This window comes from Haemaphysalis longicornis, unplaced genomic scaffold, assembly GCF_048455015.1.
Source record: "Haemaphysalis longicornis isolate Haplotype H1 unplaced genomic scaffold, Haemaphysalis longicornis Haplotype H1 scaffold_1, whole genome shotgun sequence".
NCBI lineage: Eukaryota > Metazoa > Arthropoda > Arachnida > Ixodida > Ixodidae > Haemaphysalis > Haemaphysalis longicornis.
The window spans coordinates 114,070,883-114,344,378 of NW_027526203.1; the positions used below are offsets into that span (position 1 = coordinate 114,070,883).

The following is a 273,496-nucleotide window of genomic DNA, read 5'->3' on the forward strand; positions in this document are numbered from 1 at the left end:
GCTTCAACTTGTTTTTGAGAATATTCCAGCGATTATGAATTTAGCAAAATAATTTTACATTTGACCTAGCTATTTTCAACCAAGCAATTGATCGTGTTTTAATGATCGTATAGTGATAAGGTGGCAAAAAATCCTATACACGACATACCTTGAGCCGCTTCATTGGCGCAACGGGCGTCGCAATTTGTCCGTCAAGACCCCGTCAGCAGTTTTTAGTGTGAATATATCGATACATTCAAGAGAACTTCATAGCTTCTTGTATGCGTTCTTGGTGGTTTCTTGAGATGTTGTTCCCAGTGTTGTATCTTGTTAACTCTGTTTTTGACTGAAATGAATTGGTGGTGAAAGTGCTCGGCCATCTGCAAATTCTGCCGCAAGCGAGGGCACTTGCGAAAGTTTGTCATTCGAAATGGAGGGACAGCCATGCCCGCAGCCGCAGCCCTCCCAAGCCACGTTCGTTCTCGTCGCGCAGTTCACCCTCGTCGAGCAACCATCGTCCTGTGAATACTTCCCGGGCCGAAAACGTCACTACAACTTTGGCTTCCCACGTATTCTATATGTGAGAAGTTTACGACGCCGCGCCGCCCCCGCCTTTCGCAGTAACCATTGACATTTGCGGCAAGCCGCTCCACTTGGTGGTGGACACGGGGGCAAGTGTCTCTGTCATATCGAAGTAGCGACTTTAATGTCTTCTGCCTTCAGTTCCTGTGCAGCCTTCACTAGGGCTTCTGCGAAGCTATTACGGGGAACTGAATAAGGTTCAAGGCAATGCTTATGCCCGGGTAAAACGTGAAGGCAAAGAGGCACAGCTACCAATTTTCCTGGCCGGGTCGGATCGCTCACTCTCCTAGGACGCAACTGGATTCATGAGTTGGGCATCGGCGTCTCTGATGTGGAGATGAGCATCCACGCACTTTCTGCCATCCAACACTTCGTCCAAGACTATGCTGAAGTGTTTAATGAGGGCCTTCAAAGGCACCTAAGTACAATAGATGTTTGTTCAGATGCTTCACCACTGTTCTTCAAGTCACACAGACTTCACTGTGCCCTCAAGACCTCCAATGACTACGAAGAGGTACCATCCATGTTCCAGCGAAGACAGCAAAGTTGGCTTCAAGAAGGACTGCAGTATCAGAATCTGTGGAGACTTTGGTGTCACTATAAACCCAGTGGCAACAGTTGAGCAGTACCCTACCCTGACGATTGAGGGCCTGTGGCACATGCTTACAACAGGTGAGAAATTCACGAACTTTGACTACGGTGACGAATACCAGCAAGTGTTCCTTGACGAGGTCTCTAGGGAGTATGCACCATTTTGACGGGCGTGGGGTTGTTTCAGTACACCCGGTTACCTTTTGGTGTGGCATCTTCTGCCATATCAGCGTGAGATGAACTTGTTCAGAAGGCTGCCTCATGTAGTAGCCTAATTTGATGATATTCTTGTAACCGGTGGAAATCATGCTGAGCACCTTCGAAATTGAGTGGTGTCCTTGGCAAGCTTCAAGAGTCTGGCCTCAAGTTGCCGCTTGAGAAATGACACTTCTTTGTACCGTAAGTCGAGTATCTGTGCACATCATGAGCAAAGAAGGCAATTCCCCGAACGTTGACAAGGTGGCAGCCATTCTGTATGCGCAGAATGGCTGCCACCCAGGATAGGAGGGTTCTCTCGTGCGTGTGCGCAGGTGTGTTTTGTGTTTTGCGTGGACGCGCTGCCGTCAGTGCCATGTTCTGTGATTGGTGCATCCTGACGTCAACCGGAGAAAAGGGGTGAAGGGGAATGGACCCAACGTGCCCTATTTAATCTCGCGCGCGCAGGAGCGCACTGCCCGCTCTCATACCAAGATGTAAATACTTGTATATAAAGTTTTCTTCTTCGTCAACTTGCCCATCATGACTGCCCCGGCACTACACCAACCTCGGCCCACATCGACCACGCTACCATGGTTCGCAACAGTGGAGACAGCGGTGAAATTCCCAACAGTGGAGTCAGCCCCTGGCTTCCCAATAGGGGCCACGTCATCAGGAAACGGGTTTCTGTGTTTCGCCGTGACTACAGCGGGGTGGCCCTGCGTTTTACGTTGGGATAGCTCCTCCCTCCCTTCTGGACGCCGTCTACCTACTGACAACTCGACCACCAAATGGGACATCAAGGACACGTCATCATGGCTTCTTGGGAGGTTGCTCAGTCACCACCCACGGTACAAGTTTTCTTTTTTACGGCCCCAAAGGAAGTCACCGTGGATGACCTGGTGATTGCCCTAGAGGAAATCAGAAGTCGTTATGGCCTGCACACCCTCATGTACATGCGCGTTTTCAAGTTAAGCGCGGGGGCTGCTACGGCTGCATCGCCGAGATAGGAGCCGTCGTTGTAAACGGTGTTTCGTGCCCTGTGGCGTACATGGGCTCACAGGTCGTGTACGTGACGATTTTCCGTCTGAACCCCGTAGTGAGTAACGCGGATCTGGCGGCAGCACTGAGACCGTATGGAAACGTCCTTAACGTCTGTCAGCCGACGTGGAGGAATCTTCAGCATGTCAAGACCACCATGCGACTTGTGAAGATGGAGGTGGCCAAGGCCGTGCCCAACTTCATGAAGATTCGAGGTTTCAAGGCGCAGTTCGAGTACCGAGGTGTGCAGCGGGTATGTGCCCACTGTGGCCATGACGGTCATCAAGTTAGCGACTGCAAGGCCCCCTGGTGCGGCCGCTGCTCTTCGTACGGCCCCGACAATTCCGACTGTAACGTCCAGTGTCGTCGCTCCAAGGGCAACCATGCCACCGCCGACTCTGCGGCCCCTCTCTTATGCCGACGGTGCGAAAAATTTCTCGGAGACGCCTCGCGTGCTCCGCAGTCAGCAGGCTCTGGAAAGTACAAGCGACTTTCCCGAGCTACCCCGGGCCTCCTTAAACTAGCCTACCGAGGCGTGAAGAGAAGGTGCTGCTCTGGGCGTCCCCGCAACGACTGATGAACCGGCAAGCGACAGCCAAGAGATGGAACTCGAGTGCTCCCTCTCGCCTTCGGATCAAGAGATTCCACCTGCGGAAGAAGCCACTCCATCGTCTTCGACCGATACCTCCCACTTCACGAGCCTCAGCTGTGCCGCGTGCAGCGTTCAGCCAGGGCGTGCACTGAAAAAAAACGTCGCTCTCCCTGGTTTCTCGAGCGGCTCGCGCAGCCACGGGAAGGAACGCGGCGAGCCCGGCATCAGCGGCAAGGCAGCGCTGACCCGTTATAATCACGCCTCTATGTCACCTGTACCCGGCCACAGTACGTCGAGTTCCAGTGGTGCTCCTACACCCAAGGTCAAGGACCCACGTCCGGTAAATCCTGCCAGCCAGGTCGACGATCTGCGAGGTTCACCATCGCCCCTGGAGCAGCTCGCAGCGTCCACCAAGCAAAGTCTGTCTTCCTCGGCGGCCTCAGGTGATGCGGGCGGCACTCGCACTGCTGGCCCGACCCTTGGTGCGACTGACACTCGCATCGTCAACCTGGCCAACCTGGTGCACGACTTGCTTCCCCCCCCCCGACCCTCTCCACCGGACCGCCTAGATGTGTTCAAGCTGGCGTTGCCGTCGTCGTCAGCGGACACCGATGACGCCGACAACAAGAAAGTGTGCGTCAAAGTCGACGTGAATTCAGACAATAGTGAGTTTTGAAGATGGGAAAGTTAACTTAGTTTGTGCACTTATCACCTTTATGCTGGTGCGTTTTCGTACTTCGAATGCCCAGGGCTTCCGTGACTTGGACAGACGGAGGTAATACAATATCCTCTGGCGCAACACGTTGACCCCCTGTTTTTGCAGCAGTGTAATTTTCATATTCCACATTACGTTCTTTTGTTTTGCGAGCGCTTTGGTGTGCAAGCCTTTTTTACTCTGCCATACAAGATGGCTTCGGGCGTAGGCATCGTAATTCTGCGCGCGAGCTTGCGTCGCAAGGCTCATTGTACCTTTGGGATTGTAGGACGCCTGATTGCAGTCAATTTGTTCTTGCTTGTTCGTCGCTTGCGAGCTGTTGTTGTGTATGCACTTGGGCAGCACTTTGACTCGTCCTCTTTTTTTCATCCCTTGACGCGTTGATGCTCGAACCTTACCCAACATTTTTGGTGGGCAATTTTCATTGTGTGACCGACCCTCGGCGAGATGTGCGGGGACGTGGGCAAGTGGGTGCTATAGCAGTGCACGGGACTTGAATAACCTGATCGAATTCCATCTTTCTGACGTGTGGTTGCCGCTCCCCGGTGACAGGTTATTCGCTACTTGGGAAAGGGGACAATCTGGCAGTCGGCTAGATAAGTTTTATTTTCCACCCTAGCTGAGCTGCTACGTGGAATTCTGGACCGCTCCTTCGCAGCTGGAGTTCGTCGCGAGTCCGATCACCGGCCTCAGCTGTACGCCCCGCCACCAGATGTGGAGGATGTGATAGCGTCTGCTAACCCACAGGGACTGTTCTGCAGCACTTACTGCTTCTTTGACTGCCCTGTGCGAGTTCAGGTCTATCCGTTAGAATACGTTATAGCACCGCTGGCGCGTGCGTTTAGTTAAGGAGTCTTGTGCGCGCAAAGTGCGGATCACGGCCGCGCTTAACGACACGTTGAGGCGACTTCGCATCATACTGAGAGGGGCCAATTAACCTTCGCGATTGGGGACTATGTCAACCTGCTGAAGACACGCTACGAGTACCTCATATGGCAGTCATCACAAGCGGCGAGCCATGCGCAGACGTTGGGCAGGCCTGTCTAGGACCCCTCCCTACTCCGGCCTATTAAAACTGGCTCGCTTGACGAGGTTGGGTGAGCCAGTGTTCCAGAAGTTACACTCGATGTCGGGTCGGCAAGCATAAGGGCTGCAGTTGTAGCAAAGTATTCGTGGGACATTTCTCCACCCTTTTTTCGACCGACAACGTGTCTTAGGATTTGGAGGAATTTGAGGACAAGCTGTGCGCATTTTTTGGAATGCTGCCATGCGTGCCAGATCACCTGGTTGAGTTGCTGCGTGCTCCTGTGGATGCTGAAGAGCTCAGTGAGTGTGTTAAAAATTGAACAGTGCGTAGGCTCCTGGGCCTGACGGTATCCCTGCTGGGTTTACAAGAAGTTTTTGTAGCCATTCGGGTTGCCCTCATTGACACAGTGAACGGCTTCGTTCAGCGCGGAGTGCGACCTGAATCTATCCATGAGGGCCGTGTCATCTTGATCGCAAAACTAGGCAAGGATCCTACGCAGCCCCAGGCGTCTCGACCGATTACACTTCTGAATACTGACTACAAGATTGTAGCATCCATTTTGGCCAGACGCACCAGTACCGTTTTGCCCGATATTATAAGCCAAGCGCACAGGTGCAGCCTGCCAGGTCGCACGATTAAATCGTCAATGGCATTGGCGCGTGATTTCTTCAGTTACGCGACAAAGATGAGTGCTTTTGAGTGCTCATCTCTCTCGATCAAGCGAAAGCATTCGACAGAGTTTAACAACAATAATTGTTAGGCGTTTTGCGTCAATATGGCTTTCTGCCAGACTTTGTCGCTATGCTCGAGCTGTTGCACTCCGACGTGAGCGTTCGAATCCTTGTCAATGGGCTTTTAAGTACTCCGTTCTCTGTCATCCGTGGGATAAGGCAGGGGTGCCCTTTGTCGCCTTTGCTTTTTGCCATTTCTCGCCACCCGCTGCTCCGTCGTACTGATGCAAGCACTGCCATCCCTGGCATTCCGTTGCCAGGCATAGGCCAAGTTTAGTTATCCGCGTATGCGGACGACGTGTCCCTTTTCATTCGGGGCGAGGACAGCTATCAAGCGTTTATGCGGCTATTTCATGGGTACGGTGAGCTGTCTGGAGCTCGACTGAACAGGGGAAAATGTATGGCGGTTCGTTTTGCTACATTTGAGCCGGGCTTGGAAGGGGACGTAGAATGAGTGATGGGTGTTCGAGTACTTGATGTGGTGTTCTATTCCTTAGGTGGAGTGAGGCGCAAAACTAGGAAGTGCCTCCTCGAGACTGCGGAGCAGCCTCTTGCAGTTGAAGCAAAGGTCAGGCTTTCCCTCGCAGAGCGAAGCTACATAATTACGTCCTCTATAGGCGCGGCACTTTTTTACATAGCAGGCGTAGCAAAACTGCCGCGCCATTTCACGCGACAGCTCGCCACGAAGTTTGGATCGTTCTTTTGGGTGGGAAAGACAGAAACAGTGTCGCGAGTGCTGCTGAGGCTGCCCAAGTCAATGGGTGGTTTTAGCCTTTCTCCCTTGCAAACCATGTGTAGCGTGCTGGTGGTACGCACAGTGATCGACCTTGTAGACTCGGAAGAGTACCCAGGGAAGGCGCTGCTACAGTATTTTCTGGGAACTTCCCGCTCAATATTTTATGACGTACACACCGCCAGTCCTTCCGCTGCTGAGCAGCCACCGCCATTTTGTGCGTACGTTATCAAAACATTGCGAAATCTCCGCTTTTCTTTTCCAAGCCTAAGTTTCAGGAAGAGTAGGTCAAGCGAAGTGTGCGGCAAATTCGCAACACCTAAGTGGGACAATCAACAAATAGGAAGATCACGTTGTGTCCGTTAGCATCAGGTGACTTCGGCACAACTTCCGGCTGATGTTCGGGATTTCAGATGGTTACTTGGCAGGGATGTTCGCCCGACGTGTGACCGTCTGCCGAGATTCGGCGTCGTGCTTTCCGCACGGTGACCGCACTGAGGCCACCCTGAAACATTAAAAGATGCCTTGTTTCCCTGCCGTGTAGCGGCAACGTTTTGGACTGTATTAAGCAGGCTGATTTTATAGGGATCAGGATCAACACATCGTGAGCGTTTCTTTAGTGACGTACTGACTTCCGTAGAGTTTATGAACTCTTTCTTTAAATGCTGGTGAACTTTGTGTGTCTTGATTTGTAGTAGCTTGTTCCCATCCCGAATATTTTTGTGCAGTGCGTAGAATGACCATGTTAAACAAAAACTGATTGGGTAATTTTCTGTTCTTAAGGCAGCGGTGTTACCACTAGTCGCTGTGCTCTGATGTGTGGGTTATAATACATTTTCTCTACCTGAAACAGCATGAATCCCTTTTTTAAAGCGCTTGAACTGCGCCTTGATATATTATCATTATATTACGTGGGCGTCGCTAGAGCTCGTGTCTCCCGAGTTCCTCTCAATGTCGGGCCTTCTTGAATAGCACCCCAGGCAAGGCAACGTGTCCTGCTCACCTTCGTTGTCATTGCACATGCCGCTTCTCGACGCAACCCACCACCACCGCCTTCCTCGTCTTCTCATTGGGGGAACATATTGTTACGAGGCAGAACCACGCAAATGCAGTGTATTGACGAAAATTACAATGCTGAGCAATGCCAGCGAGAGAGTACAGATACCGGTAGCTGTAAGCCCTTCGTCCTCTTCTAAAGTTCAACCCAAACGGCACATAGCCGTAGCTGCCCTCATCGTCTTCTTCCAACTGTTCCGTAACACAACCCCCCCGGCGGGAAGACGCCGCCACGGCGTCTAGGGACATAACGTTTAGGTGTTGGGGTGGTAAGGCTTGAGCCGGGCCACGTGAACAAGGTCCGTGTGAGGCTGGGCAGAGGTGGGTGGGTGCGGCGTGATTTCATACGTAACGTCGGTGACGCGGCGCAACACGCGATAAGGGCCGGTGTAAGGAGACAGTAGTTTGGTAGAAAGTCCTACATGACGCTGGGGTGACCACAGTAGCACCAATGAACCTGGATGGAACTGGACATCGACGTGGTGGCGATCATAGAGGGACTTCTGGGATGCTTGTGACGAAGTGAGGCGTGTGCGAGCGATCTGACGAGCGAGATCAGCCTGTGCAATGGCGTCGCTGACGTACTGACTAGGAGGAGCTGAGGCAGGCGAGACAAGGGTATCCAAGGGTAAAGCGGGTTCCCTGCCGAAGAGCAAGTAGAAAGGGGAGTAACCAGCTGTGTCATGGCGGGAGGAATTGTAGGCGAAGGTTACAAATGGCAAGGCGGCATCCCAATCCCGGTGGTCGGAGGAAACGTACATAGAAAGCATGTTGAGCAGCGTGCGGTTTAGGCGCTCCGTGAGGCCGTTCGTTTGAGGATGGTAAGCGGTAGTCAATTTATGCTTAGTGGAACAGGAATGAAGAATGTCGGCAATGACTTTAGAGAGGAAATTACGGCCCCGATCGGTCAAGAGCTGTCGAGGTGCTCCATGATGTAGGATGACGTCGTAAAGGAAGAACTCAGCGACGTCAGTGGCGCAGCTTGTGGGTAGGGCCCGCGTTATGGCGTAGCGTGTTGCATAATCTGTTGCAACGGCAACCCACTTATTGCCAGAAGTGGATGCAGGAAAAGGCCCCAGAAGGTCGAGACCGACGCGGGCGAAGGGTTCGTGAGGGATAGGAAGGGGCTGAAGGAGTCCAGCAGGCAATTTGCAGGGAACCTTTCGCCGTTGGCACTGGTCACAAGCTTGAACATACTTCTTGACCGAACGGTACAAGCCAGGCCAAAAGAAACGGCGGCGTGCGCGAGCGTATGTGCGCGTAACGCCAAGGTGACCAGAAAGTGGATGGTCATGAAGTTGTTCAAGGACGGTGGAACGCAAATGAGGAGGTATGACAAGCAACAGGTCTGGGCCATCGTTTTGAAAGTGCTGGTGGTATAAGACGCCTTCCTGCAGTACGTAATTCCTGGCGGTTCGATCAGGACAATTTGTACGGAGGCGATCGATTATTGGTCGGAGGAAGGGGTCCCGGTATTGTTCCGCACCGATTTGCAGCAGTGCGGAGATGGAAATGCAGTGTATTGACGAAAATTACAATGCTGAGCAATGCCAGCGAGAGAGTACAGATACCGGTAGCTGTAAGCCCTTCGTCCTCTTCTAAAGTTCAACCCAAACGGCACATAGCCGTAGCTGCCCTCATCGTCTTCTTCCAACTGTTCCGTAACAATATGTTGACGTATGAGGATGCACAAATCGAGTAATTCATGGAGAATCAAATTTCCATAATAGGGTTTTTAACGCAACGAACTATACGAAGTATTGAGTGGGAAGAATGGTGAGGTTTATTTGCACGTCATTTTTAATTATTCCATGGTCGCAATCAGCCTTCCCTATACAAATCAACAAACTACTGCATGCGTTCCGATCGGTGATTTTTGTTGCGCACGTAATAAAACGATGGTCAATTGTTGCATAAAGGGAGTTTTTTGCATGCACCACTTTGTTTCTAAGTACTGTTGTTCACAGGGGAAGCCAAACTATTTGAGTAGTGCATACTTGTCGCTTTAGATTATCCTATTTTATTGTCGTTTGCTGTCACGTTTCATTGGCGGTGCAACGCCAATGGTATTCCAGGTTATCTCGTGACACGACACGACACCGCGTGACCTGTTTCCGTCTACTAGTGGGCGCCAGCTTTAGACGCCTAATCGGAGGAACAACATTTAGCCTAGACTTTATAGAATCAGAAATTATATCACCAAACCAGCCACCACTGCCCCAAAGGGGACTAAAGGTGCGCATAACGGCTTTTTTTTAATACGAACGAAACGTGCCCCAACACACCTTATCTATCTGTCGCAGCATCGTCACGTTGCAGAGCGCTGACATGGATCATCCGGCCTGCAAGAAAAATGACGAACGGAGGAAAGCCAAGATGAGTTTGACAGTATCTTGCCTGTAAGCAATTACTCCATTCCTTAAATAACTTAGAGATATTTTAGGAGGTGATATTAACCGAAACACTGCCCTCTCATAGTTCCTCTTTTTCGAAGCGTAGCCGGGATACGTTTCATCATCATCATCATCATCATCATCCTATCTACGCCCACTGCAGGGCAAAGGCCTCCCATTATTCTCCAATTACCTCGGTCCTGTGCCAACTGTGACCAATTGATCCCCGCAAACTTCTTGATCTCATCTGCCCATCTAACTTTCTGCCGCCCCCTGCAACGCTTTCCTTCTCTAGGAATCCACTCTGTTGCCCTTAATGACCAGCGGTTATCGTGCCTTCGCATTACATGCCCTGCCCACGTCCATTTCTTCTTCTTAATTTCTACTAATATGTCTTTAACACCAGTTTGCTCCCTGACCCACTCCGCTCTCTTCTTGTCCCTTAATGTTACACCTATCATTTTCCGCTCCATTGCCCGCTGAGTCGTTCTCAATTTAAGTTGAACCCTCTTAGTGAGCCTCCAAGTTTCTGCCCCGTAGGTGAGTACCGGTAAGATGCAGCTGTCATACACTTTCTTCTTCAGCGACAATGGTAGGCTGCTATTCATTATCTGAGAATGTCTGCCATATGCACCCCACCCCATTCTGATCCTTCTAATTATCTCTGCCTCATGGTTGGGATCTGGGGTCACAATTTGGCCTAAGTGGATATATTCGCTTACCACTTCCACTGCCTCGCCACCTATCTCAAACTGCTGTGCTGTTCCGAGGTTATTGATCATTACTTTAGTTTTCTGCATATTAATTTTCAGGCCCACGGTTCTACTCCGTTCGCCCAGTGCGGAAAGCATGCTTTGCAATTCGTCCCCCGAGTTACTTAGCAAGGCAACGTCATCAGCAAATCTGAGGTTACTGAGGTATTCTCCATTAACCCTTACTCCCACCTGTTCCCAATCCAACGTTCTGAATACTTCTTGTAAACATGCTGTGAATAACATTGGAGAGATTGTGTCTCCCTGTCTGACACCCTTCCTCATAGGTATTTTACTGCTCTGCCTATGGAGGATGATGGTAGCAGTAGACCCATTGTAGATATCCTCTAGTATTCTTACATAATGCTCATCTACCCCCTGGTTCCGTAATGCCTGAATGACTGCTAGGGTTTCGACCGAGTCAAATGCTTTCTCATAATCTATGAACGCTATATATAGGGGTTCAGTATACTCAGCGCACTTCTCTATCACCTGATTGATCGTGTGATTATGGTCCATTGTTGAATAACCTTTACGGAACCCTGCTTGTTCTTTAGGTTGACTGAAATCTAAGGTTGCAGAGATTCGGTTAGCGATTACCTTGGTAAATACCTTGTAGACGACTGACAGTAAGCTGATCGGCCTGTAATTTTTCAAGTCCTTCATGTCGCCTTTCTTATGAATTAGGATGATGTTCGCGTTCTTCCAAGATTCCGGTACCATTGCGGTTATTAGGCATTGCGTATACAGGTTTGCCAGTTTTTCAAGTACAATTTCTCCGCCATCCTTCAAGAGGTCTGCTGTTATCTGATCCTCACGAGGTGCTTTGCCCCCTTTCATTTCTTTCAAAGCCTTCCTTACTTCTTCGGTCGTTACTGGTGGGATGTCTATCTCCTCTGAACTACTGTCTCGTTCGGCATTATCCTGTATGTCCCGGCTATTGTACAGATCCCTATAGAACTTCTCGGCCACTGTGACTATTTTATCCCTATTTCTGATGACATTGTCTTGCTTATCCTTAAGTGCATACATCTGATTTTTCCCCACGCCAAGACGTCTCTTCACTGCTTTCAGGCTACCTCCGTTCTTTACAGCGTATTCGATCCTCTCCATATTATACTTCCGTATGTCAGCTGTCTTACGCTTATTGATTAACTTCGAGAGCTCGGCTAGTTCTATTCTGTCAGCTGCGGTAGAGATTCTCATGGTTTGCCGTTTCCTGATTAGATCTTTCGTCTCCTGTGAAAGTTTACCAGTATCCTGTCTAGCCATAGTGCCCCCGACTTCTACTGCACACTCCGTGATAATGCGTGTAAGGTTGTCGCTGGCTTCCTGTGTGGTAAGCTCGGCTTCCTCGTTAAGGGCGGAATATCGGTTCTGCAGAGCGATTAAGAATTCTTCTACTTTACGTCTTACTGTTAGCTCATTTATCGGCTTCTTTCGTACTAGCTTGTTGCGGTCCCTCCTCAAATCTAGCCTAATTCGAGATCTTACCATACGGTGGTCACTACACCTTGCCCTTCCGAGCACTTCCACATCCTGCACGACGCCAGGGTTATCGCATAATATGAAGTCTATTTCATTTTTGTGCTCCCCATTCGGGCTCCTCCAGGTCCACTTCCGACTCTCCCGTTTACAGAAGAAGGTATTCATTATGCGTAGGTTATTCCGTTCTGCAAACTCAACTAGTAGGTCCCCCCTGATAATTCTACAGCCCAGACTATAGTTCCCAACTGCCTTTTCTCCAGCCTGATTCTTGCCTACTTTAGCATTGAAGTCCCCAATAACTACGGTATACTGTGTTTTTACTTTAGCCATTGCCGATTTCACATCTTCATAGAAGCGTTCCACTACTTGGTCGTCGTGGCTGGATGTGGGCGCGTAGCCCTGCACCACCTCGAGCTTGTACCTCTTATTGAGCCTAATTACAAGACCTGCTGCCCTTTCGTTAATGCTATAGTATTCGTCTATGTTGCCAGCTATGCTTTTATTGACTAGACATCCCACTCCCAGTTCTCTTCTGTCCTCTAGAAGAGAACTGGGAAGAGAACTATGAAGAGAACGTTTCATAGGCGCTCTAAAATCGAAGTAAGTTTAAGGCAGCGGTAGAGAAAATGAGCGCCTTCGTGCCCAAGTGGCCTTCCACATTGAGCACAGATGAATAAAAATGAAATTAGGTAACTTCAGGGTATCTTTCACATATCAGTTCACCAACCTAAAGATTACAAAGGCTTGATTCTAACTGATTTCCAAGAAGAGTAACCCTCCTTCCGCTACCCGCGTGTCAGCCTCTAACACTTATTTATAATGCGGTTTGTTGTGTGAGCTACAAGTATAGTTGCTGCTGGCACTGATGATGTTTCTTCTGTCATAACGTAAGGGATCCAGTTGTAGTATCCGTGTCTATTTATTCTGAGTTAGGTTTCTGTCCGGTTTCCTGGTCTCTTCCTAAGCACTAAACCAGAAGAAAAGAATAAAGGGTGACATTGTGCGTTTGGAGATGTTTTTTTCTTGCACAGTGCTTTTTCGATTTTAGTTGCATATCTAAGTAGTCCTTCTTTATTCAATCCTATCATGTTAATCGAGGATTTTACTTCATACTCTGTCTCCTAGAGGTTGTAAGGCCGCAAAACATTGTACATTCAGCGAACTTCGCTGACTACGCAGCAACAAAAAAGAAATATGCTGGATTTGGCGCTAAAGTCGGAATCGACGTAAAGCCAAAATTTCAGTGATGGCTACATCGCTACTATTTTTTTGTTTTTAAAGTGAACAACGAAATTTATATACCCCTCTGGAATGATTGCATGGTCCTCACGGCAAAACCGACTTGAGGCAAAAGCGCGCGTGATATTTTTGTTCCCCGTCCCTTCTCGGCGTAGTTTTTACAACTCTCGTCGTCTTTCATTGCCGCCACGCCTTGACGCCTTGATGCAGTTATTTGAGCCAGCATACCCAGCTTACATTCCCGGTCTGTGCTACGTTGCGCTGCTAGCAAAGACGTTACTGTTCTGCGTGGCACTGCTTTTGGGCCAGGATGTCCTGCACGCTGCGGGAACGCCCTTCGGATGGGTCGGTGGCGGGGGACGATATTCACGTAGTTGGCGGAGGTCAGTGAGCCATCTGATATATTACTTAAAAGCCCAGGATGCTCCGAGTAGCCACTGAAGCGGCGGGGACAGAGGATACGCCGGCAAGAGCGGCGCTAGGAGAACAGCAGCAGCAGAAGCAGCAGCTGCAGCCGCCCTTGAATACGAAAGACAATAGTCAACTGGCGCCCCTGCCAAGTAAATACCACCCTTCTGTTTCCCGCTCACCTCTCGTGCTGTTCTTCTACCTTCTTGTTCCTCCCAACATAACGCACTAGAGCTTTACTCAAATCAATTTAAACCTACCGCGCTTTACTGCTTTAAGCCGGGTGCCTCGATGCCAGGCTGCCTTACTGCGGCGACGCGCGTGACTCTATGCACCCTACTACAACCTTTATAGAACCGCGTTGCCCTACTCCACGAGCGTTCCCAGCGGAACCTGGAACCCATCTAGTGGAATCCTTCGTTACTGTTGCCGCATGATTTTTTAAGTGCCGCCAGGAGCTATAGTAGCGCGGGCTACAGCAGGCGACGGTTTTCTGCAGTTGATGTAGTTTTCATTTGCTATCGCAAAAACAAAGCACCCTTAGTTTTAATAAATGAACACTGCCAATATCACTTATGTATTGATTTTCTGCATCTATTTGCGTAATATTTTGTTCTTGGTCCACAATGCTGACGAGTTTGAGCATTAACACCGGACTTAGATGTTTAGATTTGGCTTTGTGTATATAAGACTATTCCGCAGCTCCTATTTCACTTTGGCCGGCTTGCTGAAAACAGTCACAGACAGACAGACAGACAGACAGACAGACAGACAGACAGACAGACAGACAGACAGACAGACAGACAGACAGACAGACAGACAGACCAAAATTGTTGCATCAGTGTAGCCCAAGAAATGCTATCGTCTTTAAGAGATTTTACAGAGGGAAATAAAGCTTTCTTTTAAAATTATGGGGAGACTGTCAAAGTTAAGAAATCTTCTGCGAATATAGTCTATTATGAAAACGCCTTGGAAAAGAACCCCAAAAGGAAGCAAAAGTGATTCTAATTGCCTTGCAACACAAATACGATGATAGGCATTACGAGCCCTATATTACCAGTTCAGCTCAAGACGATTATGGTAAGCGCTGTAACATGGGAAGCGTTATTCGCAAAATCGCTTGTGCTTCAGTACCACCCTCCACCAAAGGAGGTACTAAATATTAGGCACAAACTGCCGAAGCGCTGATTGGCCCTCGTACGGTTATCTGTGCCTACGTCGAGCCCATTAGGACCAGAAGTGGAATCTGAAGAGGAGCAATATACAGACCCACACACATTATGAATTCCAGAAACAAATTGTTTACTGGCGGTATGGAAGGCACGTCTGTCAGGGCTTTCAGCCCACGCATAACCTTGGTAGAACACGTGCCGTTGATAATTTTGATGTTGGCTCGGTTCTGCGTTAGATATAATGTAACAATAGTGCTGCACTTAACACGACGAGGACAGGATCAAGAAAAAAGGACACTCGAAACAGTAGATGCGCTACTAGAAACTGTGAAAAGTTTTAATAAACAAGACAACATATAAATACTCCCGCCACCTCGTATCACCACCCAGTACATGTTCGAATCGTATCACCTCTACAACCATTCTTTGTCTTTAGATACTCAATCTCTCTTTCCAGCAACGAGACTGACGGAGCACTGACGCACTCGCCTTCGAGGCCAGAAACCATCGAAAATGCTTCACATATTTCCCTTGTAACCCTGTCCCGTGATTTGAAGAGCACCTTCGTGTTCGTGAAATCTGGAGTACATTTGCACTTGTCGCAGTGCTGTGCCAGATTGCCAGAAATAGCCGTCTGCTGACACAGCGCACGGTGCTCCTTCAACCTTTCGTTCACACAACGTCCTGATTGTCCTATGTATGCCTTTTTGCAAGCAAGCGTGATCTTGTAAACTATGCCAACAGAGCACTTCACAAACTTCCGCCAGTGCGCAACGCCACAACCACTATCTCTACTAGTTCCGATTTTCTTGGTCTCCAGCGCTTTATTAACCCGATTGCACATGCTTCCAAGCTTATCTGGTGCGGAACAAACTACCTGTACGTCATGTCTACCCCCTATTTTTTTCAAGCGATGGGACAAACCATGAATATACGGTATCACAACCACACGTCTATCAGGTTTGTCACCCGTCGATTCTTTTCCATAAACCACAGCGGACATAACCGTTCTTGCTACAGAACCGATTAAAGATACCGGATAGCCACTTTTTCTGAGCCTGGCTGTTTGGAAGTGAAGGCTTTCTCCCATGGCATGATAACACGAACGATTCTAACCTACGGTTTGACTCGTGGAATCAGCTCCCCCGTGATCACCACGCTACTAGGAAGAATCAACCCTGCTGACTCTACAGCCAGAAGATTGTGTAGAATTCTGAGAGATGAGACTTGGAGACAAGTAAGACTGTACCAGGACAACATCAGGGTCACCTGCGTTGAAGTCGTTGACATGGCGCCCTCCAGGAGTATGACAAGGTATTTCCTTGATCTTGCCGAAGAGCAAGGGGAACGGCTGTTTTGTGCGTCTTTTAGATTCTTGCCAAAAAAGCCAAAAGCTTTGAGAATAGGGGTTCAAGAGGTTGTCAACCTGTCGAATAGCGTCCTTCCGCTCCATGTGCAGGAGACCTTAGAAAAGGGGCCAAAATATGCTATCCCCCCACTTTGAAACCTGTAGAACTGTTGGCGATGGCGCATAAAGTGGCCAACCAAGCAGGTCAGGACAAGAAGGAAGCTTTCCTTTCTGAGTGCGTGGATAGCGTCATTGTCCATAATTCGACTAGAAAAAGTCGAGGTGTGGCGGTGGATCAGGTTGTTGACTATCTTAGTACCCATAAGCTGAGGTTTATGCAGTCCGATAAAGCCGGGGCTTTCGCTGTTCTAGAAGAAAGTCAGTTTGGTGAGAAAGCAATGGAAGCGGTTGCCAAACATTTTGAAGAAACAAGGGAAATCAACGAGCGAAGACTAAAAGCCTTGAAGGCCAACGCTGCGAAGGCTTGCGATGACCTTGGTTTTGATGGAGTGGCAAAAAGCATCAGACAAAGTAAAGGGCTGACATTGAAACCATTTTTCAGTATCAAGACCCACAAACGCACAGCCTTTTCGGACTATTCTAGTGAACAAGGCATCGTGGCAGAATGCACTCGCCAAGTTCCTGCAAAGGCATCCAGCAAGACTACCCGCGGATGACCCGTTCCTTGTCAAGAAGTCTGATGAAGTTGTGAATTTTCTAAATGAGGGTACACCTGTGTCGTGCTTTTTCTATCGATGTTTCGGACCTTTTTTATAGTGTGCCGTGCACCGCCGCTATGGCAGCGGTAGAACAATGCATTGATGCCTACGAATGCGTTAGATTTCAGAATGAATGCGCTATCACTACCAGAGATTTCTTCGACCTGTTAGGCCTGTACCTAAGGTCATTGTACATAGAGTTTGATGGTGCTTTGTTTGTGCAAAAAGATGGCATCAGCTTCGGGTCCTGCATTGCTCCTGTTCTTTGCGACATCTCTTTGGCACAAGGAGACCGTGTGTTGTAGGGGAGCCTTATGAATGTTGGTGCAGTCAGATGCTTCAGATACGTGGACGATTTCCTTGTGTGCTTGGCTTCTGGAGGCGATACGATAGCATTGTCCAGAATGTGTTGGACGAGTTCAAAGCAGCGCATGAGGGGTTCGATTTCACGTTTGAATTTCCCGCAGATAACTGTCTCCAGTACTTAGATTTAAGGCTTAAATTCCAACAGGGGCACACTTGCTGGTGTTACCATACCAGGGGAGAAAAACAGCTGCTTCCTTTTGATTCTGCGCATAGTAAATTAGTAAAGCGAGGAATAGCCAGAGGTTGCCTAACGCAAGCGATAAAAAAAATCGTGTTATCATGCCATGGGAGAAGCCTTGACATCCGAGCAGCCAGGCTCAGAAAAAGTGGCTATCCGGTATCTTTAATTGGTTCTGTAGCAAGAACGGTTATGTCCGCTGTTGTTTATGGAAAAGAATCGACGGGTGACAAACCAGGTAGACGTGCGGTAGTGATACCGTATATTCATGGTTTGTCCCATCCCTTAAAAAAATACGGGGTAGACATGACGTACAGGTGGTTTGTTCCATACCAGATAAGCTTGGAAGCATGTGCAATCGGGTTAATAAAGCGCTGGAGACCAAGAAAATCGGAACTAGTAGATATAGTGGTTGTGGTGTTGCGCACTGGCGGAAGTTTGTGAAGTGCTCTGTTTGCATAGTTTCCAAGATCCCGCTTGCTTGCAAAAAGGCATACATAGGACAATCAGGGTGTTGTGTGAACGAAAGTTTGAAGGAGCACGGTGCGCTGTGTCAGCAGACGGCCATTTCTGGCAACCTGGCACAGCACTGCGACAAGTGCAAATGTACTCCAGATTTCACAAACACGAAGGTGCTCTTCAAATCACGGGACAGGGTTACAAGGGAAATATGTGAAGCATTTTCGATGGTTTCTGGCCTCGAAGGCGAGTGCGTCAGTGCTCCGTCAGTCTCTTTGCTGGAAAGAGAGATTGAGTATCTAAAGACAAAGAATGGTTGTATGAGGTGATATGATTCGAACATGCACTGGGTGGTGATACCAGGTGGCAGGAGTATTTATATGTTGTCTTATTAATTAAAACTTTTCACAGTTTTTAGTAGCGCATCCACCATTTCTTGTGTCCTTTTTTCTTGATCCTGTCGTCGTCGTGTTACGTTCAGCGCTATTGTTACATTATGTATAGATACCAACTAGCCCAACACCAAGCTTTATTGAAGTTATTCTGCGTTAGAGGCTTAAAATTCCTACCTGTAAGCTGGTGGTGTTTTCTTTCGATGTGTGTGCATCTTTTGCGGGCCGCATCCTTCCCATACCTTTACTTTCATATGTTTCTTAAGTTAGGCTCATTTGCTGTAGTACCCAAATGTGATTAGACTAACTGTGACTGCGCTCCAGGTTGCCAATTTGACCCGAAATATTACTCATCAACCCACTCCAAACCAATTCACAAAGTAGTCTGTGGCCAGCTGCATTTAGTCTGATCAAAGTAAAGATTGTGACTCGTTCGCTCTTTGGGTGAATGGTTCCTCTTTTTTCAAAAATGCGTGCAAGTTATTATGCTTTCCAAGCGCAGCTCCCTCATCCGCAATTCTTTGTCCAGTAATGCGCTTGATGTGTGCTGTTTTACGCGACAAAAACTATCACGAAAACTCGTTACTTTGCTATCGAAAAAGGCGAGTTTTGACACCTCCGGCTTTATGTTTAACAAAAATTATCTTGCCTGTGAAGAACTTGTACCCGCCCGGATGGCTCAGTGGCTAGGAGTTCTGCTGCTGAACCCAAGTACAGAAGCTGAATCACGGCCGTGGTGGATGCTTTTCAAATGGAGGTGAAAAGCAAAGACTTCCATATGTAGAGATTTCAGCGCACGTCAAAGAACCCCAAGTGGTTAAAAATTTACCCCGAGGCCGTCACTACGGCGCGCGTCAGTGAGCCAGCGTAGCTTCACCTCTTTAAGCCCGCTAATCTGAAAATAATGTCTGTAAAATAGACTTCTAGTCGGCTGTTTGCTTCATAGATCACATTACAGCCAATATTTTCTTGCGACGTAAGCAGAAATTGAGGCCTGGTTCAGACTGTTGCCGCAAGTGTCGTAATATCTGTAAAGAATGACGTCATTTCACGTCTCAGCCAACCGAGCCGCGATACACGCCGTTTTTGTTTTACGTCCATAGATCACGATATGGCTTTTTCGTCGGTAGTCTGAACATAGCTAACAGGGGAAGAGTCAGTATGCTGACGACCTACCAAGGACGTAGCCCTGGAGGAACCTTAAGTGGATGTCCTAGAAAAGGTAGCGGTACACCGCGGCAATGACGTGTACGCTGGCGTCCTGCCTGTTTTAGACGCTATACCTCAAAGTGAGGTTTATATTTCAGAAGCACTGAATTGAATGGTCCATGCTCCAATCGCAAAACTTCCGACCTTAACTCTAATATTTTCTTCCATTTCGATTCCGTACGTTCACGGTAGCATGAGCGGAAGTTCCTGGTTACTCATTTGAAAGAGTCCCTGAAATGGCGTATGCGTAAAAAATACAAGCGGTATGCATACACGGTTCCGAGTGACGTCACTCGGTGAAAGCATTCAGTGGGTGCGGAAAATACGTGCAAGCATCACATGGCTTATTTATTCTAAGCAGCACTCCTAAGTGAGAGAGTTTGCTTTAAGCATCTGCTCCATGTTATACCGAAATATCCCTCTATTGTATTAATATAATTTGTGCTTTTTTCTCTATGGAATTGGAAAATGCCCGTCGTCATGCATGAATTGATGCTTCAGCAGAAATACAACGGACTGCGGTAGTTCACACATGCTTTTATTAGGGAAGGCGTATGCCAATAATCATGACCCGAATTCCATTTTATTGCTTGCTGTTGCTGAAGAAAGTACGTCTCGCATAAAATACAAATAAGAACCAAATAGGCTTTTAGTATCGAGGAACTAGTTGCCGTAGATATGGAAAGATTAAAATATTTCTAGCGTGCAATTTGAAACGCAGAAGTTCGACCACAGTAACATCATTTCCAAGAGCTGTTTGTGCAGGCAAGGGTATGATACCGAAAATCTTAAAATTTCAAGCGGCTACCAAGATCAAATCTTACGGTAACTTTTAAAATAGGTTTTAGCAGATATTGCAGTCCCACAAAAGAATCAATTATCGAGAAATAAATAAAAATTTTGTTATCTCTAAAAACGCTCGTGGCAAAATGCATCCGGGAGGTCCAATTTTCGTACAGAGCATGCCACGATCATATACTGTTCGGCAATGCTTCCTTTTAAAGGGAAAATCACTTCTGCATCTGAGTTTTAAAAATCATATATTCAACTGAGCTCTTTCAGCTTTCACAAAATCCTGAACCGCTCACCCTGTGATGGTGTATGTTTCACCATTAATGTTTTACCATGCTTTACTAGCGAAGCTTGGTAAAACATGGCATTGAGGTTATGCAAAATTTGGACGAAAAGTATCCGCAAATTTTACTTCTCTTGACCATCAACGGTGGTCAGCACTAAAGGGACACAAGCATACACGCATACACTTTAGTTTCACTCTACAGATTTTGCAAAAGAGCCCATTGATAAATAAGCGTCCTAAAATGTATATTTAACTGAAGAGATGTATAAACGTGAAGTCTAAGCCCCGTTTCGTTATTCCTAATGATGCCTATAATAACGGATCTACTCAGGAGCATATCCAAGTGAAGAGGCGCCTCAACTTGAAATCCAAAAATGTATCAAACGGGCGGAAATTTTGGAGATGAGCACATGCAAATACCACCAAGGAGGTTGTATAAAACGTTTATACAACCTTCTTGTATAGCAAACACGCAGGGACATTTGATTTCTAACGCTTTGTGCTATAAACGCCTCGCGCTTAAAAGATACGTGCAGCCTTGGTAGTTTTTGTTCGCAGACATAAAAAAATTGGCGCAGCTTCCACTAGTGGTGCAAAGTTCGAGAAGCAGTAGAATTTGTGGCCCCTCTCCCGTCGTCAGAGACCCGGCTGTTGCCTATTGATCATCATCGTCGTCGTCGTCGTCATTATGGTCATCATCATAAACAGCCCTCTAGGTTCAGTGCAGGACGAAGGCCTCTCCCGTTGACCTCGTACCGCTCCTGTCCCGCGCCGCTCGAGTCCACTCTTTGCCTCTGAAGTTTCTTATTCAGTTCCTACATCGAGTAATTGGCCTTTCTCTTTTTGTAGGCCCGTCTCTTGGGGTCCAGTCTGTCCCCTTGGCAGTCCGCCCATTGTGATTTCGCCTAATTAGATGGCCAGCCCATTCCATTTCTTTTTCGTTATTTGAACGATGATATCTTCTGCTCTAGTTTGTTCCCTGATCCAGGAAGCTCGTTTCCTGTCTCTAAGTCTTACTCCATTCATTATTCTTTCCGTGGCCCGTTGAGCCAACCTAAGTCTGCTTTCAAGTTTAGTAAGGCGCCAAGTTCCCGCTCCATGGGACATCACCTCACATTTATTTCTGAACTGGCCCCTGAAGGTTCTCCATCACTGGCAAGCCCGGATCGTTTCGCTGTACATGTGGCGAGAAATAAACTTCTTTGACTGATTTATTGATCGATTGATTGATTGATTGGTTCGTCCGCAGGCTTTCACATCGCTCCCAAAGTGGACCGCGTCAGCATGTGCTAGAACCCGCGGCCAAGTCCCAAGCCAACACCCGCGGTACGAAACCAAAGGAAATGATGTGTGTCGGAAATGCGATGATAGGTCAATTGGATAGGCGCCGGTTTATAACGCGCGATACCCAGCTTCGATTCCGACCAAAGAATTGGCTTTTTTTTTCCAATTGGCTGCACATGTTAATGTTTCCCGCCGCTGCTGACCCATATCTTTCAAGCCTATAGGTTGGCCCTGTAATTAGGTTACCGGTTCCTATGCGTAAAGGTCCCGGGTTCAATTCCCGGGACCTCCTTAACCACATTTTTTCTAGCTAGGCTTCGGTGTTGTTTCCTGCGACGAATGAATTTGTGTCTGCCTAAACGGCTGCGCTGTTCAAAAAGCCTTTAAGCATAAGCTCATCAGATTTGATTGAACAGTCGAATAAAACAGAAAGCACTTCAGAGTTGATCGATTGTAATGTAAAACGCGCCGAAGCTACACCTCGGCTGTGAGGCGTGCCGTAGTGAAGAACTCCATATAAAATTTGGCCACCTGGGGATCTTTAACGTGTTCTGAAATGTCGAATACACGAGAGTTTTCGCTTTTCGCTTCAGTAAGAATCGCAGCCACCGTCGCGGGGATCAAACCCGCATCCTCGGGCTCAGCAGCAAAACGCCCAAGCCACTGAGCCACCGCGGCGGGTAACGTTATAGTTTCTTTCTGAAATTACACACAGAAAATTGTAGGAAAGAAACGCAAGAATGGTTGATTATGAGATGAGTTCTAGTAATGCAGCTTTCTTTGTAACTGCCGTCACCACCAGGCAGCAGCAATGAATATGGTGAAAGAAATGACGCGCCATATGTTCAGTAACAAATAAGTTAAGGGGAGTGGAAAATGTATAGGCAGTATACCTGCATACATTCGCATAATTCTTGCTAGAGCTTTTTTTAGCCACCGAAGCCAAGCATGTTGTTTTAACAACGTGTGAGTTCGAGCTAGTTGGTAGTCCATTGTACGAATTTAAAGCGCAAAAATTCAGACAGGGGACGGACGGGACAAGGACAAGCGCTTGTCCTTGTGCCGTTCGTCTCCTGCCTGAACTTTTGCGCTTTAAATTCGTACAATGTAGTTTTAGCATGTGTGACATTTTGAGGTGAGGTGCAATAACTTCCATGACCCAAAGCTAACAAGCAAATCGCATCGTGAACTGGGCGTCGTTTCCGCTAAACGGATTTCCTGCAGTTTTATTCCTTGCAATCATCTTTTTGTAGCAGGTAATCTGTGTTGTTTTGCAAAGGCGTTTAGTGCACGCAGGAAATAGATCGCCAAAACCGATCCTTGATCTTGCGAGCAATCAGCAGCGAGGCAATAGTAAAAAAGCGGTTGTCGCATACGGCTTCTAGGGGCTCATAAATGCTGAAGCCTGTTGTAGTGCACCGATCGAAACAACGGGAGAGAGCCCATATCGGGTTCAAGTGGAGCGACATTCAATTGTAGGAAATACCTGTTGCCTCAGTAACTCTTAAAAAATCGAGACCCACATTCTGGTACGTTTCTTGTTGAAGGAAATCTATTACGGTACGTTCCACTGCATGTGATACGAGTAAAAATGCACTGTGAAAGTAATCTGTTCGTATCTAGAGTGCCCCTCAGCTCACGCAAGTAAAACGTATGGACGAGAAAAACGCAGCTACTCCGGAGATAAGAATGCACCTTCGTGCAATGATGCAACCTCTACTGTTACATCATCGCGAATGAAGTGTGACATAATCGTAAAGCAAACTTTTCGGCGAAACTTGATATGTAGAATGGCAGTAGACATTTATGAAATAAAGCTGCATATCGGTCTCTTCCTTGACCCTGTCATACCCCTTATAGAGTAACGATTGCGGAAAACGACACTGTCAGGGAAAAGAGGCCCACCACCAGGTAGACATTTATTGTTCCTTCGGTTTATCATCACGCAATAATGGCGCTTATAAAATCTGCTTTGTGGCGTACTCTAACAAATTTACTCAAAGTATTGATTTTAGGGTTTCACGCGCCGATGCTACACACGTGATAAGGGGTGCCGTAGTGGGGGGCTCCGGAATAATTTTGACCACCTGGGAATCTTTAACATGCGCTGACATCTCGTACACGCGGGCGTTTTTGCTTTTCGCCTGCATCGGAAAAGCGGCCGCCGCGACCAGGAATCGAACTTGCGTCCTTGTGCTCACCAGCCCAACGCCATAGTCACTGAGCCACTGTGGCGGGTAATATAGTCAAAGCACGTGATATGCAGATGCTGGGTTATGTGAACGTCCCATAATATCTCCACTACTGCGATTGTGAGAATATTGTGACGACCACTGTGACGGACAAATACCAATGCGAAATGCAATTACATGTCTCGGTCCGCAATCTGTATTTAGGCCCCCAAGCTCTTTGGGCACCCAAGGCGACCAAAGGGTTGGAGTTGTCTATATTTAAAAACGAGCCGGATGTTTGAACAGCGAAAAGTCTGTGGCAATTGACGAAATTTCCATGTGGATGCTGCAGGGACATCAATAAGTTGCGTCTGTGTGATTTTTTTGTTCGTTGATTCCTGTATACCGTAAATTCTAGTGTATGTCATTCGTTCGCTTTTACCTAAATGCGCGCATGCGCCTTTCTCCTGTATTACACCCATGCCTCCGAAACCCTTCCAGACGTTTGTGAGCGGGGGTGCTTGACTATGTTGTGCTTTTTCTTCAAGCAATTTGTTTACTTCGGGCTCCCCACTGAATGTGTCTTCGTAGTTTTAGTCTGTGTATGGTCCCGTTTGAAGTCTAAGTAAGTGTACTTGGGTATACGCCTGTATAACTTCATTACGTGCGAGCCGTGCGGTCGTGATAGCAACTTAATTCTGCGCCTCCTTTTTTCACAGAATTGGGAACACGTGTTACCTTCAAACTTTATAGCGCTTTTTTTGTCCCGGAACATGCTACGTCGGCTATGTTGCACTTTGAAGTATCTCCGTGAAGTGACACCTTTTTCTGCATGCAGTGGCCTTCACCATTTGCATTTTGAATACTTTTCTAGAATTGAAATGCTGATAAGTAGCCGATGACCAACTTCAAGCATTTTCTTCACATTTTGAGCTTGACTGGATGTACCAGAGGCACAACCTGCACTTACAGTGGGGAAATTTGCTCAGACGTTATGCAGCCTTGTTGGCGTTTAAGCAATGAGAGGTAATCAATCGCCTACCAACTCTAAACATTGTCCAAACTTAGCATACTTTCAGTTGTGAGCATTTCGAAGTCTTTTCGGTGGTGTTGATATGACATCTTTGTCAGCCTAACTCGAATGTAATACGTGACTAGCAATGCCATGTCGGTTACAGACACCCACACTGGGTCAATACGTGACATCGTAATTTGATATTCTGAGCATCTTGGCTTCCACATTTCTGCTTTCTCGGCATTGCGCACTGCCGGGGAATGTGCACTGTTAAGACCGGAAGTTGTGGAACGTTCAATGTTTTCTTCGTGAGTTGTAAAATAAATGCGTCCAGGTGCTTTATGTTCCGGAATGGATTACAGCAAATGCTTCCGGGACCCCACATGAACTCAATTCTGATAAGTTTACATTGTTTATCTCTGCACATACGTCTGCGTCCAGGAGACGTCTCGCTCAGATGTGAAGAGGTTTAGGAAAGTGCTTTGCAATTGTAATACATATGTAAACATTCGCAATCCGCAAAGATATACCTCAAAGGGTCGGAAATATAACACACAACTTCATTTTATTAAAAATATTTGGTGCTTTCATCGGCGTTACGTGCTTCTGTATCCGAAAACAATGCATTATTCACTGAGGACTATATTGAATTGGACCAATATTTTTATTGTTCTCCAATACTCTTTCGTGACGTTTGGAATCATGTATAAGAGGCAGATACATATAACTCCCCCCCCCCCCCCGCCACCCGCCCCACAACCACGTCATATGGATATTTTGGTTACCGCCCACATTCCGACGTAGCGTAGCTACGCCCCTCCTTGCGCTAGGTTGGCTACTAATCAGACCTGTACCTGCCCCATTTTACAGCGAAGCAGTATGTCTCACCTGCCCAGTTTTTATTCCGATGAAGCCGATTTACTCAGCTACGCTCCGGGGCAGCTCCTCGTTACCACCGACCCCTCTTTCAAACAGGGTTCTCACAACGGTTATTCCCCTCGCCAACACCGATGCCTGTTTCACAAGTTCCGCAGTCGGCTGACAGCGGCCGTAGCGTCTTATCAGACGATTGTGGAGAATCAACAGCAGTACGGATGGGTGTAAAAACAACCGAAGCCGCCGCCACCGCCGCCGCCACCGCAGAGTATGTAGCCGCGGCCGCTGCCTCCTCAAATTCCATCTCGTTCACTAGCTGCGGGTCCCTACCTGTTGAAAGCCACTTTCCCCGTTCGAACGCCGGCAGAGCACATAATTCTTCTTCATCTTGAAAGCCATAACCGCCGACATTGCCGCGTTGGCGGCCCTCGTTGGCTAGCTGGTCATACTTCTCGCGGAATAATAACAGATCTTAATCTGGCCGCATATGAAGTCTTTGCTCTCTCTGCTTCGGTGCACTTCATGCCCAGTTATGCACCCATCCCCGTTGGCGGTTTATGTGTGCATTGATTGGGGTGGAGGGAGGGGGCATCCACGCACAGCAAGGCCCGATGCAGCTTCCGATGACAGCTTGTGTGGTGGTGGGCGATTTGAACGTGGGAGTCGCATGGCTGAACGCGCCCTATCAGCTGTCCTCCGCAATCGAGAGATTTGGTTCTGGGTTGGTGTGTTGCACATATGATGCCTACGACTTGGCAGCGAAAAGGGCACGCAGGTGTGTGTTCGCTAGAATAATGTTCGAGGCCGTCCAGGTGTTATCTCGATATGGGATTGACGCATGCGCACTGACGGAAGCGTATAACGTCTTCATATTGGTTTAGGGGTTGTTTAGTAATGGCTATTGACCGAACATCGCTCAAAACGCGCACCAAATGTATAATTTGCTTCTTTGGTCCCCTCATAAACGTGTTTTGTAAAATACATCTATACAATGCCATTTGAAAATTGTCTAAACATACATTGTACTTGTAAGTACGACGGACGCTACTTTACGGGTTCCTATTTATTCCGTTCCGTATTACTGATAGATTAACCAATCTTCTACGCTTTAAATGAGTCCCGACGGGGCCTTGGAGAAATGTATACATAACACGGACACTGGCACTTCTTCCGCGGATTTGTGCATGTTAACAGCAAAAATAACCACCTTGATCGAGTTTATTGACGTGATAGAAAAAGTGTTTTTGTGCTTTATGCACTGGATTTGTTTCAGTGAAGCATTACCTATCAAATTTTCAGCAGGCAAGAAAATTACATCGACATGTACTCCATCTGTATTGCACTAGCGAGTGGGGCCGCCTTCCTAATAGCATGGATCTTCGCGCGCGGATGGTTGTGGGGAGCGCCGCCTCCAGGAACACGGCTTCCCCCCACGCCGCCAGGCGCCTCGCTCCTGGGTCACCAGCAGATATATCAGCGAGACTTCTTCTGCAACACGGCCATCAAGTGGGCCAAAGAATACGGACCTGTGTACAGGTAAGATACTCTTTTCGAAGCAGATACAAAAACGTTCTTCCAAGAATCAACAATTTGGTGTAAACCAACTTGATCGCTGGGCAGATATATCAAGGGGTTTAAACTGAACACAGAAAAAAGTACATCTGGGTGTTCTCCAGGAGGCGGGATCCGGCCTGACATCGATATTAAGCTTAGCGGTGCGTCAATTCCTGTGAACAGGAAGCACAGGTTTTTAGTGATAGTACTCGATAAAAAGCTTACATTTACGTCATACACAAAACGAGGAATCAGTTTCTACTTCGGATTTCACGTTTGACCTACCGGAGTGTTCTTAATGGGCCGGCGTGAAAAACTGAATTAAAATGTTAAACACGGTGCTGCACTTACGGCTCTGTCTTGCAGTATGGGGCTTTCAGTGCGAGCCCCATTCAAAGTCCATAACATGAAACTGAAAAGCGGAGCCTTGAACACCAACACATTTACGGAGCACTTTGTTATGCCATTCGGAGGACAGGTATTGGGAATTGCCTTTGATATCTTATAAATGACACCTCATCTCTTCATCTCTGGTCAGCGCGCCCATCGATACCCTCCCCTTTCTGTTTGCGGGTGAAAATCCTTGCTCAAGATATAGGGTTATCGTTTCGTGATAGTGTCTACACCTGTATTGCTGATGTTGTATCACCTTGGGGCACGTGTATTACTTTCTATGACACACAATTCAAACAAATTCACAAGGGAATCTGGCCCCGAGAACTGATTGTATGCTGCATTTTTACATCGGAAGCACAAATACGCTTACACTACATTTTACGCTGATGACTCGTGGACATCTGCTGCATCGTGCGCAGCACACGCATCAAAGTTCAGTAGAGCCAGGACCATCAACAAACATACTAGCATCTCTTAGCAGAAGCATGTGCGATCTGAATTGAAATACAGCCCATTACACAAAGGAAACTGGAAATTCTCTAGCCTTTACAGACCTCTTAAGTGTGGGGAGAGTGTTGCAGTCGAGGAAACTAAATAACAATGTTGTATTATCTCACCATCTTAAAGGAGCACTACTTGCCTATACTTAAAAAGTACCAATAGTTGTCTGATGGATGCTTTGATGCTGAGGCATACTGGGTACTGGGACAGCTGACCGCAATGCCACTGTGACCGCACTTCAATTCAATTCAATTCAATTCAATTTTATTTTAACATGACACGATGTTGGGAGGTACGGGCAAAAAGCGATAACGTTGCTTGACTTAGACCGTACCTTCTGCTTTGCAAACAGTGCAAATGTTACGCAGGGTACATAATTAAGCACGTCTGTGGTACAGCGCATCAAAGAATACAGATTCGGATTCCGAAACAGAAGGAAAAATCTATACAGTTCGATTGCAAAATAAGGTGAAACATACAGGGAAAAACGCACAAGTTGATCTGTACGTTATCAGCAATACACATAATATGTGACTCAGCAAATTGCCATGAATAACAACACAAAAACCAAAATAAAGGAAGCATACCAGGCGAAAAAAAGTGAAAAAAAGAAAGAGAAAAAGAAAGAAAGGAAGAGGAACGAACAAAAAAGAGACAACAACTAAAAAAGAAAGACAGAAAGAGAGAGAACAGCTCAGACGCAAGAAAAAGTACCGTACTTACCCGATTCTAACGCGCACCTTTTTTCCGCAAAACTAGGCCGAAAAATCGCATGCTCGTTAGAATCGGATACGAAACCGGAACTGCCGAAACAGCTGAAATTTCCTTCCACCCATCGCCATCTCAAGCTGGCGCCAAAGCTTTTAGCAACAATTTTTCGGATCTAGGTGCTTAGGCCTTTCTTTCGGCGTTCACACAAATCGTCAAATTATTCCACTTGCGTTTTTGATAACAGCAATGGCAGCAGCGGCAACGAAGGTGCGCCGCTTCCACGGCTTACGAGCGGCTCCCACGCGTTCACAACGAGTGGTTGGCTGAAGCGTATGCCTCTGAAGAAGCTCGCGGGATGGGCATGCAAGGCGTGGGCCACGATCCCATCGAACATGGTTGAACGTTCGTTCAGAAGTGTGGCATCGCGAACGCGCTTGACGGCACCAAAGACGAGATGTTGCGGTCAGCGGAAGGCGACAAGGAGCTCTCGGAGAGCGACGAGGAGTGAGATGAGTGAGATTACTTCGGGGAATAAAACGCCTGTTTCTCTCACATTCGTTTTTCTTGCTCATAAAGTTCCTTGCGCGTTACAAACGGAGGTGCAAGTTTTTAAGTGCAAATGCACTTTATAAGCGACCCTGAATTCCGTTGACCGCCGTCCGTCCACATAGCAACAGCTGCGGGTGCGCGCGCTCCTCGTCTTCCTTGGCAACGGAGGGAGATGGCACATACCCACGTGGGGGATTGGCCAGGAATCTCCTCGTCTTTCTGGGCAACGGGGGGAGATGGGCGCGCGCTGCCTGGCCGCTGATATGGCACATACCCACGTGGGGGATTGGCCAGGAATCGGGCGTGAGAAGGGCTAATGCACCCGCTTAAAGGAGTACTGACACAAATTTCAAAGCTGAGATCCGCTCTAGCAATCAAGTACAACGACAACACAAATAGGTGTCTGTGCATGGCACATACCCACGTGGGGGATTGGCCAGGAATCGGGCGTGAGAAGGGCTAATGCACCCGCTTAAAGGAGTACTGACACGAAATTTCAAAGCTGAGATCCGCTCTTGCAATCAAGTACAACGACAACACAAATAGGTGTCTGTGAATAAATGCATCTTTCTTTGTAGTTGTGTGTGTGTGTGTGATCTCTCTTTCGCGAACATTACCGAACCGCGCAAATTCAACTCGTGCATTCGCACTTTCACATTCTTCCCCTCGGGGAAATGCGGGGAAATTTTTTTTCGTTTTTCTTGCCTGGAAAATCGGGTGCGAGTTAGAATCGGGGGCGCGTTAGAATCGGGTAATTACGGTACGCATAGGGCAAAGGACTTGGCACAACGCAAATTCATTGAGTCATACGTCGCAATTAGAAACAAGTAAAAAAAAACTCCCCTCTCCCCTCGCGGGAACCCCTGTGTAGATGCGACGCATAGGGGGTTCACGTTGCAGCGTTGGACAGCGGAGGAACGGCGCTGGAACGATGGAGCGGAGCGGTGCAGGCACCGCGTTTTATAGCGCGCATAACGGTGAGGGGACGCGCCGGCACCAGTGCGCCTGCCGCGGCTATGACGCAACACAATCCAACACAATCCATTTTAATCCAATCCAATCCAAATCCTATCCAATCCAATCCAAGCCAAGCCAAGCCAAGCCAAGCCAATCCAAGCCAATCCAATGCCCCTCGCGAGAGAGCGTTCGCTATCGGAGAGGAGAGGGGGTGAGCGGCGGAGAGCGCAGCTCGCGCGGCGAGGAGAATGGGGGAGGGGCGGACGCCAACGACGACGCCGCCGACGCCGGATGCAGGTACAAGGCGGGTGAATGAGATGCCTTCGCATCTAAAAGTACGTTTTTGCGCAACTGCAAAGAAACTACACGAAATTTTCCCTCAAGCGTTTGAATGAGATGGCAGCGATATTTGAGTTGCTTTCATGTGATAACGTATTGAGAATGGACGGTAGACGATGTTTCATCATCTGTGTGCCATAATCTGTTCGGCATGTATCAACTTTGTCGGGTTCAGGATGGCGAGTGCAGTAACTTGGATCATTTATTCTTAGGTTAGCTAATTCAGCCAAAGTGTGTTCTCTTTTGTTAAGTTCAGTTTTTTAGCATCGACACAATCGGAAAGAATATAAAGATTTCACACTAACTATCTTCAATTGCTGAAAGAACTGGATAGTGTGGGATAGGTAGCAAACCTTAATAACTGTACGAACGGCTGGCTTCTGTAGTCGAAATAACTTGTTGATATTTTCTGCCGTGGTAGTCGCCCACACCAGTGCTCCATAATATAGATAAGGAAAATAAACAGTTGTACAAAGTTCGATTTACGGAAATGGGAAATAGGAAACAGTGACGAAGCATACAACCTATCACTTGTGATAGTTTTCCGGCCAGGTAATTAACGTGCCGATCCCATGATAAATTTTCCGAGAAATAGACACGCAGCGTTTTAAACCAGCGTACCATTTCAAGTTGTGTATTGCCGATCATGATTGCTGGAACATCGAGAATTTTATCACGTGGTCGACATAGTATTGCCTTAGTTTTATCTACGTCTATTTACATTATCTACATTATCTACGTCTATTATCTACAAAGAACAATTTAGTTCTTTGTCTCGCCCAGGTGTGAATAAGTTTAAGCGTTTTGTTCTCCTGGTTGGCAAGGTCAATACCTGTTTGGCTGTGAAAAAACAAACTATTGTCATCGGCATACAGAATGTATTTTGCAGATTGATCAATGTTTACAATTTCGCTGATATACAGAATAAAAAGAAAGGGTCCAAGTATACTGCCTTGGGGGACGCCAGTGGTTACTGGTATTATCATGGAACAATGATGGTTAATATTGAAACTTTTGTAGAAGACGAACCTGAAGCTGACATCGAGCTCAGCAGACGCTAGACAAGGAAGACGAAGACGACCAGGCGTGGCTACAAGATGGGCGCTTTATAGACGGTTCTCTGTGTATAGTGTAAATACATCTGCTTTCTATCGACGACTGCCTCCTCCCTCGTTGACAAATGTTGATGTTAATGTTGTTAATGATGTTAATGAAGTTAATGTTGACAAACTGAGAACGGTATTGGAGATAGGAAGCAATCAGACAGTGTATTTTACCCCGGAAACCATTGTATTCGAGTTTAAGCAGAAGAATTTTATGATCAACACGGTCGAAGGCTTTTGTAAAATCTGAAAAATACCAAGAACCACGTTCCGCTTTTCAAAATTTTGTGAAATATACTCTTTTTCGGCCAGCAATGCTAGTCCAGTTGATTTATTCTAGCGGAAACCGAATTGAGCCGAGCTTAAAATGTTATGCAGGTCCAAAAAGACAATAGTGATGTAAGAATTACTTTTTCGAGTCCTTTTGAAAAAATTGGAAGGATAGATATTGGACGGTAGTTAACAAAGTCATTACTGTCGCCTTTTTTAAAAACTACGGTCACTTTACCGCATTGCATATTACGAGGAAATATTCCCTCCGATAAACAGATGTTCAATATGTGCACTAGGATTGGTGAGATTATGTCGATGGCATGCTTAATCGGTTGAACTTAAAGCCGAGATTGTCTTCAGCTTTACTATTTTTGAGTGACATGAATGCCGATGTGACTTTACCTGGGGATACGGGCTCTATAAACAATGTGCTTTGTTGATGTGGTTTCATGTAAGAAAAGTCGTAGTTTTTATTTGTAGACACTGGCGCTAAGGACAAAAAATACTTATTAAAGGCATTTGCAAGGTCAGTTTCAGTTAGCTCGCAATTACCCCTAATAATTTTAGTGACAGGCTGCGTGGAGCGTCCAAGTAAAGAGTTCATTATTTTCCAGGTGTCTTTTGAACTTTTTACTGCAGCGTCAAATATATTGATGTAATATTGTCGTTAAGAAGCGCGTAGTTCTTTTGTAACATGGTTTCTAAAGACTTTAAATCTCCTGAATGCATCAGGGTCATTCGTATGCATAAATCTTCGGTGTTTGTTGGTCCCTCTTTCTTATGAGCCTTAGCATTTCTCCAGTTACCCATTGCTTCCGCACGTTTTTTACTGTCTGAATGTTTTATGAGGGAACGAACGATTATAAATGTCGGTTAATTCCGTCATGAAGTTGTCATAGGCCGATTCGGGGCTGTCATCTTCCAGAACGTTGCCCCAGGTAACATTACTTAGCTGTTCTCTGAATATATCCAACGTGCTTTCATTAATCAATCGATAAGATCAGTCTCGTTGTGTATGTCTAGTGGCCTTGACGTTCCGGTCAACAGATACAAAAATTGGCAAATGGTCACTTATGGCGTACGTAATAACACCACCGACTAAGCTACCGGTATCAAAGTTAGTGATGAAAAGATGAAGTAGTGTTTCAGAGCTTGGAGTTATTCTAGCAGGAGATGTTACATTTTGACAGGTATTCATATTCAGTATAGTTTCTAATTTACACTTGGTGTTGTTTACATCAAGCATATTAATATTAAAATCACCAGCCATAATTAATTTGTACTTATGGCGATTGACAAAGTCTAAGAAGGATTTTAGAAATTGAAAAAAATTGGAGCAGATGAGTCAGGTGGTCGATAACAAACGCAAAAAATGCAAGAGCCAGTCTTGATCGCTAGGGTTTCATAATTGGGGGTGATTGATGGAAACTGAGATAGTAGTTCACAACTCAATCTGTTCGAAACCAGCATAGATACACCACCCCGTCGTTTTCCGATACGATTCACAAAAAGTGGCTTATATCCAGGGATCACAAATATATCTTTTTCCGAGGTGAACCACGTTACAGAAAACATTATATCAAAAAACACGTTAACTTCATTGAAAAAACACTCCAAGTGGTTGTACTTGTTTTTACCTGACTGCAAATTGAAATGAATAGAATTAAACCAAGGTCTAATGCAACTTTTATGTATTTTTTCCATTCTGACACGAATACGTTTTCATCCTGCGAACGCATCATGGCGCACCTAAAACGAGGTGAAAGCAAGCGGGAATAAAGCATGTAATGCGGAGGAACAAGGAGCGGAGGACCCGGAACACTGGCGCGAAGATATAAGGACGATTTAGTTCGCTACAGTCGGTATGAAGGATAGTTTGTGTGATCTCGGTTGTTGTGCGCGGTTTGTGCTGCAGAATAAGGAAAGATAAAGGCGATAGGCTCGAAAAGAAGAGGAGCGTATCTACTTGCCTTATAAGAGGACTGCTTCTGGTTGCCTTTACTGGCGGGATTACGTGTCGAAGGGTAGGTAACGTCACGATAGTGCAAGCGTGCGATCCTTTACTGGATCTTGTCAAGGTCGAGTTCATGTCTGATGATAACTTTGCAGAGTCATCAGATTTCTTTGCGTATATCTTTCCTCCACGTGACGAAACATACTTCAACCCAGTCGCCTTTTTCTTAGCAACAGCCATGCCTATCTACACAGCGGTATAGATGACCGAAGGGTCTCGCATCAGGACGTGGATCCCTACATGACCCAAGCACTTCGCCTACAATCGCGCCAAGACTGGCAGTAACGTACCGACAACAAACTGCACGTAATAAAACGACGCTTAAGACAACACGCACTTCATTCACATGGCACTCAGACGGAAGTTACAGCAGCCAAGCTACAAATAAGCCGCACATGCGACACAGTCGGACATGCTGACTGGTTGTCTGAGAGTGTCAGTCTTAGAGCGAAGCGGGCACACTCTATCATGTGGTATAAGAGTGTTGAGAAAACCCACGTTATACAGAACTCATCGTTCCTCTCATGAGCAGTGTGAGATCGTGCTGTCCAGTTTCAGAGCGGACGACCGGCTTAGCGTCCACCACTAATGGTGTCCTGAAATGAGGACACCACTCCTCGTATGTTTTGCCAATACAGTTTGTTCACTCTCTCTCTTTCTTCCTGTAGAATGTGTGGATAACACCTATCTCTTATCCACACCAAAACACCATGAATGTTTAATATTTCACTGCAAATAACAACGACTACAAAGACGTTTCTGGGAAGATATGAAAACTGCATGAGGTGAACAGTTTGGATTGAAGTTAAAGAAAAGCTTTCATTTTCTTGCATTGCTTTTACTTTCATTTTGTGCGCTGCGTGCGCATGTTTCTGTGTTTTGGTGGAACATGCGTGCAGCTTATGAGATGGGTACAGCATTTAAATGAATACGTGCTCTATATTATGGCTTAAGAAGGAACAAAGCAAGTGAGGATTTTTTGTGAAAACCAGGGATTCCCAATCCTTCGTAGCGACAGAATGCGAAGCCAACAACGCCCAGGAGGGCTGCTGTCCAATGCTACGCAGTATCCAGCCACCTTGCGTTATCGGAGAGTGGCTGACCTGCAACCAATGTAGACCCACCCTCACTTTTCTTCTATTTCCCCCAGCATTCGCTGTTCTAAAACAAGTTAAACTTCGAGAACTGCATATTGTCTGGTAATCTGGCCACAAATACCCCAAAGCAAATAACGAGGCAAGCGCCGCTGCCCAAGCCCAGCACACCGGCTGTTTTCGAAAGCAAGAGAGAAACCTACCAGCTGAAGATACCCTGAAGCCCATACTCTTGCGAAAATGCGCCGACATACCCGCTCACCACCGGCAGGGGCGCGAACATCACCCAGAAACACACCCAAGCGCATCCGGAACCGAAGCTTCTATATTCCGGTGACTACAAACAAACGCTTACCACCCCAATACCCTACTCCATGCAATGCACCCAACCCTGTACCGCGCCCCATGCAAAAAAGCCCCCCCCCCCCTTGCACCCTATACCACCTGGTATGGGGGTGTCAACAAAGCGCGTCCCTTACTCCTAATTCCCAACTACCGTACGAGCAGTGGGGGACACAGCTGACCAGCTCCGACCTCTCCTGCCGGCGCAGCCCTGGTGCGGAGGGCCCGGATGGCCAACGCTGGCGAGCGTATCCCAGAGCAGAGAAAACCCCCCCAGAAGACGGTTTCCCAGTTACAGGCACCTAAGGCTTGCCTTAGTATTGTTTAGTCTTCTGCCTCTCCCCTATCTTGTATGTTGTTTATTTAAGCGAAGCATTATTGTCCTCACTGATACCGTTGTACGCTAGTACGCCCGGCAGGAAAGCCAACTTTCTCTCACGCTCATCATGAATGATCGGGGGTAAAGCGAAAGAAAAAACCACGTCCCTACGCTGCAATCAAACTTGGGTCTGTGCCGTTACATATCCGGCGTCTATCCGATGGCTTCGACATGGTCGAAGCGATCGCCAAGCAGCAGGTACCCATTAGCGCCGTACACTTCAGACGTAAACGTTGGGCACGGAGTGCACGCCTGAGAGTTGTTGGGGCTATTCTAGAAAAGTGGAGCGTACCTCCAGAGTAGTACACACTCCCAGTGTGGGATTGGCCAACCAAAGAATCCATCACAATAAAGCTTCACGTTCAACCATCCTTATCGTTAGACGGAGGTGTGCGAGATTCTAGGAGCGAAGCCCCTTACACTGAAGTGAATTTGTCAAGCTCCCGTTTTTGCTTGCACTGCGTAGACTGGCTCAAGTTAACACGCTTTTCATCATTTATCCTGTTGAAAAGTCGGTAATTATTTTATAATGCTCGAAACAAAAAAAAACTACGTCGCGTGGTCTGCGGCGGCCGCACCAACTAAACGATGTGACGACGTAAGGAGGTCCAACCGTGATTGGACGATGTCATCGATTAACATCCAAACAAGTTTTGGTTTCGGTTCTGTAAAACAACATGCTTGACATCTAGCGTTATCGTTGCATGGGCATTCTCGATATCTCAGTAATCGTCATACCGCGCTTCTGTCATGTTGTCGGCTGTAAAATGCCTAAGATAAGCCACCCAGGACGGCTTAGAATCGTAGCAATCACTAGCCGATGCCTACGCAGTGCATGAATGCCCTACGCGTCCCCGCAGACGCTCAAATGCCATACGCTTTTCCCGCATATTTGGAGCTTGCCTCACTCATGCCGGTATCGTAAAAAGCGTGTTCGCACCAGGCAACGGGTCTGCTGATTCTGGCCTGTGCCCACTGCCCGCAACCAGTCGGTGCTTATGGCAAGAGCACGGCAACGAGAACTGTCTAGCGTGTCAATGTTAGTCTGCGCGCGTTCTGCGAATTCGCTCGTGGAGCAGTGAACGTTACGGCCTAAAAATGGTGAACTCAGTATACAAAACATTTGTCGAAAATGAAAAAAAAAATGAGCTTACAAAAAAAAAACCCCTCCGGGATTCGAACTTGCGACTTGCAAAATACCGCACTAGCGCTCGAGACCACTTGCCCACGGGCCAACCTTTTTTTTCTTTAATGCATGGAACTTTTAGAAAACTTTAGAAGACAAGACACTTAACACACAATAGAAACACTAACAAACAGCAAAGGGCAAGGACATCAGTCGAACAAAGATCAGCACCATTTCAAAACTCAGGCAAGCAAACGCAAGCATCCAAAAGAGGCAGGCACTCCGGTAGACCACTCTACGAAGCATAAACGCTCAACACCAACGCCGTCTGTTCCAGAAAAATGCACATGGTCGGCCTAGAAGGTTCCGCATGCCGATCAGTCATGCGGCACTTCCACAAGCTACACAATCTTAGGACAACAAAAACGTCATATGGCACCCGATTAACATCTTCAAATGGCAGGATGCGAATGGTGTACGGGGTGATGTCAATGTCATTTTTTAGTGTCCGCTGCAATACGTTCCAGAAGAATACAGCATTTTGGCACAACACAAAATGATAAATTGTCTCTGGTTGATTACATAGGCGACAATTGTCCGACCATGGAATAGACATTCCCTTTTCGCGCAGCCATGTTTTAACTGGGAGTGTGAAAGAATGAAGCTTGAAGAAAAACGTTTTTGCATATGGCGGAATACACATACTCATTACGCGTTTTAAAACATTGCTTTTCTGGTGGCCTAAGTAAGACTGGCGATAAATAGGCACCGGGAATAGACCTTCAATAGGAGTGCTTGTCATAGTTTTCCTTGACATGCTGAACAGGTATTCCAAGGAAACCACGTGGAAAGAAAGTTAAAAGACTCCACGACCTCCTTGCGAAATCTCCATGGAGGCTTCGTATTAACTTCGCCCGTACATATAAGCAAAAAGGGCAACTGGAAACTTATGCGCTGCTAAAGGACAGTTAGTAAAAGTGGGTGATCAACCAATTTGTAGAAGTAAACGACACACAAGTTGGTCCTTGTGTCTCTTTTTGTCCCTTGGCATAGGTGCCCATTGAGAACCCCAGATAAATGTTGCAAAAACTGTATGTAGGGCCTGAACTTTTGCTCGTGTACAGTGAAGCACTTGAAGCACTTACAGGTGCTTTGTGGCAAGGAAGACATTACACACGCTTGCACGTGCAAACACAGAGAGGTCTCGCCCAATCCATGCCTGCTATACGCGCTAAACTTGCGTGAGCGCTGATGACCAATGAGGCCCTGTGTTCTGTATTTCATGTAACGGCACAGCGAGGTACTGAAGTGTGGCGCTATCAGAAATAATACCTGCGAGTCTAGATGGTTTCGTTCCCCATTGTCTGATCCAAAATCCCTGAGTTTTTGTATACTAACATTCGCTCCAGACACACCGCAGAACTGCTTAGTCACTGTAATGGATTCCTGGACACTCCTTTTGTCAGCGCGAAAATACGCTATATCACCTGCATAAGCAAGCACCTTAACTTGGCACGATTGTAAGCAAAAAGTTTCACTAGGCTCGAGGTACAATGCGAACAGCAACGGTGACAGGGGGCAGCCTTGTCTTACAGACGACTTGATCGCAATCGGCTTAGACAGAATACGATTGACGATAAGCTGTGTAGAGCACCGATTATAGCACAGCCTGATGCCCTTATTTAACACATCACATAAATTGACTGCTGCCACAAGTGCGAATAAGAAATCGTGATAAACCCGATCGAACGCTTTTGCAAAGTCAATTTGTCTTAAGGTCACCTGATCTACCGAATTGGACACCCACTCCAAGACAGAACGAGCAATATGAATATTTCTGTGAATACTCCTGCCCCGAATACCGCACGTTTGGTGGGCCCCACTAAACCAATGGTTACAAATTGAAGGCGCCTAGATGAAATTTTTGCAAATATTTTGTAGTCAAGGTTGCAGAGGGAGATCGGTCGGTAACCCTCTACATACCTTACTTTCTCTGCATACGCTGTTTTGGGGATTAGCACCGTGTGTCCTGAATAAAAGGTTGGCGGCAAGATATGATCACAGGCAGCCGTAAATACGTCCAAGAGAACTGGAGCAAGGATACCAGAAAACTTGTGATAGAACTACCTACAAAGGCCATCTGGCCCCGGGCCTTGGTAGTCTTAAGCGCAGAGATGATATTCTTAACTTCCTCCAGTGTAAAAGGTCCTGACACCATCATGCACTCGTCGTCTGTAAGCCTGGGAAGTAAGCCAATGAGATAATGGAACTTTAAATGCCGAGTATTAATACTGGACCCCCCAAATAACGTGCTGTAATTTGTGTGTGGAAAGCACTGACAATTTCATTTGCTTCAGTATACCTAACACTTTATATTAAATTTCAATTATCTCCTTTGCAAGTGAGAATTGGCGCTCATCACTAAGACATCGGCGAGAAGGATAACTTTCAAACCAACTTTCAGTTCTGGGCCGAATTAAGGCACCATGAAACTTTTCAGTTACATACTTTTGCAATCGTCCTTTAACAATCCCAATTTCTTCCGAAGTTGATCCCGCATTGACTGCTTCCAGTTCGTGAAGTGCCACCAATGTACGGGAAAGTTCACGTACATGAAAGCGTTTTAAAATCGAACGCCGAGCTGACACCTCTATTTATCATTCCTAATTTCCTGTTTAAAGAGATCTCATTTCTGGTATGGTGTAAGAACTCAGATACCCTTTTGCAAAAACTTTCATGAGCCAGTAGAGTGCTATGAAGTTTCCACAGGTCCTATTGAGTCGGCTCGTTACGTGGTCTTGACCTACCGAAGTAGATTGAGACCATACAGTCGTCAGTAAAAAATATTGGACGTACATTACAGTCCGAAACGCCAAAACTTCCTCTGCTGACATATATATCCTGTCAAGGCGGGCATTTGAACTGCACTGAAAATGCGTAAAGTGCACTCCACTTCCTTTAATCTGACCGATATCAACAAGACCATGCTCGTGCACCAAATCGGCCAGTGTTGCAGCACTGCCATCATAGCACGCAGCTGGCCTAGAATGATCCTGCTCACTGCAGACACAGTTGAAATCGCCCATAAAGAGAACCTTTCCTTGTGTTCGGGCCAACACTGTCGACGGCGGAAATATAAATAAGGTATGAAATGTATAACCAGTTTACACTTTTATTTAGTTTTGGCGTTTTAAGCAGCTTAGGTGACTATTTGTTGTATAGCGCTTGTGCAGTAAGCTTCCCCCAAATTCCCACCATATTTCACGTCTAGCAATTGCATTTCTTAGACGAAAAAGCGTTCGAAGATGCGTAGTCGTGCTGCTGACCGCTGTGCTTGTTCACGCAGCGCAAAAAAGTGCTTCCTGCTCCCTAGTTTTACACTGTACGGTAAAATTTTCAGTTGATTTTATTTCCTTAGTACCTATATTGACTTCACTAACTTCTCTCCCCTTCAAGTGGCCTTAGATTTTCCTACTATCATCCCAATCAGCGAAGCGACGCATGTGCGCTTGTGCAGCACTTGTGTGGAGCGACCTGGACTTGGAACTTGATACAGTGTACATGCTAACAAACTAAAACGCACATTCTTCCATTCAGAAACATGTCGTGGCTTAGTTTCAACTGAGCGAACAAATTGCGACGACCCGTCGGCGGCCGACGGACTACACGCTGTACCATAAACGCTGGGCCGACTGACTCTGTCGGAGAGTCGGTCAGCCCTGCAGTAGCGCAGTCAGGCCAAGTCATCTCCTCCTGACGTCGCACGAAAACGCCACAAAAAATGCGCGAGGATCCAGAGAGGAGGACAGCACTTTGGAATCGGTTTTTCTACTAAATAAATTACCGTAAACGCACTCAGAGTGGCCGAAACACGGCCTGTAGACTCCGGACTACAACTTGCGCTGGTAATGCCACAATCTTTACAAATCACTTTAGTGTCCCTTTAATACTTTCGTGACCGTGGAAAAATCGCCTGTTTTTGGGCGTTCGAGGAAATATTTTTTTCTTGCCACAGACAAGGAGTGATGCTGAAGTGCAAGACACTAAATGATAGAGAAAGAATAGGGCTTTCTAACCGTAATAAGTTCAAACAATATATTTATAACAATTTTTTAAAATAATTAACAAAACCAAAAAAGTAACAAAAAGAAAAATGATGAAAACATCAATGGCACTTTGCAGAGGATACACACAAAAAAAATTCTAATGAGTCAATTTGAAAATAAGAGCATTATAAAATCATACTGCAAAAACGAGCTCTGTAAGCGCGAAAGTTATAACATACACGCAATTATGAAACACTAGTGCCTACTGGCTATTTTGGGGTGGTCCAGGAAATATTTTTTTTTTCTTGTCACAGAAAATGATGGATGCTAAAGTGTAAGTTACGAAATGAAAGAGGAAGGATTGGGCTTTCCAAAAGTAATAATTTAAAACAACAGATACATAAGGAATATTACCAAAAAATTGTTAAAACAAAAAGTAACAAAAAAATTGATGAAAACCTCAATGCTACTTTGCACACGGTAGACACAAAAACAATTTGAAATATACAGTTTCAATATAAAACGCTTATAGAATAAAGCTGCAAATATAAGCGCTGTAAGTACAAAAGTTGTTTACATACAAAAATATAAATATAAATACGGATAGCCGCGCGCTGCTCCGGAGCGCTACGCCAAGGTCAACTCCGGGCCGTCTTTGTGGAGAAAACCCGACTCTATGTGCAGCTGGCGCGAAATGGACTCGCCCGAACGAAATCTACACCCTGCAGATAAGAACTGTGGCCTTTGGAAGAGGACGGGATCTGTTTGCAACAACGCGGGTCAGCGATAAAGCAACCGGACAGAGAGAGAGAGAGAGAGAGAGAGAGAGAGAGAGAGAGAGAGAGAGAGAGAGAGAGAGAGAGGGAGAGAGAGAGAGAGAGAGAGAGAGAGAGAGAGAGAGAGAGAGAACGCCTGTAATGAAGGCTGGGAAGAAAGCGAGACCGGAGAAGAAAGCGAAACTCAAGGGCGCACACCGGGTGATGGCCCGGGGCGACTTGACTCACTTTCGCTGACGGTAGGAAAGTCTGACGAATCGAAGTCGTCTTCCGTGTCTGGGCTGCTACCATCCTGCACAGATTCAAGCACAGTTACATCGGAATCCGTCGAAATTCGCCGTTCACGCGAACAACCGGCGAGCGGCGTGATGCTATAACTGAACCCACGTGAGCGGTTTTCCCGTGCGGGGCAGAACATTTAAAAAATCCCCCAGGCAGCGGAAAAATGAAACTCGAAAGCGAACCTCATAAAATACTTCCTCCTTTGGATGTCACGACTGGTCGAGAAGCGCTCGGAGAACGCCAAAATTTGAATTTGCATTCATCGATAGCCTTCTATCAATGGGAATAGGCGCGGTCACGAAAGTGAGGCCCAGAAGAGACCACCTGAGAGTTACTGGGGGTATTCTAGAAAAGTGTCGCGTACCTCCAGAGTAGTTCACACTCGCAGTGTGGGATTGGCCAACCAAAGAATCCATCACGTTAAAGCTTCGAGTTCAACCATCGTCGTCGTTAGACGGAGGGGTGCGAGATTTTAGGGGCGGAGCTCCTTAGGGGCTGGGGCGCTCGGCGTCTCATGTCACCGTATTCTCAAGTGGCCATAGTACTAAAACACCGGGACACTCGTTTTCCAACGCCTCGCGCTACAACTTAACGGGTACTGAACGTGTATAATGAATAAAAACGGTTACAAATAAGGAACACAATTTAAGAATTTGTGTAATGCTCCCTGTCCGCTTCAGAAATCGTCAAGCACAAGCAGAAGCTGTTTGTAGACGAGCTATAATTTGTGTTACACTCAAGTACCCTACGGCGTTTGAAGCCAGGCCTGATCAGTTGTGGTCGGTCGAAGCAAAAAAAGGCACTCTTTCCTGATGCCGGGGCCTCGTTGATCACCGAGGATGGTCCTTGCACTGCGCTCGCATTGACCCCTGCCACTACCCAAACAGGGGCAGATGGGGAATTGCTTAAATCCGGTTCAACGCAAGTGGGGGCGCCATCGCCTCGGCAAATGCGCGATTGTGCCTCTCACCGGCGCTTCTCCGGCACCCAATCAGCGCTCGCCGTGTGGCAAAAGAGATACCTACAATCTTTGAATACACTGATACAATGCATGCTTCACCGCTCCCCAGGTTAAACGTTATTGGTGATGGCCCAGAATTTTTTTTTGTCTTTGGTATTTGTTGCGGCGGCAGTAGGAGTCATTTAGTATTGCACTCAAACGTATTTTTTTTGTCCTCATCATGTACGGTAGAGATGTGTTTTCTACACGCATGTCGGATAGAAACAACATCATCCGGCACTAGTCACGCTAAAACAGTACAAGTGCAGCGATTCTGGTAATTCTGCCTCAGACACAAAGAGCACTTCCTCAGCAGAACATGGGTGGCATCCACCCCGGTGTAGTTCCTTTCTTCTACCTCATTTGGCTGTCACTGCTAGCTGTGGTAGGCCGCGTGCGCCAGCTCATTCTGGCATTCCCACCGCATTGAACGGTCAAATGGCTACGCAGTAATTAAGAGCACGGCTGCTTAAGCTTGAGCTTGGTTCGATGGCGTTAGCAAAATAAGTACCAAGGAAAAACCTTCCCCTGCGTGAGGCGCCGGCACAACCTTCGCGAAGTGGCTTTAGCAAAAAAATGCCGAGCACACGTGAGCGTGCGCCTCGTGAGAAGGGCCTGGCGTCGTACAGGCTTGCGCATTGGCTTGCCCCACGTGAGGAGCTCCCGCCTTCGTCGTCATCGCCTTCTACGTGGCTGACCCATGGAGCGCCGGTCCCTACAGCGCTCCACCCCGTAGAGCCGGAGGCCGTTGCATTGCCCACACGTCGTTTTTGGTCGGCTGAGCTTGCAAGTTCCTTGGTGGGGTTTTGGAGACGGGTAAGCCTTAGATGGGTAGAAGGAATGTAATGTAATGTAAGAGGTCTTGACTCGATCGGTGGCGATGGCGTCTTGGCGGCCACTAATGTTGAGGGTGACAGCCTTGGGTTGCGGCTCCCCGGGAGACTAACGTGTACAGACTTGCTCCTTCTGCTCCCTCGCTCCTTGAATCTGCTGTCAGTGTGGAGAGAGATAGGTCGACCCCAAGCACTGTGGTTTCTCAAGCTTTGCACCACTGGTGCAGGCTGCGCCAATTTTTTTATTGCGCAAGCACTGCACACGTCATTCCAGGGAAAGCTGTGATGCCGAAGTTTCCACTCGTTTCGAAGCAGAAACGGCGCAGCCACAAAGAACAGCAAGTGCTCGCCTCCCGTCCCAGGCAACGCGTATGTCCTTTGGGAGTGCCCAGGTCTTCTTGTTGTTCTCTTTCTTGTTGGTTCAGTGTCTTCGTGCCAGCTCGTTCGGCAGCTTATACTACCTGCTGTGGGTCGTGAGCGCCCCGGCCTATGCCTGGGACTTCTCTGGCATTGCCATCGTATTTACTAGATCAACGCTCCTCGATTTCGTTTATTAAGACTGGTTTCTGGAGCAACGCCACTGTTACTCAAGCATTACATTAGAATTGATTGATTATTTTTGGCTGCAGTGGTGGCATGGGGACTGCACCGCTGAATTCACGATCACTGCTCCGACCCGGTGTGTTTCTTGAAAAAAAAAATTCCATTTACGCATGCACGTTTGTCCGAGATTCAGGTGTACGTCGGCCGCATTAGGGCGCGGCTTCATTACGGCGCGTCTCACTCCTACGAACACGGGCTCGAGGCACAGTCAACGCTTGCTTAAAGGGGCCATGAAGACAAAATGCAAGTGTGGTTCATTCAAAAGATTGCCTCGTTAGAATCATGCTGACCCCACCCAACTTCGCTCAAATAAGCTGTGTAATTAGAAAAAAAAGGGAATGGCCATGCGACCCACTAGCTCATTTGCCGCAACAGAACCCAGGATGTCATAACAGCCAGCTCTGGGATTGATGGACGCCGGAAAAGCAAGCGCAAATTAGGCAAAAATTGTAAGCTTGCCGAGCGAGCTATTTGCGCTTAAACGAAGGGAACATTCTTTTTATATCAGTAAGGATGGTGGGACGAACAGCGGAAGTTACAAAAGCACACGTAAAGATAAAAATACCGATGCGTACTGCTGTTGGTACTGCGCGCACAATGCTTCATTTAGATGCACAGCACTGCGGGGATTTGGGGTTGTCTGCGACGACACCTGCCGATTGGCGTAAGCGACGGTTTCTTACGTGACTATATTTGTCGGAGCGAGCACCATGTTTCACGAAACGATTATTTTCTCCATGTACAAAAACAAACTAGGTTTAAATACGGTCACAAACAAACCGAAGGCAGAAAACGGCTTGCCGCGGTGTGGCGGCGCCATCTACGTTTACTAACAGTAACCCTGTCTCTGCTCCACACCAAGTTTATCTGAAAACCTGCTCTGATGATGTCATTGCAAAAGTCGTTCCAACGCATGTTTCGGCGCGAGAATCAACATTTTAGCTTAAATTGGTTAATTTCGTAGTGACTAAAGCACCGTTTGCTTCCGCACACGCACTGGGGGCACTATACAACAAGAAATCTTTCGAATAAAACAAACTTGTACTTTGTCTTCATGGCCCCTTTAAAGGAGCCATGAAGAGAACATACAACTTCGTTTAATTTGAAAGAACTAGGATTCAGTATCTCACTCAGCTCCATTACAGCCACAAAAGATGTTTTTTTAACGAAAAAAAAGCAAGAAGTATTTAAAAATTTTCAAATTTTGCGCCACAGTGACGTGTTATGAGCAAGAATGACGACATACGGGCCAACAATAACACATAATTTTCAGTGCGTTAACTGCACGTTAGCATTCAAGTGATGCGGTCAAATGGAACTAGAGGCCCCATTACAGACGTCCAGTCATGTGTCATCACGACAGGTCAGTTAGGGGGCCGCCAATCACGCAAACAAGGTTCCGTGACGTCATAGAAAAGTTGCGGGAAATTGGCGAGGGGGTCACGACTGCTTCACACGTTTTCTTTCATATCTCCGTTATTTGATTGAAGATTGCGATGGTATTGATATCATTGTTATCGGGACTAAGCAGTCTTTCTAATAAACCCAACTCGTATTTTGTCTCCATGGCTCCTTTACGCATTCATGGTCTACATGGCCCCTTTAAGAAAAGGTAATATTGCAGTATTACCTTTTCCCACTTTTTTAGAGCCTCTGGAGCATAGCACACGATCAGTGCATGTATCGTATTTAACTGAGAACGACTGAGTCAGCCACACACGTACGCCTCGAACAAAATATAAATTGGAGCCATTCCTTCAGGCCAGTATCCCGGAAAGTTGGATACATCTGCGTCCTGCGTTCACTAGGTTTTCACACATGTGCACCTGGTACCCATCCATTGTTCATCACCGACTCTCACTCACAAGAACGTCGGCTCCGCGGAGCGACTGCTCGGACGCGTGCCTCCACAGTGCCGCCTGCAACAAATACACATGCCTCATTCCACATTAGCCGTTGATGGTGAACAGCATGCAGCAATAGCCAAAAATACTAAGCGCATCACCCAAGCTATGACGTATGGGGTTATATGTCCACAAAACACTTATTCACTACCCCACGGCCATCCGTGCTCAGAAAGCGTGTCCGTCATTTCCGTAGAAAAACAAAGGGGAGAGGCAAAGAAGACAGGGTGTGGCAGGGTAAAACATCACGAGCTGCGTTAACTGCACCCCGGAAACACTTACTGTGTACAGACTAGTTGTAGGCTATAACAATAACATGGAAGCGAAGCATTAAGCAACGCTCTAGAGATCGAGGTGCTCTGACTGGCGGAAAAAATAAAGGAGCGCAGGGCGCCGCACGTGCGGCAGTGAGATTGTGCTCCGAAATCATAGAAATGTCCATTCGCTGTGCGTTCCCCATGTCAAATGGCCAATCTCCTTCTCTTAATCTTCCTCGCGAGTCTTCGTCAATTGGTGACCCTATGGGCTTTTCGCGCTGGTATGGTGGCGCCACTGATTTGCTGTGTTCCGCGCCACCTTGCCGACAACGAAAACGTAACTTCTGAATTTCGCGAGCAGGCGATGTCCCGTAGCGTCTCATTCGGCAGTGTACGCATATAAGCACAAGAAAGAAACAATGGCCGCGATTCTTTTGCAATGCAATACAAACAGCCAAACGGTACTTGCATAAAGAGACAGGGTTTCGAAAGGGCGACAGGAAAGCGATTCATCAAAATAAAGTCGGGGGTAAGCAAGCGCGGGTCTGTTTCCGCGCCGTATGAACACGCTGCCATTTCGGAACGGCTTCAATTTATTTATTTATTTATTTATTTATTTATTTATTTATTTATTTATTTATTTATTTATTTATTTATTTATTTATTTATTTATTTATTTATTTATTTATTTATTTATTTATTTGTTTGTTTGTTTATTATTTATTTATTTATTTAAAAATACCTTACAGACTCTATTATTGAACATGGAGTAAGGGGGGTAAATAGGAAAGAATGCTAGTGGGTGATACTTCTGCCACATTACAAAGCAATACACCAGAACTAATAACAGTGGTTGCACAAATGAAGGATGGGTTTCAGGCAACAACAAGAATTTCACGGTCGAAAAGAAAAAACACCAGCGGCGTCGCCGAAATGAAAGAAAAAAACAAAAATTTCACACCCCGCGAGCCCACTTACGAAAAGAAAGCGCAGTGCAGGAGGAGTCAGTATATTATTTCTATGGATGCGAGTGTGTGTGCATCGCCTTCTGGAAGCGATAATGGGTGTTAGAGGGAAGCCCCGAACCTTCCACCATTGGAGACACTCCTGTGCTCCTGTTCTGTGGGGTCCCTCGTCCCAGCAAGAGCAATATATTAAGGCGCAATGTTGCAGCGGCCCCGGCAACGATTTGGTTTGTTGGGCTTTAGACTTTAGGCCCTTGTCAGCGCGTAACAATAACTGACATAACTGGCATCATTTGGCGGACAGCTTGGAGAGAAGACCAGCGACGCGACTTTCACTGGGCTTGCAGGAACGAATTTCTCCCGTGTAACTTCAATGTGGCTTCTACGTGCCACGAAGTGATTTGATGTCTGTTGTGTGGGTGAAATCGCGGTGAAAGGTTTATGTGTATATTGCGACACGAAGGGTATGCGGCTTCAACAGCCCGAAGATTCACGTTTGTAGAGGCAGGTATTTGAAAATGTAAATTCTTGGCTAAACTCTACCTCAAACTGTTGAGACTACGATGAGTTCGTTGGATGGGCTGATAAAAATATCCCGATGCTTTTTTGAGTGCTTTGATAGATTTATGAACTTGTACTTTTTATGGGAATATTTTTGGACGTAGATGCGCGTGAGGGAGCATGAAAGCCTCTAAACGTTTATTTACCTTATTGTTTATCGTTCGACATCACACGGGCACAGATGTGGTGGAGCGCACAACAGGAGCTATAGCTGTGCTCAAATCGTCTCTCTCGCATTCGGAGTGCCGATTAAAAAAATGGCTCCAATTCACGCTGTGAAGTAGGCTGGAAAGCAAAGCTTTTAACGACACCCAGAACAATTGCCCAAGCGACGTCACCTGAATTCCCACACATGGCTCTACAAAGAGTGAAATAGGAGCGTCTGCCTGCCATTACCTAGAATTAGCGGGGGCGGCGTCAGGAACGCATAAGCGTCGGCCACGTTCGGGCTAAAGCAGCGGACGCCGCCGCTGTAACACGCACGTGCGTCGCCAGAAAGAAAACGAAGAGGAGCGTCTTTCGAAGGGTGAGACCGCGGAACCTAGCCATCCTGATATGCTAGATTGCGGTTACACCACAGCTCGACACAAGTGCAGACAGCGAAAAAATTTCGCATGTGAGCTTACTGATTCCCAATTATACCGATTTAAACTAGTTAGTTTAGTAAGTTTGAGAATTGCGAGGAAGCTGAGGGAACTCTTACAATTGCTACTTGTATCAGAGCCAGTTGCTCCTTTTGCCTATTGTAGTGCCTGTTAAAACCCATTCGTATTCACCAATTAAGAAAACGGAGTCCCATTAATTCGTGGCAAGCAGTGCGCAGAAGGTAGTGTTTGTGTAACGGCCGGATGTCAGTATATGGTCTCTACATTTTATTTTTGTGCCCTGAAAACTAATCTACCGTATCTTTGCCGTACAACCACTTACTTCCGTCGTGTCCGGGTTGTTCAGGAGGTGCTGTCAAACAATTGAACCAAGCCGTGTGAAGGAAGCGCGCCATTGACGCGTAGCTGCGCCTAAACAGGCCCAAAGCAACAGTCGCTAAAGCCGACGACCAAGCTGGGTCACGTCGATGCGTCCGCCGGCGTGAGCGCTCGTGGAACGCTGGGGAAATTAGCCGTGCCATCTACACTGTGCTCCGTGAGTTAAAACCGCCCTTCCCTCCGCAGCGGCGTTGGGAGTTTCCTGTCCCGTACGCCACGAAATAACCGTTCGCTGGTAGAGCTAGAATGCTCTGCTTTAAAAGTTAATCAAGCCGTGCGAAGAAAGCCCACAATGGACGCGAAGCAGCGCCAAAACAGGCCCATATCAACTGTCGCTAAAGCAGACGACAAAGCCGTCCCGCCGACGCGCCCGCCAGTGCGAGCAGTCACCTGCGTGCGGGGAACGCTGGGTAATAGCGCCCTATCGCCGCGCGGTCTACACTGTGCTCCGTCCGTGAAAAGCTCCCACCCCAACCCCAGCCGGGTTGGGAGTTTCTTGTCCCGCACGCCACGAAAGAACCGTTGGCAGGTAGAGGTAGAAAGCTTTGCTTTGAAAAGACCATTTGGAATAATGGAGATTGTTTCATAGCTGAAAGAGTTGTACTTGATGTTCGTGTAACTACATGCCAGCGTGAATAGTTGTCCTCGTGTATGTTATCTTTGTCAGCGAAAATATTTTGCACTTCAACAAGGTCCTCTTAACATCGTTTCCTTTCACCTACTGTGGCAGAAACGCAAACTACGAGTTGTACAGGAACATAAGTTTGAGATATTTGATTATCATTTCAATAAAACTAGTTGTGCACCTCAGAATTGTGGCTGGTGTGTGTCCATCTGTTTATTGTTGACTCGCTGTGTAGCGTAAACATTTACGTTTCTAATGTTTTCATTTGCAAGCTGTCTTCATATTTTGCTGTTATGACTACATGCAATGCAAGCATGCATATTTGTGGAATGGTCGATGTATTTACTGATGCGTGCATAGTTATACTGACAACAGAGGCTGTTTGAAGAGCTGAAAAATAGGCACTCGTACCATTTGGTTGGATTCACGCCATATTATCGAAGCGGTCTCAAGCCAAGTAGAGTGGAGATACGAAAATGCGCCTATGGATCGGTTCTTTTTATTTCTTCTCTGGTGCTATGTGCGTTGTTCATGTCTGCCTCCCAGGCACCTCATCCGTGTACTGTCGTCAGCTTTTATTGGAGAAGGGGTGCTTTCTAAAATATTTCAGCTTATATTTCCGCGGAACTCGTCAGTAGAATGTTTCTATGATTATAACAACTGTGTACGTAATAAAACACGGTAATTGTTGTGTAGTAATTTTCAGGTTGTTTAAATTGAGCCCCGTGGCGAATTGCTGTAGTGTTTATTTTGTTCTTTGAAGAAATTCAAACGCCGCTACCGGGGTGGCGCCACATGTTTACTTGAAACTACAGTGCCCGAGGGCCACAGTTGAAGGGCCGGAACCGGTTACCGTAGTGGGAAAATTTCCGTCACCGGGCAGAGACAACCTGTCATGAACGGGATGTGTCTCTCGCGCACGTCACTTAGCAGAGTCGCTACGGGAACGCTAACAAGGAGGGAGTAACGAGGGCGCCGTGATCCCCGCACCCATAGCAATTTAATAACACCAGCCCAGTAAATGCCTGCTGCGCTTCATGGAAGGGCCGACTTTTCCCCTCATTTATTTTCATAGAAATCACTATGCTGGCGTGGTCACCGCCGCATGTTTTAAATTCTCAAGTACCTATTCTCTAACGCTCTCCGTCACCCCCCGGCTAGCGGGCACTGGTGACACTGATCATAAAGACTCCCACTTTTGTATTTCCACCGCGATGACTACACAAACAGAACGCCACAAATCTCTATTGAGGTACATTGTTTCGTCCCCGAAATTTTATATGACCTGAGAGGGAGGCACGGCGTCAGTACAGCTTCCCGAAAAAAAACGAACAAGACTTCTTTTAGCCGACAAAGCTCAATTTCTCGCGCGACATGCAAGGACCGCGCACGAATTAGGTACCGGAATTTGGGCTGATTGTAGAGGAGATGTCATCACCTTGTTTTAATATTTTTGGTCCTTCCTGGCAAAAGTTACATCCAGCTTCCGCGAAACAATAACATTGTTTTATAGAAAAAAGTCAATACCAAATATCTATTTTCAAAAATATAGGGTAATTTGCATGAATCATACGCTAACCACACCAGAAGCTTCAGGGCGCCCGGTACGCTGCACCATCTCTCGGCTCCCTCGCACAGACACCACTATGTTCGTAAAATTAAGAACAAATCGCTTCCCTCCTTTTCTCAAACCACCGATGCTTCAAGTGTTTATGAATTTTTGAAACCTGGCCACTTGCGTCAGGAAAACCAACAATAAACCAGTTGACAATGATGTACGCGGCATAAGGATATTAGCGGCTTGAAGAGCCTGCATAGGTTTTAGTTTGGGCCACCGGTTCCAAACTTTTACAATATTTACTTCAAGTAAAAATTGTTTTCTTACTTTCAGAATTGGCTGCTTCCTCGTAGCTGGTACCAGAGACGTGGTCTCAGATTAATACAGGCAAGAAGGAGGTAATTTAAAATGCGCCCATTAAACACTAATTTTTCAGTAATGGCAACAAGTTCCAAGCAGACAAAATTGTAGCGTGGCCTGAGATGCCAAATTCCTTATATAAAGAAAGGTAGCACATTGTATTCCTTGTCAATCAAAACAAGCTTGTCCACACCTGGTCCTGCAGCCAGTGCTCATAGGATAATTTTCAATTAAGGCCAAAGCCTTAGGTGTCCCGTTCTGCGTAGAAAAGGGGTCGTTGTTGTTGTCCTCGTAGTTTTCTGTTCAATAATATCACCGTCGTAGCTAAGAATAAATAGAAAAAACACATTGACGCTCCAATGGTATTTGAATTGAAGACCCCACATGTAGAGTACCAGCCCACTGCTTTGCCGCTGTGCTATCTCTGCACTTCTTTTTATGATTGCACGGCAATCATACGTATTTTTTGCGCTTAATTGCGAGGTTCATTCTGTAAGGAGTCTATAAAGTAAATGAGTTTACTATAGGGACCACGTCAAAAACTTCCGCAAGGCACACACATGCACCGGGAAAGTGGGGCCCGTGTGGGGGCTCACGGTGGGACTCGTATACGTGCTACGTACCCCTGACACATAGTCCTGACGAAGCGATTTTATTGACGAAAAAAGGCCTGCATAACGATCCATCGTACGCACTTCTACAAATTGAACATCCCCATAAGTAGGGACATACCATATGAACATGCACCATCTCTGTGCATTATAAAGAACTGGTTAATGTCTCATTTTCTTCAGTGCCCGTTCAGAATTTCCGAGAACACCACCTCTTCTCTACACCATACCTTGGCAAAGATGGACCAGCGCATTCACACTCACTCACAAATTTATTTTTGGAATCACGTCTCTCTCAAACTCACACTCATTGCTAAATAATTTATCTATGCTCACTTTAACTCACTGCGAGCGCAAAACTCAGAATTCACACGGGCTGAGAATTCAATTCGCTCTCAGAACTCAAATGGAATCTGAACTCACTTGAGCTCAGAACTTAAAATGGACTCTGAACTCACTCCGGCTCAAAACTCAACAATGACTCAGAACTCGACCGGGCTCATAGCTTGGATGAACTCAGAAATCCAAATGGACTAGGAATTCACTGGGGTAAAAATGGACTCAAAACACCCTCGGGCTCAGAACTCAAAATGGACTCAGAACTCAGACAGACTAAGATGGACTCAGAACTCATATAGATTCAGAGTTTGGAAAATTCATGCGGGTTCATGAAACATACGGGCGCAAACTCGTGTGCTCAAATTTGCACGTTTGGTTAGAAAGAGATGACCTTGTAACTCCAATGCGGTCGTAAATAATTTCCGCTGTGGATATAATACAGGTATACATGCGAGACCATGAGGTCCAGCACTGCTTACAAGCAAATGTAAGCATGTATTTGATACCAAACCCTTGATATAGGCTGCTTGTTGGCTCGAGCGTGCGCTGGGACCCGGCTGAGCAGCTACGTACATTGAGAAAGGTGACGCGCGCTCACTTCATTTACATCGTAGCTGTTTATGGTTGGGGTCCTGTCCATTCATGTTCTGCATCCAGAAAAGACGCGTTGTGGCAAAGCCAACTGTTCCCACGAGTCTGTGAAGCTCAAGCGTTCATGCGAGTGGCTGTTATTGTAGCGTAAGCTACACTGGCCGAGGTTGATCGGTTTCGCGTGTGCCCTGAAGGGCCGTTCTGCGCAAGCGCGAGAAGCATTGGACTGGTTTGGATGGGATCGGATCGGATTGGCTTGGATTGGATTGGATTGGCTTGGATTGCATTTGATTTCGATTGGATTGGATTGGATTAAATTGGATTGTGTTGGATTGAAATCCAGTCCAATTGGAGTAGGGGTGCTGAACCTTAGCTCACGCTACGTATATCCTGGCATAGCCGAGCTAAGCCACTGCTAATTTTGTTTGTATACTTGCTTGATGATAGGGGCCTGACCTGGGACAGGTGTCGCAGCTGGCGATGGTCTACAGCGTCACACGTGCAAAAATCGTCAAAATGGCCTGGACTGGTCATGGTGCACCCACGTGCAACGCGCATAAAGTTTCCGTGTTATCAAAATCTGCAACCGCTTGTAACCTGTCAAATAATTTTAGTCATATGATACGCACATGTGCTTTTTTTAAGAATGAAGTCCCGGTGACGCGCGTTTAGCTTAATTACTGACCGCATCATGAGAGTCATCGCCAGTCAGAGATTCGGTTAAAATTCAAAATGATGCCTTCAGAGTGACTGAAGTATCAAATTGAAGGCCTCGACTAGTAAATACAAGTGGGACAAATAAAAAATTTCTTCCTTGGTATAACCATGACACTGTCATGGTGATTCATTCATTGGGTTCAAATTCAAAGTGAGGCACTGCTACGGCATGTGGGGTATGAAATTGAGGGTATCCATGAGGGAAATCACGTGGCACAAAAATTAAAAATGCTTCCTAGATATAATATGACACTGTCATGATGAGTCATATGTTGGGTTACAATTCAAAGAGATGTGCCGCTAGGACATGTGGGGTATCAAATTGCAGGTCTCATTGAGGGAAGTCACGTGGAACAAATAAAAAATGATTCCTGGTCATAATCATGACATAGTCATGGGGTGTTATAACTTCAGTTGAAATTTATGGTGATGCTTCTTGGCGTATTTGGTATCAAATTAAAAGTTTCGATTAGGGAATACCGTTGGACAAATAAGAAATGCATCCTGGTCGTAATAATGACGTAGCCATGGTGAGGCAGTTTGGTTTAAAATTTATAGTTATGCCCCTAGGGCATGTGGGGTATCTAACTGAAGTTCCCGATGAGGGGATTTGTTTTCTAAAAATAAAAATTGCTGCCTGTTGTAATCATGACGCCGTCATGGTGCGTCATAGATTGGGTTAAATTCAGTGATGTGCGCTAGGACATGTGGGTTTTCAAAATAAGGTCTCGACGATGTAAATCAAGATGGAAAAATGAAAATGTTTCTGGTCATAATCATGACACAGCCACGGTGAGTCATAGAATCTGTTGAAATTCATAGTGATGGCGCGTAGGCGTGAGGAGTATAAAATAAGTGTTTCGATTAGGGAAATAACCGCGGACAAAGAAATAATGCATCCTGGCCATAATCATGACACAGTCATGGTGAGTCATATATTGGATTAAAAATCATAGTTCTGCTGCTGGGCATATGGGGTGTCGAGTTGAAAGTCTTGATGAGGAGAATCATATGGGAGAAATAAAAAATGCCTCCTTGTTATAATCGTGACAAAATCCTCGTGAGTCATACATAGGGTTAAAATTCAGAGTGATGTGCCGCTGGTGCATCTGGGGTGTCAAATTCAAGATCTCGATGAGGGTAACCAAGTGGACATATAAAAAATGCTTTCTGGTCCTAGTCATGGTCCTAATCCTAGTCCTAATCCTAGTCCTAATCCTAATCCTAGTTCTTTCTGGTCCTAATCCTAGTCATGGTAAGTCATAAATTGGGTCGAAATTCATAGTGATGCGGTGTAGGTGTCAGGGGTATAAAATGAGCGTTTTGATTAGGGAAATAACGTTACACAAATAAAGAATGCTCCTGTTCATAACCATGACATAGGCATGGTGAGCCATAAATTGAATTGAAAATCATAGTTATCCCGCTGGGCGTATGGGGTGTCGAGTTAAACGTCTTGATGAGGAGAATCACATGGGAGAAATAAAAAATGCGTCCTGGTTATAATCGTACCAAAATCCCCCTGAGTCATACATAGGTATGACTCAGGAGGATCCTGAGTATTACCTGATGTTGTGTTGTTCCTGTACAGTATTTATTTTCTTGTCGTTTTTCCTTTCTTGGTCTAATTTTCATAATTCCCGCGCCTTTGTTTGCCATAAAGCCTGTTAGCTAAAACTATATAATTAGGAACTTCTGCTCAATGTAATATTCACAGCTGCATTTTGTAAAACTTTTGTGTTTTCTTTTGCAACCACTCCCCTCTGTAATGCCTTTTGGCCCTGAGGGTATTGCAAATAAATAAATAAATAAATAAATAGGGTTATAATTGAAAGTGATGTGCCGCTGGGGCATCTGTAGTGTCAAATTCAAGGTGTCGATGAGGGTAATCACGTGGACAGATAAAAAAATGCTTTCTGGTCCTAATCATGACATAGTCATGGTGAGTCATAGATAGGGTCGAAATTCATAGTGATGCGCTGTAGGTGTGTGGGGTATAAAATAAGCGTTTTGATTAGGGAAATAACGTTACACAAAGAAAGAATGCATCCTGGTCATAATCATTATAGCTATGGTGAATGATTGATTGGGTTAAAAATCAAAAAGATACTGCTTGGGCGTAAGGGGTATCAAATTGAAAGTTTTGATAAGGGGAATCAGGTGGGACAAATCAAAAGATGCTTCCTGGTTATTCTCATAAGGTAATCATGGAAAGTTATAAATTAGGCTAAAAGTGAAAGAAATTGCGCGAGTGTGCGTGGGATGTCCAATTAAAGGTCTCGATGAGGGAAATTGATTGATCGTGGGGTTTAACGCACCGACGCAACGCAGGCGATGAGGCGCGCCGTAGTGGAGGGCTCCGGATTAATTTCGACCACCTGGGGATCTTTATCGTGCGCCGAAATCTCATACACACGGGCGTTTTTGCTTTTCGCCTCCATCAGAAAAGCGGCCCCCGCGGCCGGGAATTGAACCCGCGACCTCGTGCTCAGCAGCGCAACGCCTTAGCCACTGAGCTACCGCGGCGGGTTCGATGAGGGAAATCATGTGGGGCAATTAAAAATTGCCCATCGCTGATCAGTACGAGTTAGGAGTAAGTAAACTTTGTGAATTCAGAGTACATTTTAAAATCGTAGCACAAAATAAATCGCGGTGTTAAAGGAACGGTTTTGAGGGCACAAATGTTACCCAGTCAATGACAGCATTGTAAGATAATTATGTCCCGTCACTACATCAGTAAAAATTCCGAGTCGTATCCTAACCTCAAGGGGGCTGTAAAATAAATGGCTTCCATGTAGGGAGTCGAGGGCAGCTAAAGCAAGCACTTTCGTTTGGGTAATGGTGAGTTTAGCTTTGGAGGACGACAATATTCAAAAACTCTCATTTGGTGCCTCAGTGGGATCATTGGCGCTTGCGGCGTTTGACCCGGTCATCTTTAAAAGGTGGCTTGGCCAACATTCTGCAGTTAGCAATGTCTGTAAAAACGCGTAGGTTGCCACCACGAAAATGCTGATGAACAGCCACGGGGGCAAGATTGAGGTGGGATCGCGGTAACTTTTCTTAAATGTCTGAAATGGTCAATGTGCCCAGCCACCCACTGCTCACTCTGCCGCGCTTGTATAACTTGTATACTTCGTTATTTGTTGTGCAATCAGTAATCGGGGTCACCTGAACTATATATTACAGTTTTCTGAACAAAATTGCAATTTGGCGATTGTGCATTGTTTTTGCGTTCTGTGCCACGTGCCTTCCTCCGCAATTTCACACCATGAGCTACGAAAAAAAATGTAGGAATGCACGTTCTAATGTGTGTTGCACTGCCCCCAATGTCGGTTGCAGCAGTAAATAACTGGCTGTAATAAGGAGAGCGCCTGCATCACTCACGGAGCATGCGCACGCAGGCGCACATGGTGTCGCTGATTTTAAGTTGGGTGTTTACTGTTCATCTGGTACTTTCCGCCAGAACTAAGTAAAATATTTAAATTGCTCAGTTCATCGAATATTAATAATCTGTGGCACAAAGTCACAACCATAAAGGAAAGGAAGCACGTAGCTTTGCACACGGAAGGCGGTGTTGTGTTTATTATCCATTTTGGCTCTGGGAATTTCTCAAAAGGTAATTTTTTGGAAGGAATAGATATATATTTAGCAGCCACACTGTTGTTTTTAGGCTTTTACATTGCTATTCTACTTCTGACTTATGGAGCGATCTCACCCGAATCAAAGGTAATTCATTGCGGCATCCTAACCTGGTGGGTATAAGGATATCCATGTGATTATTAAGGCTCATGTGAAAGCATTTTTTGCCAAATACCAGACAGCACCAACCATGCAAAGTCATGTATCTCCAGAAGATGCCTAATTGGCGAAGCTAAAAAAAATGTTCGTTATAATAGTGCAAATGCGAAACACTGGTGACTAGAGACAAAATAAGCAAAAAATAATCAGACACAAAACAAGCCCGCGAAGTATCCTAAAATAGCCAAAAAGTATCGCGATTTGGCTGACCGTTGGCAAGTATCGCACAAACTCCGGAAGTGGCGCAGCTTATGAGTGAACCTGTATTTGGCGGTAATTGTCCGAAATTCTATCCATTGTTTGCTCCATCTGGCTTATATGTCCATGAACACTAAAGTTAGCACAAGGACATGTAGGCAGGCTGGAAAAAATAAACGAACGTAAGCTTTGCCGGCATTTATCTACAACATAGTTATGGTTGTAATTGTTGTAAGCTGTAGAAGGGAAAGGAAAGAATGACCGGTAAATGTCTCTTGAAGAGTTCTTGGTGCTGCCCAGAGCCAAGCAATACATTTATTTCCCTCTGCCGGCGGTGAATATTGTGTGCCATCGGAAAGTTTCGAGACCACCTCTGCTAGCTGATTCAACGACATCGAACATGAGTGTGCCTGCGGATTCATTGTTTTTAGATGCGGCGCATCTCTTTATCTGAGGCATGTCCCTCCTGCGTCGTCGTCGGCGGCGGCGGCGTCCGTCCTCAGCCCTCCTCCGTTCGCCTCTCTCACAGCTGTGTACAACACTCCCACTCCGGCGCATTAGCATAACGACAGCTGGCGCGCTTGGTTGGCGCGCGCTTCTCTGCGTTGACGCTGCGTTAACAGCTGCTCCGGTGCGCATGTGCGCGCATGCGCGACTCTCCTCCGCGGTCTCCTCTCCTTCAACCCAATGGAAACGCCAATTGAACCCCCAGATGCGCCGCATAACACCAGGGTTTCCTCGCGGAGAGATGGAGGCAATTTTCCTGATGTTTTTATGAGTAAAGCGGTAACCACACGCACGCGCCCGCGCCTGAGCGCTCGATTCCACACGCGTTCTCGTGTCTACGCGCCCAAGCGCTTGACGAGGGAGAGGGCACGCACCCACACGAAGGCTACGGAGGCGCGCGAGCGTGCGCCGCCCCGCGCTTGACGGGGCCGCCTTGTCGATATGGCCCAACCGTACGGCGCCCAACTCTCTTAGACTGTCATGGTAACACACATAAACTTCCGCTTTTCGTCTTACAGCAGAGAAACAGTACCTTTAATGCCAGCTTCGAACTAAAACACAACAGCATCGCTACGTCGCTAGGCACACATGACGGCGGAAGGCCATGTTTGCTCCGGCTGACGGGCTGACGAAGTTTCATCTCCGTGAATCCCGTTCTACATGGGGCGAATTTCGCCTGCGAATCCGCTGGAACGAACATTCGCACTTGCGAAGTTCGCAATGCCTGGAATTGTCGTCTACATGGGGCCTGCGAACGCCGCGATTTTCGCATTTCAGATGCGCCTTCTTTGCAGACTGAATTAAGTTTGCCACCACCAAAGGTTGTTGTGATTTTAACAAGGGTGGTTTTATTTTACTTTCTTGCACGTTGTTTCAGCCTGGTTTGCGGTAAATATAAGTTTATTTGCGGTTTTATATAAGAATCGCCAATTCTTTATCAATATACGCACACACAGCAGAGAAGACAAACGTTTTGGTGTGCCCGCGCTTTTGTCGCGCTCATACAAGCAACGCCATCTGGTTTCCAAGCGTGCAAGTGGTTCCGAGCATAGAGTTTCTCACTGCTCCTATTGGCCGCAGGTCCGGCCCCTCTACGCCGCACACGCCGCACGAGCGGCGTTTGCTCGACCGCTTCAAATGTTTGGCACTTTGCCGCAGCAACGAAAAAAGGTGGTTTTACCGCACGAGCGGCGCCGCATCAGCGAATTCGCAGGCGAAATCGCTCCATGTAGTACGGGCTTGAGTTCGCCAATGGCGTATTTTGCTGGTGCGACACGGAGGAAACGCATACACACCCTATAAACCCTTGCGGCTAACGACGAAACTACGCCGATTTATCACAACAAGGAGACGGGAACTTTGCGGCAGCCACGTTGTCGCGGTTGTCGGCTGCGGCCACCGGCGTATTCACCCGCGGCCGCAGCAGCCCGCCCGGCCCGGGAAACGCATGCGCGTCGAGCGGAGGCTCTGATTGGTGCCGGCGAGGCGCTTCGCCTCGCGCCCAATCTCTGGCCGTCGCGAGGTGGCGCACGGGTGCGCTAGCGCGTAGAGTTCCTGTAGAGTTCCTGTATATCGCGTAGCGCAAGAGTTGCGCGTCTGATTGCCACATGCCGCGGGTTCCAGTACGGCAGAAAGGCCGCTTTCAGTGCTGCGCACAGTCAGTTCTGCGCAACTGGGCATCGGCGGTTGTGGAAGCGGCGGAGCGGCGGCCGCTCATCTGATAAGCGGTCCAATATTGTGCGTTAGTTTTTGCCCGGCCGCTCCTCGCCACTCCCCCTCGCCGCTGCCACTGGCGCGACGGCCCAGCGGCAGCTTTTTCACGCGAGAAGGGTGGCTTTCCCGCACGACCTGGAACTCAAGATGGCGGATGGACGTGCAACTCTGCTCCCCTAGGGGAGCTATATACAGGAACTCTAGTAACGCGTAGAATCGAGCGGACAAGCGCCTGCGTGTGGTCACCGTTTCATGCGCAATCCAGAGAAGAGCCCAAAACTGCAATCCGTTTTTGTAGCGTAAGCTACACTGGCCGAGTTTGAGCAGTTTCGCGAGTGCCGTGAAGGGCCGTTCAGCGCCAGCGCGCGGGACATTAGATTGGATTGGACTGGATTGGCTTGGCTTGGCTTGGATTTGAATTGAATTGGATTAAAGTGGATTGTGTTGGATTGTGTTGCGTCATAGCCGCGGCAGACGCACTGGCGCCGGCGCGTGCCCAGGTGTGCGCCTCAATTGCGCAGTAGCCAAGTATGACGCTGCACCGGAGCCGCTGGATAGCCGTTTCGCGTGGATCGTGAAGAGCCGTGCTGAGCATGCGCGAGGAGCAGTGACTGGACAGGACTGGACTGGACTGGACTGGATTGGACTGGATTGCTGAACCTTAGCTGATGCTACGTATATCCTGGCATAACAGAGCTAAGCCACTACTAATTTTATTTGATCATACTAACTTCTCGCGAAAAAATTTGCAAAAGCGGCGTGGGAGGGACGGCAGAGCTGGGTGCTTTTTCGTGCTTTTTCGCGCGCAGAGGCGACGTGTCCACGGGGCGCCGGGGGGTTAGCACGGTGATGTCTCCCAAAGGCGGTCATTTATCAAACGCGGGGTGGGACACGCGTCGTCTCTGCCCTGCTTTGGTGTGCGCCTTTGGCTGCCGGTATCAATATCCTAACGTCACACTAAATGGAGCAGTTCTTGTCCCAGACGCCGGTCGCATGAGTCAGCCGAAGCAGGACAAAGGATTTGCCATCAGAGGACCCGAGCGCAAGTGACAGGCCCACCGAGACGACGTGAAATATTTCATAGCCCCGCCCATCAGCAGTTGGAGTGGTTTACAACAGCTGCGCTGGACATACACTAGCCCAAGGCGGAATTGCGACCGTATTTTTTTTTTGGGGGGGGGGGGGGGGGGGGGCGGAACGGTCACACGCGGTGGGTGCTCGATGGTTAAATGTGTGCCGCAGCAGAGGGCTAAGTAGTGACGTAAACGACTGTTCGATCATGTGCATACTGCCTGTTCAGTGACTCTGCCTGAGCTGGTTTGAGAAACAAGGTCACAGCCTAATTATTAAGGTGGAGTAGAAACGTAATTGGTAATACTCCGTTTAATGTGCCCCTCAAGCTGGACACACAAGAATTTTCATTTTAGCCTCAATCATAACAAAATCAACCAATATGCAGGATATCGATAGGTTTTGTGGCCAAGATACTGGTGTGTATGCCCAGGCAACCGAGTGAAATCGGCTACACCTAAAAGGTACATTTGCTAAAGCGCAGCAGCTAAGCAACCGCTTAGGTTGCTGTTGAGTCTGTAGGTAGTCTTTTTCAGCTCATTCAACTCTGATCTCACAGCACACGCTTTCGAGGCAGCGCTGATACAACCGGGCGAAAGAGTGTGCCTCTTTTAGTATCGCGTCAAGAATATCCGTAGCATTGTATGTAAACTCTCTCGCCAAACACATTCTCCACCCCCCCCCCCCCCCTGTCCTGCAAATCACTTCGCGGGAAGCAGTGAAGAATAATGCGTGCCCTACACGTGAATACCATTGTCAACCGCCATATAGGATTTCTTTGCCCCATATAATATTCCCTGGTTTGTCGCTCCTGCAGAAGATCCAGAACCGTCACCATGCGGTTGTATAAAAAAATAAAAGCTATACCCTTCCTCTCTCCTTTCACCCGAACTTTCCGTTAGAGCCTTGACCACCTCCGCCCTTTTCTGGTCGAAGGAGCTACAGGTGCGTTCCATCCCTTTTTCTCTCTCTCCAGAGTCCTTAATTTTCTTGTGAAGAAAAACTACAGTGACATTGCCTTCGTAAGATTTACATCATAGTTTTCCAGCTCATCAAGATCTCTTGTTTATTTTTTGCCAGGATACGGGTGAACGCAGCCAGTATTGTAATACTAAACGACTTCGAGAGCATCAAGAAATTCTACGCCAGGAAGGAGTTCCTCGAACGGTCGAGGTTCTGGATCCTGTCCCGCACCAAATATAACGGTAAATTTATTTGCCGTGCGTCATTACATGCCTTAGAATATTATCCTTTATAGCTACGTAACTAGACTTGGCAGTGTTTTCTTTTCGACTACCGCAGGAAAAGCAGGATCGCCGCGACAAGTTTAACGTGACAGGTAGTATCATTGAAGAAGCGTTTTTGTGTTAGCGTAAACAGGAACATAAAGCTAGGTATGAGCAACACTACTTTCTTGACCAAACTAACGCGCTATAGTGCTCGTATTGCAAAACGCTCGAAACGCTAACATTTTTTGTCTGAAGTGTACACTCGGAAATCTCAAGTTCTTGACAGTTTTTTTTTGCGTTTCGGTGTCTCCGCCGAGTCGAGCATCTTGGAAATATACAGTTTAGATTATTGTGCTGTTCGCCTACGGTGGACACTAGCAGACATTCCAATATTTCTGCAGTGGCGTACTCATTCCCTTGGATAAACAGCATGAGTGTTCTCACAATCCTGGAACCAGTACGGACAATGAGCAAAAAAATGGTTGCTGCCGTTGCCGCTAAGAAATTAAGACACCCTGAAACGGGGTCTTTTAAATGTGGCGTTGAGAAATGGAGACGAAGGATGGTTTCGACTGGAGAAGAGCACTTCCCTATTAAGGGAATAGGAGTAAGGGTAAGGGAAATTGGTTATGCGACTTCACTGAGGAACTTCCTATAGCCGTGACGGAAGCGCTGTCTTCATGGAGAAAGTTACTGGGGAATAATTGGCCACCCGAGGGTCACACAACTGCTGAACGGTGGTGAACACACCTTGTAGCTCACTACCCCCGGTTAGCGAAGGTGTTTTTGCCTCAGTCACTTTGCCCCTCAAATCCGTAGACAAATTGAATTGCCACCGGTCCTCTGCGCTGTCTACAGCCTGGAAATGTGGGAGAGTTTGTAGTGAGATGGCTTCAGTAGCTCCCAGGCCGGTAAATATAACTCGGATTTTTGCCTTCATATTCTTGGTTCAAAGTCGCCTTTACCTGCCCGACTCTAATTTTCTCGGACGTCTAGCGTTACGTCGAAGCCAAACTGAAGCATATAGAAAATATTCCAAGGGAAGCGGAAATCCAGGCAGCAACAGACGTTCGTTCGGCTCCTAAACTTTCCACAAGCGCTGTTTGCAAATCATGGTTACACAGCATAAAGAGGCATGTGGGCTTCATGCCTGCGGCCGAGAATCCGAATGTTTGGTCAATTTGATGGAGACGTCGAAAAAAATATGGAGCAGTCGGGAACAAAATATTTCATACTACTCTGGCGTAACCTGTCTCTGTGAATACCAGGGTTGTGTAGAATTAATCGGGCAACCAAATTCTATAGGACATATCTCCCGTACTTTGGGTAGCACATCGTAAAGAACTTGCAGGTCTGCTAAGCTCTGTGTAAATATACCCATATGCGTGTAAATGGCCTTGGCAGTACCGTCTGCATAGCTCACTGTGCTGTCGAAGGCAGAGGCAATAGTTTCCAATTCACCTTCCGTTGTGCGATTGATGTATGGCGTTTTGTTGCAGGTGATGCCAGTGAGGTTTGCCGTGGCAACCTTACGGTCGCCCGCGACACATAAAATCTTTGTGTACACATCGACGATATCACCCACGCATAGTGTCATAAATTGCGTATCCATCCTGGCGTGCATCATGAAGTTCTCGGAAAGTGCCGGTCGCTTATTTTGGGGAGACGGTTTGGAGTCTGTCACGCGGACGTCGTCCTGCATCACAATTTCTATTTGTGAGCATCCCGCGAAAGAGTTATCCGAGTCATGCCGTAGCTATCGCGAAACCAGTCTGCCTTGCCACTAGTGCAGAATGCCGCCTTCACGACTTTGGATACCCTCCTTCAGCAGAGATGGTATGAAAGATGGGTTTGCAAATCTTTACCATTATTTATTTCATCTATCTATTCCGTGTTCCCCCTAAGAGGAAACAAATAATGGGGAACAAAATCCGCCCCTTCTAAGGTATAGAAGGATAACAGACAATACAAAATATATTAAGAGGGGCCGAAGCCGAAAAATATTTTTTATAAAGCCAATGTGTAGATTAGAAAACAGTTCCCTTACATATTTAGGTTTCGGCATGTATGTTATAACGTAAGCTCTTATTGGTGAAGGGTTTCAAGGTTCTTACGATGGCTGAGTGCGTTCCATATCGAAGTCTGAAAACTAGTACTTCGTACATTACCGGTTTGGCCACGTTCTTCTGTAGGGAAGTACCGTATTGGTGGAACCAAATGTCGAATCTTTAGTCAGGTGGTAAATTTTCTAGCTTCAAGGTTACCGAGGTATTCAGATTGATCGGTGAGTCCAGTATCTTTATATCTCCGCTGTTCATATTGAGGCGAAAAGCAAAAACACCCGTGTGTACCAGATTTCGGCGCACGTTAAAGGTACCCAGGTGGTAAAAAGAAATCCGGAGCCCTCCACTACGGCGCGCCTCATTGCCTGCGTTGCGGCCGTGCGTTAAACCCTACAATCAATCAATCAATTTTCATATCTGTTGTGGTAATTCTGATGGTCGTTGCAACAAAGCTTACCTAACGACTCTTCCGTGATTTTTTCAGGTTAGAATCGCATGGGCGCGTTACGATCGTGTTGATTAGTGTAGCGCAAACGCTCGGTTGCGTGTTTTTGCCGTCCTTACTAAAACATGCCGTCGACAGCACCAGTTTCTCGCTATATATTCGAGACTATGTCAATCGTATCCTTGCCTTCCCATTGCTGAATTTAACATTAAAGAAAAGAAGCACTAAAATACTTCGGCTCGGCTTCAAGCCTTCGCCCTGGCTTCATTCAGATCACCGCTTTCGAAGAGTCTATACATCAAAAAGCGTTCGTAACATTGATATTTCGCGTGTCAACAGGTTCTCGTGGGTCCTAGTCTAGTGCGGTGGTCGTGGGCTCCATTGTCGATCTTAACGCACATGAAATGATGGCTTGAGCCACAAAAAGTACCGCAAACAGCGCAAACTGCGACACAATTATTCCCGCATCCTGTGTTGATACTGTCCCTTTAACTGGCGTATCATGTGTGCGCAGTTGAGTAATCAAGATTTCTATCAAGGGTGATATTGCCCAATGCCCATCATCCCGCATGGTGGTCTCCCTGGTGCGTGGTAGTGTCATCACACATATATAATGCTGGGAATTGAAATTGCGTGCCCAAAAAAGTGGCAATTTCTCGCACGTTTTCGCCATACCAAGGCGGCATTCTGTTTGGCAATTTTTACGTTCAGGAGCCGCCATGTCTGTATACATATTGCCATAACGAAATACGGCGGTGAGTGGCCGGGTGATGTTTTTATTATGGTCGCAATGATTGTAGTTATGACGCATAGGGTACAACAAGTTTAGGAGCAGTTCGTCTATAACAGCATTTCCGTGCTTTATAATAAAAGCTGGCTTGGCTGCTTGGTAGTTAATAATGGAGGCATCACGGTTGTCCACGTACTATGCCAGAAGATTGCTTGATTTTCAGTGCTCAGTGCGTTCATAGTTTTCGGGCTGATCTCATTCGGGTCCAAGAAAATCAAACTTTTCGAGGTTCCTTGCTTTGCATTTGACACCTGGTAACGATGAGGGTATCCTTAAAGAAACTGGAATGCTCGCCAAAAATAAAAGCCATTCACTTTCCTCTTCGCTGTATGTGCGCGCGAATGCGCATTCTAGTGTCCCAGCAAATGCGAAACTTCACGCGGTATCAACATTCGGACGGTGCTGCAAGCACAGCGGTTGCGTCAGTAATGGTATTGGGGTGCGGCAAAGCTATCTTCATTTTCAGGAACCACCGACGCTTATGTAATGCACAGAGAGAACCAGTTAGGTGATTTAACTTACGCGAAGCTATGGTTCTTGCTAACTTGATGTCAAAATGCATATTTTACAAAATGTGGTATCGTCCTGGTTTTTCTAGGCTTAGATACTCCGTTGCAATTCATCCGTTCTTGGTCATAGTATGGGTCCTGTGCAGACCACTCCGCTTGTCTTGCATCGGTGGCCTATTCTTCACAAGACTTCCCCTGCGCGCTGCTGAGGTACATCCCGTCATGGTTGTGCGCGGAATCGGAATGAGTGATACTTTTCCAGGACGTCCCGCTGTCTAGTGCTAATTTATTTGTCATGAGAGCATAAATCTATGCCTTTGAGCGGCCTCTCCCTATTGGGCTCCTTCAGGCAACCACGTACTGGGACGAAGGTCTATATTTTGGGTATAGATTGGCGTTAAGGCTGAAGTCCTAGTGTTTCCCGTTGGCTAGCTTGTGAGTGCGTGTTGCGCTGGTGTAAAGGAACTGGGCTAACAGGGTTGTTGCCTGCGTGTGGCGGCTGGCGTCGAAGCAAAAACACCTGTCAGACAATCTCTCCCCAACGGGAGTGATGGTGCTTCGTAGAGTTCAGGTAGGGCGCCGCTTCCATAGCAATAATCGGTGATGCTAACACCACGCCACCATCGTGCTAGGCCTACCGCAGCACGTAATACCTCAGTGGCCATTCGCGCTCTTCATGACAAAGTTTCCAAGTCGCGGAAAACTCGCCAGCCTGAAACTGCAGTTGATGCAGTTTTGTCAGCATCTTTAAGAAATATTTTCGAACTTGCGTGGTGCCGCCTGTGTGGCAGAACGCAGGTTTGTAGAAAGTTAGTTGTAGAGAAATGTCAGATTGAGAAAGAAACACGTAACCGTCAAAAGACGTTGATTAAAAAGTTGTAGAGACATCTACATTTGTATCCTAAGATGTAATGCGCGATAGCGATACTTCGACTTCCACAGAGCGTTTCTGTACGCAGCTGCTGAATTTGCCGTCTATGCTTCACTAGCACGAAAGGTTATCGAAAAGAGAAAGACTAGTAACGAGGGTTTTTAATCGCCGTGTTCCAGGAGAGACAAAAGGTCTCTGCGCTTCTGTGGCTTAACATGTGAGCGTGAAAGGTTGCTAATGCGAGGTGTTGGTCAGTTTTAGTGAGGATTCAGTGTCAGTCTATCAAAATATATATTCCGTGCTGTCTAGGTCGGGCTGAACAGCTTTGCTCTTTTTAAAAGAGAGAGAGAGAGAGAGAGAGAGAGAGAGAGAGAGAGAGAGAGAGAGAGAGAGAGAGAGAGAGAGAGAGAGAGAGAGAGAGAGATCAGATCTTTCTTGAGGAAGACATGGTTGAGTTTTAAGAAAATGGGGTAAGAAGATGGCTGGGAGCTCAAAGGTGGAACCTGAGTCTATGGCACCACATGCCGCAGCTCCATCCCTTGCCCTCCCAATCAGCTCGCGCTTATCTTGAGGTAACGAGTGGTCAGATCTGCCTCCCACGCATCGAAGTGGAATATATGTTATGTTTGAGTTGTTCTCCCCTGGCCGTACCCTTTGGCATGGTTAGATTGCGCGGAATAGGGTGGACGTTTCCCCCTTTTTTAGCAGAGTTCTAAGTTAATGTCTGATGTTCTCACCGAATACCGTTTGCGTTTCTTGATGGTGTAAAATCTGGTTGAGACGGCATGTGTCACATGAAGGTGTGGTTTTTATTTTTTTTAATTTTTTTATAATTGTTAAAACTTTTCTTGGTTCCATATGTCTACGCGATAGTAGTATACGTATATCTGCGTGGAATCTGCACAATTTGTTAGTCTGCGCTGTGTGGTGTGTCCTCTTCTTTCGTCCCGTCCTTGTAGCGCGAAGTTTATTTCCATTATGTCAGACCAACTAGCCCGTCAGGATGCTTTAATGAACCTTAACGCACAATATTTTAAGATAACGCTGTAGGTTTTTCGTCCACAGAGTTAGTGATTATTCGGCATTGAGACCCCGTTGTAGCAAGGGGAAAGATTGTGTTCCTAGGCATAGGATGAGGATTCGTTCTTAACGTTTTTCGAAGAAAGCCGTGTGGTAGTCGTGGTCACAAGGACCACGGGACGTGAGTTCGTGTGCCTCTTGAATAGTGCGTCGTTCGCTTTCAGACCATTGTATCCGGCGGTCCCGTCGACGCTGTAACTTTCTCCTTAAGAATGGAATATCTTACTGAAGTGCTTGGTATTCTGCCTCTAGAAAAATGTATAATGTCCTCTGTGAGTATGTAATGATGTAATGCTTTTATTTCGTACTTCCGCTACTCGGATTGCCAAGAGGACGGCTCCAATTCCCACTTATTTGTACATTTATGTTAGAGGGTCATTGCAGTCACAAAGCGTGCCGGAGTAGTCAACTACGACATTTGGAGCCTCGTGCTTTCGTACATCCCAGAGTTGGTGTATACTGTCGTCTCATGATATTTGAAACTTTCGCCGAATAAACTTGAGCCGCCCATACGGCTCCTTCTTGTGTAGGATTTTGTCCATATTTTCGGCAGAGGAGAGTTTTTATGCAAGGTCGCCAGATCGGTGCCATGTCTGTCATCACGTGCAGTGGATCTTTTCAAAGGGGTGGGGGTGCCTGTGTTTTGTTTTCTGTTTGGGGGTGCCTGTTTCTTTTCAAAGGAGACATGATGGCCCCTCCCGATTTTCTTCTTACATCCCCATTCTCGGGGCCACTAGAGTGCATTGTTTCTCCGATTTCTTGAAATGCGTTAGGAACACACATGTTGAGGACTTATTCATCGTCATCACGAACATCCTATTTAGGACGACTGCAGCGTGAGGGCCTCTTCTATGGACCTTCACCCGCTGTTTTCCTGCGCTTCGCGAGTCCATTCTTAGCTCCGACTACTGTTATTTCATTCCTGAATCGAGTAACTGGCCGTCCCCTTTTTTTGATTCGCATGTGCATGTTCATTCTGTTACCCGGGTTGTCCACCCTTTGTTAGTTCGTCTCACGGTCCCAATAGCGAGGTTGAGAACTGCCCTGCATGCATGCTGTCCTAGGGATGGTGTTTCTTTCAACTTCTTTGGGGCTGCTGATCTGGCACAGCAGGCTCAGCAGTATTCCGGTAATGATCAGTGGTTGCATGTGTCTTATCGTTTCTTTTGTCTTTTTCTTGCTCTTCTCTTGGTTGGACGTTTTGCTTGTGGGCAATAATTGGTTAAGGTTTTCTGTTTTTGGCGATTGTGAGTTGGGAACTACCCGCTTGTCTAAAACCCCGCCGGGCATTCTTACATGGCTGTTCTCTGGAAGGATATTCGCACCTATTTTTACAGCGATTTTGAACTTGGCCACGTGGCCCCATCTGTCGTTTACCATACCGAGCTTTCAGCGGAGACATAACCGTGGGAGTATTGAAAAGTCTTTTGTCTTCTTATATGATTGGCCCCAATATAATGAGCTCTATTTTAGCTATTTTCCGCTTATAATCGATGCCTTCACTGATTTATGAGATATCTGCTTTAATCCTCTGTAGGCAGTTTTAGTCAGGTCACCCACTATTGGTGCCGGCATAAGTGCTGGTAGAAAACACAGCACGGTTGCTCAGTGGGTAAGGCATTGCGCTGCTGAGACCAAGACCGCTGGTTCAATTCCGAGCCGCGCGGTCGTTTTTCTGGTGGAAGCAGAAAACAAAAAGACCAGTGTCTCCAGATTTCGGCGCGCGTTAAACATCCTAACGTGGTCAAAATTCTTCCGGAGGTTTCCACTACGACAAGCCTCGTAGCATAACAGTAGCCTCGGGGCATGAATTACCGGAAAATCATATTTTGCATCTTCTGGTGGTACCCCGCTTTGGTGTTATGACGTAAATTGCGGGCACTGCTGGAGACCGTGACTGCCGAGCTTGCTACCACTGACTGGGCATAGAACAAACTTCACCGCGTAGGCGCGTACCTGGTGAAAACGCGTGTCCTTTCTTTCGTATCCGACGTTGTATCAGTGTTCTCCTTTCCAAACTTCTGTTGCGGTAGCGCCACATTACAGATTTAGCGCAGCCCTCAAATCTTGCTACCTCAGTAGTAGCTTCCGGGTGGCAGCGGCGCTATCAGCCTAATTAGCACGACTGATAGCGGACGGCTAGGAGCCAGGCGGGAGTAGAAAAAGGAGCCTAATAACGCTATCGCGTTAATAAAACAAACAAGGCGTACACTAAAGACTCTTATTGGCCTGGCTGGCTGTGCAGTTCATGGAGTTGTTATTTCTTAATTTGGAGAAGACTGAAACCTGGAAGTTGGTCTTTCCGGGAGAGAAGATACGTTTGGCTTCCTTTAAATTGAACAGTGCGAGTAAATACATAACCTAACTCTCCGGACAAAAAGGACGAAAAACGCTAATAAGCAATAATTTGTGAATAAATTAAAGAAGAACTTAACAACCTGGTACCGACCAAGAATGTTTATAAAATCCAAAAAAGACGTTTCGGCTCCCGTACGGGTGCCTTGTTGACAAAGAAAATCATGTGTTTTCCCAGCAGACGGGCTTACGTCCAACCCTCCATTTCGAAAGAACTCATTCCTGAGATATTAATGAGTGCGAGCCATGTATTTCGCACGCAACGTTCTGGAAGATAAAAAATAATCACCCAATTGTATCGGAAGTAACTGCTAGGGGTGTTGATTATAAGGGGGAGTGGGTAAAAAATTCCCCGCATTTCCCCGAGGGGAACAATGTGAAAGTGCGAATGCACGAGTTGAATTTGCGCGGTTCGGTAATGTTCGCGAAAGAGAGATCCCACACACACACACAACTACAAAGAAAGAAAGATGCATTTATTCACAGACACCTATTTGTGTTGTCGTTGTACTTGATTGCTAGAGCGAAACTCAGCTTTGAAATTTCGTGTCAGTACTCCTTTAAGCAGGTGCATTAGCCCTTCTCACGCCCGATTCTTGGCCAATCCCCCACGTGGGTATGTGCCATGTCAGCGGCCAGGTAGCGCGCGCCCATCTCCCCCCGTTGCCAAGGAAGACGAGGAGATTCCTGGCCAATCCCCCACGTGGGTATGTGCTATGTCAGCGGTCAGGCTGCGCGCGCCCATCTCCACGTGCGCGGACATCGCCGGTGGACGCAGGTTCAGGGTCGCTTAAGAAGTGCATTGCACTTAAAATGTGTAATGCTCATGCGAAAGGCGTGCGAGAATATGCTGAGTGGTCCCCTTAAGAGGCTTCGCAACAACAGTGAAAACACAAACGAATATAAAACTAACACCTCCAGAGACCCGTAATGCATAGCAAGGTCTTCTATCACTGTAATAAACACTGTAAATGCGAGGAAATTTTATTGCCATACATGACCTGATATTAGACCTATGCATTTCACGGTGTTCCACGTCAAACAGTTCCACATGGCATTTCAACACTAAACCAAGGTTAGTCGAAAAAATACATAATCGCACTTCACCATTTCGAGTAAAAAATAAGCCGACCCTGAGTACTACGGCCGATTAAGTAAAACTTTGTCACAAATGGTCGCCCTATACATGTTGTAAATGGGCGATATACCTTGTTTTGTGGAAAACCTCCTCTATATATGATTCCACAAATGATCGCAAACTGAAAACCTATAACCAAAATTACTAAAGGATTACTTTCTTTTTGCATTTACGTGTTTGTTTTTTATACACTAATTTTCCTTTTTTGTGTTTTTGCAGTGTGTGTGAGATTCGCAGAGTTGCCCAATGTTAAATTTAAATTGTATTTGTTTTGTTAAGGACTGGCAACTCAGAACGGTGAAATCTGGGACGCGCACAGAAGATTTTGCCTCCCGGCTCTCCGAGACCTTGGCATGGGGAAGTCCGCCGCTGTTAGGGATATAGTGGTGAGTAGGATCCTTGAGTATTGTGTTTGCTGCGCAGCGGCGTATTTCTACATTTTTTGCCGATTATTGCAAGCTTGGAGAAACAGTACAAAAAAAAAGACGTAAATAGCTATAAAGACAGCGCTCTTGGATACAGAAAGGGATTTGCCAAAGTTAACAATTAATTTTTGCACAAAAAGTGACCAAGCCACAAAATAGCTTATCTTGCTGCATTGGTAGCGGCCAAACTAAGAGCCTTTTTTCCTCTTCAATATTTTACCAGAAGTAAATGCTCCTGCATTCAGACGTTCCGTGGTTAGCACTTCTCCTACCTCAAATATCACAGACTATCAGAGTTCAGAAAGCACGATTAATGTCTGAAGCTGCTGCATTACCGACCCGCGTGCTAGCACGCAAGAGCCACTAGTTTATGCTGTAGTTGGCTACAATAAATGTAAAATGAGCATGTGACATCTCTTTTGCTTGATTTGGTACTTTAGACCTTCGCATATTTAAAAATTTCTTTACCGTAATGCTCAGTTGCTGCAGCAAAATGACCTACATGCCTCAGATAATTCGGTGGAATGTTCTTTCTACGCAACCCATGAGACTATATTCTGAGTGATGTGGTATCGGTACCTTTAAGGAATTTCAAGGACTTCACCGCCAATCGTACTGACAGTCATCAAATAATGCAGATCACTTATACAAGCAAACAAGCTTAGCGTATCCATTATAAGTTATAAGTGTTATGATTACAGCGATGTTTAAGGCAATATTCAGTGGCACAAATTACTGAAATAGCTCTCATTTCCTTAGAATTGTTCAACTTTGAATGATGTGGCACTCCTGCTTAACGAAAATTGACCCACGGGATTTTGAATTTCACCGTACTTAACTTACTCTCAGTCTCCACAGGGCTTAAATAATAGGGGTTTACTACTAAAAATTTATATTGGAAATCCTTTCTGAGACCATAAAACATATGTTTTCTTCTTTCTGTGTGCATCGTAATCTTGAGGAACTGACGGAGTGCACTTTATGTAAAAGCTTTATTATTCACAAACATTGGGTAGTTCAGTCATGCGCTTTCACCATTTCATAAAAAAAATCACCCATCCGAACTTGAAGTTTGTTGGGCTTCTCATATCTGTAGCGCTAATGAAACAACAAGCTTGCTTTGTAATTATGAAATATGAAAATAAAATTTCGGAAAATATTGTAGCTATTAGTTTACACACCCTCCCTAAAATAATTAGCTGTTTAGGCGAAGAAATACCCGAACAGTTTCGTCATCTTTAACGTGCTCACAACTTAGAAACACATTCGTGCTTTCGAAGTTATCAACAGGCCTGAAACACTAAGTTCGTAAATTACTGAATTCTACGTATGACAGGAAGCATGAGAAATCCGCACGAGCCATTCAGCACTCATGGTTGTATGGTTCTAAACCATAGGTAACTGCAGCCGCCAGCACCTAATGTTTCCAGAAACGCAAGCGCCGCCGCGGACCACCTGTACGTTAACTATGTATAAATAAATAAATGCACACACACACACACGCATATATATATATATATATATATATATATATATAATGAGGGGCTCATTAGGAAATACAGAAAGAAATGCCGGCACTCAACAACGCCAAAGAAGGCAAAAGGGAATGTGGTTCGACTATTTTTTACCGTTAGTGACGGTGCATTATTTTTTTATTAATTACGTGAGAAAAAAAGAAAGAAAAACCCGCGCCCAGAGTGGCGACCGAACCCACGCCTTTCGATTAGATCTCGAATGCCTTACCAATTCGGCCATCTGGGCGACTGTGTTCTCCTTCACTTTCTGGGGTATTTATATTTACTACAACTGTATCTGACGCTTGAGGGTGGTAGCCAGCGCCGCCCAGACTACACGGGGAGAAGGGGACCTTCTTTTCGACCCCCGGGGCGTGACGCGAACGTCTACAGCCTGTCATAGGGGGGTAACTGGCGGGAAACCCTCTTATGCTACCTTGGCATCAAGGCTGCCAGAACCGAGGCCCTCGCTAAGCTTTCGCACGATAACAGGGTTTGGAAATGAGGGGCTCATTAGGAAGTACAGAAAGAAATGCCGGCAGTCTACAACGCCAAAGAAGGCAAAGGGGAATGGTTAGACTATTTTTTTACCGTTAGTGATGTTGCATTATTTTTTTTATTAATTACGTGAGAAAGGAAGAAAGAAAAACAAGCGCGCAGAGTGGGGACCGAACCCACGCCTTTCGATTAGATCTCGAATGCCTTACCAATTCGGCTATCTGGGCGACTGTGTTCTCCTTCACTTTCTGGGGTATTTATATTGTCACGAAGCCAAGGACGACGCAGTTTTCTTGAAGGAGAAACAAGTTTTTTGGAGCGAACTTGTGCTCACCTAACAACTCAAAAGAATACAGAGGCGGCGAAGCAGCGGTCAACAAAGTGACTAGCACGGGCGAGTGTCGTCGAATGAATGCCGCGGCGTCTGCTCTGCAGGTGTTTATATTTCGGCTCAAGTGTTTCTGGAAACGTCGATTCACATCCAGAACATTGTAGATCACAGAAGATTATTCTGGGCTAGTGGCGTTAGGGCGAAACAGTCTGCTCATCTCAATGTGATAGCCCGTGCGGCATAAAAGTAAAGAATGTAAGACGAGCTTCGTTTGGAACGCAGATAACACAGCCGGGCGTGGCCAGGCAGTAAAAACAAACAATAAATAATCAAACCCATACATGGTTCGCGGCATTACCCCCCCGTCTAAGAGTGCATCGACCCGATGCTAAAATAAACACAGTCCGAACGAACAACAAAAAAAGTTCGTCATCTTGCATAGTAAGGTTTCAAGCGAATTACGTGGACGACTTCGGGCTGCGTGCGTCGCCGTGATGTTCCGGAATCACCATCGGGGATCACCTCGTAGGTAACTTGGCCGACACGTCGTAGAATCTGGTAGGGTCCGAAATACCGTCGCCGAAGCTTCTCACTTAGTCCGCGTCGACGGATGGGAGTCCAAACCCACACACGATCCCCAGTACTCGGCTTCTTGGCGTCGGAGGTTGTTCCGCCGGGCATCCACCAGCTGCTGGTCCGTTGTACGAACTCGAGCCAGCTGGCGGGCCCCCTCCGCACGCTGAAGGTATCCTTGGACGTCGGCGATGATGTCGTCGTCTTCTACGTGCGGAAGCATGGCGTCGAGCATCGTAGTCGGCCGTCTTCCGTAGACAAGCTCGAACGGCGTCATCTGCGTAGTTTCCTGGATAGCCGTGTTGTACGCAAAGGTGACGTACGGTAGCACTTCGTCCCAAGTCTTATGTTCAACGTCGACGTACATTGACAGCATATCCGCGATTATCTTGTTCAGGCGTTCCGTTAGTCCCTTCGTTTGGGGGTGGTACGCCGTCGTTCTTCGGTGATCCGTGTTGCTGTAGCGTAATATCCCTTGCATCAGCTCCGCAGTAAAGGCCGTTCCGCGGTCGTGATTAGGACTTCCGGGGCTCCATGCCGCAGCACAACTTGGCTTATGAAGAACTTTGCGACTTCTTGTGCAGTCCCCCTCGGAAGTGCGGCGGTCTCTGCGTAGCGCGTCATGTAGTCTGTCGCTACAACAATCCACTTGTTCTCTGACCGGGATGTGGGGAACGGGCCGAGAAGGTCCATTCCAATCTGTTGGAAGGGCCTAGATGGGACGCCGATCGGTTGCAGAAGTCCGGCGGGTCTCGTTGGTGGCGTTTTTCGTCGCTGGCAGTCACGGCAGCTCCAGACGTAGTGGGTGACGTCGGATGCAAGGCGGGGCCAGTAGTACTTCGCCTTGATTTTCCCAATTGTGCGAACTGTACCGAGATGTCCGGAAGGCGGGTCGTCGTGGCACGCTTCCAAAATTTCGTCACGAAGATCTGCCGGGATCACAAGGAGATAATTTGCTCTCGTTCCGGGGCTGAAATTCTTCTTCACGAGGAAGGAGTTTTTCAGGCTGAATGCAGGTAAGTTGCGTTTGAAGGCCCTGGGCACGGCGACGTTGCATCCTTGGAGGTAGTCGATCATGACGCGTAGATCCGGGTCGGCACGCTGCTGGGCGGCCAGGTCGCTCTCAGTCACGACTCCGAAGAACGCGCTGTCTTCATCGGAGTCTTGTGGTGGGGGGTCGACGGGGGCACGGGACAGGCAGTCGGCGTCGGAGTGTTTCCTCCCGGATTTATAGACTACTGTAACGTCGAATTCTCGCAGGCGCAAGCTCCATCTACCAAGACGGCCAGAGGGGTCCTTCAAATTGGCGAGCCAACAGAGCGCATGGTGGTCTGTCACAACCTTGAATGGTCTTCCATACACGTATGGGCGAAATTTTAAAATGGCCCATATAATAGCGAGGCACTCTTTCTCAGAGGCTGAGTAATTTCTTTCTTCCTTGGACAGACCACGGCTGGCATAGGCGATTACTTTCTCGCACATGCTTTGCTTTTGCACGAGGACGGCACCCAAGCCTATATCACTGGCGTCCGTGTGCATTTCCGTTTCGGCATTTTCGTCGAAATGCGCGAGCACAGGCGGGCTTTGCAGGCATTGTTGCAGCTCGCAGAAGGCTGTTTCTTGGGCATTTTCCCAGCTGAAAGGGATGCTATCTTTCGTCAAGCGGGTGAGTGGCTCTGCAATGCGGGCGAAGTTTACGACGAAGCGGCTGTAGTATGCGCATAGTCCGAGAAAGTTCGCTATGGCGGAAGTTTTCGTCGGATCAGGTCGAACTCCCGCGGCGTTGACGACATGGCCTAAAAACTTGAGTTCCTGGTACGCCAAGCGGCACTTTTCAGGCTTGAGCGTTAACCCCGACGTACGGATGGCCTCGAGTACAGACTGCAACCTTGCAAGGTTTTCGTAGAAAGTCCGGGAGAATACCACAACGGCGTCGAGGTATACGAGGCAGGTGTGCCACTTCAGGCCAGCTAGCACAGTATCCATGACTCTTTGGAACGTTGCTGGTGCCGTGCATAGCCCAAAAGGCATCACCTTGAACTCGTATAGGCCGTCCGGGGTTATGAATGCAGTCTTCTCTCGATCTTTCTCGTCCACTTCAATTTTCCAGTAGCCTGTCTTCAGATCCATCGATGAGAAGTACTTCGCATGGCAGAGGTAGTCGAGGGCGTCGTCGATTCGTGGCAGGGGGTACACGTCCTTTTTGGTGATCTTCTTCAATCGCCGGTAGTCAACGCAGAACCTCAGTGTGCCGTCTTTTTTCTTCACGAGTACAACCGGCGCCGCCCACGGACTTTTCGATGGCCGTATAATGTCGTCGTTGAGCATTTCATCTACTTGAGTCCGGATGGCTTCGCGCTCGCGTGAAGAGACGCGGTATGGTGACCGTCGGGTAGGTCGGGCTCCATCCTCTGTTATTATCCGGTGCTTCGTCAGAGGTGTCTGGCGTAACTTGGAGTTCGACGAAAAACATCCGCTATAGCGACGCAGCAAAGCCAATAACTTGTTCTTTTCTTCTTGCGGTAGCGCCGGATTCACGTTGAAGGGACGCGGAAGCTTGAAAGTATCGTCGGGTGCGTGTTCAAAGTCGGCTAGTGCGGTCACATCACTTGGTTGTTGCGTTTCTTCGAGGAACGCATTTGAAGCGCCCTTGTTTAGATGCTGGTACTCCTCAGTGAAGTTGGTGACCAAAACGTGGGATTTGCGCTGCTTAAACCGCGCAATGCCTCTTGCGACAGACACACCGCGGTTGAGAAGCAACCTTTGGTCACTCTCCATGATAGCATCGACGTCGGGAGCAGCACCTTCACAGTAGACGGTGACCATCAAGCTTGCGCGGAGTGGCAGGGCGACGTGGTCATCGGCGATCCTTACAGCTGCACGGTGTGCGGGGTTCGATTCCGGCGTCATGGAGTGATCGGAGGGAAAAGTTATCGACTTCGTCTGCAGATCGATTATTGCGCCGTTGTCCGTCAAAAAGTCCATTCCGAGAATTGCGTCGCGGAAGCAGTTAGGCAAAATGACGAACGCCGCAGGGTACGTCGTGCCGTCTATGGTGACGCGTGATGTGCACGTTCCACTTGGCGTCACGAGGTGGCCTCCTCCTGTGCGTATATGTGGACCGTCCCATCTTGTCGTAACTTTCTTCAGCTTAGACGCGAATGACTCACTCATTACCGAGTAGTCGGCTCCCGTGTCGATGAGGGCGACTACGTCAAAGCCGTCAACGGACAACTGGACGTCGGACGCCGTCTTCCTCGAGCTCCGGGTGCGTCGGGGCGTCGCGTCTCGGCTTGTGCGTGTTGACGGTCGTGCACTGTGCGTCGTTGTTGTCTTCTCAGCGGCAGTCTCGGTCATGTCGGGTACGCGTCGCGCCGTGTAGCTGTCGTCGTGTTCGGGAGTCTCGTCAGGGTTAGGTCGGGTCGTCGGGATGAGGGCATGTCGTGAATCGGTGTCTTCGGCGCGTCCTTGCGTCGTTGGAGGGTTTCCAGTTTTTCGCCGTAGAGAAACTTCACCTCCAGAAGTTGCTTCCTTTAGTTTCCCCCGCGTGGGCTCGGGGACCTTCCACGTGAGAACTCAGCATTGCTACGGCGGTTCGGCGACTGGTATGGGTAGGGCCACGGCGAGCGGTTGAAACGGGCTGGTCGACGGCTGGTGTTGGACTGGTACTCTTCGATCTCCGATGGGCGCTGACCACTTCGGGGGCGGGGTGCGTCGACGGAGAACCCTAGCAAACCGAGCCTCCTGTAAGGGCAGCGACGGTAGATGTGGTCGGCCTCTCGCAGTGGTAGCACAGCGGACGATTGTCGGACGTTCATCACACGTCGGTCTTCCTTGGGGCGGGGGGTTGCGCCGCAGGTGGTCGAGCCGGCGAGAGGGGACGACGGTACGGAGCGTCGTGACGATTGGGTGCAGGTGGGCGAGGGCGATGGACAGCAGCCGCGTAGGTCATGGCTTGCGGCTCGCGAGGTGCTATTTGCGTCGTTGAAGTTCCCAGCGCTTGCTGCACTTCTTCTCTAATGACGTCGGTAAGGTAAGCGACTTGTGGTGGCGGCGGCGTTGGGAGCAGTTTCCGCAGCTCCTCCCTCACTATTTCGCGGAAAGTCTCCAGTAGGCTATCTTCGGGAATGCGCACGTTGTCGACGCAATTCGCATTGGCCATGCCAACATAGTTCCGGTCGTACTGCTTAGAACGCATTTCGAGGGCTTTCTCAATGGTGCTGGCTTCGGTCTCGAATTCGGCGACGGTCTTTGGAGGATTTCGGACAAGTCCAGGAAACAGTTCCTCCTTCACACCGCGCATTAAGAAGCGCAACTTCTTTTCTTCCGTCATTTCGGGATCCGCGCGGCGAAAGAGCTGCTTCATCTCCTCACCGAAGATCACGACCCCTTCGTTGGGGTGTTGCGTGCGCGTTTCCAACAAAAGGGCGGCTCGTTCTTTCCGCACGACGGTAGCGAATGTTTTGAGGAACTCGCTCTTAAAGAGAGTCCAGTTGGTTAGGGAGCTTTCATGGTTCTCAAATCACGTTCGGGCCGTATCTTCTAAACAGAGGAAAACCTGGCGGAAAGTTTCTTCGTCATCCCACCTGTTAAAGATGCGGACGTGCTCCACTTTCTCCAACCAGTCCTCAGGGTCTTCTCCGGGGGATCCGCGGAACGATGGCGGCTCTCGGGGCTGCTGCAGGATGATTGGCGATGTTGTTTCTTGCACCATAGTGTTGGTTGCAGCGTTCCTTCTCTTGGGCCCTTCTGGCAGAAGACCGAACTCGAGTAGCAATCCTTGCAGTCGGCGACTTTCTCTGGTTGGACTGGCTTGGCGGCTTCCAGATGTCGTAGAGAGCATAAAGGCTTAGTACCCAGCACCTCCACCAGATGTCACGAAGCCAAGGACGACGCAGTTGTCTTGAGGGAGAAACAAGTTTATTGGAGCGAACTTGTGCTCCCCTAACAACTCAAAATAATACAGAGGCGGCGAAGCAGCGGTCAACAAAGTGACTTGGACGGGCGAGTGTCGTCGAATGAATGCCGCGGCGTCTGCTCTGCAGGCTTTTATCTTTCGGCGCAAGTGTTTCTGGAAACGTCGATTCACATCCAGAACATTGTAGATCACAGAAGATTATTCTGGGCTAGTGGCGTTAGGGCGAAACAGTCTGCTTATCTGAATGTGATAGCCCGTGGGCATAAAAGTAAAGAATGTAAGACGCGCTTCGTTTGGAACGCAGATAACACAGCAGGGCGTGGCCTGGCAGTAAAAACAAACAATAAATAATCAAACCCATACATTGTTCGCGGCAATATTTACTACAACTGTATCTGACGCTTGAGGGTGGTAGCCAGCGCCGCTCAGACTACACGGGGAGAAGGGGACCTTCTTTTCAACCCCCGGGGCGTGACGTGAACGTCTACAGCCTGTCATAGGCGGGTAACTGGCGGGAAACCCTCTTATGCTACCTTGGCATCAAGGCTGCCAGAACCGAGGCCCTCGCTAAGCTTTCGCACGATAATAGGGTTTGGAAATGAGGGGCTCATTAGGAAATACAGAAAGAAATTCCGGCAGTCTACAACGCCAAAGAAGGCAAAGGGGAATGGTTAGACTATTATTTTACCGTTAGTGACGTTGCATTATTTTTTTATTAATGACGTGAGAAAGAAAGAAAGAAAAACACGCGCCCAGAGTTGGGACCGAACCCACGCCTTTCGATTAGATCTCGAATGCCTTACCAATTCGGCTATCTTGGCGAATGTGTTCTCCTTCACTTTCTGGGGTATTTATATTTACTACAACTGTATCTGACGCTTGAGGGTGGTAGCCAGCCTTGATGGCAAGGTAGCATACGAGGTTTTCCCGCCAGTTACCCGCCTATGACAGGCTGTAGACGTTTACATCACGCCCCGGGGGTTGAAAAGAAGGTCCCTTCTCCCCGTGTATTCTGAGCGGCGCTGGCTACCACCCTCAAGCGTCAGATACAGTTGTAGTAAATATAAATACCCCAGAAAGTGAAGGGGAACACAGTCACCCAGATAGCCGAGTTGGTAAGACATTCGAGATCTAATCGAAAGGCGTGGGTTCGGTCCCCACTCTGGGCGCGAGTTTTTCTTTCTTTCCTTCTCACGTAATTAATAAAAAAAGTAATGCAACGTCAGTAACGGTAAAAAATAGTCTAACCATTCCCCTTTGCCTTCTTTAGCGTTGTAGACTGCCGGCATTTCTTTCTGTATATATATATATATATATATATATATATATATATATATATATATATATATATATATATATATATATATATATATATATATATGTAAGCAGTGAAAGAAACTTCTCGAGGAGCCAGAAGAAATAGTTGAGAAAATAGTAGACGCACGATTAAAAACAAAAACAGTGGTTTACTGACGTTTCGACTGGAGGACCAGTCTTCATCTTGAGTAACATACAACGTTGGGGCACGTACGCTTATATAGGGGCAGAAGGTGTCTTTAGTGCACCCTTGTTAAAAACATTGGCGGTTTGGGGCGAGGGAACAGGAAATGGAGGGCATTATACATGTGGCACTATACATGATGACAAACTCTTTTATAAAAAGCCCAGCAATATTCAACTTCATCCATTAAAAAAACAGGGTAGGGAGCTGTTCAAATACACTTTTCATACGAATTACACGATTAAATGGATTGTGCAGGGAACGTCTCGACACACGAAATGCGAAGTACAAGAGAACAAATACAGCACGGAAGCCGCCGGTGACGCATCCATTCCTGAAAACACCAATTACCGGTGGCATGGGGAATGTCAGGGTAGTTTACAAATTCACAGAAGTCACGGAAGAGGGCACGTGCCAGCAACGCAACCAATTATTTAGCCAGGTAGGAATTAACTAGGTGTGTCCTGCGTGGAAGCAATTATTAAATCGGTCACCAGTAAGGGTCAACAAGTTTCTGTGTATATAATAAAAGCATGTCACAGCATGATGGAGGCATGCAAAGAAGTGAGTAATGATTGACTGTCCAAGAAGCGGAGGGGTGGGGGAACCGCGCAACATGGAAGAAAATGGTGAGTGACCGCGCGGACGGCGCGTTCGCGATAACAAATTTAACCCCCCAAAAGGGCTGCCAAACCCGGGAGGGGAGACGTACTGGGAATGCAGCTACTATTCCACGAAAAAAAAGGGGAAACAGACAAGGGTGGGGAGGGGGGGATCGTGTGGTGGCTGACAGTGTTCGGTAAGGCGAATGAAACAAAAAAGAAAATAGAAAGAGAGAAAGAAAAAACGAAAAGAAAGGAAAAAGGTGAAAATGGCTTAGGTACCCACCAAAGACGATAATTTCCCCAAACTCTCATTAATGCCTGAGGATGCGGATTTGAACTTGTAAATGAGGTACGATTCGCAGATTAGTCGATCATGGTGAGAGCGAAACCCAGATTCTAATATCGTGGTTCTGCGGTGGTCAAAAGAGTGCCCAGGAAGGTTAACGTGTTTTGACAACGGGAGAGATGGCACAGTTTTGAAATTTGACTTGTGATTCTTAAACCGAGTTCTGAACGACTTTTGTGTTTGCCCGATGTATTGTAGGTGGCACACCGTACACTCGAGCAAATATACCACATTGGAACTATCACAGCTGAGGTTTCCTCCAATTTTTAGACGAAAGTCAGAGGCTGAACTGACCGCGGTATACGTTGTGGATATGTGCGAGCATATTTGACATCGAGGCTTCCCGCAAGGACTGCATCCGCCGGTCGTTTGAGTCCTTATTTTGAATGAGGTCAGGACATCCCTAATGTTTTTGTTTCTCCTGTACACAACCCGTGGGGGTTCGGGAAAAATATGTTTTAGGCGTTCACTTTTGGTAAGAATGTTATAGTGCTTTTTTAGTATAGACGAGACTTTGGGAACAGATGCGGAATGTGTTAAGACCAAGTTTGTTTGCGGGGTGTCGTGGTAGGCTTTGGTGCCTCTGAGAATGTCTGAGCGATTCAGGTTTCGTGCTCTGTCTATAGCGTTGTCAATTATTTCAACGGGATATTTTTGTTTCAAAAGTGCACGGCGTAGCTCCTTACAATTATCATTGAAGTCCTCTTCCCTTGAGCAAATTCGACGAAAACGATGAGCTTGGCTATAGGGAATTCCGGTTTTGCAATGTTTGACGTGACTGCTTTGAAAATGTAGGTGCTGTTGCTTGTCGGCCGGTTTTCGGTACAGTTTAGTGATCAGTTTGCCCTCTGAGACGGTGCAGCGCACCTTCTGCACCTATATAAGCGTGCATGCTCCAACGTTGTATGTTACTCAAGATGAAGACTGGTGCTCCAGTCGAAACGTCAGTAAACCACTGTTTTTGTTTTTAATCGTGCGTCTACCGCTTTCTCAACTATATATATTATATATATATATAGTAATTCTTCGTTATAACGAAGTCAGCAGGACAGCGAACAGTTTCGTTATAAGCGGTATTTTGAGATAAACGACAACTCTCAAAAAGCAAAAGCAGTTGAGCTTTAATTGCACCACAACTGCAAGGAATCAATACACAAAGTATTCAGTGAAGCAAAGCTTTATTCACGTGCAAATAGGGCAGTGAGCTTTGGCTGTTTCAAGTTCTTGTCCAGCGCGAGCAACCCCTGCTCGCATTTGACCAAGCATTTCATGACGCTTTGGTCGCCGCCTATAGGCTCGTGCGCTGGTATGGTGGCGACACCAGCGCCTGAACAACTAGCGCCATCTACGGCAACTGGAGGCATTTGTCGGATGTTGTCATCGCTTGCGCCCTTCCCCGTACCGCCCATGCTACGCTGCGATGACTGCTGAAACCAGCGCGCTCGTTTTAACGCTTTTAGAGAGATGGGATATATTGGCTCGTTTTCTTTTTCATATAAGAAAACCTCAAAACGTGGTCGCCAGCTACACGCCACAAACGATGTTTACTGCATCCGGGAGGAGCTAGCGAACGCAACGGAGCCGTCCGATGTTTCCAGCAATGGCGCTGGCCACATGACAGACGTGACCCTGGGCTGCGACTTTTAGTTAGAGGCGGGTACAGTGAATGGTTGTGAGTTTGTTGTAAACACGCGGCTCACGCATCTCTGCACTTTATTATGAGTTCAGTGAGTCTAAGCGAGGTAGGCGGGGGAAGCTGCACGAGCAAGGCCGGGTGCCACGGCTCGCGTAAACATGCCGATGCAGTTGCTATGTTTGTCAACGCATAACTTGTGAGCACCGGGCAGCTATTGCCAAATTTTAGCACCGGTATCAACGCCGGTGTTCCAGCTCTGTCTGAATCAACGAAATGTTAGTCGTATGGAGTTGGCCGCGATATCTGCGTCAAAGCAGCCGCCGAGGCCGCACGGGCAGAACCTCCGCGCGTACACCTAGGAAGGGTAAGCAGCGATGAGCCCCATAATACATAAGAGGAATAACCGATACAGATTGGTAAAGCATAAGCAACACGTAATGCTAAAATGCAGGGGAAGCATAAGCTCAGCGACAAAAAGAAAAAAGAAAACGGCCGACACCGTCACTGCTTCAAAATGATTGACGCACATATTAATGGCCCATTCGTTTGGCTGCGGTGGTTGTCTATGGGATCACTGCAGTTTCGTGTCAACCGTTACTATGCGTCATATTGCGTAGCACTCAGGTAAGATTGCTGGGGTGTATGCTGGCGCGCTGTTTTTGTTCCCGATGAAGCTCGCGTTGCCTATGCAAGTTTCGCCAGCTGTCGCAGGTCCCCTGCGAAGTTGATAGCGGGTGTGCACAGAAACAAGATCCCCTTAGAGTATAAACCACATTCGCACAAAACAGCAAAACGAACGCTTATGACCAGAAGTCGATCGGCGTTGTTTACATTGCTCGTCGCACTGCGCGGGTTCATCGCTGTGCCCTTTCCGCTTCATTTCAAGGGAACCGAGATAAACTATTTTTTCGTCAGCCTCCTCGCGACCTTTTTAATATGTTGCGGAGCCGTAGACCCTGCAATACGTACAGAAATGCGCACTACTTGCTCGACTTTTTCACAACGACTCAGGAATCTTCGCCCGGTAAGCCGCTCTTTCGGGGTGACCAACATCCGATTTTCGACGGCGTCGCTGTTCGGCGGCGCTGCGGTCGCGCTCGAAACACCAGCGCACGGAGCCTACTGACGTGGGAGTGGCTGTGGCCACTTTAGAGGGGGACGTGCTGGCGTCACGGAACCCTAAGCGAGTTTCGCGCTGGAAAGCGCCGCAAATGCCGGGGCTCGAGTCTGAGGTTGTGTTTCTCGCGCTCAAAAAAAAAAAAAAAAAAAACATGATTAACCCCTCATTTTGAGTGCACAGCGCAATCATGAAAACTGACCGGTTTTGTACTAGACGCTTAGCATGACCTCTGGGAAATTCTTGCCAGAGGTGGGCAGCAGTGGAGTTCACCGGAACACAAGAGTTTTTCGGTGGCCCGTGGTCGACGACGTTGCTAATTCTATGGTTCGAGTGTCGGTGTTCGCTCAGCGTCGCGTCCACGTCATTGATCAATGTCTAGGAACCAAATTCAATGACCCTACCACGGATTCGGACCGTTTGTCTAAAGTCGGATGGCGCGGAACGAGCAAGACCGGCTTGGGAAAATCGCCGCGGAAAGGCCAGCTTGCATTGACCCGCCATGTAGGGGGTGGTGGTGGTGAAAAGATTTATTAGATTTTGTACGAGTGAGACGTAGGGGCGGCCTTAAGGGCCGGCCCTGTACAAACTCTAGGAGGAGTCCCTAGTCCAGGACCCCTGTGGCTTCCGCGGCGGCGCGCACCCTGGCCACGAGGGCTCTTTGGCCCTCCAAGGTCGAGCAGCCGAGGAGGGCAGCCTCCCAGCTCTCATGGGTAGGGGGGAAGAGGAGGTGATTGGGGAGAAAGCCGGGTCGGATGGGCATGCCCACACCATGTGGAAAGTATCCGCAAACGGATGATCACAGTGTGGGCATTCCCCGGAGAAGGCCGGATTGAAATGCTTAAGCATCGCCGGGCACAATATGGTGTTAGTGTATGCCTGACACATCGCTGAGTCGCCTCCGCTCGGCCACGCCTCCGCTCGCCACTTCGCTCTAAGCGGGTCGAGCACTTCCTGCACTTCGAGTAATGCCGCCTAAAATGCATGCGTTGGGGTTGGGACCAGAATAAATTTCGAATAAACCGATATTTCGAGTAAAGCGATTTCGTTATAACGAGGGATTACGAGCGAGAGAGAGATAGAGAGAACTTTGAACAAGGCCCCTGCAAGCTGCCAACATATCGGCGAAGACACTTGCGTTCCTCAGGGCCCTGCGAAGGCAAGTTTCTTGCCTACACATCGGCAACACTCTAAGGTCGCTACGGTGTTGAAAGGTTTCTTTTTCTTATGCTCCGGAAATAACGGGCTCGGTGAATTAAGACAGAATAAGGGTTGGCAGTCAAGAAAACCTCGGAAAGCAAGGGGGGGGGGGTGCGGTAGGTCATAGAAACAGATAAAGAATTTTTGGAGTCAGAAAGACAGTGGTTAAAAAATGCCCGCCGGGTGGGATCCGAGGTCGTGGGTTCAGATCCCACCCAGGTGGGCATTTCGAGGTAGTCGATCATGACACGTAAATCGGGGTCGGCACGCTGCTGGGTGGCTAGGTCGCTCTCCGTCACGACTCCGAAGAACGCGCTGTCTTCATCGAAGTCTTGTGGTGGTGGGTCGACAGGGGCGTGGGACAGGCAGCCGGCGTCGGAGTGTTTCCTGCCGGATTCATAGACGATTGTAACGTCGAACTCTTGCAGGCGCAAGCCCCACCGCCCAAGACGGCCAGAGGGGTCCTTCAAATTGGCGAGCCAACACAGTGCATGGTGGTCTGTCACAACCTTGAACGGTCTGCCATACACGTATGGGGAAATTTTGAAATGGCCCATATGATAGCCGGGCACTCTTCCTCGGAGGCAGGGTAGTTTTTTTCCTCCTTCGACAGACCAGGGCTGGCATAGGTAATTACGTTTTCGCAACCGCTTTGCTTTTAGACGAGGACGGCATGGCCAGGACGGGAACACAATCACGAAGCATGGGACATTCCGCTTCAGCATTTAACTGCTCGGGCCTCGACGAGGTTATCTGACATCGTGTGCAAAAGAAAGCCTCTATTTTGTCCCGAAAGTAGTGGGCAGCTTTGCATTTAAGGAAGAGGAGCTCAGGCGTCTCCTCCTTGCCACAGCGGTTGCACCCCGCGCCATGCAGCATAACGAAGCCCCGACATTCTTCCAGCGCCAAACAGGCAAGGAGGAGGAGGAGGAACGCACAGCATGTCAGCGCAAAACGCGCTGGATGAGAGTCGATCCCTCTTCACAGGATTCCATATGCTGTCTTCGCCACCTGGCCCCTGGTAACCAGCCGCACTTCGGCGTGAAACTGAAAGACGAAATATGTCAACATGGCGGGCACAGGAAGAGCGCGTACATATCTCAAAACGCTTGTCCCTCGTGCGCTCATGGAGGTTGCCGATGAAAACGACGCGTGGGACTGTCGCCAGCAGGACACAGTAAAGCCGTCGTAGTTTAGTGATAAGCAGGTACTTTTAAGAAAACCGCTCCTCCAAAGGTACGAGTTAACGGCGACCTCTTTGTAAAAACTGGCATGACTCAGACGGTGGGTAACGCCCGAGTAGTTGTGCGGAGCCAAAGCGCTGCAATGCCGCGAGAAGGAAGGAGTCCGACAGGTCGCGTAACTACAAGTAGCGCGGTACGACCAGCTTGAGCTCTACGTTTATCAGACTTCCTTGTCCTTATGCGTACTGAACTCTAAAAATGTACAAGACATAGGAGGAAATAATAGATATGTATACCTCTGAAAGCGCTACCCCAATATGTACTTTTCTGTGCATTTCTTCGAATGCAGCATTTCGAGCTGCTAAGCTGAGTACTTCTGTTACAACGCTTGAGCAGTAAGCTTCCCAATAGGCCCCACAAATATCTGATCACCAGCCAAAGCGCTCCTTTATGCAGGATAAGCGATCGCAAAAGTATAGTGTGCTAATTCTGCTACTTCACCCAGCGAAAAAGTGCTTCTCGCACCTTGGTTTTACGGTTTACGATAAATGTATTGGTTGATTTGAATTCCTGATTACCTATATTAGCGTTGATGACTCTTCTGCCTTTAACTGTCCTTACATTTACTACTAGTGTACCAGACGCACAGGCATAACCAGCTTTCATCTCCAGTGATGCCATCTCAGTGAAGCGTCGGAAGCCAATATACGTAGTGCATGTGCGTGTAGAGCTACTTTGAGTTCATCGACTTTATTAAGGTTGGCACAGTCTAGAAACCAAGGAATCAAATATACATTCTTCCGCGCACACATCCTATTGAGGATCAGTTTTAACTGAGCGAACAAATTGCGACCACCCGGTGGCAGCCAGTGGACTGACTGTGTCGGAGGGTCAGTCAGCCGCGCAGTAGGCCCAGCGAATCCAGGCTACAAGAGTAAGCGTCATACGAAACCTCACAGGGAATCGGCAAGGAGGATGCGGGGAGAGGACAGCACCTTCGAATTGATTTTGGTATGAAATAAATTTGTGTAAGCACCCGGAGGGGTGGAAACATGGTGGAGGGACTCCGGACTACAATTTCCTCAAGCAATCCCACAATGTTTGCAAATCCCTTCAGTGCCCTTTTACGGGGCAGCCGATTTGGGCGAAGGGTTTGTATGGAGTAGCGAAAGTAAGGGCAGAGCACATGGAAGCTTCTGACATTTTTTGCGGTTGGCGTGGGAGATAGTATTTGACGACGTGTATCCTAGCCCGATGGACTACAAAGTGACCGAGGATGTGAAGTTGGCATTCACCGAAATGAAACTTGGTTAACTTCAACTGCAGGCCTGCGTGGCTGAGAACACAGTAATACGTTACAAATCAGTTTCCAAGGTCGAAAAAAAACGATGACTTCTCATCTAGGTACCACAAGCAAGTGGAGCATTTAAGGTAGTGAAGGAGGATGTCTTGCGTTTCAAACGTGTCCGGCTCGTGGCATAGACGGAAAGATATCCCCTTAAATTGCCAAAGGCCAGCAGGTGTACTAAAGGCAGTTTCTTCACGAAGGGGGCGGGAGCTGGCCAAGCTGCCAAGAGCAGCTTTTTCTTTCGCCCCCTCATGTACTACTTGGAACATGAAATAAAAATTATTATTAGTTAATATTATTATTATTATTATTATTATTATTATTATTATTATAACTCCATTCTCTGAGATTTCCTAATGACCGGAACGTAGGTTCTCGGAAGAAAAATAATTGGTACAGTGCCGAAAACACAAGTGGCTAATCAATCACGACAAGTGGGTACACGATCTTAATTGTTACGTGGTTATGTTATGTAATCCACACAAAATCTCTACGTGCTCCTCTCTTTCTTACGAGTAATACCCGTTACGCGCTACGCCTCCAAGAGGGCGCCATGGTAATTTAACGATCATTCTGTCGGCTTCGTTTGGGATAATTCGACGCTAAGTGGCGGATACACGGTATGGCCTGCGAGGAATCGAGTGGGCATCGGCCATGCGGATACGGCCTTGGAGGCCGATTGTCTGGCCAGGACTACGATTGCGAGAGTGAAAATATGCCACTGTAGGATGCCAGTCGCTGACAAAGTTGTGCGCGCGCTCACTAAGAAGGATCAGGGGCAATCAATGCTGTTAATTCATTCGTCGGTTAGTGGGAGGTACATGGAGCAGGAGCACTTACGACCAAATCAGGAAGTAGGGTGATAAGAAAACTTCGCGTGTGTCCAATGGATGAGTGGGCACGATGGTTATACCACTGTGGAGTATCTCCAAAGGAGCGCCGAAATTACGGAAAGAGACAGCAATGCGGCTATTGTAAGTAGGCACCTGGGTGTGCGGAAGTGCCACGTCTCGGGTGAGTAGTGCGAATGTTATTGGCGCAAGGAAGCAGCGACTATCAAAAACAGGTAGTGTAGGCAAGAGTAATACATTAGTAGTAGCTCGCGGGAAGAGTGAATGAGGAAGTGAGTTGAATGTAGGCGACACTACACGTCCTCGTCAACATGCTCGGAACAAGGTAGCTCAAAGCTGAGGGCTCCTTGCCTAAGGATCACTTTATGTGTGCAGTGGGGCAAGAAAAAAACAAAGCTGGAACGTGATGACGGTAAGGAAGAGAGCAGGTATGACAGGTTCAGAAGGGAACTTTTCAAACTGGGCAGACATCTTGGCGATTTTCGGAGCAGCCAAGCAGCCGGAGCCTTATGGTGCAGGTTGTTGACGGACGACGGCTCGAATTACTGATATCGAGGGGATGTCTTCCATAGAAAATTTTGAAGAATTCTGCCAGAACCGAGGGCTTTTTATGCATGTAGTGCGTGATATTCAGGAGTTAACGCGCGCTGTATGAACACAGGAAGAGAGTTCAATAGTCAAGAATGCAAAGAAGGCGGCTACACACAGCGCTCTGTGTGTAGGCTCCTACTCTCTGTCCCGTCTTGAGCGCTGTTTTTGTTTGAGACATCAGAATCTAGTACGCGTCTTTTTTGTGCGAAAAATACGAATTTCCCAACTGTAAGAGAGATAAGAGTTTTTGCCCTCGTCAAATCCCAACTCACAACCTTCCGATAATGGGTCCGATGGTCTGCCAATTTTCCTAGGGGAGATTTATTTTTCCTACGTTTTCTGATTCTTATCAGTGTATTCCCGGAAATTGATAAGTAATTGCCAGCACTGCTTTTACAACTTCAGGATTACTCGCCATGGCCGACTCCCGCGTTTAGGCTTTCTCAGGAGCAGTGCTCTGCGGCACGAATACTGCCCGAAGCAAGGCCCTCGCTATGCGTGTAACTTGTGGAATGGGTAGTCACGGGCTCGTTCAAGAAGTATAATTAAAACCAGCGGTCACGAACGCCACGGAGGGCAGTGGAGAAGTAGTTCATTTTGTCTTTGCGTAAAAACGGGGAATTTAGGGCTGTAGGAATAAAAGAGCGAGAAAATATTGTTTCTCAATGTTTTTAACTGTTCTTAGGTAACGGTTCTTCGGTGTTGCCGAGGGGTAAAAAGAAGGTCCTCTTTGCTCCAAGGTTGTCAGGGGGACACTGGCTACCACACATTAACGCAGATTTACACATGGGCACAGAAGAAATTGGAGGGGATTCCGGTCGGCCCTGTAGCTGTTTGTTTATATGAGCGGACGCGGTTTCCGATGGCTGTAAATTCTGACTCCAGCTGAAGCACAAGTATTTCTCGATTTTATCAATCTTAGCATTCCGAAAATGGATTTTTACGCAAAAAGAAAACCCGCTCCGCTTTTGCTTTTATTGGCCCTCGTGAATGTAGCTATTCCTTAATATATATATATCAATATATTTCCGTATATATGTACATGCATACATGTGCCTACATAAATATATATACATAAGGGGTAAAGTGCAGTCGTAACGAGAGGATGAGGAGCAGAATTAAGATTGTTATCGTGACTTTCCAGTGCGTTGTCCCTCGCGTTATCTTCTCGGAACGTGCTTATTGGCGGTGAGCGCGAACACAGGCGGCGCTGCGAAGCGCGCCTCCGTGACGTCAGCTTAGGGATTCTCGCATTTGTCGTCTGCTTCACTCAGGATCGCTCTCCCTGGTGTTTCTTTGCGCTCGGTCAACGTCTGATGCTTGTCCGCACCAGAATTGGCGTGTGGGTAACTTTTTATCATAATAATAGGCTTAAAATCGCATACACTAACTCATGGTGTCAATTAAAGTATAGTTTTGGATACCGCTACGAGAGAAACATTGCCGGCGCCACCCCGTTCCTTGCGAAGCCGGTCCTGTGCGGAGCGCGAAGAGTCGGAGCTAGTCGTCAGCTTCTCATGTAAGCATTCGAACAAAAGGAACAGTCAGCTGCCAATAACCGACAACAGCGAAAATGGAAGACCAAAACAAATTCTAGGCCTTCAGGGCTGTCGGCTTTGGCAGAAGGCATCACGATTCCCGGTAATCATATGTCAGGTAAAACAGTTTTGGCAACCTTGCCGAACGCCCGAACGCGTTTTGTCACATCCCTTTACGTTGTCAAGGCATGAAAGTTCGCCGACATGCACTATAGACTGCAAAAGCTGTAGGTTGAGTTCCAAATAACCCAGTGTGTATATACGCGCGTGCTGATTCTATACCAGGCATCTAACCAGTATGGAGGTTTATTGAGCAAAACGAGTCACGTCTTCGTTAAATTTATAGTAACACATATATGTTTGTTAAGACCTGGAGGGATATTTCGGAACATTTTGCACAGCCATATCTTCCCGATATTCGGATATGCGTTATAGGAAAACTGCACTCAAGAGGAGGAGGGGAAGACTTTGGTTAACAATTAAATCGATCTGGTTAGTGGGCCAGGTCCTCAGTCCAGGACAAGAGAGTAAAAGTAATTTTCTTCAAATCATAGAACGCCATCCCGAGTATAATAGAATTTGTTCTTTGCGCCTGGAAGGGTTGAAAAGCAATAAAGAGCTACTTGGAATTCTTCTTCGGTTTCGAGTCTTGTAATAATGCAGGTATACTATTTATTACGTTAGTTAGCGAGTATATCATGCCTTCAACAGCGTAATCATGTCGTCTTTGTTCGGGTCCATTCGTTATAAGAACGATGGTTACGATAGAAATTCGGAGCACAGAAGCCGCCTTCGAGTAGTCTGGACAACGCTGTTTGGGGCGCGATCGCGGTGGCGTAGCGCAAACCTTCTCATTGTATTTGCATGTGAATAAACAAAGCACGCTGCGGATATGCACCTTCTTGCACGCAGCCGTAATGAAAGCCAATTTGTGAAGAAGGGAATGTATGCCATATAAAATGAAGGAAATATCCGCACGACCTTTGTGAGGCTCCCAAACATCCCGAAACCTCCTAATAAGAAGTTGGTGACGGCGCAGAAAAATAATGCGTTGGGCAGAAAAAAAAAGCAAGAAACATTAATCCCATACAAGACAACAACGAAAGAAACAGAAGAAAGCCGCTTTATTTCCTGCTCTGTGATGAGCGTGTAGAGGCCGCTGCTTGGTACGTAGTATTAGACTGTTGAGTCTTCATAGGAGCATCTCAAAAATACTGCAGGGAAGCCTACGCATTTTGAATACTTATCGAGAAGCTCTGATCGCTGATCCTCACGAATAAGCAAGAAAGGACGAGTTACACACGATCTTCTGACCGGTATACTCTGAAGAAAGTTGTTCTCTATCTCTTCGTGTGTTGCAAACTTGTGGGGGATACAGCTTCAAATTATTCAGATGCGTCAGAAGCTGGAAAAATAACTGAGTTGCTAGAAATACGCTTTTTAACGCACTACAGCAACGAAGCGGGCGATTTCTAGCCCAGGCACTGTTGCCCCTCACAAGCGGAGTGTAGCAGACGACAGCGGCGCGAATCCCTAAGCCGACGTCAGAGCCAGGGGGCGCCACTCAAAGATCTCCCCGCCAATTGCAGCAAGTGTGAAGACGGGCTTGGTGGTGATGCATTCTTTTCCACGAAGCAGAACAGTAGACACAGGACAAGACAAGAGATGGGATTATGGCGGGAGAGCTAGTCCTCGTCCCATTTTTTGTCTGGTCCTGTGTCTACTTTTCTGTGTCTAATTTGTGCTTGTCTGCAAGACTGCTTATTGCTGCTATACTTTCCGATGAAAACACGTCCTAGAACTTCCTTTGAGCGTCCGCACCGGTATCGCGTGTCCAGTAAAGCGAACGTTTGTTTCATGACTTTCGTAACCATGAAACTTCCTATATAGGGAGTTTGAAAAATTACCATCCCTTGATAAACAAAGTTGGAAGATGCGCGAAGTCTAAAACTGCGTCCAACCTTCGCTGAAAGTGGGTCCACTCGATAGTCAAACCATCGAAGACTCAGATCGCAAACTGAGAACTAACCCATGCAACCATTTATCGCGCACTATGAAAACGCATGGACGAACGGCTGATATGTGCTTTATCAAATAAATGTACACTCTTGTACTCCGTCAGGATCGATGGAAACGCTCCTTTTTCACGATATTGAAGTAAACATTTTGACACAATGAAAGCGCGGTTTCACGCACGCGCCGTTTGTCCGGAGATCTTATCAGATCTTTTCTGTCAACCAACTGGTCTATGGGGAAACGCATATGTTTTCTGACAGGACGCCATCCGTCCCACCAACAAAGCTTTCGCTTTAAATTTAATGACCCATATAGAACCACCAAAAATACATTATAAATGGCAGGGATGCCAATTCTAACGGGTACTTAAAATATTGAACTTTGTGGCAATGCGTTTTTCTGAAAACAATGGTCACATGGTTGCTATTTGCAGGGAAAGATTTCGATTGGTATATTTTGTCCCAGTTAGCAAAGATTCAAGAGGAGCGCCAATATCCCAAGCGGCTCTCATGGTATCAAACTTTGGAATATGTTAAGTGTGATTGTGCTTGTGCTCCTTTCCAAATTCAGCTGTTTTACCTTGATCACTTCTGCTCGCAGAACATCCAGCAAATATCCGTAAAAATTGTTATGCCTTTCGTGAGTAGGTTTATATCAATAGTTAGAATAAAATGCAAGGGGCTCGGTGCACTTGCATTTTGCTGTTTGTATTTACACGATCGTATATTCCGGCACCAAAAAAAAAACGCAAATAGGAAATCTGTACAGTAAAAAATGTTTCTCGTCACTTGCACGCTTTCGAAAATTTTCGACATAGATGAACTGATGATATTTAGCAGTAACTACATCGCGTTTAAATTTATTTTCTTTCAATTATATTGTACTGATATCTTTTGGTAGAATTCATGCATTCGTTCAAGTTTCAGGCGGAAGTGATGCAATGCGGCAATTACTTTATTTAGTCAGCTCAGTGCCCTTATGCCCAGTATTTAACTCCCCTTTGTTGGGTTGCATTTTTATCAAATATTTTCGAGCACCCTATACGCGGTCCTTATGCATAGTTAAAAGTTTTAAATCGTCGTAAAAGCTAACACACAGCTCATGCCCTGTCTTCTTAGGAGAAAATGGCCGTAGAGTGTAACCATGAAAGACAGGTCATGGTAATACCTGCGTAGTCCTTGCCTAGTATTGACTTGTACGTATGTAGAATGGTCCCAGCAATCGGCTAATTTCCATTGGCTATTAGATTCATACATAAGAGTGCAACGGGTTTGTTGAGACCAGCGAATTTGAAAATTGTAGTGTACACGTTGCTTTACAACTTTAGGAATTAAAAAAAAACACCCCCCCCCCCCTTCGGGGCGGTGTTTTGTTTTTAATTCTTTTTTCCACCCCGGTTAAAAAATACTCATGAATACAGATTTAACCATGGCTTCCCCTTACACACTTACGCAGGAGGAGTTCCAGAGTGCTGCGGAAAACATACAAAAAGCGGAAGGCCAGGCAGTGGACTTCTACAAGTTAATCCTTCCCTGTGCTTCCAACAACATCTCAACGCTGCTGTACGGACGGAGGTTCCCCTACGACCACCCAACTCGGGCTTACGTGGACCAACTCGTCCGAAGACTAGTGAAAGCGCTGCGGCTTGGTGCCCTTTTCCAATTCAAACCAACCTTGCTTACGACGATCATGATAAATATTCCTGGCAGCCGCCTAAAGAAAGTAATCTCCAGTGTGGATGACATATCTCTCTTTACCAAGTGAGTCTGTTCGTGTATTCGCTGCTTTTGTAGGACACCAGACGTTGCGGTTTAGTACGCTTCAGGTTTTTGTAGTGTTCATTTTTTTTAAGTTCCTACTTATCTCTGTCAGCTTATAACACAAATACCTTATTGAGAGCATTGCATAATAATACCATTTATCTGATGGCGTCTCGGCGGATCACGTAATACTACCTCCGCGCAAGAGTTGTCACAGGGCTGATTTGGTCCTTTGAGAGGCTATATCTGCTTGCTTTTTATAAACTTTAGGTTTTAAAATATTGAGGGAATTAGAATTGTCTGATGCGCGCTTGTCTTTGTCCCTCAGCTGGTCTTAAATTACTCTGGCATCTCAATGTTTCAAACAGAGTATGCATGAGTGTATAACTGCATCAGCAGACAGCTCCGCGGGACCAGTAATACCGGCATACTTGTATGACAAAGAGGAAGATTAAGTATACCGAGGTTACCGGGAGACTAGTTGCATAGTTTCTTTGCGGGAAGTTTAAATACGCCAGGCGGATAAGGTTTTCTCATGTGCCCTCGCTTTTGTGAACGGATGTCCTGCTAGCAACGGGCTGTAATATTTTAATGACAGCATTACATAACGGCATATTTGAGTTTGAAGATAGCTTTGTGGATCGCGTGATCCTTCCAGCGCTATATTTAAAACAAACGGCAATTCCTAGACTAATCTGGTGGTTCGGTACTGCCTCGATTTGTTGTCTTCGATAAACAGGAAGGAAATCGAAGAGCACGCAGCAACGGCGGAAACTGGCTTCGACCGGGATTTTATCGACGCTTACCTGGAAAAAGTGAGAGGCTCTGAGGGATGTCCAAGCCCGCATTTTAGTTGTAAGGGCTCAACTTTTCCTGTTCATTTCCTTGTTAGGCTGGCTTGTTCTTTTTGTATGAAAAGGATTCAGTGATAAACAGCGACTGCTTTTTAGGTGAAATGTATTTTTGCCCCAAACTTCTGGCACGGGTTTTTGAAGCCCACTTTGATTCGCACCGAACGGGTAAATATGAATGCGCTTCAGCCCTTACCGGGGCGACAACCTATATAAAAACGTAGAGTTTGGGGTCTACATCGGAGAGTGGACTTATATATTTCAGGCTTTTTTCAGCAAACGAAAATGTAATGGCAATTAGGAGTGGAACAAGTTTCCACGCAGACATGAATTGTTCTGCCAATGAAGACGACACAATGAATATGGGAGGCCAAAGTTTTTTTCGCAAACGTGAGTGGCCACCCACCGCGTCGCAATACTACAAATCCTGTAAACCAGCACTCTGCAACACTTCCGATAACATAATTCACCTTTTCCTTTGCGTTTGGAAGCACTGCGAAACCTATAGTTATCGCCAGCACGGAGCGGCACGGCGTCATTCGCTCTTCGCAGGAGCTCCGCCTTCCCTTTCTGCTTTACTTTGTAGTATATTTGTAATGTGCCTACCGAATGCGCTTATTGCTATTTCTTAAACGAAGCCGGCAATAGCCGCCACACCCCTGTAATGACGTAATTGTAGCGCCTGAAGAACGCCAAGACCTATGAAGCAGAAAAAAATGTTTTGAGCAAGTTTATGAGTTACCGGATGGGCATAGAAAGGTTTAGGCTCAGGTACTTTTGGACCCCATCATCTAAGTACTAAGCCTCTGTTTACTACGTTCTGTGAGCATTTCAGGTTCAGATAAAGTAGAAAAACGGCCTTCCAGGGTCTCTTTAAACGCGGCCGCGTGGGTTGTCTTTACACTTTCTCAAGTGCTTGTTAACGGACCGCTTCAAATAATCAGAATAGTGTTAGTGCAGAGTAGTTTTATTTCACTCAATGTACATACCCACTCCTGCGACAGGCCTATTGGGCTGCAGTATGTAAAAATAAATAACTAACTAAATAAATTTACTCCTCTTTATTGCTTCACGGACCACTCTATCTTTTATGAGACAGGTTCATTACTGAGGCGCATAAAGTAAGGCAAAGAGAGCCATATGCCCTGCCTTTCAGCACTTCGAGATCCTGCAGATTCCGATAAATACTCAGAGTGGCGAGGGGGCACCCACTTTGACTGTTCGACTGTTTATATACAGGGTGATCAAAGTTAAGTCGACAGGTTTTTAAAATTAGGCACTTAGATTTAGGTGAAGGCCACTTTCACAGTGAGCTTATGCACCCAAGGGGACACATAATGAGGTGGTAATTATTCATGTCAGTGGCTTAATTAACTAAAACTGCCTAATTAACTTTTCAGTGGCTGCAGTAAGCAGGCATGTTTGTATTGAAAAGTTAGACAGAATTATTCTAGCGCATCCGTACTCCGAGGTATTGAACTGCGAAGTTTAATTGCCGTGCGCTAATTACGCATGCTAGACAGTGAAGACCGGCGCAAAGCTCCTCCCTTTGTTGACGTACCTGCTGTGTACGGTGTTTAGTTTGACAACAGGGTGGAGTCATAGGCAAAAATGATAACTGGCACCATTTCAGTCTTGACTGGCGTTATCGCAATATGCAGTACTCGGAACCGCTATCGAAACACAGAACGAAAGGGAGGAGCCTTGCGCCGGTCTTCGCTGTCTGGCATGCGTAATCAGGCGAACGGCAATTAAACTTCGAAGTTCAATATCTCGGAGTACGGATGCGCTAGAACAATTCTGCCAAATGAAACTGCTTACAAACACGATTCTGTCTAACCGTTCAATACCAACATGCCTGCTTACTGCAGCCACTAAAAAGTTAATTAGGCAGTTTTAGTTAATGAAGCCACCGACATCAATAATTATCACGTCATTATGTGTCCCCCTGAACGCATAACCTCACGGTAGAGGTGGCGTTCACGTAAATCTAAGCGCCTAACGACTTAGTTTTGATCACCCTGTATATATAAAAATTAATATAAAGATATATATAAATATATATATATATATATATATATATATATATATATATATATATAGGGTTTGGAAATGAGGGGCTCGTTAGGAAATACAGAAAGAAATGCCGGCAGTCTACAACGCCAAAGAAGGCATAGGGGAGTGGTTAGACTATTTATTACCATTAGTGACGTTACATTATTATTAATTTTTATTAATTACGTGAGAAAGAAAGAAAGAAAAACACGTGCCCAGAGTGGGGACCGAACCCACGCCTTTCGATTAGATCTCGTAGACTGCCGGCATTTCTTTCTGTATATATATATATATATATATATATAGGGAGTAGTAGAACTTTGAAGATGGTAGAGAACACAAGAGAAGAAAAACTTCGAACAAGGTAAAAGCACGATTGTGGCCTACGTTTCAGCAAAGAGAACTTGCTTTCCTCAGGGCAATCTCTCGCCTGGCAGGCAGGGTTTATATAGGGGTAGGACCCCAGGTGAAAGGAGAGGGAAAGATGGAAGGGAAATTAAGCAAGCTGATTGGTTTCGGAGTGTGTCGGGGAAGAGATTGAGGGGCAAAGATGGTTGTCTAGTTTAAGCCGCGAAGTAGGTCACACGGAAGTCAGCTGATGGTTGATATTCGTGGAATTTTTGGACAGAAAGGATGAGAGGGTGCTTATTGACCCGCCGCGGGGTATAGGGAAAGGATCTCAGAACCGCCGGAAGCAGACCAGGCGGTGAGGGTGGGGTCCTTATCAGAAACTATCTGCAAGCCTCAGGTCAAAAGAAAAGATAGAGACGGGGGAAAACTAACTAGGTCAAGGAAAAAAGAAAAAAAAGGAGAAAAAAACAGGGAGGGAAACCACATAAACCCACACACTAAAGAAAAAGCAATGACCCGGCAACTGAAATGGCACGTGTCACCCACGGCAACATTCCTGGAACAGGCCTGTCCTGAAACTCAAAAACGAAAAGATAAAGTTAGAGTGACGTACTGGGCACAAGAACACGCGGAGTAAAAAAAAAGGAGAAATTAAATAAATAAAATTGAATTCCAAAAGCAAAAGTTGGAGGCATGAGGGCGAGTATTAAGCTAGACGCTCAGGAATGAAAAAAAAAGAAAAAGAAATTAGGTGACCAGGTACAGAGCAGAGTGAACGGTCATAGACTTTGGATGAGGTATATGCAGGAAAATGCCTAATGCTGTATTCCCGGTGAATATCGCAAGGATTCCAAGTTGCCCTTAGACGCATTAATTCCAGCAGGTTCCATGGAGTTGAATTTGTGAATTAAGTAGGATTCTCGGTATTTCTTGTCCCTAGGAGACTTAAAATTTGACTGAAGTATATATAACTTAAGGTCATCAAAATTGTGGCCTGGTTGGTTGAAATGCTGCGCTACAGCTATGGAGGATTTGCTAAGAGTATCTGCCCGGTGACCATTAAGCCGTAGGCTCATAGGTTGGCTCGTTTCGCCTATATACTGTTTGTGGCACATTGAGCATTCCAACATATACACAATTTTGGATGAAGTGCACGTAAAACTTGAATTAATCTTGTGGACATAATTACTGGCTGTGCTTTTTACAACGCAGTCTGTTTGCAGGTGCCTACAAGTCTTGCATCTGGGGCGGGAGCAGCTGGCTATGACTGGTTGCTTTGAAGGCCCTGTTTTAGCATGCACTAAAATATCTTTTATATTCCTGTTTCTCCAGTAGGTAACCCTTGGTGCTTCCAGGAAAGTCTTTTTAAGTCGGTCGTTACTGGCTAAAATGGGGTAGTACTTCCGCAGTATATTTTTTACGTTTGGGAGGGCGTTTGAAAATTTAGTTATTAGGGCAGGTGGCCTGGCGCTTTCGTTTTGCCGCTGTTTCTTGAGAACGTGATCCCTTTTGAGATTAGACACACGTTGGTACGCCTGATCGAGCGAGCTTTTGGGGTGGTTCCTGTTCATAAGGGTGGCCTTGAGTTCGTCTAGGTGCTCTACGTAGTCACTGTCATCACTGCATACTCTTCTAAGCCTGGTGGCTTGTCCTACAAAGATCCCTTGTTTGCAGTGTCTGGGGTGATGGCTTTTATAATCTAGGTACTGCTGCCTGTCTGTTGGCTTTCTAAAAAGCGTGGTTTTAAGTTTACCGTTGTCTAGAATGACGGTAGTATCTAGGAAGTTCACTTCTTTTTCAGAATACTGGCAGGAGAATTTAATAGTCGGATGCGAAGAATTGAGATGGGATATAAACGTTTCTAGAGACGCGCGACCGTGTTCCCAAATCACGCGCGACCGTGTTCCCAAAGAGTAAGAAGGAGGGTTACTCAGTGGAACCCTCCTTGTTACTCTTGACGTTGCTGCATTGTATACAAACATTCCGTTCGCCGAAGGAATTGAAGCGATTTCAAATTCTCTATTAGTGAACCCGCACCAACATGCACCAGAAGTGTACATAACTTTGTTAAAACTAGTTCTAACTCTCAATTATTTTGAATTTGACTCTTCTTACTTTTTGCAAGTTTTTGGAACTAGCATGGGTACTCCATTCGCACCGACCTATGCCAACATTTTCATGGGGCAACTTGAAGCTACCCTATTAAGCTCTTTTCCGCATAAACCTCAGGTTTACCTCCGCTACATCGACGACATCTTTATGATTAGGGAACACGGTCGCGCGTCTCTAGAAACGTTTATATCCCATCTCAATTGTTCGCATCCGACTATTAAATTCTCCTGCCAGTATTCTGAAAAAGAAGTGAACTTCCTAGATACTACCGTCATTCTAGACAACGGTAAACTTAAAACCACGCTTTTTAGAAAGCCAACAGACAGGCAGCAGTACCTAGATTATAAAAGCCATCACCCCAGACACTGCAAACAAGGGATCTTTGTAGGACAAGCCACCAGGCTTAGAAGAGTATGCAGTGATGACAGTGACTACGTAGAGCACCTAGACGAACTCAAGGCCACCCTTATGAACAGGAACCACCCCAAAAGCTCGCTCGATCAGGCGTACCAACGTGTGTCTAATCTCAAAAGGGATCACGTTCTCAAGAAACAGCGGCAAAACGAAAGCGCCAGGCCACCTGCCCTAATAACTAAATTTTCAAACGCCCTCCCAAACGTAAACAATATACTGCGGAAGTACTACCCCATTTTAGCCAGTAACGACCGACTTAAAAAGACTTTCCCGGAAGCACCAAGGGTTACCTACCGGAGAAACAGGAATATAAAAGATATTTTAGTGCATGCTAAAACAGGGCCTTCAAAGCAACCAGTCATAGCCAGCTGCTCCCGCCCCAGATGCAAGACTTGTAGGCACCTGCAAACAGACTGCGTTGTAAAAAGCACAGCCAGTAATTATGTCCACAAGATTAATTCAAGTTTTACGTGCACTTCATCCAACATTGTGTATATGTTGGAATGCTCAATGTGCCACAAACAGCATATAGGCGAAACGAGCCAACCTATGAGCCTACAGCTTAATGGTCACCGGGCAGATACTCTTAACAAATCCTCCATAGCTGTAGCGCAGCATTTCAACCAACCAGGCCACAATTTTGATGACCTTAAGTTATATATACTTCAGTCAAATTTTAAGTCTCCTAGGGACAGGAAATACCGAGAATCCTACTTAATTCACAAATTCAACTCCATGGAACCTGCTCGAATTAATGCGTCTAAGGGCAACTTGGAATCCTTGCGATATTCACCGGGAATACAGCATTAGGCATTTTCCTGCATATACCTCATCCAAAGTCTATGACCGTTCACTCTGCTCTGTACCTGGTCACCTAATTTCTTTTTCTTTTTTTTTCATTCCTTAGCGTCTAGCTTAATACTCGCCCTCATGCCTCCAACTTTTGCTTTTGGAATTCAATTTTATTTATTTAATTTCTCCTTTTTTTTACTCCGCGTGTTCTTGTGCCCCGTACGTCACTCTAACTTTATCTTTTTGTTTTTGAGTTTCAGGACAGGCCTGTTCCAGGAATGTTGCCGTGGGTGACACGTGCCATTTCATTTGCGGGGTCATTGCTTTTTCTTTAGTGTGTGGGTTTATGTGGCTTCCCTCCCTGTTTTTTTCTCCTTTTTTTTCTTTTTTTCTTGACCTAGTTAGTTTTCCCCCGTCTCTATCTTTTCTTTTGACCTGAGGCTTGCAGATAGTTTCTGATAAGGACCCCACCCTCACCGCCTGGTCTGCTTCCGGCGGTTCTGAGATCCTTTCCCTATACCCCGCGGCGGGTCTATGAGCACCCTCTCATCCTTTCTGTCCAAAAATTCCACGAATATCAACCATCAGCTGACTTCCGTGTGACCTACTTCGCGGCTTAAACTAGACAACCTTCTTTGCCCCTCAATCTCTCCCCCGACACACTCCGAAACCAATCAGCTTGCTTAATTTCCCTTCCATCTTTCCCTCTCCTTTCACCTGGGGTCCTACCCCTATATAAACCCTGCCTGCCAGGCGAGAGATTGCCCTGAGGAAAGCAAGTTCTCTTTGCTGAAACGTAGGCCACAATCGTGCTTTTACCTTGTTCGAAGTTTTTCTTCTCTGATATATATATATATATATATATATATATATATATATATATATATATATATTGTCACCAGGAGACGAAGAAGGGCGCAGTAGGGTATGCGCCGCTGTGGGCCGATGAAGAACGACGACGAAGAGCTGTGTGTGAGGCGTGCAGCCTGGCCGAACACTCTGCAACAGCTGCCTTGTAAATATTGTAAATAGGCCATCTCGTACTGTAAATAGATCGCGTCGTCATCCTCCATGGTTCGCCTCGTGCCTTCTGCCGCCACGTAACATTTTGGTGGAGCTGCTGGGTCTCGATCCCCATCGCGGTCTCAGCCTCGCCCGGTCTCGTCTCCCGAAGCTATTGCTACAAGCCTCTTGGATCCCGTCGGCCCGCCCCAGCCCCGGTGAGACATGAACATGACCATCTCCAGCCCCCTTTCCCCAGCCAATGATCCGCCATGATCTTCCGGCGTGACCAGCCGCGACCAAGCGATACGACGACGCCGATCCCCTGCCGAGTTCTCCGGCGGAGCTCCAAGGGCTTTGGCCGCTGCTTCGCTCCATCGGCGGGAAACGCTGTTCAGGGGCCGCAGCTCATCGAACCATCGTAATCCGTGGCGGTCAGAACATTTCCCCTCTCTTCTCCTCTCATTCGAATCCTCACCGCATCAGAACATTTCTTGTGATCTCGACCGGGAGGGTCGCCTTCGACGCGGGGGCTATGTCACGAGGAGACGAAGAAGGGCGCAGTAGGGTATGCGCCGCTGTGGGCCCGAGAAGAACGACGAAGAGCTGTGTGTGAGGCGTGCAGCCTGGGCGAACGCTATGCAACAGCTGCCTTGTAAATAATGTAAATAGGCCATCTCGTACTGTAAATAGATCGCGTCGTCATCCTCCATGGTTCGCTTCATTCCTTGTGCCGCCACGTAACAATATATATATATATATATATATATATATATATATATATATTTATATATATAGTAAAAAATGGGTATAGCTTCTAACAAAACTGTTTATTGATCGACGTTTCGGCCGGATGCCGACCTTTCTCAAGACAACATTTCGTATTTCTGTGCACGTATTTATAAGCTCGTCGTCCAAAGACGCCGAAAAAAGAGAGAGGGGGATTTGGGGAGAAAAGCAACAACAAACACACACTCTCGGCGAGGTGAGGTAAACGTTTACAAAGAGAGAGAGAGAGAGAGAGACAGAAAAAAAACAAACCTAAACATGCAGAGGGGAGAAAAGAGTACACAACTCTTTCAAAACGCTGTCCTCTATCGTTCGTCAGCTTGTAGAAATAGGGACAGGTAGCGCCCGCTTCAGAAGGGGGCCGCTCTGCTCAAGAAACGAAAGCGCAAAGCAGTAACAGGGACGCCCTCACACCATCGCTGGGGCGCATAGAATTCCAATGGTCACTGACATTACGAGAAGCGTTGACAGGAAGTGGTCGCAGCCGCACATATGTTTCAGTGTCGCCAACCCTACAAACAAATAGGAAGGCTCGTTAATAAGTAAACGACGGAGTAAACTACGGCGGGCGCCTCGATGTTGTTTGTGGTTTATGCCGCCTGTGCTGAAACCCCAAAAAGGGAATAAATAAAATAAGAATAGCTTGATTACTTTTTTAAACAACCTAGAGACTTACAATTTAGATAGGGGATTATTCCGCGGCCAGATTTTCAACAGCATGTATAGACGACATAATGCCCGGGCTAACATTCATTCCTGCCTTTACAGTATTGAATTTGTGAATAATGTAAGATTCACGTTGTTCGCGTTCTCTTGTAGTAGAAAATCCACTCTGTAAAAGTGTAACTTTGATGGAATCGAACGGGTGGTTTTCGGAGTTAATGTATCGGGATAAGGGTAGATCCGGGAGTGAATGAACATGTACGCGATGGTTTTTGATGCGCGTGCGGAATGCCGTGTCCGTCTGGCCAATGTATTGAATACCACGAACACAGCACTCCAGAAGGTACACCACATTGGAAGAGTCGCAGTCGAGTGTCGCGTGAATTAGACGTTTGAAATGGAAGTTGGTGCTTTCTGCCACCGTGGTTGTCTGCATGTGTTTGCATACGCGGCACCGTGCCTTTCCGCATGGTTGACACCCACCTTTGGGTGCCCTCTCAGTTTTGGCGTGTACAAGGTAATCTTTAATATTTTTGGGGCGCCTGTATACGACGCGAGGAGGGATGGGGGAGATTTGCGAAGGCAGTTCATTCTCTTGTAGCATCTTGAAGTGCTTTTTCAAGATTTTGTTTATGTTTGGGGAATTGCCCCCGAACGTTAAAACTAGGTTACCTCTCCCTTTCTGGTTTAGTTCTTTTTCATGGTGGAGCAACTCTTGGCGATCAAGGTTGGCCGCCTTGCAAATAGCGTGGTTGACTACATGTATATATATATATATATATATATATATATATATATATATATATATATATATATATAGCGTATGAATGAAGTACGATGGGGCCGGTAAAAAATATACAGTGAAAGAGAAGACTAATGGGTAACGAACGAAAATGTATTAACGTTTCGGCTTCGGAGAAGCCTTCGTCAGAATAAAAACAAATTGCAAGTGAACTGGCTTATAAAGCAGCAGGAGCGAATCACAGTAAACATGGTGACACGTGTTGTGTTGGGCAGGACGACAACAGTTGATGAACAAATGATTTCATATCAAGGCTAACAGGATTTTTAAAAAACCAGGTTACTTTCACTGGCAAGATACAGTGACAGCTGTGCAAAAAGGTAGATAGAGTAACGGGAAATGGGTGTAGGAAAAGGGCAGTGGATGAAAAACAAAAGTTCTACTTAACAGCGGAGTCAGCAAAAATATATACAATGAGGAGCGGGCAAACAAGAGAAAAAGATAAAACAGTAACATCTGAACAGTCAACCTTTCGTAAGGATAGCAGTATAGATAGCATCACTTGTCAGGCTAATGCCGAAGCTAAGACGGAAAAAATGATAGAAATGCTTAGTTGGGGGCACGCGCGCAACCATATACACGAGGGCCAATGCAAACACAAGTATATCTACGTAAACGGCAGCAAAAAGGTTACACAGACGCAATCAGTGCGACAAGAAAGCCAGCGCGCCAACGCTTTCATTTAAACCCGATTTCATAGATTTGAATTTGTGAATAAGATACGATTCTCTGACTTCCCTATCATGATGTGAGCGGAAACCGGATTCAAGAATTGTTGCTTTTATTTTGTTGAATGAATGACCAACTACGTTGACATGTTGGGACAACGGCAGGTTCGGGAGGATCTTAATATGCGACTTGTGATTATTAAAACGAAGTCTAAAAGACGTGCGGGTCTGGCCAATATACTGAAGCCGGCATTCGGTACACTCGAGCAGATAAATCACGTTTTCGGTTTCGCAAGTAAAATTACCTTTTATGTTTAGTGTGAAATTGGAAGCTGTACTGCTGGCTGTGGCAGTTGTCGTCATTTGGGGACAAATTTGACATCGCGGTTTTTGGCAGGGTTGGCAGCCAATGCAAGGTGGGCGAGTGGTCTTAGACGAAGTGAGTGAATCGCGTAGGTTCGCTGATCGTCGATAGACTACGCGAGGCGGATCTTGAAAAATGCGTTGGAGCCTCTGGCTTTGCATAAGTATGTTATGGTGCTTCTTAAGAATTGATGTTACTTTAGGGGCTGATGATGAATAACTGAGTACCAGATTAGTGGTTTGCTGAGTGCGAGGCTGTGTCGTCGGGAGTAAAAGTGCGTTGCGGTCAAGCATGCTTGCTCGTGTCACTGCGTCACCAAGGATGGTGACGACGAAGGAGAGCTGTGTGCGCCGCGCTGCCAGGCCGGGCTCCGTTTTGGCATTATCTAAATAGTTCTTTAACCATTATGTAAATACATCGCTTCACCGTCGCCCATGCTTCGCCTCGTTATTGTCCTGCCGCCACGTAACAATATAATATCCCAATGCTGCTTGCTATAATCCTAATTACGTATATAACGGGCTGACGCGTTCACATGACAGGGGTGGGGGCGTTGCCATTTATGTTCAGCAAACAATACCTAATGGGGTAGCAGCAGAATTTTCTTTTATCAACCCTGACGTCGAATGCTTAACTGTGAATATGGGTATCTGTACCATTGTTGTTATTTATCGCCCACCCACTGGGAACAAACTTCATTTTTTTTTTAATTTCTAGAAGACCTATTTTGCCACCTTTGCAGCAACCGCAGGTACTTTGTAATTATGGGTGATTTAAATATAAATATGCTAGTGCATTCTGCTCCATACCTACAGCTTAGTGAACTTATTAATTCCTTTGCTTCCACAAGTCTTAGTACTAAGGCAACACGACTCACTGGGAACACTGCAACGGTATTGGACTTGTGCATTTCAAATGTGCATCCACCTGATATCGCTGCAGGTCTCTTACCACTTGACATAAGTGATCACTTGCCTATTTTTTGCTTGTTTCCGGTATCACTAAAAAGTGAAAATAAACAACATGAGCTGACGCGTAGGATTGATGAACACAGTTTGAACCGATTTCTCTTACTTGTTTGCAATACAGATTGGAGGTGTATATTCATTGAAAAAGACCCAAACACTGCCTACAACAAAGTCTTTGACAAGTTCTTTACATGTTATGACTCAGCATTTCCCCTCAAGCGAGGTAAAGCAGGCCTTTGTAAAACACGAAAGCCCTGGATTAGCGCAGATTTGTTGAAAAAATGAAAAGGGAGATTAACATGTATCATTCTTTCGTAAAAACTAGCGATAGAAATAGGTTCAACTCTTATAAAAAAATTCGGAATCTGGTAAACGCTGGGATAAAAAAAAAGAGAAAATGAGATATTATGTAAACGTATTATCAAAAATTAGTGATGACGCAAAAAATGTGTGGAATGAGATAAAAAAAAAATTCCCGCGCCTTCCCGCGAGGGGAACACGAGTAAATGCAGAGCATTGGGGCCTCAGTACTGATTGAAGGCAGTGTTGCTTCCATCGCTTCTTCCGTGATGCTGCAGTAGCAGGCACGAGTAAACGTGGGCACGAGCCTCAACCAAGGAAGGAAGGAGCAACGCAGTGACTGAAACACGAGCGACCGCTAGCCGCTATATTTGCAGCGCGCGCAGTAGAGGGAGAGCAGTACGGGGGGGAGAGCGCGTATGCGCAAGCAGCGCGCGCCCTTCCACGCCCCACCGCGCTGCTATCACGCACCTGTTACGCCGAGACCGCGACGGAGCGAACGGGCTGACTACGACGCATGCGCGCGCTGTTGGGAGAGAGGAGGGAAGGAGAGGCGCACCTGCTGCGGACGCGGAACTGTTGACACCGTCCGACGCAGGAACAGGCGAGGCTAAGAAATGCTCTGCATTTAAAAATCTGACTTCAAAAAAGCATAGTATCCCTACGCTTAGTATAGAAACGCCCACTGGAGTGTTAACCGGTGACAGTGCTGCTTCAGCAATGCTTTGTAAATAGTGCGAAATACGATGAAACGCATCTTGCTGATGTCGATGTACAAACACTCTGCTTGACCGAGTTTGTATTTATGAATTCACTAGCCCTAACACCTGTCACACCGTCTGAAATTGAAACAAGCATCAACAGCATTAGGAATAATTTTGCTGCCAGTTACGACGAGAAAAAAGCAATTCCAACTAAATATGTGTCTGACATCATATCTCCAATTTTAACCGCCATCATAAATACAACTTTTAAAACTGGAATTTTCCCCGACCGTCTTAAAATTGCCAGAATATCTTCTTTACATAAAGGCGGTAACGTAAAGGAATTGTCAAACTATCGACCGATTTCTGTCCTACTTGTCTTGTCGAAAGTATTTAGGGGACCATAAAAACAGATTAGGGAATTTTTTCAATAAATCTACGGTAATTAGCAATATGCAGTACGGTTTTAAAACAGGAAAATCAACGGAACAAGCGCTCCTAAGTATCTTACATGACATTATACTTAATTTTAAGAAGAGACTGTACACTATAGGGCTATTAGTTGACCTACGCAAATCATTTGATTCTGTATGCCACGATGTTCTCTTGACTAAATTACATAAAGGCGGTGTTCGAGGCGTTGTGCTAAAATTAATTTAAAGCTACTTAGCTAACCTCAACCAATTTGTGAAAGTGAACAAAGCGTCGTCATCAATGTTAGGCATAAAAAATGGTGCACCCCAGGGATCCATACTTGGGCCATTGCTGTTGATCACATTGTCACAAAGCCAGAGACGATGCAGTTGCTTGAAGGAAAACACGTTTATTAGAGCGAACTGTGCTCCCGTAATACCTCAAAGAATACTCAGGCGGCGAAGCAGCAGTCAACAAAGTGACGTGTGCTAGCGAGCGTCGACGATCGGAATCCCATGGCGTCTGCTCTCCAGGCTTTTATCTTTCGGTGGGAGTGTTTCTGGAACCGTCGATTTACATCCAGAACAAATAAGATTATTCTAGGCTGTACACGTTAGTTCGGAACGCTCTCCCTATCAGAAGATATAACACATGCGGCACAGAAAGAAAGAATGGAAGGCGCGCTTCCCTTGGTACATAGATAACACCGACCGACGCAGCCGGGCGGTAGTAAAAGCAAACAATAAATAAACAAACGCGTACATGGTTCGCGGCATTACCCCCCTCTAAGACTGCATCAACCCGATGCCAAAACAAAAGATAGTCCGAACAAACAACAAAAAAAGTCCGTCATCTTGCACAGTAAGGTTTCAAGCGAACCACGTGGACGACTTCGGGCCGCGTGCATCGTCGCGATGTGCCGGAATCCCCATCGGGGATCACCTCGTAGGTAAGTTGGCCGACACGTCGTAGAATCTGGTAGGGTCCGAAATACCGTCGCAGAAGCTTCTCAATGAGTCCACGTCGTCGGATGGCACTCCAAACCCACACACGATCCCCAGGATGGTAGTCAGCGTCTCGGCGTCGGAGATCGTAGCGTCCGGCATCCAGCAGCTGCTGGTCCGTTATACGAACTCGAGCGAGCCGGCGGGCCACTTCCGCACGCTGAAGACATCCTTGGACGTCGGGGTTGAGGTCGTCGTCTTCTACATGCGGAAGCATGGCGTCAAGCATCGTAGTTGGCCGTCTTCCGTAGACAAGCTCGAACGGCGTCATCTGCGTAGTCTTCTGGATAGCCGTGTTGTACGCAAACGTGACATACGGGAGCACTTCATCCCAAGTCTTATGTTACGCGTCGACGTACATTGACAGAATATCTGCGATTGTCTTGTTCAGACGTTCCGGAAGTCCTTTCGTTTGAGGGTGGTACGCCGTCGTTCTTCAGTGATCCGTGTTGCTGTAGCGTCAGATTCCTTGCATAAGATCCGCAGTGAAGGCCGTTCCGCGGTCCGTGATTAGGACTTCAGAGGGTCCATGTCGCAGCACAACTTGGTTAGTAAAGAACTTTGCGACTTATTGTGAAGTCCCCCTCGGAAGAGCGGCCGTCTCTGCGTAGCGCGTCATGCAGTCAGTCGCTGCGACAATCCACTACTTGTTCTCATATCGTGATGTAAGGAACGGGGAAAGAAGATCCATTCCAATCTGTTGGAAGGGCCTCGATGGGACCGCGATTGGCTGCAGAAGTCCGGCGGGTCTCATCGGCGGCGTTTTTAGTCGCATGCAGTCACGGCAGCTACGGACGTAATGGGTGATGTCAGAGGTAAGGCGGGGCCAGTAGAACCTTGCCTTGATTTTTCCAATAGTGCGAGCTGTGCTGAGATGTCCGGAAGACGGGTCGTCGTGGCACGCTTTCGAAATTTCGTCATGAAGGTCCGCGGGGATGACAAGAAGGTAATTCGTTCTTGTTCCGGGGCTGAAATTCTTCACGAGGGCGGAGTTTCTCAGGCTTAATGCTGGTAAGTTGCGTTTGAAGGTTCTAGGAACGGCGACGTTGCATCCCTCGAGGTAGTCGATTATTACGCGTAAGTCGGGGTCGGCACGCTCCTGGGGGGCTAGGTCGCTCTCCGTCACGATTTCGAAGAACGCACTGTCTTCATCGGAGTCTTGTGGTGGTGAGTCGACGGGAGCGCGGGACAAGGAGTCGGCGTCGGAGTGTTTCCTGCCGGATTTATAGACGACTGTAACGTCGAATTCTTGCAGGCGCAAGCTCCACCGCCAAAGACGGCCAGACGTCTCCTTCATACTGGCGAGCCAACACAACGCATGCTGGTCTGTCACAACCTTGAATGGTATTGCATACACGTATGGGCGAAATTTTGAAATTGCCCTTATGATAGCCAGGCAGTCTTTCTCAGAGGCAGAGTAGTTTTTCTCCTCCTTCGACAGACCACGGCTGGCATAGGTGATTACCTTTTCGCAACCGCTTTGCTTTTGGACAAGGGCAGCACCCAAGTCTATATCACTGGCGTCCGTGTGCATTTCCGTTTCGGCGTTTTCGTCGAAATGAGCGAGCACGTGCGGGCTTTGCAGGCGTTTTGGCAGCTCGCAGAATGCGTTTTCTTTGTCGTTTTCCCAGCGGAAAGGGGTGCTATCTTTCGTCAATCGCGTGACTGGCTCTGCAATGCGTGCGAAGTTTGCGACGAAGCGCCGGTAGTATGCGCACAGTCCGAGAAATCTCCGCACGCCCTTCTTGTCCTTCGGCCTTGGGAAGTTCGCAATGGCTGAAGTTTTTGCCGGGTCAGGTAAGACTCCCGCAGCGTTGACGACGTGGCCTAAGAACTTCAGTTCCTCATACGCGAAAGGGCACTTTTCAGGCTTCAGCATTAACCCCGACATACGAATGGCCTGGAGTACAGATTCCAACCTTGCAAGGTGTTCGTCGAACGTCCGAGCGAATACCACAACGTCATCGAGGTATACGAGACAAGTGTGCCACTTTAGGCCAGCTAGCACAGTGTCCATGACTCTTTGAAACGTTGCTGGCGCCGTGCACAGTCCAAAACGCATCACCTTGAACTCGTATAGGCCGTCCGGGGTTATAAATGCAGTTTTCTCTCGGTCTCTCTCATGCACTTCAATTTCCCAGTAGCCGGTCTTCAGATCCATCGATGAGAAGTACTTCGCGTGGCAGAGGTGGTCGAGGGCGTCGTCGATTCGTGGCAGGGGGTACACGACCTTTTTGGTGATTTTGTTCAGTCGCCGGTAGTCAATGCAGAACCTTAATGTGCCGTGTTTTTTCTTCACCAGTACGACCGGCGCAGCCCAGGGGCTTTTCGAAGGCTGTATAATGCCGTCGCTGAGCATGTCGTCGACTTGAGTCCGGATGCCTTCTCGCTCGTGTGAAGAGACGCGGTACGGTGACTGTCGGGTAGGTCGGGCTCCATCTTCAGTCATAATTCGTTGCTTCGCTAGGGGTGTCTGACGTAATTTTGAGTTTGACGAAAAACACTCGCTCTAGCGACGCAGCAAATCCAGTAATTTCTTCCGTTATTCTTGCGGTAACGCCGGATTCACGTCGAAGTGATTCGGAAGCTTGAAGGTATTTTCGGGGGCACGTTCAAAGTCGGCAACTGCGATCACTTCACTTTGCTTCTTGCGTTTCTTCCAGAAACGCAATTTCAGCGCCCCTGTTTAAATGCTGGTATTCCCCGCTGAAATTACTGACCAAAACTTGGGATGGTCGTTGCTTAAAGCGCGCAATACCTCTTGCAACGGAGACACCCTGGTCGAGGAGCAACCTTTGGTCACTCTAAGATGGCGTCGACGTCAGGAACCGGATCTTCACAGTAGACGCTGATCATCAAGCTTGCGTGAGGTGGCACGGTGACATGATCGTGGGCGATCCTTACAGCAGCACGGGTTTCGGGGTTAGGTTACGGCGTCATGCAGTGATCGGAGGAAAAAGTTATCGACTTCGTCTGCAGATCGATTATTGCGCCGTTGTCCTTCAAAAAGGCCATTCCGAAAATTACGTCGCGGGAGCAGTTAGGCAAAATGACGAACCCCGCCGGGTACGTTGGGCCGTCTATGGTGACGCGCGATGTGCACGTTCCACTTGGCGTCACTAGGTGGCCTCCTGCCGTGCGTCCCATCTGGTCGTAACTTTCTTCATCTTAGAAGCAAATGATCCGCTCATCACTGAGTAGTCGGCTCACGTGTCTATGAGGCTGACAATGTCAAAGCCGTCGATGGACATGTGGACGTCAGACTGCGGCTTCCTCGAGTTCCGGGTGCGTCGGGGCGTCGCATCTCGGCTTGTGCGTGTTGACGGTCGGGTACTATGCGTCGTCGTTGTCGTCGTCTTCTCAGCGGACGTCTCGGTCATGGTGGGTACGCGTCGCGCCGTGTAGCTGTCGTGGTGTTCGGGAGTCTCGTCAGGGTTCCGTCGGGTCGTCGGGATGAGGGCATTTCGTGAATCGCGGTCTTCGGCGCGCCCTTGCGTTGTTGGGGTGTTTTCATTTTTCCGCCATCGTGCAACTTTTCCTCCAGAAGTTTGTTCTTTTAGTTTCCCCCGCGTGGGCTGGCGGACCTTCCACGTGCGAAATCAGCATTGCTACGGCGGTTGGGCGACTGGTATGGGTAGGGCGATGGCGATTGGTTGAAGCGGGCTGGTCCTCGGTTGGTGTTGGACAGGTAAGAAAGGCACTCAGGCACTCAGAGTGCCTGAGTGCCTGAACTCTGAAGAAAGGGAGTCCTCTCCCTGAAACGTCAGTAAACTTATTTTTATTTTCTAAGTCTTTCTCGTTTGTCTCTGTCTCTACTAACCTTATATATATATATATATATATATATATATATATAGTATAAGTAAAGCGTCGGATACAGAGCAAGAACAATAACAAACAAGGTTTACTTACGTAGCGCCAACGGGACTTGCCTTCATCAGAGTAAAGTTACATGATTTTGCTGTCGCAAACATTTAGAACACATTTCTTATATAGGTTTGCAGAAAACTGTGAGAAGGAGCGGAAAATGTTTCGGAAAAGGAGAGTACGCATACAGTCGGGCTACGCCTATGTTACAACAACAACAACAAAAAAGAACAAAAAAAAGGGGGGGGGAGCGAGAGAGAGAAAGGGGTCGTGTTAACAAAGCAGCGTTCAAGGTTGCACCATGAAGGGTCAACGTATGCCGCGCGGGCTGCAAGTTCAGACAATGCGGATTGTCTGAACTTGCGGATTGTCTGCGGATTGTCTGAACTTGTAGCCCGCGCGGCACACGTTGACCCGTCATGGTGCAACCTTGAACGCTGCTTTGTTAACACGATCCCTTTCTCTCTCTCGCTCCCCCCCCCTTTTTTTGTTGTTGTTGTTGTAACATAGGCGTAGCCCGACTGTATGCGTTCTCTCCTTTCCGAAACATTTTCCGCTCCTTCTCACAGTTTTCGGCAAACCTATATAAGAAATGTGTTCCAAATGTTTGCGACAGCAAAATCATGTAACTTTACTCTGATGAAGGCAAGTCCCGTTGCCGCTACGTAAGTAAACCTTGTTTATTATTGTTCTTGCTGTGTATCCGACTCTTTACTTATACTATTTCTGCACGCTTTGTGAGATTTATCTTTCTCTAGATTTATATATAAATAAAATATATATATATATATATATATATATATATATATATATATATATATATATATATATATATATATATATAGGGTGCAGTTGAACTTTTGAAGATGGTAGAGCACACAAGAGAAGAAAACTTTGAACAAGGGAAAAGCACGATTGTTGCCAACGTTTCAGCAAAGAGACTTGCTTTCGTCACGGCGAGAGGTTGCCCTGACGAAAGCAAGTCTCTTTGCTGAAACATTGGCAACAATCGTGCTTTCACCTTGTTCAAAGTTTTCTTTTCTTATGTATATATATATATATATATATATATATATATATATATATATATATATATATTTGAAAAAGACCAGCCCCCGGTCGAAACGTTAGAATAAATGTTATGCTTTTCAGTTTGACTTCTCTATCGTACAGCTAACCTCATAGCCAGGAACCTTTTCTCTTAACTATATATATATATATATACATATATATATATATATATATATATATATATATATTATATCTGTGTGTGTGTGTGTGTGTGTGTGTGTGTGTGTGTGTGTGTGTGTGGGTGGGTGTGGATGTGTATAACAGTCAACGGCACGTATCTATCATCAGAAGCCGACCTCTATACATTTCAGCGGGTTTTGTTTGGCGTCCCCGTCGTATAGCAGTAAGCAGAGCATGCAAAGCGAGTGAAGGGGAGAAATGAGACCTCCCCTTCACTCCAGAAGACGCCGGAGGGAGGGTAAACCACGATGTTACCATGATGTAACGGTGCGTGGCCGGACTTCGCTTTTTTCCGGGCTTCTCTTAAACTCGGGACTTCTGGATTACCACCCCAAGTTTATTGAATCGTTCTAGCGCCACACAGAGCCCTATTAAATCCGCTCAATGATTTTGTTCGGGCCCTATTTTTATTTCATTGTGCTCGCCCGTTATAATTGCTTTTACCCCTGCGGTCACCTAGCAGAGCAGGGGTTTACCCTTCCACGTTTAGCTGCATTATCTCGGCGTACTTTTAGTGGGTCTACTTTCAATGCTGAAGGGCTTCAGTAGGGTTGACAAAACGAACACATCAGGGGTTTGGGATGCAATAATTTTATGTTACACGAAGGATGAAACATTGGACGACTTCGGAGGAAATGCAAAAGGTAGGGAATGTTTCTGCGAAGGAAAACTTCGCATACGCCTGAAGTACCGCCGTATGGCGACAAAGAAAATCTCAGCCCCTTTCTGGGAAACTTGTCTCTCGAAGAATTTGGCAAGCTCCCGGATTCGAACAACTCCAACCGCCTAACTAGGAATGTTGTTCCATAAACAGTGCTAACCAGGAGTCTAGTCGTTTTAAGGGCAAGAGCGAATTGGTGAAAAATTGCAACTGACGGTAATCTGTTTATCGACCAGGTTATGGGACATCATAGAGGTGGATTAAGTTTCTGAGGGGGAAATTTGGCATCCACCTGTAATGCAACCGAATGGCTACAAGGAAAAGTAAAACAGCTTTCTGAGAAACTTCGCAGTTGAAGAAAGCAGTTTATTGGGCCATTCTTCGCTGTGAAGGTGGTCTACCGGCGAAACTGTATTTGTGACATGACGGCACGGCAGCACGACCGCATTTTCATCGCGTTTCACATGACTTTTTCTGGCCCCATCGTCGTCGTCTCGTGGACGTCCCCAGCGCTGGACATTGCAAGCCCGCTCTTCCTCTGGTTCGGTCGGGTCGACCATACGTCGACACTCGCATTCGGTGGCGTGGACATATTCAGAAGCGTTGCAAGTTGTGCAAGTTGGAAAGGCATCATGAATGAAACCAGTGCAGTCGACACGGGCACACAAAGAGCACATAGGACAGGCTCCGGATGAAACCAGCGCCTCTCCTGTGTGCTCTTCTCAGCGTCCCCTGTAGTCTGCGTTGGTGCCATTCATGGGCATGTTCCGCTGGCGGCGCAAAGACTGCGACGGTTAGAGTCGCCGCCAGAAGCGGTGGCGGGCGCATTCCCTCCCTGCTCGTGAAGTATAGTACCTCTTTTGCGCGCTGTTCCTCTGGAGTCCCAAGCGTAGGCTACCGTTCCCTGGTAACGTCGTAGCAAAAATGAGCATATAGCTACGTAATATACAAGGCGCCATTCCTCGTACCACTGGGCGATACGCTGCGACAGAGTAATCTTTCTCTTTGGGTCTCGACAACTACGTGGAACGCATGCGACCGGGGGCGTTTCGTCGCGTAGAAACCCGACGCTCCCTTTCCCTTTACGGCTTTCCCCCTCACACTCGGTTCTTTTCGCGCATCCCACTGTATCATTCGGTGATGCATTTCTCACTAAAACCGGATGGCGTGCCCTTTTCATACACCAGTTTGCTATAAAATTCGTCATGGTCCAGGACTAGAGCCCGGGAGTGCCGCCTAACCAGGGCAGCCGCTCTAGCAATTGAGTTTAGACGTAAGCCAGCTGTCTCTATAGCGAGAGCCAATTGGTCAACAATCAGATGAAGGGACAAGATTAAATCTACCCATATTAAAGGAATTTCCCAAGGTGGAGGACCCTTCTGCGAGAAAAACTTTGACGTTCAGCCGTATATATACAATTCTGCGGTATGGATACAAATGAAAGCCAAGCAGTTTTCTCAGATACTTTCTGGTTATAGAACAAATCGTTCTTGGAGACGGGGGGAAATTTGCTGTTAGCCAACGTACAAAAAACTTTTGTCCGGTGGTAGGTCCCGCATGACATCCTGTGATAGAATATCGATTTAGCATTAACCGCCGCGGTGGCTCAGTGGCTAAGGCGTCGCACTGCTGAGCACGAGGACGAGGGTTTGATTCCCGGCCGCGGCGGCTGCTTTTCTGATGGAGTCAAAAAGCAAAAGCGGCCGTGTGTGCGAGCTTTCGGCGCACGTTAAAGTTCCCCAGGTGGTCAAAATTAATCCGGAGCCCTCCACTACGGTGCGCCTCATTTCCTGCGTTGCGCCGGCGCGTTAGAGCTGACCGTTTGCACTCCCGGAAAACGTGGCTGCGCCGAAGAAGTGGGCAACTCCCGAGGAAGAAGAAGCGCAGCGCTAACGCCATCGTGTCGCTGCTCGAGTACACATGACACGGCTACTGTTCAACCCTCAGTATCGCGCTGAATCCTAGCAAACCTGAGCAAAACCGGGAGAAGCTAGCGAGACTCCCAGCTCTGCTGTTTCTCCAGCCTTCCACCATTAGTGCAAGTGGCGCCAATTTTTGGGGTTGTTTTGCTGTTCTCGTCAAAATATTGAACTCATATAAAATTATAAAACTTCAGAGCAAAAGCAGCAACTCCAGACCATCACTGATCGTTACGGGGATTTTCGCTTCTTCGTCGAAGGTGATACAGACGGCAGTCACAAAGCACCGGATTGTTAGTGACGAAAAAGAAACCGCACACTGTAAGCCGGCCGAGCCACTCGAACCGCTTGCTGTATATGCTCTCTTCTTGGTCCTGGCTTGCTCGCGGTTGTTATAGGCCCCGCTTCCCCTTATAATGCTCTCTTTAATCGGGAACCAGGTACATGTCGGGACAATATTGATTTGATATTTCGCCTTTTTGTCATCGCAGAGTCGCAGGCTTAAAATGTAAAGAAATCTATCCTACTTAACTACGTATGGTAAGGTAAGGTAACTGGAGGGCGTTAATGGTTGATGCTCACACTTTATGTTCCAGCAGTCCCATCTTTACAAGCTTGATGAACATCCCGAAATCCTCCTGTGTTAGAACTGCGCGAAAAAGTTTTGTAACATATGCTTTGCAATAGTATTTATTGTTTTATGACATTCAAAATCAAGATGTCGACATCACGGGTATCCGTGACTGTTGTCCCATCGACTGTGTACAGCATACCGCACGGGAATCAGATTGTGTATTCCAAAATCAGGGTTAGACTTCAGGAGAGCATGGAAATGGTTTGCATGTTTTTTTATACATACGACATAACAAGCCGAAGGACTTTTCACCATATAAAAAGAATATCACTAACCGACAAAATAATGTGATAAACAAATTTTTCACGTCTTCGATGTGCACAGTATTGGCTTGGGGTGACCGATTGTGTAACTGTTGCGGCAAATAAACATACTCCGTATTGTGCCAGTGAGCTTTGCAAAGGATTGGTTGAAATAGAAGTGAAATGAAATCTATGTACCGCCACTCTAACGCAATTCTTTGCATTTTCTTACTGTTGTGCCTTACAGTGGACACACTGGTGGGCACAGTCACGGGTTTCTTTGTAGCTGGCTCGGTAAGCACAGCCGGAACCATCCATTGGCACATGGTCAAGTTTGCTCAGGAGCCCGACACTATTCAAGCCAAGGTGCGTCAGCGCAAGAACGGATATCTAAGCTCTGATAAGACCCTGTCGCGAGCAGCAAAATGTTCAATGAAATAGATACCTGCAACATTGCGCAGGTACTTACAAAAGTAAAACATGACAACGTAGCATTTAAAAAAACAATTAGCATCAACAAGTTAAAGTAACAGTGAAAGGGGTTTCCGAAATTAAATAAAAAATCAACAAGTATGGTTTTCACAAAGAACAATTGCGAAAACAGTACCGAATAAACTTTCACCATGGACAATTAGCCACGCGAAGATAAGTCGCGCTGGCTGAGCACGAGGTCGCGGGTTCGATTCCCGGCCGCGGCGGCCGCTTTTCTGATGGAGGCGAAAAGCAAGAACGCCCGTGTGTACGACATTTCGGCGCACGATAAAGATCCCCAGGTGGTCAAAATTAATCCGGAGCCCTCCACTACGGCGCGCCTCATCGACTGCGTTGCGTCGGCGCGTTAAACCCCTACAATCTATGAAGTCGCGCTGAGAAGACCGCTAAGTTTATTACCAGTCTTAGATGAAAGAATTCGGGTGTGGTAACGTGATATACAACGCATTATCACCACTAAAAGGGAAAGTTAATTTTTTGTGGTGAGACGGTATCGTTTAGAAAAAATCTACCTTACAACGGGAAAACTAGCATTTACACGAATTCAATGTTATACTCCAGGACAGGACGACATTTTAACGCAATGAAGTTTTATTGCGCAATGTCACATTCGGGAAGGCATCCCCGAACTGGGCTTCATCGCCTCCGTCCCATGTGGAAGCGTGGTGGTAGCTAGGCCAGCAAAAGTAGCGGCCTTCTTGATGATTACAACAAGCCTAAGACAAACTTGACTGGTTTATTGAACAGCGATGATACAGAAAAAATACCCGCACAGGCGAGGTTGCAGCCGGGGTAGAGCAGCGCAGAGCTCCTAACAGCAGCCCGGTGCGATCAGCTGGCGGCCGCAGAATGCACTGGATTTCGGCACACAAGCAGTTACGGCTCCGCCGCTTTACTAGTGCTTTTGCACCCAGCGCGAAAAGAGTACAAAGACACACAAACACCATATCCAGAGTTCGTGAGGCCCGGCCGTGGTGGCGCACGTTGCACGTGAGAGAGGGGGACAGGAGAACTCAGCGAGCACCGTCCGCTTTGCTCGGGCACGCTTTAAAGGAGCCATGAAGAGAAAACACAAGTTTGGTTCATTCAACAGATTGCCTCGTTAGAATCATACTGACACCACTTTTAACGTAAACTTCGCTCAAATAAGCTACATAATTAGGAAAAACGGGAATGGTCATGCGACCCACCAGTTCATTTCCCGCAACAGAACCTATGTCGTCACATGAGCTAAGCTCTGCGATTGGCGGAGGCTGGCAGAAGCAGACACAAATTAGGTAGAACTTACAAACGAGACGAACGAGCGATTTGCGCGTAAATTTAGGGCACATTCTTTACAAAGCAATAAGAATGATGGGACAAACAGTGGAAGTTACGAAAGCACATGTAAACATAGAAGTACTGATGCGTTCTGCTGTTCGTACTGCGCACAGCATGCTTGGTGTTTTGCTGCACAGCACTACGGGGCTTGGGGTTGTTTCAGACGACACTGGACGATTGACGCAAGCAACGGTGTCTTACGTGACCCCATTTGTCGAGCGAGCACTGTTTCAGGGAACGAATATTTTCTCCCAGAACAAAAACAAAGCCAGGTTTAAATGCGGGCAAAAACAAACCAAACGCTTGCCACGGTATGGTGGCGCCATCTAGGTTACGGAACGTAAAGAAACGCGGGAACAAACCAACACCGCTGTACAGGGTGGAGACAACCTTTTAACGGTCCCGTGCCGCCGCATTGGGCCAACGGGCTCAACGCGTTATTCTTTTCATTTCCAACGAGACCTAGCAACGCGAAACAGACAATATGATTCAAACTTCTTCAGTAAACCGCGTTGCGGCGATAATTTTAGCGCGGTTTTGACACAATGACTTGCTTCGGCGGCGAGCGAGCGAGCAACCGAAAATGGCGGCGCCAGCGTATACGTGTCTCTACCCTGTACGGCGGATGCGTGAATGAAGGTACTCTAGGCTGCAGAGCGGTCGGTTCCAGTGATGTCACTTGGGACCACGAAAACGCACGATTGAGCGGGAAAATCAAAATTTCAACCTAAATTGTTTAATTTCTCAGTGAATAAAGCACCATTTGTATCCGGACAAGCGCTGGGGGCACTATAAAAACGAAATCTTTCGAATAAAACCAACTTGCATTTTCTCTTCATGGCTCCTTTAACATCAACAGTTTGTTTTTATATTTTGCAGCTGCAACGGCTTGAGTCACCGCCAACGAACTGCCCGCGGTAGGCGCACGTAGTGACATGTTAGATGAGGGTAGGCACTGCCGTGAAGCACAGGAGCACTGCACAGAACTTGCAGCATGCGCGAACAGAGTGGCGGTGCGCTGAATCGTAACAGCAAGCAATCTGGCTGCCTCTACTGAGCTTTGATGGCGGCAATGATGACAGCCTTGGCGTTGGCGTTGGCGTTGTAACCGAGTGAGGGAAGACAGAAAGGAAACGGCGGAGGAAAGTGTGGCAGAAAGGGGAGGGGCAGGGCAGTACTCTGAGCCCGCACGAGATATTTATCGGAGCGTCCGGCGAAAGTGTCAGCGGGGGCGGCACGTGCTTCTATGGCATGAACTATCTCAGTGGCTCCCCCACACACTCCCGTCAGTTTTCCTCTTCCTTGTGTGGCCATTGGGAACCACGTGACATTCGCGCGGGAGGTTCAAACATTTACAACATGCCTGCCGCCTGCGGCGACGCGCTGCGTGATAGCAGCAAAGTAACGCGCGCCGCCTTACGTTCGGCGGTCACGCGATCGCTTCCTGACACGCAGAAGATAAGCACCGTGACCAACAAGACTGCAGTTTGTGCTGCGCACAAATTTCACATTATTGAGAATAGTAATCGTCACTGCATATTTTAGGCTCGTTTTTCGATTTTCACGTATGGGAATTCAGCAGGCGCCGCGTCTGCGCAAGGAAGTTCCTTCACCCTTTCCCGGTGGTAGAATGGTCGGCACGCCACCGCCAGCCGTTCCCGCAACTAACGCCATGATATCAAAGCGACTCTCCATCGTAAGTAATGCCGGCACCAACAAGAAGATTACTGCCAGTGTATCAGCAACTAAGGAAGGCGTACATTGCGAGCAGAAACAAAATAAAATGTCTCCTAGTAAGAAAACTCACTACGCACCTATAATTACACTAATTTTTACTTGACTTTTTCAATTTTCCGCGCCGCTGTCACTGCTGCAAGGCGTGTGGGGCAAACAAATGATGGCACCACGCGGCTAAGTTAAAAGATTGCCCGATATATTTCAGGATGTCATCCCAGAGAACACTCACGCCTGAATTTCCGGCATGACCCTACTGAAAAGCGGCTGAGCCGTTCTAACAATCGCCCAAAAACAGAAAACTATTAACGAATTGGACTACTCTGTAAAATGCCCAACCTGGGGAAACGCAGCACTGACAGAAAAAACGATAAGACTCATGCGAGCGCTGATTATGAGCCCGGTACCGTACAACCTGCGTTAGCCCAAACCAACCCTCACCGTGAAAAACCAAATAAGCGGTTGATTGAATGATTGTAGGGTTTAAAGCGACGACGAAACGCGGGCGATTAGGCGCGCCGTAGTGGAGGGCTCCGGATTAATTTCGACCACCTGGGAACTTTATCGTGCGCGGACATCTCGTACACACGGGAGTTTTTCCTTTTCGCCTCCATCAGAAAATTGGCGGCCGGGCCCTGGAATTGAACCCGCGTACTCATGTTCAGTAGCACAACGCCTTAGCCACTGAGCCACTGAGCCACCGCGGCGGGTCCAAATCAACGGTGTCATCAGAGAGCACATACGGTAGCCCTCAACGTCCCAATTTTTTTCGCGGTCGCATGAAAAATCCTCAAATTGGGTCTTTGTAACACCTTTGAAGACGTCAGTGAAGCCAAGTAAGCGTTAAGAAAGCGGCTGGGAACAAAAAAATCAGGACGGGCTATCGTATCCAAGGCAGGCGCATTCCGTCCCCCCTCCCCCGGATAAGAAACTAGACGCCATGGAGGAAATGTCACCGATCCAGCGACTCCTCATAAAAACTCTTCCCTACCAAAATCATTGGATTCAATGCTAGGACAGGCGAGAAGCCAGGATCCTAAAGGAGCACTGACACCAATTTTCGGCGTCAATATTATTGCACAACCCGCCGCGGTGGCTCAGTGGCTAAGGCGTTGCGCTGCTGAGCACGAGGTCGCGGGTTCGATTCCCGGCCGCGGCGGCCGCTTTTCTGATGGAGGCGAAAAGCAAAAACGCCCGTGTGTACGAGATTTCGGCGCACGATAAAGATCCCCAGGTGGTCAAAATTAATCCGGAGCCCTCCACTACGGCGCGCCTCATCGCCTGCGTTGCGTCGGCGCGTTAAACCCCTCAATCAATCAATATTATTGCACAGTTCGCTTCCTTCACTCAGCAGAATACCCTGGCTGAAATATGAGCTGTCTGCGACGCAAAGAACATAGTTCAATTGGATCTCCTTTATCGCGCCGACGGAGCAGCGCGCAGAGCGGCACTCAGCAAATGAACATCAGCGTGACATCACCCCGTGAAGCCAAAAGAAGTGACGCGACAGCGCTCGTCAAAACCTCGTGACGTCACTTCACGCGCGCGGCATGACGAGCGGCGAGCGGGCGCAACACTCTTTCAACCGGGCGCCGGTGACGTCCGCACAAAGCGGTGAGGTGAGTCCGGGATACTGTCATATGCGCCGTTCGGGATGAAAGCGCGGGAATTTGAAACAAACGATTTTCAGGCCGTTCAAAGTAATTAACTATCGCGCGCTGAAGTATTTGAAGTGCTGTTTCAAGTTCGCCAGACCATTAAGCATAGATAAAAGCAATAAAAGTGTAACATAAAATTATTTTGTCAGTGCTCCTTTAACCCTTCTACTAAAGTGCCAAAATCATGCAAACAGTGTACACCAGCCTCGAAATGTACAAAAGTACTGAGGCACTAATCCTCCCGGTCACTAGCACGACCATCTTCGGGGCTGCATTACCTTCCCCAACACACAGGAAAGGAAGGCGCGAAAATTGGAGCCATCACCTGGGCAACCCAACTACCAAAACTATAGAAGCACAAACTTCATTTGAGACACTGATTCCAGCATTAAAGGCCTCATTACAGACGGAATACCTAAACGGTTCGGAACGATTCTCCTATCCACAATGAAGGAAGTTCAAATTACACGGACATCCGGGCGCGAGCGCCTGGAAGGGATCGAAGCGGCCAACCAAGAAGCGCGCGAACCCACATACCGTGCTGCTTGCTACCATAGGGTCACACTCCCCTCCCCGAAAAGCGTAGAGAACGCCTCCTCTTTCTACACGTATAAACACGATCTTTCGCGTTCCACAAGGGGCCTCAAAGCTGAAGAATCTCAAACTCTGCACCCGATACAAAGCGAATTATAGATTTGCATGTCTCTCACGGAGAAAAAGTTTGGTTCAAACTAAACTTTTTGCCCCCTTTTGTCCGAAAAGGGTGTAAGAATCTTGTGCCATTGCGAACACACTTAAAATGTGTTTTGGCGAAAAAAAGGCGTAGGGATAAAATTACTCCCACCTCCCCTCGCGGGAATCCCTGTGTAGATGCGACGCATAGGGGGTTCCGTTGTTGTTTCCGTTAGGCTGATTCTCCCATCGCGTGAAACGTGCCGTGAACCCCCTGCCGCGGCTATGACGCAACGTGGCGCGGCTATGACGCAACACAATCCAACACAATCCACTTTAATCCGATCCAAATCCAATCCAATCCAAGCCAAGCCAAGCCAATCGAATCCAATCCAATGCCCCTCGCGAGAGAGTGTTCGCTATCGGAGTGGAGAAGGGGTGAGCGGCGGAGAGCGCAGCTCGCGCGGCGAGGAGAATGGGGGAGGGGTGTGGACGGACAACGACAACGCCGTATGGAGGAACAAGGCGAGTGAATGAGATGCCGTCGTATCTAAAAAAAGTGTGTTCGTGGAAACACACTAAAAAAGGGTGTAAGGAAGGTTGCTTAACACCCTAAAATAAGGGTGTGACCAGGGCTGCTGCAACGCGTGGCAATGTGAATCGGCGGAGCGCGCAGCATTCAACACAAACATTCAACACGCACAAGTTACACTTTGAACACAAATGAATTGAGCAGGAAAACCAACGGGATGCAAGCGGTACAGGGAGCGCATACTCACTTAGAAATGCATGTGCTCTTCTTGCTTTTATCTCCAACAGAGGAAAGCCCCCCGATCGAGTCGGTGGGCTTGTCGCAAAAAACAGAATTTTTAGCGCTAACTTTGGAACTATGGAGGTTACTATAAGAATGTTCACATCAAAACGTGGATTTGCAAAAACTTTTCATTCACGAGGTGGTTTTTGTGTTCCATAACTTACAGAATTTTATTAAATACCAAACAAATCTTCCCCGCCACCTCAAGACCCTTCAAAAGGGTGTTCATTATTTCAATAACCTTTTTCCCAGAAGGGTGTAAAGCTAAAAATTGGGGTGTTTGAAACTAAGAAAAAGGGCGTAATGAAAAAGGGTGTAAGAAAAAGGGTGTAAGAAAAGACCGCCAACTAAGAAAAAACGTGAAGAGACCTCCAACTTTGGAGGCATTCTGTACCTGTTTACATGGGTTGACTGAATATTTTCTACAAGCGAGGGGTGTTTTAAGTGCGAATGCACTTTATAAGCGACCCTGAATTCCATTGACCGCCGGCCGTCCACATAGCAACAGCTGCGGGTGCGCGCGCTCTTCGTCTTCCTTGGCAACGGGGGGAGATGGAACATACCCACGTGGGAGATTGGCCAGGAATCTCCTCGTCTTCCTTGGCAACGGGGGGAGATGGGCGCGCGCTGCCTGGCCTCTGACATGGCACATACCCACGTGGGGGATTGGCCAGGAATCGGGCGTGAGAAGGGCTAATGCACCCGCTTAAAGGAGTACTGACACGAAATTTCAAAGCTGAGATCCGCTTTAGCAATCAAGTACAACGACAACACAAATAGGTGTCTGTGCATGGCACATACCCACGTGGGGGATTGGCCAGGAATCGGGCGTGAGAAGGGCTAATGCACCCGCTTAAAGGAGTACTGACACGAAATTTCAAAGCTGAGATCCGCTCTAGCAATCAAGTACAACGACAAATAGGTGTCTGTGAATAAATGCATCTTTCTTTCTTTGTAGTTGTGTGTGTGTGTGTGATCTCTCTTTCGCGAACATTACCGAACCGCGCAAAATCAACTCCTGCATTCACACTTTCACATTCTTCCCCTCGGGGAAATGCGGGGAAATTTTTTGTACCTAACGATGTTTAAAGAAATATGAATTGGCATAATTTATTACCAGTGAAGCTATTTAGTCCTGAGCTAGTTTCGGTGGCGTTAGCAAAGAAATACAAAGAAAAAGAACGGCGGCGCCTGTAAAGGGTGCACCACCGCGGATAGGGTATTAAAACAGTGAATTCGGCTTTCGAGCTTATTAGAGTGTGAGCACAAGGGGCGTATGCGTATCCGCACCTCTTTTTATACCATTTCAAAGGTACTAGTCTTTTTTGTATTCTAAAAGGCAAAAAATTGGTGCAGCTTGCAATAGTGGTGCTAGGCAGGAGAAACAGCATAGCTGGGGGCCGACCTAGCTTGTTTCTCGCTTGGATCCTCTGGCAGGGGGGGGGGGGGGGGACACTGGAACAGCGTTGTAAAATCCTGTTAAACTTGGCCTCACCACTCAGCGGTCAACCTAGCTTATCAAGAACATTGCAAAGCTTAGCAAACATAAAATTTAGCAACACCGGAAGAAACTAGGTCGACCCCCAGCTCCACTGTTCTTTTTTTGCAAGTGAACACCTATTTCACACCATTTCAACACCCTACAGAAAGGCAAGTGTGCTGCGTTCCGTCAACGCGCTTTTCGCCACACGACTGTAGTCTTTTTAATTTTGAAGGTTCAAATTGGTGTTTCACGTGCCAATGCTAAACTTGGGACATGAGGTAAACGAGCGACCATTGCATACGACAATTATTTTTTTTTTGCGTTTGAAAATTTCTTGCGAGCACAGGAGTATATGAGGGAATGTCTTGTTCTTTACTGTGCTATCATGCATCCAAGCATGGCCTTATTCAATGAACAGCTGAACACCTTTTCCACAGCCTCTCAACACCCAAAGAAAAACCAAGGGAGTTGAAGTTGAAAGTGGGTTTAGAGCTAGGAAAAGGGTGTTCAGGTTCACGAAAAAGGGTGTAAAGGCCTCCCAACACCCTTTTTCCACTTATGCTACACCCTTTTGGGCTAAAAGGGTGTAAAAAACTTTAGTGTGTAGGAATCTTCCGACGTGGATTGAAGACTGTGCTACATGCGAAGATCATGTACCGTCTCCCTCTCAACCTAGCCATGTCCGAGGTTATACTCAGGTGAAAACAGCTCGAACAGTACATATTGCACTTCTGCGGAGAAATAGGGGGCAGCTTTAACCAGATCACCGCAAGATCAGCTTGATCTGATTGAGAAGCCAGGAAACGAGCTGCTGCACCCGGGGCTCTGGACTTCTTGTGCCTTGCTGCCCAATCTCCCACTATTTCTTACTGAGGAAAGATATTCTTTTTCTGTGTCTTCCTAAGCACACAATAAAATGTTCAGACAGGTTAAGACATGCGGCACTTTGAACCACTGATAGTGTCGCCTTTTCGCAGAAACTGGCCAACACCAAGCAGCCAAACCCTTTTACGCCCATTTATTAAGTCAGACAAGCTTAGATGACGACTCTCTTTCCTATGCCACGTCGATTAAAACCGCTCCGGCCAGTGTGGTTCTCTTAGCTGACCTTTAGTGCTTGGAAAAATCGTAAACGAAGGAACTGTATTCCAAAACACTCCTTCAGTGTCGAAGTAACATTATCGCGTCGTACATCTTAAGACCTAAACGTAGATGTCACTGCAACTTTTGCACGTGCGTAGTATGGTTGTTCTAATTATAGCGCAATCTCATTTCATCATCAGAATGTACCCTGCCATAGATTATGAAAAAGTGGGGAATATGTAAACAATGGAGGAATGGAGTAACTGTAAATGCATACACTATCACCTCAGTACATCCACCCCTAGAAATACCTAACACGTACGTTTCACCACTTGTGTTGGTTTTGCCAATTCGAGGATTGGACAGCTCGCATGTGTGTCGCCTGCCTTCGTGCCTGGCAGACAGGGCACATGCCGGAGGTCGGTGGCTTGCAGTGAGCCATGACTTATGTGGAGGTTACTCGCCAATACCTAGGTTTTGTTTCTAAAAATAATTGCGAACCGTAAAAATTCGGCCACCTTCGCGATTGAGATACGAAGACTGAGGAAACAGCAGAGCTGGTGGTCTTCACTAGCTTTAACTTGGCTTTTCTTAGGTCTGCCCTTTTAATCTGCAGATTCGACACTGATACCGCCGAGCACCGGCCGTCTCTCTCGACTAAAAGGACACCTGCATGTCAGAGCTCACGCCATCACTAGGCGCAGCCAATCCCTGACGCGCGCCACCCCACCCAAATATCTGTCCACTTAATCTCAGACGAAGCCCACAGCCAAGGCCCTCGCTACAATCTCAAAGAAAATACTGAGCGCCCCGAATGAGACGTTAGCGGAATCGGATAGACGCCGGTTTCATAACGCAATGAACCCAGGTTTGATTCCGACCACAAAATCGTTCTTTTGTTGAGATGCGCACTACCCACACCTGCTCGTCGGTTACTTGCCTCCTCGCCCTTTTCCAGCACACTTTCTTCGCGTAGCATTTTCCTACTCTCCATTTTGCTGCGCCGAGTTTTGAGCGACGCGAGGCACGGATGGAACTCATGCCTACATAGCTCCGGTGTTAAATATGTACAAGAAAAAGGACACACGGCAGAACGGAGAAGTTTTCCGAAATGTCACTGTGCCACTCGCAGTTACAGGGTCTCCAGCCTGAACCCTCGCAAGAGCCCGACCGCATAAAACATGACTTGAGCACGTCGAAAGAGCGCGGACCAGTTATAATGCATCACTGACCAGCCGCGAGCTGGAGCTGAATCATATCCGTAATAAGGAAGCCTTCAGTGAAGCATCGTTTGTTTGCTGGAAATAAAATTTAGGCCTACACCGAAATGTTTCAAGGTAGAGTGTCCTGCTCTGAAGAGCAGACACAAAAAATGTTTATCCAATGAGTGCCCGATAATTCAATTTCACAAAACGAACCACACTCGTTAACACACCCAGTTCTGCATAAGTATAAAATAGTCACCTTAGTCCTGCCGTTATGTTCTGAGCCGGAGCTTTGTAGTTTGCAGACTATACACCGCTTTGCCTAGTTAATAAAATATGTTGTAAACACAAGACGAAGGTCCGGCTGTCGAATGTAAATTAAGTTCCAAGCGAAGTTATAGATCTCTATTTTCCTCTCAGCAGTACCGGAGTCATGAGTGCGCAAAGTGGGACGGGAAAACGTACCCACGAATGGTTTGAAGGTGTAAGTTTTCTAAAAGACTTCGAGAAACAGTATCCATTGCAATCATTGGACGGGAATGGCCGTCTCAGACTGATTGTGCTTGTGTGCCGCTACACGATCTTTTAACGTTGCACCCAATGGTGGTTCAAAACGTGCAATCCTTTATAGAGTGGAGGCGCCAGTGGAAGTCACGCCACCAACCCCGGTTACATCCCCTGCGATTGTATTTCCCATATGGGGACACATTCATTACCAGAAGTGTTTTATTATTATTATTATTATTATTATTATTATTATTATTATTATTATTATTATTATTATTATTATTATTATTATTATTATTATTATTATTATTATGGAAAAGTACATCCCTTTTTATAAGCCTGTTCATTCCAAATTTCCCCACTGGTTCTCTAAAGAACTTCGAAGTTCGCTTAAACTTAAGGACAGTGCCCACAAAAAGGCCAAGCGGTCTGGGCTTGAGAAGTGGAAAGCGGATTTTAGTCGGTATCGCTCACTTTGTAAAAGCCTCTACCGGCGTGACCACCAGCTCTATATAGAGTCGTTAGAGGCTTCTGCGTCTCAGAAACCGGCTGACTTCTGGAGGTATGTACGCGGCCGTTCTAAGGCGTCTAAAGAACACATTAGTCTGATTAATTCCGATGGGGAACAGGTTGAGGATGTCGCCACGAGCTTTGCTCAGTACTTTCATTCTGTCTTTCAACTGCCAGATGGTCCCGACGAACGCCTATCGTTTAATAACATGTCTAATTTTAGTACACTTATGTTCGATGAGAAACTTGTCAATGATAGCCTTAAACGGATGAAACCGTCATTTTCCTGTGGTGCAGACGGAATTCCAGCAGCCCTCATGAAGGCTTACGGCAACATTTTTGTGCCTGTCTTAACTTCCATTTATAATAACTGTTTGCTTTTCGGCAAATTTCCTCGTGCATGGAAGATTGCTCGAATTTTTCCAATATTTAAGTCTGGTGATAAGTCAGCCGTTACCAACTATCGCCCAATCTCACTCCTTTGTGTCGCCTCAAAACTCTTTGAGTCAGCTCTGCACAACGTTCTTGCTGCCTGCGTCAAGAACGTTCTGATACCAAATCAGCACGGCTTTTTCTCGGGTCGATCCACGGTTACAAATCTTGCAAGCTTCATGACTCAGGCTTCGGCTGCAGTTTGTGAAAACGGCCAGTTGGATGTAATTTATTTTGACCTCAGTAAGGCGTTTGATGTAGTGAACCATAAATTATTAATTAACAAGCTTACTATGTCCGGTGTTGATGCAAGTCTTGTTGCCTTGTTGTCCAACTATCTCCTTGACCGGTCCTTTTACGTAGATGTAAACTTCAAAAGGTCTAGTGTTTACACTGCAACGAGTGGTGTACCTCAGGGTTCTGTGCTGGGTCCACTATTGTTTTCTATCTTTATCAATGATGTGTCAACAGTGTTAACAAAATCTTCATTTCTTCTCTATGCTGATGATGTCAAACTATTTAGGCACATTAGCAGTTTTCAGGACTGCTGTGCCTTGCAGAGGGATGTGTCGGAATTATCGGTCTGGTGCAGCAAAAACTGTCTAATTTTAAATCCAGCTAAAACAAAGGTTGTCACGTACAGCCGGAAAACCCATCGTCTACTGTTTTCCTACAGTATAGCGAGAGCTCCTTTGCAAAGGGTTGAGGAGATTAGGGACCTCGGGGTTCTTTTCGACAGTACCCTCTCTTTTTCTTCTCATATTAGGCTCATCACCCGGCGAGCGCTCCGAAGTCTTGGAAATGTGTGTCGGATTACAAAGGAATTCTCTTCTCCAGATCCATTTCTAATGCTATACAATGCAATATGTATCCCCCAGTTAGAATATGCTTCTGTTGCCTGGAATGGCATCTCCAAATCTAGTAGTGAATTAATAGAACGTGTGCAGAAGAAGTTTTTATCCATATTTAAGCACCGTCATCACAATCACAGTCCGGGTCCTGATTCTGACTTACCCATAGTTCCTTCCATTCCTTCGTTGACCTGCAGACGTATGCGTGCAGACCTTACATTTCTTCACAAAATTGTTCATGGTGACCTTTCTTGCGCAGACCTGCTTAACTGTTAAGAGTTTAGTCTTCCACAGAGGCCCACCAGGTCGCATCGCCCTTTCTTGACCGCTGCGCGCAACTCCAATCATTCTCCTGTGCGCAGAATACAGAATTGCTACAACCGCTTCTCTGAACGCCTTGATATCTTTCAAAGCTCCTTTACAATTTACCGTACTGCTTTGTGGAACACAGTATGTTAAACATCTATGATATCTCTGTCGTTCGTTTTTCTTTTTTTTTATTGCTGAAATTTCGTTTCTCTGTGGTTCTGTTTAACCAATATAGTTGCCTGTTTTTGAAACTGTTTACTTATCATGCTTGTCTTATCATTTGTCTCTATACTTTGTCATTGTTTTTGTCGTCTTACTGTTAAACTTTGTTCTCTGCTTGTTGTGTATTCATTACAATAAGCTGAGCCACAAAGGCATCTTCTTTTTCTTTTTTACCTGTACCCAGGCTCCGCCTGTGCTTTATTTCTGTAATTTTCGCTACTTCAATTTGTGTGTGTGTGTTGTCGCTTGTTTCTTTCTTTCAATATGTTTCTTGTATTTTGTTTTCATGTAACTATCCGTGCGCCAGCACCCAGGCCTCTGGCTGTTCCTGGGCACGTAAATAAACATGATTGATTGATTGATTGATTGATTGATTGATTATTATTATTATTATTATTATTATTACTCCCAAAAGCTGTGTTTGTAACAAAACTGGTTCCGTCTACAACTTCAGCTCAAGTTTTCGAGCACCTGTCCGGTGTGGGGGCCGCCCCGATTGTGTGCAAAGGTTTAAAGACGAGGCATGACTCTTACGCCTCTTTCTACGTCGCTGTTGACGACGCGTGTTTTGAGCGGCTCAAAGACCCTGCGCTGTGGCCTCGGCACTGTCTTTTCAAGCCCTTCCGTGGTGAATTGCAGGAAAAAAATGATTCATGCAGAGCAGCAACGACTTGATGATGATGGCAGGTAATTGTAGATTTGATTGCTTTTATCAGAACGTCCGTGGACTTCGCACAAAGTCAGCTGAATTCTTCTCAAATATCGTTTCTTCTTGCTGGCCTATAATTATTCTAACAGAAACTTGGTTGTGCCCGGACATAAGTTCCAATACCTTGTTCCCTCCGCATTACCAAGTTTTCCGGCATGACCGTGACCCGTTGCACGATAAACAACGGGGCGGTCGTGTGCTTATTGCCCTACATGACTCCATCAAGTGTAAACGCCGCCTTGACCTTGAATTAGAGAGTGAGTGTATTTGGTTAGAGGTGTTTTGTGATCAGGGTCAACGGCTCTTAGTGTGTACATACTACATTTCCCCCGAGACACATGCCAGTGAGTTCAGAAATATCCTTAACACAATCGAAACTACAGTAATATCTCACAGTGATCACCATTTCCTTGTCACTGGGGACTTTAACGCAACGGGGATTTCTTGGGAGACTCAGCGGGTCAGTCAGGCGTCTCACCCAATATCTCCGAAGTGTGACTTTCTATTTGATTTTATTTCCTTTACTTCCTTGCAGCAGTGCAACCTCATTAGGAATTCATGTGGGAACGTCTTAGATTTGTGTCTGACTAGCTTGGAAGCTGTCGACGTCTCGCGCAGTCATACTAACCTTGTAAAACCGGACAAGTTTCATCCGTCATTACATATTTCATTGCATAACGTATCTCTCCTCCATTACAGTGCCCCTGTTTGCACACCAGGAAGCAGTAGTTACGACTTTGCTCGTGGTGACTACATTGGTTTATTTCACTTTCTTAGTAACACTGATTGGTCACCAATAGCTAACCTCAACGACGTTGATGAACAGACCGATTTTTTTACTGAAGTTGTTCACGATGGCTTGAGGAGCTTTGTTCCCCGAAAATTTGAAAAGAAAGGCAATTTTCCGCGTTGGTTTTCTGCTGAACTTAAACGAGCTTTGGGGAGGAAAAATCGAGCGCACAAGCAAGCTAAGAAAACGGGGCAGGAAAGGTGGCAGAATGAGTTTCGTCAACTCAGATCTCTTTGTAAATGTCTGGTTAGGCGCGATAGGTCGAATTACATTGCCGCGGTTGAGGCTGATGCAACACGCAGCGCAAAATCTTTCTGGGGCCACGTCCGTTCTCAAACATGTAAAAATTCACCTGGGAACATTAACCTCATCGATGAACGAGGAGAGAGCATATCGGACGTTGCCAATGCCTTTGCGCGACACTTCCGTTCCACTTATGGCAACAACAGTGCAGCTTGCACCCCTCCACAATCTCTAGGTTACTGTAAAAACTCAGAAGTGCTGGTTTCGGAAAGTCTCGTTTTGAAAGCTCTGAAACAATTGAAATCGTCATTTTCATGCGGCCCTGACGGCATTCCTTCTGCCGTACTGAAAGCGTTTGGTGATATCCTAGTTCCAGTATTGACGTGTATATTTCAAACTTCTCCCAAGTCTGGCAAGTTCCCCGCTCGTTGGAAGAATGCAAGGGTTGTTCCTGTATTTAAGACAGGTTCTAAACTGGACCCCACGAACTACCGACCGGTATCTATTCTATGTGCTGCTTCTAAATTGTTTGAGTCAATATTGTATAAACTACTCACATTCAGTATAAATACCACATTAATACCTGAACAGCATGGTTTTTTTGCGGGCCGATCGACCACTACCAATCTCGTCAACTTCATGCTGCATGCTTCGGAAGCTGTGCAAGGGAGAGGTCAACTTGATGTAGTCTACTTTGATTTAAGCAAGGCTTTTGATGTCGTCTGCCACGAGCTCTTAGCCAAAAAACTATCTGAGCTTGATATACAACCATCCCTGATATTTCTTATATGCAATTATCTATGTGATAGGTCATGTTTCGTGCATGTAAATGGACAGTCTTCTCTTTCCTATGAGGTCACCAGTGGTGTCCCTCAGGGCTCAGTTCTCGGGCCACTTCTCTTCTCAATCTTTATAAATGATGTCGCGACAATATTTAATGATTGTAATTTTCTTTTATATGCCGATGATGTAAAAATATTTAAATCTGTTTCCAACTCTGCCAGCTGTTCCGCTCTCCAGAGAGCAATCTCGTCCTTCTCGCATTGGTGCTCATGCAACAAACTCCTCATTAATACATCTAAAACTAAGGTAATGACATACACAAGAAAGACTCACAACATCTTGTTTCCCTATAACTTCAACGGTGAATTACTCCCACGTGTGGTAGAGGTTAATGACCTAGGCGTCACTTTCGACAGTAAACTGAGCTTCTCTCCACATATTCAGGTAATTACTCGTAGAGCTCTTCGATCGCTTGGCGTTGTCTGTCGCGTGTCCAAGGAGTTCAAGGAGCCGATTTCTCTTCTCAAGCTCTACACAACTATATGTCGTCCTCAGCTTGAATATGCATCTGTTGTCTGGAACAGCACGAGCAAAACAAACCGTAAGCTTGTAGAAAGGGTCCAAAATAAGTTCATATCTATCTTCAACCATCGCTTTGGCGATAGTAGTAATTATAACCCTGGATCGCCCTCTTCATTGACGCTATCATGCTTAACTTCCAGGCGGAACAAGGCTGATATTCTCTTCCTCTTTAAAATTATGCACGGCATAGTGTCTTGTGGTGAGCTGCTACAGCATGTTCGTCTTTATGTGCCGCAAAAGTGGACCAGGAAACATGATACCTTTTGCAACCCCAATTGTCTGCGTGTCTTGTGCCCTGTGTGCCTACTGCAATGCACGTACAATCGGTACTCGGATTACCTTGATATATTTAATGATTGCCCTACTCTGTTTCGCAAACATGTCTGTGAGTTTGTATTGGCGTAACTGTCAACCTTTCTTATTCTGCATTTGTCTTTTATCCTTGAGTTCATGCATTTAAATGACTTTCATTCCGTAACTTCAACATAAGCTATCCTTTCGTTTTTTTTGTATTTTGTATTTTATTTTGTATTTGAAAGATGTGTACATTATGTTTCGTGTGTTTCGGTTTCCGTGCGCCAGCACAAAGGCCGACCCCGGCTGTTCCTGGGCACGCAAATAAATGATTGATTGATTGATTGATTGATTGATTGATTATTATTATTATTATTATTATTATTAGCACAAAGGCCCCCGGCTGGTCCTGGGCACACAAATGATTGATTGATTCATTGATTTTTGCAGTAATATCCGGAATATCGGTCGACATTTCCCCCCAAAACATTTGCCGAAAAGTCACACGTCGACCTACATACTGGTCATTGGCATAATGCTAGTTGTCATCTGGCAAACAGACAGCCCTTCGGGCCCATCCAAACCGCAAAGGCAGCATTACTACCGGCCTTAATAAACTCACCGCCAATTTTTTATTGCTTCTCTCCATGTCAGTGAACATGTGCGTGCTATTTTCTCTTTGCTCGAGATAACTTAAGGCACTTGCGCCATTTTACAACAGCATTTAAAAGAAACGCTTGATATTATGGCCAAGCCAACGGCAACATGTCCGGCTAGCGCCATACGGTGTTTGCGGACACTTTGTTTTTTTTCAGATTTCGAAAATGATTTATTCAGAAAACAATTCCTCGCGTGAGCCGGTGAAACACATATAGACTCCGCCTGACTGAGGCCCATTCACCCGTGCTTGAATATTGCTTATAGCGGTAGCAGCAAGAATAAACAAACACAAAATGCAATAAAACTAGATCAATACCAAAGAACTTCGCAGAAAGGATAATTGGGCCAAACGAATACACAGAAGTGCAAAAAAATCATTCTGCGTGTGCGATAATCAGCGGGTGGTTTGCTGATAATTTTTGGCAGCTAAACAGCAAAGTACACTGCGTTTCGTCAGACCTTTACATACATAAGTTGCCGATTAGTTGCATTCAAAAAAGTTATAAAGTCGAGGATGGGGCCCTGCTGTAAAATTAAACTTCCCTGACGTTTCTGAGCCAGTGGTGAACTGTGGTTCACAGCTTTCATTGACACAAATTGAGGAAAAAAGAAACCCACACGTTAATAACAAAGTGCACTATGGAGAGCTTGGGCTCCGAAATTAAATATCAGCAACAGCAAGCGTCGAAGCAGCAGACGTATAGTGTCGCGTCAATAGTTGGGAGTGGGCGAATCTCATTGAGGCGGAGAACAAAAAAATCAGCCGCGATACTGCTCCTTTCGTTGCAAATGTCGACAAAAGGCGATAATCTTTCGTCGACGTATGCCATGTAAATGCCTCCCTTCACTTTCCTGATCACCTCTCATGCTGTTCCTCTCCCGTCGTGCTCCTCCCAAGGTAAACATGCTGGAGGTTTGCTCAAGTCAATTTAAATTTACCGTGTTCCACTACTCCAGGCCGACTGCCTCGATGCCAGCGGTGCCGTACGGTGGAGACGCGCGTGAATTGAGCCGCCCTACTTCAACGTTTATAGAACCACGTTGCCCTTCTCCTCGTGCGTTCCAAGCGGAACGTGGAGCCTATCTAGTTAAACATTTCGTCGCTGTAGAAACTTTATAATCATTATCAGGGCACTAATGAGATTACCATCATCGGTGGCTGTCGTCACGGGAGCAGCTCTCGCTCGAGCTGCTTCATCTTCATGTCATCGCCATTTTGTAAATAAAACAGCACCGCAGCATCCGGACGTCGCGGCCCTTCGTCTCTCCTCTTATTTTACATTTTGGTGCCGGCAAACCTGGCATGAAGGCCCTCCTGCGATTCAGAGTTACCTGAAATTCGGCCTGTTAGGAGGGAGACCCCTGGATGCCGACGACGGACCCTTGCGATGGAAAGGGGCATGGTGGTGCTACCGAAACCCGACCGACGCGACGGGCAGACGAAACAACGACGAATCCTCACCTCCGACGATCTCCCTCGATGGGCAGCGATTCCAAAAAACGGCGAGATGAGTGCCGCAGCGCATCGTGCAACGAAATACGTGCTTCGTCCGCAGCACGATCTGAGTTTTGATATGTCTGGGATGCACGTTCAGAAACGGATGATAAAATGGGAAACAGAGAGGATATTTGCTCGAGGATTATGCAGAGACGGAAAAGCAACTTTGGGGTTGACCGTAATGGCAGGGAGGTATGTGATGTGTTGAAGAAATGTATGCGCCAGTTGCAAAGAACAGAATTTATATTGAGATTGCTGAATGAAGATATCGAACCGTTTATTGACACAGACTCCCTGGATGAGGAATGTGCCACCAACGCATAATATCAAGATGAAATCACTCATCCGTATCTACTATGAATTGAAATACAAAAGGTACGAAACCACAAAATCGTGCCAGATCGACGAGATAATAAATTACTCTACAAACTTCAATGAGTTTTATACATTGACAGAAGAATTATATGACCCACATGATTTGAAGAATTTCCCAGAAGCCTCAGCGACAGAAACGATGCATGCCCCACAGTTCCTAACGCAAGCAGGCCGTGACAATGCGACAACTTCGTTGTCTGCGCGTGATCTCCAGACGTGATCTTCAGACGCGTTGATAATGTGTGCCTTTCAAGAGACCGCCGACATGACCATGAGCAAGTCAGGCATCTCCCCGATTCCCTTGATGTCACCACAAACTACGGATCGGCAGTGTTCCGAACCTGAGATCACGGATGTACCACCTGGAAAACTAAAACGGCAGGATGAGATGCAAGTGTTGTCCACTAAAATACAATCGATGGACGGCGCTGAAGAGCAGAATACTGACCTTTTTGAGCGACATCCGAAGAGGATTGCCGTTACACGCATCCTACAACACAGCCGAAGAGTTTGCGGTAAGCCTCCTTTTAAGAAACGCCCTCCATCTCACAATGACAGTCCAACTAGAAAAGTGCGAACGCCAGCAAAAAGCATGAAGAAGCTAAGAAGCTGTTTTCTGGCCAAGATTTATTTAAAATGGTTCTGTACATATCCGAGTTCAGAGGCGTCGAAGATCAACTTGGAATTTCCGCCTGGCTGCGTCGTCAGCCCCGACACTACCGGCACGTTCTCAGCAGACGGCCCTTGCGGCAGCCTCGTCTTCCGATTGCCTCAGAGTATCTCAGAAGGACTCAGTCAAAGCACCTACCGGACGCGGAGTGACCAGAACATCTTTGTGGGCGCAAGGATGTAGAAACTTTATAATCATCATCAGGGCACCAATGAGATTATCATCATCGGTGCCTGTCGTCACGGGAGCAGCTCTCGCTCGAGCTGCTTCATCTTCATGTCATCGCCATTTTGTAAATAGAACACCACCGCAGCGTTTGCAACACAACGTTTGCATCTCCTATCCGTTCTTTCATTATGTGAGCAATAGACGGGGCGTGCCGAAATTTTCGCGACGCTTTATTCATTCTCGTGTCGATCTGTTGACGGTGAGAGCGAACCGTGCGAGTGATCGGTTAACATTCCGAGCGCGCTTTGCAGACAGATTAGGGAGAGTGCGAGTTGACTTGTCGATAGCGATAAGAATTGCCTTCATAAAGCCAGAGGGGTCGCCATCAAGAGGACCGATCGAAGCGCGGTTCTCGAGGTGGCTTTGCGTCGACGAGTCTTAGAACTCCCGCCATTGCTTGAACGCGATGTAGGATCCCTATTGCAGCCAGCGGGGATGGAAAAAGACGAAATTGAAAAAAAAACAGGGAAGATATACCGATACTGGTGCGCAACAAACAGAGCTACGGACAGCCAATGTCCCTGATAAAGCGACAAAACTGACCACTCAGATTCTTAAAACACCATTCACAGTTTCGGACTTCTGAAGCCGCACCACGGTGTTTGCATCGGACCGAGGCTCACTGTCACGAGGGAGAGTGATGAGATGCTCCCGTATCCTGAAAAATCCTCAAATAGGTCTCGCAAATATTATTTTACTTAAGTAGACATTCGTTTACCTGTTTAGTAGTCGAATGATGTGACTTCTTATTCTTCTTGTGATTATTCTTTGCTATTTCGGTACTTTATACAGCGAATATACTAGAACACTTTTTTCTGAATTTGCAAACGAAACTAAGGAGCCATTTAGGCGAACGGGGTAAACTTTAGACCCATTTATTGAGATGTCTGGACATTCTCACAGGTGCAACAGGAGATTGACCAGGTCATAGGCAGAGAGCGTAAACCAACGTGGGAGGACCGCTTACGCATGCCCTTCACCATGGCCTGTGTTTGGGAAATGGACCGCTGGAAAACCGCTGCCCCTCTGGGCCCTGCGAGAGAGTGAGTTCTGGCTGCTTCGTTGTCCATTGTTGTCCACAGAAAGTTTGTCAAGCTTTTTCGCCATGTTAGAAAGAAAGCAAGAAAAGTGATTTCTACCAGAAGGTGAATGTTTCATAACTCTACTGTTGATGTCGTCGCCAAGAGCCCTATTTTTAATAAACGAATAGTGGGCGTTACATACACCTAAAGTGTTCTTAGCGCACAACGCCAATACGGTAGACATCTACCATCTTGATACGCATATAAACACAATAGTAATGTATCCTAATTTAGAGGTCCAGTCATGAACAAATGAAATGTGAACACGAAAACATGAACAATATTACGTAAATTTGATAAATGCTGCTCGTGGAGGTCCACTAATGGCGCATTTCCCAACTTTGTTTTCGTAACTAAGCCACGCGTCATTAGGACTTGCACGGGAAGAAATTTCGCTGTTTGTGTGTTTTCGTTCCATACGTTTGTGTTCGCGTTTCATTTGTGACTTTACAAAGATGACGGGGGACTTCAATTTTGTTGCGAACTATTTTTTAGAGCAAACAAGTAATCAAATACAACTAAACGCTACAGAAGACGAAGTCCAGTTTTAGCTTTTACCACCTTCGATTATGCATCACTATTGCCGTAACTCAATTTGTACTGCTGAAGAGGCCATCAAGTAGCTTCTTTGGAGGCACTCTTACCTTCAACGTTGGGAAGGAAAATGGCTTCATTGCAAAATAACTAGTCTTGATGCTCGGACGTTGTTCTCCTCAAGAAAAATCTTGTTACTTTGCGATCTGTAAACCATTCGGAGAAGCCAAATTTGTGTTTGTGAGCTCTGCAAACGGTATCAGTCATTTTTCTATGTAGTTCAAGTTTATCGAACAGTGCTTAGAGCCCGGCACTGTCTACAGCCAAACAAAGATAGAAGATCAATGTCGCAATTCATATCATTACTGCGGCTCCGTTAACACGCCATATCAATGCAGCTGCTAACCAAATGCTTCTTGATCTGGCTCATAGCGTGAAGTATGTTTTTCTCTTCTGCAGTGCATCTGAACCAGCTGTTGTTGATGAATTCTACATCCCGAAAGGAACTGTAATTTTGGCAAACTTCTGGGCCGCGCATTTCGATCCGAAAGTATGGAATAATCCTCTCGAGTTTGACCCTTCTCGATTTCTGAACAAAGATGGTTCTCTTGTGGCACGCAAGCCTGACTGTTTGATGGCATTCTCAACAGGTAAGAATCACTTTGCAATTTCAGAAGTTGGACCGATTGCGAATAACGTTACAGATAAGCATAATTACAACAACCAAAACAAAAAAAGTTAGTTCTATTAGGGTTCATATTTTCCTCTCCACTTCAGGAAAGATTTGGAAAGCTCGACTATCCCCCCAGTCTCCGACCACCATAAAATGTGGGTTCGAAGACCATAGCAGGATACGCGTTTTCGGCCCAAGCTGGTGGTGAATCGTGTTGCGATTTTATTTCACGCGCCGTCCTTAAACAGAAAAGGGCTTGAGTCGAAGTACACGCTAGCACGTACTCGCTTTTGACAGCTTGTGTTGTTCTTGCAACAAATTAACTAGAAACTGGTTGCGTGCGGCGTTCAGTTTTAATTTCAGTAGATGTGTCCTCAAAACAGCTCCATTTAAACATTTGTTGCCAAACTGGTGATGGTGCAATTTTTTTGTATAAATTATGCGTCTTTTAAACTTCTAGGCATATTCACTTTCATTGTTTGTGTTGGCCTTTATCCGTGGAAATCACTTCATACTGGAGCTTTTTTGGGCGTACATTGTGCGCCAGATATTCACACGCCAGATATTCGAAAACACACTAGCGGGAACAAGTCCAGCCTTCCCAACCGAAAATTCTGCAGTGACCAAGAACCACTGAAAGCATCTCTTATCGGCAGCTGTCAATACTAGGAGGAAGTGTCAAGGGCAGTCCTGATACTTTATTGAGAGTGAAAAAAGGTCTTTAAAACGTTACGTGAACTTTTCGGTAATGCTCCCGCAAGTAACTTTAAAAAAGCTAAATAAAAGTTAGGGAAAACGCCGTAGGGGCAAGCTATAACTTGTATTATATTTAAAAAATGAACAGGGGCCCCGGGAACACGACCACGCAGAAAATGATTCAAGTGGATATAAAATATTTAGGAGTAAGTGGAAATAAAAATACAATACAAACATATTTGCCCGCAAAAATCCATGCATGTATAGCCCCTCACTCCTTCAGAGTCGTCTCAAACATTCGCCTAAGAGCAATAAAAGGGGAAAAAAGGGGAACCCTGAGGAAGAAACCCGTGGGGGGAACCCGTGGGGGGAACCCTGAGGAGGATGCGAAGCAGCAGTGGGGGTTGGTTGGTGTGTAAGTAGGGTTGAAGTAAGTAGTGTGAGTACAGTTGATGTGCGGTGTTAGAGTAAGGAGACGCGTGGGTAGCGTGAGGAGGAGAATGGAGGAGAGACGCGCATGCGCAGTGGAGGTGTGGACGGCGCAACAACAAGGGAGGGAACACAGTCCGACCATAAGCATCCTACGGGAAGATGGTGTAACTTTATTGGAGGGGGGGGGGGCGTTAGAGTGGAGAGGCATTAAAAAGAGAGAGAGAAAGAGAGAGACGTTGTACGTGGTATGAGTTTGTCTTTATTTAGGCATTACCATCGTCATGTTCAACGTAGGTGACGTCGAGCTGTGGTTGGCGTTCCGCTTTGATTAGGAACCCCTTATGGTCTGTGAAATGTAAAGTACAGGGCTGTTGTAGCGGATGAACCCTAAAGTTGTTAAAGATGAGGTCGATGGTCGTTCCCCGGATGGTTGTGGGCTGCTTGTAATCACGGTTCGCCGAGACTCGCCGACGCACGCCGCCGTAGACGACAATGAAACGTCGAAGGCGCGTGAAGCGTGCTCGTCTCGTGCCGGCCCAGGAAGACACCGGCAACACTGTCGCTCAAGGAGCTTTGAAAGGGGAAGCGTGTTTGTCTCGTGCAAGCCCAGGAAGACACCGGCAACACTGTCGCTCCAGGAGCCATTAAAGGGTAAGACACCACCGGGCGTTCAGTAAGCCGAGCATTGGGCAGTGGGGGTGTGGACGGCGCAACAACAACAAGGGAGGGACATAGCCCCGACCATGAGATGCTTCGCATCTAAAAAAATTGGCGCAGCTTGCACTAGTGGTGCATGGCTCGAGAAACAGCAGAGCTGGGGGTTCACCTATCTTGTCCCCACACTGACAGCGGATCCCAGGCGAGAGGGAGCATAAACACCAAGTCTGTTCACGGTCCTCGTACAGGGCGCGCAACCCAAGACAGTCATGCTCGACATTAACGGCCGCCAAAACGTCGTCGTCGCCGCCCGAATCAAGCCCGCTTACGTCATGTCCTTCTGAACCAGTTAAGCTTTCCCCGTGTCAACGACCAAGCCCTGGAATCCACAAGCACAACCAACCAAAAACATCACGTGGGCAACACAACGGCCTCCGGCTCTACAGGGGAGAACGGCGGAGGGGGGGGGGGGGGAGAGAGAGAGGGGAGCCCGGCAGCGTACGGCACGCCACGGCTTCGCCACGCCGAAGACGACAAAAACGAAAGCCTGAGATCCTCACGTGGCGCAAGCCCACACGCAAGCCTGTACCATGACGGGTGCGCCTCACGAGAAGCGCGCTCAGGTGCGCTCGGTATTTTTTCCCAAAACCAGTGTGCCAAGGTTGTGCTGGGTCCCTCGCGCTGAGGCAGTTTTATTTTCTTGGTATTTATTTTTCTTGCTAGCGCCAACAGACCAAACAAGCTTAAACCATTCTGCTTTTAAATGAAAATCGAAATGTCCGCCGTGCGCGCGGTCAGTGTGTGCACTTAATAGTAGGAGCTGATGTGATTATCCAAACAAAGTCCGCCAAGCTGACGCGTAGTCCTTACTCTCCCCGATGAGACAATTCAGTTCAGTTGAATGGTGCAGGGCACCACCACCCTAAGAGGACTCCGTCAGTGGGGTCCGCAGCCACTCGACGCCGAGCGGAGGACCTGTGGTAGGAGCCATGGATTGAAATCAGAGAATTCAGACAACCGCGCCCATAAGAGCCCTGCATCCATGGAGGTTCCACCGCAACAGGCTGGAGAGCCGACACAGGCCAGTCAAACGTTAGGGAGACGACTAGCGTTCGAAGCACCCAGAGCCAGCCGCCAGAGCTTCGTTGCAGAGCTTCGTTGCTTCCCTGCCTGATATGTCGCTAAACATAGCAGACAGGCGCCTGATTTGTTTTGCAACACTATCAAGAACTGTGCCTCTACGCTTTCAACACGGCTCTACATAGCCCAAAAGCGCGGTCCGAAACTCGTCTTTTGGTATTCTTGCGAATTTCAGGCTTGCACGGAGGTCAGTGTTGCTGGCGTCAGTAGCTGGCATGTTAGTGAACGCTTGCGCGGAAGAATGCTCTTAAATTATCTGCCTCTCCATTCTCGAACAGTGCTGGGAAACCGGAGAGCAGTGCACTGCCGAAGCCCGTGGTAACGTTGTGTGCAAGCCCTCTTGCGCTACTCAAACGTCAACGCCGACCGCGGGCGCTTTTGTCCATTAGTTCGTTCATCGCTTTTGCGATTAAAAAGAATCTCTCGTGCTTACAGCAAAAGTAGAATTTGAAGTGCATTTTGTAGCCCCAAGAACTCTCCATGCGACCTTAGCCTAGACATGGCCGTAATTATTCGCCACTGCTTCTGTATGGAAGTTATCTACTCCGTCCCACGTTATCTATTCCGTCAGAGCACGTGTTTCTTGCCGAACGTACGCAATACATACAAAAGAAATCAGTTACAGACAGATACCTGGTAAGCGTCGGGGTATCGCAGAAGCTCCTCAAAAGCTCTACTAATTTTTGAAGTATTCTGCCACTGACACTTCAAGGCCATTCACAAAAACCAGATCAGTTCATTTGCACCTACCACGCTAGCATTTTTTAAATTTTTTTTCTTTGTTTATTTCTTCAATAGTGTATATGTCTAGCAGGAGACCAGGGCTAAAGGCGAAAACCGCCTGACGGGGTCCCGGCCCCCTTTCCAGGTGAATACATCAATTCGCATCAATGCATTAATGAATACATAGTTCTATCAGAGTCACTCGGGACATAATGCAGAAAGGAAAACATTGAAACATTGTACTTATCACTTTCAACAAAGAAACAGAATATTTCTGCAAATGAAGAAAAAACATGAACATAGCATTTATCAGTTTATACATTAACAGCCTTACCCTCCCGAATAGATACTTTATTAGCGTACAAGTAACAAACACAAAAGCCAATACAAAAATGTAAACCATATTGATAAACACGCACAACCAAAAAGATAAAATTTGTACTGAGGTTCATTCAGGGCGATGGATTTTGGTAGATGTCAAAGTATTTCGAAGTTGCTTGGATCCCCTCTTTCTATTCCATAAAGCCCCCCAAGCATTTTGGATAGAGAAGCAGGTTACCCAGTTATCACAGAAACATTTGTGTTTACTAAAAGCGTCCTGCACTTCTTTTTATAAGTGGATGGGAAGTCGTGAAAATTCATGCTCAGTTGTTGCATATTTAGCACTTTCGTTGACTGAAAATCAATAGTCTGCTGGCCGTTATTCGTTCTTATAGTCCTTATGGCCGTTATTCGTCCTTCGTTTTGGATTACGGATATTATATTCGCCTGCACTTTTAGGTGGTAATTTATATATCCCGCTCCTATAAATCCACTGTAGAAGCTTAAAATTATAAACCTGGTCGGCTTTCAGCATGTTGCATTTAATGAAGAGTGGTCGTGTTCTTAGATCGCACCTATCCCCTTTGAAATTTTCGCACATTCGCAGAATTTTCTTTTGCAGAATAATTAAGTTAGTGTAGTTATACGCGGTTGTGGGGCCCCATGCCAGGATTCCGTAGCTTAGCCTAGAATAGAAAAGAGAATAATATAATGTCTCATTATAATTCACCCCGCAGTGCATAAAGTCCAAATGAATTGCACCGGAATCTACATCTGTTACGCTGATAATGTCTGTAATGAAAGAGCGCCGAAGCTAACCTCAGCTATAAAACTAATGTATGGGGTCAGATGGTAAAACACTGTATGCGATGTAAATTCAGTCTCCCGTCTGAGCGGAAATGTTCTGCATCAGATGCGCAACCGTGAGTCCAATAGTTACGCGTTTTTATAACTAAGGTGCGATATAACTGCATTAGTGCTCTTTCTTTTGCATTTTTAGAGATTGAAGCTGGCTCTCTTGAAAGGGCAATATAATGTATTGTTATGTGTACTTCATCGAGCTCATTGGCTCGATCAGGACGCGGAATTTCCGAAAATAAGGTATTAGATGAAAGAGTGCCGTCTTTGTCACGCAGGTTCCTTCTGAGCTTTGTTCTCTTGCGCCCCTTCCCTATGAATCGGGAAGCATTACCGCACATTAGGCATTTCCTGATGCTCTAGCAGTAGGTTGGAAGTAGGAATTAAGGCGGAATTTCTGCCTTGTGGCGTTATTAGTCTGAAAGCAAAGGGAGCTCCGGGAAAGCACGTCACTTCTTTATATACGATCGAATACAATGTTAGGGCTGCAATGTGTTGCTTTAGGACCATTGTCGAACTTGTGCATAACAACGCCTGATAGATTACTAAATGGTTCCACTATTCTTGTTCTCCCTCTCCCTCGCAGGAAAGCGCACTTGTCCGGGCGAGATCCTCGCCACCATGGAGATCTTCCTGGCCATAACGACATTCCTGCAACGATTTCACGTGCTGCCCGCGGGCAAAGCTCCTTTCGACATTAACGACCCGAAAATATTGGCGGGGCACATAGAGCACCTCAAGCTCAGATTTCTTCCTCGGTCATTAGCTGATTAAGAGCCATGTCAGTGACCTGCTGCAACACACTGCGTATATTCTGTTCCTGTGCAGCCACCATTTATTCCAAAATAAAGGGTTCAAGGTTCTTTTTGGCTCCTTGCAGATCACTTGTATTGGCCCTCTCGGCTTTAACCCACAAACGACGCTGCCCACATTCATAAAGAGGCAATAGATAGCAGTACAAGCCTGGGTTAATAAAACATACTGCTTCCTCACGATAACAATGACACCAAATCTCTCGGTAACATCGCACGAATAATGGAAAACCTTGGTAGCCCTGGCGACTCCCCATCCACGTATACCTGTGATTTATATATTACGCCATAACCTTTTCTGTGCGATTGGTGTCCGTCCACTTAAGCTTCCGCCCGAAATCATGACTGGGCGATGGTAGTGGTGCCTGGACTTCCGTTTGGCCGTATCAGTAACATGATAACGAACAGTTAACCAACTCATAACTATTGTTTTTGTGCTTAGACCATATGACAGCACTGTAGCAAGATATTTGAACATTTTGCAATATTTGTTGTGCTTTATAGGTTCGAAAAAATGTATTTGACGGGTAGAATTGAGCACCACAAAAGTAATAGAAAGAAGTTGTCTTTTGTTTTCACGGACCCATTAATCACGTCAGTACACACTCATTTATATTACAAATGCTCTCTCTTTTACTGTCTTTCATAGTGTCTTTCCATAACTTTTTTCTTCCAGATTCAAAGCAAAACCCGTTGTTATGTGTCGCTGTCAGGAGAGGAAGTAAAAGAACCAGAAACATTTTTTTCTCATAAAACAGTAAATGTTGATTGATTGTAGGATTTAACGCGCCGACGCAACGCAGGCGATGAGGCCCGCCGTAGTGGAGGGCTCCGGATTAATTTTGACCACCTGGGGATCTTTAACGTGCGCCGAAATCTCGTACACACGGGCGTTTTTGCTTTTCGCCTCCATCAGAAAAGCGGCCGCCGCGGCCGGGAGTCGAACCCGCGACCTTGTGCTCAGCAGCGCAACGCCTTAGCCACTGAGCCACCGCGGCGGGTTAAAACAGTAAATGTAGTTGGGATATTAACGCAAGTTCCACCTCGTCAATAAACGCAAATCAAGCGTTGCGGCTGCTTGGCTGGTCGCCTCATTCCGTAATAACCAAGAACGCGTCTTCATAGATCATCACAGGTGATTAACGGTGAGGCTCTGGGCATAGTACCACCGCATACACCGACAAACGCAGTTTGCGCAGAGATAGTATTCAATATGAGGACGACACGCGAAAGAGATTTGAAGATCCGCTCATCAGAAAATATCAAACAGCGAAAAATGCTATTGACATAAGACCGTAGCTTATTTTTTAAACGTGTTTGAATATTGTTTGACGGAATGTGCATCCTCTGTTTTTGGCAACCATAAATTTGCAATATTGATTCGAAAATTTTATTGCGTACACTTTTTCTTCGTTTCCGTTAAAATTTTCCCAACGGGAATACAACACTGGTCATTGTTTTGCGCTTTGTTCCTGCGCCTTTACACTTTTATTAACTCCGAAAAGTTATTTCACTCTTTGAGAAGTTTTTATTTTATATTATTCTCTTTATTCCTCCCCACATTTCTTGTAAGGGGGCTTTTATTTCTCACACTCTCAGAAGTCCCGGTAAAGTGTCCCCACCACGATGCTTCAGAATGACCAGTCAGAGTCGCCTAGTGTGCGAATTCGGCGAATAACGAAGACCAAAACATAATTTGCGTAAAGAAGTGTATGTGCGCCGGGGCAACACGCAAGGCGTGCAAGGCACATGCATTGCGCAATGTCCCAGCCCAGATGCCTTTTGTTACAGAAACTGAATGCTCCGCCAGGTCATTTACAGTGTGCACTGCCGGTGATTTTCCTCTCTTCGTATAAAAGCTAATATTTACTAGCTAACTTAACTCGTTGACTCGTAAACTTCCTTTGTCTTTAATAGTTATTATGCACTAAAACTTATTTCATGTTGCTACTTCCTAAATTTAAATGCTGCCTATCCCATCAATACCACATTGAAAAAAATCCGGTGAGGCGAAACCAAGGTTTTACTAGCAAATTGTCTCGGGTTTCGAAAGAAAGGTGTTGATGTGAAAGGCTGAATACTCATGGTCCCCTTTTATTGCTAATCAGAGTGACACGTCGAAGGTTAGCCATCGAAACTCGAGCACTTTGTCAAACTATTTCCGGAAACTTAGCAAATACATCTATATGCGGGACTCATTTTATTTGATAAGCGAGGATCGTTTTATGCCTTATATTGTATGCGCACACCCTGTAGAAAACCTGTATTCATTACGTGCTATTTTCGGGCATAACGTTGTATTTCAATTACTTAACTAAGGAAAACATGGATCAAATATTCGAACATATTTTGTACCGCAGCACGCGCTATCCTTCGTCCCACGCCACCAATGAGGAGGAGACATGCGTTAACAATAGTTCTCCAAAAAAAGGTTGTTGATATGCTTTTTGTGCTGCTTCAGGTTGTGACTGTGTATTGGAGCCATTTTCATAAAATATAGACGTGAAATGACAACTCGCCTTCTGTACCAACCTCTAAACTCTTGAATTGCACATTGGTATGGTAGTGTTAGGCGTTACTTCTGTGTTTACTACTGCTATGCGGAGGTTATTTGTTGAATTGATAGAGGGAACTTGGCATTTGTATGACTAATATCACGTGCCAAGCAAGTGCTCTCACGCTTGAAACCGTTTGCTTCCTGAATTTGACACAAGGAGAACCTCATCTATCTACCCCCACAAGTGTTGTTGATTATGGCGTCAGTAAGCTAACCTCCGGTGTGTATGCTTTGTTTAGTGAGATTTACGCCCCACCTTAAACCAATTTTTATCGCAATAGAAAGTTACCTGCCTGAAAATGTGAAATCACTTTTAGGAAAGTAAATCCAATCCTGGCTCGGTGCTAGAGGAAACGCACTTTTAGTTGTCTATACTAGTCATTTTGAAATATTTTGAAACGAAAGAAAACACCAGAACAACAAAATCTGTAATTTATCGGCAACCAGCGACAGGCTCTTCCAGACCTCCGAATGAGCCACATCATTGTCACAGAGGAATAAAAACAGGTTAAATGTAGTGTATGAACAATTCATATTCAAATATTCAGAACTGTAACTTTTTTTGCCAGGCAAATGAAAACAGAACATTACAGGAATCCGAGCTGGAAGTCAATGGCAATATTAAACAAATTTCATATACTGTCAATAAACCAATCAGCCTGTTTTAAAAGAACATTCTTCCATATAAAGGGGTGCGGGCTAGTGCCTATACCTGAAATTACGCTTTAAGCCAATGTGCAACCACGTCTCCCGAAGAACGATAGCTTTATGCCCGAATGCCCTTCTATTCGTGGATATTATAACTAGATCAACAACTAGTTACATCTACCTTAACAAACCCCTTGAACAAACAAAAGCCCATATGTAAGCAGAACACCACGACGCGACAAAGTGTTTTCCAGAAAAAACTGAACATTGCTTCAACATGGTTTAACCGAAACAAAGGGCTTCTAAATTTAGAGCCCCAACTCCCTTGATGACAAGCGAAATGATGCTCCCCAAATTTATCGAAAGTCATTTTCAAGCACGTAGGCTGCCATACAGATTGTTTTTTTCCTTTATTTAGCTGGATCGTTTGCGAGCGGTAACCTTTCGTTTGCGAAGCACGAGTAATGCTTTTGTAATGTGAAGCATGGGTTATTGCTAGGAACAATATTCTGAAGTATTCAAGAAATATATAACGCCTGTAGGTAGGATAGGGGTCTTACATACCCATAATTCTTTAAAGATACTATCCGGCCCTCAGTCAATGAATCTGCCACCACACTTGAGGTTTCAGTCGCCCTAGATTCTGCGTATAGTTTGAAATTTATATCGCTAATCTCACCAACCGGGTCGCCTCCTCCTGAAAACGCATACAACGAAAGTTTAGGCTCTCGTCAAAGGTTATGTAGAATTTAGTGCCCAAGAAATATCCCTCGTGAGTGAGGGAACTTACCGAAAAGCACTTAGGGTTATCCGAAGCAAAGATTGCTGTTGGCACGCTGGATATACATTTCGTTTCCTTTATATTAATTATTTATTGTTGCAGTTTGCGTCCGACTGAACCCTTTGGTGAACATTTTGAGTGCCGTACCCTAATTGAGAGCAATGTTCAATCAAGCAATAAAATACTGTCACCATTTCTTTCACAAAAAATATTTATCAAGTCCACATGAACCGGATACTGCTTCTGGGGATGTTCGCCCTTCCGTAATACATGAACCAAGAAGCACGACATGCTTCCTGCGCCAACATCTTTACCTGTATGATTATTAGGGACGTTTTGCAGGAGCCATGATGGCAGCGACAAGGCTACCGAAAATAGCGAGCATTTGAGATCATGATATCTAAATAGCGAACGTGCAGTTGTTTAAAATGTGCGTCAGCGTGCGCCCCTGGCACGATCCTCTGTGGTCCGCCGAATTCCTTTTCAATCATTTCGCAGTCATATGAACTGTGCGGGTAATTAAGGCGTTTAACAGCTGCAGTTGGGCCCCGGCATGGTTGACATGAGGCTTGCAAAAGTGCGCACCATTAGTGGGAGATTTCGCTCTCCGTAGCATGTGTTGCCATCCGCACAGAAGTCGTACGTCTTCTGTGGGGCAAGTCTTGGTTTGCGGGAAAGGTCGTCCGCAGTTTGAAGCTTCACCATGCAATTTTTGCACGACTGCCAGGTGCATTGCAAGGAGTGTAATACAGTCCTGACTCCTGTTCAAAATGCACAGGATGTGCGCATTGCTTCCAAATGTGTTACTGAAAGACGAATTTTTCATTTTTCTATTATTCAGACCAATTGTTACACTTTTAAAACTCAATTAATTAGGTGCCGGGTAGTTCGAACAAGAGCAACACCGTGAATCTCTAAAATCGACTTACCATCGTTTCTGTGCCTGAGTTCACTTACCCCGGTATTCTGAATCCCTCCTCCACTCAAGGCTCCAGGGGTAGAGTTACTTGGAAGCCATTTTCTCGTTAAATATTCTTCGGGGTTTAGCCCAGTCGAGCGAGTGCATGGAGTGGCGGACCGACTCGGAATATGGCCATTAGGTTTCAACACTCCGCTTCACTAAAACTCCGCCGACCCGGACATTACGCCTTTGACTACCAAAGTCGCAGTAATCTTCAGATGGAGCGCTAGAACAATACCGTCGCTAATTGCAAAGCACTGAATGCTTTCTATGTGCATACGATAGTGCCAGGATGCGCACGCAACTATGCATACCGGCAAACTTTTTAGAGTGATATGGAGTGGAGGGACTAGAAAATAGCGCGAGTTGCAAGTCGGCCTTTTCAGAACACTCTATATTCGGTGCCGATATGGTGGATAGCAATTAAATTCTATCCACTACTTTTTTGAAACAATATGGCTTGGGCGCTTTAAGCCCACTACGCGAAGCATGCTTTGTCAGCCCACGGGTCATTGTGGATACCCCTTTTCCCCTCGGGGGTCAGAATTTTTTGAGGCATCAGTGAGTACAAAGGGCGTGGAAATAAGCTAGAAACATACAGCAAAAAGCAAAACGTATATGCCAGGAGGAGTCTCAATGCAACCCAGACGCTCACGCGCTTCTAGGCGAGCGCGTGAAAAGACGTTAGCAGTAGAAATGAGGTTCATGCGAGCCGAAACCCGAAAAGTTAAAACAAACAATCCAAGCTGAGAAGGGAATTAATGTGACGCAGCTGTTCATGCGCCAGTCAAGGTCGAAGAGCATGACTCCCATTTGGACTGCCTGCACAAGACGCCTTGGCATCTGAGATATGTAAGGTTCAAAACTATCCTGCGAACATGTCCTCCCCCGCTGCCCACCACGGGGTTCCCGTCGGCCCGTTAGGGGAAGGTAGAACAAGGGACGAAGGGTGTAGGACGAGCCGCTCCGCACCTGTAAGCCTCGCCGGCAGTGTATTTCTGCAGACCAACATGACTTCCAAAATTATTCACGTGTGGTGTGACATTCCAGTCGTTTTAAAGAGGCATCACCTGCTTTGACTAACTCCTTGAGACTGGTAGCAGAAGCGCCTTTAACCTGTGCCGAAATCTCGACACAGCGTTGTAAAATTGCCTGTGCAGCTAGCATAGAGGAGCAAAAGACGAAGAAATGGGAATGGTGACGAAATGCCGCTACTGCTTCGCAACAGAAAGGCTGACAGGTAGCAAATACCACTGATAAAAGGATCGAACATAGGCTCTTAGACAGTTAGGGTGCAAAGCATTGTTGGTACGATGTACGAGGGGCGTGCGAGAAACGCCCTGTTGCGGACTTCTACCGACGCAGGATCCGGCGGAGCCTCCAATTCGCGAGTGATTGGTACGAGGTGTTAACACAATCTTAAAGGGGCCATGCAGGCAAACCACAAGTTTGGTTCTTTCGAACGTTTGCCTGATTAGGATCACACGAACAACCCCTTTACGTAAACTTTGCTCAAATGAGCTATAAAATTAAGAAAAAATGGAATGACCGTGTGGCTAACTAGCTCATTTCCTGCCCTTGAACATTTCGTGCTCATTTCCTGCCCTTGGACTAGAACATTAGGCGTAACGACATTGTCTGACGTGATCCTGCTTCTCGAGCATACCCCATGTTTCACGAAACAATTACTACTTACCGTAACAAAAACAAGCCAGGTGCAAATATGGTCGAAAACAAAAGCAAAGGGGGACAGCTGTGCGAAGCTGTATGGTGGCGCCGTCCAGGACGACTGGCGCTAAACAAAGCTCTGCAGTCCGCTACCGACTGAACAGCGCACATCAATTTCACTTGAAGACCCTTCTTGTGACCTTGTGGCAGCTGTCACGAAACACACAATTTAGCGGGGGAACCAAAATGTCAACCTAAATTGAATAATTTCTCAGTGCGTAAAAGATCACTTGCTGCCGGACAAGCGCTGGGGCCACTATAAAACACCAAACCTTTCAAATAAAACAAACTTGAATTTGGATGCATGACCCCTTAAACACGCACCAAGACATCTTCAATTACGTTTTTACTTTTATATAGAAGGAACATAGTGTCCTAAAAGCAAGACGGGATATTTCAAAAAAACGTTGAATCCATTCCACACCGAGAAGGCGCTCGGACCATGAAGCCGTCGGTGTGACATGCAACGACAGCCCAATACAGTATACTTGGGATTGACAAAGACAGCAAGTTAAGTTTACGAAGAATAACTCATCCTATTTCTTTTCCTTGTATCCCCGGAGAGCGGAAAATGATCATATTTTTTCCATACCAAATGATCGATTAAAACAAAAAACAAAAGATTTGCGAACTGAAAAAATCAACAAGTTGTGACCTTCTCTTTTCTGAAGAGGAGGAGGTGTCCCATCTGCGCATCCGGCGTGTTTGGTGAAGTATTTGATGGGAGTTCTTCCAATAAAACTGTTTGTAAGTCCAGTGACAGCCATTTTGTCTTTGCTTCTCTTCTTTGTGTAGCGCCTTTTTACTGGTTTGTTTTTGGTTTTGTTCTGTCACATTGTTGAGAAAAACACAAGATTATGAATATTTCAGAGCAGGCTTCAATGTATAACTGGGGCTATCAGGGTTCTTTTTAATAACAATATTTCTCTCACTGTTCAAGGGGTGACAAATTAAAAAAACACATTGAAAGAAACATTTTTTCTTAAAACAATAACGGATCAGGCCCGAGCCGATACCTCGAGGCGGAATTTAAACCTAACCGAAACGAACGGCTACCATTCATGGAGCGCGAGTAGGGCGAATGCCGGGAAACTGAATTGAATTGAGCAAGCCTTCACCATGTTTATTGTGGAAAAAGGAATATGGGGGGACTAGCGTGAAAGGTGGATGGAAGAAAGAGAAGCATTCACGTGTCAGGGGCGGCAGAAGATATATCGTCTTTCGGTGACATTTGCAGCAAATTCTGGAGATACACGGCAATTTTTCCCGAAGTTCTCTGCTTCAGACTGCACTAAAACGCTGCTATAGTTAACATAGCATCTGTGCACATATGAAGTGAACTACAACGGACATAAATAAATGATATTAACATCAGTATTTTTAAGCCCCCATACAGCGAGCAATTATTTGCTTCCTAATCTACGTCGAGGGCTCCATCAAGAGTAATCGCTTCGTTCGGGGCCGGTTCACAAGCTGCCGACCGGTGGCCGGCTTCCTCTGCTCTTCCCAGGGTAGTGGTACTATAGTCGGTGACAGCATAACACTGCTACAGGTTTTTCAGCATCAAGGGGATTTGGTGTTCATCCGCAACCAATCGCGTCTCGCCGTTTGCGTGACGCCTGCGGCGTAGAAGATAACTACATTCAGTATGGCCGCGCCCGCTTGCCGACTGCCGTCGCGTCGTCCAGCGTCGACGAGGTCGCTGAAAACCAGAAGCTCTGTAGGCGATTTTTGTTACGAATGGGCTCTACTGCATTAAGAACGCGCTTATCGTCGTCTTTCCCGTGTGTGTCTTGCTGAGTCGCGGTTTGTACGCAACGGAATCATGGTGGCCTGTTTTTATGCGCAAAGTCGGCACTTCGTCAACGATGTAGATCTTAGAACATTGGAGCTGCATCTGTTGCTGGTTTAATTGTGAAAATTCTGTCGGTGTAACGCAACCTCTCGGAGGAAACAATACCATTGGCTTTCTCCAGCGGCAGTCGCAGAGACAACTGGCAAGCGTTCTCGTTTCTTGCTGTGAACGTAGGCTGCGGCCAATGTTAAGCGCTAGGCCTACGCAGTGTCCGTCTAGCCCGACGCCGATTGTGCAAACGTGTGTGGCGTGTGTTTGGCTGCATAATTCCGCTCGTACAGCTTTACACGTTATTAAGGGGATTGTAAATCTTACGACAATGCAAGGTATCGTTTCTGACGGATTCGTGTTGCTCGGGCTTGTCGGGGTGCGGACTGAGCAGCGATTGGCAGGTTTTTCTTTTTTTCTGGCGTAACTAGGCATGATTTATACCATTATTTCAGAGGCGGGGAAATGAGTAAACGTTCGTGCACCATTATCGCAGACTGGAAATCTTTAAAGGAGAACTGACACGAAATTTTTGTGTTACGTTATTTTCGCTGCTATGGGTGCCTATTAGCCCACTAATCACAGCTTGGCACTTTATACGGTCGATTGGAGCGTAAACAATAATTTACTGGGACGTTTATTCGAGTCACTTTCGGTTTCGACCAAACAAACGCCGAGCGGCCGCCTTGACAGGAGGTAGCACCTGACGTCACCATTCTTGTCGCACCGGTGCCGGTCTGGACGCGCACGCGAGCCCAGACCGGCCGAGGTCTTCACCATCCCCGCGCGCCCGGGTAGGATGACGTCATGTCCCAAAACCATGACGTGTACACACGGTGTAGCAGCGCGCGCCAACCGCAGCCAGCTCGTCGGCTATGTCACGGGAGTGAGTGAGTGAGTGAGTGAGTGAGTGAGTGAGTGAGTGAGTGAGTGAGTGAGTGAGTGAGTGAAAGAACTTTATTCAGGGTCCGGCGATGACGCGAGCTCGTCGCGCACCCGGCTAATCCCACGTCGGGATCGGCAGGTCTAGCCCACCGGTCCGGTCGCGGGCACGCTGGACTGCCAGGATTTGCTTGTCTAGAGCGGGGCTACGCAGAAGAGAGTCCCACTCCTCCTTGCTGAACTTGGGGTGTGCGGACCCGCACTCCCAGAGCATGTGACGTCGGCAGTTTGGGGCAAGTAGCAGATAGTGTCATGCTGGCCCGCTCTGGGCTTTCTCGTGCGGGCAGAGATTAAAATGGATTTAAAATATGTTATACTGAACGGCTACTGTTGAAACTTGCTGGGATATATCTCCTGATAAAAATGAAGCAGTTTGCATAGTTATCTCAGCTTTGAAATTTCGTGTCAGTACTCCTTTAGGAGAATCAGTACGAACTTCCCTTCCTCCGAGAGACGGGTACCTATCTGTTTCTTATGCCAAGGGCATATTATCGCAAATAAAAAGTATGAACGAGTGCGAATATTGTTCAGGTAATCAAATTTGGTGGCGTTTTGTTCCCCGAGTGTTGGGGACTCTGGTTGGTCGTAATCATTAGTAGCATTTTTGAAGGTATAATAGAGGTAAATAAATATTGGAACTGTATAATTGCTCGATCTTGAATCCCGTCATCTCAGAAAGCCTTAAGTGGGTGGCCCTGTGACATGGCCATGTATTTTTATCCATTGCCAAAAATACACATGCGCGCAGCTTTTCGTTATGCCTGCTAAGCTTAAGGTATGTATGTTCCAATTGCTAAACAAAGCGCATCAGAGAAACGACTATGCGTGAACTGAGGTCAACTTGCCTCGTAGTTTGTCTGCAGTGTTGGAATTTCTCAGAAGCGTTTTCAGCTATTAAAATTGTTTTCAAACGGATGAAATATTTCGAACGAAGGAACCAACAGTTTGTTTCATTTACATTTCTGCAGAGCTAGTGTCATGGAGTTTATTGGTTACAAGAATTTGTCTATTGCCGCTGTGTTTAATACGGATAGCTGTGGTTTAATGATCGCGTTTGGGGTGCATGGGCAGTGAAGAATGTACGGAGTTTAACAACAGATGGTCAAATCATACGTTCAGATTTCTACAAAAGAGTTTACATTTAGATTTTCCGCGTCTCTGTCATGATAGACCGCTGTTCTTTTGCAGAGTACCAGATGCTTGAGCGCCTTCCCATGGAGAATGCGCTTATTTATATTCAGAAGCGCTGGCCACTTTTCGATGTTTTTATTGTTTCAGCAACTGTGACAAGAGCTGGAAGAGCTTCAAAGAGTGCCTGAAAGTGTTTCTGGTTGATGAGCTGCAGTAATTATTGAAACACTTGTGCAGTAGGTAGAAATGGGTTACGCCACCCCTTCAGAGTGCTATGTCCCTGCTTTTGAACCATGCACTGAAGCTTGTGGTTATACAGCTGCAAGAAGAATAGAAAACAACAATGCGGACATATCAAAATGGTTTAGATCCAGGTCTTCAGAGTGTCATGTTGCTGCTTTTCAAGTGCACTCTCTTATTTCTGACTGTTCAGCTGAAGTAAAAATTTGAAACATCCGCTCAAATGAATGAGTGAATGAATTTATTGTAAACAAGGAAAGGAAAGACCACCAGCAGGCGTAGTTTGTCTCACCTAAGGGTGGACACCGGAACGCCTGCTGGTGTGGGGGGTGTGGGGAATGGGGAAAACAGTTGTACAGAGAAGGGAGGATAGAGAGAAGAAGAGGTTACATATATACATATATACAAGTCTAACAGGACATATATGTACAATATATACAAGGTAAACACTTTTTTAAAACACGAAGACAAAAAAAGCACAAGAAAAAAAAGAAGCACCCACACACACACCGTTTAGTGTATGTGGGGAGAAAGCGTAGAGCCGGGAGGAGTCCTGAGGCATCCAGGTACGACCCCAGGGCCTCATGGACTCCGTCCCGCTCTCTGGCACTGCCTGGCGGCCACAGAAATTCTTCGAGGGGCCGAGCCCCTCCCCCGAAGGCGGCTAACACTTCGGTCCTCCCTGCCACAAACTGGGGGCACTCCAGAACCAGATGTGGCAGGGTCTGGACAGCCGCCCGGCAGTGCTGGCACGACGGGTCATTGATGAGTGCCAGGCGGTGTTTTCGCTCGGCTGTCCACACGCACCCCACGCGTAGGCGCACGACAGCCGAGCGTTGATGTCTCGGCATCCGTGTGGCCCGGACGGGTGGTGGGGCCTCTCCAGCTGCCAACTTCGGGTCCGGATGCTGGGCCCGTACATGTCGCTGTATCAGCAGGCGGGCGTCATCCGCAGCTGCGTGGGCTGCCGTGGGCGAAGGGGGCAGCTCGTGGGCGTCGGCGGCCAGTTCGTCTGCCCTCTCATTGCCCTCCAGCCCAATGATGCCTGGCACCCACTGCAGCCGCAGGCGAGTCCCCTGCTGGGCCAGCCGTGCCACCTTGTCCCGCACGGCCCGCACCAGGAGGGAGCGCGGGTCGCCCCCCTGGATCCGGAGTAGGGCCACTCGAGAGTCACACAGTCGAGAGTCACACAGTCAGGTTGCTCGGGGGGCGGCTCCAGCTCCAGTAGGAGGTCCAGGCCAAGGCTTACGCCCACCATTTCGGCCGTGGCGGATGATGCGGCGTAGTGCAGCCGCGCCTGCCTGGTGGCCTCCCCCAGCACTGCCGCCGCCGTGGCCGAACCCTGCTGCTGCCGCACGGAACCATCCGTGTACAACAGAGTGTGGTCCTCCAGGTCGCCCCACACGACGCCTCGAGCCAGCTGCAGCTGCCCGCCGTGCGTCGTCCGCCGCTTGCTACGCAGGCCCGGGATGTCCGTGTGCACTTCGGCCTCCAGTGCAGGGGGGCGGCTGGAGGGAGGGCCTGCTTCCACGGGGGCCACCACCTCCTCGTACAGGGCCAACATGCGCCTCATGCGCGAGTGGCGGTGTGTGCGCAGCCGCTGCAGCAGGGGCCTGCCTCCCTCGGCCCGCCGCAGCCGGTCAATGTGGCCCAGGGCGCGCTGGTCCGCCGTCATTTGGGGCGTCCCCCGTCCGCCGTCATTTGGAGCGTCCCCCGCCTCAGCCAGCGTCTTCGCACACTGGGAGTCTCGAGGCAGGCCAAGGCAGGTGCGGACGCCCCTGCGGTGGTCGCTCTCCAGCTGCTGCCAGCTGGGCTTGCGCAGGGTGACCAATGGTAGCCCGTACATGAGCAGACCCACAGCCGCAGCATTGTAGAGTCGCAGGGCCGTTCGCTGCGAGCAGCCGCGGTCCCTGGCAGCCATCTTTCGCACGGCCGTGGTGGCCATCTGTGCCCTGGCTCGGAGCTCCCTGGTGGCCTGCCGGAAGTTGACGCAGTGGTCCAGTGTGAGGACAAGGTAGCGCACACTGGACTTCCAGCTGAGCTCCTCGCCATCGATGTGCAGGCACTTGGCCCTGCGACGGGACTGGGCATCCGGGTGGACCAGCATCGCCTCTGTCTTGCTTGCTGACAGCTGCAGGCCAACATTGACCAGCTTGGCCCGCACCGCATCCAGGGCCGCCTGCAGCTGTAGCACGATGCTTCGGCAGCTCCCCTTGGGGCCCAGCACCCACAGGGCCACGTCGTCGGCATACACAGACATGTACACCCTGTGTGCCCCTCCTCTCGGCAGGCAGTCTGGTAGAGCCACCATGACCAGGTTGAATTGGAAGGGGCTGACGACTGAGCCCTGCGGGGTGCCCACGTTCACTGGCCGGGGCGCCGACAGGGCGCAATGGTTTTGCGTCACTTTTTAAGGTGCCATGTAGCTCCTTCGCCAAACTGAACTGTTGCTTATGGCTGGAAATAAATCATAAGAAATGAATGCTCTCATAAATTACGTTACAATGGGTTTGTGCAGGCCCTAATGCCGCTGTTTCTCACCCACGCATTGTAGCTTCTGGCCATGAAGTTGCGGTGACAGTTGAAGACGCTTATGTAGTACGTTAGAATGGATTCATGACACAACTTCAGGCTGTTTAAGCGGATGCGTCTTACGCACACACTGTTGGTTTCGGCTTTAAAGCGGCATTAGGAATTGAAACACTGGTGCAGCAAATCAATATGTTTTCAACATCCGGCTTTCATGATGCCACTTCGCTGCTGCTGCCTTGTGCAGCATCCCATGAAGCCGTGGCGGCAAGCAGTGAGAATTAAATATTTCTTATGCCTACTCCAGTTCCGTGCTCTGATTGGTTGCAGATGTGGACTAGGGAATGGAAATGCTTGCATGGAGACGTCATCGCATTTTTAAAATGAGAATTCAATGCACTTGTGAGCCGTTCGTTGGAGTTTTGTATGAGGCACTCAGTGTTCGGCGGCACTGTTTGGTGTACCTATAGGCGACGATTATTGGCTTCAGGGGGATTGTCAGCAATGAAAATGTTTCCACAAAAGCCTGACATGGCTCCAAAAGCTCTACAGGTTTGTGAATCAAATGGTTGCTCCATGTAACTATTTCAAAATCCTAATCACAAATAAAAATATTATCACGACAGCCTGCTGCACTTCAGTGTAAAGCCACTGAAAGTTTAATGTAGCCTAATTCGGAAAGTAGAAGTTTGGAAGAATGCATTGGAAGGTCACTATTCATTTTAAATCGAAGCTTTACTGTTCTCACTGATGGCGTCTGTAACGCGAAAACGCCCTGCAGGAAAGCCGATTTTCTCTGAGGGTGAGGATGAATGATCGTGGGTGAAATGAAAGAAAGACATACTGCAGTCCTCGGCATCGAACACCGGTGCCGCGCGTGAGGAAGCCGGCATCTATTCCATTGCTCCATTTTGACATGGCCGAAACTCAGTCCAGACTCAGACCACAGCCAAACAATCTGTCACGAGAAAGCGTCGCGTTCCACCATCGTCGTTGTTAGACGGAGGGGTGCATGATTTTTTTCGGTCTAAGCACACAATAGTAATGTTTTGAGGCGGCTGCTAGTGCTTCAGGTTGTTTTTCTATATATTTCCACCACCAGTCGGAGTTATGACTCTGCCTTATCATTTCACTGTAAACTACGGAGCGGTGATTTGAAACTAAAAAAATGGCGGCAGTTGTTTTACTACATCGCCGGACCACCTCAGAAATCGTCGCCACGATTGAAAGCATGTCACCGTATAGTGTCAATCAAACTGATGTAGCGCGTCGTTCTACTTGCGTGCCTCGTGAAGTAATGATGATTTTACTCGTAACGCTTGATGCTCCACAATTCACCCCATGCGCCATGCTTTGGTGTCGTCTCGTCTAAGGGGAATAAAATGGCGCTTGTTTATTCACACCTACAGCTGATATTGCAAGACTGGAGACCCCATGCGGCATCGCGACCTTTACCGTTATCGTCACCTCGATAGGTGTTTGCAGGGCGTCACTGCGTTCGAAGCGGTCGCACGGAACACTACGTTGCCCGTTGATATCGCGGCCGATTTCCGAACGCCACGGATGAATTTCCGCCGCAGGTTTCCTTTTCACGGTGGGCTTGCACAGTCCGAGCACTGTATCCAACCATTGCGGCGACGAACTGCCCGTTTCTTCCACCCTTCGTTTACGCCTCTTGATTCGGCGGTTCGAAGCTACTGTACCGACTACATTTCATGACAATGAGTGCACACGCAAATAGAAGAAAGAATCGCATTATGACGACCCCGACCAAATATAATAGACGTCCATCATTTTTCTCCAAGCAGAGGATGGCTAAGCGAGGTTCAGACAGCAAAATTCGAAGTATTCAGACCCAAAAATCATTTGCGAGTTCTTTAAAGGTTTATTTCTGTTTTCTAACAGTTAAACAATTACAGATAGCCTCCTGTGAAATATAAAATGCATCAGAAATGGTTTGTACCAAGAATAACCTTTGTTTGAGTAAGTAATTTTTTTTGTCCTGAGCAAGTTTTCAATGAGGGCTACTTTTTCTTTTTAACTTGAAAATCATTCATTTTTTGGAATCAAACATATATAAACGACTTTATAAACAAATGATTACACTGTCAGCCGCGCATATTAGTAATCATGGGTATAATAGGCTGCAATATAAGGAACTATTTTTTGTAACCGCGGAGAGGCAGGTGGCGGTCACACAACATCTGGGGGGGGGGGGGGGGGGGCTCATGCTACATTCTTACCATATCACGAACTTTATTGTCACAGCTTACTGACGTGGGGAAAATTCTAATTTGCCATTTACCCTTTCCGTTTATCACGTTTTGTCGCGTGTTTCACCAAAGCAGTGCGCAGTGTTGTCCAGCAGTGCCAAGGGCATAATGCGCAATGCGACCCACATACCTGGACAGCTTCTTCACATAATTGATCTCCTGATACCTTTCAGATTAAAACAAGGAATTTTAATTTAGTGAATGCAGGCAGTAAACACTAAGCTTGAGCAATAAAGCGATGGCGTCAGAATTTCAAAGTGTTTGTTCCACAGCGTAATGGTGGAACTGAGCGTTTTGGTTTCTGGTGAGGGTTCTCCAGGTGGGGCCACCCAAAGTATGCCAAACGGAGCTTGCGGCGGAAACCGGGCCGCTACAAATTTGAAAATTTAAATTATAAATTTATGTATTTACACACTCCTTTACCTCGTAAAATTTGTACTTATGACATAACTCGGAAATTTCTTTTCACATTCTAGGCTTCAATTAGTTTTGGGAGCCTAGAGGTATTTCTTAGCTCTTTGTTGTTGGGCGGTAGAAGGTTCCCACTGGCATAACGTTTTGGTGGGGAAGGTGGGATGGCTTCAGTTGTAAAGGGCACCGCGCGAATACTCACGGGGGGGGGGGGGGGTACTAGGTTGAATGAACGCACGCAGCGCTTGCTAAGCCACAAGTTATTTTTTTGTTTTCATCGTATTTCATACCACCGTTTTGACACTCCAGTTGTCGCTGCACCGGATTGCAGCTTGAGGCGACCCCTCGCTTTGGAAATCATCATTGTAGTTTCCGACTGGCGGGGACAACGTCTTTCTACTGACGCTGATGATCACGGCTGAGCGGATGGCTAGCGCCCACTGAAAGCCTTGCATGGAAACGAGTTGTAATATCACGTTAAATTGCGCTGGTGCCTCCAAGAAAGCTAGACTTAAGTGAACATAATTTACGGCATTGAGATCTAGGGACAGGAACAGTGTTAATAAACGAAGAAACACTACTCGCTGAGTTTTTCAAGGAACTGGTGAGCTATGAAGCTGAATCTGGACATCGTTCGTGTGTCCCGTACATGACTGCTTCATAAGCTGCGTTCTGGCTTCATGGGTTCCATGTCTTATGTGTTCGACTAATATTGCGCACATTGATGGCAACTTGAGCCGGAAATTGCTTGAGCCATTGAAAAAGGGCCCTCTGATAAGATACTTCAGATGTAATTTGCATCTTTAAACCTAGCCGAATGCAACGAATGATAGTGCTCTTGAAAACACGTTCTGCCAAGCTAATAACATTGGTTAAGCAGTACAGTTCTCTCGGGGGATATAACCCGGTTTACGTCGCCTGCCAATCACGTGACTTCGACCTCAGCATAGAGAGATTGATCACAGCTGCTTATCCTCCGGCAAAACCCTCTAGCAATGGTCGTTTATCTTTATATTAAAAACTTCTTAATTACGTCACCAAGACAAGAGCACAATTAAATGGCCGCAAGGTATCCACGTACTATATTGTTCCTCTAAATTTGTTTTTAATATTACAAGAACCATAGACTAGAGCCTTAAAGTTTGATTTAAGCCCGGACGCCGGCTTTGCTCGAGGACTTCTGTATAGGTACAATAAGAGTCCTAAAAGTGCATATTAGTGCCGTAGAATGCAACTGATATATATATATATATATATATATATATATATATATATATATATATATATATATATATATATATATAGATACGGGACGAGGGACTCAGTACGGACACATATCAAGGTTGCAGTCGTCATTGCCAGTGCTATTCGGCTGTTTCCGAGATATTTAATAGTGCCGAATGACGTGTGTTTGTCATGTTTCTTTAATACAGTGCTAAATAGGCGAAAACATAAGTCGAGAAAAAATCCGCCGTTTTTCCGGGAGCGGGAGTCGAACCCAATCTCCGCATAACGCGTGCAGTGCGTTATCCAATTACGCTACCCCGCAGCGGCTCCCCTCTCGACTTTTACCGGGGGGGGTTTATATTTACAAGTGCTCTGAGGCTGGTCAACTAGCGCCACCCCTCGACTACTGCGGGAGACGTAGAACGTCTTTTTTCCCAGCGGCCGCCACGTAAGACGTGGTCGGAGGTCGGGGTTAGCAATTGGCATATCCGAACTGCTGGAGCCAGAGTCCTCGTAATGCATGTAGCAGAACAGAAAGATACGGGACGAGGGACTCAGTAAGGACACATATCAAGGTTGCAGTCGTCATTGCCAGTGCTATTCGCCTGTTTCCGAGATATTTAATAGTGCCGAATAACGTGTGTCTGTCATATTTCTTTAATACAGTGCTAACTAGGCGAAAATATAAGTCGAGAAAAAATCCGCCGTTTTTCCGGGAGCGGGAGTCGAACCCACATCTCCGCACAATGTGTGCGGTGCGTTAACTAATCACGCTACCCCGCAGCGGATCCCCTCTCCACTTTTACCGGGGGGGGTTTATATTTACAAGTGCTCTGAGGCCGGTCAACTAGCGCCACCCCTCGACTACCGCGGGAGACGTAGAACGTCTTTTTTCATAGCGGCCGCCACGTAAGACGTGGTCGGAGGTCGGGGTTAGCAATTGGCATATCCGAACTGCTGGAGCCAGAGTCCTCGTAATGCATATAGCAGAACAGAAAGATACGGGACGAGGGACTCAGTAAGGACAAATATCAAGGTTGCAGTCGTCATTGCCAGTGCTATTCGGCTGTTTCAGAGATATTTAATAGTGCCGAATGACGTGTGTTTGTCATGTTTCGTTAATACAGTGCTAAATAGGCGAAAATATAGGTCGAGAAAAAATCCGCCGTTTTTCCGGGAGCGGGAGTCGAGCCCACATCTCCGCATAACGCGTGCGGTCCGTTAACCAATTGCGCTACCCCGCAGCGGCTCCCCTCTCGACTTTTACCGGGGGGGGTTTATATTTACAAGTGCTCTGAGGCCGGTCAACTAGCGCCACCCCTCGACTACCGCGGGAGACGTAGAACGTCTTTTTTCCCAGCGGCCGCCACGTAAGACGTGGTCGGAGGTCGGGGTTAGCAATTGGCATATCCGAACTGCTGGAGCCAGAGTCCTCGTAATGCATGTAGCAGAACAGAAAGATACGGGACGAGGGACTCAGTAAGGACACATATCAAGGTTGCAGTCGTCATTGCCAGTGCTATTCGCCTGTTTCCGAGATATTTAATAGTGCCGAATAACGTGTGTCTGTCATGTTTCTTTAATACAGTGCTAACTAGGCGAAAATATAAGTCGAGAAAAACTCCGCCGTTTTTCCGGGAGCGGGAGTCGAACCCACATCTCCGCACAACGTGTGCGGTGCGTTAACTAATCACGCTACCCCGCAGCGGATCCCCTCTCCACTTTTACCGGGGGGGGTTTATATTTACATGTGCTCTGAGGCCGGTCAACTAGCGCCACCCCTCGACTACCGCGGGAGACGTAGAACGTCTTTTTTCCCAGCGGCCGCCACGTAAGACGTGGTCGGAGGTCGGGGTTAGCAATTGGCATATCCGAACTGCTGGAGCCAGAGTCCTCGTAATGCATGTAGCAGAACAGAAAGATACGGGACGAGGGACTCAGTAAGGACACATATCAAGGTTGCAGTCGTCATTGCCAGTGCTATTCGGCTGTTTCAGAGATATTTAATAGTGCCGAATGACGTGTGTTTGTCATGTTTCTTTAATACAGTGCTAAATAGGCGAAAATATAGGTCGAGAAAAAATCCGCCCTTTTTCCGGGAGCGGGAGTCGAGCCCACATCTCCGCATAACGCGTGCGGTCCGTTAACCAATTGCGCTACCCCGCAGCGGCTCCCCTCTCGACTTTTACCGGGGGGGGATTATATTTACAAGTGCTCTGAGGCCGGTCAACTAGCGCCACCCCTCGACTACCGCGGGAGACGTAGAACGTCTTTTTTCCCAGCGGCCGCCACGTAAGACGTGGTCGGACGTCGGGGTTAGCAATTGGCATATCCGAACTGCTGGAGCCAGAGTCCTCGTAATGCATGTAGCAGAACAGAAAGATACGGGACGAGGGACTCAGTAAGGACACATATCAAGGTTGCAGTCGTCATTGCCAGTGCTATTCGCCTGTTTCCGAGATATTTAATAGTGCTGAATAACGTGTGTCTGTCATGTTTCTTTAATACAGTGCTAACAAGGTGAAAATATAAGTCGAGAAAAAATCCGCCGTTTTTCCGGGAGCGGGAGTCGAGCCCACATCTCCGCATAACGCGTGCGGTCCGTTAACCAATTGCGCTACCCCGCAGCGGATCCCGTCTCCACTTTTACCGGGGGGGGTTTATATTTACATGTGCTCTGAGGCCGGTCAACTAGCGCCACCCCTCGACTACCGCGGGAGACGTAGAACGTCTTTTTTCATAGCGGCCGCCACGTAAGACGTGGTCGGAGGTCGGGGTTAGCAATTGGCATATCCGAACTGCTGGAGCCAGAGTCCTCGTAATGCATGTAGCAGAACAGAAAGATACGGGACGAGGGACTCAGTAAGGACACATATCAAGGTTGCAGTCGTCATTGCCAGTGCTATTCGCCTGTTTCCGAGATATTTAATAGTGCCGAATAACGTGTGTCTGTCATGTTTGTTTAATACAGTGCTAACTAGGCGAAAATATAAGTCGAGAAAAAATCCGCCGTTTTTCCGGGAGCGGGAGTCGAACCCACATCTCCGCACAACGTGTGCGGTGCGTTAACTAATCACGCTACCCCGCAGCGGATCCCCTCTCCACTTTTACCGGGGGGGGGGTTTATATTTACAAGTGCTCTGAGGCCGGTCAACTAGCGCCACCCCTCGACTACCGCGGGAGACGTAGAACGTCTTTTTTCCCAGCGGCCGCCACGTAAGACGTGGTCGGAGGTCGGGGTTAGCAATTGGCATATCCGAACTGCTGGAGCCAGAGTCCTCGTAATGCATGTAGCAGAACAGAAAGATACGGGACGAGGGACTCAGTAAGGACACATATCAAGGTTGCAGTCGTCATTGCCAGTGCTATTCGCCTGTTTCCGAGATATTTAATAGTGCCGAATAACGTGTGTCTGTCCTGTTTCTTTAATACAGTGCTAACTAGGCGAAAATACAAGTCGAGAAAAACTCCGCCGTTTTTCCGGGAGCGGGAGTCGAACCCACATCTCCGCACAACGTGTGCGGTGCGTTAACTAATCACGCTACCCCGCAGCGGATCCCCTCTCCACTTTTACCGGGGGGGGGTTTATATTTACATGTGCTCTGAGGCCGGTCAACTAGCGCCACCCCTCGACTACCGCGGGAGACGTAGAACGTCTTTTTTCCCAGCGGCCGCCACGTAAGACGTGGTCGGAGGTCGGGGTTAGCAATTGGCATATCCGAACTGCTGGAGCCAGAGTCCTCCTAATGCATGTAGCAGAACAGAAAGATACGGGACGAGGGACTCAGTAAGGACACATACCAAGGTTGCAGTCGTCATTGCCAGTGCTATTCGCCTGTTTCCGAGATATTTAATAGTGCTGATTAACGTGTGTCTGTCATGTTTCTTTAATACAGTGCTAACTAGGCGAAAATATAAGTCGAGAAAAAATCCGCCGTTTTTCCGGGAGCGGGAGTCGAGCCCACATCTCCGCATAACGCGTGCGGTCCGTTAACCAATTGCGCTACCCCGCAGCGGCTCCCCTCTCGACTTTTACCGGGGGGGGTTTATATTTACAAGTGCTCTGAGGCCGGTCAACTAGCGCCACCCCTCGACTACCGCGGGAGACGTAGAACGTCTTTTTTCCCAGCGGCCGCCACGTAAGACGTGGTCGGAGGTCTGGGTTAGCAATTGGCATATCCGAACTGCTGGAGCCAGAGTCCTCGTAATGCATGTAGCAGAACAGAAAGATACGGGACGAGGGACTCAGTAAGGACACATATCAAGGTTGCAGTCGTCATTGCCAGTGCTATTCGCCTGTTTCCGAGATATTTAATAGTGCCGAATGACGTGTGTTTGTCATGTTTCTTTAATACAGTGCTCACTAAGCGAAAATATAGGTCGAAAAAAAATCCGCCGTTTTTCCGGGAGCGGGAGTCGAGCCCACATCTCCGCATAACGCGTGCGGTCCGTTAACCAATTACGCTACCCCGCAGCGGCTCCCCTCTCGACTGTTACCCGGGGGGGGGGTTATATTTACAAGTGCTCTGAGGCCGGTCAACTAGCGCCACCCCTCGACTACCGCGGGAGACGTAGAACGTCTTTTTTCCCAGCGGCCGCCACGTAAGACGTGGTCGGATTGCTAACCGATTGTGTTATGCGGAGATGTGGGTTCGACTCCCGCTCCCGGAAAAATGGCGGATTTTTTCTCGACCTATATTTTCGCCGAGTTAGCACTGTATTAAAGAAACATGACAAACACACGTCATTCGGCACTATTAAATATCTCGGAAACAGCCGAATAGCACTGGCAATGACGACTGCAACCTTGATATGTATATATATTTATATATTTATATATATATATATATATATTGTGAGCAATGTTTTCATACCGATCGCTACAGTGGTCATTCTCCCCATTCATAGCATCTAGAAACACTCCCATCATCAGCATCATCTTCATTCACGCGTCAGCGGCTGCCACCCTGATATCGCGTGCCTCGTGCGACCGTCTTCTTCGTCGGAGTCACTGCGGGTGGTTCCTTTCGCGAAGCCGGAATAAACGGTATGTGCTTCCCCGTGACTTTGCCTTTCAATATATATATATATATATATATATAGGTCGTGGGTTTGGATCCCACCTGGCGGGCACTTTTTCTCCACTTTCTTTATTTCCAAATTCTTTATCTGTTTCAATGACATACCATATCCTCCCCTTTGCTTTCCGAGGTTTTCTTGGATGCCAAACTTTATTTCTGTCTTATTTTCAACGAGCCCCTCATTTCCAATTCTGATTCGCTACGTGCATAGCGAGGGCCTCTCTTCTGGCAGTCTTGGTGCCATAGGAAGCTTAAAAGGGTTCAACGCTGGTCGACCACTCTCGGCATGTCGCAGACACTCGAGTCACGGCCCGGGGGTAAAAAGAACGGCCCCTTCACCCCGAGAAGTCAGAGTGGCGCTGGCTACCACCCCCGAGCACAGAAAAAAATGACATTGACATAAATACCCCAGAAGGTGGAGGGGAAAAATAGCCCCGCCGGTAGCGTAGTGGTTATCGCACCAGACCGGTATTTCCGAGGTCGTGGGGTCGGATCCCACCTGGCGGGCATTTTTTCTCTACTTTCTTTCTTTCCAAATGCTTTCTCTATTCCAATGACCTACCATATCCTCCCCTTTGCTTTCCGAGGTTTTCTTGACTGCCAAACTTTATGTCTGTCTTATTTTCAACGAGCCCCTCATTTCCTATTCTGATTCGCTATATATATATATATATATATATATATATATATATATATATATATATATATACAGAAAGAAATGCCGGCAGTCTACAACGCCAAAGAAGGCATAGGGGAAGGTTAGACTATTTTTTTACCTTTTAGTGACGTTACATTATTATTACCTTTTATTAATTACGTGAGAAAGAAAGAAAGAAAAACACGCGCCCAGAGTGGGGACCGAACCCACGCCTTTCGATTAGATCTGGAATGCCTTACCAACTCGGCTATCTGGGCGACTGTGTTCTGCTTCACTTTCTGGGGTATTTATATTTACACTGTATCTGACGCTTGAGGGTGGTAGCCAGCGCCACTTCAAACTACACGGGGAGAAGGGGACCTTCTTTTTCCACCCCCGGGGCGTGACACGAACGTCTACAGCCTGTCATGAGCGGTCAACTGGCGGGAAACCCTCTTATGCTACCTTGGCATCAAGGCTGCCAGAACCGAGGCCCTCGCTAAGCTTTCGCAAGATAATAGGTTTTTGGAAAATGAGGGGCTCGTTAGGAAATACAGAAAGAAATGCCGGCAGTCTACAACGCCAAAGAAGGCATAGGGGAGTGGTTAGACGATTTTGTTTACCGTTAGTGACGTTACATTTTTTTCTTTTTATTAATTACGTGAGAAAGAAAGAAAGAAAAATACGCGCCCAGAGTGGGGACTGAACCCACGCCTGGATATATATATATATATATATATATATATATATATATATATATATATATATATATATTTCAATGATGCCTCATGACATTAGGCCAGCAGAATAAAGCTACGCGATGAGGCCGATAGTCTACACTCTAGCCACGCCGTCACCATCTGATACTCGTTCATGATCCATAATGCATATCCACGTGAGGATTTGTTATGGTTAACGTGCAGTCCTTCACTACAATAGCCCACGGTACCTATCTGCGCAAAAAAATGGACGACTACGGCAGATTCAGTCCTCTTCAGTAAAATAATCCGCCCATACAAAAAAAGCCATTCTTGCGATTTACCGCGACTTCAAAACGAAAGTGTTGTATTATCGCTTTTCGCGGCGTATATGGATGGTTTCGCAGCTACGACAGTGGAGCTTTAACGGTTTTAACGGTGGCTTTAACGGTTTAACTACATACTTCACGGGATATGTAGAACTGACAACACGGTGGGGGTCATTGTACGTTGAATATCATTTTGGAGGGAAGACCTCTGAAAGTGGATTGTATCAACAGCTAAGCCAGATCGCCAGCAGAAAGAGGAGGGGACGCGTTATCGTGTTCATGATGCTGCGTGGTTGCGAGTTGTCATTTTTTGTAAACAAACGGGAGCGCTTTTGACATTATTGAGCATGGTGCATCAGATCAGGAAAAAGGCGGCATTCGGACGCTTCCGAGCTGTATGGAAGGATTGTGTCCGCTGTCCAAGAGTGTTGGCAACCGTAAAGAAAAAGAATCATAACCTGTAGTGGCGTGTACGGAAGTGTTGTATTCAAATGTTTGGATAAGTAGTACTATGTCCCAGTTTGACTGATCAGAAACGATTTCCATAGCAGTAATCTCCCCCAGTGTAGGATTGAATCTTTCGGAGAGTTCGTTAGTTTGTGGATGATATACGGACGTGCTGCGATGCACAGGGCATTCTTTTGGGTGCGATGCATGGGCAGGATTATGGGCATTCTGTTTGCAGCGCTTTTACATCCTTGGAAAATAATAAACGTTGTCGGTGAGCAAGTTTTTCTGGCGGTTCACCGTGGCAAACGACGATTGAATGCATGAAGAATGCACAAACTTTACACACCGTGGCAGTGGACAACGCGGCTATTTTGGCGTGCCACGTGACGTGGTCGAAAGCCACGATGATGCAGCCAGTGCCAGAAACGGTGTTTGGCTAAGGGCCATATATGTCAATGCCCACACACTCATCAGGGCGAGTATGATAGGTGAAGGGTTATAGCTTGCCGTAGGGCGCTGGTGCGGGCGCCTTGCGTCGGTGACATTCCTCTGAGCCTGGAATGTGTTTCGGCACAAAGCTGCACATACCCCACCAGCAACACCTTTAACACTCTGCGACACCCACTTAAACGTTTTCCGCATCAGCATGGTGGGAAAAACACACGTCGATGCGTAATGTGCGTGGAACCACGAGCAGCCACTTGTGACCGGCAGGCATGCAGTTGCCGCGGTAGAAGCGGTTAACTGTACTGGCAACGTAGGCAGCATGGTGACGTATGTGTCTAGATTGAACCAGGTTTGAAGCTGTCGACAGTAAGCCGATAATGGACGCAACCAGTGATTTTTTGTCTCCTCGAAGTGCATGTCAGTGAGGCTCATCTATATGACAGTAAAATATCCGTTGTGTCAAGGCATGCTGTATCAATAGGCAGATGGTAGCAGGAGAGGGCGTCGACATTAGTATTCTCGCAAGCGAATCAGTAAGTAACGTGAAGGTCGGGATTTTTAAACGCAGAGATTACCGAGAAAGACGTCCCGTTGATCTTCAAGGAAAGACAACCGAAACAAAGGGTGGTGGTCGGTGACAGCATCAAACGGGAGGCCGTAAAGGTAGGGGCAAAATTTTGTAATGGCCCAGACTATGGCGAGACACTCCTTTTCCGTCAAGCTATAGCTCCGCTGAGCTTTGGGGAGAGTTCGGCTTGCATGCGCAATCACATTTTCGTCGCATTATGGGCTTGCTTTGAGTGAGCACTGCACCGAAATCGACCTGACTGAAGTCAGTGTGCACTTCAGTGGTAGCGCCAGGATAACAGGTCCGAAAAATAGGTGCTGACGTCAATAGACGCCACAAAGATGTAAATGGTTCCTCACTCTCTGAGGACCACGGGGAAATATTGTCATAGCGGTTTGACAGCCTCGCCAGTGGGGCAATGTTGGAGGCAAAATTCCGGATAGAGGGCCTGAAATGGGACCACAGATCGATGATGCTGTGGTCGGTTTTGTTCGAAGTCGGATAAGGAAAGTCGGTCAAGGCACGTAGTTTTCGGAGATCGTGTGACACACCATCTTTGAAACATGACCCATAATATTTAGCCTCCTTGGACCGCAGCAACAATACTTGAGGACTTCACCCCACGCGAGATGTCTTGTTATTTCAAATGTGGTAGGCGTTACATAGCCCAAATGTCACAACATCCAATTTATGGGCCATCAGGGGTAACAAACGCGGTGTTGCACGGGTCATATTGGACTACTGGTACCTGCCAGTTTTCCGAGTGTAAATCAAGATTGGACAATTCGACACTATATCAAAATTCAAAGCGTGAGCGATTCGAGGTAAGGGATAGACGCCCTCACGGGTAATATTGTTCAGGCAGAATAGCCGACAAACAATCTCCTAGACCCGCCCGTTGTATTTACTAAAACTACTGGCGGGGACGAGGGTTTGTGCTATAGACTAATGACGCCCATTTGTAAGATGTCAATGATATGTTCATTAATAATACGGCGTTCTCCGGCTACACTCGATACGGTCGCTGCAGCAAAGGCACTGTCAGGAGCAATGTCTTGATTTCACGCGTGCAGCGGCAGAAACACATTACAGCGCTACCATGGAAAATAGCGTCTGCTGCGGAGACACTGGCTGTGGGGCCTATTTTACCTTCACGCTTTTTCGTTCGCTTTCACGACTTGATGTGGTCTTAGTAAACAGAAAGACCTAATGGTGCTGCTTCGGCTGGGCTTGTGTTGTTCCATTTTAAAGGGTTCTGTCTAGGCCAGGCTGAGGAATGGAATTAGCATTCAGTGATGGCTGAACGAGTATGATTTTTGTTACTCCTTACCAGGACATCAATACCGTGACACGAATTATTCAAACAAGGTCCGAGCATGTAGCCGTTTACGTGTGAGTTTAAGATTACGACTGTTTAGGAAGCACAACGCACATAAGAAGGCAAAATAACAAGGAACAAAACATAAGTAAGTGCGAACGCGCAATTATATAACATCCTTTAGTTGAGCCGCGAACGGAGACTTGTTTCATAATACTAGCAACCTAGGGAGCCGAAGCGACACCGCTCGGTCTCCATGTTTACCAACAGCGTGTCAACGCATGCGCGCGAACGAAGATAAAGGCAGATAAAAAGGCTGCCCAGCCAGTGTACGGGCAGCAGGCGCGCTTTCGCCGTGTGGCACTGCAATGCGTTTCGGCAGCTGCTCCCGTGGAATCCAACTTTTTCTTCCCAAAATTACGCACGTACCTGTGTCGATCTGAAAGGCGAATGCCGACATTTTACCCTAAGGAGCTTCCTTACAGTCAAATAAAGAGCGGAAAGTGTGCAGAATGGCGTAAGCTGCGTGCGCTGTGTGTTTTCCAAGTCGGCGTCTAGAGCCTTCTTGAACCCCTCAGCGGATAGTGGCACCTCAGTGGAATGAGATGAGGTCAGAGCGTTTAGCGGAACACAAGATTGGTCATCGGAAGTGTTATGTTCGGGCTCCTCATGTAATTAAGGAAAGCCGCCGGTGGCTCATGTTCGGCGTCGCGTACGCTGGTTGCGGCTATTCAGTGTCCCTTTCATGTAGCCGCACGGACGCCAAGTTCGGAGCCGCGGAGAGCTGTTGTGCCCGTCCTTTTGTGTGTCAAAGGATGGGGGCGATTAGCCTGAGTACCTCTGTCGCGTCGAGGGTGGCAGGGTCATTCGGCATAACAAGCTGACGGGCGACCAGATGATCGTATCTCTTAGTGTTGAAAGCGCGCGCGGTGTAAGTTTGGAAAATCTTCGACTCCGGCGGCGGGCGCTCTTCGTCGACGGGTCGTTAGCCTCGACGATGGTCGCCTCGGCTGGCAGCGTCTCTCCCCGTGGTCTGTTCAGGTGGCCGGCGGCGCCCCTGTAGTCTGGGAGGGAATTAGCAACCCTCATTGTCACGCCGCGCGCGCGGACGCCCGACGTCGTGGGAGGCGCCGCTCGGAGGGAGGTCAGCCGCGCGAGGACCGCTCCGGGCCCTCGGCTTGGCTGTTGTTTGTGCAGATGCCGCCCGCTGAACGTAATGGATGGTTCACTTTAGGCCGCAGATTACCTGCATTTTCTGGCCGGGTGCAACAGCGTGCGTGGGAAACGCACTATGAGTGTGTAAGAGAGAGTGTTAGGTCACGTGACCGCAGGTGGGGACATGTGTGTGATTGGCTGGTTCCTGTGGCCAATCAATGGTTTCTATTAATTGTGTGAAAGGTTTTTCTCTCTTTCTTGTACGCCCCCTTTTTGGAGGCGGGGTTTTTGTTATCAAAACCGGAGTGTTGGGTCTTCTCGGGGGTCGGTCGAGAGGGGATCTAGTTTAGTATAGATCTCGGCCGAACAGGCTGCTGCTGTCAGAGTGACAATGTAGCCGTCACTCTGACGTGATGTAAACTTGGAGTCATGTAAATACTGTAAATAAACCTAATATCCAGTAAGGAAGGCAGTCCTCATCCCTCACCCGCTCCAAGCATCGGTCGTCGGTCATCGGAGCGAGTCGAGATCGTCCTCTCGGCTCGCGCATCAAAAGAACATCACTATTTCGCCTCCATCAGTTCGCCAAGAAGATGGAGAGGCGAAATCTAACTGGCGCAGTCGACAGGATGACCACGACCATGGGCTGGAGCTGGTGGGGCATTCGAGAGACTCCTTCAACGGAAGGTTCGGCTCCGACCAACGACGAGCCAGACTCCAAGCATCGACGGGGCGACACCTCAGCGGGAGGCCTCGTGAGTTCCGGCTCAGTGCGGCAGCAGCCGCGATTCAACGGCAACGGGGCGACACCTCAGTGGGAGGCCTCGCGGGCTCCGGCCCAGGGCGGCGTAAGCCGCGGTTCAACGGGGCGACACCTCAGCGGGAGACCTCGTGGGCTCCGGCCCAGGGCGGCGTAAGCCGCGGTTCAACGGGGCGACACCTCAGTGGGAGACCTCGCGGGCTCCGGCCCAGGGCGGCGTAAGCCGCGGTTCAACGGGGCGACACCTCAGCGGGAGGCCTCGTGGGCTCTGGCCCAGGGCGGCGTAAGCCGCGGTTGAACGGGGCGACACCTCAGCGGGAGGCCTCGTGGGCTCTGGCCCAGGGAGCGCGGCCTCATCCCAGCGGCGAGAGCGGCGCATCGGGTCCACGAGCTGCTGCACCAGCGACACTGCGACCCGACCGAACCCGGAGCGAGCACAGGTGGGCCCTGATTTGTTTTCTCCGGTTCACCATGGCCACTATGCTAACGGGATGTCGCGGCACCGACCGGAAGGTTAGTGCCATTGTGCTCGAGATCGAGGAGTTGAGAGCTGAATTAGCTCTCAAAAATGCCCAGCACGCTTTGAAAAAAGCTAGGCTAGCGGGTAGCCGGGGCGCGGATAGCCCGTCCGTATGGACGGCTGAGGAGCTCAGTGCTCAACTAGCCCAAGGGAGGGCGGAGATCGCTTACGAGAAAGCGAAGCTCCGCAGGATCGGCGAACTCGAAGAGGACGCCAATCTTTTCACGGTGTTTGTTCCCTCGTGGGCGCTTCGTGCGCCACGGGAGAAGGAGAGTGGGAATGTCGTGGAGGTGGCCGAAGCCACCCCAGTTGTTGGGCAACACGTTGGCGTTCCCACTGTTGCAGATGAGATCTTGGAATCGCGTGAGACAAATGTCTTAGCTGCAGCGATTCTTTCTGTGGCGGCGGGCAATGTTGCCGTGGCCGCGCAGGGAGGTGTCGAGAGTAGCACCGCCCCATGCGCTGACATAGATTCCGCGGCCGACCGCCAGGAGCCCCGCGTGGATGAGCCAGTGCACAGATCGGGAGAAGCTGCAGAAAGCATGCTCACCGAGGAGTCAGAGGAAGTGCAGGGGCCATGCAAGGCGCGCCTAATTGTGGAGCTTGCGTGCGGGAAGCATGAATGCGCAGGGGGTCCGCGGCGTCGTGCGCGTAGGTCGATTCCGACAGGCCCGAGAACGCGGAAGGCGGCGGCAGGTGTGACGGCGCAGGTGCGACAACGTCGTACGCGTTACCGCCGCGTAGGCTGTTCCTTTTCTCCCGGGAGCACGGGACACGGCGAGCCAAACCAGGGTTTGCTTAGAATCAGCTGGTGGTGCATGAAACGGAACCAGCTTCCGTGCGACGGTCGGTGTGTGCCGCCGTGGAAAGGGGTGTTTGCGCTGAATAGTGTACAGTGCTAGATAGAACAGGTCAGTGTTGTTTGGCGCACACTTAGTTGTTTTTTTTGTGTGTGTTTTTCTCTGGGTGTGTAGGGATCGCTTAGATTAGAGTTATTGTTAGTTACCTGTACTGTCGTTCTCCCCCTTGTCAGTTTTTTTTTGTGTGTGTTTGTGCATTTGTTGGTTGTGTTCAGCTGTCGTAAGGCGCGTGATTTACGAGTAGCTCAGCTTGGCGGTTTTAACTGTCTCCTTGAGAGGTACAGCCGAGCCGCTGTTACAGCACGCTAGGGAGTTTACCTCTGGGCACAAAGGCGAGTGTCTCTAATTATTTGCGCTCGTTGGCATGTGGTCATGGTGGGCCATGGAATGTGCAAGTAGGGCCCACTTGTGGCGCTTGTGTGCGAACTAGTGTTTGAAGTACTGAAAAATGAACTTTCAGTACATCGAATGTGGACAGCAGGTGAACCGCAACAGGGACGAACAATCTGTGTCGCATCCCGAAAGAACCGGCGTCCGCGAGTGCGTGAAGAGAACTTTCTTTTAACGTTTTGTTATTGGTACAGGAGTAGCCTCGTTTGGTACGTTTGGGTTTGTTCGGGTGGTTTTTTTTTTTTCCTTAGATTGAAAGAATGTTCCTGCATGTGCTTAACGTCTAAGAATGGATGGTGTCATTCATTCAGTTGTCAAGTTTGAACATGTATACCCTTCGTGGGGTTTGTTGCCTTTAGTGGTAGAGGGTGCCGCGAGTTTGTTCTAACGGGCCTTGTAGCTGAGCGCTTTCGTTTATTGTTTGATGTTGCGCAAGCCATGGCTAGGCCAAGGCACTGAGTATGCCGTGTTGTATCCGTTTTTGGTGCAGTTGGCCGGCGCTTGGTGCTGGTTGGGTTTGTGCGTACCGGGTTAATTTTGTATTGTTGTACTGTATTGTACTTTGTATTGTACTCGCGTAACGGCTTGAGTGTTTTTTTTAGTTCTGGCTCTGCAGTAAGACATAACGTGCAGTGAGAGTTAATGTTGTACGTACAGCTAGTGTACGGACAACATTCTTAGTGCGGAGGTGTTATGTTCGGGCTCCTCATGTAATTAAGGAAAGCCGCCGGTGGCTCATGTTCGGCGTCGCGTACGCTGGTTGCGGCTATTCAGTGTCCCTTTCATGTAGCCGCACGGACGCCAAGTTCGGAGCCGCGGAGAGCTGTTGTGCCCGTCCTTTTGTGTGTCAAAGGATGGGGGCGATTAGCCTGAGTACCTCTGTCGCGTCGAGGGTGGCAGGGTCATTCGGCATAACAAGCTGACGGGCGACCAGATGATCGTATCTCTTAGTGTTGAAAGCGCGCGCGGTGTAAGTTTGGAAAATCTTCGACTCCGGCGGCGGGCGCTCTTCGTCGACGGGTCGTTAGCCTCGACGATGGTCGCCTCGGCTGGCAGCGTCTCTCCCCGTGGTCTGTTCAGGTGGCCGGCGGCGCCCCTGTAGTCTGGGAGGGAATTAGCAACCCTCATTGTCACGCCGCGCGCGCGGACGCCCGACGTCGTGGGAGGCGCCGCTCGGAGGGAGGTCAGCCGCGCGAGGACCGCTCCGGGCCCTCGGCTTGGCTGTTGTTTGTGCAGATGCCGCCCGCTGAACGTAATGGATGGTTCACTTTAGGCCGCAGATGGCCTGCATTTTCTGGCCGGGTGCAACAGCGTGCGTGGGAAACGCACTATGAGTGTGTAAGAGAGAGTGTTAGGTCACGTGACCGCAGGTGGGGACATGTGTGTGATTGGCTGGTTCCTGTGGCCAATCAATGGTTTCTATTAATTGTGTGAAAGGTTTTTCTCTCTTTCTTGTACGCCCCCTTTTTGGAGGCGGGGTTTTTGTTATCAAAACCGGAGTGTTGGGTTTTCTCGGGGGTCGGTCGAGAGGGGATCTAGTTTAGTATAGATCTCGGCCGAACAGGCTGCTGCTGTCAGAGTGACAATGTAGCCGTCACTCTGACGTGATGTAAACTTGGAGTCATGTAAATACTGTAAATAAACCTAATATCCAGTAAGGAAGGCAGTCCTCATCCCTCACCCGCTCCAAGCATCGGTCGTCGGTCATCGGAGCGAGTCGAGATCGTCCTCTCGGCTCGCGCATCAAAAGAACATCCCTATTTCGCCTCCACCAGTTCGCCAAGAAGATGGAGAGGCGAAATTTAACTGGAAGTATGGGAGCGGAGGTTGCAGTAGTAGGTTCTTATAAGACAGATTGATTCACTGTGCAGCAGTTGCTACCAGGATGACTGGTTTGATGAGGAATGTATTCGTGGGGGGCCCATATTGTAGACTAAGAACGGCAAAGGAAGTGGTAAGTTCCTTTAACTTTCATTATAACGAGCTCTTACTATATCGCCAGCTGACGAAACACGCGGTCTCTACACCGCAATTCTTCGGCAAGCTGGCTCCCATTGTCGGCGGTTGCTATGGGCAGGTCTCTTTTTTTTTTTTTTAATTGCGATAGTCTGCCCTTATCTTCAATGCAGGCCATGGTGCTTCCTCCGCGTTTTGCTACCGAGGCGCCGGCGAAGCGCGTGGCTAGTGGTGCCCGGGACAGCCCCATTTTCTGTGTGTATACGGTCGATCCGCCTGGAGCTGGTGGCTTCTTCACCATAAGGACTCTGACGTTGAAGATTTGTCGTTACGTGTTGTACTTCTTCACGCACTCGCCACTGCTCACCGTTCGAAGAATAAACTCCGCCAAAAATGACAGACTCGACAGTCAGACATGACAGACACACTCGAAAATGACAAACGCAAGTTCAGTTATACTGAACTATAAGCCGCGAAGAAAATTTCGTTTTAATTTGATTCACACCCAATTGTGTGATACGCCACTCTTTTAATATGCTGTTGATTCTTGCATTTAAAGAAATTTCCACTAACATTGATCAGTGACTACAAAATATGAAAGTGCAACGCCAAATATACTGAACAAGCACAATTCCGTAAAACGTCATGCATACCTACCGAAAGCGTACCGTCACGACAAACAGGAAGCTACACAAAATTAAACTCATGAGCCCAAAAAACAAGTACTATTCAAATATTCTTAATAAATGAGTTCACAAAATCAGTATCTACTTAACGCTGGTAATCCTTATTGAACCGCAAAACATCTATACCAAACACCGAAATTAAGCAAAAATGCTGAACCTTGGGTGCAATAGTGCCTGGGCCCTGGTCAGTGTAGCAAAAAGCTGGCTACCGTCCTAGCTAAATATTTCTTATTAACACGATACCTTCATCAGGCTAATTTTTTTTAATTTCGCCGTGGATGCTAGCCGTCCGATACCAGCCGTGCTCATCAAGCGTGCGCGGAAGTACGTCATCGGTGCTACCAGGAAACTACAACCGAGGCAGCCACATATGAGGGCTAGCCGTGACTGCAGAGTATATAGCGCCAGATTGCGAAAAGAAGGCCAATAATGCTATGGCCGAGACAAAAGAAAAGGTACGCGATTTCAGCAGGCGCCGCGCTGTGAGCGATGTTCTTTCTACGCGCCGTAGGAAATCTTGTTCCGCAGACATGGGCGACAGCCGCGCTCGCAAATTACGACGCCACCAAAGGGCCTCTCCGAGGACCGAAAATGAGGACGACTCCAACAATGCGTCAACAAACTTAAACAGGGGCCACAAAATAACGCCAGGCTCTCAAAAACCAAGAAAAGCACGTATAATATCTAGAAACGAAACATAATTATAAATAAAACCGACTATATGGCGTCTAATTAAACAAATTTAAAATCATTTTTCGAATTTTTCGCGGCCCTGTCACCGGTGCCAGCTCGCTCTGGCACACTATGAATAGCGCCACGCGATCAATTAAAACACGCCCCTAAAATAGGTCAGCATGTGATTTCAAAGAACAGTCACTTAAGAATGCTAGGCATTTCCCTACAGAAAAGCGGTAGAGCCGATGCTGCAATCGCTAAAATACAGGAAATATTTGATCATATGGAACCTCATTGTAAAAAGCCTTAACAGATAAACAGCGGGAATGAAAGAAAGAACCAAACTTATGCACGCACTTATCATTACGCGATATAGTGCAGCCTGTTGTACCTTCTACCGAACCACACTGAAGAAGGCAGCACATCAGAACAGCATATAGGGCAGATCTCAACCTCCCAATTTTTACGATCACCGCAGGGGTCTTTAAATTGTGTCATATATTATAGTAAAGAAATAAGAGAGTTCTTCTAGTACACCAAAAGGACCGTCTCAAAAAAAGTAATATTAGGAAAGATCACATGAAATACAGGCTCAACTTTAAAGAAAAATCATCCGGCCGCCCGACAGATATGTCGCCGATCCAGTGTCTTCCCATAAACCCCCCCCCCCCCCTACGGAAAAACATTGATTCAAACTCACGCAAGGACAGGCGACAAGCCAGTATCAAATTCCTTCGAAGAAAGTTCCAAAATTATGAAAACACATTGTGCGCGGAAGCCAGGACGTTCGAAAGTACCAAGGCAACAATTGTCGAAGTGGAGTACCGTGATAATTGCTGTGAAGTCGTTACCCTCTAACACACAGGAAATAAAGAAAACAGAACTCTGACCATTCCCTTTGACGATCCGTCGAGCGGAACTATTGCATAGATGGTTACCATCATTAGAAATGTTTTAAAGGACGTTAGTGTTTTGCCTGCAGCCACAGTACCTAACGCCGGAGAAAGATTCTCCAAACCACAATGATCAAAGTTAACATCACATTAACACCTGCACAAAAGGGTCTGGAAAATAACAACGCAGCTGACCAAGGTGTGCGTGATATCCCATACCGTACTCCGTGTTGCCTACAACTACCACGGCACCCTCCCTGAAAGAAATGAAATTGCCTCCTCATCCTACGCATAGAAGAACACCATCCATCCTTGTGCCACACGGGTATTTTAACGCCGAATAATTGGAAACTCTGCGCAGGATACAAACCAACACATATATCCACAAATGTAGATAAGCCAAGATATGTGATAGGAAACATCGGACATTAACTGAAAACTGTGCTGGATTCCGGGAAGCACCCACTCATTTCTACGAAACTCCGCCCTATCCCAGGATATCCTCAGGGGTGAACAATTAAAACATTACATATTCCACTTACGTACATCCATGGGTGTCCCTGTCTAGCTTATGATCTCGAGATCAGGGCCCTGGATGTCAGGTTCAACAATGCGAGGCTACCATCATTTTATCCTCCACCTTCAAAACCTTCAATAAAACGTACTCAGCAAAAGCATTTCTTTTTCTCTGCCTTATAAAAACCAAAACGTCCCGTCAGGCGACGAAACTTCAGAATAAACACGTTTAAACACTGGCACGCTCTTCTTCTAGCTTAAATTGCCCAACACTTCGCAGCCGGTACATTTCTCGCCCACATCTTAAGCCACAGAAGTGTAGATGGCATGTGCGCCTCTTGTGCCGCGATGATTAAAACAATTGGCTCAAATCGACGTTGCGAAGGTGGTTGGACTGCGAGGCTGTAAACGGCACCCACAACGATTATGCCAACGAAATCCCTTAAATTTACACACGTGGCTCTACAAAAAGTGAAACCAGAGACCACTGAACGCAGCAGCGCTGGCAGAAAGGAAGCAAAGGAGCGCGTATGAGGAAGGACGAGTAGGACGGTGGCATGCGCGCTATGGCGTCATCTCTCTCACTGCCTCCCCCTCACTCTTCTTTCATGGGTCGCCGCCAAAGAGCGCCCCCCGCCCTCTTCTTCCCCAGACAGTGTTCCGTTCGCCGGCAATCCAAACCATTGAAGGCGGTTATCATACTGCCACGTAGCCAGAGACGACGCAGTTGTCTTGAAGAAAAAGAAATGACACCACCTTCCCGCGAGGGAACCCTGAGTTGATGCAAAGTATCTCGGAGGTTCCGAAACTTTCACGAGATTGGGTATCCAAATAACGGGAAATGACGGAACTCCGTACGGCGCAGAGTGACTCAACCGAAGCAGCAACTGAGGGAGCGGCGCGCGGACCCCGTTTATTATATAGAGCAGATGTAGTGGAGAGGAGGAGATGAGAGAGGAGACGCGCATGCGCACCTATCGCGCAGCTGGCGTGGAGAGGGGGAGTGGAGGAGCAGCGCGCGCGCTATCGCACATCTGGCGTGTAGAGGAGAGAAGGAGAAGCGTGCGAGCTATCGCACAGCTGGTAGGGAGAGGGGAAGAGGTGCGGACGGACGACGGACGGACGACGGAAGACAGAGCCGAGAGCAAGAGATGCTTTGCATCTAAAACAAGTTTATTGGAGTGAACTAGTGCTCCGCTAACAACTCAAGAATACACAGTCGGCGAAGAAGCAGTCAGCAAAGTGACAGATAACAGAACCGGGCGCGGACGGGTAGTAAAAACAACCCATAAATAAACAAACTCGATCCATGGCTCGCGGCATTACCCCCCTTTAAGAGTGCATCGACCCGATGCTAAAATAAAACTACATTCCGAACAAACAACAGCAACAAAACAACAACAACAAAAAGAAAGCCCGTCATCTTGCGCAGTAAGGTTTGAGGCAAACCACATGGACGACGTCGGCTTGCGTGCGTCGTCGTGATGTGCCGGAATCACCATCGGAGATCACTTCGTAGGTAAGTTGGCCAACACGTCGTAGAATCTGGTAGGGTCCGAAGTACCATCGCAGAAGCTTCTCACTGAGTCCGCGTCGTCGGATGGGAGTCCAAAGCCACACGCGATCCCCTGGGTGGTACTCAGCGTCTCGGCGTCGGAGGTTGTAGCGTCCGGCACCAACGGCTGCTGGTCCGTTATAGGAACTCGAGCGAGCTGGCGGGCCTCCTCCGCAGGTTGAAGGTATCCTTGGACATCGGCGTTGAGGTCGCGTCGTCTTCTACGTGCGGAAACATGCATCAAGCATCGTAGTCAGCCGTGTTCTGTAGACAAGCTCGAACGGTGTCATCTGCGTAGTTTCCTGGATCGCTGTGTTGTACGCAAACGTGGCATACGGGAGGACCTCGTCCCAAGTCTTATGCTAAAAGTCGACGTACATAGACAGCTTATCCGCGATCGTTTTGTTCAGACGTTCCGCAAGTCCGTTCGTTTGAGGGTGGTACGCCTTCGTTCTTCGGTGATCCTTGTTGCTGTAGCGTAAGATTCTTTGCATAAGCTCCGCAGAAAAGGAAGTTCCGCGGTCCGTGATTAGGACTTAAGGGGGTCCATGTCGCAGTACAACTTGGTTCATGAAGAACTTCGCAACTTCTTCTGCAGTTACCCCTCGGAAGAGCGGCGGTCTCTGCGTAGCGCGTCATGTAATCTGTCGCTACGACAATCCACTCGATCTCTGACCGTGACATAGGGAACGGGCCAAGGAGATCCATTCCAATCTGTTGAAAGGGCCTCGATGGGACGCCAATCGCCTGCAGAAGTCCGGCAGGTCTGCTCGGGGGCGTTTTTCGTCGCTGGCAGTCACGGTAGCTGCGGGTGTAGTGGGACACATCGGTTGTAAGGTGGGGCCAGTAGTACTTCGCCTTGATTTTACCCATAGTTTGTGCGCTGCCGAGTTGTCTGGAAGACGGGTCGTTATGGCACGCTCCCAAAATTTTGTCACGAAGGTCTTCGGGGATGTCAAGAAGATACTTCGTTCTCGTACCAGGGTGAAATTTTTTCTTCACGACGGCGGAGTATTTGAGGCAGAATGCAGGCAAGTTGCGTTTGAAGGTCCTCGGCACTCTGACGTTGCGTCCTTCGTCCTTCGATCATGGCGCCTAACTCGGTGTCGGCACGTTGCTGGGCGGCTAGGTCGCTTTCCGTCACGGCTCCGAAGAATGCACCGTCTTCGTTGGAATGTTGTGGTGGTGAGTCGACGGGAGCGCGAGACAGGCAGTCGGCGTCGGAGTGTTTCCTGCCGGATTTATAGACTATTGTAAGGTCGAATTCGTGAAGGCGCAAGCTCCACCTACCCAATCGGTAAGAGGGGTCCTTCAAATCGACGAGCCAACACAGCGCATGGTGGTCTGTCACAACCTTGAACGTCCTTCCATACACGTGTCGGCGAAATTCCGAAATGGCCCATATAATCGTGACGCACTCTTTCTCAGAGGCTGAGTAGTTTTTTTATTCCTTGGACAGACCACGGCTGGCATTGGCAGCTAGTTTTTCGCAACCACCTTGCTTTTGGACGAAGACGGCACCCAAGGATGGCACCCAAGCCTATATCACTGGCGTCTGTGTGCATTAATTTCTGTTTAGGCGTTGACGTCGAAATGAGCGAGCATGGGCGGGCTTTGCAAACGTTGTTGCAACTCGCAGAATGCCGTTTCTTGGGCGCATTCCCAGCTGAAAGGGGTGCTATTTTTTGTCAAGCGTGCGAGTGGCTCGGCAATGCGTGCGAAGTTTGCGATGAAGCGCCGGTAGTATCCACACAGTCCGAGAAATCTTCGCACGCCCTTCTTGTCTTTCGGTCGTGGGAAGTTTCGGTCGTATGGCTGAAGATTTCTCCGAGTCAGGCAGGACTCCAGCGGCGTTGACGACATGGCCCAAAAACGTGAGTACCGCGTACGCGAAACGGCATTTTTCAGGTTTCAGTGTTAACCCCGACGTGCGAATAGCCTCGAGTACAGACTCCAGTCTTGCGAGGTGTTCGTCGAAGGTTCGGGCGAATACCACGTCGCAGAGGTACACGAGACAGGCGTGCCACTTCAGGCCAGCTAGCACGGTTTCCATGACTCTTTTAAACGTTGCTGGTGCCGTGCACAGCCCAAACGGCATCACCTTGAACTCGTATAGGCCGTCCGGGGTTATAAATGCATTCTCTCGGTCTCTCTCGTCCACTTCAATTTCCCAGTAGCTGGTCTTCAGATACATCAATGAGAAGTACTTCGCGTGGCAGAGGTGGTCGAGCGCGTCGTCGATTCGTGGCATGGGGTACACGTCCTTTTTGGTGAGTTTGTTCAGTCGCCGGTAGTCAACGCAGAACCTTGTTGTGCCGTCTTTTTTCTTCACGAGTACGACCGGGGCAGCGCAGGGGTTTTTCGATGGCTTTATAGTGTCGTCGCTTAGCATGTCGTCGACTTTAGCCCGGATGCCTTCCCGCTCGTATGAAGAGACGCCGTACAGGTGACTGTCGGGTAGGTCGGGCTGCATCTTCGGTTATTATTCAGTAACGTATTTTTGAGTTCGACGAAAAACACTCGCTGTAGCGACGCAGCAAAGCCAATAATTTATTCCGTTTTTCTTGCCGCAGCGCCGGATTAAGGTGGAAGGGATGCGGAAGCTTGGAGGTATCTTCGGATGTGCGTTAAAGTCTGCGACTGCGATCACGCCACTTGCTTCTTGCGTTTCTCTAAGGCACGCAATTGCAACGCCCTTGTTTAAATGCTGGTAGTCCTCTGTGAAATTGGTGACCAAAACGTGGGATTGGCGTTGCTTAAAGCGCTCGATGCCTCTTGCAACGAAGACACCGCGGTCGAGAAGCAATCTTTGATCACTCTCTACGATTGCGTCGACGTCATGAGCAGAATGTTCGCAGTAGACCGTGATCATCAAGCTTGCGCGGGGTTGAAGGGTGACATGATCATCGGCGATCCTTACTGGAGCACGGTGTCCGGTGTTCGGTTCCGGCGTCAGGAAGTGATCGGGAGAAAAGGTTATCTACCTGGTCTGCAGTTCGATTATTGCACCGTTGTCCATAAAAAAAATCCATTCCGATAATTACGTCGCGGGCGCAGTTAGGCAAAATTACGAAAGCGGCAGGGTACGGGGTGCCGTCTATGGTGAGGTGTGATGTGCACGTTCCACTTGGCGTTACGAGCTGGCCTCCTGCTGTGCGTAAGGACGGACTGTTCCATCTGGTCGTAACGTTCTTCAGCTTAGAAGCGAATGATACGCTCATCACTGAGTAGTCGGCTCTCGTATCTACGAGGGCGACTACATCAAAGCCGTCGATGGACACCTTGACGTCGGACGCCGCCTTCCTCGAGTTCCGGGTGGGTCGGAGCGTGGCATCTCGCTTGTGCGTGCTGATGGTCGGACACTGTGGGCCGTCGTTGTCGTCGTCTGCTCATTGCCAGTCTGGGTCATGTCGGGTACGCGTCGCGAAGTGTAGCTGTCGTCGTTTCCGGGAGTATCGTCGGGGTTAGGTCGGGTCGTCGGGATAAAAGCATTTCATGAATCACGGTCTTCGGCGCGGCCTTGCGTCGTTGGAGGGTTTCAGTTTTTCGCCGTAGAGCAACTTCACCTCCACAAGTTGCTGCTTTTAGTTTCCGCCGCGTGGGCTCGGGAACCTTCCACGTGCGAAGTCAGCATCGCTACGGCGGTTCGGCGACTGGTATGGGTAGGGCGATGGCAAACGGTTGAAAGGGGCTTGTCCACGGCTGGTGTTAGACAGGTATTCTTCGATCTCAGATGGGCGCTGGCCAGGTCGGGGGCGTGGTGCGTCGGCGGAGAACCCTCGCAAACCGAGCCTCTTGTAGGGGCAGCAACGGTAGATGTGGTCGGCCTCTCCGCAGTGGTAGCACAGCGGACGATTATCGGCGGTTCGCCATACGTCCGTCTTCCTGGGTGTCCGGTTTGGGTTGCAGGGGGTGGGCGGGCGACAGTGGACGGCGGTACGGGGGGGCTTCTTGACGATGGGTTGGAGCAGGCGGGGCCGACGAACAGCCACGGAGTAGGTCATAGTTTGTGGTTTGCGGGGTACTTTGGGTGGCGTAGAAGTCCTCAAAGCGAGTTGAATTTCGTCCCGGATCAAGTCGCTCACAGAGGTGACTTGGGGTTGCGGCGTTGTTGGGAAGAGTTTCCGCAGTTCTTCCCTGACGACTGCGCGGATTGTCTCACGTAGTGTGTCAGAGCTAATAGCCCCGGCACCCATCGTCTCCGAAACCAGGGCATTGATTGGGCGGTCGTACTGCCTCGTTCGTATTTCGAGCGTCTTCTCCAACACGGCTGCCTCAGACGCGAATTCGGCCACAGTCTTCGGAGGGTTGCGGACAAGGCATGCGAAGAGCTCTTGCTTAACCACTCGCATCAGAAACCTTAGTTTCTTTGCTTTGCTCATTTCTGGGTCCGCACGGGGAAAAAGTCGCTTCAACTCGTCAACGAACACGAGCAAGCTTTCATTGGGATGCTGCATGCGTGTCTGAAGCAGCTGCTCAGCCCGTTCCTTGCGTACTAGAGTCGTGAACGTTTTTGAAAGCTCGGTCTTGAATAACTCCCAAGTCGTCAGCCTACGTTCGGGGTTCTCGAACCAAATTCGTGCGGAGTCTTCAAGGTAGAAAAACACTTTCCTGAGTGTTTCGTCGTCGTGCCATCGGTTAAACGTTCGGACCCTCTCGAGATGCTCCAGCCATTCCTCAGAATCTTCCGTAGGTGGCCCGTGAAATGATGGTGGCTCCCGGAGTTGCTGCAGAACTACGGGGGTGCCCGGTGCGTTCGTCATCGTGGATGCGTTATTCATGGAACCAGTCGGGGCGTCTTCCGCCTTCAATTTATCCGGCAGTAGCCCAAACTCCGGTTTTAGGCCTTGCTGTCGGGGGCTGGCACGAGTTGGGCTTGGCTCACGCCTTGAAGAGCGTTTAGGGTGCATGTACCATGCACTTCTTCCAGATGTCACGTAGCCAAAGATGACGCAGTTGGGTTGAAGAAAAACAAGTTTATTGGAGCGAGCTTGTGCTCTTTTAACAACTCAAGAATAGGCAGTCGGTGAAATGGCAGTCAACAAAGTGACGTATGCAGGTGAGCGTCGGCGAGTCAGAAATACCGTGGCGTCTGCTCTGGAGGATTTGATCTTTCGGCGCGAGTGTTTCTCGAACCGTCGATTTACACCCTGAACATTATAGATCAAAGAAGATCATCTAGTGACGTTACGGTGAGACGTTCTCCCTATCAGAATAAAACAAACCGTGCGGCATGAAAATAAAGAATGGAACATGCGCTTCGCTTGGGACACAGATAACAGAGCCGGACGCGGCCAGGTAGTAAAAACAAACCCGATGCATGGCTCGCGGCAATATATTATGCGGTTTGCACTCGACACGAGGGCTTTGAATGAGCGCAGGTGGTAGACCCACCCCTACGCTCGTTCAGTGCACCGTCTGTCTCCCCGTCTCCTCATGCGGGCGTAGCTTAATCGGTAAGACGACGTGCTGCCGCTCCGCTACTCTATCCGGCCTGCCTGCCTGCTTCGCCATTGGCAGGCAGGAAGGTTCCATTCGATGTCGGGTCCAACGGCATGATTGCCAGGCCAGGGAGCAGCAGGCGAACTACGGTTACAAAGAGCACCTGCATTGTTCGAATGAATGAGTGTGCGAACGGCTTTGTATCACAACTGCCAAGCCCACCAGATACTTTTGTGGTCCCCACCAGGACAAATGTACAGGGGGTATTGAGAGAAATACGAAGAACGGAGTGTACAGCCTCAGACACGTGCTGCGCAATCTGGCTGCAAAGTTAGTCAACTGTGCTCATGGGCGGTCGAACGTTCGAGAGTGTAGCCTTCATTTATGGGAAATGCTTCATCAAGGAGCGACGCCGGTCGTTTATTTTGAAGCGCCTCTTCACGCTGCGTCACCACTCAGCAGGATGATCGTTTAAGGGAATCTAATAGCAGCAATCAGCCTGCTGTGGGGTTAGCTCCCGAATGTAGTAGATAACAACAGGATGCTCAGTGGCGATCGAGCATAAAAAGACACCTCAAAATAAGTGACCGGCGTCGCATCTGTATCAAGCATTTCCCATAAAAGTAGGCCACACCCTCAAACGCTCTGAAAGAAATACGCGTGCGCGCAGTTTACCGACAATGCGGCCAGATTGTGCTGAACGAGTCGGAGGCTGTGCGCTCCGTTGTTCGTATTTCTTTTAATACCCCCTGTACGCATGACGTCATTGGTCACTCGGGTAATAGATGTGTGGTCAACGCCGTTTTTTAATTTAAACGAAAGATTTCGACCGCGTATGTAACATTCGCCTGCTCTGCAAGCGATATTTTTGGTGTTCATAATTATATCGTAAGGCGGAATTGGCAGTTATTTATTCAATGGACGCAGGCATTCCTCATCACGCATTATCTGCCCCTTAGAGCTTAGCAAAGTAACATCCGGTGCCCCAAACCTTGGCCTTTCTGTTTTTCACTTACAATAAAGACTTGCGCGCTAATGTAAAGTCATATCTGCCTATTTTCGCATAATCTTTTATCTAGATTCTTTCGAAAACCTTGACAATGTAAACAATCTATAAAACTACATAGCCACCAGAGATCCGCACAAGTACTCACCATTTACCCAGAAAGGTGGTGTAGTGTCTAAAACTTATTCTGTTAAAACACTCACCGCTTCTGTATCGTCCAATATTTTGGAGGGCTCACTTGACTTCACCTCCATTCTATACTTCCCATGTCCAATTTACCTCGATATGGCATCCACAGCACATGGCTACGTTAGACCCGATCTCATGTTTGCACCTAGAGAAGTAAAAAGATTGCTCTTATCCCGTTCATATGACTCAAACGTGGCTATGCAATTGTAATCTGGCATCAACGAGAAATACGTATAAGAAGCAAACAATTCCTTTCAAAACTGGGCTGCCTGCACCATATCCCAGGTCACTGTGCTAAAGCCCTTTATTTCCCTCCAGATGCTTTAAGGCTACCGTTATGCATACGTTCTTGAATTCTTCACAGCCTCTACTATCACTGTCTCAAGGCATCAATTCCTTCATTGAGGCCACTGAAATTTATCGTGCATAAATTAGCATAACGTTCTGAAATACATTCTTTGCGCGAAAGCAGGGCAATCTGAGTAAGAATTCCTCATCGATAACAAATTTAAATTGGGTTATAAATCTTTTACTCTTCAAGAAATCCGACAAATTTCAGAATAGTAATTGTTGCAAACACTAAAAACAAAGGAAGTATGAATGAGCGCGTGCAATCAAAAAGCTAAGTTCTGTAATTTTTTTAACAGCACGTAAGACAATTCAAGTTTGCAAAACTGGGTAAACCGCCCCGTGAATATGGGCATGTTTTAGGCTTAGCTGGCTCCCACCCCACTAGATTAAGTAAAAATTTATCCAGCCTAATTTTGCCTCTTTCACTTTGCGGTTAGTGCTGTTTGTTATCTCCCAAAACGTTTGCATATAATGGACCCTTTCCGTAAACTACAGAAAGAAACGGTCTGCGCAGGTTGCTGTGAATTTACGGCAAACCTTCTCATTTATGGCAGTAATTTTTACACTGCAGCGAAAGTGATAATTTGAATATCTGCCAAAAAGTCATCTGGCATTCAGCGTGTTTTTCTTTGAGCTGCATGACATTGCGGTTCCATTGAAGAAATAATATTAATTTGATTTCGGCTCCCGCAACTCATGACCACATTTGCACGAGTCCAACGCTAAGGTAAGTCAAGGCAGGAAATTATGAAAAAATAATTTCACGCAGATATAAAAGACATGGCACTACGTACCTGGCAGAAAACATTTTCTCTGACACATGCACCTGTATGGCAACGATCCCTTGTGCTTCAGAAACTTCCGTTTCATTAAAAGTGGAGGGTAAACATTGACAGTGCTTGCAGTTTCAAGCGTCTTCCCCTTCTAAGTTTTAGACGTGACGCGCCGTTGGTTCATTTGCGGCTAATTCATGAGTACTATTGGGAAGACATCAAGGTCTCGAAAACTCCTGTGCTCATGACGGTAAAGCCTTGCATTCCTTGCATGAAAGCATGGCTCTGGTTCGTTTACTTCAATCGCGGACTGATGCCTACGGAACGCCCAGTGTGCATGATGCTGCTCGGTTAAGTCATCACGATTAAGAGAGATTATAAGTGCACACCGCTGGCTAAGGTATGGCCGTCGGGAAATGGGTGCACCAAAGTTTACTCAGGTGTCCTCGGCGATTCTGCTGGCCGCTTTGAAGCCGACTGCGGTTCTTTGCCCTTTTGTAACGCTCACACAAATTTCTAGGCTACTTTTAGCTGAAAAACGTTGCGCGTTAGAATCGTGCAAATATGGCATTTGGCGTATTCGGACAAAATTAAAATAGATGGAGTAAGGAGTAAAAGTTTATTGGCATAACTTCCATACAGCTGAGAGCCAGAGGCAGCCAAATAGCAGGAGCCCATACACCAGAGTGCTGGCCGCCTCCTCAGCTGTACGTTAACAATATGAAGGACATGTGAAAACGATTATGATAATATATATACAGATGCGGGGAGTTATAGTTATATATACAGTAGTATATACATAGTATACATAATATATACATAAAATATACATAATATATACAGTAGTAGTATATACGGGTAAGGGGAGGTGAAGTGGTCACACATTTCTGTACCGCACCAAGTCTTTGAATTCCCCGACACTTTGGGCCCTCCTAGCGTCGACTGGCAAGGAGTTCCATAGCTCAGGGGCTTGGATGAAGAGGGAGTAGGAGGCACTAGTGGTGCGTGCGAGGCGCTGCTCGAGTTTCAGTGGGTCCCGTCTTGAACGGCGCAGGTAACCCTCCGGGATGGGACAGTCGCCGTGCAGAAACTTGTACAGGAGTACCCGCCTGGAGAATAGTCTGCGTCCGTCAAGTCGAGACCACCTCAGGGTCTGCAACCGCCTCTCGTAGGGAAGTTTGGTTGCCCGGTCCTTGATATGTAGCGCCGTCTTCGACGCTTTCCGTTGAACGGACTCGAGCCGCTTTTGGAGGTCAATCTGGTGGGGGCTCCAGATGGGGGAACAGTATTCCAGGACTGGAAGTACAAGGGCTGTGAACAGCGCACAGAAGGCATGGTGTGGCATGGCCCTTGACGTTCGGATTATGAACCCCCTTAGCCTGTTTGCTCTTTTGCAGACATAGTCTACGTGAGGTCTGAAAGACAGGCTGCGATCAAAAGAGACCCCAAGGAGCTTAGTCTCGGTGACCTCCTGCAGGCGTGTGCCATTGGCCAAGTAGGACACGTTCGCCGGTGTTCGTTTGCGAGATATTCGAAGGTATAGTGACTTGCGTGGGTTGAGGAACAAGCCATTGAGGAACAAGCCATTTAAACCTCGCTTTGACACGCAGCTTGAAAAACTGTAGCTCCAACTTTGCTGAACGTTCTGATTGCTGCCACGGCATACAGGGCGTCTCGTACAGCCACGCTGATTACCGCACGTCTGATGTGAAATCGTGAACATGAGCTGAAAAATCTTCATTGGCTAATTTGTCTTCTGCGTCGCAAGCGCTGCTCCAATCAATGCCGCACGTTTAGTTTCGGGAAAGTTATCCGCTCAAACTCGGGAGTGCATCTGTTTTGGACTTCACATTATTTTTCTAGTAAGTAGAAGCCGCGGTGAGTAGCTTCGGTTCGGCTAATCTTGCTGTGCATTGTTTTAGGCTGTTTAGTGCCGTACTACATGCTCCGCTCCATGGTCCACTGCGGATAATAGTAGATTAGATAATAATCGCGGAAGCCCACATCTTTTCCTCTTGACCTGTTCCAACACTTGCCAAAAATTTTACGCCAACAGCTTGACGCAGGACTCCCGATCGCCATAAAAGAGGACACTGATTCTACCCGAGATTGAGTCGGAAACGGCAGCGGCCAGGTGCCGGCGCTTGTCTGTTCCTGCTCTCCAAGTTTTTTCAGGTTTGTATAAAACCGTTCAGTAATTTTATAACGCACGTACGATGCTGCATCGCTACTGCTGACGCTGCTGTTTTACCTGTTTGTATATTTGGACAAGCGATCAGCTGCCTCATATTCATGTTTCGGCACTTACGCTTTTTGCTTATATATCGGATGATTCCACATGCGGATGATTGACATGTGAGCCAGATCAGCCAGATGACATGTGAGCCAGATGAGTGGCGCTGTCCTAGCCAGTGAATGACTAGGACAGCGCCACCTTGGAAAACGTTCTGGAATTTATAAGACGCATTTAAGATATCAGGAGAGGACTATAACAATATTAGTGCGAGTCTATTGCCGACTTGTTACTCCACTTCAAAAGGAGAGCTTCACAAAATATTGCCTCTCAAACGAACCGTTTGAGAGGTAATATTTCCTTCTACCCACACTTAAACTGCATTGAACACTCGAGAAGCTATATTAGTGAACGCGCTACGCGCAGAAGCTGCGGTACGTCTTACTCGAGAGCGGAGAACCTGCGAAGTATGCTCAAAACATCTAAATACGGAAGTCCTGCTTTTCGACGGCACTACTACCGTCTTCTTCACCACGGAATAGCTGCGGACAGTAAACCCGCCATGTCCTGACTGATACTCATGGTAATAATGAAACTCGTCTATCTCAACAAAAGCATCCATAATGCCAAAGTCAACGGGCGTCCGTTGAAGCCTTTAACTAGAGAAATAAAACGAAAAAAATAACGAGAACAACCAAGCGGATCTCCGCAAGCTCGATAGGAATCCCTCACATTGACCTTAGAGAAATGACCTTAATTTTCTTGTCCTCACAGAAACGAACCCCGTGTTTTCACTTGCTTCAAACTGTTTACATGTCTCACTGAGGGGATTAATGGTCGTTGCGTGCGAACTTTTAATGTTATCACGAATTATGTACCCTTTGTTAGCTCTTCTCGATGCTAAAAGCTGACTTTTTATAGCTTGTAAATTTTAGATGGTGAAGACTTCTTTTTGGTGTTGTTTATTTTTGAAGTTCCACCGCTAGCAATACTGTTGTACCTTCTGTTGTAACAAATGAATACATTACTTTATAATATATTCACCAGGACACCACCCGTACTTTCTGCCGTTACAGAAACCTCTGTTAAAGCCTATACAACAAAACCCACATGCATAAAGCTGAGTCTAACGTATCCCTTTGCAGCCTTGTGGGAATCAAATGTATCACTGACGATTATTGCACTTCGTAATGCGAAATTCGTACGCAGCGTGAACGCACCTTGTGGGTCGCAGCACATATGTGCTGCATCCCAGGAAGTGATCGCGTCATCAGAGAACGCACGGCGGCACGCGCTACTCTTCCGTTACCGCGCGGCGTGGCGCTGCGGCCGAAGAAGTTGTTGCCAATCGTGTTTGAGCCTCCCGCGCATACTTCACGTGGTTCGGATGAATTAGGAACGGGGCAGGAGCACCTGCGGAAGTGTGAGGGGTCCGGCGCTCACCCAGCGACGACGCATAAAGCAAGTGTGAGTGGGAGGCAGTGAGAGATATTACGCCATTGCAGCACATGCCGCCCTCCCCTTCACACTTTCGCCATACTTCGCCGTTTTCAATCGACCTTCGCTCACGCGGTTACAACGCCGGCGCCGTCGCCGCCGCCATACCACAGTAGCGGCCGCCAAAGTGCTCGTACTCAAAATATTTCCATTTGGCTACACCTACGAAAATCAACACTGGGCCGTCCAGCAGGTCCTGCGGGCGCTCGCAAGGCATGAGACTCGCGAGTCGGCAACGGCGAGCTCACGTCTCGGATGAGTAGCCACCAGGCCGACGCCGAGGCCCGCGTCGCGGCGCGTAAAAACGTCGTTCTGCCGGCTTAAATAAAGTTTAACCATTCATTCATTTGGCTGAACTCCATCACAGTAGTTAGACACCGCACATCTGCACCAGTAAGTTTTTCGCGTAAAAGGGGTAAATAATTAATAATTTCTGTAGCAATACTAGGATCATATTTTCATTTTTTGGTTATTCCTAGCCGTCCACTATCATAACGTCATTGCTTCCAAACAAAAGCTACATCTATTGCACCTAGATCTCAGTACTATCCTGTACCTGATTTGCAGCCCACTGACAACTGGAGTTCAGAAAAAAGCACAATAGTACAGCGGCGGAGACGAAACAAAGGATACGTCATTTCAGGTGGCGCCCAGCCTCCGGTAGAAACCGCGTTCTGCACCCTGTCGGTGGTCGCATGCTCCGTATACACGGCCGCCAGCAGTGCCCGCAACCAAAACCATCATGCCAACGCACACGTCTCCATCCGGAATTAATGGCGAAACCATCATTGTGTCACCTAAATAAAAAGCGGGCAAATGATTAACGCCAGTATGTCAAAACCCAAGGAACGCTTAGGTTATGAGCAGAAACAAATTAACGATATCGTTCACCCAGCTACATCGTTGAAGTCTTATGATATCGTTACTTTTACGCTCTCGCAGTGCCTGTGATACCGTTCCAGTTTATGATAGTTGCCGTATGTATGAAGCTATGGCACAAAATTATTTTGCCAGCCAAACACACATTCTTATGCAAGTGTAAAGTGTAAAGGTTTCGTCGTACCGGGCAGGGGTACCTGAATCGTTAACCAATTTTGTATACCACACCTGTTCGTACAAACAGCTTCAATTTATTATTTGATGTAACACATTTCGTTGATTATTGCTGATATGGCCATTGCTGAGGTTCAGCAGATTTGCATCGGGTACCTGTCTTGCCTATCTTTATCCCACAGTTCCCATAGACGCATAAAAATAAAAAAAGCAACCAACTAAACAATGAGATATAGCTGTTCACATACACCGCAGGAAAACATAAAGTGGTTACTTGCTCTTTGTGCCTTGCAATGCCGGAAAAATATTTGCCGCGTATCGGCTTGCTTCGCTGCAAATGTCGTCCAAAGAGGACAGTCTTCTGCCGGCCCTGCTGCACAAGACTTTGTATCTCTTCCTTTCGTTTTCTGGGCCTATGTTCGCGTCTAGACTTGACACTTGTTGACCACTGCCATGGTCGCTGAAGGGTGGAAAACCGCGTGATCTGGCGCCGTACTTTCAAGATCTATGTGCACTCCGCACACAATGTATGCACTAATAAATCACTGAGTACAACTGCGTCGCCGCGTACAGTCATGGAGAACCAGAAGGAGAGAGAGAAAGCAAATACACAACGCGGAGCGCACGACGGAAGGCATTGGTGACGCCAGCAGTAACTCGGCGGTGCTCTCCGCGGTTGTTATTTCTCCAGATAATATAGTATTTCATTAGCGAGCGCAAAAATGTAGCATTACGGTATTTTTAATAAAGGGTCACCGCAAAAATCACTTACTTGTTTTGCCTCACATATGTGTAATGTTTTCTGTTGCTCAACAATGTGGACAAGTATGAACATTGCCACCAGATTTAGAGGTTTAGAAATGGCCTTTCCATCTATAAACGTCTCTTCCAACAATGAAGAAATGAATTTTTTGTGTTGAAGCTTGCCAGCTTGTCCACCAGCAGGCGTAATTTGTGACACCTAGGGGTGGAGAACTTTGGCCGGATGCATGAACCGAGGAACAGCAGACAGACAGACAGACAGACAGACAGACAGACAGACAGACAGACAGACAGACAGACAGACAGACAGACAGACAGACAGACAGACAGACAGACAGACAGACAGACAGATGGACGTACGGACCAAAATTAGTGCGTTAAAGTAGCCCAAGAAAGACTATCGTCTAGAAAAGATTTCAGAAAAATGCCACAACCACTGAGGCTGCAGTGCAATGTAGGCAATTATGGAAAGCCGCGCGCACGGGTCCACTGGCAATGCGGAAAGTTGCGGCGGCACTTGTCAAGCATTTCGTGAAGCTGAAGCCCCTCAAAAATGGCATGGCCTAAGCTTTGGATGATAATTGGCCAACAACCTGTTTTAGAGCACTGTCTCCCAGGCTCAGAACTGGCAGCATGGGATCATTGCCGTGAAATTGCCGCATGAGCACGTGGTAACCAGGGCTCGTCATTCGCAGTATGAAAGTTCGTTCAGTTTGGAAAAAGGAAAATCCAAGATCACTGAAGGATCGAGGAGCAGATTTTTCCTCAGACGTCATTGTGAACGTAGCCGCAAGTTTCAAGGACGCAACAAAATTACGCTGCAATTCACAATAGCATTTCTACGCTTTGTTAAATCAAATGCTTTATTTCGGTGATTGCGTGTAAATACGTAGAATTTTCGGTTACACGGATTTCAAACTTCATGCGTGGAAAGTGGCGCCCCAATAAACCGATACGTTCAACTGCTGCAAGGGGCAACCCGTGTGTTTTTTTTTATTGAGTTCCCGTAAAGACTGAGCACTCTTCGAGAACTCAATTGTCACCTATACTGGGGTAGAACTTGAGAACGACAACGGAAGAGCGGAACGGCACAAAATTTCCATGAACAGGTGAGGAACTTTTCTGTGTTAAAATTGACGATAAAGTTTTATGCATGAATCCAAAATTACGGCTATGGTTTTCGGCGTCGAGAAAGACACTGGTGCCGCCCGGAGAAGTTTCGAAGCATCTCATTGTCTCATCTCTTTCGAAACATCTCATTGTCACGGTTTCAAATACTTAGTCTGTGCGTCATTCAGGGGATCCGTAAAGAGTCCTTACCATTGCTGGAGGGGGGTACATGTTTCCCATTCCGCACTGACGATTGCCTGCCAACCCTGCGAAAGGCACGGCTTCGTTCACCATCAAGCGTATCTGAGCGTGAAGGCTATAACTGAAGTAATTTAATTACATTGACTAAGAACGAACACGCAGGCATTATTTCTATCTCTACAAACGGCTGTATACCAGCAGACATTTTTGCGTGTGTGTGCAAGGGTGGTCCGAGTCTACATCTTACCACATATTCCAATAAATACCCAAATTACGTAAGACATTATATATCTACTCTTTTTATTGGTGAATCAACACATTAAGTAGCTTTTAATCACACACCCGAACATCGCTCAGCATGCTTCCAGCTAAGAAAAATTAGCATGTCTTGACGAAAATTAATGAAACATGCGCACAACGTGGTACGCTGGCTTACTTCTATGCGTGTTTGCTCGTTTGTTTGCTTCCTAACACACGCAGCTACTTTTCATGTTTTATGCTTTACAACACTTTCTCAGCAGAAGAACTGCTAACGTGGAATACATTTCCCATAAAAGTGAAGTAAAAACTTCCAAGTGCTCGTTTGCAAATTGTGTGTCGCCTGTTGGTCGTTTAGGTGACACCTTAGGTAATACCACTCATCTATATTTAGCATTTTCCATTTCCGGCAAGTGGACGCGTTCCTTGTGCAGTCCAACATGATATCACGGACAGTTTTGTACATGCGTAGCTTAGTACAAGCTATTGTTGCAAACATTGCTCCGGAGCGTGAAACTCAGATTTTATACGCTTGTATTTGAGCGCTGTTCAATCATTGAGATGAAATATATCTACAAGAACATTTATACTCAATCAACACGAGCATTGTTCTCGGGACCTTACATTAGACTCCTCAGAAATTATAGAGGCAATAGCGTTGTTCTTGGGACCTAACATTAGAGTCTGCAGAAAAAATAGAGACAATAGCGTTGTTCTTGGGGCCTTACATTTGAGGCCTCAGAAAAATTAGAGGCGAGAATGAAATCTCTGTAGCCGAAAAGGTCGCTTTCTCCTTCCCTTTTCCTTTTTATCCCGTCTCACTGACTGACAATTTGTAACATTACGCCTTACACGGCCTTTCCTCGGGAGGTTTCCGAAAATTCAGCGCATGCTGACTGGCACTCCTGTCGTGAATTGTTGCAATTATAGGGCTTACTATTTGCATAGAATGTGAAGTGCATGCTGTCTTTGGCATACTGCTTTAAATTGGTTCAGCATGGAGTACTTAATTTTTCAGACATCAAGCAAAGAGGCGTCGGCATGTACTCGATTGTCATTTCAATCACGAGTGGTGCTGTGGCCCTACTGGCGTGGCTCTTGGCGCACCGATGGTTGTGGTGCACTCTGCCGCAGGAAACGCGGCTGCCACCCATTCCGCCCGGCGCCTCTATCCTCGGTCAGAAGCAAATACGTCAGCGGGACTTCTACTGTAACATGGCCATCAAGTGGGCCAGAGAGTACGGACCTGTGTACAGGTAACGCGTTCTTTCTTAAAGCGGCCCTAAGAACGTGCTTTAAGGTAAACGAATTGTTTACATTGGCACGGACTGCGTTTGAATATCAATTGTTGACCTGAAAAGGGGCCCAAAGAGGTATGTACATCGGACGCTTCAGCCGTGACACGGGTGTTCATAAGGTGAACTTGGTTGTAAGGCGGGCGGAGGGCCGTCGGCGGGAAACTTGTGCCAGGGAGAGCTGAGAGAGGTGCGCAGAAAACGGGTGGCGAGTGGCAGAGAGAAGCTGGAAATTGTGTCGGGGTAAATGTGGGAGTAAAGAGCCCCAGTGAAAGGCAAAAGGCTGTACCTCCGAATATTAACCCTGGCAGATGTTTTCGCTTTCAAATACTCTAATATTATCAGAAACGGCTCATGTTTGGCTTTGTGCCCCTGCCACAATTGGTACGGCCTCTGTACTCACCTTGTAAACTTTGCGTCGTTGTCGGTCATCCTATGTAAGCAGGCGGCTTCAAATGGTGCTGAAGTGACTTCTAAGCTTTGTAAATACCGCACCAAGTGGAGATTTCTGGGCAGGTACATATACCAATATTCAGACTTAATCTGCGGTTACCCTAACGTTGAGCCGACCGACGGGACGAGCAAAATCCGAATCCTTCCCTTCCCAGATGCGTCTATTGGTTGTCACCATTCTTAAAGTCGAAAGGCACAGCCCATTCACAAGGTCACCCTTTATCCTAAAGGATACATGCAGCCATAGTGGTGTTAGGTTTGAGCGCTTCACTCGATATCAGGCGTCACCAGTTTCGATTCTCAATGCAGCCGTCAATTTTCAACGTTTTTATTTCAACGCCATTACTTAACTTTTACTTCCGGAGAGCCGCCGCCATTTTAGGAGCCGTATCGCTGCTACTTGCGCCGACTCAGTGTGAAGAATGTGCTGCTGAATGCGTTATTCGTGCTTACTTGTTTATAGCTGCATTTACTGCAAAAAATTACACCATCTTCCCGTGGGGAACCGTGAGGAGGATGCGAAGCATCATAGGGGTTCCGTGTAGGTTTCATTGTTTTGCCGTTATGTTGTTTCATTTATCGGAGCAAGAATGGGAACGCAGTGCGAACCCCCATGTAGAGACCGACAAATGTGGAGAAATGTAGAGACAGCAAATAGACCGACACCGGCGTTACCTGATCGAACACCTCCTGGTTCTCGTCTTTCTTTATTGCGTGCTCACGCTCCTACCGCGCTGCCCGCCCTCTTCGTCCTCTTCTCTGGTTGAGCTGCAAGGCGCGTGGTGCTTCCTGCCAAAGCTTTCCCGCGGGAAATTCCACATCCTCCTCTAAAGTTTTCAGTTCGTCGTTTCCGTTGACGTTCAGCTTCGCGTGCCTTCGTTCTATCAGTAGCTTCTTGGCGTAGTTTGAATGAGAAGGCGCGTTCGTAGTACTTGCTCCTGTCACGGTTTTGTAGAGCAGTGTGAAGAGCGCCACGTACCTCCCGTTGCGGCCAGAGAGTCGCGAGATGGAAATCGGGCGCCGCTAACTATTTCTTTTTTTTATATAGTGTAGGGGGACAGGTGCGGACGCCGGACGACGGACGGTCGACTAATAGATGCTTTGCATCTAGAAAGCTCCAAGGTAAATGCAACTCACAAGAACGGGGATGCTATAGAGCTCTAAAAATATAAAATCACCAGCCTCCTCTCTGTAAATATAGGCTGTTTACCAATTTACCAGTTGTACGCTTAAGCGACACTCAGGGTTTCTCGCAACCAAGAGAACAGGCTGTGCTGCCGATACGTGACCAAAAAACGAATCCCTTTCATGTCATTCAGCATGCTGAGGACAACTAAAACAGTCATTACAAGCCCACTTATTGAGGAAGTTGGTCAATACAGCAATATTCCATTATTTATCAGCGCAACCGCAACACCAATGAACATCAGGAGTAGCCCTCACAAGCAATCCGCACTAGGCTAGCCTAATCACTCAAAATAATGTACGGAGCAAGGAAGCCAAGACCCCACGGTGACTCGTGTGCAAAAACATGGCGACTTACTGAACTCCACAACGCATTAAAACTACCTCTAGACCAACACAACGAGACGTCACGTTGCACTAGAGTGACGCTGAGGGATAAAAATCGAGCATTTGGCAATAGCTAAGGAATTGTTCTGGTACACCCCAAAACTCACATTAAATGGACACTGGTGACGTTGTCGAGCTCCCGTTTTTGCTTGCACTGCGTGCGTATACTGGCATAATTAAGACACTTTTCATCGTTTATCCGGTTGCCAAGTCTGCAATTATTTTATAAACCTCGAAAAAAAGAAACACTACCATGCGCGGTCTGCGGCGGCCGCACCAACTTAACACTGTGACGACGTGAGGAGATGCACCGTGATTGGACGATGCCCACGAATAGCATTCAAACAAGTTTCAGTTTCGGTTCTGTAAAACAACATGCTTGACGTCCGACGTTATCTCATGGGCATTCTTGATATCTCAATAATCGTCATACCGCGCTTCTTGCATGTTGTCGGCTGTAAAATGCCTACGATAAACCTCGTAGGACGGCTTGGAATCGAAGCAGTCACTAGCCGAGGCCTACTGAGTGGATGAACGCCCTCCGCGTCACCGCAGGTGCTCAAACGCCATGCCCTTTTCCCCCATATTTGGAGCTTGTCTCACTCATGCCTGTATCGTAAAAAGCGTGTTCGCCCCAGGCCAAGGGTCTGCTGATTCGTGCCTGTGCCCACCGCCCGCAAGCATTCGGTGCTTACGGCAACAGCAGGCCAGCGAGAACTGGCTAGCGCGTCAGTGTCAGTCTGCGTGCGTTCTGCGAACTTGTTCGTGGAGCAGTCAACGTTACGGCCCAAAAATGGTGAACCCAATATAGAAAACATCGGCCGAAAACGAGAAAATCTACTTACAAAAAAAAGTATCGTCGGAGATTCGAACTTGCAACTTGCACAATAACATGCCTCGTGCTCCAGACCACTCGGCCACGGGCCAGCGCTGCGGGCGTTGGAAATATGAGGTGTATAATGTATATTCAGTTTACACTTTTATTTAGTTTTAGCATTGCAAGTACCTTAGGTGATTATTTGTTGTATAATACTCGTGCAGTAAGCGCCCCCAAAATTACCACAATATATCATGTCTACCAATGACATTTCTTAGACGAAAAAGCGTTCGCAGATGCGTAGTCGTGCTGCTGACCGCTGTGCTTGTTCACCCAGCGCAAATAAGTGCTTCCTGCTCCCTAGGTTTACGCTGTACGGTAAAAGTAGCAGTTGATTTTATTTCCTTAGTACCTTCATTGGCTTCGCTGACTTCTCCCGCCTTCAAGTGGCCTTAGATTTTCCTACTAGCGTACGAGTCAGCGAAGCGTCGCATGTGCTCTTGTGCAGCGCTTGTGTGGAGCGACCTGGACTTGGAGCTTGATACAGTCTACAAACTAACAAACTAAAGAAACGCACATTCTTCCATTCACAAACGCGTCGAGGCTTAGTTTCAACTGAGCGAACGAATTACGACGACCCGTCGGCGGCCGGCGGGCTAAACGCAGTACCATAAACGCAGGGCCGACTGACTCTGTCGGAAGGTCGGAGAGCGTGCAGTAACGCAGTGAAGCCAAGTCATCTCCTCCTGACATCACACGAAAACGCCACAGAAAATGGGCGAGGACGTAGAGAGGAGGACAGCATTTTCGAATTGAATTTTCTACTACATAAATTCGTGTAAACGTACTGAGTGGTCGAAACATGGCCTGTGGACTACTCACTACAATTTGCGCTAGTAATCCCGCAGTGTTTACAAATAACTTCAGTGTCCCTTTAAACGAAAACAGTGGCCGTAGGCCAATGCAGGGAACAACAGATAGCTCATGCAGGGTAAGAAAATACAGAAGTAAGAAAATAGTAAGAAAGAAGTAAGAAAATACAGGCGCAATGAACGTGCGTACCACCTAACCGTAGCGGTAGGAATTTTATGGGTGCCGCCTTCCTCCTCCTCGATGTGCAAATAGTTTGGGGATTATTATCTATTGATTATGATTGTTTTTTTTTTAGGAAGCACATTCACGTAATGAATACTTGGAAAGTTCTGTAACTAAAGAGAATTGTACTTAATAAATGTGTACTTCCTCTTACACTTGAGGGGCCGAAATTTGGGCTTAATAAAATCCCCGGCATAGAACAGCGGAAAGCCCAATGAGGCACAAAATAAGATTTTGTAGAGCAACACTTCAAAATAGGGACCAGTGCCTTGAATAAGGCAGCCAACCGCCATGTTATACAAACTAGCCGAAACGAAGAAGAAAACCCACTTGGTCCGGGAACGTATTGCAAACAAGCTACAAATGGCATATGACCCGTGTGACATTATGGCTACCGGGATACGAGACCAGAAGAGAACGACATAACTCGATGGGAGAATGGGAAAACAAAATTTTAGACCGCTAAATGGATACCGAATGTGAAGGATACGAGAGGTTAGCCGCCTTTGGAGAAGCAAAACTCCAGTGAGAATAGGTCGCCAAATGATGATAAGTTCGGACAATAACAGGTCAAGAACACCTTTGGTCTCACCATCCCCAACGTTGATTTGCGGACATCTACAATGACGACGGAATGCCACGTCCGTACGGCAGCATTTATCGATTCTAGCTGGCTCATCTTTTACAGAGACTCTGCGGGCAAAATAGTCTATACTGACGTTCAAATTGACGATAATGAAAATTATTGGTGATAAGATACCCCCAGTTACACAAGAAAACAGTGCGACTCCGTTAGGGTGCCTGGCAGGACGTTCGAAGGCCGCGTATTTATGTACTGCCGCCCATTAGACAAACTGAGAAGCTACACTCCTTTTTAAACGTCATAGAAAGAATTACGCATGCAACGTTGTACAACGCCACCACAAATAAACGTCGAAGAACCGATTTCCGTTTCTTATTGAATTTAGGAGGCAGCATTTATTCGACGAGAATATTGCGGTCTTGGTCCGCAAGCTGTCATCAGCCTCTGCCGGCTTACAAGGCGCAAATTGTTTGTTCATTAACCGGCATCAACAGCCTAAATGAGTGCTGACACGAAATTTCAAAGCTGAGATTAACTATGTAAAAAGCTTCCTTTGTATATGGAGTTATCTACTAGCAAGTTTCAGCAGTAACCGCTCCGTATGACGTATTTGAAATTCATTTCAATCTTCGCGGGCACGAGAAAGCTCAGAACGAATACGTTTTCGCAATCGGCATCAGTGTGACGTAATCTGTTCCTCCTGGCCGAAAACTGTGGACGTGTGTGCCCCCGTGACGAGGCCAACGCGCTAGCTGTGATTGGCGCGCCCTGCTCTGGCGTGTGCAGCGCGCACGGTTTTGGGACTGACGTCGTGCTACGCGGGCGCTTGCGCACGCGTCCAGACCGGTTGTGGGGCGCGAAAAACTGTAACGTCACGAGCGCTCTACTGTCATGGCGGCCGCATTGGTATTCGTTTTTCCGAAACCGGAACTGAAATAAACAAGGCTGTATATAGTTATTTATGTTGTGAATGACCGTCTAATTTACCATTTTATGATTAGTGGACCTATAGGCAGCCATAACAGCGATAAAAACGGAACATGAAAATGTCGTTTCAGTACCCGTTTAATCAAACCCATCTTGCTGGCGGTGTATATACCTCCTAAGAGTCTTTCACAACCGCTCAATCGCGCAGTATGGCTCAGTCCTTAAACAAACGGAGGCTTTAAAGCACGAGCTGTTTCACATCAACTCTACCACAACGGGCCACAAAATAAATCTTGGCGTTGAAAGTATAAAAAAACGTGAGAAAAAAACAGCACTCAATGATTTCGATAATAAGGCCTCGAGAGCCGGAATTCCGATCTAAACATTTCGTCCGAACAATGAAACAGCCAAGTAAGCAAGCATCCGAGCCACAAAACAAACGAATGACTGATTTGGTGTGGGCCCATTTAGGAGCGTTATGATTCACAGGAAACAAGCTTTAAAGAACTTTCAATCGGACTGGCGAGAGGATGTTTCGCAAGAGCGCATCTTCATAGCCATAAAAGCCGACAGGGTAAACGGCTACTTCACACATGCGTTGTGTGCACTCTGCGCAATTACCTTACTCGTCATGTTCTCCTGCCTAACTGAAAGCACCATTGGCTGTACACACGGCCCACTATAAAAACGAATGCTACGAAGGATGTTTTCACCATCCAAAGCACGTCTTCTGCAAGTGGGCGGATATACGTTGCGATTGACTCCACCCTGTCCAAAGGAGGAGACGTACGGCAACTGGAATCAACCTAATTAGGAGCTATATATAGCGGTTACACATTGCACTGTCATAATGAGGCGACGTACGGCGACTAAATGCCCTGGGTTTGATTTATAGTAAATTGTACAAGAGACTCAACAATAGGTTACACGGGGTTGCCGTCTTGACGTACCTGGGCCTCTGTTAAGGTCAAAGCGGTGCTCGATAGGTGCAGGAACTTCCACGATTTCTGCCGAATAATTGTACTTGCTTACTTCGATGCCCCCCCCCCCCTCCCCACCGAGTGACACCCTCCCGCTGGGGCATTATGAGAGTCAAGCTTTACAGGTTCGTTGTGAAAACCGTGGGAAAGAAATCTCGACAGCTCTCGAGAATCTAACGACTTGGAAAGCGCCACAACCCCAAATTTATAGATAACATGCTTCCGACTTGACTCGGCATCTGAGAATTATCTCGGGACAGAACAGTACGCTAGATTCTATAACCTATGAGGATAGGGAGAAGAGAGAGTGCTTAGGGAAATTAATCCTGTTTTGGTATTTGTATACGTGGCTATATCCATTCGCAGTTTGCCTAAATTGCGCGGGAGGACGATTCTATGGAGGTGCGCTGTCACACCCAATATGCCGAATGTATCTGCAAGATGTTGTCTCATGGCGTCTTTAGCGGATGGGAACCGACGGTGTAGAAATTATCCCCCAGTTTCTCAAGAACGTCCGCATAGTGAATATGCCCGAGGCAGAAAATGGGTTGAGAAAGCGGGAGCCAGGGGCGGTATTCTCGTGTTTGTCGGTTTCGAAAACGTCCGTTTTGTGTCTGTTTTACCGTGACGTACTTCCAGTTGTAGGCGAGCTTTTGGGTTGACTCTTGCGCAACTGTTCTTGTAAAGCCAGTTTGAACGACTAAACCTATTTTAAACTATCTTTCATCTGTTTATTGTTCCGCCAGCGAACCAACAAGGCGGCGAAAAGTCGTCTGCTCCGATAAGCCGCGGCTCATAGCTCCGCCGTGCTTGCGTGGCGTCACATCCGCGTGTTCGCTTTTAGCCAATCAGGGCTTGCTCAAAACGGACACTTTTGAAACGGACACAAAACGGACCAATCACGAGAATACTGCCCCAGGTCTGTCATCAGAAGTGTCGGAATTAGCCAGTTTTAACGAAAGGTAAAAGGAAATGAATCGGTTCTATTTGAAAGAGACCCGCATTACTTAGAAAGCTATACGTATGCGGGAGTCCCGAAAATACTTATTTGCAAGGGCGTTACACCTGATCGGGTACGTCGCTTGCTATTGCACAATCGATTCGACGCTCTCCGCGCTAACCCGAGCACTATTCTACCAACCATTATTTTATTTTGATAAAAAACAGCACAGCCATTGCCTTGATTTCCGTGACATGTTATGGATTCAGCTGGCTCTTTCATGTTTACTTCTTGATCAGGATAATAGAAAACACAGCCAGCATTGTAATACTAAATGCCTCCGAGACCATCAAGAGGTTCTACGCAAGAAAAGAGTTCATCCAATGGTCGAGGTTCTGGCTCATGAAGTCGGACAAATATCAAGGTGACTTCATGTCCCGTGTGTTTTTGCGTGCCTTCGAATATGTCAGTAACCTCGTTACAAACGCTACTGTGGTGGTTTCATTTAAATTGCTTCGAAGAAAATAATATCGAAGTAGCTTTTTCACATACCACGCAATACCATGCCAGACTCCTTCCCTAGTTAAACTGAAGGAACAGAAGCACTACCAAGGGTAGGAGAGAAGAAGCAGTCAGCTGTCAAATGACTACGGCGATTCACCACTGCGCTGTTATTCTAGGGGCAGTGTGGAAAAACTAATCAAAACAGCCAGGGTAAGCGACGCACGGACGTCAGCAGGATAACTGTTGTTTGTTTCCGAACTAAAAATTTTATCGCTGTCTTTCATTCGAGCAGAGCGCATTAAAGCAACTATAACGCATTATGCTTAAGTGAAACATGGAATCAACTCGAGGGCCTTGAAGAAAGCACCAACGACAGTAATAAATGCGTTATTTTGTGGTAGAAGACATCCGAATGGTATTTAGATGATGACGAAAGGCTTTCGACATAACCGTAAGGTTACAGAAAAGTCGGCAGTTGCGGAAAAGTGCATTTTCAGAGTTGCAATAATGTTTTTACAACACTTATACACTCCGAGAGTTAAATTGATGCGTGGTTCAGCGCTATACAAAAACCACTGATGGCTTTTCTTAGCGGCTGAGGAAATGATGGCGCATAAGAATACAAATTGCATGAAATGAACCGTTTACTCCTAGCATAGAAAAGGAGGCGGTCACGATGTTTTCGTTCGTTTCTGCACTTTTTCGCGCTGCTTTTAGGGCCTGTATAAGTTCATTCGAAATGGAATACGCACCCGTTGATGACCTAGGTACAACTAATAAATGAAATCGCGATAGCACGCCTTCTGGCATAAAAGCATATTTTACATGTATATGTTGGATGCCGTCCTTAGGACGAACAAAAGAAAAGAGCGGTGGTGGGGTCCCTATATCTACTGATGGATGTTGTAAGGTCGTCAGGGCGTGTGAGGGCCTGTGCCTGGAAGGTCGCGACTTCTCGCCTCTTCCGATGAAGGGCACATCAATAACACCTGTTCAATGTCAGCACCTTCAGCAGGGGTTGTGCAGAACGGGTAGTCCTCAGTGAACGGGGTACTATAGCGTTGTGGCCACGCCCGGTTCACAACGGGAGAGAGGGCCATTCCAGCACGAAGCCTCCGCTGCAAGACCTTCTCCCAGCGAGAGAGCATAGTGGGCAGGTCTGATCCCTACGGTCTAATGAAAGCACGTGTGGTGCGACGTAGATGTTCCTCCTGTTGGAGCAATTTTTCTGGCGGATCGATTGTCATGAGTGGCAAAAGTAGTGGAACAAAAGTAAGCGGCAGGTGCAATCTATCCGCCGCAATGTCGAATCCTGAACCACCGGAGAGCGCAGCGGCTCGTATGCATTATTTTGGTAATGTAGTTCGAGACAGTTCAGTTATAAACGTGGCGGAAATTCCGCTTGTCTGCCGTGGAGCCTCAATCAAGTTTTGCACTTGAAACTCCAGCGACTTGAACGAGAGCCAGAGTTTGGGTTTGCAAGCCGTTCCAGAAGGGTGTAAGCTCAGCCAGCATAGATGGCAAGGCGCGGAGTATTTCATATACGCAAGTTTGAGAGGCCTCCGGGAAAGCGGGACATTGCATCACTGTAGGCAAAACGACGCTATTTACCACAGCGCCCACAAATACCCACCGTCTTGGGATGGCCCCCAGCTACCAGTATTGGTACTACAGCGAAATCATGCTCGTATTTTCGGTAGAGCCATTATGTTGTTTCCGGTTGTCGGTCACCTGATGGTACGTCCAGGGGGTCTCGTAACAGCGCAGGCAGGTGATTGCGGTAGTGAAACTAATTGCTTACATATGCAGACAAGGTGCGATTGTTTTTTTTTTTTGTCAGGGCATTATTGAAGTAATATCTCGGCGATGCCATAATACCCGCTGTGGTAGCTCGTTGACTGCGCCGTTAAGCTCATGGTCACTTGTATGACTTCTTGTATATGCGGTGTTTATGCCTGCAAAAATAACCAATGTCGCTTTGTGCAACACCCCTGTCCCCAAGTGACGAATCGGTAGCAATTCATGAAGAGGGGTGACAGTTCATACGTCGCGCTGTAGGCTAATTGCGTGTTAACGCCAATCGAACCTTTTTTTGATACGCAGTGGTCCTGCTTTGTTTTTAACTGGTGAATACAGCGAGCGATTAACGCCTAAAATTCCACTAACAAAGACTATTAAACTCGCCATGCACATGTGCTCTGTATTGAACAGAAATGCGAACGATGCCTCTGTGAGAACGGTAGAAAATAAGCCAAAGGCGCGTCCGCGCTTATGAACTTCGAAACACCACCGTTAACGCAAAGCGGGTGCTGGGACTTGTGCCAGAGCTACGATGCAGGCAACGAAATGCCATGCACCATTCCTGAAAAAGCGTACATCATTCAGCAGTTAGGTGACATCAGCATGTAACATTAGAAAAACGACAGGCACATCAGGCGCGCAAAGATGAGCCCAATCGCTGACACTAGCTGAGCAAATGCACGTTGTGCTCGATTCCCAGAACAATCGTGCTTTTATGGTTTATTACCAAGCAAACAACATCTTAATGTAAGGATATAGTGATCTAGATCGGAATCTTGTTGCAAACTACTGTGTTCCGCACCGCTTATGTACGATTATTAGGTTCCTCCTCTATTAACCCATTCCAAGGCCCGTTGTCTGTTAGTCGCGGGTGTTCGTGCGCATGTATATGTAATTCTGTATTTCCACTTGTAGCACAACTCGCGGGGGGCACAGCAAAATGTACACTCGTCAATTTTGTGTCCATCAGCAGTGTGCGAGGGGGCAGCAATGTTTGAATTGTGAGTTGCGCAATGCTAGAACGGCCGAAATTTTAATCCCGCGTTTGCGCTCGAAAATTTCGCATACCTGACACATTTCTCCAAAGTTTTAACATCAGCGGAGCATAAATTTCAAGTTTGATGTACTGCGCTCTGGCGTTCTGTCGACGCTTACAGGCACGCAACACTTCTAAAATTCCTCTTTAGTTTCTAACGGGTTGCCAAAAGCGATGGTTTTTACATTGCTCCAACCCAGTAACTCGAGAAACGTTTTCTAAAAGACGTATTCAAGAAAATAAACATTACACCTATGGGAAAAATGACGATACACTGATGCGTGTTTGCACAAAGATGGTGATTTGTATTATTGTAGAAAAGGTGGTTATGGAAGAAGAAATGCGGCCTTCAACAGGTGCTTTTTATAACCGCTGCAAGAGCCCTGAGTCCATGGCAAGAGCTAAGAGAAATTCAGAGGCCACGAGACCGCCACTACAAACACCCGTCAATCGTATCTACTCTACTTTTCTCCCGATATCCTTTCGTGCGAGCGTGTCTTCTGTCTGCTTTACCACGAGCCCCACATTACAAGACAAGTGTTTTGTTGTCAGTTTGGTGCGCTTGATGCAGCATGTCTATACCGTAGCAGTAATAGCTTCGGACCTGCCGTATTCTACACACGGTATTTCCACAATTCAATGAACGGATAACCCGTAAACCCATAGAAATTGCTGTGATAGAGTTTTTGAGTCTTCGGTGACGCGGTAAAAAGTGTAAAGCTTCATAGTAACCCACACAGCATTACAAAACTTGCTCACCAGCGGTAATTCTAAATTACCCGTAATAATACCGCCTGACATGGGAAAACGACAGCTTCAGTGATCTGTGATATTGCGCGCAAAGTTTTTTTTCAGTGCCTTAAACCATGTCATCTGCGAGAAGAAAGGTGTAGGACGTGTAATCGCCAATACCAGACCTTTACAAGTTACCAAGTTCCACGTGCAAAAGTTTAGGATATTACACATCGGCATTACTTTCTGGAATACATTGACAACTGTATGGAATAAACGGCATAGATAGTTAATGCTCCGCAGCCGTAGCATACGCCCAGTGGTATACCGACAGAACAGCACGCGACGAAAGGGCACGCGACAGAAGAGCACCGCCATAACAGCACGGCGTCAAAAGAGCACGCGACAAAACAGCACGCGACAGAACAGCACAGCGTCAGAAGGGCACAGCGTCAAAAGCGCACATGACAGAAAAGCACAGCGACAAAACAGCACAGCGACAAAAGCGCGCGCGACAAAATAGCACGGCGACAAAACAGCACACGACAAAACAGCACACCGCAAAGGCACAGCCGTGAAGCAGTTGGGCGCGGTGGCGTAGCTAGGTAGTCTGACGTAGTGCACTGGCGGGGCGGGCTCGGGCCGGGTAACACGCATTTTCTCGGACCAAAATTTTCGGGCTGTGCCAGCCCGAGCCGCCCTGGCCATCCCTGAGGCCGGGCAATCCTGTGCCGCAAATTATAAATTGTTGACAACAAAAAGATTTTTGTTGATCTTTCAGGTTAAGTGGGAACAAAAAGAAGCGAAGCGTAAATTCATTACGGCGCTGTTAAAAGACTTGATAAAAGGCGATTACGCTTAGAAAGCCTTTACATCAATAAAAAATATCTGGGACCCATCAGCATAGCGGGAGAGAGTGTGCCAGAAAACGACGGCACTGTAGCCACACAGTACAACATGATTGTGTTTTCCCTTTTCTTTTCAAACAAACGCAAACAGAGCAAACGTGACCTGGACTTTGGACTATGTGCAGAGTTTGAAGGACCAATTTTTGAAGCAGAGCCCATGCTTTCTTCCGGGAAGAATTTTTTCAAAACCATGAAAAGAGGCAACAAGAATAGAAGCGCCGATAAAACATTGCTGCCAACGTAACTAGACGAAAATCCTAAAATGAAGTGGTGAAACCGGACGCATCGTCAGCTCAAATTTCAGCAAGTAATCAAACAGCGAAAGCTGCAGTATCTGCTGAAGAATTTTAATATTGCAAAAAATTGTCCACTTGCTCCGGATCATTTAAACTATCGTCGGTGTTTCTTTATTTCGAAGACTGCCAAACGAAGTGGCAAATGGAGTACATGACTACTGAAAGAACAGTTTCTAAGTGAGGATATTGAAGTTGTACACAGTTCGGTCCAAGTTTAATGGAAATTTAAGTTCAAATTAGTCGTATTCGCTTTGTGCTTGCGCTTTTTAAGCTAACAGCAAAATTCTTCGATTTCATGTTTATAGCCTGTCGGACTAGCGATGGCATTTAACAAGACTGGCGGGCTCGGGCTTAATTTATCAAATTCTGCTGGGCTCGGGTCTGGCTCGGGCCCACACTTTTAAAGTTTGCCGGGCCCGGGCCGTGTCTCTATCGGGCATGTTTGGGCCAGGCATAGAAATTGCGGCCCGGGTAGTGCTCTAGTAAGGGCACAGCTCGGGCCAAAAGGACGAGCCCTGCCCGGCCCGCGTGCCGTGCTCGGGCCGGGCAGCACGCATTTTCTCGGGCCCGGCGGGGCTTGGGCTTGAACGAAAACACTTTTAAGTGCGAATGCACTTTATAAGCGACCCCAAACCATCCACCGCCGGCGGCGGCGGCGTCCGCAGTGCTCCTCTATATTTGAAAAAGAAACAGCATCCGGCGCCAGGTTTCGATCCGAGGACTTTGCGGCCGCAGCGCGACGCTCTACCGACCAAGCCACGGACGCAACGGTGATATCAGTGTTAGACGCGCCTTATATCTTTAACGCATTCAAACTACGTCGTCAGCGGCGTGCGTTGCACAGGTTCCAAACTACGCGTGCTACGGTCCAGTAATAACCAAGTGCAACCTGTACCGGAAGCACTTTGACGTGTGCAGACTGTGCGGAAAGGTAGGACACCGTCGCGACGTGTGCCCGACGCCCAACGCGAATTTGTGCTTCGCCTGTGAAACGACTAACCCCAAGGAAGGCCACGATTGTACGCCGAAATGCAGGCTGTGTGGGCGACCGCACGGGACAGGCGACAAAACGTGCAAGAACAAGTACAAGACACCGTACGTCGTTCGGAGGAGACAGTGGGAGCACAAGATGGCGGACGAGCAGCTGCAGCTGCGGGCGCAGCTCGGGTCGGGTGATTTTCCGTCGCTGACGTCATCGCTTACGTCATCGGGGGAGGCCGCCGCAGCCTGGCCGGCGCGCCTCACGCACCCCATCGAAGCGCAGGAACAGCGAGAGAAGACAGCGCAGCGCAAGCAGAAGGCGGAAACAGTCACGAGACAAGGTGAGCTGGGCCAACATTGCCAAGAATAAAAGCAAGAAGATTGCGGGTAACGAAAACAAGAAGGAGGACGAGGCAACGAGAGCCATGAGGGAAGCGAACGAAGCGCTCAGGCGCGAGAACGCCGAGCTGAAAGCAACCGTCAACAAGATGTCGATGGCGATCGAGGACATCAAGAAGATGTTAGCGACCCGTACCACTGCCGGCACCGAAACGCCCGAAATGGCACCCTGCGGGGCCGGCGTGGGCACCGGAGGCGGTACGCCAGCGACCCCCGAGATGAAGGGACCGGCAGCCAAGAAGCGGGCGATCGAGAGTCCACGGGACAGTACGGTGACCGAGCGAATCAACAACATCGAGGATCGTGTGAATAAAATCGAGGCACGCTTTGACAGTTTCGAGGCACGCATCGATGCGAATTTCACCAAGCTGGAAGAGTTCATCAAGACAGCGATCTCGACAATGGATACCGAGAACCGTCAAGAGGCTCACCTTCATCGAACAAACACTACGACCGATGGTAACTCACCCGACGTTTGCGTCAGTGATGGCGCAGCACCCCTACAAACAAGAGACGACGCAGCAATTCACGCTGATGCAATCATGGCCGCCCCAGCAACAGTAGAGGGACTTACCGTGTGGCAATGGAATTGCCGCGGGCTCGCGAGGAAGAGGGCAGTGATTCAGCAGCACATCGCACAGTGAACGAGGAAACCAGACGTCATAATGCTACAGGAGACGCTCCTCGACGCTCCATCGCTCCCCGGATACCGAGTCTATGCGAAGGCCCCGGCGGCGGACAACGGGAGCAGGGGGATCTGAACGATGGTCCGGAAGGGACTCACGTTCGTGGAGCACGAGATCGCGGCATGCAACATCGAACACGCGTTCGTCGAGATAATCCCGGGGAAGAAACGCAAGGGTAGTGTGTACTTGCTCAGCATCTATAGTAACCCGTCGCAACGGAAGCAGAAGTTCAAGACGCTCCTACGCAAGGCGTGCACCGTTGCAGGAATCCACACGCTGTTCAATGCAATGCACCCGGCGTGGGGCTACAGCAAGCACACGGCCAAAGGGCGAGATCTGTTGCCAGACGCGACGGACCTCGACTTTACACTGATAACGGACCCAGCGCATCCGACGAGACTCGGCAACTCGGTGTCCAGGGATACGACGCCGGACCTAACGTTCGTGAAGAACGACGAGAATGGCGCGACTACGTGGCGCAACACGGGGGACGATCTCGGTAGCGACCACGCCATCGTGGAGGTCATAATACCGGGGAACGACGAAAAAAGGAAGGAATATAGATGGACGGACTGGGTGGCGTTCCGCGAACGACTGCCGTCGGACGACGAGGGCGAGATCGAGGACATCGAGGAGTGGAGTGCGAAAATCGAGGCGAGGGTGAAGGAGGCAACGAAAATGATAGAGATGGAGGCGGAGATCCCGGGGGTCGACAACCGACTGGCTCACCTCATCGAGGCCAAGCAGTCTATACTTAGTAAGTGGAAGACGCAGCGGCTCAACCGAAGGTTACGTAAAAAAGTGGCGGAGCTAAACCGAGCCATCGAAGACCACTGCCGAGTGCTCTGCGCGCAGCAGTGGAATGAGATCTGCAACGCGGCGGACGGGCAGATGTACAGCGGCAAGACCTGGAACCTGCTGCGTCACCTGCTTGACGAGACGAAAACTAAGACTCACCAGCGTGACCTCCTGGCAAAGCTCATGCACCGGGCGGTTCGGGATCCCGGGGAAGCAGAGGTCGTCAAAAGAATTGACAACAAGTACCTGCCGGTAACGCCCCACGGAGCGGCATCCCGCTTACGGGGGCGAAGTAAACGAGAAACTCGACCGGGACATAGACGTCGAGGAGGTGAGGACGACTCTGCACGAGCTGAACGGCAAGTCCGCGGCCGGACCGGATCGCATCACGAACAAGGTGCTCAGGAACCTGAACGACGAGGCAGTCGAGAAGCGGACCTAGTACTTCAATAAGTGCTGGAAGTCGGGGACACTGCCGAAGCAGTGGAAGACGGCCAGGACCATCCTCATCCCCAAGCCGGGCAAACCGCCGAACACGGACAACCTCCGGCCCATCTCGCTCACGTCGTGCGTGGGCAAGGTGCTGGAGCGCGTTCTGATGAACCGGTGGCAGGACTACCTGGAGCGGTCCGGGCTGTACCCCGCGTCGGTCATCGGGTTCAGGCAGCACCTGAGCACGCAGGACGAGATGATATTACTCAAGAACGAGATCGTCGACGACAAAGTCAAGACGCAAGTTAACAAGGCCATCCTGGGACTAAACCTGCAGAGCGCCTTCGATAAGGTGAAGCACTCCGCGATCCTGGCCCAGGTGTCGACACTCGGCCTGGGCGAACGATCGTACAATTACATACGAGAATTCCTGACGGGTCGTTCAGCCGAGCTTCGCGCCGGCGATCTGCAACTGCAAGAGAAGAGGCTTGGCAGCGTGGGGACTCCGCAGGGGGCCGTCATCTCGCCGCTGCTGTTCAACCTGATGATGATTGGGGTGGCCGAACGGCTAGAGAAGATCGAGGGCGTCAGGCACACCATCTACGCCGACGATATTACGCTGTGGGTCCCAGGAGGCAGCGACGCTCACATTGAGGGCAAACTGCAGGAAGCAGTCAATGCGATCGAGGACCAGCTCGACGGTTCCGCCCTGATATGCTCACCGAGCAAGTCAGAGCTGCTGGTGCTACCACCGAAAAGGGCGAACCGAAGCAAGTACAAGCCAAGAGAGTACGAGAAGATCAAGGTCGTGACGAGGAGCGGCCAAGTGATCCCCGAGGTCAGTAAGATCCGGGTCCTGGCATGGTGGTCGAGAAGCAGCGGAGAAACGGCGAAACCGTCGCCCGACTGAACACCAAGGTGGCCAACGCGATGCGACTCATCAAGAAGGTCGCCAACCACAAGGCAGGTATGAAGGAGGAGAGTGTGATCCGGCTCGTCCAATCCTTTGTGATGAATCACATCGCTTACGTCGCAGCATACCACAACTGGCTGCAGAGCGAGCGCAACAAGATCAACGCCATCATACGACGTGCCTATAAGGCGGCGCTGGGGCTGTTCGAGGGCACGAGTACGACCACGTTGCTGAGCCTGGGCGTGCACAACACGCTCGACGACATGGCAGAAGCACAACGGACCTCCCAGGTAGAGCGACTATCTACGACCGAGGCAGGCAGGAAAATACTGCGAGACCTGGGATACGAAGCGGCCGCGGGGAACGCCAGCAGCAGAGTCCCCATCCCCGATGAGACCCGGTGCCGGATTAGGGTGGACCCTCTACCAAGGAACGTCAATCCGCAGTACAACAGGGGCAGACGAGCGGCGAGGGCCAAGGCCCTCATCGATATACACGCAAGTGACGGCCACGCGTAGTACGTGGACGCGGCTGAGTATCAAGGAGATCGAGAAGCGTTCGCGGTGGTCGTCGTCGAGGCATCGACCGGCGCTACGAGAGCGGCGGCGAGCTTTCCAGTAAAGGAGGCGTCGGAAGCGGAGGAGGTGGCCATCGCCCTGGCCATTGCCGACGCCTGGTGCCAGACCGTGCTGAGTGACTCGAAGAATGCGGTGCGACATTTCGCCAGGGGCCGAGTATGCAAGGTAGCCGAGCGAGTGCTGCGGACGGCGAGGTTACAAAAGGAAAACAGGAGCATACGTCTCAAGTGGTTTCCGGCGTACGCAGGCGAAGACGCGTCGGCAACGAACGACAACCACAACGAGACGGCCCACGCAACGGCGCGAGCGCAAACTAACCGCGCCACCGCAACCGACCGTCCGGAGTGGTGCGGAGTCAAGGACCGCATGACAGACTATAACGAGGTCACAAAGTTCCACCGCCTGGCTCGAAGGACTCTCCCGCCCCCTCACCCGGGGCTGAGCCGTGCAGAGGCACTGTTGTTACGACGGCTGCAGACAGGGTCGCTACCCACCCCGGTCCTGATGAAGCACATATATCCAGAAGCCTAACCGACCGACATGTACCAGGTATGCCAGCGGGGGATGGCGGAATTTGTGCACGTGTTGTGGGACTGCGTCAAGTTTCCAGAGCAAGCGTCAACAAGAAGAGGAAGGCTGCCATCGAGGCTAGAAGCCGCGATGGCGAGCTACGACCAAGAAGAACAATCATGGGCTGTCCAGCAGGTCCTGGAGGCTCTCGAAAGGCAGAAGCCGAGCGAAAACGACGGGGAGGCGCCTTCACGGGAGACGAACCGCGGGAGTAGCAGAAGCCGACGCCTAGTAGAGGACCCCACCAGGATGACGTAGAGGCCCGCGTCGCGGTGCTCTAGGGCGTCGATCTGCAGGCGATCAATAAAGTTGCCTCCATCCGTCCATCCCCGCCGTATGTCGCACATCTCTACAATGTCGGACCCTGAGCGCCAGCTACACGCCTGCGGTGACCGCGAAGCAGCTCCCCCGCCCATTAAGCAGCTCCGCCAGCCCCTGCTACTACCGCAGTCGTGCGCAGCACTCCGCTGCCACCGTTTTGGACTCGAAACCCGCGGAAATGGTTCACGCAAGCTGAAGCGCGCTTTCGATCCATCGCATCACTAGCTAGGAGACGAAATACAACAGCGTCATGACCTCCATGATAGGCAGCATCGCAGAAGGGCGGTGCGACATCCTCGATCCTCCACATCGTGAGCCCCCTACAACCACCTTAAGGCCGCTTTCATCCAGCGCAAGTCTGAGTCGGAGCGAAGTACGCAACCGAGGCTTCTGAACACCAAGGAGCTCGGCTACAGGCGACCCTCCCAGCTTATCCATCGCATTAGGCATCTATTGGGCGATCATGCTCTGGACCTCAACAACCATTTGTTCCGTAGCTCTTCCTTCAACTCCTCCCACACAACATGGTCTTTGTTCTTGCGGAGGCCGATGGCATTCCACTGGACCACCTCGCGAAACTGGCTGACCGCATCGCCGACTACTCCCGGTTCCGAAGCATCGCCAGTACGCACTCCACCTCAAGGGACGACACCAGGCTCGGTCGACTTGAGCCGCATTGATGAACTTGAATGACTCAGCGGGCATTGATGAATGACTTAGCGGGCAATGGAGCGTAAAATGATAGGTGTAACATTAAGGGACAAGAAGAGAGCGGAGTGGGTCAGAGAGCAAACTGGTGTTAAAGACATATTAGTAGAAATTAAGAAGAAGAAATGGACGTGGGCAGGGCATGTAATGCGAAGGCAAGATAACCGCTGGTCATTAAGGGTAACAGAGTGGATCCCTAGAGAAGGCAAGCGTTGCAGGGGGCGGCAGAAAGTTAAATGGGCAGATGAGATCAAGAAGTTTGCGGGGATAAATTGGTCACAGTTGGCACAGGACCGAGGTAATTGGAGAATAATGGGAGAGGCCTTTGCCCTGCAGTGGGCGTAGATAGGCTGGTGATGATGATGATGAACTTAGCCAACTGCTGGCATCTTTCGCATCCCTCTCGCGACGACGCTGACGTGCATCTCGGGGCTGCCGGCAGCCCCCCTTTCGTGTCACGTTTTAAAGATCACTCCTCCGTCGCATTCGGTGAGCCTTCAACTTCAGGCGTTTTTGGTATCATGGTACATTCGACGGTTCCGCCCACAAGTACAGTCAGCCTGTTCATGGAGGGGAACTATGAGGCCGGACACTGGCCGTGGCAAGTGAAGCCGGTCACAAAGTCAGCCGTCTTGTTTGCGTCTTTTTTGCAACTTACAAGGTTTCAGCCACCACTTTGTGACCGATACGGGCCGAAGTCAGCGCCCTGCCGGCCTCCTCGCAAGACCGACGACGCCGAGAAATGACCTCCCCTTTAATCGTCATAAACTACCCACCGATCAACAACTACTTCAAGGGGCCACTCAAGTGTACATTTTGGCCTACGCCGCACCTCCCGGTGACGTTTATTCACTCCCGACATCAACCAGCCCATTCTCAGTGCTTATATACCGGTTTTATACAATCGGGCCGCGGACGTGCACTATCGACGCCTCGTGGACATAACAGCGAACGCATGGCGTCCTCTCCTCTGCCATGGCTACCGAGCTTCGAGACTTTGTGCCATCTTGCCCGTATGAGAAGGTCCTTGCAGATTTTTTTGCCATCACAAGACGATACAGTGGACAGTACAAGGTGAAGTACACCATTCTCAACCACATCTTCACGAAGGGACCCCCTGACTTCGCTCAAGCTCGTCGTCTCGTGGGATCGCGTTACGCCATTCCTCGTCGAGAGTTCGAGTGTATGCTAGAACTGGGAATTGTCCGGACGTGCTCTAGCAACTGCGCGTTAGCCCAGCACATGGCACCCAAGAAGGTCCCCGGTGACTGGAGGCCATGCGTGACTACAGTGCCCTTACCGCGATCACCGTTCCAGACCGTTACCCACTGCTGCATTGGCAGGCTGCAAGATATTCAGCAGGGTGTACTTGGTCATGGACTATCATCAGATACCTGTGGAGACAGAAAACATCCCGAAGACCGCCATCATCACGCGATTCGGTATCTACGAGTATGTCCGCATTCCATTCTTCTTTCGTAATGCCGCCCAGACCTTTCAACGTGCAACCGACGAGGTCACCCCTGGTTTAGACTTCGTTTGCGTGCCTCGACTACCTCTTGATGGCAAGCTCACTACCATATGAGCAGGAAGCGCATTTACAAGTCTTTCTAACTCGGCTTGACGAGTATGGGTGCTTCATAAATCCTAAGAAGTGGGTCTTCGGCATTGAGAACATCGAGTTCCTGAGCCGCCTGTCACTCGAAAGGTCATCCAACCTTTCGACATGAAGGTGAACGCGATTCAGAACTTTTCGCACCCCACCTCAATCAAGAAGCTGCGGGAATTATTGGGCCTGCTAACTTCTACCTACGGTTGATTCCCAAGTGTGCCCAAGTGTGCTCCAGCCTCCAACTGACCTGCCGGCCACGAAGACAGGACATGCAGAGCAACTCTAGTTGAGCGAGCAAGCACCACCCGCCTTGACTGCTAGGAAAAAGGCCCTTTCCGACGCTGCCACATGGTGAAGCTCCATTGCTGACGCCCCGTTGCCCCGTGGCTGCTGCTCCACTAAGCCCCATCACCGACGATTTCAGCATGGCTTTCGGCGCTGTTGCTGAGCAGTTCGACTCCGGTTGGCGACCACTTAGTACAACTCCTAGAAGCTGACACCGACTGAAACATGGCATAGCAGCTTTCGGTGTGAACTACTGGCTGTCTACCTTGCCATCAAACATTTCCCGTAATACCCGGAAAGCAGGGACTTGTACATCCTTACAGACCACAAGCCCTGACCTTCGTCTTCCAGCGCAACCACAGCTCGTACTCCCCACGTGAGATCTGACAGCTCTATTTCATCTTTGAGTTTACCGTCAATCTTCACCATGTCGGTGACCTGGTAAACACTGCAGTTCACGTGCTGTCTCGCATCGGAGCCCTTTCGTCGACACCTCAACCGATTTCCATGGAAGAGCTTGCTTCTCCACATCAACAAGACACGGGGCTCAAACAACGCCGTGCCACCCCTTCTACACTATTTTTCACAGATGTTCTGTTGTCGTTTACCGAGCGCACAATAACCTGTGAGACATCATCCGGGGGCTCCCGACCTTTCGTTCCACCGATGTTTCGTCGAGCCGTTTTCGACGCCCTGAATGACAACACTGACCCCGGCATCCGAGCAACCCACCACCTCGTCACAGTTCGGTGGTTCGGGCCCTCCAGAAAATGCTGGTGTCCGGCGGTGGGCATGCACCTGCCACAGTGTTAACGTGTGAAGGTAACTAGGCATACAGTTACTCCTGCCTCGCCGTTCAGTTCACCGGACACCCATTTCCCGCACGTGCACATTGACCTGGTCGCCTCCTGCCACCATCGCGATGTGCCGCCTACTTGCTGACGTGGATTGGCCGCTACACGCGCTGGCAGGAGGCGATTCCGATCCCGGTTATCAAAGCGGAAACCGTCGCCAAAGCATTTGTTCATGGTTGGGTGTCTCGTTTCGCCTGCCCTTATGTCACTGCTGATCGCAGGCGTCAATATCAATCCACCCTGTTCATCGCTCTCTCTGCCATTTTGGGAGCACATCACATCCACACAACCTCCTTCCATCCGTGCGGCAACGGGCTGGTGCAACGTTTACACCGACCACCCAAGAGAACATTGGGCCGAGAACCTTCCTCTCGTCATTCTCGGCATATACGCTCGCCTTTCAAGACTGACCTGAGTTGCACATCAGCTGAACTTGTGTGCGGCCTCCCTGTTCGTATCCTGGACAACGTCCTCTCACCTCCGGTGGCCAATGCTCCCTCGTAGCCCGTCGGTTACACGGGTAACCTCCGTCGCCCCTTCGAATAAATCCGGCCCATGCTTCCTCGAGAGCGCACTGACCACTCTGTATTCGTGAGCCAGGATGTCTCGTCCTGCACTCACGTGTTCGTGCGCTGTCATGCCGCCCGTCGTCCTCTCAGCCCCGCTTACGATGGCCCATACCGAGTCATAGAGCGGCACCCCAAGACTTTCACCTTCGACAGTAACAGCTGCCAAAACTTTGATTGATTGATTGTAGGGTTTAACGCGCCGACGCAGCGCAGGCGATGAGGCGCACCGTAGTGGAATGTTCCGGATTAATTTTGACCAGCTCCGGATCTTTAACGTGCGCCGAAATCTCGTACAAACGGGCGTTTTTGCTTCTCGCCTCCATCAGAAAAGCGGCCGCCGCGGCCGGGAATCGAACCCCCGACCTTGCGCTCAGCAGAGCAACGCCTTAGCCACTGAGCCACCGCGGCGGGCCTGCCAAAACGTCGTTGCCGCCACCCGAATATAGTGCGTTTATGTCGACTCCATCCGATCTAGCCAGGCCTTCTCCGTCTCAACAACTTTGCCACGGAGTTTCCTCGTTCAAGCGACTAAAACAGTCACGTGGGCAACACAACAGCTTCCGGCTCTACGGGCCGGAGCTCTGCAGCGAACGGCGCACCCTGGGTCCACCGCATTCCGAGGACGACGACGAAGACGGGGGTTCCTACCATGGCGGAAGCCCACGCGCACACCAGAACGACGCCGGGCACTCCTCACGAGAGGCGCGCTCGTGTGTGCTCACGCTGGCTGAAGAAATCAGTTCGAGCGCAAACGCCCTCGCGGCTGGTTGTCTCTGCGCCGGTCGCGACAGTACAAAGCTGCACAAACAAAGGCTATAATCCACGATCAAATTCCTTTGAAGAAAGTTCCAAAACAATGAAAAGAAATCTGCACCGGCTTCGGGATGTACGAAAATGCGAAGGCACTAACTGTCGCAGGTAAGTACCGCGAAGAGAGAGGGAGAGATAAAACTTTCTTACGAACAGATGGGTTAAGGAGATGGGGTAGACACTATAGGCTAGAGGCGACTAAAGCAGCTCGTTCCACCAAGAGCTCTTGGGTGGCCAGGTCGGAGCTGCCCAGCGCCTCTTTCCACTGTTCGCTGCTGGTAATTGCGGGGAAAGGATCTTGAGGGTATTCCCACATGCCATGGGTGAGTGATGCATACGGACCACAAAGGGGACATTCAGGGGAGGGGAATTCTGACGGGTGAATGTGATGGAGAAGGGATCTCGTTGCGAAGGCTCCTTTTTGAGGGGGTCTCCATGTTTGTACTTTAAGACACGCATGGGCTGGGGGGTAGAGATGACGGGAGAGACGGTAGTGCTCTGTGATATCCTTAAAAGTGATCAGCTTGTCTCTGGTGGACCTGGCACCGTGGTGGGTGAAGGGGTTCATGCCGGCCCGGTGTGTAGTCAGCCCTCGAGCCAGCACGTGTGCCGCCTCATTCCCTTCTAGCCCTGCATGGGCAGGGGCCCAGAGGAGTTCCACAAAGGTAGTGCGCGGATTTGGCTGGGGAATTCGGAGCGCATCCGAGGAGCTATTGCCTCGTGCAAAATTTTGAATGGCCAGTTTCGAATCTGAGATTATTATTCTAGGTTTGGTCGAGAAGAGCCAGAGCGATTCCCATCTTTTCCACCTTAGTTGGGGAATCAGTGCGGATGGTGATTGCATTAACTGGGGTGGAGTGCGGGTGGTTGATAACTGCCACCACTTAGGCATTTTTATGCCTGTATGCTGCGGCATCTGCGTAGACGATATCGAGCCAGATGGGCATCTGTCGGGCGAGTGCTCTAGCCCTTGAAATTCGTCGTGCTGCGTTGTAAACCGGATGCACATGCCTGGGCAAAGACCGAACGATAGCATGCTCTCGGATATTTGCCGGCGTGGAACGTGCCCCCTGCACCAGGTCCGAGACATGGATATTCTGCGTCCTAATTATTCCTCGACCAGGTGGTGGGTGCTCTAGGTGTTCCCGCTGTGGGGAGAGGTGCGCCTCGATGAGCTCCGCTGCAGTATTGTAGACCCCAAGATTATTAAGCCACGCGACGTGGTGGCTCAGTTGCGCTGTTGAGCACGAAGTCGCGGGTTCGATTACCGGCCTCGGCGGCGGCTTTTCTGTTGGAGTTGAAAAGCAAAAACGCCCGTGTGTACGAGATTTAGGCGCACGTTAAGGATCCTCAGGTGGTCAGAATTAATCCGGAGCCCTTCACTACGGCGCGCCTCATCACCTGTGTTGCGTCGGCGCGTCAAACCCTTCAATAAATCAACCAGATTATTAAGCCGGGCAGTGGAAGCATGCTGAGGTAGCTGCAGAGCCGCCCTACAGGCTTTCCGAATGATGCAGTTGATTTCAGTGAGCCACACAGGAGTCTCAGCGCGGAACAATCGCAAACTCATACCAGAATACAAACCAACACATATATCCAGAAATCTTGATTACGCGATGTTTGGTAGGAAATATTTTACAACTTAACAACGTATAGGTTTGGGCGAGTTGGAATACCATACTTGAACATTTAATGCGCAACTACACGAAGACGAAGAAAGAAGACGAGACAATGCGCAAACTTGCAACTAACTTTATTAGGAAGACAGGCGTTTTTACATACACCAAAATAATGACCTCACCTTACACTATCTTACACACAACACTACTGGGGAATTTGTTCAGACTGTCCAATCATTGCAAAGAATCACTTGGTACATTTCTTTCTCGGTGAGCGTGAGCGAGGGCACAGTCACACAATTATCACCGGCGCGTGTGATCTCATGCGCCTCAATAACCTAGCGAGTCCGTTGACTCCTGTGCTTGGCGATAATGCTGCTCTTAAGAAACAAAGGCGTAACCCATGGTGACGACAGTCTGCAGCCAAATGTCTTCGTGTAGTTTGCGCATTGAACGTTCAAGTATATTAACTTAGAACTGTTTTAAATGAGTGTTAACCTCCACCCTCTTCCACGCGACCTGGTCATGTCTAATGGTATGCTAGAGAAAGAAACACCAAAGCATTAAATATTCAACTGCTCTCGAGTCAAAGGAGGCAGCCCTTGCCAGCCCGTCACCTCAACATCACCGCCATCTGATGAGAGTGCGGGGGAAGGAGGTCATGCCTCTGTGGCCGTGGTTTTCGGGTTCCAGTGTTTTAGTTTGCTCCCTTGTGTTTACCGAATTTCCCCAAATTTCCCCTGTTTTACACTCCATTAGGTCTTCTCTCTCTCTCTCTCTCTCTCTCTCTCTCTCTCTCTCTCTCTCTCTCTCTCTCTCTCTCTCTCTATCTCTCTCTCTCCACCCTCTCTCTCCTCTTTCTCTGTCTCTCTCTACCTCTCTTTCTATCTCGCTCTCTCAGTAAAGCCCAGAGCATTACGTCCGCCAACGAACATAGAGATAGAGGATAAACACTTTGAAACACTGAATACTGTAGCTTCTCGGTCAAACTCACCAACCGCAAGCTAGCCGCAACCTATCACGCCCACCTATCAAGCCACAGAAGCGTAGATGCCCTCGGTTTTTCCTGTGCCGCTGATATTAAACACCGTTGTGGCTAGCCTTGCTGTCTTTGCTGACATTCAGCGTTTGAAAACCAAAAATGTTAAATGTTACAACGCCGTTCCAAAACGCTTATTTGACCTGGAAGTAACGCTATCACGCCGTACATAATAATACCGGAACATTGATATCATGTGGTGCTTTTTGCGGTCAAATTGGTGCGTGTTATTTGATAATCGACGCACAAATTGTAGTTGCAGGCCTTAACCCTTTGCAGAACATTGCGAAGCCTTCTACTGCCGCGAACAGTGAACTCGCTCGCTGGGAAGTGTTGTGGGCGCTGGCTTCAACGACCGCCGCGTTTGCGCTATGGCGCATCGCTGCCGGCGAACGCAAGCACCGTCGCACTTTCCGCTTTAATAGTGGATACGGCTATACGTAGGTACTATATGTAGCAGTGTGGTCCTTCTCTTGAATTTTATTATGGGAACACTCTGTGTATGGTACGCTTCGCAATCACTTGGGTTCAGATGCCATGTTCCTGCCACCGACCTAATTGATCCAGATCGCGGCTTTTTCCGCCAAAGAAGGCATTCATTACTTTCGATTTAATATACTACACCTCTTATCACGGAACTTAAAACACTTAAAACGTATTTTTTTATACTTATGCATGTGTAGCCCCGAACATAAACACAAGCAATAAATTATCTCCCTGAGCGCATCTTCTATTTGCAATTCTATACACTATAGAACATTTTGCAACCTGTATTACCAAAAAAGTGTTGTTGTACCGTCCCAATTTTAATGAAATTTCGGTGAATGTAAATTGAGACGTTCTTTTCTGTTTAATTGCATACTTGCGTTCATGCGCCATTTGCAAGCTCCCGCGTCGTAACTACATTTCTGTACATCTATATATTGTGTTTGTCAGAGTTTGGGTTTGGGCTAGTTGGTAGCGGTAATTCCTGACTTTGTGTAGCCAAAAAAAAAACGACAGAGGACACAGGGAGGCGGCGGGCACAAGTGCTAACTTTCAACTGAGTTTATTGAAAAAATTGGGGAATTTGAACGGTGGGGTGGGACATTATCATAAAGAAACAAAGTTAGAAAAGCATCACAAAAGCAAGGCATGATAAAATTTGCACGCGAAATTATTTGCACAACGCTGTGACGTGGACAAAAGGCAGCACGAGGCATTGACTAAGGGGGCACCCACCCCACTTCCCAGATATCCAATATCCTTATCGGACAAGGCCAAAGACGGTGCGGACATGCAACGACCCCCCAGGCGTACTATTTGGGCCGCCTCGATTATTTCCCTTGTCTTGTAGTTGGCGTGACGAGCGATAACGGCCCAACTCTCAAAGAGGGGCGTAAAACCGCAATCGCCGCAATGAATGCCCAAGTGGCCCTTGACAACCTCATGAACATTGTAGTCATGCTCACGCAGCCGGTCATTCAGGCACCGATCTGTTTGACGACATATGCTTTACGGCACTTTACTTTACTAATGGCATACATAGAACGGCTTTTTGTGATTCTGCCGGGGCTGCCGGGGAGCTGGGCGGTTATTTATGCGGCAAAGGCTTGACAATTTCTTCGGGGCGGAGAACGTAACATTCACCTCAGCCTTCGCCCCAATCTTCATCATCCTATGTAATAGGTCATGAAAGTACGGAATCACAGCGAGCCGTTTTTCGACAGGGCTATCAGCGTCATTACGCGCCTCAAGCTGTGCATCTCGACCGGCGTGCTTGATATTCCTGAGTAAGGCCTCAGCAACAGAGTTAACAAGCTGTGGCGGGAACCCTGCCGCTTGAAAACGCTGCACCTGCTGCAAGAAGCTTTCTCGAATCTTGTGAGGACAAGTCCTTTGCAGCGCATTAGTCAAACACAGCTTTGCCACTCCCCGTTTCACCAAGCGAGAGTGTTCCGACGAGAAGGGTAGCAACGGATTACGGCGCGTGGCTAGTAGCACCAACACACATGCTCACCCGTGAAAAAGAGCTTCATGTTAAAAACCACAACATGCTACCTTGAAGCAGTTCGTGTGTCAGCTCAAAAGGTTTAAGGGGTGGGTGTCACCTTAGTCAATGCCGCGTGCCGCCTTTTGTCGACGTCACAGCGTTGTGCGAATAATTTTGTGTACAAATTTTAACATGCCTGCTTTTGTTATGTCCTCTTCTATCTTTGTTTTTTTGTAATAATGTCGCGCCAGTGATTAAATTCACGCATTTTTTCAATAAACTCAGTTCAAAGATAGCGCTTGTGCCCGTCGCCTCCCTGTGTCTTCTGCCGTTTTTTTTTTGTTTTTGCGCTACACGAAGTCATGGACTATATATTGTGTGTAAGTTTGTATTCGTCCATACTTCATTTCCAACTAAGATGGCACTTAATTTCAATCATCGCCCACATCGCCCTTACGATGTGCATTCCCTGTTCTCCTTGTGACACTGCTTGCTTCTCCCATATTGGCACGGTACCCTTCAAGCTGCCCGCATGAATATTTTAATTTTTTCGGATCACACTAGAAGCGCATCCTCTGCTGTTCGTGCTTCTTCGCGTAATAGAGGCCTCAGAAAAAAATAGAGATGTAGGCGATTAACATGCCTAACTGATCGCCACCATGTAACAGTACACGCACACAAGCTGCTTGGTCGCAACAACAGGCTCATCTAGACGTAATAAAGACATACTGTAATAATCTAACTTATCCTATGGGACAAGAGAATTCTACCATTCCGTAGAATGCCTTTACTGGGTAACCAATTTCACAAATTGAATTTCATCACTTCTTTTCTTCCCCCCCCCCCCGTTCCCAGCGTACTGTTCAATAGATCCTTTAGTGCTATAAATGTGCATACGCAGGAGGAGTTCCAGAGTGCAGTTGACAAGATTGCACAAGCCGAGGGCCAGCCAGTGGAGTTCTGCAATGTACTCCTTTCCTGTGTCTCCAACAACATCTCGGCGCTTCTGTATGGGCGGCGGTTCCAATGGGACCATCCCCATCGAGCCCACGTGGACAAACTCATCAACAACCTCCTCTCAGCGTTGCGGTTCGGCGGCCTATTCCCATTCAACCCTACGCTCTTTACCACGATCCTCAAAAATATTCCCGGTAGCCGCCTCAACAATGTCATCGCAAGGATTGATGACATCGCGCGGTTTACCAAGTGAGTTTGTTTCCCCATTCTCACCTTTTCTTGTAAGCGGGGCTTTAAACAATCCTTGTCATCAAAAAGTGGGTTAGGGCGTATAATTTTTAACATTGTGAATGAAATGCTTGAGCTAGCATATTGCTTTCGAGAATGAAGCAGCATTTTCATTTTGTTGCTCTTAATATATACTTTTCTCTCTGAGCCTATACGCAGCGTACCAGTTTCTGAATACATGGGAACGCGTGAAAAAACTACTTCGACTTAGTGAATGAATATTCATCCCTTTGTCGAAGTTATTTTTGCTTGCCTCAACTTTTGTGCGGAAACTCCTACCCTGTGTATAGGGTCTAAGAGAAAAAAAATACATAAAAAGTAGCCAAATGACACGCTTATTAATTTTCGTAAGCAATATGCCAGCTCCTGAATTTTTATTTAAGGCGTTAAAATTCTACTCCTGTCAACTAACTAGCACACTTTTCGATGCCAAGCTGTGTGTGATTCGTGCCGTTTAAAACTGCCACAACGCTGCGTAAACTGCTCTGGTGAAAGAGCTTTTCCTATCTGTAATTCTTCGAGACGAAAATGTTTAAGGACACCACATTTATTTGCTGCGTTACATCTAATCAGTTTCTTACCGTGTACTGTCGACACCGATAAAATATGCATCAAAATTTCAGGCATCTGTACATAACCACTTGGAGACTTAGAGGAGACGTTGTTCCCTTGTGACTCCTTTCAAAGCAGTGATGCTTACTTGCCGGCGTCTTTAACTGCTCTGTACGCCAGGCTGATACCTAAATATTTGTGTGAGCGCATTAATTGACTGCAACACTAGTATTGGCGGCTCCTTAATTTGTCAATATTACTCGCTACTTAACGGTTCAAAGGAATGGGTTATTAAAAGATTCATTCGTTTCAAACTACCACAATTCGCTGCCTTTTTCCGCCAAACTCTTAAAAATTCTCGGACGCAGAAGTAATCCATATGATGTGGTGATTGCAAAAGCAGCAGTGTTGAATTCTGGAGTAGATTTGCCGGCATAGTGTGCGGCGCCATTTTCACACCTACTGTAAAGGAAAGTTTGACATCCACCTAAATGCAGCCATATGGCTACAAAGGAAAGCTATACAGCTTTTTCGGAAACTTCGCAGTTGAAGAAAAATTCGTCCTGGTCCAGGATACGAACCCGGGACTACTGCTTAACCGGAGCAGTCGGTCTACCAACGGAGCTAACCAGGCGGCTAGTCGTTAGTAGTGCGAAAACGAATTGATCAACAACTTAAAGTGAAGGACAGGTGTTAATCGACCAGATTTAGGGGAAATCCCAAAGGTGGAGTAAGTTTCTGTAAAGGAAAGTTTGACATCCACCTAAATGCAGTCATACGGCTTCCTTTGACATCCACCTAAATGCAGCCATACGGCTTCTTTAACAGACACTTACTCCACCTTGGGGATTTCCCCTAAAATCTGGTTGATTCACACCTACTGTTGGTTTCGATCATTCAGAGACAGTCAACTGATACACCTCAGAGAACAAATTTGTACAACATGCGCAGCGCGCAACGCACTACATTAATTTAAGGCACGGTAATGATGTAATGAGTGGCACGTGCCGAGTGATACGCTCATATCCCCACATTATAACCATCAACGTTGTACTTTTGCCATGTCTTTGTCCTCCTTTAGGTTACAATGACTGAGAGGCTCGGCCAGTCGGCGTTGTCTGCCCCATATACACGTTTGTGGCGGTGACGTGCTTTGCTACTCACCTAATTGGTACTTGTGAAATTACTCTGCTCATACGTTCCCTGTAGCCATGAGTACGCATCTGTAATACACGGTTCTACATCGAATTCCACAAACGTTTCACCACGTACATCCTTAGCAGGCTCGAATCACCAATCTGGAGGGGGCGAGAGGTTCCCTGCTCACCTCACATTCTAGATGGCAATAATTTGAATTCCACGGCGCGCAAAATTCACCCAGTTTCCTTTTAACTCAATCAGCTATTTTGTTTACATGAACTTCCTTTAAATATGTGAGGTCCTTCGGATGATTCATTGACCGGTTTTCTATATTTGGAGCAGCCGGCTATTACCTGTGTGCCATAGATGCCAGTTGTAGAGCATAGCTGCTTTTGAAGTAGCTATGTGTTTTATGCCGGGTACACAAGTGTTTTATGCCGGGGTACACAAACCTCACCGACGTTATATCCGTCAAGGAAATGGCAACACCGGAATGAGTCCCATTGGCGGGGTGGCGCTCTAGGTTTCAAGCCAACGATCACTCCCGCAACGGGAGGTGTGCAACGCTCTACCGACTGAGCCATGAAGTCATGCCTGGAAAGCTGTACGAACGCGCCTTATGTCCTTCTCTCTAACTTGTCCATTCAGATGGTGCTGCCGTCTCTAGGAGAGGTGAAGCGCAGTAGTGCGTCGTGACGCTAATCAGCGCCGATAGTTGGCGCCTCGATAGGACGGCGTGCAGCAGTGGAAGCTGCTGTGTTTATCCGTCCGCCGCCTATGTGGAACGCCGCTCAGATCGTGGAACGCCGCCGCCGCGTTTCACAAGCTGAGCTCTTCGCGACGCAGCCGTCTGGCGTACACGCCACGGAGCAGGACCAATGTGGTCGCACCTTTGCCTAAGCGACCGGCCAGCAGGATGTCGCTAGCCAAGCACACCCACAAGGCTGCTGCCTACCCACAAATCATGCTCCTTTCGCTGTAGCGTACTGTGACTTCACCAAACGATTCGCTGACAACCCGTTCGGTTTCGTTAGCCCGGTTTGTGAGCGCCTGGGGTTTCAATCGCATTTACAGAACGCTTCGGCGCGTGTAATTCTGTCGCTAATGTTGATGCGTCTAACGGTGCCATGCCGACGATGCATAAATAGCGATGTGCAAGTTCATATCGATGCACGATGAACATTCAAAAGCTCCTATGAAGGCACATTTCACTTTGGTGTTTTACCGATTCCTATGAAAGAAGGATCAACAGCATTTTTAAAATTAAAAGTAAATCAAGGGGGATTTTCTGGTGTGCGCTTAGTTGCATACGCCAAGTGGTCGCTATGCCAGTGAAATACTTACATACTCCAAGGAACCCTGTAATAAAAACCAAGATGGGTCTTTACAAGGGCACACCAGATGAAGTATAAGCAACTGCACTATATTTGAAAAAACTATTAAGTTGTTAGAAGACTACCTCAGCCGTTCAGCTCTACCTCACATTTCGTATCTTTCTATGAAATGAGATTTAGAAGATTATATCACCGCAACTTTTGTGTACGGTTTCCATTATTTTCCAAATAATCGCTACGCAAGTTTTTTGAATAACTATTTCCATAAATGCTTTGCGAGCCAGCATTAAATGTGTGGCATACGCGCTCCTTATATCCTTGGTTACTTGCTACTCTATTTTTCAAAGAAATGAGCCTCTTGAGGGCTGATTTACTTGTCTCGCATGACCGCATTTTTTTACATCTACATACAAGAAATTAAAAAAAAAACGAGTATTTGTGTTTTTTTTTTGGCGACTCTTTCGTTAGTCTATCAACTGATATTTTTTTCTTCTGTAGTCCCGTAATTCAGGATTTTTCTGCCAGAATGCTACAATAACGGGGTCAGCACATTTCTAATACTCGCAACGCTATAGTTGAAATGACTCGATTATAACACCAGAATACTAATTTTGCTGTTACGCACAACGTTCTTTTTCCCCTCTACACAGGAAACAAATTGAAGAGCATGCGACCACTGCCGACAAAAGCTTCGACTGAGATTGTATTGACGCATACCTCACAAAAGTGCGAGACTCCCAAGGAAGTCCAGAACAGCATTTCAACCGTGAGGGATCACCATTCTGCCTCCGTTAAACCCGCTACATCTCGTTAATACGCGCAGAATATGTTGGCTAACCGGAACAGACTTTTTAGCAGGTGTTGTTTTTTGGTGTGGTCTTTTACATCGTTTTTTTCCCAAGCCAAATTTATGAAACACTGATCAGACAGTTGCCCAGTTCAACACAGTACCAACCCGAGGTCTATATCATTGCTTGCTGCTCGTGTGCGAATTTATACATTACTACACCGGTTCGCAAAATTAACCTTTACGCATATTCTAGACATCCCTTGTGTGTAACACAGATTTACATTTTTTTGCAAATCAAAATAATGCATTTCTAAGGGGAACTGTAGCAATAATTGTACCTTGTGTGAAGGACACTTTAATAGTGAAGCGAATAAAGTAGTGTATTGAAAGCTGCGTAGTATTCTGGTTATGCCCGCCGAGAGTAAAGAGATTGAGATAGAGTACTACTTGAGAATAAAGCTGCGAGGCGGCTCCGACGGATATGTAAAAATGGCGCTAGGGCGTAGAGTTTAAGTGTATAGTTCTAACTCTGTTCCGAATGCCTCTGTTTTACAACACAATCCACTGCAACTCGCGGATAGAATTACTTCGTAAGCGTACTCAACTTTATCCGCCTGACTACGCTGTAACCTCCTGTTAGCCGAGGTTTGAGAACAGAAATTCCTTTGTACGAAACAGCGGCGTTCGCTGTACGCGGTCGTAAAGAGTAACTGGGGTTGCGAGGCTAATGAAAATAAATAATCTATTACAGCATGCATTCGCACATGGTAATATATCGTGTATCGCCATGATGATTACATAATCATAAGAATCTACAACCATATTGAAATACAATATGAACACATTTTATTTGAAATAAGGCCTACTACACAGAAATTAATATTGAGGGAATGTATTCATCGAGCCCTTTAACCAACGCTCGGGAGTATCTTTTCGTATTTTTGTCAAATTCTGTTAGGGAATACTTCAAAAGAAAGTAGTTTAGAGGGAGCGTCAACAGCTTTACGCAAACATCAATTTTTGTGATCATTTATATCGCTTTTCTCACACTGATTCTCAACATGAGGGTTAATTTTACGTGTGTCGGAAAGGTGTTCTTGCAAATTGCGAGGTCTCTGCCAAAGACACGCGCCCCCACTCGGCGATCAGGGACTGGTCACGGTGGAAAACCAGGCATACACAAAAGGCTGTTCATATTTGTTCGGATAGCGTAAACTACAGAAACAATTTCATGTTAACGTCAAGGTAACCATTTACGATCGGAATAATCACCGCTTTATGGAAAAGATCTACGATAGAAGTGGTTATCACACAAAGATTTCGCGTTGAAAATAAGTTATGCACCCCAATATATCTTGTTCATAGGCTTGAGTCACACCGACGAAACAGGGCTAAGGTTCCCGACAGGTATACAAGGGACTGAACGAACCCTTTTCTCCGTTAACTTTGCTGAATGGCTTCTACGCACCCATATCCCCACCTCCCCTCCCAATTGTCCCTCCGTACGGATTATTCGCTCTGGGACGCCCAAAACTTCGGATTTATTTTGCGTAAATCCTGCAACGCTCAACCCCTGCAGAGCCCATAGCAGTGCTCAGCTTCTACAATAGATACTGCCCTTGGAAGTGCGTTTCTTGCGTGGATTGCGCACGTTCATTTATCGACACCAAAGTGGCGTGTTATAGCCGAGAGGTGTGGCCGCACAGTAGTGTTCATTGGAATTACATTAATTTCAACCACCATTTTCAAGCCTCTGTGAGAGTAGACTGATCGTCTAGTTTGATGCTGCAACAATTAAATATTTAGTGCAAAGGAGACAAATGCAGTGCATTCACTTCTCGCCGCAATTTTTACCAAATGCCTCGCTAATTATGTAGCATTTTGCCCTGTGGGGGACGTCCCCTTATCTATTACTCCTGAAACGCAAACAAAACGTTCCTGCTATCAGTGTTGATGCGGGCCTGTGCAAGATCGTAGCATAAAATTACGACTAGAGATAGCGCAGCGCACCTTCAGCAAGGAATAAAGCTTTAATCGAAATTTTCTAAACTGCCTAACCGTGCTTAAGAAGGCCCAGCGCCTATTTGGTGAATAAGACCGGTGCTGTCCGAATTCAGCAAACATGCATACATTTTTAGTCCCGATGTCGCGTTTTTTTATTGTTATTCCTGTATTATGAGATTTACCAGTTCGACGGGATAGAAACTAAAACAGGAATATGACTTTATTTCCTAGCTCCTAATAATTCTGAAGCACGAACAATCACGTGGAAGTGTTTCATGAGATGGGCCCAAAAAGCACGTTGAATACACGCCTGTAAAGACTTAACCAAAAACTATTATGCTCTTCTATTTGCTTCATAAAAACGGAATTTTTGTTGCACATGCAAATATTTTATGTTTTATTCAGGAATGAAGGAGCAACGTAATGCTCCGGGCCGTGTGGGTAGCAGTAATTATCAGCATTACTCTCTCTCACATCAGGTACAAAGATTAGCGGTGATCGCTCTGCAGGCAATGCTGAGAACGGTCTTCGAATGTAGCGCTCGTAGTACATTGACTGCTGCCCTTAGTGCGGAAGCAGTTTCAAAATTCTCGAGGCGTTTCAAAATTCTCTTGTACACGACTGCTGCGACAGGGTACTTGTGTTCAGCAGGGACAACCACTCCCGCACAGAAAAGCGGGCAGAAAAATATTTATTGGCGTGCCGGGAAGATATCATACAGCCTTTCGCCTCTCTCGATGCGCGTGTCTTGCGTCCCCAGAACTGTGTTTGGCCAGAATAGCTGGTGCAATTTTTACATATTTTTGTGTGGGAGTAACACCAATAGCCCGTTAATTGATAAATATGTGTCCATCCCCCGTAACGGTATTCGTTGGTCGGTATCATTACGAGTACAGCTAACTACTTCAGAGATACCGTGATGCGCTCTTGTAACCCGGAATTTGCTTCTCAAGCAAATTACGGTTTCATATTTTAAAAAAATTTCAAAAAAATTTATTGCACCTTTTCTTGTTATGAACAATACATATCGGTCATGAAAACGTGTTTGTAAATATTACACCAATGGAAAGAATCCGAAAAAAATAAAGTAGGCCACTCTGTGTGCCCGAATACGCACGTAATCCGCTTTTGGCGACTGCTTCTTTAAATTCTATGGCTAGCTAGTACAAAAAACGATTGCACCGAAGTGAGTAATCCTTGAATACTCTGCATAAACAGCATCGGAGTGTTTGGGGGATATCTGAAAAATGAACTGATGGGAACCGTCTCGCTAACAATTTCTCGCATTTGGTTCCCAGTCAACTACCTGGTGGGCACAGTGACAGGGTTCTTCATAGCCGGCACGGCAAGCACAGCGGGAACCATCCACTGGCACATGGTCAAGTTCGCCCAGGAGCCAGATACGCTTCAGGTCAACGTGCGTCAGTGCAAGGAAGGCTATACTATGGGATATGAACATTCGCTTTCTCGAATAGAATTAAATTCAAGACAAATAAATATTTGCCGCATCACAGGCGCCAATGCATAAAAGTACTTAAGAGTATTGCGAAAACTAACAGCGAAAAATCCAAAAGAACAACAAAGACGTCTAACAAATTTTTGTAACGTAGTGGTTGCAGAAGAATAAGTGCCAAATCGCAAAACGTGTCCTATCATTATTAACATCAGCATTTGACGTTTCTGTCTCTTTGTCTCTTTGTCACTATACTGGGTATAGCTGCATGCTCATTTTCAAAAACAGGATATTTATTGGTAATGTGCGTCGCTACGCGCCTAATCAGAGAACGGCAGACTCACTCATCAGTCCAGTCACCCAGCGACATTTTGGATACAACTAACGCGTAATTCAGTGTCTGAGTCAGCGTGAGAGGAGTATAGCGTCGCAAGTTTCAGCTTGTGAGAGCGTGAAATTAGGTAAAAGTGATACCACATGAGCGTTGGTATATGCCAGAGTCCTGGTAAGACTACGTGAGACTGGGTGAGCCTGAGCCCCCATGAAATCGTTTGACACTGAGTGAGCATGAGTCCACGTGAGGCTGCGTCATACTCGGGGATCTTAGTGAGACTATGCCAGTCTTAGCCCTCGGGAGACGGCATTGAGCTGGGTGAGGCTAAGCCCGCCTCAGACTGCATGCCATTTCTAGAAAACTATGAGTTCATAGGTGTTGGTCGTATCGTTAGAGGCTCGATGGTTATTCGCTCATTTTTTCTATTTGAAGTGAAGGTATGAGGCCTACCATCGCAGTTACAATTTTGTGATCCTAAATGCCCTTGTGGAATTTAGGCCCTACATGCCCCTGTTCGCTACGCCCTCTTTAACGCTTACGTGTCAGAGACGGGGTCGAAACTGTAGTTGTAATACAGATCCAAAAAAGTGTATGAGTGCTTGAAGAGGCGAATGTTTTTAAGCCGATCATTTCAGGGGACCGCCGCCATACTACTGTGCTACGGATGACGACGAGAAAACTAGTCATGCAAGTTTATTTGCGATTAGTTGTTAGTTGGGTGCATTGAGTGAGTGTCTTACGAGTGTTTGCCCACGTTCGGAGGCAGCTGAGGAAGGTTGGTGTGTTCACGGCCTTGCTCCAGGTACCGACGTTCGTTTACTTGCCAGGGCATTCGATTTCCGCAAAACCTTATCCGGCTGTGCCTGCTCACCCTAGTTTGTGGTGTGGTTTTCAATACAAACAGCCCTTCATCTCCTCCATGTTGTAGTAGCTGTGCCTGCTTATGGCCCAACTGTGGCATCGCCATAGGAGGTCATTTTGCTTCTTTGTCCGGATGGAACCTTTGCGTAGGTAGCGGAGGGTGGTCAGTGCGAGAAATGTATACAGCTGGCCGCGCTCCTTGAGTCGTTCAGCGAGAAAATATTTATTAAGCGCAACATACATCGCACAGTTATGCCTCTAAACAAAAGGCTCAAGTGCTGCCGGGGGGCAGGGCAAAGCAGGGTGGACCGACGATAGGTCGCGGTAGGGAGGAAAAAGGAAGTTGGGACCTCTGAACTTAAAAGACGCTCGTCCAGCCCTGAGTATTCGCGGTGTGTTCAGCATGCTGGGCCCTTGTGGTTATAACACGTCCTCTGCAGTGCTTGATGGCAGCTTTATCCGCTGATACCGAGACACCAGATAGTGGAGGGCAGACGTGTACTAGGAGCACTTGCTGCGGACGTGCTTCAGGGCCTCTCTGCACACACCGTCTGCGTAGGTGTGAATTTTCTTGCAGACCTGTCTGTGCAGTCATGCTATGCACACTCGACTGCGTGCGTAGTACGCGGCCACCTCTCGTAGGATGCCAGCCCTGGCCACACCAAGGCGCAGGGTCACTACGACCATTACGGCCTTGCGTGAGTTGTAGGCTGCCTTGGCCAGTATGTCTGCAGCCTCATTTTCTCAGACACCAACTTGGATAAGAAGCCACTGCAGCCAAAGGCTGACTTCCAGCAAGAGACGCAGCTCGGCGACGAGGGGAGCGCGGGGTGTATGTCCCGCCTCAGTGTCAGCTGGACAAGCGCTTTCGCTCCCACGATATTCGTACAATCGCACAGGTGGCATGAGTGCCTTCCTTAGGCGAAGGCGCGCTAGCCTGGAGTCGCAAAGGACGGTGGCCACTTGTTGTGGGACCTCTCAGCTTGGCAACCAGATCGGAGACTGCACTGTGGCTGCGGAACGGGTGTCGGCCTTGTAGATGGGCTTCACTGGCCAGTACATTGCAGCCAGTGGCACCCCCGCCCTCCGCTGATGTGACCGAGCCGGTGATGTCGAACAGAAGCTGCTCGAGCTGCTCCATGTCTAGCAGCAAGCTAGGAATGATTGCAAAAATTCGGGTCAGAAAGTAGACCTCCGGCAAACTCTCACGGCACCTAACTGCAGGCAGCGGAAGTGAAATCTATGCGGACGGCACAAGGTTGTTGCGAGGGTACGAGGAACTCCCTTGGAGGTCAGTGGACGGAGGTCTGAAGAGGCCCACCATGCTGTTGAAGGAAGTTTGCCCTCAAAGGCGCAGCATCGCTAAGATCTGGGTACCCCTGCTCGCTCACCACAGCCACTCCCCGCGCTGGAGATCTCCCTACGCTGCCAGTAGCTCGATGGGACCACTGTTCGCTTCTGCCTTAGTTGTAGCCCCTGGGGAGTCGATATGGAAGCCAACACAGTGCCACAGTGTATTGCGATGATCCAAGTTTAACTTCTTCCCCCCATGATCCCGGAGGTTCAACAGTGAAAGTGCGCATAGCACCCGAGAGACAACCAAGGCATTGTAGATGTGGAGTTCCCACTCATGGGCGCAACCCCAGCCCTCTTCCGGAAGCTGAGTAATTCACCAAGTGATGATTGTCATCTCGGTAGGTGTGTATCCACGGCAGCCTTCCAGGACAGTGTGTTATTGATGATTGGGCGCAGGTAGGCCACTCTGCACCGCGAGGAAAGATGTACGTTCAGCTGTGAGGTAGTGATGCTTCGGAAATCAGCAGTGCGTGGGTATATATAATTGCTTTGTTTTTTTTCTCGAAGAAGCGAAGTTCATTGATGGACAAGTGGTCCGACACTGTGTTCAGCGCCACCTCTACCAGTATAGAAACCCGCCTGCTGGCTTCCGTGGGTCCGCAGTTCCGGCGTTCTGTATCAACAGCGAAGAAAGCTATCCTCACTGGAGCGATTGGCGTCCTTGGAGCGATTGACATCCGTTCTTCAGGCTATCCCATCTGCCGCATTGACCAGTGAATTAAAGACAGCCGAGTACGCGCACCATGGCCACATTGGGAAAACGTGTCTCATGATGCTCTCATCCGCAACACGACCAACCGGCGTGCTGATGCGGACCAACAAACGACAAAGCAGTTTTCAGAGGCACGACAAGCGTCTGTCACGATTTTTTTTTATTTACAGATACTGCAGGCACTTCTCGGGCCCATGCAGGAGTGAAGACAAAGAAATACATCGGCATAAATTCAACATACAACTCGACAATACATCAGTGTTGCTTGACGTAATTTTAAAACGTACAACACACATAGGCGGAGGCGCAAATATGCTTACACAATCGCATATGGAAAAGAAATGAAAATGATAATGTATTCCAATTTTGAAACAACACTTCAACCAAAGCGTATATTATCAATACGCTGAGAAAACACTTCCAACGACACAGAGTTCACCGTCTCTTCAGGTAACATATTCCAGTAAGAAATTGCTCGAGGAAATAAAGAAAATTTATGCAAATTAATGTAACTAATCGGTTGCCTAATAGTCTTACCGTGATGAGTTCTCGCTGAATGTTTGAAAGGCTCTTTGATGTAGTTTTCCCGCGACAATTTGAAGTGACCGTAGTAAAGCTGATAAAGAAATTTTAAGCTAGATATGACCCTACGCTGCTCAAGTTTTTGGAGGTGTGCCCTATTACGTAAAGTGGTTACGCTGGAGTGACGCGAATAAACAATAAATGAAGCGCAAAGCTAAATTCTGTATTCTTTCAATTTTATTTATCAAGTATTGTTGGTAAGGGCTCCAAATGACATCTGCATACTCCAACTTAGGTCGTACTAGTGCTTTGTAAGCGTTTAATTTCACAGCAGGAGGGGTATTGCGCAACTTTCTTTTCAAAAATGCCAATTTCTTAAGTGCACCCTGACAAACGTTATCAATGTGCGTTTCCCAACTAAGGTTACTTGTAAGTGTGACGCCTAGATATTTAACCTTATCAGATTTGTTTATTGTTGCATAACCTAAAGAATACGTAAAGCCGAGGGGCCTCTTTTTGTTGCTGAATGTAATAGAAGTTGTCTTAGCAGCATTTATTCTTAAACCCCACTTTGTACAACATGTCTCAATCCAGTGCAAAGCATTGTTTAATTTAGTTTGGTCATCTCGAGTATTAATAGCTGTGTATACCACGCAGTCGTCCGCAAATAATTTAATATGGATAGGGGGCTCAACAGTAAGATAAATATCATTTATATATACTAAAAAAAGGAGAGGGCCCAGTACAGAGCCCTGTGGAACTCCAGAGTACACATCCAACTCTTCGGAGATACACTCATTAATGGCGACACACTGTGTTCTATTTCTTAAGTAACATTCTATACATGCGACTACTTTTCGTTCAATGCCAATTGCGAGTAGTTTTGTAATCAGATCGGGATGGGGGGCGACATCGAACGCCTTTGACAAATCTAGAAATATAGCGTCGGTTTGACCATTTGTATTACGTGTACTAATTAAATCATCTGTTATTTCCGATAGTTGGGTAACGGTTGATAAACCAGATCTAAAACCATGCTGTTTAGAATAAAGCAAATGGTTGTATTCTAGGTAAGTAATGATAGCCTTATAGATAATATGCTCAAACAGTTTACAACAAGTACTCGTTAAGGAAACTGGCCTGTAGTTGTTAATTTCTAGAGTAGAGCCAGATTTATGCACGGGAAGAATTTTTGCCGAGCGCCAGTCATCGGGAATAGTCGAAGTGCGTAAGGACATAACGTAAATTTGATGTAGATATTTAGCTACCCATGCAGCATATCTACTTAAAAAAGTATTAGACAGTTGATCGAGGCCACCTGATTTTTTCACGTCTAGTTTATGCAAAAGGCTGAGGACACCATCCTCTGTTATTTCTACTTCAGGCATAGGACAATCAAAAACATATGACGGCAGTGCAGCGTGCGAAGCTGTCCGCGTGAACACGGATTGGAAAAAGGCATTAATTTTTTTAGAAATGGTAGTCGCGTCAACAATACTTTCGCCTGAAACGTTTATCTCCGAAATGCGTTGTTTATCTTTTGAGAGATAGCGCCAAAACTTTTGGGGTTGGTTGTTCATGAATGACTTCAGAGTAACGGAAAAGAAATGCTCTTTTGGTAATCGCGTTTTTTCCTTCAGATTAGAAATAAGGCTTTGTAGGTCGCTTGTGTTACCACGTTTGCGACGTCGCTTAATTTTTCGTTTTTAAATGAATCAATTCTCGCGAGAACCAAGGGTGTTCTCTATTAATGCGTTTTCTTTTTAATGGTACATACTCTCGCTCACAAAAGAAAACAATTTCTTTAAAGTCTGACCACATTTGTTTAACATCCGTGATTAGGCTAAAACTAACGAAGCGTGATTCCAAATATTTTAAGACAGCATTGTCGTCCGCATGAGTGTAGTCTCTGACAAGAATTTCTGACGGCTTAGTAAAAGAACGTGTACCAGAGACAGGACATGACAAAGCAAGCAACTTGTGATCGGAAATCCCGTTTTCAACACTAACGGATGAGCCTTGAAGAGAGCTACTAACAAAGGCCAAATCAAGGAGTGATGAGGACGAGTCAACAACCCTAGTAGCGTCGGAAACTAGTTGGTGTAAAGAAAAGTTGAACGCGGTCGTGAGCAGTAAGTCAGCACTTTTGTACTGTTTGCCATCATGGGATAAGTCAGACCAGTTTATACCCGGCAAGTTGAAGTCTCCTGTAACTATAATATTCGATCTGGAATTTGTATTTTCTGCAAGATAGTCGTACATGGCTTCTAAATATTCGTGGGAAGCATTAGGTGGTCTGTATACGCCACCCAGAAGTATAGTTTTGCCAAGAAATTTAAGTTTACACCATACACTTTCGTGGTCACAAATGCCACCCAAAATAGTGAAACCGATGTTTTTTTTAATGGCGATGGCTACTCCCCCACCCCGTGATTCCCTGTCTTTACGAATAAGTTTATAAGTAGAGGGTACGACTTCCGAATCCTGCACACCTGCATGCAACCATGTTTCTGTAATTACTAAGACGTAAGGATGATAACAGGATATTACGTCTTCGATTAAACCAGATTTATTCACGATGCTGCACGCATTGAGCGAAACAACTCTGAGCACTTTGGTTACAGACTGTCATTTTTTATCGCGCCTTCGCTTGGTCACACGGGCAGGCGCAGCTGAATCAGGTTCAATCCGCTCCTGCGCAGCAGGCCGCGTGACTTCTGCAGTTTAGAAGCTGGTCCCAAGTGTAAACTTTGTCGTCTACCTTCAATTTTTCAAAAGATAGTAAAACCTTCGCCCCATTAGCCTTTTCCTCAGCTGCAGAACGCCACAGCTTACCGCGCAAGTCACGTAGCCTTTTTGAGAAGTCCTCTGACACTGAAATCTCCGTTCCTTTTAGCTTAGGGCACGATGCCATTATTTTCATTTTCTCAGAAAAATCAAAAAGCCGCAGTATAACCGGCCGGGGTTTCTCAGCGTGTTTGAAACCCAACCTGTGAATCCGCTCAATTGATTTAACTTCCACGCCAAGTAACTCTTTAAATACCTCTTGCTCAACTCTGTTTCGCAGGGATTTGTTGTCTTCGTTTCGTTCTTCACTTAAGCCATAAATTATAACATTATTTCTTCCACTACGATTTTCCAGGTCCTCGATCTTAGCTGACAGCTCTTCTACCAGTTCCTTTGTCCCCTTGCACAGTACCTCGTGCTCGGCCAGCTTATCCTCACATTTTTGTAAACGAGCAAGCTCCTTTTTCATCGAAGTTATCCTTTCCTGTACATTACCTATAGTTAATTCAACCTGTTTCAGATTGGCAGAAAGCGCGGTGAGCGTCTTATTGGTTTTTGTTTGCTCTTTTAGTATTTTCTTCAGGATTTGGCTATTTACGGTAGCTTCAGACTCCGAATCCGAGGTCGGTCCGGGGTTTAGCTCTACGTCTCCAGATGTTAACAACAGCAATTTTATAACATGCAAGCAATCACACAACGAAGCAAGCAGACTCTGTGGGCTTGGCAGCACGGTTAAGGTAAGTGAATCGTCCCTAATTGAATACACGGAATATTTGTCACCAACCTGGGTGAAGAAATAGAAGTTCATGAGCATCCGTCCGTACGCGGTGCTGCCAAGCCCACTGAAAGGCTGCAGAAGCTGGCGCCGAGTTTTATGCCAAATCCGGGAAGTGTCCACTGACGTCACACTGGTGGCGAGATGGTGGCAAAACAGCACTCGAGGCGCAGCCTGCCGCTCCATCGACGACGCTCCATCGAAGGAACACTCCGGCGCAGGCGCGATGAAACTTGCTTGCGATAAAGGGATGTCAGCCGGTCGCCCCACGATGGAATCCGCCCCCAGCAGGGCAATCTGGGTGAAGAAATAGAAGTTCATGAGCATCCGTCCATACGCGGTGCTGCCAAGCCCACTACCGGATGCCAGAGGACGTTTGCCACCGTCCTCATCTTTTTTTCGCTAAGCCTCGAAATCAGTATGCACCAACCAGCCCAACAGCATGTTCTGTTACAGTATAACGCACCAGGTCCTGCCGAATCGTATTCGCAGTATAAGGTCACTAAAGAAGTCACTCACATCCACCCTCAACATCCCATCTAGCCCATGGTCATTGCCACCGCCGCGAATGTTTTAATCCGGAAGTCCAATGCTTACTTGACGTCCACGAGCAGCAGGCAGGCCCTGCCCTTCTTGTGCGGTGCTATTCTGGAGGCACCACATCTATGAGAGCGTGATAACGGCAGCATAACCATTGGAAGCCAATCTGCCTTTTGTAGAAAACGTCTCGCAGATTTTCCAGCTATTTCTTAGTTTTCCCACCACCGAGGTTAAAAAGATGGGATGGCATTGAGCAGGCTTACATATTTTTCAGTCTTCAGCAACGCTGCCGTGATGCCCGCCCTCGACTCCTTCAGGCCTGTTTGGCGACGAGCAAGAGGCACAGCTGCCTGTCAGCAGTGAGGTTCCGCCACACGGTATGTATTGTCATGGGCCAAACTGTAGGGTGGCAGCATTATCGAGTAGGATGGACCGGACAACAGACATACTAATCCCCGCGTGGGTACGGGCAGAAGACGACGAACGAGCGCGTTAGCTAGTTGCTCGTGTGCTTGGTTTTTGGTCGCCATATTCCTAACCACCAACCGGTGCTCTCTGTCTCTTTCACCTGGCAAGCGAGGCACCTCGCCTAATAAATACTTTGCCCCTGCGCCTTTGTGAAGACAACTTCCCTGTGTCCCTGTTTCACAGGACGCAACACTGGTAGAGGGGGCTTCCGATGCCCCGTACGCCCCCGGACGTTAGCCTCGAGAGGCCTTCGCCCGTCCACACTCCCGCTCATTGCTGTAGCCGCCAGAAACTCGGCCTTCGTCCAGAACAGCACGCTCTCTTGGAGTCTGCACTAAGAAGGCACGACTCTCAGCCAGAGGTAAAGGCGCAGGCGATGCCTACTACGTTGGCATTTCAGCAGCCCCGCGAACCCATCCACTTCCATGAAGAGGCTTACGAAGACGTTGAGGACTGGCTTGAACTGTTCGAGCGTGTGGCTGCATTAAACCAGTGGAGCGCCACCGAAAAGCTCCAACAAGTCTATTTTTCGCTTGAGGACGGCGCAATAACCTGGTTCGAGAATATGGAAGCGAGCCTGGGCACTTGGGAGGAATTTCGTCGGGAGGTTTAAGCGAAATTTTCAAATTCCGACCGCTATGAACAAGTACAGCGTCTGCTGGAAGCACCCACTCAGAAACCTAATGAAAAACGGCTATGTTCGCGGAGGACATGGCCCGTTTGTTCAGGCAAACCGATTCAGATATGGCAGAATACAAAATATTGCGCAATCTTATGTATTCCGTTAAAGAACAGCTTTTTGCCGGTCTCGTCCGAAATCCTCCACGTACGGTCCAAGAATTCATCCGCGAGGCTACTGCCATTGAGCGGCCACTACAACAGCGTTCCTGACAACACGACCGCATGGGCGCGAAAACATCGTCGAGCATCTCTGCTGTCATGACCACGGTTGAGGACAACCGCCTTCGGTATCTCATCCACGCGCTATTGAGAGAAAAGCTCGCTAAGTGCGGCATCATCCCGTCGGGATCCATAGAGGCCTCCGTCGCCAACATAGTGCGCGATGAAATTCGCAACGCCTTTTTCCTACCAGCATCACCATGCCCAGCCTCCTAAGCCACGGCTCTCACTTCCCAGGCTCCCGCTGCAACTACTAGACCTGCCGCGCCGCCTCTGCCATAGCACCCTCCGCACACAGCCCAATGCTGGCCACAACAAGCAGTCCCTCTTACTGCCCAACAGCCGTTTCGTCCTAACTCATCGGTCAATCCGCAACAACACTATCGTCCCCAAGTACGCAAGACCGACCTTTGGCGTACACCCGACAACCAGCCGCTCTGCTATCATTGTGGCGAACCAAGGCACATTTATCGCCGGTGCCCCTGCCGCGAAATCGGACTGCCTGGATTCCCACCCCACGCTGTTCCGCCCCAATTCGGAGAAAGACCGGCCGCCATTTCTGACTACCTCGCCGAGCGTCGAGCTACCGCACCACTCCGTCGATCGCGTTCGCCGTCCCCAGCTGTCCAAGGATCGCCCAGCCGCCGCACTCCTGGAGGGCCACCTACCCGGCGGTCTCCAACGCCAACACGGGGAAACTAGATGACGCAACCTTGGGACGCAAGGATGCCACTAGTGGAAGCTCTGAAGGCCTCCTTCTACCGCCAGCAGTTGGGGAACCGGCATCCCAAAACGTCGACGGTCCGAACTTTTAGTTTTTCTCGACGGACACGAAATGATCGCATTAGTGGACCCGGGTGCCGACTACTCGATAATGAGAACTCTCTGACAGGTTCAGAAAGGTAAAGACTCCATGTAATGAAGCTCAGATTCGGACTGGGGGGGGGGGGGGTCCTCTGATGACGCCTGTCGGGACATGTATCGCGAGGGTCCGCATCGGGGACTCGGACTTCGCTGGCACGTTCGTCGTCCTCCCGGAATGCTGCAGAGACCTTAATATAGGTATGGACTTTTCGCGCGAGCATTATGCGGTAATCGACGTCGGCGAAGGCTTTGTGAGTTTTTCTACAAAAGAGAACACACCAGAAGTTACCACCTATTGGACAGTGGGATCGCCATCGGTAGGGCCTGGTGACGCTAGCGTGCGGCGAAGGGGAAATCCTGGTGACAAATTTTACCAATGAACGTCGTCGAGTCACCAAGGGAACGACGGTTGCCTCTTCGACGACATCGACAACGCAACGGACTGCTTCGTTCTGCAGAGTAAAGCTTCAGCCGTGGTGCCAAATAAGGATTGTAATCAACTTTAACCGCAACCTCCCGCCGACACAGCAACGTCAGCTTTCTGAGCTCTTAAACAGTTTCCAGGATTGCTTTTCGTCAACGTCGCGCATCCGCCAAACCGAGTTGGTCAAACACTGCATAATTACTGCCGCAAATGAAAGACCGGTTCGGCAGAAAGCCCACCGAGTGTACGCAAAAGAACGCGATGCTATAAGGCAGCAGGTGAACCAGATGCTTGATGACGACGTCACTCAGCATCGTCAAGCTCCTGGGCGTCACCCCTCGTCATGGTCAAAAAGAAGGATGGCAGCTTGAGATTCTTCGTCGATTATCGCAAACTGAACCAAGTAACCAAAAAAGACGTATATCCTCTGCCGAGAATAGACGACTCACTCGATGGATTACGACATGCCCGCTACTTTTTTTTCAATGGACTTAAAGAGCAGATACTGGCAAATTGAAGTCGATGAACGTGACCGTGAAAAGAGACCGCATTTGTTACTCCCGACGGGCTTCATGAGTTCTAAGTTCTTCCTTTTGGTTTGTGCTCAGCGCCTGCCACATTTCAAAGAATGATGAACATAGTTTTCTCTGGATTGAAGTGGCAAACATGCTTGGTATACCTAGTCGACGTCGTCGTGTTTTCCAGGACCTTTCAAGAGCACTTGGAGCGATTGATGTCCGTTCTTCAGGCTATCCGACTTGCCGCACTGACACTAAACCAGAAAAATGCCACTTCGGGTACGAAGAACTACTACGTTTCGGTCACGCTGTCAGTAGAGCCGGCGTACGCCAGGATCCTGATAAACTTGATGCCGTGTCGAAGTAATGCACCCCTACCGACAAAAAGAGCATTCGACGTTTCCTAGGACAGTGTTTGTATTATCGGAGATTCATAGCGAACTTCTCCCACATTTCATCTTTCAGCTTTCATCTGGAGTGATGTACAGCAAAAGGCTTTTGACAAGCTCCGGCGTCGCTTACAGATACCACCTGTGCTGGCTCATTTCGACAGGGATGCCGCAACTATGGTTCGCGCCGATGCCACCAATGTGGGGATTGGCGCTCTTCTCGTCCAGTGGCAAGACGGCGCTGAAAAGGTCATCGCTTACGCCAGCTGAATACTACCCGAAAGTAACTACTGGGCCACCGAGAAAAAGTGCCTTGCTGTTGTTTGGGCCCTCCTCAAATTCCGACCACACCTTTATGTTCGTCATTTTACCGTCGTGAGTGACCACCATTCCCTCTGCTGCCTCACAAACCTTAAAAACCTTACTGGCCGTCTTGCGTGATTGAGCTCAACTCTCCAGGAATTCGACATGACCATCGTACACAAATCCGGCGAGCGGCATTCAGACGCAGACTGCCTGTCAAGAGCTCCTGTTAGCCTTCCCCCCGCCGATGACGACGACAGCGACGGTGCTGCGCTCATCGGAGTTCTCGACGCACCCACCATTTCGGAGCAGCAGCGCAAGGATCTGGAACTCCGATCGCTCTTTGGTTTTTTACAAGGCCCACTACCGTCATGCCGAAGGCATTTGCCAGAGGGCTGTCCTATACTCTGTCTGCGGAGCAACATTCTCTATAAGAGAGATTTCGCGTTGAGTGAAGTAACTACCCGCTCGTCGTACACAACCTTCTCAGGAATGAAAGCTTGCAGGCCTGTCACGACGAGCCTAGTGCCGGTCACTTCGGTTACACTCGTGCGCTGGCACGGATGAAGCAGAACTACTACTGTCCGAAGCTATCGGCCTCCGTACGGCAGTATGTACGAACTTGCCGGGACTGCAAGCGACGGAACGAACCACCCGGCCGGCCAGCCGGACTTCTGTAGCCCGTTCGGGTGCCTTGAACGCCTTTTGAACAAGTTGGCATGGACTTGCTCGGTGCCTTTCCAACTTTCACAAGTGGGAACAAATGGATAGTAGTCGCCACGATAGACTTAACCAGGTATGCCGAAACGAAGGCGCTTTCACGGGCTACAGCGCTGAGGTTGCGCTGTTTTTCCTAACGAGAATTGTGCTGCGGCATGGCGCACCCGCAGTCGTGATTACCGACCGTGGAACGGCCTTCACGGCGCAACTGCTGCAAGAAGTGTTGAGATTCAGCGGCACGTCCCACCGAAAGGCCAGCGCGTACCACCCCCAGAACAACGGCTTGGCAGAACGTCTGAACCGAACAACAGCCGGCATACTCATTATGTACGCCGATGCGGAACACAAGACGTGGGATGAAGTTTTGCCGTACGTAACGTTCGCGTATAATACGGTTCAAGAAGAGAGTGTCTACAGTAGGGAACCTCCCACAATGCTTGGCGCCATGCTGCTACCCGACACCCACGGCGACCAAGACGGCCCCATTCACGAGTTTGTGCGCAGCGCCGAAGAAACACGCGCGCTGGCACTCCAGCGAATACAACAGCACCAGCGTTGTGACGCCGCTCGCTACAACCTCCGCCACCGACATGCAACCTTCTCCCCTGGGGACTAGGTCTGGGTGTGGACTCCAGTTAAGGGCCGGAGACTCTCGGAAAAGCTTATGCAGCGTTACTTCGGCCCGTACACGGTGTTACGATAGCTTGGCGATGTTACCTACGAAGTCGCTCCAACCAGCCCAAGCGCCGCAGGACGCTCCCGATCACGCCCAGAAATGGTGCGTGTGGTCCGCATGAAACAATACTTCTCGCGATGATCTCACAAGGCATCTATCTAGCAGCGGACTACGTTTCCCGCACATAATTGTAGCATTGAGTCGATGCTTTTGAGGAGAGGGGGTAATGCCACGTTCCAAACTGTGGGATGACAGCGTTATTAACTAGGACGGACATGCTCACCGACATGCTAATCCCCTGCTTGGGTACGGGCCGTGTGATGCGGCACAACAAAAGACGATTAATGAGCGCGCTAGCTAGTGGCTCGTGTGCTTGGTTTTTATCGCCATATTCCTAACCACCAATCGGTGCTCTCTGTCGGTTTCACCTGGCAAGTTAGGCACCTCACCTAATAAAGACAACTTCCCTGTGTCCCTGTTTAACAGGACGCAACAGTATGTTGCCATGTATGCCAGGCGTGCTGCGACTTTACGGGTCACGGCAAGAAAGGCTCCCGCCACTCAGCGAAAGTGATATCCACGTGGAAAGCGATTGACTGATTGTGGATTTTAACGCGCCGACGCTACTGAGGCGATGAGGCACGCTGTGGTGGGGGGCTCCGAGTTAATTTTGACCACCTGGGGATCCCTAAATTGCGCTGAAATCCCGAACACACGGGCGTTTTTGCTTTTCGCGTCCATCAGAACAGCGGCCACCGCGGCCGGGAAAGGAACCCGCGTCCTCGTGCTCAGCAGCACAATGCCTTAGCCACTGAGGCACCTCGGCGGGTTCCGCATGGAAAGCAGAGTTCGCCCTATTGTCAGCTGGTCTATGTGCAGGGGCGGATTACCCGTGGTTCAAAGGGTTCAAATGAAGCGGCCCTCCGGATTAAGGGGACCCCAGCGCGCTGAAAAAAATGGCAGACATCGTAGTTTGGTTAGAAAACGTTTAAGCCTCCTACCGAGTTCCCCTGATTGAGACAGAGACAATTAGTTTTAATAATGAATGCTTCTAAAAGGCTGTTAGTCGCATAATGTGCCTAATCCTGAAGTGAGCTCACAGTTCTTCAGACGGAGGCATGCTATAGATTCTGGTGGGCAAGCCGTTAGTACACTGCGTCGCGTAGAGCGTATATACGTTTCCTTTACTGCGTCTACTCAACGCTGGCTTGCATTCCAGGCTCACCTGAAATAAAATGTGATCGAGGTACCCAAGGATTACACGTGGTGGTTATCGTGAGTGGATGCAACGAGGGCTCCCGTGGCCGGTTATAAACAAATCATCACCACCTTGACTGAACTATCCGAAAATCCTAATGAAAGAGCACGAGGCAAATGTTTTGCTGGAGGCAATGACAATGTTGGAAAGCGCGCTGATGTCCGACTTTTTGGAGAGAGTTTGCCGTGCTTCGACACCACCAGCAAGGCACTGCAGAGCCCAATGCTGTCACCGAATGCGGCTGTAAGCATGCCGAAATCTTCGTGTGATTATATATCCAGCTTGAGAGAGATTTCATGACGTTGAAAAGCTTGCCCAGGAAGCGTCGGACATGCACTCCGTATAAACCAAGCAACAAGAGAAAGCGAACAGAATCATCGCTATACGACAGCGCTGCAGGCAAAGCACGGCAAAGCCACGAGATCCTTCAGCTACGTTCCGCTGTGAAACCTTTTTCGTCATGATTGACAATCTCCTGCACGCCCTCACAGCTCGCTTGAGCGCTTAAACCGAAGTCTGCCCTCAGTTTGCTGTCATTCCAGATTGGGACTACTTTTCCCCAGCGCAGAGGCGCCTGCAGTCAATGGACCTTGTAAAGGTATACTTCTGATTTGGCTGGCACATTTCCCGATGAGGTTGAACCGTTTATTTCATTTGTGAGGGACGGAGGCTGTTCTTCTGTGGCAGACATGCTGAAACATCTAAATCGTGAAAAGCCTGAAGGTTTGTACCGAGACGTTCATGTTTCTCTTACATTTTCTTGTGCTTGATGATCCCAAATTTAACTGGCGAAGGATCATTCAGCCGGCTAAAATTGATCACGAGGCTTCTCTAAACGATGAATGCCAGACGCCTCAGCGATTTGTTGCTGCTGGGAGTGAAGACAGACATTCTTAGGAGGATAAATGTTTGAGATCTCATTAACTGTCCAAACGATAGCCATATAAAACGCTTGTTGACTATCCGTACCTTTTTTTTTCTTTTCTTAAACAAAAAGAGAAGGCGTGTAATAGTGTCACGAAGCCCAAGGTGACGCAGCTGTCTTGAAGGAAAAACAAGTTTATGGGAGCGAACTTACGCTCCCCTAACAACTCAAAGAATACCGAGGCGGCAAAGCAGCAGTCAACAAAATGATGTACGCAGGCGAGTGTCGTAGGATCGAATGCCGCGGCGTCTCCTTTGCGGGTATTTATCTTTCGGCGCTGGTGTTTCTCGAACCGTCGAATTACATCGAGAACCCTGCAGATCAAACAACATTATTCCAGGCTGGTGACGTTACTTGGAAACTGAAATAAACAAATCTAATGCATCGCTCGCGGCAATAGGAATACACGCCCCATTTCAAGGTTGAATTTCTGCAAAACGCACATCCTATTTTGTACACTGTGTTGGAGCAGGAAAGTTTTCGATAAATGTAAATTTATTGAGCAATTAAACAGCAGAAAAGGCGTTTCCAATATGAATGTGTTTCCTTCTCGTACAAAGGTGGATATTGTCTGCAAATATGTAAATGTATTACCTGTATAATAGTGAACGGTCTGTGCATGAATGAAAATATTTGTAATTGTTTATTGGAAAGTGTTATTAAAAACACGTTTTGTGAAAGTTCTGTATCGATGTTATTTTCTGTAAGCTACACCTGGTCTAAAAGATTATTATCGACGCATAATACGAACACTTCAATAATCAACCATTTAAATAATCTGTTGTGTACAGGGGCAAATACAACATGCATAATATAACAGTTTGTGTGGAAACGCTGACTTTATATTGCTTAAATTTTGTTGATGGATTCAATCACAAAGGAGCAAGCCGATTGCTGTAAGGATGTGCGACGAGGTCCTGAAAAAGGCCTACCTTCCTACTACACCAGTGCTCACAAGAACACAACCAAAGCGTGCGCTGCCGAATTAGTGAAGCAGGTAGAGGTAGGCATTTTTCATGAAAGCACTTCCTGATTTTCGAGGGAAGATATCTATAAAACAAAAGTAAACTGCACTAAAGGGTAAGACGAATGGAAGAAGCACATACGATAGTGTCGTGTGTATTTTTTAAATTTCGTTTTAAGTTCTTACGCACTTTACCCTCCTTTGAGTATGAACCAACTACCCCGACGAATCTGATTGCTCTATATACTCCTTCGTAGTCTGGTATAATTCAATTCCAACGACAACCTCTCCGCGTTCTCTGCGAGAACGTAGACGCCCAGGTGATGTTCATAGACTCCGGAGATGGTTTAAGCAAATAGAGCAGCTGCTCGTTGCGGCGAATTATAGGAATCTCCAATTCTCAAGTGTGGCGAGCCGGTAAGACGGGAGCGGGGGGGGGGGGGGGGGGGCTTCTAGTTTTTTTAAGCGGGTCCTCAGCACTATTAATCCCTGTCTACGTGGCGAGTCCGCGAGAGAATCTGTAGAGCAGCAGGTGACAGACCACTCTGCTATTGTACACAGGGAAAATGGTGACAGTAGGGGCCACTACTGCGAGATGGAAAACCCGTTCGTCGCATTGACCAAACTGTCCTGCAAGAGCATCCGCCAGCACCTGCTCCACTATACCTCACTATACGGCCACTTGCGTATACAGGGCTGGGATCGACGATAGGCTGCGAGGGGACCTCAAAAGCTTCCAGGCCTAAATGGGGTCCCGGGTGGAAACTCGGGAGCTGCACAGGCCATTACGCTGCAGACTGATGTGCCAGCTGGCCACCTCATCCCGTCATTTCAAGGCAGGTCAGTCGACCTGGGTGTTGTGACCGACGGGGAGCTTCCAGACAGCGCGCAAATTCAGTAAGAGTATGCAGTAGCTGCTTGCCTGGGACTGACTCAGGTGGACTGATAACTTTCCCCATTCAGCCTCTGCCTGAACACCTATGGACCAACTTATTGTGCTAAAAATGAAATGTTACTTAAAGTTAGCGAATAACAGGCTTTGGGCGATCATGTATTGTGGATGAGGCACCACGGGTCGACAATCCGTTAAATAGAATAGCTAACGCGGGGTGGTAAAAGAAGAAAGGAAGAGCAAGAAAAAGATCAACTACGAAAGTTTTGTGCAAATGAATGCACACAAAAACACGATAGAATTTCCTGGATATCTTTCTGAGGCATTCATCCTGGAGCAGACAGTAACAGACTGAAGAAGACGATGACAACCAGGAGGGTCTGCGTGCCAGCAAGAGTGCGCGGACGGCGAGTTCAAAAGTACACGGAAGTGTTCCCAGTTCCACATGTGGTTCGCCGTCTCCCCTGCAAGTTCAGTGGTCTCATATCAGTGCAAAGTGAATGCCTGTCACCCACACTCGGCGCAGAAAAGTGTGGCAGCCAGTGGTCTCAGCAATAGCTCACACAGCCTCCACCCATTTCAAGATGTTCGTTCCTCACCTGATGCCCCACTGATGCCAATACCCTAGTTCTGATTTCGGTGAAGTCACTTTACTCGGCACCGCTAACTCCGCCTCCTGGCCACCGCAGACGCGTCTTTCACAAGTTTTATACCCCTAGCCACCAATGATGCCCCTGTCACAAGCGCAACTGGCTGATGACTGCGTTTGCTGATGATAGCCGGTTAAGGAATTGCGGATAACGACGCTAGCGCTGTTATCACCAGTTCTACTTTTAGCCTGCTATGGGACGGATGCGTGTCATTCGCTCGGAAAAAGAACAGTGGGATCTGAAGGACTGTCGGCGGCCACAGGAGCGTGAATGGGTGCGAAAACAACAGAAAGCCGCTGCCCCAGAACGTGCAGCCCCGCAATTGCCCCTTCATATTCTAACTCGTCGACTAGCTGTGAATTCCTCTGGATGAAGAGTGTTACGATTCAGCGCCTCAACCCTGTTCGCGCGTGCTATATTGGGGGTAGTGCAGTGAAGTTCTCCTGTGCTTTGCGGAAAAGCCCGACTTCCTAGAACATGCATCGTCAGGCCGAAGTGTGTTGGTCGAACGGGCGCCTCGTTGGCGGTGACTCATGCCACGGAAGTTGAAAAATCCTGGACAAGCGGGACATGTACAGGCTTGAATCTGCGAGCAGACTGCGTTTGCCGAGATCTCCTCTCCTTCCTCTTTCTGGCTCAACGTGCGCGGCTACAGCCGACTCTCAGAAACCCGGGATATGGTGTTCGTGTTTGTCGGTTCAGCGTTTGAGCCGTATCCAGAGGTGTTTTACCGTTGGCGCTGGGGGGATAAATACGTGGCTCCCCCCGAGAGCATTATTCATTCGATCGGCAGCATCGGATCACGCTGTCGGGTGTTAGAGTCATTCTGTAAGCGCATTCGCAAGAGTGTTGTACCCGTATCGTCGCTGTTCATCTCTTGCCGCGCAATAAACCAGGTACGTTTGGCTTCGGTTTTTTTGTCGTCAACATGAAGGCACTGCATTTGCTGGCCACTCGTCCACGACGATACCACTACATGACGGAGGCGACGGAGCCGGGTTAGGGGACGCCTTTTGCAATGTAACAAGAGCAACTTGGCCGCTTGGAACGCCGATATGAGTCAGAAATTCTTGTGCAGCTTAAAGGGCTTTGCCTGCGACATTTTCACTGGTTTATTTCACGTCTACGCACGCGGACATTAGCGGTTGCGGCTTCTGCGTTTACTGAGGATGGTGGTGGAGGGAGAGAATGGAGAAGAGGAAATGTACACGCCGCTAGGCTCTATGCCTTCAGCGGTGACACGCCTTTTCCAATCTAGTCCCACCTAAATCTTCCTGAACATGCTCGTAACCATCACCTGTACTGCGCCAGGCACGATTAAAATGGTTCTTTTCGCAGGACGCCCCTATGCCGCTACTCTCACCTCACCATCACCGACGATCTCAAAAACCTCATCTGGCACTGCCCCATATTTTCTCGCTTTCAACATTCGCTCCACCTTACCACGGCATAACTTACATTGACCCCATATCGAGGTCACACGCTTTATCGGCCACATTGTCATTGATGCCACGCAAAGCTGTCTAGCACGGGCAGTTTAGCCATGGTCTACTGGACTACACGATGCATGGTCTACACAATGCCTCTTTAAGACGACCTATATAAGGACAAAACCCCGCCTTCCCGTCTTCTCCCTCTTTACCCGCTGGCCATAGGCCTTCCTTTCTATAAAAGCTTCCAACAACAACAAACCCGCTCTGCTGGTGGAATATATAAACCTGCCATTCTCAGGGCCAATACCACCTGTGTGCTCTCCTGTGTGGTCGACCGGTTTGGGTTGGTGTACGACGCTGGAGGGAAACGTGCATTCCCGTGTTTGCCCGCAAGCATAAAGCTCCAATTCTTCCAAGAATAATTCACCTAATTGACTAGGAAGTACCGTAAATCGCAGATTGGAACTAAACATGTTTTGTTTCATGTACTCCTTGGACGGCGGCCAGTTTCGCTGGTTATCGTTCTTCACAGAGTGGAAGGGAACTGATTTTTTTACTTTACTGGTATGCGTTTGTTTTCATGCCGAATAGCCACATTGTTGGGTATTTACAGAGCAGCTTAATACGTATTTTTTACGAAGGTCTCTCTGAAAATTGATAACATGTGTTATTTTTGAACGACAGGGCAAAATGCTTCCCAGCTGGCTAACTAAGAAGGGTTGCACGTTCTCACAGGTCCAAGAGGAGATAGACCAGGTGGTCGGCAGGGAACGTAACCCGGCGTGGGAGGACCGCTTGCGCACGCCGTTCACCATGGCCTGTATCTGGGAGATGGACCGTTGGAAAACTGCTGCCCCTTTGGTTCCTGCAAGAGAGTGAGTAATTTTGGGGCACCGTGTCCAATAGCAAGCTTCGAAATTACCTTAACTTTAGTTCAAATGAAAAAGACAAAACATTTTTTCTTGAAAGGAGCGGGTTTCAAAACTTTCACTTTATTGTCGCTAGAGTGTCTTTTCCTAACGTAGTTAGCCGCATACTCAACGTTATAGTAGCACGCCATGCCGCAGGGAATAGACAACTGCCATTTGTATACTTATATCAAACTCACTATAGTATATTCTCTTCTGAGTACGCAAATTGAAACGGAAGAATTGAAATTTGTGGAAGCCAATCTTCTTTATTAAATAGGTTGCATCTGACAGGGAAAGAAACCTTTCAGGGAAAGTACACTCACCCTCTTTTTCCAATGTGGAATAAGCTTTGTATTACGAGTGTCATATCTCAATTCCCGCTCCCCACCCCAGAAAAAATAAATCCCGTAGAATGTTGGGTGCCGCTTTGACAAACGACGTTGTAAACGAAAATGAGAAGTTTTTTCGAAATGAGTCAAATACACCCAAAGAGAATTTGAGTAAAGTGTTACGGAACCTACATGCAACGCTGCCAAAGCTATCATGTGATATGTTTTATATGTCATCTGGGGGAAGCTTACCGCCAGAAGTAAACAAAAATTCTTTCGTTCATTACTTAGTTGTGATTCACTAATAATGATTCACTAATACCTTAATTAGCAGGCAGGCGGGAACTGATATGGCGCCCATGTTCGCTCTATGACGTCGAACCGAAAGCACGCTCCTATCAGGAAATAGGATTTGGCTGATTTCGATCAATGCCACAACAGGCACGGGTTCATTTCGATACGATGTACGATCTGGATACACGTTTGCCGAGCGTTATCTGAACTAAATTGTTGCAACCTCTTTTCTAGGTGAAAGGTGCCTAGTTTTTTCTTTTTACTAGGCTCTATCTATTTACTTTGAGTTTCTGGTTGGGCTCATTTCGAAAAATACTCCCGTAGTGGTTTGTTTACAAGATAACTCAACATTCTATAAACCTTTCTCCTAAAGAAGCGCACTTTTTTTGCAATATATGTACCCATCTTCATTAGTAAAATTTATTGAAAAAGCGCTAACTATATTCTTTCAATTTGTATCTCGTTTGCGCTCATAACAAAGCCTCGCAAACGCGGATGTATTTGCAGCCCTACAAGAATATCGGAGCTTTCTTGCACCTCTTGAGTTGCCACTTTCTAACGAAACCCTTAAATTTATTCAACTATTCAGCAAGGCAGATTCCTTGTTCTCAATGATTGTGTAAGTGTTTTGTTTTCTTCAGAGCCTCTGAAACTGCTGTTGTAGATGGGTTCTGCATCCCAAAGGGCACCGTTATTTTGGAAAACTTGTGGGCTGCTCATTTCGATCCGAACGTATGGAAGAACCCGCTCAAGTTTGACCCTTCCCGATTTCTGAACGAGGGTGGTTCTCTGATGTCGCGCAAGCCTGACTATTTGATGGCCTTCCCATCAGGTAAGAAGTCAGTTTACTGCAAGTCAGACCCACTGCCAACACGTCACAATATCCAAAAGCGGAGCCAGAAAAAGTAGAAAAATTGCTGCTTATAATCCCTACATCGCCCGTCCGCGCTACAAAAGAGCTGAGAAGGGCGAATATTTGATCATTCTTCTAAGAATATAAAAGATAGGTTCTGGTCGGTCTGAATAATTTACCAAAAGCTGGAAATTGGGATTTTTTGCTCCTCTGTATACAACAGGACGAACTGAGTTGAAGTAGCTCGTAGCGGGGCGATTCTTAGGGCACAAAGTCTGGACATGCCAGCGTCCCTCATTCAGTCATTGATTTGCTCAGAAATTGTCAACTGTACGCAGTTGCCACTGAGAATAGTGACATTTCAAAACTTCTTGCAAAAGTAGTGATGTTATCCTGCAATTCTAAGCGCTTAACGTAGAGAACGTCGATCTGTCAATCATTTCAGTTTATTTGTATATTGGACCTTCATACACGCAGTGATTGTCATTTCCTCTTTGCTGTCAGCACTTCTTAGAACTTTGCTCCACACGCTAAGCCCAAATTCCAGTACACATCACTGCAAGCTTTGCAAAACTCTGCGCAGTGTTCGAGTGGACTGTGAACTTAAGTTATAGAGCACTGCAAATACTAAGAGTAAAAGTACGAACACATCAGTGAAAAACTGCCGACCGGTGAACCGTCGGCCGACTCCGTGGTCGGGCAGTAATAGGGTGAAGCTCACAGCAGCACATGACCACGTGCTGACCCGTCCCGCGCGTGCTCTAGACCGTAATCTCCTCCTAGTTTCTCGAGCACCATATCGAAATTTGCTGTTGCAGAGAAGTACCATGCAAGAAGTGCTGCCGGGTTGGAGCGGCAGGTCACTATCCCATCATCGCACCCGCCGTCGATCTAATGCCTTTGCACTCTGCGGCACGGCGGTTGTGGGGTGCAGATCCACTTGCGTTGCTGTGAGAAACGGCACGGCGATGGGAGGAGCCGCTGGTGGGTTCCCTGCTTAATTTCCGAGTTTTCCGGTAATTCTTTGATAATCTGATAGGGGGATCCTGAAAAAAAAACGCTAAAACGACACCGTATAGCTCACTTCGAACCTTCACTCCGCCCAAAAACTGAGCCTCTAGGTTTCGACTAATAAGCGAGTAGAACTCAGCCTATCCCGTCCCTTCATAATTTTTTTTATTTTCTGTCGGAGATGTGACAACGAAAACAAAGCTGCATTCACGCCCCAAATTCAATGTTAGTATTCATGGCCTATTTGCAGCTTTGGCAGCTGCGCGCAAAATATCGTTTGCTGACACTCGCCGCATTCAAATGTGGCATTAAAACTTCGTCGCATTCAAATGTGATGTCATATACGGATCTAAACAATTCAAATGAAATCTCTCCAAGCGAAATTGCGAAATGTGCACGGTTCCTAAATCCAGAGCACCGACCTGTCGCAATCGTTTTTCTCTTTGTGTTTGATTTTGGTAGAATAGCCATGGAGCACACTTTGAGAGTCACGAACACAAGGTAGAAAAAATTTGACCAACCCTCCTGGAAGGTTTTGTATATACAGAATTATAGGTATACAAAATTCTTATCTTTGCTAGCACAGCGCCGGAATAAAACTCCTGCAGAATTCTGCAGCCACATCTCCACAGAGTTCTGCAGGAATTCTACGCTCACTGGACGTCAGGAGACGTATGTCTAATCTCCCAAAGTGCCGAGGCTGCATGGGCATTTGGTCAAAAGAAGGACCTCAGAAGTATTTGAAGCTCCGGGACCCATCCCTGTGGTTGCACGGACTTTGCTTCCACCAGCCCTTCACTCACCTCTCCGGTCACATACTGCAGCCTTTCTGCTGCATGTGACGGAAAATTGTCCCAGTTTCGAAATGTGCACACCAAGCTATGCAATGGGCTCTCTGGGGATGCGCGTCTGAAAACGTCTGTACGTTAAAAACAATCCCAATATCCGGAAGACTTTCTCCGCTGCACGCGTAAAGCGAAAATTAACGAAGCACGGACGGATATAAATATCACGATCGACGATCTGACGTAAAATCAATGGCTTGAACTGCAATCGTACCTAAATCTTGAAAGCGGAAGCTCCGCTGACGCTATTTAGTGCATTTATTTAACAGTAATATGTATTTGACGTTAACGAAACGAACTTGGCGGGTATTTAGCAACTTTTGGCGCAATCGGCTCTTTCAATTTATAGGTTTTTTAGAAAAACAGGGAAAAACTGTGGTTTTCACGTGCCTACAAATTTTATGAACGTTGATTACTCTAGTCCAGACTCCCAGCTCCGGCTGTCAGAAAGAGCCGTTGCAGCAGGAGTCTCCAATAAAGCGCTGGACTGAGGGCCCCACTCCACACGCAAATGCTCGTTGTATAGTTTATTTTCTCTCTCTCTCCCTATCTCTTTCTCTCTTTCTCTCTCTCCATCGGGCGGTCAAACATGCATTGCACTTTATGCCCACAACATGTGCCGAGGGTTTCTTTTAGGCATATGCATAGGCACCTTCCTAAATCTCTAAAAGGGGATTTGCGTAGAAAACTTGGCGGGTTGGTACATGATCAAAGAAAAACAGCGCCAAAAACAGACAAGGGCAGTTCTTGTCGTCCTCGCTCTGTCCTTGTGTCTATGTTGGGCTGTTTTCGCTTGGCTCTAAAAGGTGCCCACAAATACATAAGATTAATGCCTTCTCAGCGTATTAATTTTAGCGGCACACATGCACGTTCGACTGCGTAACCAACAATCCAGAAAAGGAATTTTATTATTGGCCGACAACACCTCGTTAACTTCACCGCATGACTAGCTCCTAGAGAGATGTAAGCCTTTTTCACAACAATTACCGCCCTCGCATCATGCCGCCATTCCCACTTACAAGGCAATGATCAACAAATTTTATGATGGTAAGTCCTTTTCGCATCATAGCCTCGCGTTTGCACAATGCGGTTCATAAAGCCCTACGAACGGCAATAGCGTTTACATCTCTCAGACTGGTCATTCCTGAAGTCCCTGAGTGCAAGAAATTCACTGAGTAGTACAAAGTAATACCAAAGGTTTCATATGTGAAAAGAGTAAAATTGAAATGCACTCAGACGCTTGGGCGAACTAGGGTTGGCGTCAGGCCAGCAATATTCTGGAGAGTACTGTGGCTCCAGGTACCGAGGGAAGCTGCCCCTCTCAAAACGCAGTTTAGTACATATAGTACTACTCATTATATGTTTGTAGATTATAAAGGAATGGGTGTAATGAAAATAAATGTCAACTTGTTACGGTACGTATTTAGCTTCTCAAGTGAAGAAAACGCATCAGCACGCATTAAGCTTCTCCTAAAAGATTTTGTGGCTTTTTGAATGCGTAAATTGACCAATAATTTCTGCTTTGTCTGTGGTACAATGAATATCAAATAAATAATTATTGAAACCCATCTCACATCCCATGAACCAATGGAAGAAAATACTAGGACTGAAGTTACGGTGACTGTGGAATTAAAAATTTATTTATTTATTTATTTATTTATTTATTTATTTATTTATTTATTTATTTATTTATTTGTCTAAACACACAAATAATTTTAGTGTTCCATTATTGCTTTTATTTATGTATGTATCAAAAATACCTCGCAGATAAAGTGGGGCATTGTTAATATGTGACTTAAAGGAGAACTTCTCACAAAATACCAATAGACGCTAGAAAATTACTAAACAATTCAAACTATATTCAACAACATAATTTACAAATAAGAGACATTTGGCATCTAAAAACATTGTTAAAACAGACGTACTGCAAACCATTTCACCATACGTAATAAGCCAAAACAACATTGCAAACCACGAAAGAAGAAACATCATATAAGTAATACGTAAAAAACATAAAACTTAATATTGCGCCTCCACGAAGGACCGAAAGCATTCCTGACTTGGACTGGTAATTTGAAAACTGCTTCTGCAGATCATGACGGAATGTCTCTGGGGTAATAACAGGACCGATATTATCTGGAAGACCGTTCCAGAGGCAGAATGCTCGTGATTGAAGTTTTTTTCCCATGTTTTCATCCCTCACAGGCAAACACACCTGTCCAGGCGAGGTACTTGCAACCATGGAGATCTTCCTCGCCGTGACACCATTCCTGCAGAAGTTTCGTGTACTGCCAGCGGCAGCTATTCCTTTCGACCTCGACGACCCCAGGATACTCACGGGGCATCTGCACCGCCTCAAACTCAAGTTCCTGCCACGAGCATTGGCTGATTAGAATTCGCGACCGCCAATTGTGCCTCCTATGTAACAATGAGGAACAACAATAGATTTCCGTGTGACCACCGGTGATTGCAGAGTACGGTGTTGCAGTTTCTGTTAACCTACGTAAAGTTCAAATCGCTTGTTTAAAGGTTTTTGTCCTAACTTACCGTGCCTTCACGCTTGGTTGCTGGACCCCGCACTCGTCATATTGATGATGGTTGGGTTTTTATGGCGCAAGGCCTACTAAGGGCAAAGAGCGCCAGAGAAAAGTTTATTTAATGAAGTGAAGTGGTTACCACAAAAAGGTAGGTAAAAAAAAACGTGTCAACCGAACATAGTAAAATCAGTTAAAGATAATGGTGATGGCTGGTGTATAGGGCCAGATTTGATTATGCATGATAGGAAATGAGGTTTAAAAACTTAACGTCTGACAAATACTCAAACACACGTTTCACAGAAAAACTGGCATCGTCACCTAGAAACAGCGATGGATGTAGTGGGATATGTTGTCTGTAGAATTCTCTGAAGTATTTGTGTCGTGTTGTGTGAAGTACCTTGCATGTGATTAGTATGTGCACTACGGATAGGGCCTCTCCGCACCTACTGCACAGAGGTCTTGGAGATGCACTGAGAAGGTGCGAGTGCGTTGCACGTGTGTGCCCTATCCGTAATCTGGCCAAGGCGACTTCAGAGTATCTATTGCGTGTGTCGGTGGTGTATGGTCCCAAGTGAAGTTTTATTACGTGTAACTTGTTGTCTGTTCACTCCAGTGTGTTTGCCATGTTTTGCGAAGTTGTTGTCTGATGTGTGGTTTCACGTCGGTGTAGGGTAATGTGGTTATGTCTACTGTATTCAAGAGTGTAGCAGCAGCAGCCATTCAGTCCGCTGCTTCGTTCCCGGCTATACCACAGTGGCCACGGACCCAGCAAAGAACCAGTTCAAATTTGCGTACAGATTGACAACGTGGATTTTTGAAGGCATTGATGATGACAGTGCGCGCACAACACTGAGGGAATCTGTATAGATAATGGATTGTGGGATGTGGCTTTGAAGTATATGATTGACAACAAGAAGTACACCGTAAGCCTCTGCCGTAAAGATACTAGTATGACTATTCAGAGTTCTAGTGACACTAAGGCCGGGCCCATGCGCCGCGCAGAACACAGGGGTGGCAGTTCTAGAAGCGTCCGTATAAAATTCAGAACACTCATACTTCTGCTGCAAATACAAGAAATGCTCAGAATTGCACATGTGGGAGCTCGGTTTTAATCTACATGTGTGAAAGATGTGTCGCATGATACATGGCGGAGATGCCATGGTGCTATAAAATCCGTTAGACAAATTTGGATTGTATCTAAAAAGGAGACAGCAAGCTCTGACGCCTCCTCTCTAACTCTGTAAGAGAAGGGCGCAGAGAACGATGGTCGATTTAAAAGGAGTTCAGTCATAGACGTATCATGAAAAACTGATTTGAAAGGATGGTGAGGCATGGATGAAATTTTAAAAGCATAAAGGAGATCTGTGTATGCTCGCTGACGTTGTAGGTTCCATTTGTTGCACTCCATATAGAGGCTTTCGACCGGGCTAGTGCGGAAGGCGCCACACGCCAGGCGGAGCCCGAGATGGAGCACTGGGTCCACCATTTTGAGGGATGTTTTACTTGCTGACCCATAAACAACGCTACCATAGTCCAATCGTGAACCTATCAAGCTGGTAAAAACACGTAAAAGAAGTTGTTCGTCAGCACCACCAAAAGAGATGTGCGACAGAACCTTCAGGATATTCATTGTTTTTAAGCATTTATGTTTTAGTTGTTTTATGTGTGGGATGAATGTGAGCTTTTCGTCAAAGATAATACCTAAGAACTTGTGTTCCTTTTTTACAGGAATAGAGACACCATGGAGTTGAATGTCTGGATCCGGCCGAATGCCACGCCTCTTGGAAAACAAAACACAAGTGCACTTCCCTGGATTAAATTTAAAACCGTTGCTATCTGCCCAGCCGGCAAGCTTGTCCACACCAAGCTGGACTTGCCGCTCGCAAACAGACAAGATAAAATACGAGACTTAAAAGATAATTGTACGTCGTCTACATAAATTGAACATGAAATCGACGGTGGCAATGCCTTCCGAAGAGAATTCATTTTCACAATAAACAAAGTGCAACTTAAAACTCCACCTTGCGGCACACCGTTTTCCTGCACATGAACCCTAGAAAGTGCAGTTCCAACTCGCACGCGAAACGTTCTTCCAGACAGGTAACTGGCAAGCGTGTTCATCATGTTACCCGACATGCCAAAGGACTTCAAATCGCTGAGGATGCCGTACCGCCAAGCAGTATCGTACGCCTTTTCAAGATCAAAGAAGACTGTCATACAGTACTGCTTGTGGAGGAAAGCATCTTTGATATACGCCTCTAATGCAACGAGTTGATCGCTGGTAGATCGCCCCGCCCTGAAGCCTGCCTAGCAGCTCTCGAGAAGACCATTGTACTCTAAGAAGTACACAAGTCGCCTGTTTATCATCTTCTCGAGGAGCTTACACAGGCAGCTTGTCAGGGCAATGGGACGATAACTGGCGGGAGAAGAAGGGTCCTTCCCTTCCTTTAGGAAAGCAACTACTATGGCGTCCCTCCAAGAGCGTGGAACGTGTCCCGAAAGCCATATTTCATTGTATAGGTGTAAAAGTGTTTCAAGAGTGTCTGGGTGTAGGTGTTGTATCATGGTGTATGTAATCTTATCTGTGCCTGGGGCTGAAGGTTTGCACGTGCTCAGGGCAACCCTGTTCTCATAGAGAGTGAATTCAGAGTTGTAAGAAGTATTTGATTTGACTTTGCCTTGTAAGGGCTTTTTTTCTGCAGATGTTTTGTGTTTCATGAAAGTGCTTGTGTAGTGTGCTGAACTGGACACGTGTTCGAAGTGTTGTGCAAGTGTGTTAGCCTGGTCTTCAAGTGTGTCCCCTGTTGTGCTAACCAGGGGCAGGCTGTGTGTCTGTTGTCCTTTGAGCTTGCGTATACGTGTCCAGACTTTGTGTGTGTCCGTGCATGAATTAATGGATGTCAAGAAGGTGTGCCAACTCTCTCGTTTCGCCTCACGACGCACACGTTTTCCGAACGCCTTGGCCCGTTTGAACAAAATAAGGTTACCCGACGTGGGGTGCCGACGAAGGATACCCCACGCCTTGTTCTGGGCCTCTCGCGCCCGCCTACAGTCCTCATTCCACCACGGCCTCCTCTGGTTGCACGGGGCACCAGAGCCGTGGGGAATGGACTTTTCGGCGGTGTCGAGGATGTGCGCCGTGAGGAGTTGGGTAGCTTCTTCAACGTGTAGGTGTCCTATGGATGTGTGGGGTAGTTTCGATGTCTCTGTAAATGTGTTCCAGTAGCTCGTGCTTCATTGAACCTATTATGGGAAGATGAACTGCTTGGGCCTTTACCTATATGTGTTAGTGAAGTGGGGAAGTGGTCACTGCCATATGGGTCAGTGCCCACTCCCCACTCAAGACATGAAAAGAGAATTGCCGAACCAATAGCCAAGTCAAGATTTCAGTATGAATTGTGTCCTATGTTATGGTATGTAGGCTGTTTCTTGTCGAAAAGGCATGCTCCAGAGGATGTTAAGAACTTCTCTATCAGGCGACCTCGGGCATCCGTGCGAGAAGAGCCCCAAAGATAATTGTGTGCATTGAAGTCACCTGTTAAGATGTATGGTTCAGGAAGCTGGTCGACCAGCGCCTCAAAGTCAGAGCTCAGAAGTGCAAGATCAGGAGAGATGTAGATGGAGCATACCGTTATCAACCTATTAAAAATTATTGTGCGGACGGCTACAGCCTCAAGGACAGTGTTCAAGGTGACAGGGTGGCATGCACGTCGTCAAGATTATTCAGAAGGCCTCTGCAGTTCCATTGAACTATGTTTTCTCTTCCCATTATGATGTGTTAGAGCTACTGGAGTGTGATTTTTTATGTAGGGTCTTTCGGAGCTTGGACTCTTGGGAGGGGCTTTTTTGCCTTCTCCACTGACCTGGACGTCGCAGCCCGTTCCTTTTGTTGCGATGAAAGCCGGAATGGCTCGACGTCCATGTCGTCATCTGAAGGCAAGGGGGTGCCCAACGGACTGGGCCCCCTTGACGTGGTACCCTTTCGGGTGTTCCTTGTCTGCGCTGCCAGTGCCGAAGGCGTGGGGAGCACCACAGATGGCACAGGCAGTGAGGAGGGGGAGGGGGTCACTGCGACTGCCTCCGTCTCCATCTCCATGTCCATGCGTGTCGTTTGGGCCGGTGGAGAGGAAGCAGTGGATGCAGCGGCATCCCCAACAGACGTTGCCACCACAGCCGCTGCTGGGTGAGCGAGCGGTGTAGAGGCTGGTTGAGCTGCCAGGGGCAACCCAGGGGGGGGGGGGGCAGGGGCGGGACCAAGTCCGACTCCCGGTACTGGGTCCCCGCCGAAACCAGACGCCGCTCCGCCCCCCGGCGAGCAGCGTCGACGTACCTCCCCAGGGCGAAAGAGGCGAACCTCTTTCGCGCCTCTGGGAAGGTGATGTTCTTTGTGACCTTGATGTTGATTATTTTCTTTTCTAGCTGGAACTTCTCGCATTTTCTGGAGTACGCCGCGTGTGGGCCCTGACAGTTTACGCAAAGAAATTGTTGAACGTTACAGTTGTCGGACGGGTGGTCGTGCTGGGCGCATTTTGCGCAGCTAAGTCGGCCGCGACAGGAGTTTGTGCCGTGCCCGAACCGTTGGCACTTGAAACAGCGCCGCGGGTTCGGGATGTACGGCCGGACTGAACATCGGATGTAACCTGCGTTGATGAATTCTGGAAGGGTGGACTTGTCAAAGGTTAGGATGAGGTGCTTTGTCGGTATTTGTTTATCGTCTCTGCGGATGGTTATGCGCCTGACCACTGTTACGCTCTGATTACGAAGGCCCTCCAGCAGGTCAGCTTCAGATTCATTTAGTAGGTCATACTCGGAAATCACGCCCTGGGGGGAGCTGTTTAGGCTGCGGTGGGGCGTGACTCGGATTGGCAGATCGGCGATGCTGGTTTGAGCAAGAAGTTTATTGGCCTGATCCTGGCGACTGACCTCGACAAGAATTTCACCGGTTCGATGTTTTTTGGCCTTATACGGCCCTCCAACAATACCTTCAAGAAACTTTGAAATGAGAAATACCGACTGTGAAGCAAGAGGTTTTGATTGGTCTACAGATTCCATCACGATGAAGCGAGGATAGTTGTTCGGTTTCGGAGGACTCAAGTCAGGAAGTGGTGGAAAAGAATCTTCGGTGCGGCCCCTTTTCGGGGGCCGATCACGTTTGGGGGGGGGGGGGGTTGAAAATGCTATATAGCATAGTATAAAAGCAGGGAGACGGGGGTATTTTCTTTTTTTACCTTACCCTGGTAGCCAAAGAGGTCCCGGAGCTCCCTGCCTGGTAGACAGGCAGGGAGCCCATCGGCCGGAGCTTGACCAAGGCTCCGACGGCCACCGTTCACGGCTTCTAACCCTTCACCTTTCAACTTCTAGCCACGGTAGGTAACAACTTAAGTATGGGGGGCTCGGGGTACGCGGTGTCACCACTCACCGTCACCAAGATTACTCAAGGTGCCCCGTGCGGGGCGCACTCTTCATATTGCCGCTTGATATAGTGAAGGACGTTTTCCTGCTATTGTCTGACTCCGTACCGTAGAAGAGTTCCCTGCTGGTGAGGTTTGCATGCACTTCTTCAGTGAGTACAAACCACAGTGAAACGCAGCTATTCACTCCCCGTAAAGCCTAATTGGGAGGCCTCGGAGACAGACAACCACTTATCAATTCGGTCATGCATATTTACGCCGTAGATTCTATAGTGGCCGAGCTTGTCAGAAAGTAGCATGCATGGGTGAAGCCATTGACATCAAGGCTGTAGCAGGAAATTTGTATTGTCCGAGAGGACAGGAGGTTGTCGCAAAAAGCGTTTTATTATGAAAATAGCCAAGTATCGTCAGTCGAAAATTTTGGGGCGATGTGCCGTTGCAGCACTTTTTCTTGCCCAAAACAAGCGTTCCTTCAATTACAGAGCGAATAAGAATAATCCAAGTGTTGTCTTCGTGCGTGCAGGTCAGCTTGTTTCACACTGTTGCTTAAAGGGGCCCTGCAACACTTTTCTTCACATTTCTTACAAACCTGAAAGATTTTCAGTCATCAAACGCATCCAATACTTAGAATAGGGGTCAGGAAGTACCTCAGCCAAAAATAACTTAGCTATGCCTATCAGATAGCGAACTCGGGGAACTTGCTCAAAAGACTTCTCTTTTTACTGTAACTGGCTTTCTTCCAGCGTTTGAATAAAGCCATTACAGCGACCGAGCGGCTATTGGCCGCCTGCCTTTCAGTTGTTGCAATGAACGCATTCGATAGCCACATTTAAAAAAGCCCCACAAAAGCAAAGCCGAAACGGAAGGCGGATCGGATACGACGAGCAAATCACGCAGTGCCGCTTTGTGGTGGCGATAACTAAAGCTTTCACAGAGCTTCCAGAACCGAAGGAAAGAGTGAAAGCGTTTTTCGAAGGGAACTGTTGCACAGCCCTTTTAAAACTATTTCACGCATTATTTTATTTAATGAAAAATACAATAAAACTGTTAGCTTTAACCGCACCGCAGTCAATGATTTAGCCCTGAGCAATCCCCCCTTATGAATGCGCGTCCAACACATCGAGGGAATGATCACAACCAAGTAAAGAAGCTTTAAGATAAGTATGCCCACGCATTTTCTTTCACGGCACCTATACAGACGTTAGTGCCCCGAACCATTTTTTTTTTCAAGTCGCCAGTTCTATTCTGTGACCTATTTGTATTGCTTTATTGCTTGTGGTCTTATTTTTCATTTTTCGGTGTGTAATGTATCTCCAGACACGGCCACTGTGAGAGGTAGCACGGAGCGCGTAACCGCTGTCCGCGTAGCGCCACGACCAGCGCTGCGGGAACTGCGCGAATTCGCAATCACTGCAAGAGGGGTGGCTGCGCGTCGTCTGCTACGGTTACTCACATTTCCACGCGCGCGAGGTTCTCTGACAAAACGTATTCAGAATTTCTTATCAAAGCACGCGGGAAAACTGCGCGAAGAAACTTTTAAATGCGCCTTCCACTTTTGCAGAGTCATTTTCGTTACTGATGATTGGTATCAACATTTTTACTATCGCAAATAATATCACACTACAACCAATGACGATTTAGTAAATACATGCTTAATATTTATTAGAAGATAAAAAACGGAATATTTTTTACCTTCTTGTTGGATCCAAGATGCGTGCTTCGATAACTCAGTACAATGCTTTGTTAGAACGCCATGGCTAGACTGCTTTCGTACTATAGCTCGCTCGGCGAAGTGGCAGAAACTGTAGCAGATGACGCGCAGCTATCTTCGCCTTTTGGGGAGGCGAAGCTAAAGTTTGCCGGGCGAGGGCTGCGCTGCACTCTCAACTCCGCGGGAGTACGCGAGGGCGGCCGCCGCTTGGGCGCGTGCTTTTTTCGCTGCGCGCGTGCTGAATTTCTCGCGCTAGGAAGAGGGCGGGGTAAAATTTTCTTTTGACTTATGAAACCATACGCGTCAGCACGTGTCCAGCAAGTTCGGTTTAAACGTAGAGTAGTTACTGAGTTCATTTTTGTCCACGTTTTTATTGTCGTCTGCTACAGACGCGCCGCCTGCTTCCCGCCGCTCGACCGGCAGACTGCCCCGACGATTTTGAGGGGGTAAGTTCGTTGTTCGGCGGTCGTCGGCTGCTGTGTTTTCATCTGCAAGGCGACAGCTGTTCAGCTTGTCACCGTGTACTTTTCTCTTGTTTGTTACTCCCTTCGCGTGCTCGCGCTTCGGAGATCCGGATTTTCTGGACTGCAGCAACACTGAGGCTTGCAAGAAATGTAAGATAAACGTGATTGATTATGGTTAATAGCTTATTTCTTACTCTTGATACAATCAGCTGCATCTTATAAAAACGCATTAGAAAGGCACACGCTAATTAAGGGGTGCGCTGACAGCGCCGCATTTCCATTTTACTTGTCCTTGAAGATTGTTCGCAATGTTTGTCACCTGCTTGGAGTACAAATATGGGTTAGAGTGACAGTTCGCGGAACCAACCGAACAGCTTGTGTCGTATAACTTTTAATTACTATTAATATACAGAATTTGGTGTATACCCTTTTAATTACCAGTATTTGTAAATGTGGGAAAAAAACAAAAAAAAACGAACAACGCAGCAATCCCGTCCAGAACACAAGTCCCAATGACAAGACGGACCAGAGCTACTACAGCCAGGTAAATCGCTAGAAACTATTTTTTTTCACCCATGCAAAATGTCAACCTATTGTGTTATATATGGACGATATCGAACGGCACCAGCTAAACAACTCCGAAGTTCATTTATTATAGCGGAAAACAATCATTGGCAGCATGCATTAAAAAAAGTGTAGAGGGGAGGACTCGTTAGAACACTAGTTCGCATTTTCAAAGCCGAGTAATGTAAACTGAAAGCACACAGATACAAACAAAAATGTGCCAACTTATTTCACCTTCGAACCGCAGTTATCCATGATTACCGTCTATCCTTTTGGTGCGCTTTCGCGGGGAATTTGCAGAATTTAACGAATGGATCCTCCTCTTTCGCCTTGTTACTGTCGTGGCAGCTGACCATGCAACAATATGGGGGGTTTGCTTCGCTTTCAGTTTCATCTTCTGATTTCGGGCTAGTGAGGAGTGTTCCCGCCGCCCTTTGTACGTGCTGGCTTAAGTGGCTCGCGCAGCCGGCGGTCGCTTTGTTCGAAATCGTGAGTAGGAGGCGGGATACCTCAGGCGGTGCGGGAGGCAGCGCGAGCTGCCGGTGCACTTGCCAGACGCGGAGGAGCGGGCCGCGGGGCGTCTTCTTAGGACACTGAAAAGCCGTTCACCAGACGCAGTCGTTTCGCGATGGCTGAGGTGGTTAGACCAGCCAAGGGTCGCCCACAAGAGCCCTCTTTATCTCGTGAAACCGCCGGGGCGCTCGGCCGTTCGACTGGCGCGTAGCAGACCACGCGTCTCTAGCAGACGACAAGACAAGCACCGGCAAAAATGGACCCAGTAGCTACTCTACGTGTAAACCGATCTTGCTGAATACGTGTGTATGCTTTCATAAGTCGAAAGAAAATTTTACCCGGACCTCACCGTAGCGCGATAAATGCAGCACGCGCGCAGGGAAAAAAGTACGTGCCGAAGCAGCAGCAGCCCCGGCGTACTCCCGCGGTGGGGAGAGTGCAGCGCCACCCGGCGATCGTTCCGGAGCCTACAGGACTCCTTCGCTGCCCAGGGGGCGCTGCGAAACCAGCTTCCGGGCAGTACTTCCGGGTAATACAAAGCTGCGGGGCTCCCATAGGATCCCGTGTTGACAGAAGCAAAGTGATCTCGATAATCCCGATTGCTTTGCTACAATGTCTCCAGCCCATCCCCGACGCGTCCGATCTCGTCCGCCGATCAACTTGGCATTAGAGGAAAAAGAAAATTCACGCCAATCCACTGCGTGAATGTGGTAGGAAAGCAAAGCTCTAAACGCCACCTACAACGATTACCTATGCGCCTCCACTTAAATTCACTCTGGTCGCCCTACAAATAGTGAAATCAGACAGAAGTAAAATGCACTTACCCAGAACTTTTATTACTTCAAAGAGATATTCTTGGTCAGGGTAAATCAATGCATGATGCATGAACGGTGGTTGGTTATTGGAAACATGAATGGAAACTTTTTTTATATAAAATTAAAGGAAGCTCAAACCCGGCGTTAGATATATGATCTCACTTCTCCGCCTCAGTCGCCGCGGTTGAAGAAAATGCTTCTATTCAGATGTCTGAATGGCCTACAGTGCGACCCAGGGAAGTGGTTTTTTCTTCACTGGAGCCCATATGCCAGTCCGCGCCACCTGAGCTTTGTCCATCAGCCGAAGCTGGATGGGCAGAGAGGGGCTGGACAGCCGCATCTCCCATTTCTCTTGTTTGGTAGTTGACGGAAGAGAGGAGGCTGCTCAGGGCTAAAGTCGCACACCCAGATTATGTGACGGAGTGTTCGTACTTTTGAGCAAAATTTACATTCAGCGTCGTAGGGATTCGGGGGCAGTAGGTAAAGACGCGTCGGGGGTAGAAAGGAGCCGAGTAGTTTGTTGTTCTCTGGAAAGGTCAGGGTAAGGCGAAGTTAGGGTCTGTCCCTGAAGGCGAATATGCTGGGTTATGTCCCTGAACGACACAAGCGGGTGACCGTCATCGTGCAGCTTCATAGCACGGGGGTAAAAGCGCAGGCTTGTTGGTGGGTGTATTCGTTGCCCTCCATGGAAGCGTGAGCGGGTGTCCAGATGAGCTGAATGGAACCGTTTGGGAAGTGGGTTTTTAGCACACGCATTACAGGTCGGGACACCCAACCCGATCGGCAATTTCGGTAGGCTTGTCGGGAATCGGGGACTACCTTCAGAACCCCTGGTTGAGTGAGAGCCAAGGCGATAGCCGCCTCTTTCGCTGCTTTCATGTCTTGGGTCCTGAGTGAGGCACAGATGCGAAGGTTCGTTCTAGAGGTAGCCACGATGATGGCGTACTGCTGCCCTCGATGTTGGGAGGCATCTGTTTAAATAACTGCATGATCCCCAGCGAGGGTGGTGCTGAGTACTTGAGCCCGTGCTTGTCGGCTGCCCTCGTCGTGTGAGGGGTTCATATTTCAAAGCAAAGGGAGCACCTTCAGTTCTTGTCCCGAAGAGTTCAGGGAGTACATCAAGCGGAGTGAAATTCTGTGCTGCCCAGTTAATGTAGTGAAGGATGCGGCGACCCGCCGCAGTTCTGCTCAATCTGAGCTTCTGGTTGGAAAGATGGCCCTCTATCAGCTCTTCCACCGTGTTGTGGAGCCGCGTGCTAAGCAGCCTCTGTGTGGACGAACTCATGGTACGACTAATGGCCTGCTCAACCGCCTTTCTAATCATTATATTTATGTGCTCCTTTCTGATTGACTGATTGATGGGTTTAACGTGCCGACGCAACGCAGGCGATGAGGCGCGCCGTAGTGGAGGGCTACGGATTAATTTTGACCAAGTGGGCATCTTTAACGTGCGCCGAAATCCCGTACACACGGGCGTTTTTACTTTTCGCCTCCATCACAAAAGCGGCCGCCGCGGCCGGGAATCGAACCCGCAATTTCATGCTCAGCAGCGCAACGCCTTAGCCACTGAGCCAACGCGGCGGGTCTGTCCTATTTTCTGAGAAGAAGACAGGGGGTTGACGTAAGTGATTGTCGAGAGGACAAAAGCTTGAATTAATCCGAAGGTGTCAGATTCCTTGAGGCCTCGCTTCGTGGTGGCAACTCGCCTGATCATGTGCATGATTTGATTGATGCTGTGTTTGAGGCACTGCAAGAATACGTCGCACTTGGTGTTTGCCTGGAGGTGTAGGCACAGGATCTTGATTCTGGGGCTTTTTGTGATGGCCTGGCCATTAAGGAGTATTTGTATGTGTTCCTTGATGTGCCATTTGGCGTGAGGGCGAACGACAAAAAGCTGTGATTTTTCACGTTATAACTGGAGGCCACAGGCTTTAGCACATGTGCTAGAAGTGAGATTTCATTCGTTGGTGTGAGCTTCATTTAATTTTT

The 273,496-nt window shown here is 47.7% G+C and overlaps 2 protein-coding genes and 1 pseudogene across 4 annotated transcripts; 2 read left to right on the forward strand and 1 right to left on the reverse strand.

Moving 5' to 3' along the window:
- Positions 1–23,083: 23,083 nt before the first annotated feature.
- LOC144179334 (cytochrome P450 2F3-like) lies at positions 23,084–146,775 on the forward strand. 3 transcript variants are annotated; one of them, XM_077707631.1, is made up of 10 exons: positions 23,084–23,287; positions 27,089–27,325; positions 62,506–62,630; positions 72,185–72,291; positions 95,553–95,857; positions 96,597–96,712; positions 118,932–119,050; positions 139,712–139,851; positions 140,884–141,074; positions 146,511–146,775. In XM_077707631.1, the coding sequence occupies exons 2-10, from the start codon at positions 27,111–27,113 to the stop codon at positions 146,696–146,698; spliced, it is 1,506 nt and encodes a 501-aa protein (XP_077563757.1). In that variant the 5' UTR covers positions 23,084–23,287; positions 27,089–27,110; the 3' UTR covers positions 146,699–146,775. The 3 variants fall into 3 exon arrangements, with proteins under 3 accessions (XP_077563757.1, XP_077563775.1, XP_077563764.1); XM_077707649.1 differs by having other exon boundaries at positions 139,721–139,851; XM_077707638.1 differs by having other exon boundaries at positions 27,092–27,325.
- An 80,111-nt stretch (positions 146,776–226,886) lies between these two features.
- Positions 226,887–261,885, forward strand: LOC144146907 (cytochrome P450 2C23-like; annotated as a pseudogene).
- On the reverse strand, positions 242,447–243,651 carry LOC144174220 (uncharacterized). The gene has a single exon (XM_077702772.1). The coding sequence runs from the start codon at positions 243,644–243,646 to the stop codon at positions 242,447–242,449; it is 1,200 nt and encodes a 399-aa protein (XP_077558898.1). The 5' UTR covers positions 243,647–243,651.
- Positions 261,886–273,496: the final 11,611 nt, after the last annotated feature.

Excerpts from the sequence above, each read along its gene's own strand:
- LOC144179334 (XM_077707631.1), top strand. The coding sequence starts at position 27,111 with ATGTACTCCATCTGTATTGCACTAGCGAGTGGGGCCGCCTTCCTAATA. Across the intron at positions 27,326-62,505 it reads GAATACGGACCTGTGTACAG|GATACGGGTGAACGCAGCCA; the intron begins GTAAGATACTCT and ends ATTTTTTGCCAG. Across the intron at positions 139,852-140,883 it reads CCTCTGGGCCCTGCGAGAGA|TGCATCTGAACCAGCTGTTG; the intron begins GTGAGTTCTGGC and ends TCTCTTCTGCAG.
- LOC144174220 (XM_077702772.1), bottom strand. The coding sequence starts at position 243,646 with ATGAACTTCTATTTCTTCACCCAGATTGCCCTGCTGGGGGCGGATTCC.